This window comes from Euprymna scolopes, chromosome 8 (assembly GCF_053919585.1).
Source record: "Euprymna scolopes isolate OS-2025 chromosome 8, ASM5391958v1, whole genome shotgun sequence".
Taxonomy (NCBI): Eukaryota; Metazoa; Mollusca; class Cephalopoda; order Sepiida; family Sepiolidae; genus Euprymna; species Euprymna scolopes.
Genome location: NC_136489.1, coordinates 149358983 through 149647340, shown reverse-complemented (window position 1 = coordinate 149647340; position 288358 = coordinate 149358983).

The following is a 288358-nucleotide window of genomic DNA, read 5'->3' as shown; positions in this document are numbered from 1 at the left end:
TGTGTGTTAAGCAAAAAAAAAAAAAAAAAAAAAAATGAAGTGGTAGTAGGAAGGCAGGGTCGAACCCATACCGCAAAGGAGGAAAAGAATGGGGAAAACCTGACGTCCTTGCTGTTACGACCACCGCCAAAACGGAAATGACGTAGGTTTAAATTAAAGATATACAATCGAAAGGAGTGGATGATTTTGGAAAATATCGGCGAAAAATGCGACCTATCCTGTAGAAAAGTGCCCAGTTGAAGGTGAAGATATTAATGTTTGTAGCCAATTTTTCGACATTTGTCGTCTGAAAGGTCGAACTTCAAAACGATACTGATCTTGATCAATCCGTCGCCTTTGTCGAAAGTTTTAGTCAGACATGCAAACATACATACATACATACATACATACATACATTTATATATTGGTAACTAAACTTTTCGACCCAAACCGATTAAAAAGCTTGCCCTATCTATGAATAGCCTTTATGTAAAATTTCAAATGTTTACACCAGAAATTGTCTGAGTAATTTGGTAGAGACCGCAGAGGTCAATTTTTTAAAAAACTTTGACACCTACTATGACCTTTTAACATCAAGTTATTAAGTTAGATCCATGTCCAAGGAACGTATATCTAAAATTTCAAGTGCAGAGACCCAAAATTGTCGGAGGAGTTTGGAAGAGTTCTTAAAGGTCAAATCGTTGAACTTTGGCCCCTTAACAGACAAATTTCTGGTCGAAAACGGATTACAAAGATTTTCCCAAATCTCAGTACCCTGTATATCAAATTTCGAGTCTTTAGACTGAAAAATGAATGAGTTGTTTCATGCACAGACATACAGACAGACACACAAACACACAAACAGACACTCAGCCACCTTCACTTTTATAGATATATAGATATACTATCATGGGTGCCCGGCGTTGCCGGGTATTTGGAGGTGTATGTTGAGCCAAAAAAGCGGTCAATGTTTTTAACTTTGACCCGTATTATGACCCATTACAATTTATTGTTTTGAGCTCAAATCGAATTATTAAGTTAGATCCATGTCCAAGGAACCTATATCTAAAATTTCAAGTGTAAAGACCCAAAATTGTAAGAGGAGTTTGGTAGAGTGCTAAAAGGTCAAATCGCTGAACGTTGACCCCTTAATCGCCAAATTTCTGGCCGAACACCGATCACCTCGATTTTCCCAGATCTCATTATCCTGTATATCAAATTTCGAGTCTGTAGACTAAAAATTGACAGAGTTATTGCGTGGGGAAATGTACACAAACAGACACACAGACAGACAGATACACAGACAGACAAATACACAGACACGTTCACTTTTATAGATATACTAGCATGGGTGCCCGGCGTTGCCCGGGTATTTAGAGGTGTATGTTGAGCAAAAAAAAAAAAAAAAAAGCGGTCAATTTTTTAAAACTTTGTACCCTATTATGACCCCTTAAAATTTATTGGTTTGGGCTCAAATCAAGTTATTAAGTTAGATTCATGTCCAAGGAACCTATATCTAAAATTTCAAATGAGTAGACCCACAATTGTCGGAGGAGTTTGGTAGAGTTCTCAAAGGTTAAATCGTTGAACTTTGACCCCCTAATCTCCAAATTTCTAGCCAAAAACCGATCACGTCGACTTTCCCAAATCTCAGTACTGTAACCCCTCTCTGTGAGAAGGTGGCTAGGATTTATTTTTATCTGAATTCTCGGCTCGTGTCGTCTAGTCTTCTCTGAGGTTGTTACATGAAATCCGGTATGCTGAAAGCGAATATCGAAGCAGCAGGCAGGAAGAAAGACAAACTCATGTAGTCTAATCTACGTTATTAATTTTCACAACTTATGTACAATTGTTTTTACAAATATCATTCGGTCTTAGTAAGTTTTTTTCAAAGTCTCAAATCTCTTCACAGATGCGACAGACGGTTGGATGAGGAGGGGAGGGGTCCCCTCTCCAGGGAACGGCGGTTCTATACGATCTGTTCTCTCCGAATTTAACAAGCAATCTGCTTAATTTTAGAGCATATCGGCCTAATGTGGGTGGGGTGGAAGTCTCTCCAGCCAATCAAATCACGCTAAACCCCAACGATCTGAGACCCAATTCAAGACCAAAATCCAATAACCTTGAGGTCACAGCCATCACTCAACCAGTACAATATGTTCTTCCAATACCCTCGTATGTCCTGTTGCTGAGTTTTTTCAAAATAACAAAATATCTCAGATTTTTCCAACTAAAAAGAAAATATATCCATTTTGACAATGAATTAAAATATATCTATATTTATCCACCCTAAATTCCCGAGGCACCTGCCGTTACCCGGGATCGGTCAAAAAACTATCTCAGCGTAGTTCTAAAGCTCCTCAATGGGGGATTACGTCACAGTACCCTGTATCTCAAATTTCGAGTCAGTAGACTAAAAATTGACACAGTTATTGCGTATGGAAATGTACACAGACACAAACACAGACAGCCACTTTCACTTTTATAGATATACTAGCATTTCAGTCCGGCGTTGCCCGGGTCTTTGGATGTGTATGATGAGCAAAAAAAAGAAAAAAAGTGGTAATAGGAAGGCAGGCTCGAACCAGTACCGCAAAGGAGGAAAAGAACGGGGTAAAACCTAACGTTTATGCTGTTACAACCACCGCCAAACCGGAAGCGACATTTTTTTTAAAATTAAGGTTAGACAATCTAAAGGAGAGAATAACTTTACAAAAATATCGGCGAAAAAAGTGACCCCCCCTGTAGAAAAGTGCCTAGTTGAATGGGGAAGATATTAATGTTTTTAGCCAATTTTTCGATATTTGTCGTATGAAAGGTCGAACTTTACTGATCTTGGTAAGATCCGTCGCCTCTATTGAAAGTTTAAGGCAGACATGCAAACATAAATACATATATACATACATTAATATATTGGTAACTAAAAATTTTCGAACCAAACTGATGAAAAAGCTTGCCCTATCTCTGAATACTCTTTATGTAAAATTTCAAATATTTCGACCAGAAATTGTCTGAGTAATTTGGAAGAGACCGCAGAGGTCAATTTTTAAAAACTTTGATCCCTATTATTAGCCCTTAAATTTTATTTTTTGGGGCTCAAATCAAGTTATTCAGTTAGATCCATGTCCAAGGAACCTATATCTAAAATTTCAGATGCGTAGACCCAAAATTGTCGGGGGAGTTTGGTAGAGTTCTCAAAGGTCAAATCGTTGAACCCCTTAATCGCCAAATTTCTGGCCCAAAACCGATCACATCGATTTTCCCAAATCTCAGTACCCTGTATATCAAATTTCGAGTCTGTAGACTAAAAATTGACAGAGTTATTTGCGTAGGGAATGTACACAGACACACAGACAGACACACAGCCACGTTCACTTTTATAGATATATAGATAGGTATGTGTGTGAGGACACTTCTCAACCTATATACTCAACGAATTTTTGATCTACAGACTTGAAATTTGGTATATAAGGTATTCAAACATGTAAAAACATTTTAATCGGCTTCCATCTTGGTTAACATTTAATAATTGATACTTAAGGATCATCGGATTTTTATCTGTTGGTCAACTGTTTCATGAATGCACACGTGGTCGTGAAACATGGCAGCTTCCTTATGTTAAGAATGAGTAAGTTTGAAAACATTTTTAAAGATTATGGCAAGCTAGTCTAATGGTTATCGTACTTGACTCACTGTCTTTAGGTTTTGGTTTCGATCTCAGCTCGAATATTTTTTTTCCAAATAGTGAACTGTCTATAAAAAACATAATACTTATATGTGCATGTTTAAGTTTCTTTCTGTTTTGTTTCGAAATGAATTTAACCTTACATTCAATACCTACGGTATTTCTGTTTATAATCAATAAGAATTCTGCATTAATCTATATAATTATAAAACTCAAACGACCTTGTAACGAGTGTTGTAACCCAACATCCGGTTTACGACTTCCGGTTGCACATGTGTACATAAACATTAACCCATAACAGCGTAAACAAATAAACACAAATCGCTACTTTTGCAGAATTTGACCTACGCACTGAAATATTAACGTTATTATTTCGAAATTATTATTTAACATGGGAAGAGTGAGGATGTTTTGCAACTATTCTGTATTACAAGTATACTGTCGCAATTTTCTTACAAATAAATCAATTTTGACCCGTTGACAACGTATTGTTTTACTGTGTACGTTTTCAGCATCCCAATTGTTTTTTTGTTTTTTTCGCGTTTAAATTATCTAAATATTTAGGTTTTGATTTCGATCTCAGACCAAGTATTTCTTTTTTTACTTACAAGAAGTGAACCGTTTAGAAAAAAACATAATTTGTCGCACGTATATTCTCAGCTTCTTTCGGTTTTATTACTACATTTTTTTAAAAAAGGAATTTGAAATTACGTTTAATACCTATAGTATTTCTGGGTGGCCTGGTATATATATATATATATATATATATATATATATATATATATATATATATATATATATATAGCTTTTTATAGCAAAATAAAAACATATAAACTTTACTGCGTACATGCATTAATCTGGTTCCAAGCTTAAATAATTTCATCAGATCTATAGTCTTTGGAATATCGCCATGTATTTTAAATTGTAAAATCATTCATTATAAAGTATATAATTTATTTAATAAATGCTGAACAATTCACTAAAATCGGATAATTGTTAGAGGTTTGGTGAATAAATATAGTTGATTCATATTGAGAGCGACGTATTATAGACGGCGTTGGAACTGGGCAATAAGCCATTAACACCAACATTGGTTCTACCGTACTAAATCAGACAACAACAACAACAACAACAACAACTACAACAACAACAAAAACATCACCACCAACAACAAAATCAACAAAAGTGAAAAAAAAAATACAATAAATATAGAACAGGTAAGCTGTAAGAGTACAGAATGCTCACTAGTTGCATAGAATGACGTCACCAGAAAGTATTTCAGAATGTTTTCTTTCATTGCGATCTAAAATCTATGTTCGTTGGTCTGCATTCTGTCTTGACATTTAGATACGTTTTTTTTTACGTAAGCATCCAGTTTTAATGCTTCATTTCAGAGTTTTTGTTTGTACTGATACCTGAACGCCCTTCTAGCTACTTGCATTATATAAACGTATTTCATGAGTCGGCGCATGCGCGTGCTTAGCAATTAAAATCTCCGGCTGTTAAACAGACGACCCATATTCTATATAAGGTTTAAATACTAATTTGTCTAGCACGAAATGTGAAATTAGCGAACCCCCCTTTCTCTCTTTCCTTTTCTCTCTATCTTTCTTTCTCTCTCCCCCCCTCTCTTTCTCTCTCTCTCTCTCTCTCTCTCTCTATATATATATATATATATATATATATATATATAGTCTTATTTGTAGTATTCCGAATTTTATTGGGTTTATATAATTAAGTAATCGTTCATATACCAATAAATTTTAAGCCAAAAAAAGATGAGTTAAACTGTAAGCTACTAAATTATCATATTTTATAATTGAGCATTCATATATCGTTTTAACAAAAACCAAGACTTCAAAGAATGGGTTGATAGCAACAAATAGTGTATTTCATCGTTAGTTACAATTGTTTCAAGACTATTCGGACAAATTCAAACATTATGTCGTTTGAAAATTTTCACAAGAACAGTCTTTCTTAAGACTTCTTGAATAAAAGACACTTTAACGGACATAAAACTTCATATATAAGGTATTTGAATCTATGCAAAACGTTATATTTGGGTTTTAGCCCGGTAAAAATCGGTGCAAAAGTGTGAAAATTAAAAAAAATGAAATTTGCCAGATGAAGGTCGAACGCCGACATTACGAATGCATAACGTAGTAGTTATTGGTTCATGTTTTAATTTTTAGCCGTGCAGTGAACATGTTTTCATAGCCCAGTCATTGACGGCAGAGGTAAAATAAATTGTGAACGTTTTGGTTTCGATTCTCGGTGGTGGCGCATGAGTCTATTTTTTTATACTTTTTAAATCATTACTATATATTGCATCCAATCTATCTATATATCTATAAAAGTGCAAATGTCTGTCTGTCTTTTCTCTATGGTAGTTAAGGAAGACTATTATACAGAAAGTTATTACTTTACATATTCACACTTTTTAATATATACATATGCTCATAACCTTATGAACAATACATAGGGCCCGAGCAAAGCCAGGCGGAACTGCTAGTATATATATAAAAGTGAAAATGTCTGCGTGCGTTTGTCTTTCTCTGTGTCTGTCCGTCTGTGTACACTTCCTTACCAGATAACTCTATCAATTTTCGGTCTACAGGCTCGTGATTGGACATAAGGGGTATTCAGATTTGAAAAAAAAATCAGCTATAAATTTGGCTGTTAAGAGTCAAAGTTCAACTATTTGACCTTTGAAAACTCTATCACACTCTTCCGCCAATTTTGGGTCTAAATACTTAAATTTTTAGATTATAGGTTACTTGGATATGGATCTAACTTTATAATTCGATTTGAGCCCAAAACAATAAATGCTAAGGGATCATAATTGGGGTTAAAGTTTTACAAAAATTACCCCTGCGGTCTTTATCAAATTATTCAGCCAATTTTTGGTCTAAACATTTGAAATTTTACATAACGTGTATTCAGACATAGGGCAAGTATTTTACTTTTTTTTCCTGAAAATTTGAGCTGCTAAGGGGTCAAAGTTAAAAAAATTGATCTTTGCGGTCTCTAGCAAACTATTAAGCCACTTTTAGGTCTAAACATTTGAAATTTTACATAAAGGGTATTCAGACATTCAAGTACGTAAGTTACTTGAACACGGGTCAAACATTTTAATTTAATTTGAGCTCAAAACAATAAATGTTAAGAAGTCAAGATTGAAGTCAAATTTAAAAAAAAAATTGACGTCTACCAACTTTTCTCTATGGTAGTTAAGGAAGACTATAATATAGAAAGGCATTACCGTACATATTCACACTTTTTAATATATACATATGCACATAAAGTTATGAACAGTACATAGGGCCCGAGCAAAGCCGGTCGGAAGTGCTGTTGGGGGCCGTCAATGTCATTGTACAGGTAACAGCTGATAATAATCTAGAAAAAAAGAAATTTTAAACCAAACTAAATGACGAGAACTTTTAAATAATAAAAAAATATTATTAAAAAATAATGCTTCCTATTTTTTTTATTCCGCACGAATAGATCAGAAAGGGTTGCGAATTTCATTGTTATGATGGCTGAACGTATACATTTATGACCTGAAAGTTTCATCTCTTAGTTGAAGATATTGCTGGTGTGCGACTCTTTAAAAACAAAATCACTATCATTGACATCCGGTCATTTAGATAAGTTTATTTAGTGCCGTTGTAGATCAAGATTTTTGAAACAAAATTAGGCCCAAAAGGATTGAAAAAAAGTCACCACCGGAGAGGATTCAATATCAAGAAAGGAAGAAACAACGAACCAAGCCAAGAAGGAAGAACTCGTTAAGAAAGTAGAACTACACTGTGAGTATGTATCTATCGTTCTTTTCTTTTCTGCTTCACTTTCAATTTTTTTTTTTTACCATTTTTTTCGATCATATCTTGTTTTCGAAAGGGAATAAATAGAAAAGTAGTAAGAAAATAGAAAAAGTAGACAGATAGTTATAGAAATAGATAATACATAGAGCGAGATAGATATAGATAATACATAGAAAAATAGCAGATATAGATATAGATTAAGATGCAAATAGAGAGATATGGAGATAGATAGATAGCGACGAATTTGTTCGAACGTTAGCCAGAGAATTCTGACAATGAATAAGATATCCCAGCGAGGAAACGTCACTTGGATTATAAGACAGAAAGACGGCATGAAAGTTAGTAGAGGGGGTTCAGAGATCATGGTTTAAGAACAAAATAGTTTAGATAGTATAACAAACATAGGGAGGGGTTACGCACGATTCTGTGTCACGGGACCATCAATGTAATTCCTCTGTTGGTAGGTCATGCACACGGGCAAGAAGATATGCAGTAACCCTAAGTCTTAGTGACTACACGTGTAACTTCCTCTAGTGATGGACTCCTTAAAAATGTAACCAAACACTCATTGTAACTGGAACTTACCCAGAGCACACAGAACGCGTACAACCCCACGTTGACTGATTGCCTGTTGTCCGATGTTGTGGTTGAGTTGGTCTTTTGTAGATGATGATGATATGCCGCTTCTTTCAAGCTACAGATAGGGTCTCAGTGTCTCAAATCAACACGAAATCAACAATTAATGAAAACTTTGGAGATCATTAATAAAAATAATTATTTGCATAAAATAATTTCAGATACAGCTCGTGCAAAGAAAAGTTAACCGATTCGGCTTTTCTCTTTGATTTAAGAACAAACTAATGGATTTTCAACTTCATTCCATTTCCGCTGCAAAGTTTAGGACAAGGTTTATGTTTGTGTCTACTTGGCCGATCGTGGAAAAAGTCTCTCTTTTCACTTTGCTCTTTCGAGGGTCTCCAGCATTTGGGCAGTTGGCCCCAAATCCTACGGGTGCCGTTTCGTAGTCAGCAAGCGAGCTCTCTGCTATCTGCTGGAACAAATGGTTTTTATGAAAATCACCAATATATCTAATCTCTGAGATTAGCACTTTCTCTTCGCTTCTATTGTTTCCATTTTCTTTTTCTAAATCTTTTTTCTTTCTTTGTTTCCTTTGAAATCCTTTCCACTCTCTTAATTCTTATTTTTTCTTTCTTTTTCTTTGCAAAAATAATTCTTTTTCAGCTATTTGGGAGGTTTTCCATTAAGTATGCGCCGGTCATTCTCTTTCTAGCAAAAACGAAATCCAAACTTTATTAAGTTTCTTCTTAATATTTTTAACAGATGACTGTAAAATCACGAGTTTCACTCATACCGTCGGGTTAGGGCGATGAAAACAAACTTTTCGGCCACGCTTATCGTCTTTAGTGTGATTTCAAATGAGGGCCACATCAACCACTTTATATTTTCGAAGTCGGCTTGAAAGTCAACACGAAAGTGTACCTGGATTTGTTGAAGAGTATGGGGATCCTCTGGTGCAATCAGCTGGCCGCTGGGTGTGGCAGCACGACTCGGCACCGGCCCACAAGTCCAAAGAGACCAAGGCTTGTCTTCAGAAACAGTGCTACGACTTTGTACCCTTTTCTGACTAGCCACCCACCTCCTCCCCAACCTGAACCCGCTGGACTACTTGTTTGGTCATACATCGAGAATATCGCCAATATGTCCTCCCAAAACATCAAAGCCAGCATGATCGCCGCCATCCGCTGAGGATTCGCCGAGTTTTTTGGAAAGGCATGCACCCATTGTATTGAGGCGGTGATTGAGGCTGAAGGCGGCTACATTGAATAGCTCTACTACATAATCAAGTTACCTGAATTAGCATTTTTCAATAAAAGTTTTAAAATAAAGCTGTACTGATTTTTTTCTTTAGGGTGACAACTTTATCGTTGACCACACACACACACACAAACACACACACACACACACACACACGTACATATATATATATATATATATATATATATATATATATATATATAGTTAGTTAGTTATCATTTCCAAACACAAGATGTATTTAATTAACATTTCAATTTATTTTATTTATTTTTATGAAATAATCTTACATGTCATTTTGTTGAGTAGCAGAAATCCACTAAACAATTCATCAGAGAAAATGTAAATTACTCAAAATCGTGAGTATATATATATATATATATATATATATATATATATATATATATATATATATATATGCGTGTGTGTATCTGTAATGAATATATATTGTTCCAAAGGATCACAAATGTTCTAATATTTATTAAAACTTTATTGGGTTGTATGTTATGCAATAAAACAAATATTAGATTAAATGCTACACAAGAAATATAATCAGTTCACAAAAAGAAAGAAACAACAAGCTGTCTTTATCTAGAGATAAGACACCGCCTGATCTTTGCTTAATCAATCATCGTCACAATTTGACAAAAACTAATTATTGTTCAATGACTTTAAGGTCTCAAAGTTAATTACAATCATCCCACAATAAGTGGCGTCTATAGATTTCACGATATCAAGAATAGAACACATTAAGGACAATTAAATACATGAGGCAAGATATTATATCTAAAATGTATGTATCTCTGTCTGCTTTTCATGTTTCCCCCATCCAATGCAAGCCGCGTATCTTATACGTAACAAAAAAAAAATAAATAAAAATCACCAAATCGCGAGAATTATGTATAATTAAAAAAAAAACAATAACATTTGGACTAACATGCTCTCCATCTTGGCATTCATCGAGTTTCAATCTTATGACTAGATCCTTACTTTAGGACCAATTAACTGTAAAGGAGAAAATCATATGACGTAAAATCGACACAAAAATAATGTTTAAATACTTGATTCTTTATATTGGATTACAAAAATTTACAATTAATATAAATGTGTAACAAGTTTTAGTTAAATAAATTAACAAATACCCACCATCGATATAAATAATGTCTTAGTCTCTTGTATCAGCAACATAACAGATCTCCCTCCCACAAAGTGGTTAAACGTTGCTTCCATTCTAATTTTTCTGGAAGTGGACGACCATTTATGCTCATTGGTCAGAAAGTGGACGAATAGTTGTCTTATATCATTGTCTAACAGTTAAACAGAGATAAATAATTCCAGAATTCAATGTTGGTATTTGATATGCCTCGTGAAATGGATATACTCGTTTGACGCACCTGTGTGGTTTGGGCTGAAGATAGCAAGTCGCCCTACTGAACGAAGCTGGTATTCCTTAGCGTGAGGTATTTAATAAACGAATTTTCCAAAATGGACATTTTAAAAAGCATCAGAAGTAACGCTTTTGTAACGCTTTTGTAACGCTTTTGTAACGCTTTTCGCATGGCAGCTCTGGCTGTACAATAGGACGTCATCGCACATTATGTACTATTCTGTACTTCTGGTCTTTATTTGTGATTTTCTGTTTTGTATGTTTAATAAATACATCTTTCACTGCTTTGCATTTAATTTCATGTCCCGTGACTGCAAGATTTCAGATGGTATTGCACATGATTGTTTTAATTTCACCATCGGTACGCAAGGAAACAATTTCTGAGTCCTCGAGAGGTTCATCACTCTGTCTCGATACAAACCTTGAAAGTCCGTCAGCATGTGCGGTCTGTTTAAAAGAGAGATACTCTAATTTGAAATTGTAATTCAACAAACTCGTGCCCCACCTCAGCAGTCTGTCTGAGTAACCTTTTCTTCAACCCTAGTTAGTAGAGGTTTATAGTCGGTCTTCAGTATAAAAAATCTTGACGCGTGTGCAACCAATTTTCTACTTCCGTCAGACATTTTATGTCAGATACTGGCCACTATTTCATATGAGCTCGCATCGCTAGCGACTATAATGTCTAGTTTTGGGTTATAATGCGCGAGAGATAGATCTGACGTCAGTGTTTTTTTTTTATTTATTTTATCGAATGCTGCCTGGCATTCAGGTGTCCATTTCCACGATCCGTCCTTTTTAGTAGCTTGTTCAGTGGGGTCTGTAGATTATGCATTTTGAGAATGAATATTTGGTAATAGTTCGCAAACTCCAAAAACCTTTGTAATTCAGTAACATTATTTAGAGTCGGCATATCCTTTACCGCAGTGGTTATTTCCGGATCTAGTTTTCTACCGTTTTTGTCGATGATGTGTCCCAAGTATTTTATTTCTTTCATGAATAAATCACACTTTTCTTCTTTTATTTTGAATTAAAAATCCTGAATTCAAGAGAATACCTTGCGAACTTATTCTCGATAATATTCATTGGTCTTACTTATTATGATAATATCATCCAAATATGCTATTGCGAAATCAAAGCCGCTCAACACAGTATCCATAATTTCTTGAAAATGGCGGGTGCCTCCTTGAATCCAGATGCTAACTTTTCGAAATTGAATAACGTCTTATGGCTGTAAATGCAAAGCAACTTCGAGCTATTTTCGTTGAATGGAATTTGCTCATACAGATCTATTTTACAGAATATCTTTCCTCCGTAGTAGTCTTTTAGTACCGAGTTCAAACCCGTGCTAAAGTCAGTGCAAACGTGGATTTCTTTTGACTTCTTTTTGACATAGATGGTAAGGACTGCTATTTGAGTGAATTCATATTTTGATAGGGTGCAATTTTTCAAGTCTTGTAAGCTCCTTATTAATATTCTCGAATGAGTGCGAACGATATATTTTTTCTTGAATACAAGTTGCGTATTATATTTGAGTGCGAATCCGGCTGATATTTTTATGCTTTTTTTTCAAAGAAAACTTCAGTGAAACTTTCTTTCAATTCTAATTTTTTATTCTGAGACTTTATTTCTCAATCGTTAGAGTTTCGACTTTTTGACCGAAACACTTATAGGCAAATCCCACATTGAATTGTTGCATAAAATCTGTTCAAAAAAGTTTCTTGTGATTCATAAAACAGGTTTTTAATTTTTTTTTCCAAACCGTTTAATGTAACATTAGTGGTTAATTCATCTTAAGAATTCACTTTCAACCTGGTCACCGTTCATGTCAAGACTTTAGCATTCTCCTTCATTCATGCAAAGTTATGATGGATAAATCTGATCCAGAATTTAACTGAAACTTCACGTTCTTATCTAATATTGTTGCCAGCACATATTTACCTGTATTTTCTCGTATTTTGTGTGTGTCTTACATGGCTTTTAATTTTGTTCTATATAATGTTAAATAATTCTCGTAATTTTCTTGGTTAACTTCATGCATTTCTAACGATTATAATATAGCGATGTTTTCGGGATAAACAGTTCTGTTAAGAGTTTTGCGATTTCAGAAAAATTACACATTTTTCGCGGTAAATTTTAATCCACGAATTTTTTGTGTTTTGTAAATCCCAGTTTTGTAAGCAGATTTTAGAGTTCACCAATTCGGCACATTCAATGTTATACAGGTCCTCATACTTTCTAAAATACGGGACGTAAATGAAATTGTCCATAGCGTTCCAAATTACTTTTTTTTTGAGAACGCTATGTTGCTTTCTGTGATTTCTTATTTAGTTATTAAAGTTTGCATTAATAATTTTTCTTCCTATTCCAATAGTATATTTTTTATTGTCGTTTCAGTGACAGTTTTGGACATCTTTCTTAAATATTTTATTGTTGTTCAGTCTGTCTTTTTCCTTTGTTTTTATTTTGCTGTTGTAGCATTTGTCGTTCTTTGTTATTTTTGCTATTGTTGCATTAGTTTATTTCGTTGTTTATTTGCTGCAAATTCATTTAATATTCCTACATTTTCATTAGAGCAGTTTTCATGTCCTCCATTTTTTCCTATTCTTTTAAGCAGGGTAAAACAGTATATGTCTTTGAACATATGAAAGCAAATATTTTACTGCTTTCACGTAGCCATTTTTTTTGTTGCGCCGAACTTAAAGTTTGTTGTTCCTAAAACAATCCTTCAGTATCTTGTAAAGTTCAGAGTTGCTTACTAGTCATTAAACCATGTTTAGTTGTTAGGTTTTACGGTACTGACTCTCTGACTGATTTGTTGCTAGTGTTTATGGAACACTATATACTATAAGTCGATACACCTTGTTAATTCGAATAAAGTTGCTATGGAACATGGGATATTCTCAGTTTCCGGTTTTTCATTAGGAGTTATCATAATCTCGTCGCTAGTTATGGTCGTGAAAAATAGTCACGAAGGAAGATTCGAACAATAGGGTTATCTAGAAAGAAGATATACACAAAAGTAAACATAAAGAAAGGTTGGCGGTATTTTCGACTGCTAAGTTAGAGAGCCTGTAAGCTCGCGTTAGGTTGCGATATTTTCCCACACAAGAGCATTAGCTTCGTGGTTTATATAATGGCTAGCAGAGTCCATTATGAGTGAGGGGGGTAAGTCCCCATAACAAATATCAACAAAAAACAATGAAGGAATATGAATCTTCCTATCGTTAATGTCATATAACACGTTCAAGCACATTTTTTAACACACACGCAAACATACCAGTTATTATACCGTACCATATCATACCAGTTATTATAGGTGCTACAGGGCTTATGAAGAAGAACCTGAAGTCTTAACTAATTAATATACCTGGTGAACCAAGTGCAAGAGAGATCGAGATAATTGCACTTAAGGGAACAACGAAGATATTAAAAAGAGCTCTCGGCTGGTTTCAATAAAAAGAAGGGGAATGTTGGCAGCTGGTTTGGCTGCCCTATACCCAGCATTACAATCTTCAAAGGAAGAAAATGAAAAAAAAACAAACAAAAAAAACTTTAAATTATACATTGGTTTAATTGTTCAATTATCTAAGAATCTGATTTTAATATATTATTATTTTATAATTAAATAATTCTTAATAATCAAGTCAATGTTTAAATATTTAATTAGTCTCTATATCTAACCTCTCATTTTTCTTCCAACAGCTATACATTAAAAAGTAGCAGTATTACTGCTTGTGGCGATATTCTCTTTTTGTTTATAATGTACTGTTTCGATATATTTATTCTTCTCTTCCTATATTACCTTCAATTGTTAATAAACAAAGACAGATAGATACATAGAACAGATAAATAGAGAGAGAGAGAGAGAGAGAGAGAGAGAGAGAGAGAAAAAGAGTGAAAGAGAAACGGCAACATAGCGTGTTTTTATCAAAAGAAAAATTTTTAGCTGTACATTTATATAATTTCGATTTCCTTCTTCTAGAATGGTTGCCAAAGCAATGCGAGAATCTAGTTAACCTTACCTTTCATATCTATACCAACGGTGGGATGGAAATAGATTCGTATCCTTTTCATATCTATACCAACGGTGGGATGGAAATAGATTCGTACCCTTTTCATATCTATACCAACGGTAGGATGGAAATAGATTCGTACCCTTTTCATATCTATACCAACGGTGGGATGGAAATAGATTCGTACCCTTCTCATATCTATACCAACGGTGGGATGAAAATAGATTCGTACCCTTTTCATATCTATACCAACGGTGGGATGGAAATAGATTCGTACCCTTTTCATATCTATACCAACGGTGGGATGGAAATAGATTCGTACCCTTTTCATATCTATACCAACGGTGGGATGGAAATAGATTCGTACCCTTTTCATACCTATACCAACGGTGGGATGGAAATAGATTCGTACCCTTTTCATATCTATACCAACGGTGGGATGGAAATAGATTCGTACCCTTTTCATATCTTTTATTAGTAAACTTCAATAAGCAACTTACTGTTGTTATATATTAAAAACCTCAATTGGTTATGACGTAACGAACCAGAATGAAAGAGACGCACAGGGTCTGTGCCCAGCTGAGTGACTCGATCTATAAATAGTCCCTTGTGATCGAAGCAGGTACTGGTAAAGGATATAATTAATTAATCATGTAAGCTACAATTCTTACCGAGTTTTCTAAGAGTACGGATGAAATTAAATAAATAGGAAATAGAACAAGCATATGTGCTATCGTATTTATTACTAACTCACTGCACTTCAGGCATATTTTGCCAAAGAAATATGTAAGTGTGAAAGAAATAAGAGACGATAATGCAATACTCGTGTGAATTTAAAGATGCATATGAAGCTCATCGACTGCGTTGGTATGCATAACACAATCTACACTCCCACGTATAAAGATTTGTGTTATTTTTAGTTTCCATTTTTTAGTCTACGAAAATCTTACTGTTAAGTAAACCTAACTATTTCACCAATAGCAATAGGAGATACTTTTCCCCAAGACTGTTAGTGCAGTTCAATTACATTCAAAAAGCTTTTCACTCGTGGAACACGACACCATAGGATCGCTTCCATGCTAACTATAACATGATTGTATCAAAGTCCAATGTAAACAAGTATTTATCGTGTTGTCCTAAATGACCAAATTCTGCTAATTTTACCTACTCCTTACGACCCTTTCATGATATATTCTCAGCAGCTCTTATCATTGAGTAGTGTTTGGCCTCGAAGGTGGCGACAAATTAGTGTAAAAAATATTCTCCATGAAGAGTTCATAAAATAAGTAAACAAACTAAAAATAATAAAGGAGTATGTAAATTATCTTTAATTCTCGAATCTTAATAATAGTTACATAGCGGTTTATGGTTGCGTGTAATATGTGATTTTTGTTTTTAGACAATTAATTTTCAACAATTGGATTCAAAAAGAAGATTTATTCAGTTAATTGTTATGCGACATTTTTCCAAATCATTAATCTCTAGTTATTTGGAGAATAAGAGCTGGGCGAGAATTAAAAATTAATGTGAAAACTTTAAGTTGGAAACCATCCAAGCGAACTGGGTAAGTGCACAGTTCTGTCATTTAATACAAGCCAGAGAACGCCATGTGTGTACCAGTCTGCAAGTCTGCAATGTTTAATATTAAGTTTAAGTGATTTCTGCTTTGAATCTCTGGAATGTCCTAAATTACTAATGGTTATAACTTACACGCTCATATATATATATATATATATATATATATATGAGCGTGTAAGTTATATATATATATATATATATATATATATATATATATATGTATAATAGAAAATATTTATCGTATAGTAATTTCAACGAAGAAAATTAAAATGCAACAAATAAATAAAAAATCAACTTCCGGTAAATTTAATGAAGAAATATTTATTTTTTGTAAAATAATGTGTAGCATACACACACCGCGAGTTTATTTATAGTTCCGTCTTGTCGAGTGACTTTCATTGGTTGATTGTTTCCGCCATTTTTCGGCGTTTTACGCATACCGACAGAATATGCTGAGGCACAATTCATGGACAATAATTAATCCCTGTCGAAATTAATCCCTACGAGAGTTTGTAGTAGAAAAGATTATATTTGCTATTTTTCCCAAAACATAATATGAACATTTGGAAATGGTCACATTGGGTCATTATTACTGTACACATAGATCCGAAAAAGTTGTCAAAAAACAAATATATAACAAATAAATGTTATCAAAGGCAAGATAAGTTACTTTTCTGCCAAACTGGATATATTTTTGTGTTTTTATTTAATGTAACATGTTTATTCAGCTCAAAAACATACAGTGTTTACCGATGTATTCGAAAATTCAAGATGGCGCCTCACTCCCTCTTTAACACGGTAAGTTAGGGAAAAGGTGTTATAAATAAAAAAACTAGACAAGATACTATTAAAAACCCGCCGAATATATGTCAACCTATGTCACGGTAACATATATTGAGCGGGTTTTTAACAGTATTTTATCCAGTTTTTTTTTATTTATAACACCTTTTCCCAAAATTACCGTGTTAAAAAGAGAGTCAGACGCCATCTTGAATTTTCGAATACATCTGTAAACACTGTATGTTTTTCGAGCTGAATAAACATGTTACATTGAATAAAAACACGAAACATATATCCAGATTGGTAGAAAAGTAACTTATCTTGCCTTTGATAACATTTATTTGTTATATATTTGTTTTTTTTTTTGACAGCTTTTTCGAATCTATGTGTACAGTAATACAAACCCGTCACATTCAATCTTCTTGATGAACAATTAGTTAGCATGTGCGGTTGTGTAAAAAAAAAGAAAAGAAAAAAAGGAAAGTAAGAAAGGCTAAAATGGCAACACCCAGTTGGTTTTATAATTGACGGTCGCGTGAGCGACGCAGACTGTCATCAATTCTATGCAAATGAAACAGGTGAATAAAAACGGACGTGAAGCGAACAGTCGACGAGTTGGAAAAAGGCGTGCTACGAACATAGTTGTGTGCAAGTCAACTTGAAAGAGTGCCGAGTTGTGGGGTCGGAAGTTCTGACAACAGAGTGTTGAGTTGTGAAGTTGAAAGTTTATACAACAGAGTGTCGAATTTGGAGCTGGAAGTTCTGACAGCAGTGACGAATTTACCCAAGAAATTGTTAGTTTAACCTTTAACAACCGATGAAAATGCTGTTTTAAACGTAAGCCCGACACACAAACGAAAATGCCATTTCAAAGTTATGCTTGATAGATAGAATAGAATGCTACTTGAAACTTTAGCGTGACAGACTAAATAAAAAAAAACGCTATTTCAAATTTAAGTGTTGCAGATGGATAAAAATATTATTTCAAACTCGAGCATGATAAACGAACGACTATATCATTTTAAACGTGTTTTTGACAAATCAAGCAGACAGACAAAAAAGTTATTTCAAACATAAACGTTACAGATGAGTAAAAATGGGATCACAAACTTAAACATGGCAACTCAATAAACACCTTACTTCTAACTTAAGCATACTGAAACATAATTCTAAATTTTAAACTCAAGTATGAAAAAAAAAAAGAAAAGAAAACAAGCTCCTTCAATTCTTGACAGACTATGGATACCCACGAAGAGGTGCCTGAGTGTGAAAATTTTTGTGGCAGGAGTTGCGCAATCTCCAACCACAGTTCTCCTGAGTCGACATTGTTGAATACCAGTGGTAAGTGTGTAAGTATGTGCAGGACGACTCGAAACAAATGCTGAAATAAGCGGAGAGCACATACATCGCCTAGAATTCTCAAATGGTCACCCATCTGGTACTAACGAGGCTCAACGTTGCTTAACTTCGGTGATCTGACAAGAACCGGTGTGTCAACGAGATTATGTCAAACTTAAGTATGACGGACTGATTAAATACCTTTTATGACTTAAGCTTGACGAATGTATGAAATATATTTCAAACAAGTGTGATAAACTGGTGAAAATTTTGCGTCCAACTGAAGGACGACGGATTGATGATAATGCCACTTAATGCTATGTTTGACAGGCTGAATACAGAAAAGGGGAAATTTTCCAAGAAGACTCTCTATGTCGACTATATTTTTGGCAGTAACAGAGCCAAGAGATGCAATGTCACACAACAATTATCTAACAAAAATAAAACAAAATCAATGCAAATGATGGATATGTATGTAATGCAAAATTATTGGTAAAACAAACAACCAAAATATCTCGAAGGACTAATAAACAAAAATAAAAGTTTTAGTTGTGATAGCACACTTAAATGGAATAAATAAATATGGACATCGGAATTGAAAAATGGAATAAATAAATATGGAAATCGGAATTGAAAAATGGAATAAATAAATATGGAAATCGGAATTGAAAAATGGAATAAATAAATATGGAAATCGGAATTGAAAAATGGAATAAATAAATATGGAAAGGAAAAACTGCTTGTGATAGAGAAAGAAAATCTCAAAATGATGAAAGGTATAAAAATACCAATTACAGATATGAAGCACTTGGTGAGCGCGTTATATATATATATATATATATATATATATATATATATATATATATATATATAGGCATTTTGGAAGCAGATATAATAAAATAAACACAGATTAAATAGATTATTAAAAGGGAAAGTAAAAGAAAAAAAGCTAATAGAAATGGAATTATATCGTAGAAACCTAATATATAGTTAAATAATTGATAAATATGATACTCTTAATCATAAAGTAAAACATCGGTTTGATTAACGGTTGTGGGGACATACACACCCTTATAATCACGAAGATGGACTTATCCATTAGCCATATAAGCAGCAAGTATAGACGGCTCAATGAGAGCTATCCGGATTTCGTACAGAGACGACTCCCCACGGACTCACTAACCTTTCTGTATCACTAACCCTGTTCTGGATATAAATGTTCTTCGTATTCTCACAAGTCGTCGCGTTTCCTACTTTTACCTTTCCAACTCCACTACATTAACTGAATTATCAAGGCAACAGTTTTTTTTAATTTCAATTTAAAAGGTAGCGGAGTTTGATTAACAATAAGTTTGAAACTTCAGATAAAAATCATGGTTTAAAAAAAATAAAAATATTCAACTGGTAAATTGTATTGATGGTCTGCACGTGTTACAAAGTGCATATACCATATCTGCTAATACAGTTACCCATAATCAATTCAAAGGTTTTATATTCTCGGAATAATATCAATAACAAATGTTGTGGCTTGATCAGCAGCTCCTGCTGTATGTGTGAAACTAAGGCTTATTTGACTGAAAATAACAGTAAATGAGAAAAAGGTCAATCAGAATCAAGTGAAATTAAAAAACAAATATTCTCGGAACATTCCTCAGACAGTCAGTTCGAAGACAGAGAGATAGAGGGGGGGGGGCGAGAGAAAAGTCGTTAAATAAAAAATCGGAATGAAAAACAAAAGCAAAAATTTAAATTAAATAAGAATACTTTCCAATTTCACTTCTTGGCCCTGTCGGTGGGGCATTAGAATACGCCGACTGCCCCCCTGCAGAGGGTAAAAGTCCCTCTCAATGGGGGTCCTGGATATGACCTTAAACTATATCCAGTGGTGAGGCCCCAGCTCGCGGGCTTTGGGGAGTGTGGAGCCACCCTTTAATTACCATTGCTCCCAGGTCCACTCTGACCCGGAGTGGTAGTACCTGTTAGGGTCCCAACTATGGATTAAATAGAAACCGACGTGAAAACAACAAATATACTGTATTAAAACAATTTTTCTTCAAAATCTTTGGATTCGGCATTAAATAACCCGAAAAGGGTTGATATGCCGTAAAACAAAGCAACCGACCAAAACCAATTTCACTTCCACTAAAAGAAAAAAAAAACGAACAAATTAAATTTCAATATTTCTAAAAAAAGTCAAGTTTCTGAGTTTGTCAAAAGTAACGGAACTTTGTTTTTATTATTGTCAACCACATATGTTCCAAGAAATATTTGTTATTGTTTACGGTGAAGTTCTTTTTCGTGTAAGTATTGACAACTTATCCAAATCTCTAAGTTGCCAAAACAATGTTCTGTGGATTTTTCAAACTCAGCGTGTGTGCTAATAGATAGAATAAACATTTGGAACATTTAAAGTGATATATTTGGAAATAGTAAAGGGATAAACCGGAACCAGCATTAGATAATGAAAGACAGACTTCCTATGGAAAATATAAGCGAGCAAACATAGCGAGGCAAGTAAACTGTTCATGATAATAATCGCCAGGAAAAATAAATCTAGCAAATAATAGATTTCGCTATCCGAGCAGAATATAAGAGAAATCTAAATAAGTTTGAGCCATACAAATAAATTGAACCGACCAGAAAACTTCAGGAAATATGGAACATGATAAAACACACCTAATAGTTGATTGATGATTATGAAAAAGTCCGAAAATTTCGGGGACAGACTAAAAGAAACTGAAATCAAAGGAAGAATTAATATCATACAAATGAAAGAAATTGATGAAAACAGTTGAAATATTAAAAAAAATGCGACAGAAAAAACTCACATAGCCAGATGATACCGACCAACCACAGCTAAGTTGAAATAGAATTACGTAGAAATGTAGATAGAACATACTACTGTTAGCAGCCTCGTAACTCTCAATGTGAAGGAAAATTAAAAACGTGGTATGGCGTGATTATGATCTACACTATTTTGAGATTAAATTAACTTTCCCAGAGAATAGGAATAGAGTTTCGACGAAGTGTCGTAACGAAGTGTCAGAGCGATAAGTTTTATTGGCAATCATAGCGACAGTTTCAAACGCAGACTTTTTGTAACATACCATTCTATACTTCTGTAAATTCACTCTTGTAAATATAGTGCCGTGTTGTCTTAATTGTTATCGACCCTTCAAGTTAACAACAACAACAACAACAATTATTATTATTATTATTATTATTATTATTATTATTATTATTATTATTATTATTATTATTATGTGGTTTCACATAGCTGGATTAAAGAATGTATAGAAATATTTGGAATAGCTGCGAATCTAGAGGATTTTTGGAAAGAAGTATGGAACTGTAAGATCTTGAGGAAGGTCATGTGAACAGAAGGATTTTTAGGGGGACAGCTTGTCGACATTGTTGTTTTTTTCTGAGTATGGTAACCTTGTCGTTCATATTACAAAAAATAAATGTGTGTCATGTCTAGGGAAAGAAGGAGTACCGGGTAAACCATTTATTATTTATGAATGACTTAAAATTGTATGTAAAAAATAAAGCTCAGCTACGTATGCATTTAAGGACTTCACACATTCAATGATGACATAGATATCGAATTTGACATGTGTTGCTCTGAAATTGAAAAGGGGAAAATTGTTGAGAGTGGAGAAAGGAGTGTAAAGCTTTTGAATTGGGGAATGATAACAGAGGTTGGAGAAGAAGGATACACCTACCTAGGAATTGTGTAATTAGATCAAATGAATGAAGCTGAAATTAAGGAAATACTAGAAAAATAATACAAGAGAAGACTATGATTGATTGTTTAGTAACGATTGGATAGAAATTTAAAAAATATCCGCGGTAATCACATAGGCAATAGCTATATTTTGATATGGAACCGATATTATTGAATGGAAAGAAAATAAGTTGAAAGATATAAACATGAAAACAAGGAAACGATGACAATACTTGGAGACGTTCGCCCAAAGGTTGATGTCGATAAGTTATATACGAAAAGAAAAGGGGGAAGATTACGTGCGTAAAAGGAGAAGAAAATAATCTAAAAGTTTACATTTTCAATTGTAAGGAAAAGTTTATAAAGAGTGTGTCAAAGTTTGAAAAAATTGCAAGAGAGCGAAATAGTAAGGAGCAAGGAATTAAAGTGAAAGACAAGTTGATTGAGAAGGAAATGCCAGTTTAGAAGAGATTAAGCAGAGTCAGTAAAAAACCTTGTGGTTGTGAAAATGTGTCTTGAAGGTTGGGGCAGAAGCCCTAATATGTGCTGCACAAGAACAAGTGCGGAGGACAAATTATTTTAAATATCACATTGATAATACAAGTGAAAGTCCCTTTTGTCGACTGTATGCGCAGAAAGGTGAAAATTTACAACACGTGGTCATTACTGTGAAAAGTTAGCCAAAAGGAGTACAAGTGACGGCATGACAATATTGCGAGAAAGGTCCATGGGGATATCTGCAGAAAAAAAGGGGTGAAACAAAGGGGTGAAAAATGGGACGAGTATGTTCCCGAACGGGTGGTGGAGAGTGACAATGTGAAAATATTTTGCAATATGAATATCCAATCTGATAACGTGATTGAATGAAAGAAAACCTGATTTAGTTTTGCTGGAAAAAAGAAGCACGAGGCAAAAAAAAAAAAAGAAGAAGAAGAAGAAGAAGAAAAGAAACACAGTCATTATTATAGCACTGATGTGAATGTGGGGGGAAAAAGAAAAGGAGAAGATCGAAAAGTAGCAAGACTTGAAAAGAGAGATAAAAAGATTGTGGAAGTTATGTTGGAAGCAATGGGAAATGTGACAAATGGCTTGAGAAAATTGGGATGCATTGCAATGTTGGAGTACTTCAGAAAGCTGCCTTGTTCAGAACCGCTAGAAACTTGCGGAAACTGCTGGAAGATTGAGAAAAGAAGATGTTGGAAGATTGAGAAAAGAAGATGCTGGAAGCCTATGGTCACATGTTATGACCCGCTTATCAGCATATAATCGGTAATAACAAGAACCAGCACAAAATTGGCAGCAGCAGCAGCAGCAGCAGCAACAACAACAACAACAACAACAACAACAACAACAACAACAATAATAATAATAATAATAATAATAATAATAATAATAATAGGACTAGACAAAAAATGGGAAGATATTGTATGGACGATTCATAAAGACGACAAAAGATGAGACTCGCAATACCACATGAACATGTCTGCCAAAAAGAACACCTAAACAGAGAGAATTATTACTAACAGCTGCACAATATAACGCGATTTGAACAAACTATATCAAGGCTAGGACCAACAAGACACAAGAAAACAGCAAATGTAGACTCTGCGGACAAATAGACAAAACAATAAATCATATAATAAGTGAATGCAGCAAACTAACCCAAACAGAATATAAGAATAAGGCGTGCGAATCTAGGTCTCTAGCCCTTGATATATCCAAGGCCTTTGCAAAGTCTGGCACGAAGGGCTGCTAACGAAAATTAAATCGTACGGTATTACTGGACGTATACTAAATATAATCAGATCTTTCCTAGACAATAGAATTATCCAGGTTGTCATTGATGGACGTACATCAAAGCAGCATAACATTAACGCGAGAATGCTTCAAGCGTCGATTGGACCATTATTATCCCTGATATTCATAAACGACCTCCCTGACAATATTGTGTCCGAGATGGGTATATTTGCTGATGATACAACGCTCTATAAGATGCATGAGGGAAGAACGAATGTACACAAATCTAAGACAATGGCAGAATCGTTAGAAAATGACCTCCAGACCGTAGTGAAATGGGACTGAATATGGATGGTAACATTTAATGCTAATACAACTAAGCTGCTCTCCTTTAACAATTACAAGGCGCCTCTCCAACCACCGATAAACATGACAAATAACATCCTACCTGAGAATTCTTTTTAAAATTACTCGGCCTAAGATCAACAGGCAATATGAACTACAATCAATACATTGAGGACATTCTGAAGGCTGCTGAACAAAGGTGAGTTCTCTCTATCGAACTAGAGGATTATTCGCACCTGAAAGTATCCTGTATCTCTACAAGATCACCATTCTCTCACGCATGGAGCATTATTGCCACATATGGACCGGTGCATCTACTACTAGTTTCTCCTTCTTGAATAGGGCCCAAAAAGAGTTTTCAATCTAATGGATACCATTTTCTCAACTAAGCTCCAACCCCTGTTCCATCGCCGCAATGTTGAATCCCTGTATCAGTGTGACCCAACCACTTGTGATGATTGAAAACTACATCAGAAACGGGTGAATTAGAGGTGACTTAAAGCCTTTTATTATATGAACACTCTCGGGTAACAGCCGGTTGCCTAGCTTGCCCAAATTGTTGGCTAAAGACGTAAAATACAGGAGGAAGAATAACTTCGGAAATGAGGAATCTGATAATAACCTTTATAATAATATTGCTTTGTGACGAGAACCGTTACATGGTGTTGAATATTAATGTTTTGTCTTGGATATGACCCTGAAGTCAAGGTTTTCAGTTTTTGCCTGTGTGGGAAAACTTATAATACAAAATTTAATTCCTGTTGGGGAAATCATCTAATTAATATGCACCAGTGGTTTGCCCATCTAGCCAATCAGGGCGTCTCCGAATATGATGTAATGAATATGGATTGGCTGGATGAGAATCCCAGACTCCTCAAATCCCGCATCGTTATCTTCCAACAAAAGGATGCGCGAAGCGGGTTTTAGTCAGCCAAGAGCAGAGCACCTCAGTTGTAATTATGAGTCGAGTCTGTCCTCTTCACCGCGCCACGCTCCCCGATCACTGACCGTTTAACAAGGAGACAAGAAACATTCCGTTGTCGAAAAAAGATTCCGTTTAGCTACTATCGAAGCGGATTGCTCGTTGACAGAAACAGACACTGCATGTATTTTTTCTTTTCTCCTTTTCATAACTGTAAAAATAACCCTTTTCTTGTATTCGGAAGTTATTTAATAATTGATCTTTATAAATGTAAGTCCAAGATTACGTCTGGAGTCAATTATTAGTTTCGACAGCATTCATGACAACTCACGAATATTCAATTGAAAGTAATTTCTTTCAGGAGACAGCAAGCAAGAGAGAGGTTGGCTAACCTCGTACCCGTGAATTGCGGCCCCGAGACTTTGAGTTGTGCACTTTTTAAAAAACAATTTTATTTTTTCTATTTTTGTTCTTTACCTGCGAGCTACTGTTGATGCAGGGAGTACATGAGTCTCACATTAACCTCGACATCGTAAAACCGACCAATACCACACCATTGGATTTTCTTGGGTATTCCAAATCGAAAACACCTAGAACTATACTTATGTACCGGTGAACACTACCATCTTCATCGTGTTATATCTGTTGTTGCACTTGTACTCCTCGACGCACATATCCCTAACAAACTAGCTTAGCAACAAAGTTACACCTCTTCACTGTTGAAGTTCCTAAATGCCAGAAAGCTTTTCACTCAAATAGTTTCTTCTCTCGAACAGCTAAACTTTGAAATCCCCTTACTGCTACTTGTGCCCCTAACTGTACTGATATGCAGAAGTTTAAATGTAACGTAAACCAACAGCTTGTAAAATTTCCGCGCATGTTCCCAAATAGTAGACCCTTACGTCCAAGTGGCGATATGCCTTGTTAGGAATGAACGTGAGTAAAAATAAAAAAAAAGAAAGAATAGACACAACAAGCTGGGGAAGGCGATATATTGAGAACTATGCAAACAACTGCATCTGGTAGCAATACTTGTAAACGGAAATCATGAAGTCTTATGGGACATAGAAAGACAAACGGATAAATTCATCCAAGAAAGGAGACCAGATATTATAGTAATGAACAAGAAGGAAAAATCTGGTTAGATTTTAGATTTCGCAGTTCCAACAGACGTCGATGTGAAGCAAATACACGAAACTGGCCTGCCAGCTTAAAGAGGTAAGGAACACAAAGAAAGGCAAGATAATACAAATAATCATAGGCGTTCGCAGAACAATCCTAAAATACTTCGCAAGAATAATATAAGAAATTGGAATCAGGGGGTAGACAAAGAAGATACAATGAATAGCAATAATAAAAACGGCTGAAATTCTAAGAAAAACTCTAAAATGTTGAAACCAACCCACATGATCTACGTTCACAACCAGCAACTTGAATAAAAATAAAAGAAAAAAGAGAACAAGCCAACAGGTGACCAAGAAAACAGGGGGAAGAAAACGTACGTTCTCCTCCTCCAACTCGCTGTTACGAATGTGTGAGACTGCAGTGAACAAATATAGCTTCAGGCGTGTTGAACTTATCAGCAGATGTACCACGTGAATCAACGAAAAGCATTTACGCAAGTTACCTCATAGCAAAATACAATATTAGTTACACCATACATCGTCTCTCGTTTGAGTGCACAATGCTTTTTATAGACATTTGTACATTCGTTCCATGCGATCAATGAACAATTATCTATTACTGTAGCCTCAGCAGATCCCCTGGCTGTATGAAAAATTAGAGTCTCAACTCTTGTCAAAATTAAGTAATAATTGAAATGCCGACTGCGCAGTTCTATCACCGGGAACTAATCATATTAATAATATATAATATAATAACATTTTCGAAAGTCATCCTGATATGCTAATTGTTAATAAAAATGAGTTTGTATTTATTTGAAGAATATTATAGTTATAAATATACAGTATATATATATATATGCACACACACACACACACACACACACGCACACACATAAACACACACACACACACACACAAACCGCATTTTAGCTCGGCGTTGCCCGGGTGTTTGGAGGTGTATGTTAAGCAAAAAAAAAATATATGGTAGTCGGAAGGTAGGCTCGAACCCGTACCGCGAAGGAGGGAAAGAACGGGAAAAACGTCTTTGCTGTTACGACCACCGCCAAACTGGAAGTGACGTAGGTTTTAATTAAGGCTAGACAATCGAAAGGAGAGGATGACTTTCGAAAATATCGGCGAAAAAGTGACCCCCTGTAGAAAAGTGCCCGTGTGAAGGTGAAGATATTAATGCTTTTTGCTAATTTTTCGATATTTGCCGGCTGAAAGGTCGAAAACGATACTGATCTTGTAAAAATCCGTCGCCTCTGTCAAAAGTTTTAGGCAGACATACATACATACATACATACATACATTTATATATTGGTAACTCAAATTTTCGACCCAAACCGATTAAAGAGCTTGCCCTATCTATGAATACCCTTTATGTAAAATCTCAAATGTTTAGACCTGAGTAATTTGGTAGAGACCGAAGCGGTCAATTTTTTTTTAAACTTTGACCCCTATTATGACCCCTTAACATTTATTGTTTTGGGCTCAAATCGATTTATTAAGTAAGATCCCTGTCCTAGGAACCTATATCTAAAATTTCGAGTGTTTAAACCCAAAATTGGAGGAGGAGTTTGGTAGAGTTCTCAAAGGTCAAATCGTTGAACTTTGACTCCTTAACAGCCAAATTTCTGATCGAAAACGATGTTGTTTTTTTTTCATTTTGTTTACTTGTTCGAAGGATAAGTTAATAGTTAAAACTAGTTAATTCAGTAATTTTAAGCATAGTCACTAATTATAAGATGACTTTGATATGTATATATATTTTTATTAATTCTGAAAGCAAAAAACAAAAACAAAAACTACACAAAGTTTCGAATTTAATTTACATTATTTGACCTTATATGATGATTGCAACGTCTTGTCAGACGAGTGCCACTCCCCCAGACATTTAAAATCCATGAGCCCAAATGGATGAGGGAGTATCTATACAAATATGATGTTACAGAGTCTTAGCTTTGTACGACAGCTAAGTCTCTCTCTCGGTTCAAAATGTTGAGATCCAGCAACAAGCAAGAGCAAGATAGCCAGCAACAAATTAAACTGCAGACCAGCTTAATGCGGGTAATGGTCTTCCGCTTTATGGTTTTTTAAATCAGAGATTTGCTTCTCCTAGAAAGGTTGCCTTCACCACGGCTTACGGGAGCCCTCTCCACCCCAATACACATACACAAATATACACGGTGCTAGGTGGCCGTTGACCCAGAAAAAGAGTTCATTCGCCCTTTGACCTTATATATATATACATATATACATAATACATATGCATACAAACATATGCATATACATAAAATTCAAGTCATGTATATTTGGTAATGCATATTTTCAATGTGGTAAAATCCTTTGAAAACCCTTTAAGTAAGTCAATATTCGTGCAGGCAAAATGTAAATATAACGCTGATGAGATCATAGATTTTATTACCCTCTTTGTTTATTCCCATCTTAGTTTACCTAATATTATATTTGTTGGGGTGGCACCCCTACAGATTCTGACGATGGACTATTCCTGACGTCACTTCCGGTAGCCAGTTTCTGCGATCGAGCAATCTGGACCTGAGACTCAGAGGGCGTGTGTCGTAACCTTACTTTGTGCTTCCAGTTGAGCGGAGTCCCACTCAACCAATATACGTTTATTTTATTTCACTGTTTCAAAGACTTTTAGTTTTTTTTTCAACATTTAAACCACAACAAAATATTCCACCTGGGCAACAAAGAAATGGTCCATTTTTAAGCGTTGACCTAATTTCGCGCACGTGTGTCGCACTGACTCGTTCATTGATTTAATTCATTGCAAACTGGAAAATTGAAATATAACATTTGTAATTTGTTGAAGATTACTTTTTCGATCGAGTTTTTAAAAATATTTTTCCTGTGCTGTCGTTGGAAATGAACATTTTATTTTACGAAACAAAGAAAAAAATAAGGAGTTTTTTTTTAGCTAGAAAGCAAAGACGTCATTTTTGTTAACTGTTAAATTTCTGGAAACAAAGTTTCCCCCCTATTTTTATTTCAGCTTTTAATGTTTAAGACCTAAAAATCCCAATTGATATATATATATATATATATATATATATATGTGTGTGTGTGTGTGTGTAGTAATTTATAAAATATATATGGCGATTAAGCTACACTGAATATTCATCCACTATAGGATTCGTCAGGCTTATGCGCGAATTCTGTGGTTGTTTCTCGTTTTTATATATGTTGAGGATTTTAGGTAGCCAATCAGCTTTCTAGTATCCACCGACATCAACCAATGGGCATGCATTTTATCGAACAAAGGATCTGTTTTAGAACTAGGTTAGTGGTTTAAGGCAGACGATTTTCCTCATTTCTGCTCTTTTTTATATATATAAATATACATATGTGTACACACATACATGCACACATACATACATATACATATATATATATATTTATATATATATATATATATATATATATATATATATATGTGTGTGTGTGTGTGTGTGTGGTCGTTTATGTATATTCATGTTTATTTAATTTATTTATTTGTTTGTTTTCTATTGTTTTTGTTAGTTTTAAAGTTATTTTGTATCGCTATCCTAGAGTAAGTTTTATTTTGTGAACACAATTGTTTGCTATTTCTCGTCTACAGTTTAATAGATTTTGGGGTTCTACAGGATAGCAAATTTTTCATGGAGGCATAATTTACATGGGTCATCTAAATGTCCGCACGTGGTAGGTTGTCTCATTATTTTCCATTCGACTACCGGCGAATGTCCGCTTTCTTTGAGTTCCTAGTATTTATTCGCTAGTGTTGTTTTTATACGGTGTTTTTTTATTTTTGAATGTAAAATTTTTTGTTCCCTTAGAGATATTTTTCCAATGTGCATTAAAACGATAGTAAGGTTTTTGTCATTCGTAATTGTTTTTTGAGTATCGCCCATAAGAAGATTGAACCTTCATGCTCCATAAGAGTATAACGTGTGAATTAATTTAGCAAGTACATATTCCATCTACACCTTGCGAACATTCTCGAGTTCGACAGAAAGATTCCCGAGTTTAGCAACATACACCTGAAGAAGATAGGGGAGGAGATTACATCGATCAAAACGTTGTGAAAATAACGATCAAGATGAGAACAGTTGTCTGAAGGATCCAAATAATCCGAATAATCAATCCTCATCTCAAAAATGTCAGAAACATGATATTATTAATTTGCTTTTGGGAAGCATGTAAAGAAAAATAGATTTAGCTGTGAAAAGAAGCCAACGCCTTTCCAAACATCAAGGGGCTTATTTAGTAATATTGCATGGACGAAGACATTTGATGCTATAATTATATCGCCAGGACAAATTGCCTATTTAATGTAATCACGGTTCCTCGTGTTCAGCAATTACATAACGAATAGGGCACATTGATTAGCCGAAAATGTCGCAAAGAGATTATTTCATGGGAATAGCAATCAGCTTTCTTCCCGGTGTAAATTGGTTCAGTAATATGCAGCATCTGATTTAATAAAACATGGGCAATTTAGCGTTAATGGCAATCAGTGTAAACATGTTATGGTTGTTCGACTCAACGTCGAAATAGTGGCGAATAAATACCGAAAACGATTTAGAGGTTGCAATTATTCACAACAAGAGATCCAGTGGCAATGTAAAACTTAAGCTATCTAGTTCAATTTCACTGCGAAAGAGGCTACCGGAATTCCAGTTCTAATATTTGATTTTTAAGCCCATTGCTTGATTATATTATCTTTAGATTAGAGCCGAATTAATACGTTTTATGCGATCAAAGCTCCAACGAAGACTGCTTAATTATTATCATCGTTTTGTTAGACACGTTTCCAGATCAGTTGATTCATATACACCATTTGGAGTGACGCCGCTACTGTCTTTGTTGTGTGCTTAACGTCATATCAGATAAACTGTTGTCTACGTCCTTTCTCACGATTTCATACAAGAAAAATCCAACATTTGAACACTTTTTTCAGAACGTTTCCTGTTTTCAGTTTTAAACAAAACAAAAATAATCTAATTAACAGTTACATTAGCAACAACATTCCCCAAAATTAAAAAAAGAGATGTTCATCACGAATAATCATATCTACTTAAAGCGTACACCATGAATAAATACTATTTGAAGTTGTTAAGAACTTGAAATATATTATCATTTACAAGAAAGTTTTGGATTTACTGCTTAAGTAACTCTTATACGACCAACAAGTGATCCTTGATTTCACCTTCAAATATCTATTTTGTTATTGATGCTACGAAAATGGTGACGCTCATCTCTGAAATAAAACCACCCATTTGCCCAATCAGCAGGTCCATCAGCATTTGCCCACATCTCATCAGTGAAAATAGCGCGACTCATGCCCATCTCCACCTATTCTATCCTTTTGTGTCTTATATAGAGAGGGCATTTTCAGTTGAACTTTCACGGGAACTATGATCTCAAGAATAGGTTCTTTTAGGATTTCACTGTGCCAAGGCAAACATCTACTGTAAAAACGGACTTGCATGACAGTTCAGGTCTAATACACAATTGACGGTTTATATTTATCAAATCTCTACCAATGGCAGTTTTGAAAATCTTTGCATCTGATAACGTGTTTCTTAGTGATGAACCCCTTTTAAATCTTTCCACAGTGCAGAGATGACTATCTATTTTTGTCCAATGGTAGCAGGAAAGGTGCATTTAACAAATTATTAAATTATGAGCAGAATCCGTAGAATGTCTCCGTTTTGACGAAGCTGATATTTTTCTGGAGAGCTCAAAAAATGGGGGTTTGGGTAGAAAACCCAATAACACGCAGCAAATATGAGTTTATTAACATTTCTATGAAAATAGTGACCATTATATATTAAATATAAAATTGACCCAAACGAGATGAATTAATAAGTACTAATAAAGAGTCAAAAAGAAATATTATGCTACATAGTTCAATACAAATAATAAAATCACATTGTAAGAGACAATGTTTAATTTATTCCTTAGTTCGGCACATCTTGACAGACAATATTCTTTTTTTTCTGCCCTGTTTCTTTCGAATGTTCCATTTTTTTGTTTCGCTGATTTTTTCTTCGGTGAAGAATCGCTATACGTCGAAATTACTACAAGTTCCTTTCTGACATCATTACAACAATGATCATCCATTATTGTAATGATATTCGAAAACGAGGCTACATCGAAAGGAAGTCACTATCATATTTTTATCCAAGGTTGGAATCATTGAATCAATGTGACCTTCAAAAATTGCATTTGTTCTTTTTGAAAGTGTAACGTACAAACTAATTAGGGAAAGAACAAGTTGAATATTACGTTTTTGAATTTTTGAGATGAGGATTGGTTATTTGTATTATTTGGATTCATCGGACTGTTGTTCTTATTTTAAGTGTGATTTTCGCAACGTTTCGGTCGATGTAACTTCCGACCTTCTTCAGGTGTATCTTGTAAAACTCGGGAATGTTTCTGTCGAACTCTGGAATTTGTACAGAATTACGAGCGGAACACTTTATTTACTTCCAAGTACTCTAACCGATGCGCCACGGATCCTCGCGGACCGCAAGGACCCGTGGCACAGTGGTTAGAGTACTTGAAAAAATCAGCTGTAAAAAAAGTGATATTCTCCTGAGGGTTGAAGTTTCAATTCTCACTGTGGGCGACCGGAAAATACAATTGCAAATTACTTAGAACGTCTATCCAGTCCTGGCTGACGGAACGAAAACATGATACCCTCGTGAAGCAAATAAAGGGTCCGCTCGAAATTCAGTCGAAATTCCCAAGTTTGACAGAAACATTTTCGAATTCGATAAGATGCACTTGAAGAAGGTCGGAGGTTACATCGAAACGTTGTGAAAATCACACTAAAGATGAGCCCAGTTAATCTAAATGAGACAAGTAGAATGTTATATAGATGACTTTTCCATCGTCGGTTATGACTTATCGAAAACGCCATTATTGTTGCAGATATAAAAAGTTATTATCGACGATCATTCATAAAAAGTAAAATAAAACGTTTATAACAACAGCTAATAATGCACGGCATCATACAAACAAACACAACAATGTCCGCAAAACATCCAAGAATGAGAAAATGTGTCAGATTAAGACTATTTTTTGTATTCTTTTATTATGAACTATTGTCACTGGTTGGAGTGTAGATACGGCGTGGAACGATAAATTTGTCGCGCTAAAGAAAACAATACTACAGCTACTTTAAAACTTTTATTGAAAAAATCAATTCAGATGACATCCATTGAACGTAGCCGCTTTATGCCTCAATCACCGCCTCGATACAGGTCCGGAATTGGGAGCATCCTTTTTTTCACAAGCACCGGCGGGAGCTCGGCGAATACTCGGTGGTTGCTGGCGATCAGGCTGGTTTTGGTGTTATGGGAGGTCATGTTGGTGATGTTTTCAACGTATGACCAAACAAATTAGTTCAGCGAGCTCAGATCAAGGGAGAATAGAGCCAGTAAGAGAAGGGTACAAAGTCGTAGCACTCCTTCTGAAGCCAAACCTTGGTCTCTTTAGACTTGTGGGTCGGCTCAGAGTCCTGCTACCACACCCAAGGTCTGCCATTCTTCAGCACACCCAGTTACACTTTGGTATTGACTTTCAAGCCGACATCTAAGATGCGAGGTGGTATGATGTGGCCTTCATTTGAAACCACATCAAAAACAATAGCCGTGACCGAAAACATTATTTATATAGTCCCTGCTATTCCTGGCAATCCAGCGATGTATTTTGAGGGTGCTGGCAATGGTTCTGTTGTAATATCTTGGATCGGTAGAGAGAATGAGTTTTACAGCGGCGCATCTCCTATCTCGCTCGTTGTGCCACTTTTAGACATGATACAAGGCTTCTGTCGCTCTTGGGAGTTATACACCACTGTCCAACAAGTAGATGGTCCACAACAAAAACCAGAAAACTGGTTTTCATGAAACGGAGATGGAATCGTCGTCTTTTCTATGGCGACAATTTTATCGTTCCACCCAGCCAACTTTGTTTACATCATTAAATGACAAACGATGCTTATCTAATCTGAGTTATTTGTTTTTATGTAAAGGTGACATTTAATAAAACCAAAAATAAAAAAAAAATGTTTTAGCTTAAACAAGATACAAAGCTCGCGCTTACGGAGGAGTTGACTGGGTTTAGGATTAAGTTAACACAAACTAGAACCTACGTCAATGACGAAATATGTTTTGAAGACGTAATATGTAATAAATCACGCATGTACATTCCTTGACAAATATATTGGCAAACTCTTTTTTTCTTGTCGTCAAGTAGATGTGGCTCGATGCCAGGTCGTAATGTTGTTTGCACTAGCTTCTCTAGACGCCTGCGATCTGCATCATCTGATTTATATATATATATATATATATATATATATATATATATATATATATATATATATATATATATATATATATATATATATATTTATTCAATTTTCACCCCAAACAAGGCACAGTGCCACTTTGAAGCAGGGGCTACTATTAGGGACTTAATTAGCGGGGTCATTATGAAGGGAGATGAGTAGAAAGATGTTTGTTAACATTACACTTGAACTTCTGCATATCATTGCAGTTGGGAAAGCAGAATCTCGGAAGGGAGTTCCAAAGACCCGCAGTTCTGGGGAAGAAACTATTGGAGTAAAAGGCTTTCTTGCACCTAGGGATCTCTACTGTAAAGGGATGAGACTTAGTAGCTTGTCGGGTTTGTCGGGGGTAGTTACGTCGGGGAGGTACAAGTGTTTGCAGTTCGTCAGAGCATTCACCATTAAAGTATTTGTAGAATAGGCAGAGGGATGCAACATCTCGTCGATGGGACAGAGGCTGAAGCCTAGATGACAGTTCAGAACCTATCAGGTTGGCGACTCTTTTTTGAACCCTGTCCAGGAGCGAGAGACAAGCAGCAGATGCACCAGCCCAGATGTGACAACAGTACTCCATACATGGGCGAATGGTTGCCTTATAGAGGTATAGGATAACTAACTCACACAGACACACATAAAGAAATTCCTTTTTATATAATAATAATAATAATAATAATAATAATAATAATAATAATAATAATAATAATAATAAACAAAATAGCGGGGGGAGTGTCACAATGCTGCAGGTTTTATTTTTATCTTTTAGTCATCATCTGACAAAGGTGTGAAAATTGCTGTTTTATAAATCGACTGTTATTTTGGCTAATGTGAATATTTTCAATCCTCTCAAAGTATTTATAATCATTGAACTGTTAATCTAGCCATCTTACACTCACGTGTTCTTAACCTTAATAAATAGTGATTCATAATAAAAATTCACTGGCAAATTAGTTGATACGATATGTCAATTTCTATCATTACCTAGATTTTATTATAGTTTACTAGTAGGGAGACGCGACGTTGCTCGGGATTGAATGAGGGTTAACGAATGTTCAATACTTCCAATATTTTTATTGTCATAAGAATCTGTGAACTCGATCATTCGTCAATCAGATCAACTGGTTATTTATTTGTTTCCCACGAAACAAAATGTGACACAAGGTCGGTTTAATGTAGGAGATAATCAGCTCCCCTCAAAAGGGGATTCTGCAAAAATAAAATTGCCTTAGTATAGAAGGGTTTCCTCCTCCATTGACTGAGGACAATTAATTTGAGTGCAGCATCTGTGCAGACAACACACTTCAGTGACGAGTACCGGGTACAAGTATAAGTACCTGGTGTCGACTGATTTTCTGCTCTAGTCAGTGCACCGGGAGGAAACTTCACGTGCCTCCCCGCATTGACTTAGTCCACACTCCATTGTAGTCTACATTGCACTTTAGAGAACCTTTTTTGTTGATTTAATAGAATTATGTTTATATAATGACTTGAAATTAAATGTAAAATGTAAAAATCATGTACAATGGTTCAATTGTGCTCTAAACAGAAACATTCATTTTGAACGCGCCCCTGTTCTCTGAAAGAGCATACTGTTGATTTTATAAGTCGGACCATTCTGCTTGTGCAGTGATAAAACTTTTTAAATGCACTCATAATGTTAGGTTGTATAAAAGTGTTAACTTTGGCCAAAATTGGACTGTTCCTTCTTTAATGGAATTTCTTCGATTATTGATTTTCTATATTTATCAGAGGTATTCCGATATAAAACCTATCTAAGAACACTCACTATCATTATCTTGCAAAGTTTTTTGTTCACACATGTGCTTTTTAAAAGTCTCTGTCTTCGCCACCTCACACTGGCGCTGGTCAGTGCTTTCTCGCCCACATATTTACGCACCCATCTTCTCCGGCACGCAACTTGCTTCCCCCTTCGACCACGTGGTGAAGTGCTTTTTATTTTCTTGCGACGCAAGCTCGCGCACACTTGCTTTAACAGCTGCTGCTAATAGCTTCAAAGCCAACTATCTCACAGCTGCTGCTGATTTCCTCACACGTGCTTATACGCAGCAAATGATTGATCAACAAATGTCCCCCCCCTATTATTATTGTTATTGAAATCGGTGAAATGGTCCATTGTTCAACCAAATTGATGGATTGCTTGCAATAGTTGGAGACCCACCGCAGGGTATCGGGAGGAAGCTTTATATGCCTCGCTGTAGTTACTTAGTCCACAGTTCATTGTAGTCTACATTGCACTGTTGAGAATCTACTGTTAATTTAATAAAATTATTTTTATATAATGGCTTGAATTAAAGTTTAAAAAGCAAAAGTCATGTATCATGGTTTAATTATGCTCTAAACAGAAGTATTCATTTCAGACACGCCCTTGTCTCATAAAAATAAAACTTACTATTGATTTTATAAAATTATTTTTGAATAATGGTTTGAATTTAAGTTTAAAATACAAAGGTCAATTATAATGGCTTAATGGTGTTTTAAACAGAAAGACTCATTTCAAACGCACCCCTGTCTTATCAAAGAACATGCTGTTCATTTTATACGCTAAGCATTTCTACTTGTGCGGTGATACAAGTTTTCAAATGCACTTGTGATGTTGAGTCGGATAAGGTGTTAACTTTGGTCAAACTCGGTCTTTCTTTTTTAATGGGATTTTTTCGATTATCGATTTTCGATACTTATGAGAAACATTTGGAAGGGCGTTGCTATATACCACTATCAGCCGGTCACTGAGGTGTGACCGACAGACGTGTTATAGTAAATGTCTTAAAGCGGTCTCATGAAGATATGAAGATGGGCCAGTCATTAGGGTCTGTGTAGCAAGAAGAAAATCATACCTGAGATGTTGGATCTGGTTGTGGCTCCTTTCTTTTCTCAAGATGATCTCTTCACCCTGGTGGCATTCTGGTGGGAATCTTCATCTCTTTGTCCTCAGGGCCGCCTTTCGACTTAAGACATGTATGGAGACATTCATGAAGGCATTTATGAAGGCATTCATGGCAGACACAAGAAAAACGACACGCGACACAATTGTAATATATATAAAGCATAACTATTTTATTTTACAAAATATATATTACAAAAACTTTAACAATTAAAAACTTGACAATAGGCTTTTCAAAGCTAACTAAGCTAACTAGTATTGAGGGAGGGGGTGCTCCCCCCACTTACGGAGGGACAGAATATGCGTCTTCACTTCATGGTGGTCGTGCAGGAAAGAGAGAGAGAGCTCTAAGAAAGGGAATTATTGGAAGGCGTATCTTTGTATCTCTACGCACATGGCCAAATAACAACCCGGTCATGCTGCGGAGTTTGTTAGAAACAGTGGCACAAAGAAATAGTGCCACAGCTACTGTTTTTGTTGAATTCTTTATGTTATATCCGATACACCGTTATTTACTACCTTACGATTTCATATAAGAAAAATTCAACACTTGAACACTTTATAGCCTTTTGTCAGAAACGTTTCCCGTTTAAAGTTTTAAACGAAGCAAATATATTTTAATTAACAACAACATTCACCAATATTAAATCCCTCTCTCTCTCTCTCTCTCTCTCTCTCTCTCTCTCTCTCTCTCTCTCAGACAAAATGCCTTTTGTAGATAAGTACAGATTTTTGTGATGTCAATTGTTATAAATTCATAAAGCATCTAATTGAAACAAAGTCCCCTACACTTAGGTAAAATTCGAACTCTGGTAATCGCTAGTGTTTGGACGATTAATCGGAATTGGGAATCGGAATAATCGCAACTTTTTGCGGTATCGGAATCGGTATCGGTATCGGAAAAAATATGCCTTATTCCTTTAACTATCTGCTTCCAAAAATTATTTTGTCTTCAAAAAATCATCCACTAGTGATAGTAATAATTAAAAAAATCAATATTTATTGATTTTGAACTACCGATAAAGCTAAAATCTTGAGATAACCTCTACAAGTGTGTTTTTACTGTTGAGAACATATATGCACATTTAACGTGTGTTTTTGCAGTAATTGGGGGAAAAATAACACTTATATAATTAAATATTTAAGAGATTTATAAAGAATCGGAATCGGTATTTGTATCGGAATCGGGAGTTTAGTACGGAATCGGTAATTGTATCGAAATCGGAAAATATAATGGAATCGTCCTATGACATAAGAAAACTATTGCCTTAGTAATGCTTACACTAACTGTTCCTTTTGTCATCTAATTATGTTTCGATTTGGGTAGATTTGGAAATCCAAACTCATAAATGAAAAGAGAAGAATCGTCATAATATCGTATGAATCTATTCAGAATTATTTCTAGACAAATGTCGGGGATTACAGGAAGGACCACGTGAAGGTTGGCAACATCCAACCCAAAGTGAAAGTAATTTGTATGGACCAAACGGGATTCGAACTTGGGACACCCAGGTAATCAGTCCGTTTCGTTAACCACTAGACCACAGTCACCTGCCCAAAGCGATGAAGAAAAAACAGGAGATTTACAGTTTGGGATAACACCTTAATACACCCCTCCTCCCTCGTTAACACAATTATTTTTTCTATCATTGTTAATTTCGCAACTGCAAGTTGTGAGTCACATACAACCAACTGCTATTTCTTATAACATGTAGATTATACATTCCTTTTGCCTTTCTGCCCAAAAAAAAAATGTTAAAAAAATTCTTCGTTGATAATATTTTTATGCCTGTTTTCATAGCTACCTACATTTTCGAGGGTTAAACTACTAATCGTTTGGGTATAGATGTCAAACATATGCTGTGTCTAACGCAGAACTGCGAAAAAAGAGTTGAACAAAGACGTCGCTTAGGTTCGTGGAATGGATTATTTACGAAAAGTTATCTCATTCCATTTGTAATCTTTACACAGCTACCGAAATCAGTGTATCTATTTATCAATTGCGGACTGTTCCTAAGTCTATCGCAGTCTATATCCAACTCTCTCTCTCTCTCTCTCTCTCTCTCTCTCTCTCTGTATATATATATATATATATATATATATATATATATATATATATGCGAAATTATTCACACTTTGTAAAATCAGCAACATCGAAAGCTTCTTACTCCAGTCGCAGCTTCGATGGGCGGGTCATGTGATGCGAATGGATGATGATAGGATACCGAAGCAACTCCTGTATGGCCAATTAGACAGAAGCCGTCGAAACGTGGGACGACCATGGTTGCGTTACAAAGACAAAATAAAGTCTAATTTGCAGGTTCTAAATATTGAATATAACAACATTGAGCTAACTGCAAAAGACAGAAGGAAGTGGATAGAAATGTGTGACAGAAAAATCAAGGAGTTCTCGGCGTTTTGCATCGAAAAACTGAAAGAAGCGAGAGTCAAGTCAAAAAATAATACTGAGCAATGTGGAGCTAAATTCTCGCAGTTATACTTCTGTCACCACTGCAGTCACCATTGCAAGTCTCTAACAGAACACATACGTCTAAGTGAATGTCGACACGCTGAGTTCTAGACCTTCAGGTCAATTGTCGGAGTCTCATACGTCGAAAATCGACGGAGAGTCCATCATATATATATATATCAAACTCTGATTCCTTCTATCCCGCACTACATAATTTATTTTAATCTATATATATATCTATATATAACTACTTCATTTAATCACATACATTAATACACGAAAGTATAAATTTATGCGTAATCTTCAAGTATTTACTTCAACAGTGCTCAATACGTAGGCAGAGCTAGGTAGTAAGTTATAAAATATATATAGCGATTAAGCTACACAGAATATTCCGCGTTTCATCCACGCTAGGATTCATCAGGCTTATAAGCTATATATATATATATATATATATATATATATATATATATATATATATATATATATATATATATATATATATATATATATATATGTATGTATGTATGTGTGTGTGTGTGTGTGTGTGTGTGTGTAACCGTATGTATCGTTAAAAACAACAAATCTAAATTTATAAGCGATAAAGAATAAACAGTAAAGTCATCTAGCAGTTCGTGGCGGAACGGTTAACGTGCCGAACTGTGGTAAACATGGACTGGAGTTCGATTCCTAGAAACAGTCAAGCCACGCTGATGAGAGGTAGTTATCTTGAAACGCGCGTGTACGTAGATTACTGTTAAAAAAAATAATAAAAATAAATAAAATGTTCTATACGTCCAGATAAATTATGGGCGACATTCTAAGTAAATAAAAATGAGCTTCGATGCGAGGCCACTATTTAACAATGTTTTTTTTAACAATACATACGTATTGTAAAACAACAACAACAACAACAAATATATATATGTATATACTAGCAAAAGTACCCGTCGTTGACTGGGTTCAAAAACAGCCTACAGAAAATGGACTCTGATTTATGAAAGTATGATAGGTTATGAAAAGGAAGGGTTGTAAAGAGATAGCTTCGAATTTGGGGGTATCAAAACCAAAGCAAAATATGATGAAAGTAAAAATAAAATAGATAAACCCCATAATTTATTATACCATACCTGTTCACACTGAAACACTTATCACAATATTCTGTGGATCTATATTAAAAAACCTTGTTAAACTTTGTGACATATTTCCATTCTATGGAGATCAGGCGCGAACGAACACCGCATATTTTTTATTATACCATATTTCTTCAAACTGAAACATAATTATAAAAGTATACTTACGCAGATAGATATGAAAAGTCTTTATTAAAGTTTGTGCCTATTTCCATTCTATGGGGCCAGGCGCGAACGCAGACCCAACAATTTTATTATACCATCCCTATTTAAGTTAAAACATACTTATCAAAGTATTCTTATGTACATCTATATCAAAAACACTTGTAAACGTTTTTTTTTTAATTTTTAAATTTATTTCCATACTTTGGGGACCAGGCACGAACGCAGACCCCACAAATTTAATGAACCACCGTTCTGCCAGATCAAACATACCCATTCCTGTGTCACGAGACATCTTTATCATTATATGTAATCAGTATTTTAAAATAGTCGACCATATAGGAGCCTATTCGTGACCACACACACACACACACACACACACACACACACACACACACACACACACACACACACACACACATACATACGCACGCACACACACAGACATTCAGCTTTATATTATAGATATCTATATATATATCTATTATAATACTAAAACTCTGTCGTTCTGGGTTGTTTGCTTGTTTGCTTGCGCACTATCCTCCTCCTACTACTATGCCTCCTCTTCTTGCTACTACTATTACTTCTCCTCTTTACAACTACTACTACGCCTCCTCTTCCTCCTCTTAATACTACTACGCCTCCTCTTCCTTATCCTACTATTACTACTACTGGTTATAATTCAATGGCTGTAAGTTTATTTTTCCAAAAATAAACAATTATAAACAGAATGACCCATAGAAATCTATGTATATTCCTTTTTTCATTTTAACATACTTTCATAGAAATGTTTCTGTTATGTCACAAAAAACTATTTTCTTTACGTCACAAGTGTCATGCTCATACATTAATCCCATAGCTAATATAACATACTGACCCCTTAGGGGATGTTTTGCAACTATTCTGTATTACAACTATACTGTCGCAATTTTCTCACAAATAAATCAACTTTGACCTGTTGACAACGCATTTTTTTTTACTGTGTACATTTTCAGCGGCCTATTTTTTGCGTTTTAAATTATCCAAATAAACAATTGTTAATACTTTCTGCATTTTTTTTACATCGTTCATTTCCGTATTACGTTTAAGTTATTTTAACGCAATTTTCTTACAAATAAATCTACTTTTTTACAATGTAAATAGATAATATGTAACTTTACACGAGTAAGGAGGATTTTTTTTTTGTTTGACTGATCCGTCTGATTTTTCATTTTAATATACTTTCATAGAAATATTTCTGTATTTAAAAAAAAAAAGAAAAACTATTTTCTTTACGTTACAAGTGTCACGCTCGTACATGAATTCCATAGCTAATATAACATAATGACCCAACGGGTCACGGGTATTCTAGTATATATATATATATATATATATATATATATATGTATGCGTGTGTGTGTGTGTATGACTACTTCATTTAATTACATAAATTGATATACGAAAATAATTTTATGCGTAAATTTTCAGTATATACTTCAACAGTGCGCAATACATAGGTAGAGCTAGATAGTAAGTTAAGTAAGTAAGGGAGCTGATCGGCTAATTAAAAATTCAATAGCATGTGCTTATATAAAAGCGCGCGGTAGCCACAATTCTTCGCATAAGCCTGACGAATTTTCATGAGAATGAAACGCGGAATATTCTGTGTAGCTAAATTTCCATATACATTTTTATAACTTATTATATATATATATATATATATATATATATATATATGTATAATATATAATATATGTAATAACTTACATATCAATTCACCTATCTATCTATCTATCTATCTGTTTATATCAATCTATCCATCTATCTATACATCTCTATTTGTGCATATCTATCAAATTGTCCGACAATCTATCTATTTTATATATATATGTATGTATGTATATATATATATATATATATATATATTCATATACATATATATATATATATCTTTGCATATTTATGTCAATCTATTTATCTCTCAATTCATCACTGTACCAATCTATCTAGCTAGCTTGCTATTTAGTTAGTTCTGAGTTTGTATCAATATCTATTTATACTTGCATAATCTTGCGGTAATTTAGATAATGCCCGAAAATTGTAATGTATTTATTTCGTTTCAGTTTCATTCAGTTCAGTAGTACAATGTAGAGGTGGTATTTTGCTGCTTGTCGGGTTGGTCGGATGTATTTATGTCGAGGAGGTATTAAATGGCGTTCTGTATTATATTAAGAAGACCTAGGAACTAAAGTCATGTAACCTGCTGACGTCATTGAATTTGGTCTATTTACTCTAGTTACAGGCCATAAGAAACAACCGGAAGTAGCTCACGTCTAATGACAAAACCTAAAAAAGATGGATATCTATTCTTAGGGATTTAGTAGAGACGCCAACAAGCGGGGGAAAAGGGTAAAAATTTAAAATATATAACAAATGAATGTTACCAAAAGCAAGATAAGTTACTTTTCTATCTGTGTGTTTTAATGGAATATAAAGCTTCTATTCCCTTCGAACAAGAACTAGTGCCGAGCTAAGGTAAACAAGCAGTCATGATGGCTGACAAAAACACTTTTCAGAGCGTTAAAAACGGTTAAAAATTAGAATAATAGACAAAATGCTGATAGAAATTAAACCAATACTGTTAAGAAGTGTCATGTTGACAATTGTTGGGTGGATTTCTATCAGTATTTTATTTTTTTCAAATTTTTAACCATTTTTGACGTCTGAGGGTGAGAGACTAGTGGTAGATGTACCGACCCAAATGTGGCAATAATCATCCGTGCATGGCATGAACGTGACGCCATGAAATAAAATGCATATATAGGAACCAAGATAAGGAGATAAGAGCAAAACGAAAAAAAAAAAAAAAAAAAAAAGGGAAAAACGCGTGACTCTTTGAAAGGAAAGCTTGACAAGCACGTGGGGTTCCTCTTACCATTTCGAAAGCGAGCGGGGCGACCTGTGGGTTGTCGTCTTGAATTTTAACTGCAGCAGAACAGCTGGTTATAGATAAAAGCAAAGGACTGCTATCTGATCAGGAACGGAAAAGAAAGAGCAGGCATATTGTGTTGTGTTTAAATACGTGTCGGCGACTTGCGAATCTCTACATACAACGTGTGGTTGATTTTAAAAGTAATAGCAACGTTACAAATCGCTTTGGGCATGACATAAAACTGCATCTAGTGGTGGGTACCTTATTTGTGAGATTTAGAGAAGCGTAAAATCAGTGACAGTGAACCGATGTGGCTATATCCGCTAGGACCCCATCTATGAGTCAAATACAAACTATCGTCTATGGAGTATTTGTCTATAAAACATACGCATAGAAAAAAATTAAACTAAATAAAAATGTACCCAGCAATGCGATATAACTCAACAAGAAACCAACAACAAACCTGGACTGTTGTTTCTGTGCGAAACTGACATTGGATCAATTATTTTCCTTGATGATTTCGCAATTAAATGATCCTCAAACTTGGAACCAAAACCACCAAGATCATTATGGATATAGAATATGTGCCTAAATTAGGAATATCTTTTCATATGGTAAGGGCATCTCTAAACAATATCTTAAATTGCCCTCTAACTGCTTTCGTGTAGCACTTACAGCACCGCGTCCACATTTGTCCTCTATCGTCACCACAGCAGCGGAGTTACTATCATTGAGAGTATATCTGAAAAAATTTACCACATTCTGTCTGCTCAATCATAGGCTAACATTTACGTCTGTGTAGACTTCAGCGTTCATAACGTTGCATGGCTTGTCCATTCAAACAAGATGGAGGATCTGTCATGATTTCTCTCTTGCCTATGACCGCATACATATAGTTAACGAACCCACCCGTGTGACCGACGCCGATGGGCAGTTTGCAAGTCTCTTAGACATTTTCTGACAACTTTCCATGATTTATGTTCATTCTTCGTTTTGTTTATACTTGGATCTTCTGATGTCTCAATTAAGATTAAAATAAAATACAATAAGATATTTTTCTCTATTATTTACGTATCGATACGCCATGGCTAACTGGAATAATTTCCGGGTATTTATAACTGATATACCTTTTCGTCCCATGTTTGAAAGAACGTGTCTTCTGTAGTATCAAACTTGACTGACTGGTTAACCATCGGTATAGACCGTCTCATACTCTCTTAAAAAATTCCAACAAAAACAAACAGTCAGTCGTGGTTCACCCCAGAATGTGCCACCACCAATAGTCACAGAATTTACTATCTTCATTAATTTCAAAGAAATATATTTTCTGAAACTAAAGTCGCCTTTAGGACTGTCAGCATCAATTGCAAAAATGTAATAAAGAACGTGAGAAAGTCATGTGCTCAATTCAGTAAGTCTAAAGTAGGTGAGCAGTGGTTTGGTTCCAGCAAGTTTTGGGGAGTAACAAAAGGTCCTAAACGTGTTCTCTACTCCAACCATCATCATTGGATCTGAGGTAATCTTGTCAGCTTTTGACAAAGCCAAGCTCTCTGCTATGAATTTTACATCAAATTCGACCTTGTGTGTCCAGGGGCTTCTATTTCCGGTATCGCCTCCCGTGACTGAAAACTGAGACATCTATATATCTGCCTGCGAGGTTGCCAAACTTAGCCAAAACCTTAATTCCAGTAAAGTCACTGGTCTTGACAACATTCCAATCATCGTACTCCAAAAGTTCCAACCGGAACTGGCTCCCATTCTTGTCAAACTGTTTAAACGTTGCCTTAAAGATAAATGCTTTCCAACACCATATAAAAATTCGTCAGTTTACCTTATATTTAAAAATTCTGGGGATCGGTCAGCACAGACCAATCAGTCACCTGTGCATCATAAATCTGCGAAATTGAAATCTGCGATAAATAGAGAAATGGTAGACCACCTTAGCAAAAATAACTCAGTGACATGTAATATGGTTTTTGTCCTGCTAGATTTGCAACTGATGTGCTAACTGTAATATAACAGAGGATTAGTGACAATAGCTTCGTTTCTTTTTTTTTTTATTTATTACATTTTCACCCCAAACAAGGCGCATTGCCACTTTGGTGTAGGGGGCTACTATCAGGGGCAGCAACTACTGAGGCACTATGTTGGGATTTTGGCAGCAAGATGTCGGTTCACGTTGCACTTGAACTTCTGCATGTCAGTACAGTTAGGGAAGCAGGAACCTGGAATGGAATTCCAGAGTCTAGCGGTTCTGGGGAAGAAACTACTGGAGTAGAAAGATTTTTACATCTAGAGCAATTACTCTTGGCATATCAAAGGCTTTTGATAGAGTATGATATAGGTTTGCTTCACAAGAACTCCAGCTACGTAATAGTTAGAAATGTCCTTTAAATTATTAAATCGTTTCTGTCTGATAAGTTTATAAGAGTAGCCGTCGATAGCTATAAATACAAAATCTCAGAAAAAACTACTTTTGCATTTCATCCTTGGCCCAACTTTCTTCCCGAGATTTATCAATGATCTCGCAAATCATATACTAAGATCATTCATGTGCATTTATGCAAGCGACTCTACAATCTATGGTAACACCTTAAAGGCCGGCAAGGACCAATATTCTTCTGATTCTCTCTCTTCTGACCCTGAGAACGTGGCGCAATTGGGAAAAAGAAGGTTGGTTAATTTTAATGCATCTAAAACTAAGCTTCTGTCTTTCCATCATAAATGCTCTAAAGAAGCACTATGCTTGCATAGGCTTCTGGGACTGACTTTCACTCCTGATCTGAAGTGGAAAGCATACATCAAAACCGTTGCCTTGGTGGCCGGGAAAATGGTGTGACAAGTGTAGCGCTCAAGTGAGTATCTCACTCACGATGTTATCCTTTACCTGTGCAAGAGCGAAATGTGCCTTAAAATAGATTACTGTTGCCAGCTTTCATGGGGAACTGCCAAGAGCACTTTTTCTTGTCTGGGCAGGGTGCAAAACCGACTTCGGAAACTGTTGGGTGATGCCCATTTTCTTTTCGGTTACCCTTTCCTCATAGATGAGACGTTGCGAACCTACTTCTGCCCTATTGTTATTTGCAAATGCTGGATTGAGCTTCATTCTATGGTTTCACTTCTGTAAAGCATTCGAGGCAAACATCCGACCAACGACAACATGAGCAATTTCGATCAGTCTCTATCTGTGCATAAAACAAAGCGAAAATTCCATGAACAGAGTTTCTTTTCACGACCTGCTTATCCGTGGAAGTTGCTGCAGATTATAACTATGTTCGTTTTCAAGTCCAACGTAAACAAGTTCTTGATGAGCCCCTCTCTTAAATAAATGAACTTATTTACACCATTACGATATCCATAAACCCTTATCCTCGAGTGGCCTCCGGGCTTTTGATAAGCGGTAACTATATGGTAAAGAAAAAAAAAACTGTGGTGATGCAGAAAAATAGGCGAGTTGAAGTCCACAGCAAACAATGTCAGCTAAAAAATAACTTTATACTTAATTATTTTTTGCAAATAAAATGTTATTCTTTCATTATTTTGTTTTTTGTATTATAAAAATTATATATTAATTCATGGAACATTTATTGATTTCTTTATTTTTTTTAGAAAAATAAAATAATTTTTTATTTGGCACTGTGTGCTGCGGTCTTCGAGTCACCCATTTTTCTGCATCACCAGAACTTTTTATCTTTGCTCTTTGGAAAGTGAATATTATTTTTGTTTTTTACCTGACACTCAAGTTTGACTTAGGTGTCAGAACAAAACATTTATAGAAAAGAGTAACAAAATAGAAAGAAATATAACAGAAACAAGAAAAAAGAAAGAGAAAGAAAGATAGAAAGAAAGAAGAAAAGAGATAAAGAATGAACCAATGAAAGAAATGACGATAGAAAGAAAAACAATAAAAAAGAAGAAACGAAATAATGAAAGACAGAAAAAAAAGAAAAAAAAAAGAGAAAGAAAACAAAAGAAAGAAAAAAATGAAAGGGAAATAATGAAATTTAGATTCAATTAGTCACTTCCCTCGCTTCAAAAGTAGGCGGATCTGACGTTAGAAGCTGCATTGAAAAGGTTATCAGTTGCTGTGGGATACAACGTGAGGGCGCTAAAATGCCGTCAATCGAACTATGAAGTCTGGAACAGAAATCGTATAAACTATAAATACTGTTTCTTTTTTCTTATGTGAAACAAATTTGCGCCGAAAAAGTCAAAACGAATACTTCAATTAGTAAATCACGTTTTGCAAAAATTTTTAAATTAAAAAAAAATTTTTTTGCGATTAGGATTCATAATTCATATTTGTTTGAATCCTCGAACTACTGTTCTCATCTTGAGTGTTCTTTACACACTGTTTCGGCCAATATAACAAGGACGTGTGACATAGTGGATAAAGTACTTGGTGTAACTCAGTTGTAATTGACACATTTCTGGAGGTTGAAAGTTCAATCCTCAGTGCGATCGACACTCAAAATACATTTGCGAATTACTTAGGATTTCTACCCGATCATCACTGATGGAACGAGAGCATGATTACCCCGTGTATTAAATAAAGGGGTCTTTTTGAAATTTCATGAAGATTCCAGAGTTGCACATAAAGATTCCAGAGTTGCACATAAAGATTCCATAGTTGCACATAAAGATTCCAGAGTTGCACATAAAGATTCCTGAGTTGGACAAAATACACTCACAAAGGTTGAAGTTTACATCGACTAAAACGATGCGAAAAACACCCAAGATCAGAACAGTAGCCTGAATCATCACACTACAAGCTAAATTTTTACTTCAAACGTAAGCGTGACAGGCAAGAGAAAATTCTATTTCAAACATAAGCGTGGCAGATCGATTGACGGAGCTTATTTTCTAGGCGCTTGGACGCAACAGTATTCCGGCATATTTTCCGAGACATTTCATTGTTGCATTACTTCCCCTGTTTTCTAGACGGTGATAGATGATTTGGTGTCTCCGACGAAACATCTCCCAACAGATATTTTAACTAAAGAAATTTATCACATTCTTAGACGAATTATTATTAGTATTATTAGTAGTAATATTTGTGTTATTATTATAAGTAGTTTACCGTAAGAATTACTTTTCTGTAAAAAATATGTTTATTTATTTTAAAGAATATCTGTTGGAAAATGCTTCGTCGAGGACGCCAAATCAGCTATCACCATTTAGAAAACAGGGGGAGTAGTGCAACAATGAAATGTCTCAAGAAATATGCCGGAATGCCGACGCAACTTATTCAAAATGCATCCAATTTACAAGTTTGGTGATGAAAATTATATTTGAAACTTGAGCGTTACAGACTAAGAATCAAATAATAAAATTAAAAAAAATGTTTTTGCTTTTATTTTTTTATTTATCTGGCTCCGGATTTTTGTTTTTATTCACAAATTGGATTAACCACTTGGATTGAATTTTGAAACTTATATGAAAAACCTTTACCGGATTGATACAATCAAACATTTGCCGGATATCTTATCCAACCAAACAAGAAACGAAGGAAATATGTTTACATGTGATTGTTACCTGGTGCATTGGAAGAATTACAATACGCATTGAATCTTTTTACCTTCATACTACCAAGAACTTCCATTTCAGGATATAAACATGCATTTTGGATTTGAAGTTCAATATCCTTTTTCCGCCTCAAAATCTAATTTCTCTTATTCTATGTAGCTAAAATAATTTAAAAAATTTAAAAAACTTTTAATTTTCTATATTTATTGCATTTAACAAATAAGGTGCAAACCATTTATAATATTTGCTAATAGTTTTCGGTTAAGGAGATGAATAAACATCGAAAACTCATAGGTTAAGGAAATATACTTAGTAAACTGTATTCTTTGTTTGCATATAATAAAAATTCTATATATGAAAATTAACCTATTCAAATCATAAAATTGAAATAACTGAATTATGATATATATATATATATATATATATACATAGACACACACACACACACACACACACACACACACACACACACACACACACACATATATATATTATGACAGACCCTTTAAGAAATTCGTTTCTTATCGTTGAGCACTTTCAGTTGAATTAAAATCGGTCAATTTAGCTCTTATGCATAGATCATCGTATAACGATTAGATCACTGTCTGACTGACGCAAATGAACATTTAAAATTAAAATGTTTAAATTCAACGCTATTTTCACGCGGTTAATGGTAGCCGAATGGATTAGGTCTCCGCTAATCGAGCCAGAGATGTCTCGTGTTGCGGGTTTAAAATCGTTCGACTGCACTGAAGATTCCCGAAAGGATGAAACACTAGTGTCTGTAGGTATTTAATTATTATAGTAAAAAAATAATTGTATATATATATATATATATATATATATATATATATATATATATATATATATATATATATATATATATACATATATTACTAAAATATTAATTTGAAATAGAATTACACCAGTGATTTTATATCTGAATTCTTATTATAATTTCTGATGACCCAAACAAAGAAATCCACCCCACATGTTTTAATATATTTATGAAATATTTCTTTCCGAAAGGTTGCTTGCGCGTGATTTTTTTGTAGAAGGTGGTGCGCAATCCCAAACCACACCTCTCCTGAGACGACATTGTTAAATACCAGTGGCAAGTGAAGTACAGGACGACTGGAATATATATATATATATATATATATATATATATATATATATATATATATATATATATATATATATATATATATATACACACATATATATGTATATGCATATATATATATTTATATATATATACACATATATATACACACATATATATTGTAATCGCGAGGCTGTTTGGTTTGTTACTTACTTTACTACTTGGAATAATTTTGTTCGGGTGATAGCAAAAAAGGAACATGATAAAAGTGTGTAGGTCTATTTATATACAAATGGATAAACAGTGGCCTTCATTATAGCGTGTACATTAGTGTAGGTATACATATAAACATAGATATTTACATACATAATATATTCTTTACTATACAGCCTAGCAAATATGTATTCCTCACACGCATTTACTGTTTATAATCAATTCAAAACTTATTTTTAAATATCTTAATGAATCAATTGAATAGAAAAATAAATTTAAATTCATAAAAATAGGAAAATAAAACTAGATTATCTCCAAGACAAAATTTAAAGATTGTTTTAATCTTTTTAATTGACTAACAAGTATTTCGGATTAATATACATTTTTTAAAACATAACCCTTTTCACCATGTAATTCTAACGAAAACTCATCCTCTCCGCTATGTATGACAAATAATTTACGAATTTAAGCACTCTTTATTGAATATAAAAAAATTATAATTATTTCCTATGCCTCTATCTACGAAAAAATAGCTACTCTTAAAAGTAGTTCATGAGTGTCTGAATTATAAAAACCGAAATTGCCACATTAAAAAACGAATCTCAGAAAGTTTTCGTGGTTAATTAAGATTTTATGACGCATAAAATAAACAATTATTAAAATTATATAAAAAAAAAAAAATAATGATCAAAATGAGACACAATGCTCATTAAAATGTAAAATAGTGAATTAGCTTTGAATTACTTACCTTTTATAGTAAAACTAGCCTGGGTACCCGGCGTTGCCCATACATACATACATACATACATACATACATACATACATACATACATACATACATTTTAACATAGATTTAAACAGACAGGTTAGATTTATAAATAGATGTAAATAAACTTGTTGGGGGAATAATTGTGCCTCTACCTCATATTTTTAGTTAACGTCTTCATTAGAATTCTGCTACGTATCATAAGAAGTACCTTAGTTCAAATGTGTTAATTAATCCTCGACCTCCAGTAAAAATATTTGACCTCCATTAAATAATATTTATCCTTCAGTAAATAATGCAATAGCATTTTAAAATTATTTTACACATAAAACTACCCTATACTTTTAATAAAATTTACAAATTTTTCTATTTAAATTATTTAAATATCTTGTGCAACTTATATATATATATATATATATATATATATATATATATATATATATATATATATATATATATATATATTGCATGATCATTTCCGACCTCCATTTGACTGCTGTGAACTGATATCATCTGTATTCAGTCTTTCGGTCACCGTTGGGCACTTGCATCCACTAACCGTCTGTGGCGGGTGGTCATGATCAGTGGTGGATATTGCTGTTTGGAGACGGTTGGTTGCATTTGCTTGCGTTTGTTAATGGATACAGATCTGCAAGCATTTTGAAACTGTTTTCACAACTTTTAACTCCAGAAAGTCAACTGCACAGAACTTTGCTTTTCTACTAAATTACTGAACCTGTTAAGCATTGAGATATATTAGAGATAAATACTGTAGATGTGTTACACTTAACTTTATTCAGATTTTCAAGTTTTTTTAAATAAAAATGTGTGATGGTGGACTGCATCCACAACCTATCAAATGTGATCATAATTTATGCATCAATTTTTAAAACCGTTGTAAACTCCTTTTGTCAGAACATCGGCTCTCAGAGTACTTAACTTTAACGACATCTATAGTACCAGTGGTTTATGAGTTTTCACAACGAGAAGGTCACGGGTACATTCAACTTTACAAGAGTCATTGGCAAGTTAGAAGAAAGAATGCGAATGTGTGGTGTTGCACTGATGCTTCGACGCTGATGACATGGACATAACAGTTTGCTGTCCTTTGTTTTGGTTTTTTATCAAACTTTGGTTTGCTTTAGTTCTGCATTTGTTTTGGATGGACGTCGCCAATTTGACGGTCATTTCTTTCTCCTAAAGTGACCACTGCCAATTCGACCAGCTGGTCAACGATTTAGTTCTTGACATTTACCTGATGAACTTTCCTTTAAATTTGGTTGAAGGTTTTTCGCATCCCACTCCCTCCCCCATTCGTCTGAAGGAGATTTCTACCGATCAATTTGTTCTTTGTCTACACATTCTCTTTCGGCTTTCCATTCCATATACTGACGACATTCTCGACCAGTCATAGATATCGACATTTCTATTTTGCCCTGAAATGATAAATCAGTAAAAACTTGTTTCTCTCGTGCAATTTTCATTTTGGTTTTCACATTTCGAAAATTACTTTCACAAAAATTGTTATGAACAATTCCGAGACGTTGAGTGTTTCGGTTTCAACCAGTTTTTTTTTGGAAATGAGGAACGATGATGTTTTCCATCCAAACATGGTCCACAAAAGTTGATATCTTTTTGTTTTACTGCGCGAGTAAGTAATTGCTGCATCGGTCATGCTTTATTTAATTGTAGTTTAAATCGTAGATGTTTCCAACTTTTGAACTCGTCGCTACGATTTTCTTTTTGTCCAAGATTTACAACCTGTCTCAGTTAATATGCTGGTCTTTCCAGATTTAGTAGCTCTTAACACACTTAACAAGTTGTAACATAATTTTGGAACGTGCTGAGTCTCATACACCCTTCATCTTTGGTATTTCCCTTTTGGTACACTTACATTCAATTGTATTGTTCCTATTCCTAATGCATCAGCTGAAAATCCGTCACGAATGATTATTTTTTTCTGCAACATCCAATTTTCCGAAATTAATAAATTTCTTCATATCATAACACATATGACACATAGCACCAGATTCCACAATCTGGTCTGTAATTTTATTCTTAGACAATGTATTATGTGAGAAAAGTCCGACAACGTATGAATCATCCTGAATTTTCTTAGTGAAGTATGCTTTATTTTTCGGATAATTCGACTTGAAACTCTCCCCAGTATCGGCACCAATCAGTCGACAAACACGTTTAATGTGTCCGGTTTTTCTACAATAACACTTGTTTATATATAAATAACAAATGTCTAAAAGGGCCAGACATATGAGAGGAAACATGCAAAAGCCGAAATAATACCCAGCTTTGATTCCAAGCAGGTAACTACAAAATATCATTATTGAGGCCGCATTTTATGTCTTGCTCTAATTCCGTATAGTCCGCATATTAATTTTACACAAACTCAGTATTTTATTTAAATAATAAAGAATAAAAATTTGAAATAGTGAAGTTAACATTAATAATTATTGTTACAAAAAGCCGAGAAATTCAGCAAAATTAAAAGTAACTTCATGAAATTAATGATAAAATATAAAACTACATTAAATTAATTAATATTTATTATTACTATTATTACTATTATTATTATTTCACTGTCACTAAAGAAAAACTTGTTTAAATAGAGAAAAGCATAAACTAATAAAATGTTATTGTTAAAAATCAAGTCCTTTGATCAAAAATTTCTTAACAAAACGAAATCAGGTTATCTCTTTTATCTAAAACTTCATTTCTATTGTCGGACTGGTAAAATCTCAAATGTCAGTCAATCCTAACAAAATCACATAGAAAGCTAAACATCTGTTTTATTCAATATTAAACGTATTTTTCTTTTAAGATTGTCTTTACAATCTGAAAATTTGGTCCTTGAAGAATGGTATTCCAAATTATAGTTTTTGAATTAATAAAAATTAATAAAATAATAAAATTATAAAGCCTGGAAGACATCATATGTATCCACGAAGGTTTTAAAAATATCATGAAAAATTAGTGCAATGCTGATCATTTATTTATCTAAATAAATAAAGCTACTAAACATACACACAGACAACTGGTGAGAAAAATCACAGTTTATTATTACGACGTAGAAACAGAATGTGCTTATAGTGAGATTAGATACGTTTGATTCCAAATGCCAAAGACGGATTCTAGGAATCAAATGGAGTTGAAATCGAATTACCAACCAAGATCACAGATCGCACTAACCAGAGGTGATATTGTCAAAAATCTGCAAACGATGTCGAGGCAGGTTCGGACATACCCTATGATTGGTTACGAACTAAGTGTTCGAATGGATCCCTGGTGGAAAAAAGGAGAGGAAGATCAAAGCTGAACTGAAAACAGATACGATTCCATTTCCGTTTGATGAAAACCGATTTTCTGTTTTTATTGCAGACCATCTACTTGTTGGTCAGTTGAGTACAAATCCCAAGAGCGATAGAAGCCTTGTATCATGACTGAACATGAAAAATTGTTCAACAAGCGAGATCGGAGATCCGCCGCTGTACAACTCGTGCTCTCTACCGATACAAGTTATTGCAATAGGACCATGACCAGCACCCTCAAAATGAAAATTTGGACGGTACTATGCTTGAGGGCACAATTCAACGAAATTTCCGGACACGGTTATAGTCTTTGATGCGGTTTTAAGTGAGGGCTACATTATGCCACCTCACATCTTCGAAATCGTACCTGGATGTGCTCGAAAGTGGGATGATCCCCTGGTGCAATCAGATGGCCGTTGGCAGACCCTGAGTGTGGCAGCAGAACTCGGCGCCGGTTCACAAGTCCAAAGAGACCCAGTCTTGGCTTCAGAAGGAGTGCTACGACTTTGTATCCTTCTCTCACTGGCCCCACTTCTCCCAAGGCCTGAACCCGCTGGACTACTTCGTTTGATCACACATCGAGAACATCACCAGCATGACCTCCCACAACACCTACACCAGTCTAATCGTTGCAATCCCCCGAGTATTCACCGAGCTCCGGCCGACGCTTGTGAAAAAAGCATGCTCCCAGTCCCGGATTCGTATCGAGGAGGTAATTGAGGCTGAAGGCGGCTACATTGAATAGATGTAAGCTCTACAACGTAATCAAGTTATCTGAATTAATTTTTTCAATGAAAATGTAAAAATAAAAGCTGTAGTGTTCGTTTCTTTAGGACGACAAATTTATCGATCCATCCTGCAGATCTGGCTTCAGGCCAGAAACGATGCCATACTTTTATTGCTTCATGTGTCATAAAACGTGCGATTTCTTAAATAAATGCTTACCGTTAACGACCTGTTTAGCCGTTAGTTTTTTTTATAGGTGCAATATGTGTTTTTAAATTACCAATTTGATTAAACAAATATACTTCCATCGCATAAAATATTTAAAACATACAATATATTTACGTTGTTGTAATAGCGATATCATTGCTGTTAAATTTGAAGCAAACGGTAAGTCTATTCATCGTATTATAATAAAGAAATAGAGACGATGATTTTCCAATTAATCCATAATTATCGCATTTAGCTATTTAAGTATAAAATTTAATGCAATTAATTGTTTATGTTATAACTCTACGATTTAACCATAAAATGAATTCTAATACACGCATAAACAATAATTAAAAAAGGTCTGACCTCTACCGTCTTACGTAGTCTTACATAGAGGTCACTTAAGATGACGTGGATCTTAGGACAGAGCTTGAAAGACACGTATCATTTAGTAAAGCGTTGGGAGTAATAGAAAGCAAACCGAGTCGGACAGTAATGGCTCCGACTAGGGGAAAAATTCAAACGTAAAAGTCTAGGACCAGCGTTGCAGCTTTTATGGGAGGACATCCGGGATTAAACTGCTGTAAATACCACCAAAACTTCGAGTTGTACAAAACTTCATTTGCAGATTTTTCCGAGGATCCGTCAAAACAAGGCCAAAGATGGACCAGATATGTTTCCGATTGAAACCTCAAATAAGTTTTAGTCGCCATTTTGTGTTGTAAAGGTACTTATGCATATTCTTGTTCCCTCATGAACAATGATTAAATGTCCACGTACAAAACGAACTCTAAATTAGACGATCACAACGCTAGACAGTCATAGACGGACACACGTATAAACACACGTCATTTAAATGACTGCGACACGTATATACAAACGTATATACACTCTTATACAATCTAACCACTAGAAAACACACACAACTATATATATATATATATATATATATATATATAGTTTTGAAAATAATAAGCGGAAGTTTCTCAAGAGCTCTTTCGGCTATCATCTCATCAGGAGAAAATCGATAGCGTACAAAATAATATTATGTCGAAAATAAAGAGTTCTAATGGGGAACTTATTGAATGTGCCAAAAGTACGGGGACACTAAAATAAATTTATTAACGTTTAAAAAACGATTAAAATATTGGCACAACGAGGGGAAAGAAAAAAAAAGCAAAAAAAAAAAAAAAAATCGGGAGAAAAGATTCAAAGTTCCCCAAAGAGAAACAATGCGTTGGATGTTTCCTTTTGCCAGCACAAAGAAGGTTGACGCACTGCAATAGAGACAGACTCCAAAATCTTTGAATGGTTTCTGGAGTCCGCTCTATGTAGCACCTCGAACCATTCTATTTTATATCTATCGGCACAGCACGGGTTGTCCAAGGCTGCAGAAGAAGGGAGACCACCAGACCCCATCCTCCCTTGTCTGATCTTCGATGGAACATGCTGGTTTATACGAGTCAAAAGGTGCAAGGATGTTCGCCCAATATAACCAGCATCGCACGGGCATTTAAATTGATATTGCTATTTTGGATGTAAGGCAAATTATCCTTGCGAAAAGACGGAAAACAGGTCTCGTAGTATATACCAAACGCAAGGACACAGAATAAAAGCAGTCGTAAATACTTCTGCGAATCTGTTTGGAAAGTCTATTACTCTTTTCCTCAATCCACGGTAATTTTAAATACACCGGGCATTTCAAGGGTCCAAACTTTTTAGGGGCTTTAAAGTCCGCAACCTTTTTGAAAATACAGTCATCAATAAGGTCAACAGGATAACCATTATTGATGAATATTTCCCTGATCTTATCGAGTTCGGTGTCTAATCTGTTAGGCGAACAAATCATGAGGTACAAAAGACAACCAGTTCACATATAAACCAGTAAATGTCTGTACCTGCAAACACACACACACACACACACACACACACACACACACACACACACACACACACACACATATATATATATATATATATATAAAACAAGGATAGTTAGAAGAAGAGAGTAAATTTCATTCTATAAGAGGAAACGTATCGGGATAATATAAAGCTCAGCAAATTTCAATGGAGCTTATATAGAAGACAATAGGAGTGGAAAATGAATTCACAAAATATATTGTAAAATATAGAATGAGTTATTTATTAAATAACGATATGCATGCATTTAGTTGGGGGATAAAAGGGATCTTTTATACCAAGGTATTCGAAGCCTAATGCTTCTCATCAGAAGAGTAGAGAAGGTGCTAGGTAACATAATGGGGATGTGACGTCTAGCGAGGGATTCATCAGGAACGAAATAAATAAAATTATTGATGTTGTTAGGGGGAAACTATATTGAATTCCAAGATGAAGTGGGAGCGTTCTATATAAAGTGTCATGTAAAAAAAAAGTATAGGGTTTCTATCATAGTTTTAAATAATGTAAGTAGTTTATGTGTTTAAGACTCAAGGGGAGGTATAGGGGTGGATGGGAGGTGATTTTATTTTATCCGTAACATGTATAGTATCTATGCAGGGGATTTACGCTAAAAGGTTTTTATCGACAGAGGCAACCGAGATAACAACAGCACTTAGAGACAGTGTATGTTTTCAGGTGTAATACTATGATGTCACACACACCCATTTACGATGATTTATGATGAAGAATTAAAGCGAAACGGTGTAAGTAGGATTAATCAAAAGTAACGGTTATCACAACATTACTTATAAGAGGAATATGACTATATCGTGATGTTATTAGATTAATGAAAGATATGGTGTGGATTACATGGGGTGTATACTAGGGTTTTAATTTAGTAGGGTAGGGGGAGTTCCGAAGGTGAATTAAAGGGGTAAGTAATGAGGTGGGTATGGGTGTGTATTTGTAAGAGTATAATAATAATTTGTAGAAGTGAATAATATGTAGTAGATAATATAGTGGATAATATGTAGTAATAATTTTAGGGTTGCCCTGTTATTAGGTGTAAATGGGTGTGTGTGACATATGAGACAAAGGTATAAAAGATGGGGGAGTAAATTTGATAGAAGTGGATAAAGAGACAAAAATAATTAGGGTTTAGTCGAATGGCGCGGTGTGATGATAATAATAATAAATATAAATCGATAAAAAAATTAGTTCTATATTTTCCAGTATATAGTATTTGTGAATTCATGTTCCACTCCTACTGTCTCATATATATATATATATATATATATATATATATATATACATATATATATATATATATATACATACATATATATATGTATATATATATATTAGCAATATATACACATACATATATATACATACATACATATATATATATATATATATATATATATATATATATATGTATATGCATAACTCTGGGTGATTCCTATGTAGAGAAAGACTAATAACTATGCCAAGTTTCGTTGCTCTACTGCTATGGGAAGTGGACCAGGGGCATTACTTATTGCATGCCCCTTGTAGACAGGTGAATGATGTAATATACTATATTATTTTTTATGATAATTATAAGCGAATAACTATCTAATATAAAAAGTAAAAATTTAAGATATTATATAGCTAGTGCCATAGCTTCAGTTACAGATAACCATTTATTATAATAAGATGCATTAATTGTTATAAAGATACTTTCTGGAATTTGCAATCTTTCCAAACACACATACACTCTTTTCTTTCACATGAGCAAATGTGGTTGTCAACGTTACAAGAAAGATGCTGATCAGAAATCGTAAAGAAGAATGATAAAAAATAGAAATTAGAAAATAAAATTATCTACGTTTCTCATTTTTTTTCAGTAAAAAGTGTGAAAGCGACCAAAATTAAAGTTGTCTTGAAACAATCAAAGACTTTACTGGATTAACTGGCAAAATTCTGTGAAATCAGGGACATAGAATTTTTTTTTATAATAACAACTAAAACGTCTCAAGCAACGGTGGTTTGATTGACCGAGATGTGGCGCACGCATGCGCAGGGAAATGTAGTGGTGATGCTTTGATTACCGATGTATTATAAAAAAATATTTTATCTACTACTACTACTACTACTACTACTACTACTACTACTACTACTACTTATAATGATAATAATAATAATTTAATAATGTTATTACCTATGACTATGAGAAGAGAGCATACTGTTATAAAAATAGATCATCTATTATTTAAAGGTCAGTTTTCTGTACATATGTGTGTTTATAAAAAAAAATCAAAAGTAAGAAATGTAAAATCCTTTTTTGTTTAATATTTTATTTGTTATTAATACTGCGGAAGAAAATACTTCTGGAAAGACTAGATGGATTTACCAAGTGAAAAAATGCTTGTGTTAGCCGGGCAGTGCTGAAAGATGTGCTGGTCGATGATTGTTACAGTCGTTACTAAATTTGTAAAAATCTTCAGGGAGGTCAGAATTCTTGATTTTCTCTTGTAGGATCTCATTCGACGTTCTGCTCCATTTTTCAAACTTTGAATAATGGTAGCAATATAATAATATCTTCTTTTGTGCAACTGTCCAGGGTTGGGTTTTTAGGCCTCTTCTGTTTCCTTTTCTTGTACTTGCACATGATGGTTTGGGGCCAGGATCTAATTCACGATCTGTTGGCTGATCCAAGTGGACCTCTGTCATGGTAGTACCATTATCTGAGGTAAGAGGGTTCACACCTTCAAATACCTTTTCCCGTCTGGTGTGTGAACGAGGTAAGGGACCCTTTTTATCCTGGGCGACGGCCAGCCAGTATGCATTATTTTTGGTATTCATTTTCATTTTATTTCCTCATTGTCAGCGGCTTTTGATTTAATATTCAAAGCTACCCCCTATAAATAGAGGGGTTTCCCCTATCCGCAACCTGGGGACGCTCTGTATGGCTTGAGGATACAGCACAACAGTGGCTTGAGGATACAGCACAACAGTGGCTTGAGGATACAGCACAACAGTGGCTTGAGGATACAGCACAACAGTGGCTTGAGGATACAGCACAACAGTGTAAAAATAGAATGTCAGATAGAATGTTATCATAGCGAAATAAATATTTACAGATAAAATTATTTATGTTAAAAATTTTTAATAGAAAAGAATGTAAGAACATAAACTAAATACGTGACTAAGGCAGATCATTCTATTTATGTCTTTGGTCACGTGAAGTTCATGACGTAACGAGAGAGCTTGAAAGACACTTATCAGTCACTTAAGAGTTGGGAGTCAGAGAGTTAGCAGATGCGGTCGCTTTACAGAGGAAGAAAGACCCTGGTGGACAGTAATGAAGGGAACATTATAGCTTTCTAATGGAGGAAACATCCGAAATAAAGCTGCTGTATATACCACCAAGGGTAATACGAATCTTCGTTTGCAGCTTTTTCAGGAATCAAGATAAACCTAAAATGAACCAAGTAAGTTTTCCCATTGGTCGATGTAAAACCTGAGAGACTGTTATTTGCCCCTTAATGTTATGATTGTTATATGTCCTGTTTAAACAATCACTAGACGATCAATAGGTACATATATATATATATATATATATATATATATATATATATATATATATATATATATATATATATATATGTGTGTGTGTGTGTGTGTGTGTGTGTGTGTGTGTATCACCTTCTCCAAGTAATGTTATCTCAAGTAACAGCACGAAGCTGGATACTCCACCAGAATAGATAAATTCTTGTCCTGGAATCCATTAAGGCCAAGAGACCAAAACGAAAGTTATACGGCAACGTATGAAAATCGTTAAGTGGGGAGAGGAAAATTATGTTCTCAATTTTTTTACTAACTCAGTGTTTGAGATAAAAAAAACTTTAATGGAACATTCGAATATCTATGTAGCTCATATAGAGTTCAAATGTTAGTCCCAGATAGTGGGCCCCTTGATTTCTGAGAATTTTAACTGAAGTAAAATATACATGCATATATATATATATATATATATATATATATATATATATATATATATATATACGTCAATAAACACGTAATATATACAACGATCCATGTCATACAGAACCGTCAGTATATTATAAAAACAATACGTGCTGATTTTCAGATTTATGTAATGTTGCATTAATAATGAGATTAATAACCTTTTTGACATTCAGCTTTAAGAAACAACGTAACGCCTTGTCACTTGAGGAACATTAAAGTATGTGATACCCGCATAGAAGATAGGAGTCTCTATGTTGCAATTCGCTCATCTATGAGTTAAATAGTAGAGCAGACTAAAATCCCAACACTTAACAGAGTAACTAATCCAAGGGAAGTAAAACTCCGAAATAACACCAATTAATCGTGTTGTGTAGATACGCCCAGACTATCTTTAAAAAATCAACAATAAATCTAATCAAACAAGATCGGCAAGAGGAACTTTGCAGAAAACGCTAATAATGATGATGATGATGATGATAATGATGATGATGATTGTGACTTCCTCATCACTGTTTCGATAATTAGCATCCCAGCCCAACCAAAATGGCATCTCCTTACAGCCATAATTGGTGACTTTCTCGTATTAACAAAGAAACCTCCTACCATTTATTAATGTGAAACAAATATATCATGTAATCGACCGTATTATTGTAGAAAGTGGGAAGTGACTGTGGTTAAGTGCTTAATGACACGAACTTGTGAACTTGGTGTTCCAAGTTCGAATCCAGTTCCTTCCACAAAATAACTTTCACATAGGATGCTGGCAACCTTTACATGATCCGGTCCGTAAATGGACAAAATCTTTCTTACAAGAGAAATATTGGGAAAATTGATGGCAACTATAGACTAATCTGATTAATACGATATGATGATGATTGTGGAAAGTCAAGTTTGCAAATATATCTTTTTTAGTTGTGTTTTGTGGGTGAGTTAGTAAAAAATCCGGACGTATAATCTAGAATATCTGCATCAACATCATATAAATGTTCGATCATAAACTCTGGTGTATTTCAACGGCTTTCTTTGTATGAACTGATAAGTCAACAGATTCTACAATTTGATCTTAAATAAATTTAATATAAAAAAAACCCCGCCATGTTTTAAGTGAAAGGATGGATGACCTGATGATGTTAAAAAAAGATCTTGGTCGAATTCAGGTATGGTTCAAAGGAAAAAATGCAAACAAGGAGAAAAAGAAAATTTGGATGATACAAACTGAAAGCCAGATTATTGCAAAAGCTTCCGAGATTATGAGGCATAACTCAGCAGTTTAACGACGACAAGCTATTCAAAACAAATCAGTAAATATTTCTTTTAGAAATCTTGAAGGAGGTGAAACCAAAACAGTGACTCCTAATCCTCAAAAAGCTACAAAGTTTTAGCCAAGTACATGGTCAAGAGAGACACCCACAAGGTTGATGCTGATTGGGTCGCTAGAGTAAGTGAAAGACTGGAAGGGCATAAAAAAGAGGATATCCACATTTCTGTTAAAGATTTGAGAAATTTGGATCAACAAGGGATACCTCATTAGTGGCATCCATGTTTACTTTAAAGAGGTCGGTTTATATTTAACGCATAGTAAACGGTAAATCAGTTATAAGAAAAGTGAGTACTAATTCTAACGAGGATGTAAAATTCATTTAGTTTCCTATCATTTTATAGTGTACACTATTGTTACAATATTAGTGTAGCAGTATATTTTTTCTATGAAACGATAATATATAATAAGTGTCATAAATCCTGAATACCTTCTGGAATGTGTAATTTTTTCAAACGCATTTTTCTTAACATAAAAACCCCTGCCTTCACATAAACAAAGGTAATTGTCAAAGTTATAAAACAAAAGATAATGATCACAAAGCGAATATAATAAAAAAAAATAACACCAAAAAATAAAATCGTCTTGAACTAATACAAAGACTTCATTGGATTAACTGACACAATTCTAGAAATTCAAGAGGATGTTTTTCTAATCACAACTAAAGGTTATCAAGCAACTATGGTCTGACTGTACGACATTTTTTACACGTATGTGCGTGGAAATTGCGCGAATATAGAAAAGTATCAATAAAATACACTATGTATAAAAGAAATGACAGAAATCGTTCGGTCCAGACGTTTATCAAGAAATTCTCACAACCACACAATACGACGCATAGCATTTTAAACAACATACCCACGCACACATTATATCAAATAAACATAACTACAAACAACTCGTAGACACTCTCGGAACTGTTCATCCTCACACAATCAGAAGTTATACGATCAACTGTTTTTTTATTTCAATTAAAATATTTTTAGACTCATTTCACCGTCTTACAAACTTTGAAGCATTTTAAACTTTCTAATATAAGATGTATACAAAATTTTTTGCATCAATTATAAAGTATATAGTTAATTTATTTAATTTTCGTTTATTACGCCTCCAACCCCCGAACTTATAAAATGGCGGTCCAATTTTTATTTCCATTTTTAGATTTCCATTCATCATTTACTTTGAAGAACCTATATGACATTATTTTTCTATCATCAATTAAATACGGTCAAAATATGGTTGATGATAACTATATAATTGTAATGCCTCCATTACTCATATATTGCTTAGGTTATTTTATCTACTATTAGTAAGATTAATAATAATACCAATAACAATAATAATAATGTGATAAATCTAGTATCTATGATGATGAGGAAAGAACATGCTGTTATAAAAGTAGATCGTCCATTACATAAAAGACAGTCGTCTGTGCGTATGTGTATTTAATGAAAATTAAGCATTGTGAAATCCTTTTTTTTGTTTCAAGTTTTATTTTTCCCATTATCATTAAAGTATGTAATACCTGCATAGAAGGTCCTGGATATGACCTAAAACTATATCCGATGGTGAGGCCCCAGCTTGCAGGCCTTAGGGAGTGTGGAGCCACCCTCTAATTGCCATTGCTCCCAGGTCCACTCTGACCCGGAGTGGTAGCACCTGTTAGGGTCCCAACTATGGGTTAAATAGAATACGACTTAAAAAACAAATATACTATATTAAAAAATCGTTCTTCAAAATCACCAGATTCGGCATTAAATAACCTGAAAAGGGTTGATATGCCGTAAAACAAAACAACCAACCAACCAACCAACCTGCATAGAAGATAAGGGTTTCTGAGTTACAACTCACCATCTTGATACTGTTTTTAGATCAGTAAAACTTGAAAAACCCTAGCGTTTAAATATTACTCTTGTTCTAAACGATTAATTCAAACAAAAAAACAAAAAAACAAAAAAACAAACAAACAAAAAACAAAGGTGAACCCCCAGTTTCATTGGAGTAAATCGTACATGGAGCTAAAGAATATATTTATTGTTAGAATACTTATTAATGGGATACGTATTATTATTAGATAAGTATCTAAGAACTTAATTCCCGAATTGTTATTGTGTATTAAAGCCACGCATAAACTCAGAAAATTATGGTTGAATGGCAAACGTAGGTTACAACTTTGGTAATAAAATTAGCATCATGGTTAAGATATGCATTACACACTTATATTTTGAATAGGATAGCCTTGATTTAATTGGATTTGTTTAATTAATAAAACATCATAAATGCATATTAGGAATTTACTAAACTAGAAACATCGAACGGCCTTAGTTACTTCCCTTTCATCGTTATGAAGACATATTAGGATTTTAGTAACTTATAATTTCAACTAAACTTTTAAAATTTCGAACTTACCGAGTTATATCCCTTTCTACATCTAAAATATCCGATAATCGTAAATCTTAATAGGAAAGAACAAAAGAAAATAAGAAATAAAAATAAAAAATAGACTGAGATCCTTAATTAAAGTTAAATCAAATAAATAAATATAGAAATATAGAAATCTAATGTAAGAAATCAATGAATAGTATTAATAAAACATATTAAATGGACATAGGTGATTAGTGGTAACATCGTATGATATTTAGTTTGAAACTTTTTTTAAATAGAGATACGAAAATAGGTAAATATATAAATCTTTAAAAAATACTTTGTAAGGATGCGATAGAGGTAAAATACTTTCGCGTTTCCTTATAAGGGAAATGTTTTCTATAATGTTTTATTATTCAATAAGTCTTAAGAAAGACTGTTCTTGTGAAAATTTTCAAACGACATAATGTTTGAATTTGTCCGTATGGTCTTGAAACAATTGTAACCAACAATGAAATACACTATTTGTTGCTATCAACCCAGTCTTTGAAGTCGTAGTTTTTGTTAAAACAGTATATGAATGCTCAATTATGAAATATGATAATTTTCTAGCTTACAGTTTAAGTTATCTCATTTTGACTTAAAATTTATTGGTATATGAACGATTACTGAATTATATAAACCCAGTAAAATTCGGTATACTACAAATAAGACTATATATATATATATATATATATATACACACACACACACATATATATATATATATATATATATATATATATATATATATATATAAATTGATAATTATCAACTCGCCAAAATAATTGGAGTCTATAAACCTGGTTATATATATGGGAAGTCAATATACACCAACCTAATTCTCCTTTCCAAACTATCAATTCTAATTCCATCTATCTTCTTACAAAAACCTTAAATGAACTTATTAGCCTGTATATTCCAAGTAAATGTAGTGTTAAGTCCACACATGAACTAATACAAATATTAAAAACGACGCAACTGGAAAACAAAATCATACTTTCTCTCGATGCAAAATGTTTATTTACTAATGTACGGGTAACATAAACAATTGATTTATATCATTGCCACCAGAACGCAAGATTTTTACGTTATACAATAATCCTCCACTCCCTCCATCTAAAATTAATAAAAAATATATAAAAATATTATTAATCTATATTACATAAGTACCTTTCTATGACTCCAAGGGGCACATAATACCCAAATAGATGGAGTTGCAATGCAATCAGTGTTCAGATTAACCTTCAGTGAATTCTACATGGCAGATCGAGAGAATAAAATATTTAAAAATAATATAGAGCCCCTAAATATATACGCTACGTGGACAACGTGCTTATTAAGTTGACAAGAAGCTTCTTGCGGAATTAAATTTTTTTATTTCAAATGATGTGTTTTAAAATATGTTCTTGTCATATTACCTTAAATTTATATATTATTTGAATACAAGATGGGAAAAAAGGGAATTAGCACAATTGTCTTATTTCAATATAGGCCGAAAATCTGCTGAAACAACTCGCAATATGAACGAAACATTTGTCCCAACTATGCAGATGACGTCAGCCTCCTTTCACACAGGTTTCAAGATGCGCAGGAGAAACTTTGTCGTGTGGCAGAGGAAGCTGAAAAGACTGGACTCCAGACCAACATCGGGAAGACAGAGGTCATGAGGGTAAATAACAGAAGACAAGATCCAGTGCAACTACAACATTAGAGAGGTTTACAAGTTTGTGTACCTGGGCAGTGTTGTCAGCAGGGATGGATAACATATGAGGACATCAAGAGCCGGATACGTAAAGCCAGACACGCCTTCAACATTTTAAGACAAATCTGGAGAACAACAGCCCCCCCCCCTCACTCCGGAATAAGATCCGAATTTTCAACACTAATGTGGAGTCGGTTCTACTTTATGGCTAAGATAAGTTGAGAGTGACTAACACCCACAAACTCCAGACATTCACCAACAGGTGTCTCAGAAACATGCTAAACATCAGATGGCAAGAGATTCACATGTAGGGCAAGTTATGAACAGTATATAGGGCCCGAGCAAAGCTGGGCTGAACTGCTAGTATATATATATATATATATATATATATATATATATGTGTGTGTGTGTGTGTGTGTGTGTGTGTACACGCATACAAATATGTACTAGTGACTCGAGTTGTCAAATATTCTCTGACACGATCACGTTTACACACATACACGAACGTATGCGTGTGTAATATATATAGAGAGAGTGAGGGAGATTATATTACTTTTAGCGATACATTAATTACTTTTTAAATGGTCTTTCGTGCTAGTGCGTGTGGATCATTGTACATAACAGATTTTCCCTACCTACATGCATACATACACTTTCTCTTTTTACTCACTTTTATGTCATCAATAACTACAAAAAAAAAAACCACAATAAGAAAAAGATTGACTCTAAACGAAGGTCATTTTACAGAAACTTTACAGTTTAGGCTTGATTACGCCATGTTTGAGAATCACTGCGTTTTAAAGAGGACAAAAAAAAGGAAGTGAATAAAGGAGAAGAAGCAATCATGCAGGAAACTCGTCAGATGTTTTGGCTCGTTTGCAACTGAATTGAGACACCGAGATGCGAGCACACTGTTATTAGGAAACGATCGTGTGATCAAAAAAAAGAAAATCAGCGGAAGAGAGAGAGAGAGAGAGAGAGAGAGAGAGAGAGAGAGAGAGAGAGAGAGAGAGAGAGAGAGAGAAGAACATTAAAAGTACACTGAGAGACAGTAAGGTTCATTGAAAGAAAGAAAAAATTTGGGACCAATTAAAAAAGAAAGAAACAAATTGGTTCATTTTTTAGAATGCATGCAACGGGCCTGCTGTTTTAACAAGTGTCGGTGACCACGGCTCTCCAAATTATAGAGCTATTGTAATCTCGTTCCCGAGATGTGGCGTGGCAAATAAAGACGACAGTCACCCGTTGCTTTCCATTTTGATTCGGGGATGCATCCTCCCACCCTCGTGAGTTAAACGTGCCTCCAGATACCAACCTGGAAATTTCTACGACTCGGCACGGTACATTCAGCGCCTAGCCTTCCCAAATAGTCACCCTCTGATACTGGCCAAGCTCATCGTTAACTTCGGTGATATTGCGAGAAGCGGTTTGTCAACGTGATTGTGCCGTATTATACAGAATTATAATTATAGAATAGTGGTACCATGAAAATATTCTATTTTCAAACCAACCAACATATTATTATGATATTTTGCATGTGAATTACATGCATCGACGCTGCTAACGGAGGCCATAAAAGGCGACTCAAAGAGTTTTCAGAATTTGTATTGTGTTTGTCTGCAACGCATATATCAAGTGACTAAATCAATTCAACATATCAAGATAAAAGATATCCATTGTGCTTGTGTCGTGATTCTAATAAACGTACTGTAATTCCGGAACTTATGCCTTACGACTTGAAACTAATCCATGGAGCCTTTGTTGTGTGAAAAGAAAAAGGTGTCGTTGTTCACACGAATGCAGATTATTTAACAAAAAATGAAGAAGGCGTCGCTCTGGTAGCAAGACCTTCGTCGTTAGAAATTCATACGTCTCCTAGTAAACTTACAACCTTCACCGAGGAGGTCGGGGTAGGTAGTGCCGTCCCTGGATATGCGCTCCATTGAAGGTATTTTGCAGTATTCAATTGTCTTCTTCTTCTTCTTCTTCTTCTTCTTCTTCTTCTTATTATTATTATTATTATTATTATTATTATTATTAGTAGTAGTAGTAGTAGTATAGGTATTATTAGTAGTAGTATTATTAGTAGTATTAATAGTAGTAGTTGTATTATTATTTTACTTTCTTTGATACATCAATATGACTTTGAAAAACTAACGAATACTTTATATTCTAGCTTTTAAACTTTTAGTGACGGTTTGGGCACACCTTATTCATACATGGGGTCGCCATTTTACGCATTACTTATCGTGGATAACATGCGTGTGTCGAAAGAAGAAATAAAAAATAGCGCAGAAAAAGTTAGTTACTCATGAATATAGATTGATTAACAGACTAGCAGGAAGTCCGGTGTTGCCCGGTCGTAAAATACTCATAAATATTATATTTTAATTAATACAGAATACTCGTTTATGTATATAAAACGTAACGTTAAATTCCTTTTAAAAACACGAAGTAAAAAACAAAAGGAAACTAAGAAATGTTCATGTGAGTATTGTGATATTTTTTTTATAAACTGTTCACTTCTTGTAAGTAAAAAAATGAAAACTACTCGAGCTGAGATCGAAACCAAAACCTAAAGACAGTAAGTCAAGTACGATACGCACTAGACCACCGTGACACGCACTTTAAAAGACCTATGCACGCTATTTACTTTTAACATAACTAATCTGTAATGTGCACTATTCACGCATGCGCATCCGTGAATCAATTAGCAAACATAAAAGTCCGATCACTTTTACGTACTATTTGTTTTTTTGTAATCATGTTCACCCCTTACAAAGCATATCGCCACTTGGACGTAAGGGGCTACTATTTAAGGCCATGTCTAGGAAAGATTAACAAGATATTTGTTTATGTTACATTTAAACTTCTGCATACCAGTACAGCCAGGAAAGCAGGCAGCAAGATGGGAATTCCAAAGTCTAGCTGTCCGAGGGAAGTAACTATTAGAATAAAAAGCTTTCTGGCATTTAGGGACATCAACACTGAAAGAGTGAGATCTGATTGCTAGGCGGGTTTATCGGGGATATGTACATCGAGGGGATACAAGTGAAACGAGTTCATCAGAACACATTCCATTAAAATATTGGTAAAAACAGACACAGTGATGTAACATTGCGGTGATGGGACAGGGGCTGGAGCTTAGTTGATAAAGTGGGACCGATTGGATTGACAACTCTTTTTTGAACTTTATCTAAGAGGGAGAGACTAGTGGTAGATGCACCAGCCCAGATGTGGCAACAATACTCCATGCATATGCGAATGGTGACCTTATAAACGTACAGGATACTCTCAGGCGTGAGTAGTCTTCTAGCTCGATAGAGGGAACCCACTTTCTTTGCAGCAGCCTTTGCAATACCCTCTATGTAATTGTTTCAGTTCATATTGCCCGCAAATGTTAGGCCGAGGAGTTTGAAGGTAAAATTATCAGGTAGGATGCTATTTGTCATGGATTTAGGGGGTTCAAGAGGAGTCTTGTAATTATTAAAGGAGAGCAGCTTAGTTTTACTAGCATTAAATGTTACCATCCATTTGCGTCCTCATTCCACTATAGTCTGGAGGTCATTTTCTAATGATTTTGCCATTGTCTTAGATTTATGTACATCTGTTCTTCCCTCATGCATATTATAGAGCGTTGTATCATCAGCAAAGATACCCATCTCGGACACAATATTATCACGGAGATTGTTTATGAATATCAGAAATAATAATGGTCCAATGATTGACCCCTGAAGCACCCCCGTATTAATGTTATGCTGCTTGGATGTACGTTTGTCAGTAACAACTTGTATGCTTCTATTGTCTATGAACGATCTAATTATATTTAGTATATGTCCTATTATACCGTACGATTTAATTTTCAATTTTTGCCCCCTTAGCAGCCGTTTCTCCCGGAAGAAAACGAATTAAAGTTTTCCACATGTCTGAATATCATATATACCAAATTTCAAGCCTGCAGATTAAAAATTCGTTGAGTATAAAGGTTGAGCAGTAGCTTCTCATATACATTCTCGCTTTTATATATAGATAAAGTGAAAAAAGGACAAGAAACGTGTAAAGCAGTACCCAATATAATATACAAGGAGATAGATAGATAGATAGATAGAGAGAGAGAGAGAGAGAGAGAGAGAGAGAGAGAGAGAGGAAAAGTTATACTTATAAAAGAATAAGATTTAACGAAAAGATTGAGATCCGAAATACAATATGAATGAAAAAATATTGCTAGAGTCGTAGATAGAGAAATATGCGTGAGCAATGAAAAAGTAAACTATTGTTATGTATTTTTGATAGTCTATACGATTGCTATCAGAAGCCGTAAGCTAATGGCTGCCACCTTTGAAAGAGGTATAAGAAGAATAAAAACCCTGTTCAGAATTTCCATACATGGGCAATTTATTACCAGACAGGCGAAATTGGCCGTTTTGACTAGGATCAAAGTGTAGTATTTGTTCGGATACTGCACTTCGCCGTTTCTGACCTCGATCAGTGGAGGAGAAATTCTTCTAGATTGAGGCAATTTTTATTTTGTTCCTATGCCAAGTTTCTCTTCTTGAGAAGCTGGATTTTCAGCACATTAAAAACCAATCCTGTGTCTTCGTGAGAAGGCAAGTAAATAAATTGTTACATATTCCGCTCTTCATCGGGAGATATATTTTTCGCAACTTACAACCAAATAAATATATGTGGAAGTTTAACACATCGTATGTCTCCCTTACGTTCAAATATCACAACCCTCCGCGACTGAGGCTGTTATCTTAGAATCATCTCCAGAGGCGAATTATCAATAGTTAAAGTTGGACAAACAAGAAATAAAAGAATCGGAGGAAAAGACCTTTTATTGAGCTGTTGTCATTGCCTTCTTTCCCGTGAGTTGTGAGGTGCGTACCGTCTGCGGATATTTGGAAATTGGATGTTTTTTTGTATTTTACCATTATTTTCTAACATTTTTGCTCTGTTTTGATCACAAAGTTGAAGACATAAGGACGGCACATAAAAATGTATTTAAGATATCTGAAAATAACTCATAGGATTGTCGAGGCAAATAATGCAACAATATCAAACCATATCTGTTGGTGCATCATAATAATAATCACCATGTAATGTGGATTTAACCTTATAATCATGCATTAGACTTTTTTGGAAAACAAGTGCAGCATGTATGGGCCCTCGTAAGTGCACAATGAACGAGGCATAAAATATGACTAAGTTCAGCATTTGCCCTCCCCATTTAGCCCCCAAAGTCCCCAGGGACATCAAATCCTGGTGAAAATGAACAAGCAAGTCTGTCGAACTAGTCCACAAATCCCAAAACTCCATCATGAAAAGTTTCAATAAAAAAAAATACACGATTAAACCTGGATCTCCAACTTCTAACGTAGACCCCTACTACCATGTCTCCTTCTCGAACATCAGGAGTTTACGTTCTAACCTTCCAGAGGTTGAAACCCATTTGCAGGAGACTAAACCAGATATATTATTTCTAAGCGAAACCAGCATTGGACAGACTATTTTCCTAGATGAGTTCGTAATCAAATGATACTCTAATTTAACTTCCAAATCTGACCACCAATATCGCCGTGAGCATGAAATATGTGCCTCCATGTGGTAGGGAAATCTTCAGAGAAGATCCTAACTTACCCTATATGTGCTTCCGAGTTGCACTTGCTCAAACTACTGCGTTTATATTTGCTCTCTATCGCCCCCACAACAGCGGAGTAACTATCTTTAAAAGCATATCTGAGAAAATTGACCACGTCCTATCTGCTTATCCTTCAGCTAATATTCATGTCTTTGGAGACTTCAATGTTCACAATGTGGAATAGTTAACTCACTCAAACAAGATCGATGATGAGGGGAGGTTCTGTCATGATTTCTTATTGCTTATGACCTCTCTCAGATTGTTCACAAATCCACCCGTGTGCCCGATACTGACAGCCATTATGCAAATTTCCTAGACCTTTTTCTCACAACTTGCCCTAAACAATGTTCAACTTCTGTTCTATCTCGACTTGGATCTTCCGACCACTCTGTTGTATCAGTTAAGATAAAAATGAAATGTAATAAGTCCTGAGATGTACCTCTCCATCGTACAGTATATCGATACTCTATGGTTAACTGAGATAGCTTCCGTACATTTGTATCATATCTACCTCTGCATTCCATGTTTAAAAAGGATGTGTCCTCTATAGTATCAGACCTGACGGAATGGTAAATTGTAGGTATAGATCGTTTCATACCCTCGAAAAAATTCCAGCAAAAACTTAACAGCCAGCCGTGGTTCTCTCCTAAATGTGCTGCTGCCATTGCGCACAAATCACTTTTCCCATTGCTTAGAACATAATAGATGTACTGAGACTAAATCCGCTTTCAGGACTTCCAGCAACCACTATAAAAAAGTAATAAAGAACGCAAGAGAGTTGTAGTCCAAAGTAGCTGAGCAGCGGCTTGGTTCCCACCAGTTTTGGCAAATAGCAAACAGAATCCTGAACAGAAGCGTGTGTTCTATCCAGACTCTCATAAATGGACCTGAGGTCATCTCGTCAGCATCAGACAAAGCCAAACTCTTTGCCAAGAACTTTTCAGCCAATTCTATCCTTTGCGATCAAGGCCGCCAACCTCCAGTATTTCCTCCTGTATCAGAAAACATGCTATGTGATATACAAACATCTGTACGTGATGTTACCAAGCTAATCAAAAACCTTGATTCCAGTAAAGCAACCGGCCATGACGGTATTCTAATTATAGTACTCAAAAGACTTCAACCAGAACTAGTGCCCATCCTTATAAAACTGTTTAAACATTGTCTTACGGAGAATTGCTTCACGTCACCCTAGAAAATATCATCAGTATATCCCGTATTTAAGAATTCAGGTGATCAGTCATCTCCTTCTCAGTACAAGGCAATAAGTCTCCTGTGCGTCATGAGTAAGTTGCTGGAATCTGTGTTAAATAGAGAAGTAATCAACCATTTCAGCAAAGATAACCTTCTTAGTGACACACAATATGGTTTCCGTTCTGCTAGATCTACAGCAGATGTGCTTACAGTTATATCTCATAGGATTAGCGAATCTCTCGACGGAAGCTACCTTTCTAGGGCAATTTCTCTTGACATATCAAAGGCATAAAGGTTTACTTCACAAAATCTCAAACTACGGTATCGCTAGAAATATCTTCTCAATTATTAAATCATTTCTTTCTAATAGGTTCATAAGAGTAGTGGTTGATGGGCAGAAATCAGAAGCTCTCAGTATTAATGCTGGAGTCCCTCAGGGGCCCATCCTGGGCCCAACTCTCTTCCTGATATACATTAATGATATTCCAAATCACATCCTTACATCATTCGTAGGCATTTATGCTGATGACACTACTATCTATGGTAGCACATCTAAGATCGTAAACGACAAGTTCTCTCTGATTCTCTCTCCTCTAATCTTGAGCAAGTGGTACAATGGGAAAAGAGGTGGCTTGTTACTTTTAATGCATCTAAAAACCAAGCATCTCGCATCAATTGAAATGAATGGCTCTCGTCTTGGGGAGGTCTTAAGTTTTGACAAGCTTCTGGGCTTGACCATTACTCCTGATCTTAAATGAAACACATACATTAAATCCGTTGTCAAGGCCGCTGGAAAAATGGTGGTATCCTTCTATCGATCCAGTAGATATCTCGCTGCTGATGCAATTCTCTATCTATATAAGAGCCAGGTACGTCCAAGGGTGGAGTACTGTTGCCACATGTAGGTAGGAGCTGCTAGAAAGGACTTATCCTGTCTTGATAGAGTTCAAAATAGCTTCGTAGGGGATGTCCTTTTCTCTTCCCTGCAACCTCTTTCTCAAGAAGATATGTTGCGAGTTTGTCTCTGCTTTATCGTTATTTTCATGGCAAGTGCTCGGCTGAGCTCCAATCTATGGTCCCCCTCTCGCCAGACTTTCACAAGAAACGTCCGTCTAGCAGAAAACACTATCACTAATTTCCCCCACTCTTTATCTGTGCCTAAACCTAAACGTAGATTCCATGAACAAAGCTTCTTTCTTAGAAGTGCACACCTGTGGAATTATCTTCCGTTTTCCTGCTTTCCAGCTGACTACAATATGGTTGATGAGCCGTTCCATATAAGTTAACAAATTTACCGAATTTTCATTACTAACGATTACTATATTGTCCAATTTCTACTGTACACTCTTTACCCCTTATCTTCGAGTGGCCTCTTGGCCTTGATAAGTGGTGATGCCCATGTAAAAAAAAGTTTTAGATCCTAACATATGTAAATTTGAGTTCTGCACCATGCAAAAAAATAAAGAAATGACTAAGTCCATTATTTGCCTCCCCCCATTTAGCCCCAAAGGGTCCTCAAGAACTTAACATATTTAAATTTAAGTTCAGCACCATGCAACACTGCTAAATAGACATAAACAGAAAATTTTGGACAAATATGGTAAAATAGTTAAAAAAAATGGAGTGTTTTTATTAGACCTAAATGGGCCCCATGGGCACACCGAAGAGTTACCGCGAAGTATAGACAAAATTATATAGAAATCAGTTAGTTACAGCTTTTCAGAAAGTTTTATAAAAATCCAAAGCATTATTTTTTAATAAGCACAAATGTGTCAATTTTAGCCATTTTAACTCGAAAGGCACCCATATGGGGCCAACCGTTGTTTTTTCCAGAAAATCCGTTCTGTTACTTTTTTACTCATATCATGTTTAATGTTTGTTCAACATTTAAAAAAATTCCAAGGCGTAGTTCTTGAGAAAGTGCAAACAGACGAATGGACGGACGGACGGACGAACGGACAAGGGTGAATTTACAAGTTCATCTTCCTTTTGTCGAGTTACCAATAATCTGCCTGTAGTTGCCTATATATATAGCATTCTTTGATCTAAACTTACTGACTAAAGCAATAAGCAAATCTCGTGCCAAAGAAGAAGACCGGCACGTGCTGTCCGTGTTGAGTTGATGTGTAGTTGATGTGTGTTTGTATATGACTATGATGAGTTGGTGAATATTTTTAATGGTCTTGCTGCTCACACAATGCAACAAATTTAAACCGGCGAAACGTGAATGCAACAGAAAACTTGGATCATCAGAATCTGATTTCTGTATTGTGTTTTAGAATGAATTTCTGAAGAGTTTTAATTAATCATATTGTGTGGGAAATGAAGGTGGTCAAGTCTTTACCGACACGAACTGACAATAACGGGTGTTCCAAGTTCGAATCCAACTCGTTTCACAAAATCACTGTCACTTAGAATATTCTTAACATTCACGTTGTCCGTCCCGCAAGTACCTTATGCCTTTCTAGCTATAATTTTAGTTATAAAAATATCACACAAACCAATGCTAACAATAGAATTTTCGGATTCATGCGATATGATGATGATGACCATATATGGACCTGAACACAATTGTTATAGACGTAAGAAGTTTTATTATATAGCTTATCAATTGCAAAAAATATTGTGGCTTTGGAATATTATGACGAAGAAGAAACAGTTCTTCTATCCAGTGCAATTTAGCGTGTCACTCAACAAGATAATGGAGTACATTGCCGAAACATGCGACTTGAAAATCCAAGTTGAAGTTCCATGCATTACCACCAGAACTAAAGGCAATCTCTATATGGCAAACTTATTCAGGAATGTCCAAATTATATCTTTGTTGACTTTACAACGTTCTATCGGATGACCATACAGAAGCTAAGAAGCATTCGTTTACCAATGCTGTTGCATATTTATTTGATACTTATAATTACCAATTGTTAGTAAGAACGTTCCTTGTCGTAAATTTCACAACAGAAGCTGTAATCTTAAATATGTGTACAGTGTGGTAGATTTTAATTTTCTCTAGAATAACAAATGGAAACCTTCGTTCAGTCTCGAAAGACAATGGATACCCCCTGTAAGAGTAAGTGCGCGTGTAATTATGAAGCAACGGCAGCGCAATCCCCAGCCACGCCTCTCCTGAATCGGCACTGCTTGAGTCCACTACCAAGAAGTGCTAGACGGATGAAAACAACGCCAAGATAAACGGAGAGTATAGACAGCACCTGGAATTCCCAAATGGTCACCCATTTAAATACTGACCACGCTAAACGTTGCTTAACTTCTGTGACCTAATGGGAACCGGTGTGTCAACGTGATTATGCCGTAGAATAACAACACAAATAACAAAAAAATAATTTTAAAAATTGCCTATAAATAATCAGAGAATAAAATCTGATTATTTAAATACATTTTATTTACTCAGTATATCGACACGACAGAACAATCTATATATCTATAAAACTGAAATTATCTGTGTGTGTGTGTGTCTGTGTGTGTACATTTCCCTACAAACTACTCTGTTATTTTTCAGTCTACAGACTTAAGATTTGACATAAAGGGTATTGAGATTTGTGAAAAACTTTGTAATCGGTTTTCGGATAGAAATTTCGCTGTCAAGGAGTTAAAGTTCAACGATTTGACTTTTGAAAACTACCAAACTCTTCCGCCAATTTTGGGTCTAAACACTTGAAATTTTAGATGTAGGTAACCTGAACTTGAGTCAAACTTTTTAATATATATATATATATATATATATATATATATATATATATATAAAGTTATGAACAGTACACAAGGCCCGAGCAAAGCCCGGCTGAACGGCTAGTTCTTTAAAAAAAAAAGAGAAAGAAAAAACAACATTATTTTCATTCGTTGTCAGGCAAGTTCCGAAACAAGTTATTTCTTTTTCAGGTCGTTATCGCTATTATAAGTTGGATGGGAAGGATCCTCTAGGCGCAATAGCAAACGTGGCAATGAAAACTATCTGACTGGCCATTTGATCAATGGATAATTGTTATTATACTTCCGTTTTTAGTCACACCGCTACTATATCTAGCTTCAGTCTTATTAGTAGCAGCGAATCCCAGAAAATATTCATGTATTTCCACTTGATATTTTTCAACCGACAGACATAGATTCGTCATTGTCTCCTGTCTGACGCGGCGCATCGACGTCCTGCACTCCCTGACCTCTAATGATTATGTATTGTTTAACATTCCCGTTGATGTTTTCACTGGCATACAATAAAATACAATATAATGAAATAGTTCATTGTCAGAATGGAAATAAATGCCATTGTGAGTTGTTTATTTTTAAATGCTTCGTTCATTTATCCAAAAATGTTAACTGTTCGTCGTTTCTGATAGAACATGTACTTTAGTAATAATAATATTATTTTTAAAAAGTAAGCGTTGTTTAGTCATGTCTTCGCGTAGACAACAAATTAAAGCAAGTGAATGACTAGAATAGAATAGAATAGTTCAGATGCAGGTGTCTCCAGCTTCCCACTGGCATCGTGAATTGACCTTTATTTTCGAGTATCAAGCAGTTAGATGCAGCTATTTTCAGAAAAAAGATTTGAAGCATAAGTGGGTTTATCACGGTGAATTCTGGATGATTGCAAAACATTCAAGTGAACCGAGAAAATTCTAACCTACTATTAGAAGATATTAAAGAAACATATATATTCTGTAGATTGGCCACTGGAATGCTATACCTGTTGGATCACAATCATGAATAGCAAATCCACACAACAAACAAGCAAAAAGCCGAGCATGTATATTATATTTCTCTGGGTCTGTCTGTTTGTCGGTCTGTTCGTTTCACTTTTTGTCGGAGACAGCTGGTCGATCTAGTTGAATTTTTTATGAATCTTTGGTGCATCGAACTAAGTATTATGGTATCCGTTCAATACACAGTTATAGACAAGTATGGATTAATAGGGATTAGTCCTCCCAATAACTTATTATTCTAGAACTTTTCTCGGAAATTACTAAGCCGATCTGGCTGCAATTTTGTATTGGTCTTTTTTATGATAAAGTGCAACAATTCAGGGACAACACTTCATCAGACCCCAAAAAGAATTGATATTGAAACGGGTATCAAGACCACATTGGTTTTTATAAAATATTTGGGTGCGGTCTACATTCCTGGAAAAATTGGGGTGTATGCTTTGTGAATATGAGCAATAGGGATTTTGGGAGGTGTGGGGGGATGCTGTTTCCCGTGTTTAAGCCGTCATTAGTAGGGAGGTGTTAAGTGATTCTTTTAGATTGGCGGTTATTTACTGCCCTTGATTTTAAATCTCCTAAATCCTTAGGGTTTTCTCATGGTTGTATATCTTTTATTGGTGGTGACTTAAATTTCCTTCCGACAAGTGTTATTTTTATTTATTGGTTTATTTATTTATCTCTCGTTATTTTAATCTCTCGTTATTTATTCGTTAATTTGTTTTTAGTTTTTTAGTTTTCAGAGTATGGGTGAGGGTAGGGAAGTGCAGTTTCATGTGGCTGTTGGCAGTTGGGAGGTGTTAGAATTATATTAGTCTTGCGGATTTTTTCTTGTTTTAATCTAAAATACTTTTATATTCCCAAAGTCGCTACAACCTATATGTTAGGTTGCTTTTATTGCCTTTCCTTTACTGTCACCGACTTCCTACTGATAAGTGTTTTTATTTTTTATTTTTTTTATTTATTTATTTATTTATTATTTATTCATTATTTATTTTATATTAATTTACTTTTTATTCTTCGCTGTTATTCATTCTTTCTTTTGTTTTTAGTTTTTCGGGTCCCTTATTTATTTACTTATTTGTTAGTTTATATCTAAGACATATGTCCTTACGGTTGGGTTAGTAGTTATTTTAAATGGATATATAGGTCTATCTATAAGAATTAAATAGATGTGGTGTATTGGTAGTTATATTTTTCCCTATGTAGTGATGTTTTGTGGTAATTATCGTGGCAAAGTAGACACCTTGCTGTCTTGAAAAGGGCCCGCCATGCTCTTTCAACGGTGGCATTTTGAAATGAGTAATACGGTGCTGATTTCTTGTGTTTAATACGATGATTAGTTAATACAAGTTCAAAGTCTTTAATAGTAAAGTCAGTCTCATTTTCTCAGCGAATACATTTTACCGAACCGTACGGAGCGATGTCAGCTAAATATTTCTTAGTGGCGAAGATAGTGTCAGATTTGTTTTTTTAAGAAATAAACCATAATTAAACCTGAATAATCATCAACAAAATTCAATGCATACCTTAAGTTATCTCGTCTCATCGGACTTATCGGGCCTGCCAAGTCACAGTGCATAAGTGAGACATTTTTTGTGGCCTTTTTGTCTAGTGTTTTGCTTATATATTTCGCCATTTTTCCCTGTGCACAAACATCACAATTTGGGAGATCGTCTGAAAGTATTATTTTCATGCCGTCGACTACATTTGGTAACTTTTTAATATCAGCTGTATTGCAGTGTTCCAGAATTTTATGCCAGGTTTCCAAATCGTGACAGGCGGTTTCTGAGAAAATCATACTTTTTAAATAATATAGACAGCCATTTTCTTTAATGTCAAATACAGTTCCATTAGGGTATATCAATTTTGACTTGTTATGGCCAAACTTTATATTCACACCTTGTTTAATGGCGGCCTGTACAGAAAATGTCTTGTTTAGATGTAGGTATAAGAAGAGCACTTTTAAGAATACAGTTACAAATTTCGCCGTTATTATTTTTAGTGATATTTTAGCATCGCCTCTTTCCAAGACTATATCATTTATTTGACTACCGTCGGCTAGTTAGACAAAATGCTTCCGTGGATTAAGGTTCGAATCAAAATTAATAAAATCAGATTCTTTGGTGTTGACGTGTGCTGTAGCGCCACAGCCTACAAGAAGGTTTTTACCATTTGTCGTATTGTCAAAGTTACATGTGAATAGAAACTATAACAAGGAACCAATCACGGTACATTGGAAAAATCCTGCTGAAATTTGAAATTCGAGATTACGAACCACGTATAACTCCCGTTGAGGTTGATATAAACAAGAATATAGAGACTGGAACTAAATTAATAGACGATCGATTATACAGAGACATTATTGGAAGTCTAATCTATTTGATAACGCCACTAGGCCTGATATATGTTACACTGTAACAAAGCTATCTCAAAACTTATCAAAACCGACAATTAAGGACTTAACTCGTGCAAAACAAGTCCTTCGTTATCTAAAAGGAACAATCGTTAATATCTAAAAAGTCGACATATCTCCTAAATTTAAAAGGATTTTCAGATTTAGACTGGGGTAACTCTGAGTATCGAAAAAGTATAACGGGATACTGTTTTAGACTGTCAGAGAGTGTGTCCATAACCTGTTAAGTTTTGAACAAAGATGGCGGTAGTAATTCAAATCAGCGAAGAATCAATGTAGTCAAGATATTGAGTGTTGAGTAACTCTTAATAACAAAGATGGCGGCGAAGAATCAATGTAGTCATGATTCAGTCGGTTCAAGACGGAGGTTGACAGCGAACTGAATTGAATCCGAAATTCGATATTTTTATAATAAAGTTGAAGGCTTCTGATTGGTTAATTGTCCTTACCGTAAGTTATCAGTAAGACCGTCGAAACCATTGGAGTCATACACTCATTATAAATCAAAAACATTTTAACAACCTGAGCACATTCGTACGAGCATAGCTCGTAATGTTTTTAGATTGGAAAAGAATATAAGATAGAATAATTGAGCAGCGTATACGATAGGAATTTGAGTGGCATATTAATAACTAATGCTGTGGTGAAAATTAATAAGTCTCGTAGGTTCCTGTTGCTCATAATGAATAACACTAATCAAATAGTCATCTTGGAAAGGTAGCAGGGCTGGTAGCATTACAGAAATGACTATACCCGATAAACAAAATTACCATATATCTGCTGAAAACTCGGAAGCGATAAATGTACCTGATGAAGTCAAGTTAGAGATTGATGGGTTGCTGAAGTGAAATAAAGATTTGTTCATCAGTGAAAATAAAAAAAAAAATTAAGAGGGACCGATGAAGTAGAGATGTTGATACAGGCACGCATGGACCCTTACGAAGATGGCCAAATCGAACACTGCGCATGCAACAAAAAAAAAAAAAAAAAAAAAAGAAAAACAAAAAACAACAACAAAAAACAAACAAACAAACAAACAAAAACATAGTTAATTCGGCAATTGATGAAATGATGCGGGCAGGAGTAATTTAGAGGCGCCAAAGCCCGTGGAGTTTTCCAACTGTTTTAGTAGAAGAAAAGAAAGATTGTAGTAGGAGATTCTGTGTTGATTTTAGAGCATTAAATAAAAACACGGAGAAGTACGCCCAAGAGCGTTATTGATGATATATTGGTCTCGTTCGGGTCAGCAAAGTACTTCTCGAAATTTGATTTAAGTTCTAGTAGTTAAATTCAGTACCTATTCCAGAGTTAGTGAACCAAATCTTGACAAAGTAAAAACTTTAGACATAGAATCTATTTCGACTCAAATTACTGTGATGCAGGAGAGTGCCTTCATCAGAACGACTTCATACTATCGTCGATTTATTAGAAATTTTTTCTGATATTGCGAAGCCTCTAATTCATAACGAGGAAATACGTGCGCTTTCAATGTGAGGACGCATGTCAGACTGCCATTGATAGCCTAAAAATAAAGCTCGTAGAGATGGTAATACTGGCTTATCCCAATCCAAATAAAGACTATAAATTACATACAAATGCTTCCGATTAGTCGATTACTGCATGCTTGCTACACGTGGTCTATGATTGAGAGAAGGGTGGAGTAGAAGAACACTTTACTTTTCATCGCATAAGCTGAGTGACACACAAACAAGATGGTCAACCATAGAGAAGGAGACATATGCTATACACTTTGTTCTTCATTGACTAAACAACCACTACATAGTGCAACATTCAGCATCTTTACTCAATTCATCCATAACAAGAAGCTAGGACTAATCCCTATTAACCCATACTTGTCTGTAACTGTGTATCGAACGGATACCATAATACTTAGTTCGATGCACCATGAGTTTTATGGTTGATTATAATTACACAATACACGATACAATACTTAGAAACAAAAATGCCACGCTCTGTAGATACGAGTCGGGACAATGATAATCCTCCAGTAGAGATAGATTTAGTGATGGGATGATTCCAATATTTTTACCGATTCCGATACAATTACCGATTCCGATTTTTCATAAATCTCTAAATATTTTAACTATAAAGTTGCTATTTTTTCTGATTACCGTAAAAACGCGTGTACAATTTTCACACGTGTGGGTGTGGGGCGATCTATAAATTTTAGCGTTACTGGTAGTTTAAAATCAATAAATATTTATTATTTTATTATTACTACCAACAGTGGAAGATTTTGTTTTAAACAAAATTAAATGAAAAAGACAATTAAACGAATCGTTTTGGCATCGGAAAATATGCACACAATTTTCCCAATTCCGATACCAATTCCAATGCCCCACAAAAATTCCAATTTTTCCGATTCCGATCCCGATTAATCGTCCGAAGACTAGATAGGTTTTAGGAATTGTTTAATTAGTGCAATAAATTAAAATATCTTTCAGTTGAAAGAGTTTGTATTATATAAAAATGCTGGGGACTCATCGGTAACGCCCGAACAACCCACGGTATCAGAAATAGGCGTAATTAGAAAGCAAGAATCTTACATGGAACTGTTAGACTTGAAAATGAGAATAAAAAATGGTAGACCAACCAAAAACAAAACAAAAGAAATATATAGTAATGGACGAAATAGTCTATTAAATGTCCCAACCCGACGACAAATCTCTCATCACGTGATACATATCGTTTCACGTCAGGAAAATGTACTTGTGCAATATCATGATGCAATGATCACATTGACGTGAAGAAGACATTTCACGCATTTACACAAAAATATATATCGTCTTATTTACTTAAAGAGATACATGAGTATATAAGTAAATGTATTACGTGTCAAGCTAGGAATCTGAGAAAACCACATGCCGTACTTGTGATGTTTTTACTCATCTGTATTCATGTCTATCTGTTTCCCTGTGTCAAGATCAAATTATTTTGTTCAATCTTAAATAATTGAGTATTTGTTTGTGCATGCCATCCGTGAACATTTTTTTTTTATTTATAGCTTGAAAATTGAAAATAAGAATGACAATTATGACATGAATTTTGAAACTAAGATGAAACGAACCAACTTATTAATTATTGAGAAACGCAGCTCATGTCTACTATTAAACAATGACTTTCAAATAATATGTAGTATGTGTTTAGCAACAGTAAAATATGAGATAAGGTACAAAAATCACGCCAACATTCGTTGACTTTTGTTTATTATCCACAATTCATCCATTGAAGTCTATGAAAGCTCTGTGAGATCAAAGACGTTAGTCTATGCGATGATCAAATGCTATAATAAATACACACTTAAACAAAATTACTAAATTAAAACCTGGAGTGCATTTCCATTTCCTTCTATTATTAAGTAGTGAGTTAGTTTTCAGTATACAATTATTTAGAACTTTTAAAAACCAATATTTCGCTTAAAACATTTCACGAGAATCAAAAATGATTTTTCTAGAGAATATATATTACCTATTCACGTACACTCGACTTAAACTCCATAAAACACACCAACGAGTCAATTTAAAACATAATATGTCTAGAACACTTATTTAAGACCTTGAAAATTATTTTCTAATAAAATCAATTTAGTGATTCGATTTGCAAAACTAGATAAATGTACAAAATATATCATCGATTCTTATTTTACGTCACTTTTGGTTCATTGGTTTTAATACACATTCACACCTAACCAAACATTCAAGTACGATTTTAGTTGAAATTACGAGTTTATAATTTTATCAAATGTACAATAGATTTGATTGGGTTTACGTTGTCTCTTCGATTATCCACACCTTATTGGTTATTTCCCAGATATGTTAAAATCAAAGTTATGGAGAATTATTCAACTTTAGACCAGAATCTTCTAACCTAAACGATATTCCGTTTTATCAATTATTCATATATTCTTACTTCCTTAAAATAATGTCGTGATTATGAAATGATGTTGCAGCCGAATGTTTAATACATATATGCTCATCATTCTGTGTGGATTAGGGCGTCATCTTGTATGCGTCAGCGCTTTAACAAATTGCAGGCCAAGTGAATAATGTCAGTTTCATTACGAATAACAAACTCAATTTTGAACATTTCTCCATCATGTTTCTCAGTTAAGTCTTCGTTGACAACATAAGTTTGAAACTTACTATACATAAGCTCGTCAAATAATAGAAAGTGTGCGAAAATTTGTTTCTTTACATTTGGAAGAACAATGACGGGCGCAACGATAAATTTGTCGCCGTAAAAAACAACAACTCTACATCTTTATTTTAAAACTTTTATTGAAAAAAAAAAATCAATTCAGGTAACTTGGTTATGTAGTGTAGCTGCCTTCAGCCTCAATCACCGCCTCCACACGGCTCCGGAACTGGGAGTATGCCATTCCCAGAAACGCCAGCAGGAGCTCGGCGAATACTCGACGGATGGTGACGATCAAACTTGCTTTGGTTTTGGAGGTCATGTTGGTGATGTTCTCGACGTATGACCAAACGAAATAGTCCAGCGGATTCAGGTCGGAGGCAGAAGGGGACAGTGAGAGAAGAGTGCAAAGTCATAATATTCATTCTGAAGCCAAGCCTAGGTCTCTTTGGCCTTGTGGGCCAGCGTCGTCCTGTGCCACGCTCAAGGTCTGCCATCGGTCACCTGATTACACCAGGGGATCACCACACTCTTCAGCACATACAAGTACACATTGGTGTTGACTTTCAAGCCAACTTCGAAAATGTGAGGTGGCATGATATGTCCCTCACTTGAAACCACACCAAAGACCATAACTGTACTCGGAAACTTTATTTTCATCACTCTAGACACACCCCTGTTATTCGTGGCAATCCAGCGATTCACTTTGAAGGTGCTGACAATGGTTTTGTTGTCATAACTTGGATCGATAGAGAGCATGAGTTGTACAGCGGTATATCTCCGATCTTGCTTGTTGAACATTGCTTCACTTTCAGACATGATAGAAGGCTGCTATCGCTCTTGGGATTTGTAAACAACTGACCAACTAGTAGATGGTCTGCAATAATAATAATAATAAAAAAACGGTTTTCATGGAATCGTGTCGTTTTTTCTATGGCAACAAATTTATCGTTCCACCCTGTAGTGGTTAACGACCGGGTGTCGCAAGTTCGAATCTTGTCCGTTTCATAAAAATAATTTTAACTTAAAATGTTGGCAACCTTCAGGTAGTCCTTCCCGTAAGTATCCGATGTCTTTCTAGAAAGAATTCTGACTAGAAAATTATCAGGGAAACCAATGCCAACAAATAGAATTTTTGGATCCATATAATATGATGAAAATTTGGAAAATATTTTTCACAATCAGAATATATACCTGAACGCTTTGCTCATTTTACAAAGATAGAATATTCTTATTCCACGCTTCTGCTTGTTTTTTTTTGTACGCATAATTTATTAGATGAAATGGTTTGCTTTAAAAGGCACCATCATCGAACATTGATGCCGTAAGTTCAGTCCCTGGATCCGGATTCAACAACAATCCAAATTATGGAAACTGGAATGAGAACAACGCTTTCTTGTTGGACACATATAAGGTCCAATTTTAAAATTCTGACACTTATAAATGACATAAGAAGAAAATCAGAGAATACCACGATCAAACATCGTGAATATGACAACCAAGAGTCGAAGCATATAAATAGTTTAAATGGGTTTATGAGAATGATGCGCAAAATGTTTTGTCACATAGATATATACTTCGCAAGAGTTGTACTAGCAGTTGCCAAGGCCGCTGGAAAAATGCTATTGTTTGCATTGGTTTCCCTGATATTTTTTCTAGTGAGAATTTTTTATAGACAAACATCAGGATTACGGGAGGGACCACGTGAAGGTTGCCAATATCCTAAATCAAAGTGATTTTTGTCGTTATCATTAGGGCTATGACAACAGCATATTCTTTTCCTTGTTTTGATTCTCAGGTATATATCCATTGATATCTTATGTTTTTATGTAGAGTGATATGGTTCTCGGTTGATTAATTGCGTCTAACTGTGTCGGATATATACTCGAGAGTCAAAACAATGAAGGTCCTGGATATGACCTTAAACTATATCCGATGGTGAGGCCCCAGCTTGCGGGCTTTGGGGAGTATGGAGTCACCCCTTAATTGGCATTGCTCCCAGGTCCACTCTGACCCGATGTGGTAGTACCTGTTAGGGTCCCAATTATGGGTTAAATAGAAACTGACTGGGAAAAATATATACATATTCTATTAAAAACCTTTTCACAATCACTGGATTCGGCATTAAATGACCTAAAAAGGGTTGATATGCCGTAAAACGACCAACCAACCAACCAAAACAATGAAAAGAATATGCTGTTGTCATAGCCCTAGTTATCATCCAGTCGTCAGTCCATGACGTTAACCATTAGACCACGGCCACTTTCCTTTGTAAAAGATAAGAGTCTACAATGTACGACATTTTGATTTTTGTTTCGTTTGTTTCAACTTACGTTTATTTTTTAAAATTATATTTCGTAATTAAATCCGTGTTAACAAACTATAAGAAGAACCGGGTGTCTGTGAAACGCTTGTGTGATGAAGTTTGTGATTAAGCGCATGCGTAGAAAACTATAATTAAGTCAGATTTATCGCGCCTTTTTTTACTTGTCTCATTGGTTTCTATGTCTTTATTCATCGTAGTTCAGTGAAGTAATCAATCAACAATATAACTGCTGAATAATATGCGTCATCTCAAATTATAAACTGACAAATGTAAAAATGATTTAAGAGGAAAAACATGTGTTATACTCAGCAGGTTATTAAAGAAAAAGGAAGGATATGCTGGACTTCAGTTAACATTTTATCGATCAAATTACCATATTTGGTAACTGTAGTCTTCGGGTAATTACATTATATTATTGCTAGCAGAGGCACCCGGCATTGTACCGTGAATTAAAGTGGTCACGCAAAGCGTTACAAAAAACAAAACAAAACAAAAACAAAAAAAAAACCAAAAAAAAAAACTGGTTTAATTATATATTTCTAACGCATTAATTAAACTTTTACTGCAAATATTAAAGATTTTAAGTCTTTAATCAAACAATGAGATTAAAAATATAACCAATAAAAATATCCAATAAAGAAAAACAATGTTTACTGAAGATATTTGGTAACTACGCTATTATAAAATATTTCCTAATGTAACTATACACATGTGTTTCCGGTAGTCCTTACAACTTTCTTGGTGTTTGTTTTTTACTAATATTTATTCCATTCTTCACGAAAAACAATTCATTTAGTTCATTTAGGGTTTGCATGTTCCGTCTACGAATTCACATGTTTTCTTCATGATTTTCGATCGGGATTAACTTAAAACTATTATAATTAAACTTAACCATAATTTTGTTAGCTTTACAGTATATTCAGCATAGTCCTCTTATTCGGTTAAAGTGGGGGGGGGGGAATGTATCTTTGCAGCTCGTTATTGAGCTCCACACAAAAAGCAAATGACTGCTTCCATGTATCTGCTGAACAGGAAGTAACCAGTGATCATCTCCCTTGATGTCTGTCTGTCTCCGTCTGTCTGTCTGTCTGTCTGTCTGTCTGTCTCTCTCTCTCTCTCTCTCTCTCTCTCTATATATATATATATATATATATATATATATATATATATATAATCGAGTGAAAGCATTTGGACGATGTCAAAACATCGTTAATTAATTCATGACCCATTCAGCATCAGCCGTATAACGTAATGGTGACTGTCATTTGGGCGGTCTGGTTTCGATCCTGGCTTGAGGCAATTGCCTATCTAGCCGCACTGGTGAGCTATGAAACAGCGAAACAGTAGTACTATATGTGGATGACTCTCTCTCTCTCTCTCTCTCTCTCTATATATATATATATATATATATATATACATATACATATATGACTACTTTATTTTATCACATAAATTAATATATTAAAATATAATTTTATGCGTAAATTTTCAGTACTTACTTCAACAGTGCTCAATACATAGGTAGAACTAGGTAGTAAGTTATAAAAATATATATGACCATTAAGCTTAATTGCCATATATATTTTCATAACTTACTATATATATATATATATATATATCTATATATATATATATATATATATATCTATCTATATATATATATATATATATATATATATACATGCAAAACTCAAGACAACCAAATATAAAATGAGAACATCATATTGTGTATTTTCTTATGCGTTACAATTGTTTCATAACCAGTAAGTCAATTTTAAAAACAAAATGAAAAATATAAAGTAAATATAGGAGTATTGGCCAGGTAGGTTCAGCTGCTTGTTCTCTTAAAATAGAGATTATGAGTGTATTCTTATATGTATAACTAGTGTGTCTTGCCGTCTGAAGAGTAGCTATTTTGGAATATTTTTACATGATATAATATTTATAATTGCCCAAATATGAAACAATTGTAACGCATATGAAAATACACGATATGATGTTCTCAGTTAATATTTTGTTGTTTTGATTTTTTTGCGAAATATGATGTGCGCGCTCGGTTATAAATATTAAATAATTAGTTTATAATTTTGACTTTTGATTTTATTGGTATATGAACATTACCAGAATTTTAATATCCTAAAATATTGTTTAAAAAAATATTAATAAGGTATATGCATATATATATATATATATATATATATATATATATATATATATATATATATATATATATATATATATATATATATATGAAATATATGAAACAAGGATTGGTGCGGGCGTGTGTTAAAAGCACACAGATACTATAGCGTCATATATAGCTTCTTCCAGTCTAAGCACGTCCTGAATTTTGCTACGCTATCGAGGTTCTGGTGAATGGAAAGTGTTCAGCGCCAGAAAACTGGATCCCCACTGCTTTGTGAGATAAGGTTTTTGAACCAAAGGTTAAGGGTGTGGTAACTCTGACAAAAACCTCCAGAGAAGCTTAGGTCGTGTTGATTACAGCATTCATGGCCCACCGGCGTGTGAACCATGCTCTGGTGCCCAGCTACCTAAGTCCCAGTCATGGGTAAATGACATGAAAGGGGTAGAAGGAGCCCCTACAAGCTATGGTGGAGGCAATCCTTCTAGGAGAGGACAAAGCAATTGCCAGTCATCTTGCCATTGCTTGTCACTAGGTTATTGTTGCAGAGAGTGGCATTTGTGTCGTACAAACGCTTGCCACTTTAATACAACGACGTACAGATGTTACTTGAGATCTATCTTTTATCTCTTATCTTTTTATATATCATCTTTATCTGTCGTTCATTTCTATTGCAAGTCCTATTGGAGTGGCAAGGTGTACAAACTTGACAAGTTGGAGGTACACAGTCACAAATCTGCACAGGGGTGACAGGAGCTCTATCAGCGTTGTTGTGCCATCGCTTGACAGAGGCCAACTCCGGTGGGGGTCCTGTGACTGAGCAGCCCTATTCAGGGAGAGCACTGCTCACCCAGAATCTTGGAAAAGTGCTAGAAAAGTGCACTAAAAATTGTCTGTCATACTATCACTTGTTAGTTTCCTGCGGCTAACGGTGCTTCATGTAAGCAGGACGAAAACAAAAATGTATCTCCAAAAAGCAGTAAAATTCAATTTATGCTGTTGGAATGTACACACTCTTCTTGATAAAGGGTCATCCAACCGTCCAGAGTGCAGGACAGCATTTGTCACTGCAGAGCTACGGAGACTTGATATAAATATTGCTGCTCTATCAGAAACCCGTCTCTCGGGAGAAGATTAAATGACAGAGGTATCATCAGACTACACTCTCATCTGGATTGGTGAACCGGAGAGTATCTGTAGAAATAGTGAAGTTGGTTTTCCGATTAAAACATCCTTGGTTGATACTATGGAATTTCCTTCCAGTATCTGTGATCACATCATGAAAATTCGTGTTCCTCTCTCACGCAACAGATTCATCATTATTCTTTCGGTCTATGCACCAACCCTTCAAGCGAATGAAAAATACATCGTGTGTTTCTACGAGTCTGCGCTCAGTTGTTGTATCTACACCAATTAATGAAAAACTTGTTATTTGGGGTGATTTCAATGCCCATGTTGGGAAAGACTATGGAACCTGAAGTGCTCTTAGCCGTTATGGTATCGGTACCATGAATGCTAATGGCCTTAAGCTACTAGAGCTATGTTCAGAATTTAGTTTTGCTACATCTAGATTTAAAGCATGGCCACCTAATTGACTTCATTATAACTCGAAAACGCGACCTTCAAGATGCACATACTGTTGGTGTCATGCGCAGTGCTGAATGTGACACTGATCACAAGTTCGTGAGAGGAAAGTTTAATCTACGAATCCGTAAGAAAGTTCGTCATAGTGGCGTTAAGGTGCCTAGCCGTATTGATGTCGCCAAATTAAAGTTGCTTGAAGTTCAGAAGATAATCTTGCATGTACCATGAGTGACTTTCAAGACTCAGGTTTATTCTGCTGGTGCTGAAGTTCTTGGCTTCAAGAGGGATAAGAACAAGGACTGGTTTGACGACAACAATCTTGAAATGAATCACTTGTTGATGAATAAACAGACAATTTATGAATCTTTACTTCGTGAAGGCCATTCTGATCATACAACTAATTTCTGACAATACAAAGCGGTCAAAGCCAAATTGCAACGTGACTTAGAAAAATGAAAAACCAATGGTGGATGAATATAATGGAGCAGATCCAAAAGACGTTTGACACAAAAAATTCGAAGGAATTTTATGGACTCCTCGCCAAGTATTTGGCCCTCCTACCTCTTCAATCTCTCCCCTGATGTCAAAAGATGGTTCTGCTGTCATTAAGGATCCAAAAAATATCTTGAAAAGATGGCAAGAGCACTTTACTGATGTGTGTCACAATCCCTCAGCTGTGAATGCTGATGCAATTGATAGCCTACCACAATGTGATATCATATTCAAAATGGATCGTTTGCCTAGTCTGGTTGAGGTGCAGTTGGCTATCGCACAAATCAGCAGTGGCAAAGCATCTAGTTTAGATGGTGTTCCGGTGGAACTTCTTAAGATTGGAGGTGTGAATATTGCTAATGCTATCCTTGGTTTTGTTGAGGAAATCTGGGAAGGTGCTCCTGTTCCACAGGATTGGATTGATGGTATCTTGATGAACCTGTTTAAAGGAAAGGGACAGAAGAATGTTTGTGACAACTACCGTGGGATCACGCTGTTGGAAGCTGCTGGAAAAATTCTCGCACGACTTCTATTAAACATGCTACTGGAGGATGTTTGTCCTTATACTATTCCAGAGTCACAAAGTGGCTTTAGGTCTGGCAAAAGGGCTATGGATATGATTTTTCCAGTCCGGCAAGTCCAGGAGAAATGCATTGAACAACAGATACCGCTGTATCAAGTGTTTTTTGATCTAACCAAAGCATTTGACACCGTCAAAAGGGATGCTCTCTGGTTGATCTTAGAGAAAGTAGGGTGTCCTTCAATCTTTGTTAAAATATTCAAGGAACTGCACAGGGACATGAAAGCTCGAGTCTTGTCTGATGGAATCCCAGTTGACAATGGTGTCAAACAAGGTGACATTCCTGTCCCTACTCTTTTATCTATATATTTTGCTGCTCTACTTTATCATGCGCTTCGGGATTGCCATAGAGGTGTCATTTTAAAGTTTCGAACCATAGATAGCATTTTTAATCTTAGAATATTTAATGCCAGAACCAACTGCATCATGTCTTGGTCAAGGAGTTACTGTATGCAGAAGATGCTGTTTTTGTCGCACATTGAGACTGATATGCAGCATATAATCTATCCATTATATGACTCCTGCACTGCCTTTTATCTGAGGATCATTCTGTCTAAAACAAAGGTGATGTTCACTCCTGCACCAGGCCAGTCATACGTGGAGCCAAACATTATGGTCTGTGGTACTAGACTAGGAATAGTTGATTCGTTTTATTTACCTTGGTAATTCTCTGTCGAGGGATGGCTTTCGTGACACTTAAATCCATAGACGATTTCAGAAGGCATCTGTAGCTTTTGGAAGGTTGGAGAATAGAACGTGGCCTGATCGTGATATCACAGACAGGACAAGGATCTGCGTTTACAAAACCTGTGTGCTAATCACACTGTTGTATTCATCGGAGATATGGGCATCGCATCAAAGGCACATTAAGTGGCTTTAACGATTTCACCAAAAATGCTTGAGACGTATCTTAAACATCAAGTGGCAAGCACAAGTACCCGATACTGAAGTCCTTGTTGCTCTAGTGTTGAGACCGTGGCCACCTGATTCGAATGAAAGATTGTAAACTCCTAAAACAATTTTTTTACGGGGAGCTGGAAGGCGCACTCAACACAAGCCTAGGAAGAGGTTCAAGGACTCTACAAAGAATAATTTGAATGTCTTACAAATCGACATCGACACATGGAAAGAATTTAATCTGAAAAGGTCGAAGTGGCGAAAGCTTGTACGCGAAAGTTGTGATGCTCTAGGGAAAAGAAAGCAGGCCCACAGCAATCTGAAGCAAAAGCTTAGCAAAGGTTTAATTGATGGTTTTAACCATGATACGCAAAGCTGGAAATGCCACACTTGTGAATGAGTGCTTTTGTCAAATGCTGGTTACATCAACTACCTTAAGTTGCACAAAACTCCTGTTCAGATCCAATTTTTTTTTTTTCACACTTTATTTTCCTACTTTTACTCATGACTCCGGGTTTGATCCTTCCTACTTACCTACCATAACATTTTTTAAAACTCCCCCCCCCCCCACGTCCCGGAAACAAACACTCGGGCAACGCCGGATACCCCCGCTAGTAATATAATATAATATAATATAATATAATTATTCTCTCTGCACGTCATATTGAACGGCATTGAACCGCAATAAAACAATGGCTGTGGGCATATCATACATAGACTAAAGTTTAAATGAATAAAATATGATTCACTTCCAGAAAAAAATTGTAAATTTCAATATTAATTATTTTTAATGGATTACTCTGTAGATTAAAAATGAATTATTCAAAATATTTAACAGTAAACAATACAAAACATGCGTACAATTAAGAATTGCTATTATATTGAGCACTGTTGGGAGATGCCAAGTAATCTGAAGGATTATTATGGTCAGTGTTGATGGTTGGAAAATAGAATGTGAGAAAATATGTATCAAGATAGATTAGGTATTTTACAAATAAAATATTTCTGGTAGAAATGTATCAGAAATGTTAGTTGAAATATTAGAATAAACAAGAATGTTATCAAATTTAGGAATTTCTAGATAAACATTATAGATTATGTAAAAACACTTAGGTGATGTTAATGCTACGTGTATTAATGACGTAACGAAAAGGAGATAGATTTTGAGACATGTTACAAAACATAAATTAATTATCCCCAAACCAAGTGATTCTGGCGTTCACAAAACGCAACAAAGTAAAATTTTGTAAACACGAAAATTACGAAGGCCCAAATTTTCAGGCAGTCGAAAGTCTGTGAAAATGACGCCATGTAATAAAAAGGGAGAAAGTTTTTTTTGTCCCAATCGCACATCCGTACATTCCTTTTTTGAACGTCTGTATTAATTCTTGCATTTTTTGATTTAATTATTTTTCTATGTTCCTATTTTTAATTTTTTTTTCTTAATTATTGTTCAATATTATAAAAAATTATGTTACGCCGAAAGTTTCACATTCTTGCGAGCAAGGAAATTATTAAAATCTTGCATATAAAAATTATGTGAAACCTGTAATTTAAAAAAAAAACAGAAATAATTTTTGCAATTATAATTTTTTGGGTGAAAATATTAAATAAGCAATATTTAATTCAATGGTAATATCGGTTGTTCGAGAAATTTATTTTTCTTCGAATTATATAGAATTCATTAATACGGATTAAGGAGCTTTTTTTCGTAATATTCCTATAAAATTATTTTATTTTATTTTTATTGTTACAAATTATGATGCTTTATTTATATAAAAAAAGCAAAAATAAAGTCTTGCGTTTTTTATTTATTACTGAAAACTATTACTTTAGTAAAGGTATTTTTTGTTTAAACAAAATAATACATTTCCACTCGGATTTAAATACAAATCATTAGTTCATTATATTTCGCTATCATCATTTGATAAATACTGAAAAATTCATTAAAATTGGTTAATTTTCTAACTTTTGGTGATCTTTTAAGTAAAGAGAGGGGTCAAAATGTTTATACATTTTGAGCATCGGCATTCATTTTGCCCGTACCTAGCAATTGGGAATAAAATAATTCTTCAAGGGAAGTAACTCTCAAGAAAACTCACAAGAGTTGTATCCCATGTTAAGTTGATTTCGAAAAATTTACATTAATATTTCTTGAATGTTGACAAATTTTTGAATTCCAAGCCTACAATAAACTAAATTACAATCAGAAAATGCATTATATTTGCAACAAGCTTAACCTAATTGCTCGGGATTTTTACTTTAATTTTTGTTTTAGCATTTGTTGAAAATTAAATGTAACTATGAGTTTATCGTTTAAATTATTCACGTTAAATGATTAATTGAAAGAAATTATTATAATAAGTATTTTTAAAATTAAATTGATGTTGTTGTTGTTTTTTTTTTCTGTTTGTAAGTTTTCAATTGTTGACATTTTAAAACCAGAAATTACTTTCTATTCAACTTTCTTTTCTTTCCAAAGTTTGAAAGGTCACGAAGAAATCCACCTTTTTTTTTTTTAACCAACTATCAACAAGATGCTAAACTTGGCCTTATGGACAGGATCAAAGTGTAGTATCTGTTCTTCAGATGCTGCAGTGCTGCACTTCAATTTCTTGTTCTCTGTCAGTGGAAGAGAAATCCTTCACGACTGAGACAATTTTTATTTTTGTTCCTTTTCTCCACGTTAAAAACCACCCTGGTGTCTAACTCTGTCCCGTGGGGAGGCATTGTAAATAGGAACTATTAACAAAAGATTAAAATGACTGACGTTTTACGAAGAACCCGAAATGCATTGTCTGGTTTAAATTTCGTAATTCATTTATTTCTAATAGATCTTTAAAAGTTCATGTTAGTATTTTAAATTATTACAGTTAAAAAAAAAAAAAATTCTATAACTAATCAAGTTAATAAAAAAAAAAATGGTGCTAGTGCTATTTTTTTAAAATCGTATTTCCAAGTTTAATTAAAGTTTTATGATATGTTTTTTATTCAATTGTAAGGTTAAAGTATAGAATAGTTACAAAACACCCTCCCCTCCCCATGTTAAGAACGGCTTTTTAAATAATAACGTTATTATTTCAGCGCGGATCAATAAGTGCACTAGTACCAAAGAAATAACGGTGTGCAAGTCACGTAAATACGATAAAAGCACAGATACAAACACACAAAAAATTGGTACGAAAATATTAATATAGAGATAAGTCATAAAAAGAATAACCAATTTACCTTTCGTATATTTTTCATTTTTTCCTTCAATTACAATTTTTCTTTCTCATTTATCGTTGTGGTACTGGTAACGGTTTTAGTTCCATGCCGAACACCATAAAAAAAAAAAAACTGAGTTCTCTCTCTCTCCCTACGCATGCGCAAAGAACATGTTTTAGTTGCCATATTCTCTACTTTAACCTTACAATTGAATTAAAAAAACATTAAACTTTAATTAAACTTAGAAATACGATTTAAAATATAGCGCGGATCATAAGTGCACTAGCACCCATTTTTTTTTTTATTAATAAATGTTTAGTAATTTTTAAAAAGTCGATAAAATTATAATTAATAAATGTGTAGCAATTTCATTTATTTCAATATCCATAAACAGTATCGACTTTTCTTTTCTTTTTTTAAATAGCATTTTCTTTTTAAATGACGACGTTTTACTGTTTATGAATATTAAATTAAAAGAAAAGAAATTGTCTCACTTTTATCGGCTTTTTGTTTTTTTAATAGCATTTTCTTTTTAAATGAAGTTTTACTGTTTATGTCTCACTTTTATCGACTTTTTTTTTTCATTTTAAAAAAAATGTAAATATAAAATGTAAATATAAAAAAAATTATTACTAATAAATGTGTAGTAATTTCATTTATTTCAATATTCATAAACAGTAAAACTTATAAAAAAAGTCGATAAAAATTCATGATCGTTTAGTTACTATGGCAACTAAAACATGTTCTTTGTGCATGCGTAGGGAGAGGGAGAACTCAGTTTTTTTTTAATGGTGTTCGGCATGGAACTAAAACCGCTACCAGTACCATCGTTGTTTTCATGTATTTCGAATATCATGTACTTGTTTTAGTATGAAAACACAATTACCGGGCATTTACTTTATTTTTTTATGAATAATCTATAACATAACGTCGTCTTAAAAAGTCCTTTAAAACAGGCAACACTTATTTTCCTATTTTGAATTCGATCATCGAATTGTCGTCTGCTTCAATAATTTTCTCACGCGAGCATGAAAACAATCGAAGCCCGAAGCCAAAGTTTTAAATGTTACGTTTACTAACACGTAATTTTAACTAATATCTCTAAGTAAAAATATATAATATTTAAATAACCAATAAATTTATTATTATTATTATTATTATTATTATTATTATTATTATTATTATTATTATTATTATTATTATTATTATTATTAATAATAATAATAATAATAATAATAATAATAATAATAATAATAATAATAAATAAATAAATAAATACATGACTTAGTAACACGAGTGACTCGTGAGAAAATTTAGGAAGGAATGACATTTATGATCAAATCACTACTCTACCTCGTCGCTGAATAAAAAGGAAAAAGCGTTCAAATTTATATATATATATATATATATATATATATGTATATATATATATATATATATATATATATATATATATATATAAGCAAAAGTTTTCAAGTGTTTTAAAATTTTATAGTTATTGCCCCACCTGTAGTATAACTATGCCTGACTTCTTTCCCCACCACAAAATAAAAAAAATAAAAAATTTGTAAGTTTTCCACCTTTTAAAAAAGTCACCATCCCTTTATGTTTTATTCCTTAAAGCAAAAAAAAAAAAACAAAAAACAAAAAAAAACAAAACAAAAACAAACAAACAAAAAAAAAAAACAGTACATTATGTCCCCTATCTCCAAAGAATATTATCGATGCTTCCATTCAGTCTCGAAAAACAAAGGATACTCCTTATAGGAGCAGATACACGTGTAATTGTTAGGCAAGGATTGCGCAATCTCCAACCACACCTCTCCTAAATCAGCACTGTTTGAATCCAGTAACAAGTCCAGGGCAACTAAAAACAATACCGAGATAAGCGGAGAGCACACACAGCACCTGGAAGCCCCAAATAGTCACCCATTTAGTACTGACCAGGTTCAAGGTTGCTTAACTTCAGTGATCAAGTGGGGACCGGTGTGTCAACGTGATTATGCCATACAGAAATATTATAAGCTAACTGTAATCCACACAGACGCCCGTCATCAAAAAACACCCCTCCTCAATTATAAAATTGCGTAATTAAATTATTTTTGAATAGAATATAAAAAACTATTCATGTTTAATATTATAGACCGTTGCAATTTAAAAAAAATTCTATAACCATTTATATTTCATTTATAGTTAATAAAGAAATAATTATGTGTAAATCCGATAAAAACAAAGAGATACAAAGACACAAAAATTCTTACAAAAATATTAATATAGAAATTAGCAATAAAAATAATAACCAACTTGCCTTTCGCATAGTTTCCCCTTTTTTCTTTTCAATTACAATTTTTCTTTCTCATTTATCTTTGTCTGCATTTATTTCGAATATCAATATTTGTTTTTGTGCCAAAACGCAATTTCTAAGCATTTTTTTTGTTTTGTAATGAATAAATTTGAACATAATGTTGTCTTTTAAGCAAACCACAATTATTGCCCATTTTAGTCTGAATAATCGAATTGTCGTCTGCTTCAATCATTTTCTCACAAGCAAAATAAATGGTCGATTCCGAAAATGCATAAACATTTTTGGTCCCTCCTTTCATTTAAAAATTCGCCAAATTTCAGGAAATCAACGTATTTTAAAGAAATTTTCATTATTTATTACCAATCACTAAATATAATGAATCAATTATTTAGTTTTTAATTTTTGTGAAAATGCATTATTTTCTTTTTTAAACAAAAAAAGCCTTTGCTAAAGTTAAAGTTTTAAGTACTAAAAAATGAGTTTCTATTTGTTTTTTTTTTAAAATAAAAATAAAGCATTGTTAGTAATTAAAAAAAAAACTAAATATTTCAGAAACAGCCCCTAAGGTCCGTGGTTAATGTGATCAATATAACTTGAAGAAAAATTAATTTCTCGAACTATCAATATTATCATTGGAATAAGCATTGTTAAGTCATTATTTTCACCCCAAAATAATATGATTAAAAGAAAAAATTCATGTGGTTTTAAAGATAAAATTTTTTACAAAAAATTCAAATGTAATATTATAATATTTTTCTTGTATGCACGATAGTGTAAAATTAGCGTAAGAATAATCCTGAAAATTTTTGTTTTTAATTGAGATCCAGGATCACTAAGAAAAATAATTTAAAAAATGGTATAATTTTTAACAATGATTAATTTAAACAAATATGGATGGGCAAAATCGTAAAAAAAAAAACAAAAACAAAAAAACAAAAATACAAAGGGAACATCTTACCCGCCATATTCTCTTTAATTATTAATAGATTGGTTTTGCTTAATTTTTCAATGAATAAATTGTCAGTGTAAGGTGTATCAGAATTTTTGTAGGAATTTTTGACACCAACACGAAACTGCGAATAAAATATAAAAATCTCGTAATTTCTCTGTTAAAAGTGGGTTATTTATTTTCTTTATGGATTATACTTCCAAAATAAACTATTAAAGTTGTTTTAAAAGTAATAGAACTATTTTTTTTTAAACAGTAATGAATTTTCCGAACTCAATATTTTTCAATTTTTAAACTTTAAAAATCTATCAAAATTTTTCTATTGATTCTATTTTTACGATATTTTCAGGGTCAATGTGAAATTTTATGTTCTTTCCAATAAACCGAATATAATATTTTAGACAAACGTTTTTTTTTTAATTCACGCCCCCTCATTTTCAAGTTTCTATTAAAAAGTAAATAATTAATTTAATCACCGAAAAGTAAATAATTAATTTACTCACAAATTGAAGAGAAAAGGTCAATAAATAATATATTCAAATTAAAAAAAAAAAAACGTAGTGTTTTTTAGAATTTTACCTTTAAAGTTTGAAGCTTAAAACCTTTTTTTTTAACCACGTTATTTGTTTTTTTTATGGAACCTTGGTCCTAGCTCCTTTAATTAAAAAAAAATTAGGGCTTGAATTACATTTTTCGATGAGTTATAAGCTTGGAAAGACAGGGGGTCGAATAATTCACGCCTCCCATTTTGAAATGACTATTGAAAAGTAAATAATTAATTTATGTACCAAAGTCTTATATATCACAAATTGAAGAGAAAAGGTCAATAAATAATATATTCAAATTTAAAACAAAAAAAGTACTGTTTTTTAGAAATTTACATGTAAAGTCCGAAGTTTAAAACCTTAAAAAAAAAGTTTAAAACCTTTAAAAAAAAATTAATTGAAAAAAAGATTAGGGCTTGAATTACATTTTTCGAGGAGTTATAAGCTTGGAAAGATAGGGTGGAATTATTCACTATTTTCACGAAAATTCTGACACACCTATGTAATCAGTGATTTTAAAGGACTTTTTTACTCTTAAAATGCACTTTTACTTTATTTTAAAAAGGATTAATTTAATTTATCGCTACAATAGTTTGAGAACGAATCGTGTCATCATGTAAAAAATTAAATAAATATTCTATTTAAATAATCGATTCCTTTTTATTATTACAACAAAATAAGATTACCTAAATTAAAGAATAATTTTTATAATCTTCAAAAATAAAGAAATTAAAGTATAATTATGTTTCAATTCCTCTATAATTTAAAAAAATAAAATTGACTTATTGACATTTTGGGCTTCCGTAGAACTTATTCGTGACGCTTTTTCGTTTGTTTTGATTGTGCGATGCCGGACCTTTTACCACACTTTCGCTTTTAGGTGCTAATTAAGCTTTTTTTTTTGTATGAATAAGTTTTAAAAAATATAATTCAATATCGTAAGACTTTACTTAACTAATTATCTTGGAAATAATCCCAGCAAACTAACATTTATCTTTCAAGGGATTTTTACAATGAATTTATTTAACTTCCAAGTTTAACTGAAATTATCAATTTCCGCCATCGGCGTGAAAACATTTTTCATCATAACTTTTTTCTCACATGTAAAAAAATATATTTTGTTTTTACCTTCTGGAGATTAACTTTAGGCTTTAATCTTTCAAACACAATCAAACGTAATCAGAAACTTGTAAAAAATTATGAAAAATCGGCTTTCAAAACCCTGTCCTCCTATCAGTTTTCACCATGTTAGAGCACGTATCTAAAATGACGAAAGCAGCTTTTTAATGATGCGTATACCAACACGCAGTTAAACTAATATCTCTTATTAATACAAAAATTAAAAAATAATAACATTTAAATAAGAAAATACATTGATGAGAAAAAATAACAATAAAAAAATAAAGCAAAACACATATAAATAAATAAATAAATAAATAAATAAATAAGGAAGCTAAGCCCAATAAATTACTAAAATCGACAACTCATTTTTTAATATAAGGGAAACAACTCAATACACACACATTGCTGCAGATTAGTAAAATATCAATAGTTCACTAAATATATGTCACAAAAAAATTAAAATTATATCATCAGAAGATTGCTTTAAGGTTAGTTATTTACCAAAATTATATTCAAATTCATGCAATATTCACGAAGTTATGACAAGTTATTCTTTATCAAGGAATTTCCACTGCCCATCGCTTTATTGTAGGTTTCTTAAAATGTTGATTCAGGGCAAACATACAATGGCTAATCATGCAAACTTTACTTTTTATTATATTTTTCTGTCGAAGAATAATAAACAGAAGCGCATCCTAGGTGCTAAGCCTCAAATAAATTAATTATTTATCGACATATCCACATAAAAAATAACTTTAAACAACGTTTTGTCCACTGAAGAAGTCAGTTGATTCATCTGAAAAGAAGTTATGGCTCTGGCGACATCAACTCTTTTACTCCACAGCGCATCCTTTGAAGTAAATTGCTCTCCTCTCTCATAAACCCCTATTTTAAATATTGACCAGAGATGTTCAATTAGAACAAGATCTGGAGAACACAGTGGCCAAGTCATGAGGGTTTCTCAAACGAAGCTCATTGATGATTCCCACCCAAAACATGTTGCCTTCACCTTCTTGTTGGCGATGAACTCTGTAACGGGCCAGAGTTCCGTTCGGGTTCCAAACTTTGGCCTATCCATCCGGACCGTCAAGTGTAACACGGACCTCAATCGTAAATAAGACACGCTGGGAATCCATTTTCATGTAATTCTGTGTCAAAACATTCGTTTTTTTCCTATTTTTTGTTGAATGATATTACTAGCCGATTCATTCAACATCTTGCATCAGGCCTGCCTGAACACTGGGGCGATTCCAACTCTTGCAAAAATGGAAACACTGGTGCTGTTTGGGTTTCGGTTGACTTCCCAACGAATTTTCCAAAGATCACAATCTGAAAGGGTTCTCCTCGGGTCCTTACCTTTTCTGGATTTGGTGTAGGGGTTGTTCACTCATGAAGCCAATGTTCTTGGACACCTTTCCAGCTCTGTGGTTAAATCTTTGATGGACAATCCTTCTGCGACTCCAGCAACAATTCTTGGATTTTCGATAACCTTCAATCACTCGTTTCGATTTTTTTTTTTTTTTTGCATCATAAGACATCTGCAATAAAGCGTTGGGAAGTATAAATTCCTTGATAATAAATAAAATGCTATAACTTCGTGAATATCGCATAGATTTGAATGACATTTTGCAAATAACTAACCTTAAAGCAATACTTTGATGATAAAATTTTTATTTATTTGTGACGTATATTTAGTGAAATATTGATATTTTACTAATCTACAGTTTATATTGAAAGGATGAAACACTAGTGTCTGTATGTATTACACTAATTATGTCAGCACCTTTAAGAACTCGGTTTTTATTGTTGAGCACTCTAAGTTGAAATTAAAGTCGGCTACTTAAGCTCACATGTGCAGATAATAAGATCACTCTCACCGTCTAGACACATTTATATGAATGTTAATTTTAACTGTATTTCTCGTGCTAAATGAGTCAGAGATGGCTTCGTGGCCGGGTTCGAATCTCCCGACTGGCTGTAATTGTAACTGGTGATTTTCGAAAGGGTGAAACACTAGTTTTCAGGTATTAAAAATTATACACACACACACACACACACACACACACACACACACACACACACACACACACACACACATATATATATATATATATATATATATATATATATATATAGTATCGTTCGCGTGTGTGTCTGTGTGTGCAACTCCCAAATAACCAAAGAAATATAAAGCCATATGTGTGTACAACTCTCCTGGTCAAGAAATATTAATGCCCATCATAGGATACTTCTGTCAACGGAGATATTATATTTCCTACGTAATTTCTATATATATTCTTCAAACCACATCTACATTGATTTGAATTACGGTCATTAGCATATCACATTGATGATATTACTTATTTGACATGATAGCTTTGTTATAACTGTACTTATTAATTTTTTTTTAATTAGTTAGTTTATTAAAATTTCAATTTATATTTGATTTAACTTATTTTATCTGAAATCTGAAATCGTTTGATTTTCAAACAAAGGGGAAATAACTGTGATAGTTTAATTGAAAAATTGTTTTAAACGGAGCACGTTATTAAATATTTTCTGTAGTAGATTTGTTTTCATTTCGAAATATTCTTCTAAGCTGAATTATTATTTTTATTTTTATTCGGAGGAAATGTTTTTCGCTTATTCTTAATTTTTAAGTAAACCTTTTTATATGTTAGAGAAAAAGGTTAATATGAAGAATCACTTCATCCTCGAACATTCTTTAAAATTGCAACTTTTTTTCGGGGACGCTGACAACGAAAATAACGTTTGAAATTACGGCAAACGAGTAGTTTCCAAGATATAAAAAAAAAGGTAGTTTCAAAAAGTGGGGGCTCACTTTTCTATAATAATTTCACGTAAAACGAGCACCCACTGTGGGGTGGGGGGGCTTTCTTTCCACCATCGGAAAATCTTTTATAATTACCACTAACGTTAAAAATTCCAGGAAACAAGTAGTTTATAGGATATAAAGAAATGCACCCACTTTATGGCCACCGGCTGTGACCGCCACAACACCCGCCGCCCCTATATCGCCTCCCACCAAATGTAAACAAAATTTTTGTGAAATATTAAACGGTTCTTCTGCTCGGTTGAAGTGGTGCATTACTTACGTTAAAACAGTTAATTACACTGCAGAAGCACCTGTTGAAAAATTCTATATCGAATATCCTCCTCCAAAAAAAAAAAAGAAAGAAAAATATAAACCAGCTGCCCCCCCCTCTCCAAAAATGATAATCACAAAGTGGGTGTTCATTTTACGTTAAATTATTATAGAAAAGTGATCCCCCACTTTTTTGAAACTAACATTTCTTCATATCTTGGAAACTACTCATTTGCCGTAATTTTAAACGTTATTTTCGTCTTTAGCGCCCCCGAAAACGCTTGAAAGTGATAATTTTAAATGAATTTTTGAGGTTAGAGTGATTCTTCATAATTACCGAGAAAAATAATTAAAACTAATGTCCTTATTTACTTGCATCCCCACGAGGGCAGAGTCAGACACATGGCCAATTTTCCATCATCCTTTTTTTTTTGGTTTATAAAATTTAATCGGCATCGCCCAGGATTTATTATAATAATTATACCATTGCTTGTGAAACAGATTTTCTTTATAATTTATTTAATATCTTAAATTAAAAATGGTCAATTTTTACGATGTGACCCAGCGTCGTTTAGCCCTATAAAAAAACTAAGACCTGTTTTTTGTGGCCTAATACGTTTAAGCAGTCTTTATAAATAATATGAAAGAAGAAAATTTGAAAAAAAAACATTTTAGCGTGGGGGATAACTTTTCTATATAAATTTAACGTAAAATGAGCACCTACTTTTTGGCCACAAAGCGTTCAACCAGTCATGTCATCTTTAGCATTTTTTCAACTTTGGCTATCAAGGAGAGGGGGGGGGCAAAACATGACAAACACAATTTTTTTGTGGTGTGTGCGGGGGGCGGGGCGGGACTTACATTTGAAACATAAAATAACGATAAATTTAATTAATTTTTATGAGACCATTCTGTACTTTCACCTAACAATTTTATAAACAGAAAGAACCCCAAAATATGACACATTCATTTTTTTGTGGGGGGAATGAATACATTAGAAATATAAAATGACGAAAAATTTAATTCAATTGTTTTTGGAATTAATTTTTGGTAGATCTTTAAAAAAATTTTTTTTTTTTGCGATCGCACCGGCATTCGTTGCTATTTTTATTGAAACAAAAGTTGTAATGATTTATGTTGAATTATTTTTTTTTTTGTGGAAGAATAGGAGGGTCTTTCCAGTGCTCAATATCCGGAGAATAGTTTCTTCTCTTTGTAGCCCTTCTGCCGAAATATCTGGTAGAGAGGGTATCACGTACTTCTTTTTTTGAGCGATTACATTTACATGTTTTCATTCGTTCTTTTATTTTTGTTGTGGGGGTATCAATGTTGCCCATGATGAAAATAATTAGTATACAGGTGTGTTTTAAACGGAACTTCATGTCAACCCAGGCAACGCTGGGTACCCATGCTAGTATATATATATATATATATATATATATATATATATATATATATATATATATATATATATATATATATATATATATATACTAGGCGGCAACAAAACGTCTGCACTTGTAATTTTTTCCAAAATCTGCAAATTTAAGCTAAATTTAATGTAACTGTTTAAACAAACGAAACCTCATTTGATTGGCCATGATTGAAATATTCTAGTGTTCACGTCAGTTTAAAAAAAATAACTTCGAATTGAGGAGGCAGAAAGAAAGTCCGCACAATGGAAATTTGTTATTTAAATGTAACTTTAGGGCATTAATGCAACACAAATACAACAGGAACATAGTGAACTAGTTAATATTTAGTAGCATAGCCCTTCTGAAATTTGACAGCCTGCAATCTTTTGGGCATTCCTTGAATTAGACTGCAACAATTCTCCGGGGGAAAGGACATTCCACTTTTCTTTAATTTTTGTCCAAAGTTCACTTGAAGATTTTAATTACAAGTCAATATGAACAGAGAAAATTACAGAGGAATAAAAGGCGAATCAAATGAGGTATAGGTGGTTTAAACAGTTACATTACATTTAGCTTAAATTTGCAGTTTTTGAAAAACATTACAAGTGCGGACTTTCTTTTTGCCGGCACTATATATATATATATATATATATATATATATATATATATATATATATATATATATAGTATGAAGAAGCTTTGATTAAAAAAATCTAAAAAAAAAAAAAAGAAAAAAGAAAAAAAAGAAAAGAATGCAGTTTAAATTCCCGGAAAAAAAAAATTTGACCTATCACTGACTTAGCACCCACATAATCCGACTTCTAAAATGTTTGCAATTATAAAAGTGGATTCAGTTATATAAGGATGAAGAAGAAGAAAACAGCTCTAACTAAAATTGTTAAATAGAAAGACTTAGCATTTACATAAACCGATTTCTCAAAAGTCTTCAATTATAAAAGAGAATTTAACTATCTAATGATGAAAAACAGAAAATCTTAACTAAAATTCTAAAGATAGAAAACGGGGATCCTCAGATGTATACCGTGTTGCTGTTTCACATATTTAAAAACAGGACAGCTGTTAAATACATGGCTCTACAGTGGATAATACCACTTCCCCAATAAGAAAATGTACAATAATACGGTTACTTTTTATACTAATATATAAAAATGAAAAAATAAACTATTAATACTATTAATAATATGTATCAATAACTTTAAGAAGATTACAAGATCTGTTCTGCGACATGTTAACTAGCATATAAATGCTACGGGAATAAAAATGCATAAAAGCTCAAGTATCTTTGGTACCAGAAAGGAAAATAGATTAGGGGAAGGACCCCCCCTCTCTCTCTCTCTCTCTCTCTCTCTCTCTCTCTCTCTCTATATATATATATATATATATATATATATATATATATATATATATATATAAAATAAAATAAAAAATAAAAATTACAATTAAATTTACCAAAATGATCCAAGATGGTAAAATTAAAGTATATTATAAATATTAAAGAATTAATATTTATAAAGTTATCTCAGCCAGATGTAAAAGCTCGATAAAACCAAATAGGAGATACAACTTATAATACGAGCAAACAGTTAATAAAACATGTTAAAAAACACTTTGAAATGAGTTAAAAACATATTTAATCTGAAAAGGAAACACTAGATAAGTGGATAGTCCTTAATCCGCGGAGTTTCGAAGAAATACTTTCCTTGTCATCAGAGGGTAGGAATTAGCAAAATGCGGGATCGGATTTTGCATGCAAAAGTATTTGATGAAACAAGTAAGTCAAAGATCTTACTTGATAACAATATATATATATATATATATATATATATATATATATATATATATATATATATATATATAATATGGATATATATTATGGTTTATCACCTCAAACAAGGCACAGTACCACTTGGATGTGAGGACTACTACTTGGGACAGAATTTGGAGTGTTGAGCAGCAAGATGTATGTTCACATTACACTTGAATTTTTGCATGTCAGGGAAACAGGGGTTGAGGAGGAAACTCCAAAATCTAGCAGTTCGATGGAAGAAACTATTCGAGTACAAAGCTTTTCAGCATCTAAGAATCTCTACAGTTTAGGGCTGGAATTTTGCTGCCTCCCAAAGTATTTACCTAGAGGGGTGTGTTGGAGTACTTTCCATTAAAATGCTTGTAAAACACAGTGATGCAACATTTCATTGATGAGACAGGGTTGGAGTTTGGTCGATAGTACGGGATATAATTATAAAAGTAACCATGTCTGTCTGCCTATGTGTCTGTGTGAGAAACGGTCAATAAGTAATTGATTTGTCAATTTTGGTCTACAGACTGGAAAGTTGATATATAGGGAATTTGGAACGCATTCGGTCTGTGTTTTTAGCTGTTAAAAATAACTGCTAAGCGATTAAAATTAAAAAACAAAAAAGAAGGAGACTTGGCCAATTTAATTAGACTTAAAGTTTTTCTCTACACATGCGCAAATATACATTTATAGGTTTAACGACGTTATTTTTAATGATTTCATAAGCATTTAGACGTGGCTCGGATGGTAGCGAAAAATGCTGGAGAGCTATATGTTTTTTTTTTTTTTTTTTTTTTTACATAAACGACACCACTTATCAAGGCCGATAGGCCACTCAAGGACAAGGGCTATAGAGTGTAGAGCAGTCAAAAGGACAATACAGCAATCGATAGCAATGGAAGCTCGGCAAATTTGTTAACCCAAGTGGAACGGCTCATCAGAAACTTGCTCACGCTGGACCCGAAGACAACCACACTATAGACAGCTGGAAAGCAGGAAAACGGAAGACAACTCCACAGGCGTGCAGTTCCAAGAAAGAAGCCCTGATCATGGAATCCATGCTTAGGCCCAGGCACAGGTAAAGAGTGGGGAAAATTACTGATAATGTTTTCAGCCAGTCCAGCAGCGCTTCCTGCGAAAGTCCGGCGAGGTTTCAATTCTAAATGATGATACCCAAATCATATATTGAAAAACTTTTTTTAAGCATTAATATATTGGGTAAAATATAATAATTAATAGAGAATTGACTCTATGATAATAAATATGTAACCTGCATACATTAAAATATCATATTTAAGCATATTTTACGACCAAGCAACGTCGGGCGGCCTGCTAGCAAATTAATCAAAACTAAAACTTATTTTTCAATGTAAGGGAAATAACTCGTTTTCAATACAAACCGAAAACTTCGGTGATCAAAATTTAATAAAGATGTTTGCTGTTGATTATTTTATATCCAAGTAGTTGTACATAACGTTATCATGGAATATATATTCTTTCTATTTTGTTTTGATTGATACCATAATTTATTCAGTTCGATATATTTTTACTATCACGGTCGACGTAGTTTATCCCCCCATTCAAATTATAATTTTTGGGGCGATTACATTTAGACAAGCGAAAAATACCCAATGATAAGGAGTTGTTTAGCTCTCTTCCACTGTAAGAACTTAAACACCAGTGTCAAAAGTGGGATTGAAAAGTCAGCGCCCCAAGGAGGGAGGGGCACTCTGATTTGCAAAAATACCTGGATAAACAATATTTTGGGTGAATAATGTATATTCGAAAGTTAACACTCACTCTCAAATCTTAAATAGTATTTTTAATACCAACTTTGCTGAAATTTTTAAAAGACTGTTCAAATATCATTTAAAAAAAGTGGAATTAAATTTTTTTTTAGAATGTAAACTACTTCTTGTGTGATAGCAAATACTCACCAGGGCAAAGTAAGACAAAAAAATCTTTTTTTTTTTTTTTTTTTCCCGTGGAGGATATCTAGCTTTCTGAAAACTGTGAATAAGATCAAATTAAAAATTATCCTAGTTAATTATTTATCCTCCTCTGACTGAGGCGAGAACAGATGATGTTTAATCGAGTGCCCCTCCCCTCCCCACTAATTTTCTGTTTTCGTTTTCTTTTTTAAATTTATTTTTTGTGCTTTCCTTCCCAAGTCACATTCATTCTGGGAAAATTACATTTACTTCGAGTAAAAAGTCGATGCTTTTTTCTGGCTTAAAGTAAAAAAATTATGTATATATTCAATGTATTTACATCTATTTTCAGAGAAATCTTTTGAAAAAATGAGGGTCTGCTTGATTTGTCCCCCCTCCTGCTCTGAAAGAAGTTCTTGAAAGAAATGAAACAAAAATGTCCCAAATAACAAATGCACAAGTGCCTTTATTTCCATTTCTGACTCATGAATTTTTTACGTAATCACAAAATAAATAAATAAAACCGAAAAAAAAAAACAAGCAGAAATAAACAAATAAAAAACGATTGTTAAAATAAAGTTAAAAACGAATTATCTCCCTTAGATTGAAAGACAATCGTAATGGTTTTACTTAATTTTTCTTTTTGTTTTCGTGTTTCTCTTATTATTTCTTGTTTTTTTTCCCTTTCTTTTTTGCGCTCTCACCAAATACCCCCACATACTTGTAGACACATACTGGGTCATTTGGCTATGAGCAAAGTGTAATATCTGTTCTGATACAACACTTAACCATTTCTGTTCTCGGTCAGGAGATTAAGACAATTTTACAGAACAGTTTTGTTTTTGTTTTTTAATTTACGTCTTTAAAAAATTGTTAAATATTTCATTTTTAGCAGAAAACACAGTTCGTTGTTGATTATCGTTTTCAATTATTTTAATATAAAATGAAAAGCAAAGCCCAAATCTATTTATATAAATTTAAATATGGTTTAATATATTTATGGTTTTCTGTGTTTATGTAGTTCGATCCTGTACAAATTAACTGATTATTGCAAATTTTGAAGCATATCTGTTAGACGTAACGGTAAATAATGCGGACTATATTTAGTTTAATTCAAGTTTATGCAAAGGACAAAATGAGGGGGTTCAACTATTTATGTAAACTCAGATACCGCAATTTTTGTAAAATTTTAACAATGATTGGACATCAATTAATTAATATTCCTAAAATTTCGGTTTCTTTGGAGGTTTTAACGATCTTAATATGAACATTTTAGATTTGCATGTAATTTCATCATTAGTTATTAGACACAAATTAAACAAGGTTTCTTAAATTTAAATTTATTATTAAGACACCTTAAGGTTCACCACTAACAGATACGGCGATCTCAGGTTACTTCCGTTATGAACACAAAATATTTGCGGTTCCAGCGTCAAACTGTAACGGTGAGAGACGAGAATCAGTTCAGCATCCTGCTTCACTGTCATAAGCCAGATTTTGAGTTGGCCAATACGACATTTCTTCCAGCTTGGTAGTAATGCTGGTTCGGTGATTTCACGGGTGAGGTCAACTGGGCGCCGTTGAAAAGCGTGGCCAAACCAACGAAGGCAAGGAGAGATTTTTGGAGGAAGTGAATCTTGCAGCAAGTGCAAATTGTACTGTTGGGTATAAACTGTTGTCATTAGAAACGGTGAAATTTTGTAAAATCAAAATCATGTAATCGATTTTGATCACGATTGATACAAGTATTCTAGACATAAATCATAAGGAAAAACACATAAGGAAAAGTAGTATTATGAATGGATGAGTCCTTTGAACCTCCGGTCATGGGGGCGTTGCATTATTTCATGCATATGAAATAGCCTAGTTGCGCCCACCCCTTTCCAGGCTCTACATACAGCGCCTAGCCTTCCCAAATGGTCACCCATCTGGTATTGGCCAGGCTCATCATTGCTTAACTTTAGTGATCTGGCGAGTACCAGTGTGTCATCGTGATTGTGCCGTATAATAGCATAATATGTTTTAATCTTCGTAAAGGGACATAAAAATAATGTCAAAATGTTCTCTCGGGGAATTGATTTTTATCTTTCCTGGGATCGGTATTTGTCTAGTTTGCTATAAGATGTTGGTTGTAGGCGATTCGTTGGTCATTCCATAACCACCATTAACTTTTCCTCAACATATTATTCTTTAAACCTTTGCATTATGGATGAGAGCATTCCCTCGTCCTCGTTGAAATATCAAGTTTTTTTTTTTTATTAAAAAAATTTTTTTTTTTAATTCACAGCAACTTTCCTTTTTCTTTTAGGAAATATTTAGCGAAGGAACGTGATACAGTCCGTAGAAACAAAAAGCAATTATCTGCCCAATCCATGCAAAACATATTAGAATAATAATCAACAGTAAGCCACTGATGAGGAACAAGTATATTAGAGTAAAAACAAAAAGAAAAACAACAAAAAACAAACAAACAACCCCCCAAAACAAGACAAAACAAAACAAAACAAAACAAAACAAAAAACAAACAAAAAACAACAACAACAACAACAACAACAACAACAACAACAACAACAACAACAACAACAACAACAACAACCCAATTTAATAGGTTCCACACTATCTAGCAAGCCCCAAACCTTGTCCCATCCTCGCAATGTTGCATCCAATGGCGCTTATTTCACAAGTACATTAATAAAATTTGCTCCGATGAATTTGCTTGACATAAATATCTCCGACTGACCGATCAAGCAGCAAAATCCCACCCTTTCAGTATAGAGATCTCCAGATGCCGAAAGACTTTCTACTCTAATAGACATTTTCATCAAGCAGCTAGATTTTAGAACTCCCTTCTTACTCTCTGTTTCGCTGACTGTAGCAACATGTAAACATATAAATGTAATGTAAAAATACATGTAAACATATAAATGTAATGTGAAAAAACATCTAGTGCACAACTTCTGACGTGGAATGCTCCGGTACGTATGGGCCTTACTTAATAGTAATTCTTTACGTCGCAATAGCAATGGACATTGTTGAGGGGTGGAGGCGTAGGATTAAAGGTGAAAAACGGTAATTGTGCATAAAACCACACCTAAACTTTCAAGCTGACACCCACGTGTCTCAATGGAGGTATGGAAGCACAAAACTGGATAAAATTTTCTAATATTTTTTATCTTTATTTTTTTCACCTCATTATGATAAAAAATTAATTGATAAAAATGTTTACGTATTCTTATATATAAGAATACGTAAACATTTTTATCAATTAATTTTTTAATTCTTTAATCGCATGTCTTTTCGAATAACTATGCTTATTTAAGTTAATATGCTATATGTTTTGCCAAATTCTTTATATATTTTTAAAATAAATTTATTTACAGAAACATGACAAAAAGAACTTTGAATATGTCACTTTTTTTAACAGTTTTAGCAGTTTCAAAAAGGTGAATGTGAAACAGAAAATAATTTTTACCGACGAAGATCGTAATAGATTACGTAGGTTCAAATAAAGTATATTTAAATAAAGTATATTAAAAAAAAACGTAATTATATTTGAAAAAACAAAAAAACAAAAAATAACGTTAATATGTTTGAAAAAATATATTAACAAAAAATATCTTAATATTTTACCCAATATATAAGTAAGCAGTTTTGAAGAATATCGGAAGTATTGTATCTAATTTGTGCGTACATACCTCAATTGAAAAAGACACGGGTGCCAGCTTCCGACTAGTTGTAAAATTAGGGTCTGGTTTTATGTCTAATTACAGACAAAAAATATATGTACCCCAAAAAAAAAAAAAAAAAAAAAAAAAAGAAAAAAGATATATATATATATATATATATATATATATATATATATATATATATATATATATATATATATATATATATATATATATATATATATATATATTTCTTAGTTAATGACCAAAAACTTGTTTTATGTACTTGTCGCCATTACATATGTCTGAAATCATATTTTTATAATGCTGCGAATATTGTTTTTGTTTAAAAAAAATTTTTTTTTTAATAATATCGTTTTTCAATCCGAAATGACATGGTTTCTGTAATTGATCCAGTGTTGTTAAAGGCTTCACTGAAAGTACAAGTAATATAGCTTTTTTTCATCGGGTGTGCAATCTGGTGTAAGGGAGATAATCTAACTATGACGACTCGTCGTTCGCGAAGAGTGGTTTCCCTTGAAATGTCTTTTAATACTGTCCAGTGTTGATCGTTCTTCATTGTTTATTCTGCTATTTAATTGCTTCCCCACGAAAGCAAATTTTGACACAAGGTCGTTTTTAAAGTAAGGAATATTCAGCTGCCCTCAAAGGAGCACACTGGATTAGGGTAAAAATATAAATTAGCTTAGTATAGAAGGGTTTCCTCTTCATTGACTTAGGACAAATTAACTAGGCTCATATATGGTTGACTATTTAAAAAAAAAAAAACTGATTACATATAATGATAGAAGATGTATCGAGACACAGGAATGGGTATGTTTGATCTGGCAGAATGGTTGCTCAATAAAATTGTGGGGTCTGCGTTCGCGCCTGGTTCACAAAGTATGGAAAAAAAAAATTAAAAAAAAAAAACGTTTACAAGTGTTTTTGATATAGATGTACATTAGGCACCGCCAAAAATGGCCGCAAAATCAAGTTGTTGTTGTTTTTTAAAACGAAATTACATTCATTAAAATCCATTATTTCTGAGTAACTTTTCTTTTTCCAGAAAAATAAAACCCTGAATTTTATCATATAGAAAACAGAATAATGTAAAACTTTTTCTCCTATTTTTAATTAAATTTTAAATGTTAAATTTTCCCCAAAAAGTTAACAATTGACATTTTTTGTCTTGCACAAAAAACGTACATAAATATTAACAAAAAAAAGGTTTTTGAAATAATTAATTTATTTATTTATTGTCTAACTAAGATTTAGGATGATTTTCTAAGAGAATATGCAAAAATATTATAATATAAGTACCTGGATTTCAAATAATTCCACTTATTCATATATGTAACCAGTTATTTCGCGTCAATCTAGAGTCTAGATCGACACTGTTTACGTTTGCGTTTGTTAAGAAACAAACTATGGAAGACCAAACAGGCAAAAAAAACAAACTTATTTTTCAGTGACGAAAATTTCAATGTATTATTAAGCTGAGGCTGGCCAGTACCAGATGGGTGACCATTTGTATGAGTTTGGTTTTTAATGTGTATGTGTGTGGGGGCCAGGCTCCCCAAAATGAAAATGGGGGGGGGGGCAATTTAAAGCAGAATAAAAAAAAATTATTTCAGCGCGTTTGGTTCACCGTAGTTGAAAGGCGGCAAACGTTTTCAAACGGGATAAAAAAATGATGCTATTTTTAACACAAAGGGCACAATATTTATCGAATTTTTTTTTGTATCGATTCTTCAAAGCATGGCCTATTTAATAATGGTCATGCATTATTCGGCTCGCTAAAACAAAAATTGTTAATTTATTTATCAAAGATTTTAAAATGGCTTTTTTCGTATAAATATTAAAAAAATTTTTTTTTTGTTTTGCTTAACTTAAATTAATTATTTTACTTAACATATTCACCGAATTTCACACTTCAAAACTCAAAAGCGGGATAATTAAACACAATCGAAGTTCTGATATTCAGACGTCAAAATAAGGTATGCAAACAATTTTTTTTTTTAAATCTATAATTCTGTCCCTTACAACAACACAATATGTTTTGTTCAGTTTCAGATGATTATTTTAAGCATATTTGTTCCCACTTCAAAACAAGGGGGGGATTGTAAGCAAATATATATATATATATATATATATATATATATATATATATATATATATATATATATATATATATATAAATATCGTTTATGAAAAATAAGTACACCGTTATGAAGTTCATTCTTCTCTTAATAATCGCTGAAAATTTCGTATTGATCGGATAATTACCTGATTTTTAAAAAGACGGTCCGTCAAAAAGTACTGACCTGCACCCCCCAAGTTTTGGCGGTGCCTAATGTACATAATAATACTTTGATAAGTATGTTTTTACTTAAATATGGATGGTAAATAAAATTGTGGGGCCTGCGTTCGCGCCTGGCCTCCATAGAATGGAAATAGGCACAAACTTTAATAAAGACTTTTCATATCTATTAGTGTGAGTATACTTTGATAATTATGTTTCAGTCTGAAGAAATATGGTATAATAAAATTATGGGGTGTTCGTTCGCACCTGACCTCCATAGAATGGAAATATGTCGCAAAGTTTAACAAGGTTTTTTAATATAGATCCACAGAATATTGTGATAAGTGTTTCAGTGTGAACAGGTATGGTATAATAAATTATGGGGTTTATCTATTTTAATTTTAGTTTCATCATATTTTGCTTTGGTTTTGATACCCCCAAATTCAACCCAAATTTTCAACCCTTCATTTTCATAACCTATCATACTTTCATAAATCAGAGTCCATTTTCTGTAGGCTGTTTTTGAGCCCAGTCAACGAAGGGTACTTTTGCTAGTATATATATATATATATACTCGGGTTTTTTTTATATTCAAAAGTAATGGACTAATGAATTCAACGAGGTTGTTAGATAGTGCTCAATAAAAAGAGCTGATAATACTTGTTTATTGTTATATAAACATGCTCACATCCCGCTGCTACAAATAGCCACTTGTTTCAATCAAACAACAGATATCATCAGGCAGCGACTTGACTATTCAAAAGTTCAATGAATAACCTTTTATAACCTTTTATGAATTTATTCATTGAATTTTTGAATAGTCAAGTCGCTGCCTGATGATATCTGTTGTTTGATTGAAACAAGTGGCTATTTGTAGCAGCGGGATGTGAGCATGTTTATATAACAATAAACAAGTATATATATATATATATATATATATATATATATATATATATATATATATATATATATATGAAAAATACAAAAATAAATTAGAAACTAAGCCATTCAAAAGTGTTGGGAAGGGAGATATATGGTCATCCTTGTCACTTTACCTCATATATGTCTACCATTTTCCTAGCTAGAATCTTCAATCACCATAATACCACATTCACTCCAGTGGTCGTTTTACTTAATATTCCAAAAATCGATGTTTTTTTTTTACTACAGTTTAATCTTAGCCCGAAAGCCAGATCGAGGCTTTTGCGCCCATTGCTTTTTATAACATGGAGGAATTAAACTAAATCTGCGTTGATCGTGGATGTGAGTTTCTTGAGTATTTCGCTTTGTTGATGAACCGGTGTAACGAGGCCGTTACGCTGGAACTGTGCTCGTTACAGTTCAAACCTCTCTTGGACCCACTGATAGTCAAAAAGAAAGAAACAAAAATCCGATTCGTTGTTTGTTGTTTGTATACTATTGTTTTAATAATAAGTATTTATCACCATTACTTTTCTAAAAAAAATGCCTGCTTCTTGTTTTTCTAGATGTTAATTTTGTCAGCATAAGATTAACATAACCCTGCGGTCTCGAAAAATGCTTAAAAGTCTCTCACCACCATGTGTTGTATATTTATCCAATAAGGAGGAACGTCGTGTGATTGTCTAGTTGTTCTGTCTATTCGCTGTCTATTCCTATTTAATTGTTCATATGCTTCTGTGTGTGTGTGTGTGTGTGTGGGTGTGTGTGTGTGTGGTACATGTATTTTTGAGACATACCTCCATGCGTCGACGATGTCGGTCCACCTGAATTCATCTTGTGTCTTGGAGGGGAGACTGGTACCTGTTTTGGGACGAAGATTTATTCACTCCAAACGATGAATTGATTTTATAGTTTTTTATCCACTTTCCAGATGTCGACCGCAGAAGGATGGAAGTGAATCTCTGGCTTGCGCGGTACACGTCACCCCCCAGTGAATGGGGAGAGAACGACTGTTAAGCTATCCGTCGCCTTCTATGTCTAAAACCAATCTCCTCGATTCAGCTAACCTGATCACGTGACTCACACACAATCCGATCAGCTGACCCTCACTTCCGGTCAACGTGTCTACAATATAATTTACTCACCTCCCTCTCTCTCTCTCTTGATCCATTCTCTAACAACCACCACCATGGGGGCCACACGTCCATCTCAGCCGGTGCAATTTTATTGATGCTCCTCGCCTCGTGGTACATTTTCCTCATTTTTTTCTTTTTCTTCTGACGCAAGCCCGCTCAAACTTGCTAATTTGCATAATACTCTAACGGCTGCTGCATCTGCTGCTGCTAATACTTTGGCTTAACATTTATACCTTGACTGCTGCTGATATTTTCATACGCGCTCCGTTACATCGGTAATGTCTGGTTAGTTGTTAACCGTTGTGAGAGACACAAGAATGTTATACTGAAGAAAAACACAGCTTGGTGCTTTTGTAGAATACATAACCAATGCAATGCAAATAACTACATTTATAACGAGACTGATATTGCCCCAACCATACCGGGTGTCCTTAACCTTGTCGGATTCCACCCGATATGACAGGTGTTCTTTTGATCGTACATTGTCCCATCACAAGTTGGCCTGTTGATCGTCTTCACCCACTGTGTTTTCATGGTGGGGTGCTTTTCCTCAATCGAATCGTCTCCTACCCTGTGTAGGTAGTCTCCGGATACATCAATTACTCCGCTGCTCCTTGCGGCTTGCTGCAAAATGAAGAGTCCTCACCACGTACAAACAGAACTCCGGTTTATAGCAATAAACTATTTATTAATTTCATTACTTAATAACAGCTACTGTCTAAATTGAGGTGACTGACTATAGCAGTGAACGATGTAAGACCAGACCAGTAAAGTTACAGATTTCCCATTAACACAGGCTAGTTAACATCATAACATCAGTCCCTGAGGGCTCCCAAATCGGGAGCGCTTGACCAGTCCAGCCGTTCAGTTTTCTAAAAATCCAACCCCTTTTCCCCACCTCTCCTTCAGAGAGTGGTTAAAAACACCCTTTCCGTCTTCCTCTTAGAGCTTACCCTTCGTCTCGTCCACTCAACACCCCTCTCTCTCTCTCTCTCTCTCTCTCTGTTCCCCTAATTTCTACTCCTCCTCTTCGAACTTATCTCTACCAAATTTTAACCCTCATTTGCACTGAGGTTTTTACTTATGATCAAATTAGGAGTGATTAGTCATTCCAGGTCGAACAATGCTTGGCGGCGACCCTTACCCTTGACCCCCATTCTAAGTTGTCAGCCTTAATCAGCTAAGGATCTCTGGATCTCTTCATACCTCTCAACAGAGGTTTTAAAAATAACCTTTCATGCTAACAGATATATAACGACAAACAAATAAAAACAATTATAATTTGTTTTGTCTCTTTCTGACAAAATCCCATAGACATTTCTGTTTTTTCCCAATCAGACGTCAACACCTCCTCTTCTGCCCTCTCTTCTTCTATCCTGTCCGGTCAAACACCCCATCTCACCGCAACATTCACCTCGCTGCATCCATTCGTGACACCAATAGTGTCATACATTTAGCTAAGTGTAGGTACTTGTATTAATGGCGGATCGAGGGACATAGTTTTGAAAGCCGGTTCTTTATCATTTTTTGTAAGTTTGTTGATTGGATTTGAAAGATTAAAGCCTAAAGTTAATTTTCAAAAGGAAAAAAACAATTACACGCGGAAAAAAAGTTATAATGAAAAATGTTTCATGGTGATATTCGGAAACTAACAAGTTCAGCGAAATTTCGAGGTTAAATGAATTCATTGTAAAATTCCCTTGAAAAAATAAATATTAGTTTTCTGGGTCTATTTCAAGGATAATTAATAAAGCAATGTCCTAAGATATTAAATTAGATAAAATCACCTTATTTGCACAAAGAAATATTTAATTAGTCGCCAAAAGCGAGAGATTTTAGTTTTGCACAAAAAATACAAACAAAAATTCGTCTAGCATGAGTTCTACGGAAGCCCAAAATGTCAGAAAGTCAAGAGACTATCTGGAAATGACGTTGGGTGGTTGAATGGAAGGAGGGGTGCAAAATCGACTGGTTTTCTTATTTTTCTCAGCTGTGCATCCGTGCATTCCTATTGCGAATGGGTGTATACTTTTTACCATCTTTTAATTTAATTATTTTTGTGTGTTCTTGCTTTTAAATTAAAATATTTTTTTATTTTTCAAAATTATATTAAAATTATGTCACGCTGAAGATTACACATTCATTCATGCAAGGAAAATATTAGAATCTTACATATAAAAATTACGCTAAAAATATAATCAATATATCTATAAAAGTGTCTGTGTGTCTGTCCGTCTGTGTACATTTCCTTACGCAATAACTCTGTCAATTTTTAGTCTAAAGACTCGAAATTTGATATACAGGGTACTGAGATTTGGAAAAATCTATGTGATCGGTTTTCGGCCAGAAATTTGGCGATTAAGGGGTCAAAGTTCAACGATTTGACGTTTGAGAACTCTACCAAACTCCTCCAACAATTTTGGGTTTACGCACTTGAAATTTTAGATATAGGTTCCTTGGACATGGATCTAACTTAATAACTTGATTTGAGCCCCAAAACAATAAATTTTAAGGGGTCAAAATAGAGGTCAAAGTTAAAAAGATGACTGTTTTTTTATTTTTTTTTCTTAGCTCAGCATACACCTCCAAACACCCGTGCAAAGCCGGGCACTCATGCTAGTCTTAAAAAAGGAAATATTCACATCAAAAGACAAATATCATTTCGTTAAAAATGTTCAAGGGTCTTCGTGATGGCAGCTTCCGGTTTGGAAATCGAATAGAGACAAGCGACGTTGGAATTTTTTTTTGTACCAATAATAGCGCATCCCCCCTGTTTACGTTTATTATTTTTATCTGGTTCTTATATATGATTTTTTGTATTTCGTATCCTTTATGATTTTTAGTTTCGTACATTTTGTGTTTGTACAAAACTCCCTTCAATTTAGAGAAAAGGGAAATGCTAGCTCTGTGATCACGTCACGAGCTCAGCGCGGATTTCGGCTTATTTTGAAATTCCGCGGACGTGGAGATTGGATGATTGGTTCATTGCCCTGCGCTGAAAATGGAATATTGACGAGCCCCCTTCAAAGAAGAAAACCCGACAAGAACACCGGGTATGTGACGAGACAGATTTCTGAAAATTATCTACGTGACTACGGTTTTGCACGTATTTTAAAAGGAGTGAAATTATTTTAAAGAAAATACCTTTTTTACGTGACAAGGAATTTTGGAATCTCCTAGAAAGAACAAAACCCAGTAAAAAAAGAACCCGGACAAGCGACGCGGTCTTGCTTTTGAAATCCATCTGTGTGTCTACGGTTTGCACGCAAACATGGAGGGAGAGAAAATTCTAAAAGGACTTTAAACAAAAAAAGGAAAAAGGCACGTGCCTGACTGGCTTTCAATTTGTGAGTACGCTCCTAAAATTTGTTTCATATGCGAGTGTGATTAGGAGATACTATTTTTGAATCTTATTATTGTATTCGTTAATGGATACAACATCTTCTTCATAAGAACCATTGTTATTTTTTTTTTCATTACCTTGGCGTTTCATAAGTTTAATGCCCGCAAAGGGAAAAAATTGCTACTTATTGTAAATACAATATCTTCTTCGTTTCAAAGCAAGACCTTTATATTTTATTCTTTACCACCCTTTTTTTTATTCCATGCTGTCATTTTTTTTCAGGTTAGTTACTTTAGCATCGAATTTATCTGGAAGCAAGATAAAATTCCGACAGCGAGTATTTATAAAAAAAGTATAAAAACAATTAGTCCAAATTTTTTACTGACTAAAATTAAGTGTAATTTTAAATTTCAATACTTTATAAACATTTCTTTGAGAGAGTTGATAAAATTTCTCTTACCAATAACACTACATCTTAGTTGCAAGTGGGCAAAGAAAAAAAAACCCAAACAGCAAAAGAAAAAAAAAACAACAACAAAACATGTAATCGCTTTAGTAGGAACTTAAATAAAATATCACAGGAAAAAATTGCGACGGAAGAAATACTACGGTGAAAATGGCACCGGTAAAAATGGCAAAAATGAAAAAAAATTACACTAGATAAAATACATAAATGGAAAACAATATTACGAAGTTCGTTAAATTAAAAAGAAATCATATCTATATTTAAAAGTAAACAACTTCCCTTATCTCCCCTACCCTAATAAAATGAAATTCTACCTTTTTAGGTGCTTACGTGTAAATATCCCGAAAAAATATATTTTAAATTTAACGTGGCTCATTAGTGTCACATATGAATTAAACATTAAAGTTTTAAACCATTCTAAATTTTTAGGACTATTAACAAAACTTTTTACCTCTAAATCTAAACCCGACTGGCAAGTTCGTGAAAAAAAAAATCTCATGAAAAGTAAAACACATAAAATTTATCTCTCATAAAAAAATTAATGGTTACCCCAGTCCTAAACCTTTTCAATAACCCGGAAATGAGGTATAATTTTATGTTAAATCGGGCAACATTTTAAGTTCTACACTGCCCGTCATCAATCACAAGCAATAATTTCTTGGTTTTGTTTGGTCTGAATATTTAAAAACAAAAAAATGTAAAAAACAGTTTTATGATTAAAATATTTACCAATATTTTTTCGGTTTATGATGTCACGAATATGAATAAATCTGGGCTTTTCCTCCTTGCAAGATTGTGATTTGCTTGTTAAACCAAAAGTGGCAAATGAGAGAGAGAGAGAGAGAGAGAGAGAGAGAGAGAGAGAGAGAGAGGTTCGACAATCAGTCTAATAGAAACTCGATCATTTCGATGGACCCTTTGCTGTCGGACTGATATAAATGTTCTTAACAGCCCTAGGAGGCTCACTCTCACAGGCCTTGCTTCTCGGCTTTCGGGAGGAGCAAGTTTATCGCTTGTTGTCCGCGGCGCCTTCGTCGACGAATGCTAACGGGGTTACTCCGACTTATTTTTGCAGAGTCAGAGTGCTTCTCTTCTTAGTGTGCTGGTCCATTTTCCTACCTTCCTGCTTTGTGTGACATCCCCTCGCAGTGGAAGAGAGGTAAATACTGACCAGTTGAAAGGTACACCGTTGTCGACCGCTAATTGTTTTTTACTCGTAAGTTCTATTATTATATTTTTTCTTAAAATTTCTTTTTATACTAGCAAGCCGCTCGGCATTGCCCGGTCATAAAATACGCTTACATATGGTATTTTGATTAATGCAGCTTTCGTATTTATTATTATATTGGACCCAATACATAATAATGATTTCAAAAGTTAAAAAATAAGGACTTGTACACAAAACCAAAACGTTTAGCTTACTATTTATTTTTTCATTTGACGTTAATGTCTGAGCTATGAAGACATGATTGCTGCAAGGCTAAAAATTAAAACATCAACCAATAGCTACTGCGTTACGCATGCATATTCATAATGCCGTCGTTCGATTCTTACCTGGCAAATTCCATTTTAAAAAATGTTCACACTTTTGCACCGATTTTCCTCGGCTAAAACCCAAATATAAAATTTCGCTTGGGTTCGAATACCCTATTCATATAGTTTCATGTCTGTAGACACAAAACTAACAGGAGTTTGGTAAGCAAATTTTTTAAACAAATATATATATACGCATACATAAATATATATAAAAAGAGATTTGTGTTTACTATAACCTTTTTACACAAATATTACGCAAGTATAAATCATGTAGAATATCTGCATGAATATAATTACACGTAATAGTTAAATAACGATGACCATCCCATAAGAAATCCGAAAAAAAAAAACTGTTAGGGAATTAATTAAAATGAACAGTTTAAAGAATATGTAAATTAGCTAGATCTTTTGCAGATTAATGCTATTTCCTGACCCATATATAACAAAGTGGTATTTTATTTTTAAAATTATAGAAAAAAGGTTTTAATATAAATATCAATACACAAAACTCCAATATAGGAGTATAGAGTGTTAAAACCTGTTATTGCCTTTGTTGTTAAAGGCATTTTGATCCACTTTTGATTAGTGAATTGGACTTTGTTTTTTACCCTAGCCATGACGGCGACAAGCCGTCACTAGCATAAGAAACAATATAGAGATAGTTGTTAATTCTGCAAAATCCGAAGCGTCAGTAAAAATTACGTAAAAGAATTTTTATAAAATGCCAGAGAATTTACTGATTTTATAAGAGAGACTGAAATAATTATATAGCCACCATGCATACAGAACTTTGCTAAAAAAATACTTTTTTGTCATAGATAGAAAGATAAAACAATAATAATAATAATAATAATAATAATAATAATAATAATAATAATAATAATAACAACAACAATAAATAAGATCGACAAAGGAGCACGTAACGAAGCTAATAGATACAACTAATTTCAGACCAGAATGGCTAACAAAATGTAAAGAATATTACTAGGACTAGGGCGACAGAATATTCTTTTCATTATTTTGATACTCAAGTATATATCAGTTGATATCTTGTATGTTTTTATAAAGAGTGACGTGGTTCTCGGTAGATTAACTGTGTCAAACTGTGTCGGATATATACTTGAGAGTTCAAAGAAGGGGAATATTCTGTTGACCTAGCCCTATTATAACAGGGGGAACGCGTTATTTAAAAGCGAAGACGATTGCAAAAAATTAATTATTGGATGAGCAGATCATCACACAAGACTGCTTTACAAATAAAGCACATAGGACGTAGAAGGACGACAACATCTGTATTCGAAGTGTCGGGAGTTTTATCAGGTGAATACATTGCAGCAAAACAGCATTTCTTTGTAAGTATGGAGAAAAATAGCAATTGTCGTGGACAATTACAATGCTGCACTTCATTTTCTTGTTCTCTTTCGGTGGAGGAGAAATCCTTCACGAATGAGACAATTTTTATTTTTGTACCTTTTCTCCACGTTAAAAAACGACCCTGGTGTCTAACTCTGTCCCGTGGGGAGGCATAGTTAATAGGTACAACACAACATTATGCCGGAACAACATCAGGTGGCCTTGCTGATAGCCGATTTAGAAAATCGACTACTATTATTATTAAAAAGTAAAATGTTAGATAATGAACATTATTACTTTTTTTGTAACTGTTATGTAGAAAAAGATATGCAAAGAGAATGTTATTGAAATAAAGGAAAGCCTAGTAAAATATTTTGGTTAATTTAGAAACAATAACAAGGAAAGCATGTGGTGAACATAAGCAGAGTTAGTTTTCAAACTTAAGGATAAAAACAATAAATTTGGCCAGAAAACGTGACTGAAGATCACGTGCTGGGTCTATGTGTGGTCGAGTATCGTAAACGCAAAGGAATGGTTACATATATACAAGCGGAGTTATGAGACGGTCATGAGATTTAAGATGGTTCGGGAAAGGAGTCAGATATGGCAAAAGTCAGAATCAGCGTTGCAACTTTCCAAAAGAGGAAAAAGCATTCTGAAATAAAAAGTTGCCGAAAATTAAAACCTGAAATTTGTCATTTTCTTGAAGAATTTCCATTACAGATTTCCGGCGAACATGACCAAAAATGGACCAGGCATATTCTCGTTTGGCGAGATGTTGAAACCCCCAAATAAGTGTTATTCGTCTATTGTGTTGTAAAAGAATTTTTGTATATTCTTCCGTCATAAACTGTAATTAAATGTACTTACACACAACGTAGGCTAAATTAGACGACCACAACGCTAGACAATCATAGACGAATACACAGGTATATCCACACGTCTGTGACACGATGACTGTGACACGTATATACAAACATATATACACTCTATATACACACACACATTAAAGAACATTTTATACCACGCAAGGAATATTACATAGTCAACTATATAACATACACCCAATTTGGTTCGCTCGTTTATACATACCTGTTTTATATACACTCGCAAACACACCTCCAAGTTATATACAGGACTCTATTTTTATTTCCCCTCTTAAAAATATAACAACTTTAACCTGTTTTAAAGTCCAATTAAACTGAATTTATCATGCCTACTTTGCTAAGTGGAATTTTCATCTTGGCCAAACGGATTTTACCGTATGAAAAAAGAACGTCTTTCTACTGACTTTACATTACAAAAAAAATGGAACTTAATACATAATAGATCCGGCGTTCGAAAAATAACATTGCCTTTCACTCTTGATACTTGATTGAATATAATTGTATTTTACCTTACATATATATATATATATATATATATATATATATATATATATATATATATATATATATATATATATGTATATATATATGTATATATATACATATATATATGTATGTATATATACATATATAAATATATATGTATATATATGTATATATATGTATATATATGTATATATACATATATATGTATATGTATATATGTGTGTATATATGTATGTATATATGTATCTATGTATATATATGTATGTATATGTATATATATATATATGTATATATATATATATATCTTCTCAGATATATATAGGAAATGGTACGACTAAGATGTAATAGAGGAAATGGTACGACTGAGATCTCGGTAAAACGCCGTGATGGTGTCTTCATCATGACCCATGGTAGGGGCATACACAGATAAAATCGTCATATACCTACTGTGTGCAAGAGGGAAGCGTATCATCATAATTCTGTCACTTACACAGATTGGCTGTTCAATCCTCTTCACCAAATCAGAACGCACTGCAAAGCCAATTCCACCTTCTCGTCTCAGACCCGATGGTTTTCCTTTCCAAAAAAGGTGTATCGGAGCCCACTTCCACCAATTGATCCTCATCACTCAATCGTGTTTCAGACAATGCCGCGATGTCTATGCTGTACCTAGCGAGCTCTCTTGCAACAATAGCTGTCCTACGCTCAGGTCTTTCCCTATCCAGGACATCTAGCAAAGTTCTCACATTCCACGTAGCAACAGTTAGGTTATTCCTCTCCTGATAAAATTTTGATTTTCCTTGTTTATTATTTTTCTTCAACTTTATCTTGTTTCTCCTGCAAATATACAGCAGCCGCCGACTGCAGGAAGCCGACCAGCTAATAAAAGGGTAGACAATTTATAGGTCACCTTTTCTAGACCCTTCCCAAATTCATGAGTCAGCAGCGTATCCCTAGAAAAGGCTGCTCAACCGCCAGATCATCCACCGAAGTTGCTTCCACCTTGTAAGCGATTTAGTCGACGATGTTAGATAAATCATTGGCCGTCTATGTGCAGATTTGCAGCTATGCACTTCCAGCCCGCTAAGCCTGTGCACGTCGCCACTCACATATCGCCATAGGACTTTTACTTTTTTTTCCGGAGCTGGCCTAGCTAGCCACAAGCGTTCACATGGAGATCAATCTTTCTTTGATGGGGAAAACATTGCAGGGCACAGATGTTCTGTTTGCTCTGTGGTCTGTAAATCGAGTGGAGGCCTGAAGCGTCATATGAGCGTCCACAGTAGAGCAGCACCAGTTGACATCCCTCAATCTCAGCTTAAGTGTGACCTTTGCAACATACTGTGTAAGAGCAGGGATAGTCTGAAGAGCCACCTGCGTTCCCACAGAAAATAGGAATCGATGCATCTTAATCACATCTCAACATGTTTATATGTACGTGTGTATAAGTGTATATACGTGTATATAATTTAAAAAAAAAATTCAAAAATACATGAAAATGAATTAGTAATCAACAATAAAGCAAGGGAAAATCGTCTTCTTCTGTCAAGAAGTGACAATCACCGTATATATATATATATATATATATATATATATATATATATATATATATATATATGTATACATACTAGCAATTCAGCCCGGCTTTGCTCGGGCCTTATGTACTGTTCATAACTTGCCCTACATGTGAATACACTTTATGTAAGATTTCAACTATTTAGACCCAAAATTGTCTGAGTAATTTCGTAGAGACCGCGGAGGTAATTTTTTTTATAAATTGAACGCCAATTTAGACCCCATAACGTAATTATTTTGGCATAAAATCAAAATGTAAAGTTTTACCCATGTCCTACATCTAAAATTTCAAGTCTTTAGATCCAAAATTGGCGGAGAAATTTCGTAGAATCAGCAAAGGTCAACTCTTTCAACTTTGACATTTTGGCAACCAAATTTCCGCCCTCAAACTGATTAAAATGCTTGCCACCTCAACTGATTAAAATGTTTGTGCATACCCGTTATATGTAAATTTTAAATGATTAGACCGAAAAATGGTGAGTAGTTTGCTAGACACCGCAAAGATCCAATCTTTTGAACTTTGACCTCTCACAAACTTGAATTTTTGACCCAAACGATTAAAAAGCTTGCTCTATATCTGAATACCCTTTGTGTAAAATTTCAAATGTTAAACCAGAAATTGTCTGAGTAATTTGGTAGAGACCGCAGAGATAATTTTTTTTTTAACTTTGATCCCTATTATGACCCCCTTTCCATTTATTGTTTGGGACTCAAATATATTTATTAAGTTAGATCAATGTCCAAGGAACCCATACCTAAAATTTCAAATGTTTAAACCCAAAATTCTCGCAGGAGTTTGGTAGAGTTCTCAAAGGTCAAATCGTTGAACTTTGACCCCTTAATAGCCAAATATCTGGCGGAAAAAGGATTACAAAGATTTTCCCAAATCTCAGTATCCTGTATATCAAATTTCGAGTTATTGCGTAGGGAAATGTACACTGACAAACACAGACAGACACACAGACACGTTCACTTATATATATATATATATATATATATATATATATATATATATATATATATATATATACATACATACTAGCATTTCAGCCCGGCGTTGCCTGGATATTTGGATGTGTATGCTGAGCAAAAAAACAAAAAAGTGTAAGTAGGAAGTTAGGCTCGAACCCGTACCGCAAAGGAGGAAACGGACGGGGAAAAAAACCTAACGTCTTTGCCGTTACGACCACTGCCAAGCAAAGTGAGGTAGGTCTAAATTAAGGCTAGACAATCGAAAGGAGAGGATGACTTTCGAAAATATCGGCGAAAAAGCGCCACCCTGTAGAAAAGTGCCCAGTTGAAGGTGAAGATATTAATAATTTTAGCCTATTTTTCGATATTTGTCGTCTACAAGGTCGAACTTCAAAATGATACTGATCTTGTATAAATCCGTCCCATTTATCGAAAGTTTTAGGCAGACATGCAAACATTCATTCATACATATATATATTGCTAACTAAACAATTTTGGATACAAACCGATTAAAAAGCTTGTCTTATCTCTGAATACCCTTTATGTAAAATTTCAAATGTTTAGACCAGTAATTGTCTGAGTAATTTGGTAGAGACCGCAGAGATTAATTTTTTTTAAACGTTGACCTCTATAATAAGTCCTTAACATTTATTGTTTGGAGCTCAAATCGAGTTATTAAGTTGGATCCATCTCCAAGGAACCTATACCTAAAATTTCAAGTGTTTAGACCCAAAATTCTCGGAGGAGTTTAGGAGAGTTCTCAAAGGTCAAATCGTTGAACTTTGATCCCTTAACAGCCAAATTTCTGGCCGAAAATCAATCACATAGATTTTCCCAAATCTCAGTACCCTGTATATCAAATTTCGAGTCTGTAGACTGAAAATTGACAGAGTTATTGCGTAGGGAAATGTACACAGACATACAGACAGACAGACAGACACACAGACTCGTTCACTTTTATAGATATACTAGAATTTCAGCCCGGCGTTGCCCGGGTGTTTGGATGTGTATGTTGAGCAAAAAAAAAAAGTGGTAGTAGGAAGGCAGGCTCGAACCTGTACAGCAAAGGAGTAAAAGAACGGGGTAAAACCTAACGTTTATGCCGTTACGACCACCGCCAAACCGGAAGCGACATCTTAAAAAAATCAAGGCTAGACAATCTAAAGAAGAGGATGACTTTAAAAAATATCGGCGAAAAAAGTGACCCTTCCCCAGTAGAAAAATGCCTAGTTGAAGGGGAAGATATTAATGTTTTTAGCCAATTTTTCGATATTTGTCATATGAAAGATCGAACTTTAAAACGATACTGATCTTGGTAAAATCCGTCGCTTCTATTGAAAGTTTAAGGCAGACATGCAAACAGACATACATACATACATTTATATATTGGTAACTAAAAATTTTCGACCCAAACTGATGAAAAAGCTTCCCTATCTCTGAATACCCTTTATGTAAAATTTCAAATATTTAGACCATAAATTGTCTGAGTAATTTGGAAGAGACCGCAGAGATCAATTTTTTTAAAAACTTTGACCCCTATTATGACCTCTTAAAATTTATTGTTTTGGGCTCAAATCAAGTTATTAAGTTAGATCCATGTCCAAGGAACCTATATCTAAAATTTCAAGTGCGTAGACTCAAAATTGTCGGAGGAGTTTGGTAGAGTTCTCAAAGGTCAAATCGTTGAACTTTGACCCCTTAATCGGCAAATTTCTGACCCAAAACCGATCAAATCGATTTTCCCAAATCTCAGTTACTTGTATATCAAATTTGGAGTCTGTAGACTAAAAATTGACAGAGTTATTGCGTATGAAAATGTACACAGACACACAGATACACAGATACACACAGAGACACTTTCACTTATATATATATATATATATATATATATATATATATATATATATATATATATATATATAGATATAGATATATAGATATATAGATATATAGAATAAATGACAAAAATTTATATTCCAAAATTCATGATGTTTACCATCTTATAATTTATTCCTTTAAATCAGTCGATTTATACAATTCTTTACAGTATCTGTTTCGTAGCGCAAAATCAATCACTTAATTATTATATCAATCAGTGCATCTATTATGCCCTTAACTCATCAGAATAAATAGCAACAATCAATCTGTCAAAAGGAATTGAAATGTGATTTGACATGGTAAAAATTTTCCCATTACGCCATATTAAATTTTTATCAAACAGGTCATTAAACGCAACTATTCGTACTAATAATTTTAAATAATTTATGAATCTTTTACCAAAATGTTCTATTTAATAATTAGTAAATTCATTAATTCTAATTCGTATACATACTTATGAAAATAAAATTCGTATACATACTTATGAAAATAAAATTCGTATACATACTTATGAAAATAAAATCCAAAAATTATAAAATAGTATATGTTTGTATATACGAAACTAAACTGAGCTACAAAAACCCCACAACTATTCATACTAACAATTTTAATTAATTTATGAATCTTCTACCAAAATGTTCTATTTAATAGATTGTAAATTCATTAATTCTAAGTTATGTATACATACTTATGAAAATAATATCAGCGAATCATAAAATATATGTTTGTATATACGAAACTAAACCAATAAATAATTTTGCCAATAAATAATCCAAGACGTTATTCTTCTTAAAAGCCATTTTTTAACATGAAACTTCAGTACATTTGAGTTGATTTGTTCAATTATGTACTCATGTAATTATGTACTTGATTCAGAGCATCTTATAACATACAGAATTTCAGTCAGATCGGTCCGGTAAGTTCCCAGTTAAAATCGGACAGGCAGACAAAAATGATATATATATATATATATATATATATATATATATATATATATATATATACAGGGTGACCCCTCCCCCCCAAAAAAAAACAAGAGCTAAATGAAGATCATCTAGAACATATGCTGTAGAACGGAGAAAAAAGGCCAAAGACCCTAGTGTTTTGAATATAATAAACTAGTTATGACCAAAGTTTCATTTCATTCGGACAAAAAACGGGGCCTAAGTAGAGTTGGGGCCCGTTTTTTTAGGTCACCCTGTACACACACACACACACACACACACACACACACACACACACACACACACACACATATATATATATGTATCTTGTTTTAGCAGCTTTCTAATATTTACAAAAATATTTCGATGACTTTCAATCCCATTAAATATGCACTTTTTCTTATTCTCGGGATAGTTTCATATATTTTTTTTATGAACGACTGCGTGGATCATTTCAGGTCACTTGGTCCCTTGTCGAAGCTGCTAAATACGATACATTTAAATAAGTAATGCGTGCTACATAACAAAGCAAATGACAGCAATGAGAGTTCTAGATACTTTAAAGGACGTGTCTTTTCACTTCACCAACAGAGAATGCCACCCACTGGCTTGATACGGACAGTGAGAAATTACGAGGAGCCGAGATAAGAATGAAGAAGGTGTAAAATGGCGATCGAGTAGTCTTATCACGCGCTCCGATTTTTACGCCGATTTTCAAGCGAGAGAGGAGGACAATTTAATGAGTTTTTGGATAAATCTGAACCAACTCGATAATGTCGGTTCAAATGTTTTCAACGGAAGTTTCCAAAGACCGGAAATAATTACCCTTCATTTTCTAGAAAACAGACGCCATCTTGTTCGCATGTATGGGCAGAAACAGGCATACAAAAGATACTAACCCAAACGATTGAGGACATGCGTTGATCAGCGAACGGTTTGTGTTTCCTTAAACCATACGTATGCAAACAACATATGTACACGTTTAAGCCAGCAAACGTGTCGGTAAGTAGAAAGACACAAAACAAAGACTAAAAATCTGTGTAAGAGAGGCGCAAGCAGAATATTCATTACACGTTAAAAGGTTAAACGAAGGTAAATGATCTAATGCAAACCGATAGGTTCGTTGAAGAATAATTTAGAAACATTGATGTGGCCGTTGTTGTGATAATCCGAGGTATAAATAGATGTAGTCAGAACAAATATTTAAATCCATTGGATCACTTTCTCTGATAATTGTGATGAATGCCTGCCATATGAAATGTTCGAGAGATGTGGGTATAAAAGGTATCGGGGCAAAGTTCATGTTTAGTCTATAATAGTAAGTTAAATAAACGAGGTTGAGGTGATAATCTATCTATAACCATTATAACTCAATCTTTAATTAAGGTACACAGCCTCTCTTACTCCATATTTGAAACTCTTTAATAAAGTGTCTCTTGGATTCACAACTGGAAGAATATACGCCGCGATTGTTGAAGAATAAAAAAAGAATTGAAATCATCCAAAAATAATACAGAGCTATGCTTCCGGCTAGACTACAATTCTAAGCTGGTCTAGTGAACAGGATCGGACTTAACATTGTTACATTATGCTGAAGTTCTTTGGGTTTTAACCGTGTCGTCTATTTAATCTGTTAAATAGAGTTTCACGTTCTTGACGAATGTACATAAGACAATTATTTGTTTAACAAAAAAAAAAAAATGCTTGCCGTAAGTTTATAAAAAGGAATGACAATTTATTTGCTGTTCAATTCTTTCTCAATGTACTATGGAGAGAGAGAGAAAGAGAGAGAGAGAGAGAGAGGGGGGCGTAGGGGAGTGTTGTGGGTGACTGACACAAAATCAACTGGTCGTCTTCTCTGTGACTAACGTCTTGATACTAGCGCACAAGTATATGCATTTGATGACTTCAATGTTCACCACAGTAATTGGCTTGGTTTCTCTACTTACACAGACGCAACTGGTGGCATAACACATAGCTTCTCTATATCTCATGCTCTTATCACAGACTATTACGTTTCCGACTCGTCTTCCAGATACACCAGGACAAACAAGCCTCACTTCTAGATCTATTTTTGACCACAGTTCCAGATGATTGTGTAACAAATGCCCATAGCCCACTCGGGAATGCTGATCACGTTGTGATAATGGTAGAAATCACCCTAAACTCTCGACTCGAAGCTAAAGAGTCCTTACTCAAAACGAGAAGGTACTATAAGAAGGCTGACTGGGAAGCCATTAGGGATCACATCAGAGACGCCCCTGTATGTATGTATGTATGAATGTATGTATGTGTGTATGTGTGTGTGTGTACATAAATCATTCATTATTTGTTTTTCTCGTACAAAATTAATAACATCATAACAGTACTTAAATGGATGATGTCATCCAATCAAACAGAGATGTGAGCGTACAGTGTATGAAGTCACATAATGATGACGTCATAAGAGGAATAAGATCATTTATTACTTTTTATCGTGATATCTTGTCATATGAATGCAATTCTTTGAAGCGCACCAGCGCAAAAGCTTTTCGGCCTCTTAAGCAGATATGATTTAGGACTACTACAAATCAGATATTCTTTGGCTGACTCTATCAGCTCATTAAGCGCATTTGAATCTGTCGTGGACCATGTCGCCATACATTTTGTGAAGTTTACTGTTTACAGTTCGACCAGAATAAAAAAAAATTATTTTTTATTATATTAAATTAGCGTCGTCTGCTATATTTTATTTAACTGCTTTTCAGCATGGACTTGCCAGCATGTATAACATCTACAAAGTCCTGTTTGTATGGTTGTTATAGATATCCGTTCGACTTTATGTATTTTAACCGGCTATCTATACTAAATATTCTTGTATTCTAGATCGCTATTTTAACTTAAATGAACAAAATCATTCGCAATTCGCCTCATCAGATCACGTTTTCTTAAGAATAACAATCACACCATAAATTCCTATATTCCGATCTATTTATAAGTTATTGTTCATAGAACGTTCGCATTGACCTTTTCTACCATTAATCTCTTGGCTACATAATAAATGTCGCATTTATCCTGAGCGCCAGTCAAAAATTCTATGAAAAGATGTTCTTTGCAAGGAATTACAGCATACGTAACACACTACCGCGGACTACTTCTATGCTGATTACAACTTGTTTGCTTTCAAATCCAATGTCAATAAATGTCTGTTGTAAACCAACACATAAAGAATCAGACGCAGTTAATGTATTGTTCAATGTTACTACTCCCATAGTGTTCCTAATCTTCAGGTGATTATCATTTTTCATATTAACACGTATCGTGGAATGGCTTTTGTAAAGCTGTCCCACAATAGTCAAAATCAAAGCCAAGCGCATGAAGAAATTTCTATAGTAAACATGATCATGGGAGATCTTTTTTTAATTCCATTTTCACCCCAAACAAGGCACTGTGCCACTTTGATATAGTGGCTACTATCGGGGACATAAGTTGCAGAGATAATATGTAGGGAGTTGAGCAGCGAGATATCTGTCCACATCATATTTGAACTTCTCAATGTTAGTACAGTTGGGAAAGCAGGGACTGGAAAGGGAGTTCCGAAACCTAGCAGTTCTGGGGAAGAAACTATTAGAGTAGAAGGCTTTCTTACATCTAGGGATCTCCACTTTGAAGGGGTGGGATTTTGCTGCTTGTCGGGTTTGTCGGGGGTATTTACGGCGAGAGGTACAAGGGATTGTAGCTGGTCGGAGCATTCACCATTAAAATACTTGTGGAACAGGTAGAGGGATGCAACATTACGTCGATGAGGCAGAGGTTGAAGCTTAGATGACGGTTCAGGACCTATCAGTTTAGCGACTCTCTTCTGAACCCTGTCCAGGAGCGAGAGACTAGTAGCAGATGGTATTTATTTGCTCCCCCACTGAGCAAATTAGGCACAAGGCCGTTTTTAATGTGAGGTAAAAACCAGCTCCCCAAAAAGGGGGCACTCTGGTTACCAAAAATAATAATTGTCCCAGTATAGAGGGTTTCCCCTCCATTGACTGGTACAAATTATCTTAAGTGCAGCATCTGCCGGAACAGATACTACACTGTGATCCTGACAAAAAAGGCCAAGCTGTGCGAGAGACTAGTAGCAGATGGTGTTTATTTGCTCCCCCACTGAGCAAATTAGGCACAAGGCCGTTTTTAATGTGAGGTAAAAACCAGCTCCCCTAAAAGTAGGCAAAAAGGGGGCACTCTGGTTACCAAAAATAATAATTGTCCCAGTATAGAGGTTTTCCCCTCCATTGACTGGTACAAATTATCTTAAGTGCAGCATCTGCCGGAACAGATACTACACTGTGATCCTGACAAAAAGGCCAAGCTGTGCGAGAGACTAGTAGCAGATGGTATTTATTTGCTCCCCCACTGAGCAAATTAGGCACAAGGCCGTTTTTAATGTGAGGTAAAAACCAGCTCCCCTAAAAGGGGTCACTCTGGTTACCAAAAATAATAATTGTCCCAGTATAGAGGGTTTCCCCTCCATTGACTGGTACAAATTATCTTAAGTGCAGCATCTGCCGGAACAGATACTACACTGTGATCCTGACAAAAAGGCCAAGCTGTGCGAGAGACTAGTAGCAGATGGTGTTTATTTGCTCCCCCACTGAGCAAATTAGGCACAAGGCCGTTTTTAATGTGAGGTAAAAACCAGCTCCCCTAAAAGTAGGCAAAAAGGGGGCACTCTGGTTACCAAAAATAATAATTGTCCCAGTATAGAGGTTTTCCCCTCCATTGACTGGTACAAATTATCTTAAGTGCAGCATCTGCCGGAACAGATACTACACTGTGATCCTGACAAAAAGGCCAAGCTGTGCGAGAGACTAGTAGCAGATGGTATTTATTTGCTCCCCCACTGAGCAAATTAGGCACAAGGCCGTTTTTAATGTGAGGTAAAAACCAGCTCCCCTAAAAGGGGTCACTCTGGTTACCAAAAATAATAATTGTCCCAGTATAGAGGGTTTCCCCTCCATTGACTGGTACAAATTATCTTAAGTGCAGCATCTGCCGGAACAGATACTACACTGTGATCCTGACAAAAAGGCCAAGCTGTGCGAGAGACTAGTAGCAGATGGTGTTTATTTGCTCCCCCACTGAGCAAATTAGGCACAAGGCCGTTTTTAATGTGAGGTAAAAACCAGCTCCCCTAAAAGTAGGCAAAAAGGGGGCACTCTGGTTACCAAAAATAATAATTGTCCCAGTATAGAGGTTTTCCCCTCCATTGACTGGTACAAATTATCTTAAGTGCAGCATCTGCCGGAACAGATACTACACTGTGATCCTGACAAAAAGGCCAAGCTGTGCGAGAGACTAGTAGCAGATGGTATTTATTTGCTCCCCCACTGAGCAAATTAGGCACAAGGCCGTTTTTAATGTGAGGTAAAAACCAGCTCCCCTAAAAGGGGTCACTCTGGTTACCAAAAATAATAATTGTCCCAGTATAGAGGGTTTCCCCTCCATTGACTGGTACAAATTATCTTAAGTGCAGCATCTGCCGGAACAGATACTACACTGTGATCCTGACAAAAAGGCCAAGCTGTGCGAGAGACTAGTAGCAGATGGTGTTTATTTGCTCCCCCACTGAGCAAATTAGGCACAAGGCCGTTTTTAATGTGAGGTAAAAACCAGCTCCCCTAAAAGTAGGCAAAAAGGGGGCACTCTGGTTACCAAAAATAATAATTGTCCCAGTATAGAGGTTTTCCCCTCCATTGACTGGTACAAATTATCTTAAGTGCAGCATCTGCCGGAACAGATACTACACTGTGATCCTGACAAAAAGGCCAAGCTGTGCGAGAGACTAGTAGCAGATGGTATTTATTTGCTCCCCCACTGAGCAAATTAGGCACAAGGCCGTTTTTAATGTGAGGTAAAAACCAGCTCCCCTAAAAGGGGTCACTCTGGTTACCAAAAATAATAATTGTCCCAGTATAGAGGGTTTCCCCTCCATTGACTGGTACAAATTATCTTAAGTGCAGCATCTGCCGGAACAGATACTACACTGTGATCCTGACAAAAAGGCCAAGCTGTGCGAGAGACTAGTAGCAGATGGTGTTTATTTGCTCCCCCACTGAGCAAATTAGGCACAAGGCCGTTTTTAATGTGAGGTAAAAACCAGCTCCCCTAAAAGGGGTCACTCTGGTTACCAAAAATAATAATTGTCCCAGTATAGAGGGTTTCCCCTCCATTGACTGGTACAAATTATCTTAAGTGTAGTATCTGCCGGAACAGATACTACACTGTGATCCTGACAAAAAGGCCAAGCTGTGCGAGAGACTAGTAGCAGATGGTATTTATTTGCTCCCCCACTGAGCAAATTAGGCACAAGGCCGTTTTTAATGTGAGGTAAAAACCAGCTCCCCTAAAAGGGGTCACTCTGGTTACCAAAAATAATAATTGTCCCAGTATAGAGGGTTTCCCCTCCATTGACTGGTACAAATTATCTTAAGTGTAGTATCTGCCGGAACAGATACTACACTGTGATCCTGACAAAAAGGCCAAGCTGTGCGAGAGACTAGTAGCAGATGCACCAGACCAAATGCGACAACAATACTCAATACATAAGCGAATGGTGGCCTTATAGAGATATAGGGCACTTTCAGGCGTAAGGAGCTTTCTAGCACGGTAGAGGGAGCCCACGTTCTTCACAGCAGCCCTGGCAATGCTCTCAATTTATTCAGCTCATGTTGCCTGTGAACGTTAGGCCAAGGCGTTCAAAAGAAGTACATTCGGGTAATGTGTCTTTAGTCATGGCTATTAGTAGTTGAGAAGGTTTCTTGTAATTATTGAAGAAAACAAGCTTAGTCCCAATTCAATCGCACATTGGAGGCGTTCCTCTAATGATTTGCCATTTCCTTAGATATGAGTTCATTTGCTTTCCCCTCGTGCCTGTTATAGCGTTATCAGCAAATATATCCATTTCAGAAACAATTTTATCATTTATGAATATTAGGAATAGTAAAGGTCCAAAAATCGACCCCTTAGATACACCCGGATTTATATCATATTGTTTAGACCGTTGAGGACAACTTGGATTTATTTAAGAAAGATCTAATTATGTTAGGTACTCGTCCAGTGATACCGTAAGATCTGATTTTCCGGAGAAGACCATCGTGCCAAATCCAGTCAAAGACCTTAGATATATCTAGGGTTACCACTATACCCTCACCTGCTTTGTCCAGTGAATGGTATATACGTTCAGAGATTACAGTAAGGATATCTGCTGTCGAACGAGCTTGTTTAAATCCATATTGTTGCTCAGTCAGAAGTTTAGCATCTGTAAAGTGATGAACTAACGTTTGATTAACTGCTTTAAAGCTTCATTTTTCGCTTAAATTTCAAACAATTATTACAGGTTATAGATCATCTTCTCAGCTATATTGTGAAAAAATGTCAAGTTTAGTTCAGTAAAACAAAAGTTATGATGAATTTAGTGGTGTTCAAAATCGTAAAAATTCATAAGGTGGTGGGCGACGCTTTTAGTTACTTGTTTCCATAGCAACCACGTCGCTTCAGCGACTAGTGGTGCTGCTAATTCACTGCTGTAATGAAAAGAGAAGTAACAAGTGAAACAGAGAGAATGAAAGCAGATGAGTTCCGTACATTGTATTACATATGTGTATGTTATGTTTATGGGGGCCAAAAAATAAGACTGAATTTAAACAAAGAACCGGTGAATTTACTGGAAGACTGCAAAAATTATGGATTACAATAGAAAAATGCGAGCATGAAAGGTAATATGGTTAAGCTTAAACATGGAAAAGTAAAGGACTAGTTGCTAAAACTGGAAAAGAAAAGGACAACATATTCTAGTAAAAAATATAATAAATTTATAACTTAGATATTGCAGTATTAATAATTGATTATATAATGTCATAAATTGAATTAAAAAACATTCTTAATGCTGCAATATCTTGTCCTTTTCTTTTCCAGTTTTAACAACTTGTCCTTTAATTTTCCATATTTAAGCTTAACCATATTAATTTCATGTACGCATTTTTCTATTGTAATCCATGAGTTTTCCAGGCTTCTAATTAATTCACTTTTTCTTTGTTTAATTTCAGTGTCATTTTTTGCCCCCATAAATACATGTAATAATAATATATGGCACTCGTCTGCTTTCAATAAAATCCCCCAATTATCTCCCTTTCATTCTTTCTATTTCACTTGTTACTTCTCTTTTCGAATTAGTAGAAATAGTTTTCGCTGAAGCGATACGGTCGCTATGGAAACGAGTCATAAAAAGCATCGCTCACCTCCTTACATATTTTTACGATTTTGAATCCCAGATTTTTCATCATAACTTTTGTTTTCGTGAACGAAAATTGAAATTTTCTTTTCAAACTATAGCTGAGAAGATGATCTATCAACTCTACTGTTTGAAATTTAATCGAAAAATGAGTGAGCGGTGAAGCTTTAAAGCAGTTCTAAATGACTAAAGCTTCCACAACCATACCGTGTTTGAATAATATATATAAAGTTTAAAATAATAATTCAAGGAGAAAAAACAAACCAACGATAAGTGTTAGATGCAAAAGAAAACTAATCAATGCTTCCTTTTTGTTGTGGGGAACCACCTTACAAATGGACTAATCAATCGTCCATATAAACTTTACGCATGACCGTCTCAGGCGTGGATCTAATTTCAGAGCGACTCTCGCATGCTCAGTGAAGTACCTACACTGTTCGTTTGTAACCTTTCCTTTGTAACGTTTTCGTTTTTCATGTAATACATGTTTAAACTGTTCTCCGTTGTTTTGTTCTTCTTTGTTGCTATTTACGAGCCATAACACTGGTGATATGGGATTCGAGATACATATTCACGTCTAAAATAGTGTTCCCATAATACTGACGACATTGGATTCAAGAAACATAGTCACGTCTAAAATAATGTTCTGAAAACATTAACAACGTTGAACTCACATGTTTATCGCGCTTAAGGACTCGCGGAAATTAAAAAAAAATATGATTAACAACTGTTAATTCATCTTAAAAAAAAAAAAAGGGGAAAAAGTTCGTCGCTACTTAAAATGTAAATCTTTACTTTGTAAAGAAAAAAGAAAAAGTTTGTCGCTACTAAAAATGTACTTAACAAGAAAGTTCGTCGCTGTTTTTGTCTACTAAAAAGTAAATCGTTGCTTCATCTTTTTTTCAAAGGGAAATATACACTTGATCTTTTTTTTTTTTGTTTGAACGATTAACTGTTTCCCCAGAGTAATTTTTTAGCTTTGTTTTATCGAAAAATCAAAACATTAAGTCCAACCAGACAAACGTTTTTCTAACCAGACAACGAACGTTTTAAAATTGCTAAATCCAACCAGACAAAATGGACGAACTAAAATTAGCGTTAGCACATTTGACTAAGTTGCAAATTGAAGCAGCCGTACGTCAACAACGAACAGACGACCATCAAAAGGAATTACAAAAAAAAAAATCATTGACTTCATGTTGTCTGAATTAACAGACACTTTTAAATTCCTTGTTTTTGAACAAGGTTTAACCTCGGGAAAAGCTGCGGAAATCAGGCGCAGAGTTCTTACGAAATTAGAAAACGAACCTAACTTAACACTGTAAAAATTGACTGAGGATTTTAAAAGTCGAAATAACAAAAAATGCGAGAAATATCGGAGCAAGCATCGCAAATATAAAAATATAACGAAGAAAAAACTGTCGAGACGGTACAGAGAATTACCCCCCAAAATCAGAAAAATCAAAAGCACCGAGCCCTTGCTTGAGATGTTGTGTAAAACACTGAGTAAAGGATTGCCCATTCTTAACAAAAAGATGCCTGATATGTCGGCACCGCCAAAAATGGCCGAAAAATCAAGTTGTTGTTTTTTAAAACGAAATTACATTATTTCTGAGTAACTTTTTTTTCCCAGAAAGATAAAATCCTGCTTTTTATCATATAGAAAACAGAATGTAAAACTTTCTATTTTTAATTAAATTTTAAATGTTTAATTTTCCCAAAAAGTTAACAATTGACATTGTTTTTGTCTTGCACAAAAATCGTACATAAATATTAAAAAAAAGGTTTTTGAAATAAATAATTTATTTATTTGTTGTCTAAGATTTAGGATGATTTTCTATGAGAATATGCAAAAATATTATAAGTACCTGGATTTCAAATAATTCCACTTATTTATATAGGTAACCAGTTACTTCGCGTCGATCTAGAGTCTAGATCGACAATGTTTACGTTTGTAGTTGATAAAAAGCAAACTATGGAAGACCAAACAGGCAAAAAAAAACCTTATTTTTCAGTGACGAAAAGTTCAATGTATTATTAACGCTGAGGCTGGCCAGTACCAGATGGGTGACCATCTGTATGAGTTTGGTTTTTAATGTGTATGGGGGGCATTTAAAGCAGAATAAAAAATTATTTCAGCGCGTTTGGTCCACCGTAGTCGAAAGGCGGCAAACGTTTTCAAACGGGATTGAAAAAATGATGCTATTTTTAACACAAAGGGCACAATATTTATCGAATTTTATTTTTTTTGTATCGATTCTTCAAAGCATGCCATGTTTAATAATGTTCATGCATTGTTACTTTATTTATCAAAGATTTTAAAATAGCTTTTTTCGTATAAATATTAAATTTTGCTTAACTTAAATTATTTTACTTAACATATTCACCGAATTTCACACTTCAAAACTCAAAAGGGGGATAATGAAACACAATCGAAGTTCTGACATTCAGAGGTCAAAATAAGGTATGCAAACAATTTTTTTTTTAAATCTATAATTCTGTCCCTTACAACAACACAATATGTTGTGTTCAGTTTCAGATGATTATTTTAAGCGTATTTGTACCCCCTCAAAACAAGGGGGGGTTGTAAGCAAAAAAAAATATAAATATCGTTTATGAAAAATAAGTACACTGTTATAAAGTTCATTCTTCTCTTAATAATCGCTGAAAATTTCGTATTGATCGGATAATTATCTGATTTTTGGTAGATTTTTAAAAAGACGGTCCGTCAAAAAGTACTTACCTGCCCCCCCCCCAGTTTTGGCGGTGCCTACTGATATGTAATAAAATCGGACATAAAAACTCTCACCGCAGGAAAAATCCGAATAAAAGCCGAGTACGTCAAACAGAGACGCCGTAGATGAAAACCTACGCAAATACGTAACGGTCAACATTCTCGGCAAGGATATCAAATTTCAATTAGACAGTGGGTCGGATCTTTTAATTATAAATGTCAAAACATGGAAGAAATTACGAAAACCGACTATGATAAGAACCAACAGAACGGCGACGACCGTCAATGGTACAAAAATTAATTTTGAGGGTGAATTAATCACCAACGTTACCTTGCTGGAGAAAACGAAAAAACTAAAAATGTATGTCTTTAAAAATAGTGAGAACCTGTTTGGTTCCGATAGCATGGGTGAATTTCATTTGTGAGATCTTCCTATATCCACATTTTGCAAAAAAAAAAAAAAAAAAAAAAAACCCATCCAGCTGAAACTGAGAAACTTATAACCAGTTTTCAAAAAGAATTGTATTGTCTCCAGGCCCTGGGAGATGCACAAAAATAGCCGTTGATTTTAAGCTAAAACCGGGCGCACAGCCGGTGTTTAAAAAAAAAAAAAAATGTAATGTCTCTAAACAAGATAAATTAGGAACTGGACATATTAGAAAACATCGATATACTGGCTAAAATTGAATATAATGAGGGGGCTGCCCCAGCAGTCTACGAAAAAGAAAAGGTTCGGTGGAAATTCGCGTTTGCGCTGACTTCTCGACCGAACTCAACGGGTCGTTAGAAAACTTTCACTATCCATTACCCAGCCCATAGGAAGTGTTCACGAAATTAAATGGCAAGTTTTTCTCTAAAATCGACCTGAGCGACGCTTACTTACAAATTCCTGTAAACGACAAAGCGCTAACCTCCTCTGTATTAGTACTCATCGGGGTTTGTACAGACACGAAAGGCTCGCGTTTGGAGTCAAGGTAGCACCCGCGATATTCCAGCAAGTCACGGATAACATACTTAGCGACCTGGAAAATGTCATCGCATATCTAGGAATCATTATAGCGAACAAAAGCAGGGAGGAACACGCAAACCATATCAGACAAGTATTTAGTCGAATACAAAATTATGGGGTTAAGATCAAAGAAGACAAGTGTGAATTCTTTTTACAAACAATCAAGTACCTAGGACATATCATTTATAAAGATGGCAGACGCCCAAATCCGAACAGGGCGACCGCCATTAGAGAAATGCCGGCACCGGAAAACATAGCACAATTATAAAGTTTTTGAGGCTTGCCAAATGATTACCAAGGAGTTATCCCTAACATGCACAAATTGCGTGTGCCACTAAATCAATTATTAAAGAACGATGGGAGTGGACAGCGGATTGCCAAGCATCATTCCAAGAAATAAAGAAATTCTTACTTCAAAATTGTTCCTAGCTCATTTTAATCCGAAGTTGGATATAATAGTTGCTAGCGACGCTAGTCAATATGGCGTTGGCGCCTGCGTGTTACATAGGATGCCAGATGGCTCAAAACAGCCAATAGCTTTCGCGTCCCGGACTTTGCTTCCAGCAGAGAAAAATTATTCTCAGATCGAGAATAGACTAGGAATTATTTTTGCAGTTTTAAAATTCCACCGGTTCCTGTCCGGAAGACATTTTTATCTACAAACCGACCATAAGCCTTTGATATCCATTTTTGGATCAAAAAAGGGATTTCTCACATTCACGGCGAATTGACTGTTAAGATGGGGAACTCTTCTACTAAATTATAACTTTACAATAGAATTTCTTTCCTCAAAACAACTGGCACATGCAGACGGTCTGTCGAAACTAATTCCTACTAAAACGGAACCTCTTGAAGACTCAGTAATCGCTGCACTACGTATTAATAATGAATTGAAAACAATGGTTAATAATATCATCCGCGAACTGCCGGTTACACTTCAGGAAATTAAGGCAGAATCCGTGAATGACGAGTTTATCAAAACCACTAAGCAGAAATTAACACTGGGTGATATCGGTTCAGATATTTTTTTTCGGTTTGCGACGAAACACTGCTATACGGTGACAGTTGTCATCCCCAAAACCCTTCAAAGAAGGATTCTCAAGGACTTTCACATGGGGCATCCAGGAATAAACCGGATGTAAAGCCTAATGAGAAGTTTTGTTTACTGGCCAGCTATGGACTAAGACATTACCAATATGGTGAATACGTGCAAAGGATGTGCGTTGGTTACCAAGACACCACCTATAACACGTAAGCCTTGGCCTGAAGCTGAACAATCGTGGTCGAGGATCCACATTGACTACGCGGGACCAGTAGAGGATTTCTACTACTTGATATTAGCAGACACTATTCGAAATGGCCAGAAGTCTGGAGATGCAAAAAAAAAAAAAAAAAAAAAAAAACCCCAAAACGACTACGACGACAAATTTTTTATTGGAGTTGTTTACTCGTTTTGGAGTTCTGGATTATCTAGTCAGCGACAACAGTACCTTGTTCACCTCGGCAGAGTTCAGATAATTCTGTGAGACGTACCGCCTTAAGCATATTACGACCCCCCAGTACCACCACAGGAGTAACGGTCAGGCCGAACGCTTCGTCGACACGCTAAAAAGGGCGTTAAAAAGGCGTGCAGCACACAGACAGAAAAGGCCCTCCAGAATTTTTGCAGGTCTATAGGATAGCAAAAAATCCGAACTAACCAGATTCCAGTATTTGATAAGCTGCTGCTCAAACATATAATACAATGCAGAACCTCTACAATGCCAACAAAACGGTTTAACCGCGGGGATAAAGTATATTTTAAACATTATCAGAATATTTCCTTTTGGGAACAGGGCACGGTCGGCCATATCACATGCATCATTCAGGGCCCAAAATTCGAACATAAGAGGCACCTGGACAAAATAAGGAAACACATCCAGAGGATCAAGAAGAACTATCGCAGGAAGGCAGACGCAATTGATACAGTATACGACTGTTTTTACGTGGGACCTTCAAAAGGCAAGTCAGAACCAAGACGCCCCGGCAGGAAAAGGAAGCACACAGACCCCTTGCTGATCTGCCCCCAAAAGAAAAGATACTGATTTCACACCGGAGAAATCAGCTTGGGAGGGGGTGTTGTGAGGAACCACCCTCCAAATGGACTAATCCATCGTCCATATAAACTTTACGCATGATGGTCCCAGGCGGGGATCTAATTTCAGAGCGACTCTCGCATGCTCGGTGAATTACCTACACTGTTCGTTTGTAACATTTCCTTTGTAACGTTTTCGTTTTTCATGTAATACATGTTTAAACTGTTCTCCGTTGTTTTGTTCTTATTTGTGGGTACTTGCGAGCCATAACACTTTTTCATAAACATCGTTCATTAGAACCAAAAGACAAAATAAGGTAAGCGAGAGTTAGGACGTTGTAGAAAGTAAACTGAAGGCCTGCTTTCTAATCCGTTCTATTTGTCTGTCTGCTTCTCTCTCTTTTTCTGTCTCTTTGTCCGCCTCTTTCTTTCTCTCTCTCTCTCATATATATATAATAGATGAAGAGAAAAGTCAGAATGTTAGGTATATTTCTATATATAAGATTCGCTCTTAAACTAATGAACTGGTCACCATGAATTTTTGAACACAGCTGCTTAGGGTAAAATAGTTAATGTGAGCTATATTTAGTGCAATTTCGTTTCGGGGGGAAAAAGGCACGGGCGAATTGGAAACCTTCTTGAAAATTTAGATACCTTCAAATGTTAACAATGTATTAGACATCAATTGATAAATATTTGTCAAATTTTAATATCTTTGGAGCATTTAAAAAGATATTTCAAGGACATGATTTTATATTTAAAATATCAAATATTTTAGATTTGCATCAACTTTATTTTTTATTTAGACAAATTATTGAACAATTTATGAATCTCAGTTTCGTATTAAGATTCCTTAAATTTGAGTCTTCCATTTACATATTTTATAGCTTAATGTAAGGAATTTAAAAATCGTAATATTTTGCATGTTGATTTTAATCTTAATAAACATAAAACTAAAGCTTAACTATAATGTTTGAGGCATAAATGGGACGAATATTCTTTTAATTCCGTTTAAAGTGAATACAAGTGTTTAAACAACCTTCATTACAAGAGGATGAGATTGGTATATAGGAGATTTTTTTCCGACATAACTCAATCCCAAAATCAATTAATGTTATCAAATATTTTGTGTGAATAAAACATAAGAAAAAAAACCTAGAGAAACAAATGTTGATTAACTTTGCTTTAGTATAATAGTTGATTTTACCTAACACCTCCTGATAAGAAAATCACTTCTATATAGTAAAGGCCATCACTATATAGGCTCAAGTAAAGCATTTCGGATTAACAATGCTTTTTTTTTTTTTTTTTTGGATAAAACAAAAGAAATACACACGTAGAAAGCAAGGATAGACGTCGTTGCAACTCCGCTAATAAAAAAGACAACACCACGAGAAATATGAAAAGAAAAAAACATATTGTCAACCAGCATAAACTAACGGTCGGTCTATCTTTTACTCTTCTCGTTTGTCAGTTATATATATATATATATATATATATATATATATATATATATATATATATATATATATATATATATATATATATATATATATAATCTCTCGAACCAATGTGAGAGAACTATAAAATGTCGAAAACTCAAATCTCGTTAGAGTTTGATAAAAAAAATATCGTCCGAAAGAAAAATAATAAAAGGGAAAAAGGTGAAATATAAACAAAGAAATAAAACAAGAGAGAATATTGATGTAAGGGGCGCAATCCTGTAAACTATTTCTGTTATAAATTTGTCTTCCAAGTAGAGCAACTCTATAAGTTGTTTCTGTTGTGAATTCGTCTTGTTCTTTGTGTTATTGGGTGCTCAAAAAAGAGAAAGGAAAAAGAAAAAGACCTATGAATATATATATATATATATATATATATATTACTTTTGGAAATTTGTATATATATATTACCTATTCGTTCTTTCATTCTGTTCATTAAAATAAAAAGGAATATATATATATATATATATATATATATATATATATATATATATATATATATACACATGTTTGATTGATTATCTTGTCATGTTAAAAATATATGCTGAAACTTCTCTGACCTACCATTTCTTACAGCGACAGAACAACCGATTGCTAAATAAATCTATTTGTTCATCTGAAATCTATAACACACAAGCTTATAGTTCGGGTTTATATATATATATATATAAACGACATTATTTTTGCACCAACCTAATATAAATGAACAAGAACTGTGAAAACAATAGAAATTACAAATATAGAATTGACGTCATATATAAAAATGCGAAAAAATCTTCGTCTTAAAGAAATTACCACAAATTGCAGACGTATTAAAATAGTCTAACAAAGTACTTGTAATCTGAAGAGGCTGTTGTCTAAATATCCCACTATTTGTCCGCCCATGAACATTACGACAATGATACAGTTAACTTTATATTACGGAAGAAATTGTAGTTAGTAGAGTGCAACTCAATAAAACTATCGCTTACTCAACCTAATGTTTTTCATAAGGTGCTTGAGTTTACCCCCCCCCCCCAAGAAAAAAAGTTTGACGACATTGTGATTTCAACATTCTATTTATGCAACAAGTCTGAACCGAACCCTCTTCAGCCAGATAAAAGATTCGACAAATAGCCCAACACGCACATCAACAATATTTCTTAGCCAAGGAGAGAATTGTAAGAAACGACTGCAAGACGTCATAAAAAATAATAAACAATGATGCCACATAAGAACTGAACTTTATCAAATTATTGTGAAATACGAAGTTATTTATGGGAAATTAAATCTTATGTATACTCTGCAGAATATCGGGTCTGGTGTACCGGAAATGGCACCTACTAGGGATAAATATTCTTGATAGATACGCATCTGTTAGAAAAAAAACAAATAGCGGTTGATTGACTCAGAAACAACTATTCGTAAAATAAAATGTGTGATCTTCTCATGTAATAGGACCCTGTCTGATCGTTCCTCTGATCGCACCCGGTCAGTCTTCAATCGTGGTTGGGTGTTTCTCAGTCCTCCTTGAGTCAAGGGTTGATATGCCGTTTTCTTTACAAATACAGCGGTTAAACAAATTCGTGCAATTCACGACTTCTTGTACGTCTGCAATTAAATCTTACACTCTCTTTTCTTTTTAGCGGTGGGGTTGTGGCGAAACTGGGAGTCACAGAGAGGGGGGCGATTTACACGTCGATAATTCCACCGACTGTCACTCTCGAGAATTATACACACAATCTTCATACTTTGCGGCTCCGCTCTTATATATATCGGAGTAACTGTACTCAAAATCCAAACATCTCTTCTCTAAACCTCGAGCCATCAGCCATTTGCACCGACTCACAAAATATGTTTTCGTACAGCTCTCAAAATTGTATTGGTTGTCAATTTATTAAATAAAATCATATATTACATTCTTCTTCTCAACAGGGGTTTTTGCTGTCACTCGGGCACACCAATATTCAATAAAAAGTCAATATACTCGTTTTTCTCCAGTGAATTTGAAATTTTCGCCCCATTTTTTGGGGAGGTCAGCCGTCTCCTGGGTCGGTCATGTCACAATGTCTAAGAATATTGTGCAACACACACAACGATTAAACTATACAGGTCATATACCGATGCCCCAAAGGCCTGCCAACATTGACAACGAAGACAAGTCTTGGAATTGGTAGTTTCAGATCGATGAGTTGGCGTCGATGATAAAAAATCCCATAATACACATACTATATATTTTTTATTTTATTTACAACTCCTTCTGCCAACTTCACATTGCAAAATAAGAGAAATTGTGCGTCGCTGAATCTTATTTGAAGGAGTGCAACATTATTCTCCCATCCAGATGGACCCATAAAGATAACATATCCAGTATATCTCTACAGTTATATAAATGCAACTTTGTCTGTGTTTGTGTGTGAGTTCGTTCCTTATAGACTCCGAAACGACTGAACAAATTTTCTTTAACATTTACAGAACTTCAGTGTATAAGTCTGGGAGTGATCTTAGTTATCTCTTCTCTCAGAATAACCCCAATAATTTGCGATAATCGAAACCGTTATTCTAATTTATCTATCATAAAGTAAAGCCATTTTTGCATATCGTCGCTTAGCAACAATGGGAGAACAACGAGCCGTGAAAATTCTGCTGTGGGTAAGTAGATAGTGTTTGTTATTTTGCATGATGTGGTCTGTAGGTTCAAACTCCGCACGCAAATTTCTTAATTTTTTTTAACTGCAAAGAATCTTGAAAATTTACGTGTTTTTTTTTAACTGCAAAGAATTTTGAAAATTTACGTGTTTTTTTAAAATTTACGTGTTTTTTTAAACACGTAAATTTACGTGTTTTTTTAATTTACGTGTTTTTTTAAAAATTTTTTAAATTTACGTGTTTTTTTAAACACGTAAATTTACGTGTTTTTTTACATTTCTTTTTAATTTACGTGTTTTTTTAAATGTTTTTTAAATTAATTTTTTTTTTAACTGCAAAGAATTTTGAAAATTTACGTGTTTTTTTTTAACTGCAAAGAATTTTGAAAATATACGTGTTTTTTTTTAATTTACGTGTTTTTTAAAATTTTAAATTGACGTGTTTTTTAAACACGTAAATTTACGTGTTTCTTTTACATTTTTTTCAAATTTATACAGCGAGTTGACTATGTATTTGAAGAAATCAGTCTCAGTCAATTTTCGTACATCCCAAGACGTTTCACTCATCACACACGTTCACCGCCATTGACAATAGGGACATATGTTTATATGTACAAGAAATTCAAGAACTGATATATTACGTAAAACCTTATCTTGCTATCATAGCTGAGTTTTCCATTTATCTATGCTATTGTTTCTTAAAGTGACATTATCTATGTTAGTATCGGTTTATTTTTGTATTGTGGTTTGGTTGTTTTGTTTAGCTATTTCACGTTATTTAGTGCTGAATCCAATTATTTTGGAATAAAAATTCGTATCTTTCAAGTTCTTTATATCTTCAAAAAATATTTATTCATGGTGTTTAATTTGATTCTTTTGTTTCACGGCATATCAAAACTTTTTAGATTATTTTATGCTAAACCAGGTAATTTTTGAAAAAGTTTTTTGTGCTAAAAGTTTTTTTTATATCTTCAAATATTGGTTTGCTTTGTAGAGTTAAAAGGTTGTTTTTCTTTTTTATTTTGCAAAATATGGTTGCGATTTCGACAAGGAAAAGTAATAAAAGACAATGACATTAATGTTTGGTGCATTTTGGTAAGGAAGCCAACAACTTTAGACAACCCAATGCGGTGGCACTAGATCGGGTTATCCGGTGAAAGCAGCATAATACCGCGACAGCATGAGCAGAATAAATCTTATGACAGTGTCAAAATGATTATACACTGAGAAGATTATATACAAACCCATGAAACTGATTGAATTTAAAAATTTAAATCTTTTATTGCTTGCATCGTAGGCGGCGTTCTTGTCCTTAGAAGAAAGCCAACATTCCGTGGATTTACAACGTTCTTTTCCAAACACCATAAATCAGTGAAGCCAGCAATGGTATCATATAATCACATGGGGGTTCATATATTCAAGTGTAACAATAACAGAAAGAAAATCGAAGAACGAAAGAAATCGAAGTCTGACAGGTTATTTCCGAAGTTCTTTCAAGCGTCTTAGTTGCTATATAAAGCGTAAGTGTCGACTTTCTTTGTTGCCCTTTGCCTATAATTTAAAACCTAATGATCTTGTCTGGAATTGTTACTGGGACATTTATTTATCGATAGGCTCCATTCACAGTCCGTTTTTGGATAATAACTGATTAGCTGTCTCGGAGAATTACGATGAGCGTCTGTTCATCTGACATGTCAGATGTAAATTTATCGAATGCACAATCGAAGATTTTAGAAGGATTAGGGATCAAGTTTCTCCGATTCCAAATAAATAAAGTTAATGTTAATAACTGCACGAATAGAAATGAGTGCTGAACGAGTCCAATATGTTCTTCCAGATTTCGAATTATCGATTTTGTTTAAAACACCCGATTCCGTTATCATCGATTCTGATTTCGAAATTTTATTTTTAATTCTTTAAGTATTTAACTCTATATATTTTTTTTAATTTTCAGATTACTGTAAAAACCCATGTAATATGTGCATATACAGGATGGCCCATTTAAAAGTAGCCCAGTCTATCTAATATTTCTGTTAACGACCGGCACCACAGGACAAAATGCAATTCTTTTTTCCAACAAGATGGCGCTACATGCCACACGCCTCACAGATCACTGACACGAGTTCATGACATGTTTACGGAAGAGATAACAATTAGCAAAGGGGTATGGTCACCACGTTCCCCGGACTTGTCATCATGTGATTTTTATCTTTGGGGAACTTTAAAACAAAAAGTTTATGCAAATAATCCTCACAATCTAGACCAACATTACCAACGCTATTAGGAAAATCACCAGGAAGTATCTGCCAACGTTGTTAAACGTGTCCAGAAATGCAGAGGTGTCAACGTGGAGCACTTCCAGCATATTTTATAACACTACAAGTAATTTAAATAATAAAAGAATTTTCTTCCTCTCTACTACATTTTGTGTTACTTTTACTGTATTTTTGAAAACGCAAGAATACACTTATAAAGGCATGACTTATACATTTAAGTTTTGTTGGTTGTTTACAATTAATACATATTTAAGTTTATATCATTAATACCAGCAATAGAAAATCAAGTTAAAAAATAAATGAACCATTTTTACCATTGGAAAATAGGCAGATATTTTTCCAATTCCGATACCTTTAAAAGATCCAATTTTTCAGATTCCCAATTCCGATTCCGATTAATTATTCTAGCGCTAATAAAAATAAATGACAGAGCTTTTCAAAACAGTAGAGAGAACGTTTTCATGGTTTCAACAGTGTTAAGACAAGTGGCGGGAAAACAGGGTTGAATAGAAAAAGAGATCTTTTTCCACAATAACTAGTTCGTTTTAATTAAGCCATAGTGATTTTAAATATAACAATTATCGAAACAGGCAGATAAATTTATGACTATTACACGTGGTCAGTATCACTGTAATAGTCTTTATAATTTTAATTGGATACTAGCGGGACATATGGAAATTCCACAGGGGACTCATTCATATGTAATATATTGATGTTGGTATTCTGTAAATGTTCAGTGTAAATGGAGACGCTCTGATATTATTGTAGCTTTTTTTTGTTAAAAATAAAAAGTATTTATTGAAGCTAGCACGAACGCCCGGCAAAGGCCGGTCGTAAAGTACGCTTAAATATGATATTTTAATTCTTACAGATTTCGTATATATTATATATAGAGTTTATGTTCTATCGATATTTATATATTATAAAGTTGCGATTTACAAAATTAAATATATATATCCATATGACTTGGGTGCATTAGCTTGAATCGAAACCGAAATAAAAAGTTATGAATATATATAGTCATCCACATACAGTACTGTTTCGCTGTTTCACATTTCATCAGTACGGCTAGACAGGAAACTACCTCAAGCCAGGACTGAAACCCGACCTCTTGTACGACAGTCAATGCTCCTAACCAGTACGCTAATCGGCAGCGGATGTGCGAGTTGTGAAATTTACGATATTTTGATATATATATATGATGATTGCAACGTCTTGTCAGACGAGTGCCACTCCCTCAGACATTTAAAATCCATGAGCCCAAATGCCTGAGGGAGTATCTATACAAAGATGATGTTACAGAGTCTTAGCTTTGTACAACAGCTAAGTCTCTCTTTCGGTTCAAAATGTTGAGATCCAGCAACAAGCAAGAGCAAGATAGCCAGCAACAAATTAAACTGCAGACCAGCTTAATGCGGGTAATGGTCTTCCGCTTTATGGTTTTTTAAATAAGAGATTTGCTTCTCCTAGAAAGGTTGCCTTCACCACGGCTTACGGGAGCCCTCTCCACCCCAATACACACATACACACACAAATATACACGGTGCTAGTTGGCCGTTGACCCAGAAAAAGAGTTCATTTACACACACACACACACACACACACACACACACACACACACACACACATATATATATATATATATATATATAAAACTTGAGGTCCTTCAACCATAACCGAAACCAAAACTTATGAAGAATTCTTGATAACATCATTTATATATACAAAAATAGATTACTCGAGTACCATCAGCTATAATCGAAACCGAAACCAAAACTTATGAAGAATTCTTGGTAAAATTATTTATGGCAAGAAATAGAAGTACATAGCAATTAAACGACCCGGATGCAAGCGTGACACAGAAAATAACACACACGGTATTGTATTAATATATAGATTATATTTGTAGTCAAGTGTTACTACTATTGAAATCCAAAGGCCACTCGAGAATAAGGGTTTGTTGCAGAACACATACGTTATTTTACCAACTCCGCCCTCACCAGTTTAATATCCGAACAAATCTTAAGATGTTAGAAAGCTATTAAACACGTAAATTTACGTGTTTTTTTTACATTTTTTTAAAATTTACGTGTTTTTTTAAATGTTTTTTAAATTAAAATTTTTTTTTTAATTTACGTGTTTTTTAAATTTTTTTAAAAATTTACGTGTTTTTTTACATTTTTTAAATTTACATGTTTTTTTTAAACACGTAAATTTACGTGTTTTTTTTAATTTACATGTTTTTTTAACTGCAAAGAATTCTGAAAATTTACGTGTTTTTTTTAACTGCAAAGAATCTTTAAAATTTACGTGTTTTTTTGTTTTTTTTTTGCGTGACGTGGTCTCTAGGTTCGAACCTTGCACGTAAATTTCCTAAACGAATAACCCCGATAATTTCCGATGATAGGGAAAAGGCATTTTGATATATATATATGTACAGTATATGGCAGGAGATAATCTCTTCTCTCAGAATAACCCCGATAATTTCCGATAATCGAAACCGTTATTCTAATTTATCTATCATAAAGTAAAGCCATTTTTCCATATCGTCGCTTAGCAACAATGAGAGAACAACGAGCCTTGAAAATTATGCTGTGGGTAAGTAGATAGTGTTTGTTATTTTGCATGATGTGGTCTGTAGGTTCAAACTCCGCACGCAAATTTCTTAATTTTTTTTTAACTGCAAAGAATCTTGAAAATTTACGTGTTTTTTTTTAACTGCAAAGAATTTTGAAAATTTACGTGTTTTTTGAAAATTTACGTGTTTTTTTAAACACGTAAATTTACGTGTTTTTTAATTTAGGTGTTTTTTTTTAAATTTTTTAAATTTACGTGTTTTTTTAAACACGTAAATTTACGTGTTTTTTTTACATTTCTTTTTAATTTACGTGTTTTTTAAATGTTTTTTAAATTAATTTTTTTTTTAATTTACGTGTTTTTTAAATTTTTTTTTAAATTTACGTGTTTTTTACATTTTTTAAATTTACATGTTTTTTTAAACACGTAAATTTACGTGTTTTCTTTTTAAATTTACGTGTTTTTTTAACTGCAAAGAATTCTGAAAATTTAGGAGTTTTTTTTAACCGCAAAGAATCTTTAAAATTTATGTGTTTTTTTTTTGCATGACGTGGTCTGTAGGCTCGAACCTTGCACGTAAATTCCCTAAAGTTTTTTTTTTCGTCAACTGGAAAGAAGTTTATATAAAATAATTTTATAAAAGAAACTGTAGGTTCTCAAGAGTGCATTGTAGAATAACATACATTTTGGACTAAGTTACTGCGTGGAGGCATATATGAAGCTTCCTCCGGGCGATTTTACAGATTTCGATGACAATAAAACTATTGGAGTGTGAAATATTCGTTCATCATCATTCAATACCGGGCGACATCGGGTCTTCCTGCTTATATATAAGAGTAACAGCAAAGGAAAGTATCGTAATTGTAAAGAACATAAATTTTCATTTGACAAAAACAAGACATTTTTCCACTGAATCGTAAAAGTCTGCTGTGATGAAAGCCAGGTTTATAGGGTCAATTTAGTTTGATAGTTGGGCAAAAAATAGTTGGTTCACATTATATTTGAAATCCTGCATGTTTGTACAGTCGGGGAAACAAAGAGCAAAGAGGATATTCTAAAGGCAAGAAAAAAAAAAGCTTTCAGCATAAAAAACTTTCAACATTAAGTGATCTCTGACAAGAGATGAGAAAGTGTGATGTAAGATCTGTGTTTTTCATGATAAAAGATAAGATCATGCCACACCTATTCTTCAAGCTATATATATATATATATATATATATATATATATATATATATATAAAATGGGTTAAGAAATTCCAACGAAAGAAAGATGTATATTTAAATAAAGGAGTAGTCACCAACAATGTGTATTTTTTAACATTATTTTATTATTCCGTGTCTTGGTTTTTCATTGAGAATTATGTTTGGATCATTGTAATAATGTTTTTAAGTCATTGAAATCGTTTACGCGCGTTTCAGGCGGTCTGTGATGCGTCCTCGTCAGAAATTATAATTTTGAAAATAATTTCTGACGAGGACGCATCACAGACCGCCTGAAACGCGCGTAAACGATTTCAATGACTTAAAAACATTATTACAATGATCCAAACATAATTCTCAATGAAAAACCAAGACACGGAATAATAAAATAAAATAATGTTAAAAAATACACATTGTTGGTGACTACTCCCTTATTTAAATATATATATATATATATATATATATATATATATATATATATATATATATATATATATATTCAAAGAGTTTGTTTGGAGTAAAAAATTTATAATTGACAGAAAAGAGAGTTCCCTTTATCCCGAGATATCTTTCACCATCCTCATCAGGCGATGATAGGGAAAAGGCATCTTGATATATATATACAGGATGACCCCCCCAAAAAAAACGGGCCCCAACTTTAATTAATAAAGTAAACACGGGGCCCTTTTTTTTTGATCACCCTGTATATATATATATATATATATTTATATATATATATATTTATATGTATATATATATATATATATATATATATATATATATAATCCAAATAATCTTTGAGTAACAAAAATGTATAAAATAAAATAAAGAATATAGCTTAAATTCCTGGAAAAATTACAACATAATTTAACTTTTATTATTTAATTTACACATAATATATATATAAACGTTTTTAAACTTTTTTTCATAATATTATTTTGTAATCCTGCACGTCACCAATTGAAAATGAATAAACAAAAGTTATAAGCTTTTATACTTTTCGTATTCGTTTTTTTTACAATTCTATTCATATATATATATATATATATATATATATATATATATATATATATATATATATATATATATGTATATATATGTATGTATATGTATGTATATATATGCATGTATATGTATGTATATATGTATATATATGTATGTATATGTATGTATATATGTATATATATGTATGTATATATATGTATATATATGCATGTATCTACATATATATGTATAACTACTTCATTTACTCACATAAAATTAATATACGAAAGTATAAATTTATGCGTAAACTTTAAGTATTTACTTCAAAAGTGCTCAATATGTAGGTAGAGCTAGTTAGTAATTTATAAAATATATATGGCGATTAAGCTACATTGAATATTCCGCGTTTCATCCACTGTAGGATCTTCAGGCTTAAGTTTTTTATGTATATATGCATATATATATATATATATGTATATATATATATGTATGTATATATATGTATGCATATATATGTATATATATATGTATGTATATATATGTATGTATATATATGTATGTACATATATATGTATATATATGTATTTATATATGTGTATATATATGCATATATATACGTGTATATATATATATGTGTGCATATATATGTACATATGTAAGTGTATATATATATATTTATGTATTATGTATATATATATATATATATATATATATATATATATATATATATATATATAGTAAACCGCTTGAATTCACAATGAATAGAATGGTAGTGCATTGGTTCAGAACTGTAATATCAGGTTTGCATCCAGAACGAATTCGAATTAATCAGAATTAATCACTATTTGGCAGTTTGTCTCTTCTACATGATCAAGCCCGCCCGCCCTTAATCATAACGAAAACATTTTCTGCATTTTATTTTAGTCATTATGCCATCATCATGAGATTTATTTGTGTTATTTCATGTAACAATTGCACTATAGCGTGTTTAAAATTCATAAATAACATGGAGAATGTGTTCTTTGTTTTAAATGTCCTATAGTCACTGATAGAAAAGAGAAAGCAAGAAATAAACTACTTTATTTTTTGCTTTCCCTGTTTTTTTCCGCTTTTCCTTTTTCCATGTGTAGTTTTTATTTTATTCAAAGTTAAATTGTCTACCCACATGATAGGCATTGGTTTAATTTATAATAATACGGGAGTTGAATTAAATTTTTATGATGTCAAGGTTATCTTTTTCAAATCCTGTTTTCGTTCTTTCTTTTTAGAGTATAACAGTCAACAGAGTAAGTGTATATTGCTAACCCGTGAGAGTTACAATACTTGAATGCGATATAGAAACATAGTGGCTGTTTTTAAACCGGTTTTGCTAATGTGCGTTGTTACGCCGTGTCCTAGCCCTACTTGGAACGGTAGAGGTGAGTGACGTAACAAGATATAAAAAAGGAAAATTCCCAGGTTCCTTAGCAATGCGTTGGTATGGGAAAGGAAGACCTGTCTCGAAGACAAAAATAACATGAAATGTACTGAACAACGAAATTACATAGGAATAAATAGGGCAAATATCCATGAAAAATTAATGAATTTTTTATTTATATAAAAATTAATAAAATTCAATTCAATTCAAGAAAAAAAATATATAACTGAATGAAATAGTCTTGTCATTCAAATTTTACCGAGAGAAAAAATATATATAACCAACATGTAACAGTTCATATTCATATCAAAGAAAATGAGATGGATCATAAGTTATATGAGAGAGATGAAAAGGTTTGGATGGATAACTCACGGATTTCCTTTTAAAATGTGTTCTTTCTTTTGTTTTCAGATTCCTTTCCTTTGGTTTATTTGTATCCAGTCACCTTCTTTCGTTATTTACAATTGTTATGCGCGCGTTGTTTGCTCCAAATCCTCGTTCTGAAGCTCATATGAAGTCACTGGTCTGTCGTTAGTATTTCGCCATGATTTCGATTTTTCTCCCAGCTATATCGTCGTTGGGTTTATTCTTGTTCAGTTGGTCCTTTTGCTTTGGCCACAAGTGAAAACTGACTTTTGTCGTCACCGTCGTCTTCGTCTTGCAGCTATGTATCGTTGTCTTCGTTTATAATCGGGTTCACGTCGTCGTCTTCTTTCGCTGTCTTCGTCACCCCAATCTTTGCTTCTCAGATCAAAGCTACGACTGACTGTTGTCAGTCCCCCCTCTCTCTCTATACGGTCTACTCCTCTTTCTCTATACAGTTTATCGCACTCTATATACGGGTTATCTCTCTCTATCCCTCTCTCAGGTTTATAGATTCTCTCTATCTTTTCTCTCCCCTATCTCTCCTATAAGCTTTCTTTTTTTTCGCCTTTTCCGCTCTTCGTTCATAAAATCTCCCTTTTTTCTTTCCCTTCTCCTCCTGTTCACAGGTCTCCCCCTCTTTTCCCCCCTGTTTTGTTTAAATAATGAAACGAGCAGACGACAATCGCCTTTTTGAGCGCAAAAATAAAAAAAAGTAAAAGTAGAGCAAATATAATTTCTCTCGGTTTGAACATAAAAAATAATTTATTATACATTTTTACAAATGTGTTTACTATTAACGGTTATTTAATTTTCGAGGAAATCCATCTTTATTTTTTTTTTTTGCATTTTAAGTGTTCAATATAAATTTCGCTTTTTTGCATGATTTTTATTTTCTGACATTTTGTTTCTATTTTCTTTTCATGCCATTTTTACATTATTGTTTTTGTTTAATAAAAGTCTCTCTCTCTCTTTGACGGAATGGTCATAACTGACCAGCCGTGCCACTCTTCACGAATCGTCACCATTGACTCCGGCAATTCAGCCATACTAATGTACACGATGTCCTTTACCTTGTCTGACATTCTTGTTTTTGGTTTTCTACGTTCTTTTTTGCCAGGGGTTGTACCAAAGAGCAAATCTTAGGACGTCTCTTCTGACCACATGTCCCAAAAATCGCTATTTACTGTCATTGATATTGATCAGTAGTCTTCGACATGATCCAATCTTCTGTAGGACATTGTACGTTTATCCACCAAGCTTACACGAAGAAATCTACGGTAGCACCACAATTAAAAACAGCAATTTTCCTCTTGTCGACTTTCTTCAATACCAAACATTCTGCTCCGTATGTTGCTATTGAGAATACTAAAGTTTGCAGGAATCTGTTTTCCAGATATTGGTTAGCGGAATTATTGCGGTCTTTGCGATTGCAATATGTCGTCTTACTTCTTTGGTGTCAACTACTCTGTTTGTGAAAACTGCACCCAGGTAGTTGCAATAAACGCTTACCGAATGTTTAATGTTAGTAAATAGCATTAAGTTAATGCTGCCGACAACATCGATGCATTTGAAGTGGACGATATATTACAGCGCATGCGTAGCAGTCTCATTATCGTAAAAGAATAATAAATCATCCAAAATAAAATCCAAATTAAGTAAGAAAAAAAAAGAGAACAAAATATCTCATTTTTGTTTTGACAAGATCAAATCAATCCATTTTTTGCGAGAGAAATTTAAAATCAACTTTCTTTTTTCAAATCGCTCGGGAATCGATTTCACTTTAAAGTTTTTCATTATTAATCTATTATCTTTCGACAGAAATTAAAATTTCTAAAGAAAGTTATTATCATTTGAAAAATGAAATTTATAATTAAGTATCGATGTGTTTTTTTTATGTCTGTATTTGTGATAAGAGGCAACTTTCTATTTCGCCTATGATTGGCTTATTGATTAAACACGTTTTACAACGCTGATATTTGTCGGATCACCGACAATGTTAAGGATGATCAGAATTTAAATAAGTTGTGTTCAACTATATTATTTTGACTTGCGGCTTTTTACTAAACTTTCCTGACCAAACACGTGTTTGATAAAGAAAGTCTAATAAATAATCACAAGTTAAGATGTTCAGTGTGAATATACATGTGTACATAATACACGCATGTAAGTATTTGGCAGAATGTCATTGTGTATGTGTGTGCATTACTTTACCTTTTTCTTGTTAATGCGCGTATAGCTGTGAATAGCTACTCGTTTCTGTCCGCCTGACCGTTTATGTGTGTAGAAATGTGTGCTTCAGATTAAGAAATCTTGTATGTGAGTTATTGAGTCATTTCCACCTTGTCACTACCATTCCGAATGAAAGAATATATTCATGTAGCTTTTTTTCAATGTGGAAAAAACTGCTATATATATCTCTGCGGTATGCCATCATAGCCTGAAGCTTTGTCACAAAAGCTGTAAAACAGTGTTGTCAGCTTCCTGAATGGTGGGCAACTCATCAGGGGTTTGATTTGCTTCGATTTGTGGAAGTTGTTCGACCGCGTCATCACTGATTGAAGAAGACGTCTTCAGTACAGAATTGAAGTGCTTTGCCCATCCATCTAAAATATTTGTTTTGAGGGCGTCATAGAATCTCTTTGAGTCATGCATATATGCATATTTCTGTATTTCCATAGAATTATCACTGAGCCATCTTGTATTTTGCTCAGATTTCTTGGAACAGTACTTCATCCAGATGGTTTTATTATATTCGATTGGCGAAACACAGTATTGGTGATTAGGAGATCATGGGCGATGCAATTCTTTAGTAGCAGCAATCCGTTTCTTTTACACTTGCCAACTCTATTTCCACTAATATCTTCTTCCCAGGTTTGGTAGTCTGCACCAACTCTGGCATTAAAGTCAGCAAGAATTAATAGTTTATCTCCTTTCGTAACTGTTGATAGGAGGTTTTCTAGTTCTTAATATAACCTGTCCTTCACCTCATCCGGATTGGTCATCTTTGGAGCATATGTGCTGATTAGTGTTGTATGACTCCTCCTCCCCGCCTGTAAACGCATTGTCATTGGTCCATTTAGGGAAGTCAGCCTTCTTCTGTGCTTGATTTTTATTGCAAATTTAATTCCCACTTTCCTACGTTATGTGTTACGACTATTCTTTTTGTATATCTTGTTTTGTTTTAATACGATTTAACTTTTCTTAACCATATCCGTGTCCGTGCTTTTCCTTAGTGACCTTCCGGGATACGACAACTTGGGGACGAGAGATTCGAATTCACAAAGAAGATCCCCACAACGACTTGAGGAACGAGGATTCGAGAGCTCAGAAGTGACATCTGAATTTAAAATGTGTCAGTGTTTCACGACAACTTGGCGACGAGGAACTCGAATCTGCAAAGGAGATACTGAAAATAACTTGGCGACAATAAACTGAAATTTTAAAACCGATCACTAATAAGTTCTTCAACTAAAGGAAAAAAAAACACTGAATCTATCCGACAACGGAGTTGCATTTTCAATGAACAAAATACTTTTTAACTCGTGCTACGAAATACCACAAAAGGTTTTTCAACTAACGGCTAAAAACTAAAAGGAAAAACTGCTTTGTTGCGCACCGGAAGAAGAAGTATCCAAACTGCACTTGAAAATATTTTCATTTAAAATGAAAAAGAATAAAACAGTAACCACCATTTCTTTTTCTTTCTCGTAAAACGTAAACTCTTTCAACAAATAGCGATAAACCGCGAGTAGTATTATTACAGTATTTTTCACAAGTAAGTCATTTTTGCTTTTGAAAAAATTCTACAAGATGGTCGACGTTAAGGGAATATTTTTGCGGATATAACACCAACAACAAAACTAACATCAACAAAAAACTGGAAGAGACTATGTTCCAACAAAAACTTCAAAAACAAATGCTTTAACAGCCGAAAACTTAAGAAATTCGATGCAACAACAAGATCTTCCAAAACAGCTCCAAATGCAGAACTTATACAAAAATCAGGTTGGTTGGTTGGTTGTTTTTGTTTTACGGCATATCAACCCTTTTCGGATTATTTAATGCCGAATCCAAAGATTTTGAAGAATTTATTTTTTAATAAAATATATTCGTTGTTTTCACGTCGGTTTCTATCTAGTTAGGACCCTAACAGGTACTACCACTCCGGGTCAGAGTGGACCTGGGAGCAATGGTAAGTAAAGGGTGGCCCCACACTCCCCAAAGCCCACAAGCTGGGGCCTCACCACTGGATATAGTTTAAGGTCATATCCAGGTCCCCCATTGAGGGACTTTTACCCTCTGCAGGGGGGCAGTCGGCGTATTCTAATGCCCCACCGACAGGGCCAAAAAAAAATCAGGAATTACTCCTCGAAAGATTAACCGATAAACCAACCACAAACACTTAGACAGCGTTTTCGCAAAACACTATATAGAAAGCAATTGGGACTTTTACCTACGTCCCTGATTTCGACCTCACGTTCAACGTATTATTTAGGAGTTACGGAGATCTTTCAACATAGATTGCGAAAATTGGTCTGATGCTAAAAAGGTTAGTCTACTTTTACCGAAGGCCAGGAACTACTGAACACAGTAGGTTCGTAGATTACATTCTGAATAAAATAACTACGAATCTGGAGTTCGCAAAAATGTTAAGTTACTTTTAGAACTTTTCAGCCCAAATACATCTCTTTTTCATAAAAGATGGCGATGTTTTAATTTAGCTATGCGGAACGACGAAGATTATTTAACGTTCAATTCGGTCGTAAACAAATACTGTAACGATTTTGATGAGCGGAGTCATCGGCAGGTGATTTTTGCTCAATAGCTAGTGACAGCAAAAATGCTGAGATTAGATAGAGAGTTCTAGCGAAACTCGAGAGCAAACCCAATAGAATTCTACAGAAACTTGCGCAGATATATCAAAGGGTTATGAGCGTCAGAAGGGATTCTTTGGACATAGAGAAATGAACAAGCGTGAAACAAAGAAGAAGAGTGGAAAAAAATGAAGAAGAGTAGAAAAAATGAAGAAGAGTGGAAAAAAATGAAGGAGAGTGGAAAAAAATGAAGAATGGAAAAAAATGAAGAAGAATGAAAAAAAATGACGAAGAGTGGAAAAAAATGAAGAAGAATGAAAAAAATGAAGAAGAGTGGAAAAAAATGAAGGAGAGTGGAAAAAAATGAAGGAGAGTGGAAAAAAATGAAAAAGAATGGAAAAAAATGAAGAATAATGGAAAAAATGAAGAAGAATGAAAAAAAAATGACGAAGAGTGGAAAAAAATGAAGAAGAATGAAAAAAAATGAAGAAGAGTGGAAAAAATGAAGGAGAGTGGAAAAAAATGAAGAAGAATGGAAAAAATGAAGAAGAATGGAAAAAATGAAGAAGAATGGAAAAAAATGAAGAAGAATGAAAAAAAATTAAGAAGAGTGGAAAAAAAATGAAGAAGAATAAAAAAAATGAAGAAGAGTGGAAAAAAATAAAGAAGAGTGGAAAAAAATGAAGAAGAATGAAAAAAAATAAAGAAGAGTGGAAAAAATGAAGAAGAATGAAAAAAAATTAAGAAGAGTGGAAAAAAATAAAGAAGAGTGGAAAAGAAAGAAGAAAAATGGAAAATAATTAAGAGTGAAAAAAATGAAGAAGTGTGGAAAAAAATGAAGAAGAAAGGAAAAAAATGAAGAAGAATGAAAAAAAAATGAAGAAGAGTGGAAAAAAATAAAGAAGAGTTGAAAAAAAGAAGAACAATGGAAAAAAATTAAGAGTGAAAAAATGAAGAAGAGTGGAAAAAATAAAGAAGAGTGAAAAAAATGAAGAAGAGTGAAAAAAATGAAGAGTGAAAAAAATGAAGAAGAGTGAAAAAAATGAAGAAGAATGGAAAAAAATGAAGAAGAGTAAAAAAATGAAGAAGAGTAAAAAAATGAAGAAGAGTAAAAAAATGAAGAAGAGTAAAAAAATGAAGAAGAATGGAAAAAATGAAGAAGAATGGAAAAAATGAAGAAGATTGGAAAAAAATGAAGAAGAGTGGAAAAAAATGATGAAAGGGTACCGCCTCTAATGAAAATCCTGAAAAAATGGGGGAAAATAAATAAAAGATGAAAATAGAGAGAAAGGCATCAAACAAAGCGAAATGTAACGGAAATGATTGATCATATGTTTTAATCAGGCTGTTTTACAAAGGAAGAAACGATGTGAAACTTGCCGAAGGAAGAAGAAAGCCGTAAGGAGAGAAGAAATTAAAAAATGGAAAGATCGTGTAAATGGAAACAGAGGAAAGAAAATAAATAAATAAAAATTAAAAAGAAACGATCTAAAATTTGCTGAAAGAAACTTAAACACGAAAAGAGAGAAGAAGCAAAGTTACGTAGAAAAACCACAGGAAAATAAAATATAAAAATACAAAGAAACGATATTAAAATTGCCGAAGGACACGAAATAAAACGGAATTGAAGTATTGTAATGTTTATTTTAATGAAAGAAAATGTTAAGTTTTTTTGTTTTTATTTTTAACCAAGGTAAAAGTAAGCATGGTGCGTTTCACCTAAATTGCAGTCCAGTTTTTATAGAAACCTTAACCGGTGTTCGTTCGCAATTGTGAACGGTCACGGACGGTTTAAATGGGTGGCGGTGGAAGTATGAATTTATGAGAGAGAGAAGACTTTACTACTTCTATTGATCGTAACCGGTTTTGGCAGTGGACTCTCACCAGATAAAATACAGGAAGCTCCGATCAGCGAGCTAGTGAATAGGTAAGATGCCTATAACACACCTCAGATATCGTGATGCAGTTTGTGCATAGTACATCTACATAAAATGTCTAGATTTTCAATACTATTAAGGTCAAACTCGGAGGGGAAAAATGAGTTATGTTTATATATATAGAGAAGATAATCTCTCTCTCTCTCTCTCTCTCTATATATATATATATATATATATATATATATATATATATAATCTATCTATTTAATATATAATATATATATATATTGCATGTAATATATATATATAATACATATAATATATATATATATATATATATATATATAAAATAAATAAAAATTACAACAAGTTTACCAAGGTAATCAAAATGGTAAACTTAAAATATATTATAAATATTAAAGAGTTAATATTTACAAGTAAAGTAATCTCAACCAGATGTAAACGCTCAATAAAACCGAAAAGGAAATAGAGCTTATAATATGAACAAATGATTAATAAAACATGTTAAAAGACATCTTGAAAAAGAGTTAAAAACATATTTAACTTTAAAAAAGGAAGCACAAGATAAGTGGATAGTCCTTAATCCGCGGAGTTTCGAAGAAATACTCTCCTTCTCATCAGAGGGCAGGAATTAGCAAAATGCGGGATCGGATTTTGCATATAAAAGTATTTAATGGCACTACAAGTAAGTCATAGATCTTACTTGGTTAAAAAAGGGTGAGGTAAGGGGAATAGGTGGTAAAAGAAAAATGATAAAAAGATTTCACATGAATGGATAGTCCGGTGAAGGGTAAAAAATGCAAGAATGGTTATATATATATATATATATATATATATATATATATATATATATATATATATATATATATATTCTTACCTACCGAATGCCAGGCAATCAACCGCTATCTCAAATATTCCAACCGAGAGATGTTTTCAAGATTCTAACCGCCTCTTGAAATACAATTGTTTATTAATCACTTTTTTCACCGGGTATATTTGACAGTTCTTCTTAGTTTGGTTACTTCTATAGTTTCTTAAATTATCCATGTCTCCATAAGATTTCAGTTTCCTTTTTAATGTTATACGGATGACTTTTGTAATTCCTTCTACATAATATGTATATTCGACTATGTTGAATAAATTGATACATTATTTTTTTATTTCATTAAGGCGAAAACTACATTTGCTTATGAAGTATTTAGAAAACGAAATAAATTTTCATTTAAAATGCAGATAAATAACAAAACAACAAGAGGAAAAGTGAATATTTGAAGATTTTTTCAGTAATAACATCGTAAAAAGATACACTTCATTTCCTTAACATCCGTTCTCAGCGACTACTTCCGGCATCTCCGGTGCATTCTACAAAATTCTTTTTATCTCATTCTGACACAAGAACGCATGAAAACGATTGGATCGATGGAAAATGATTCGCAATAATTTCCTCTTGTTGATTCACACGAGAAGAAAAAAAAAAGAAAATTAATTTGTTGTCTGCTAATAGCATATTTTGATTTTTTTTCTAATAATTTTGACCAGTTATCGAAAAGATAACTGAAAATTGATTGATTTACAAAATTCTATTTGATTTAAATTGTTCATTTTACCACGAAGTATTTCAGCGTTGACTGTAAAATAGGATTGCAAAACTACTGATCAGAAATTGATAAACTCCAGAACAGCCATTCGCCTTATATTATACGGATAATTAAACGACAAATGAAGTAAGCACAAAAATAAAAACGTAACGTTGATTGGATGTATAATTGCAGCGTTGAATTGATGATGTATATAAATGCCTTAAATTATCGAAACGTTATCTTGCATATTGCATTTTTAAATAAACGCACATATATTGAGTATCAGCAACTGTCAGACAACGAAAGATAAAGTGTTTGTGAAGAATCGAGGCTCAAAATATCAGAGCAACTTTCTGAAATGAAAAAGTTGTTTTTTTGTATGAGGAGAAATTGAGTACGCATTTTTGCTTCCACTGGTGTCACGTTTTCGTATGCGAAAATAGGATACGCATGAAGATATGTGTGCGTATAATAGCGTGCCTGTTCAGTTACTGAAAGAGTGTACGAACTAACTTGTTTTCAATAGTGTTCGTTTAACATTGTGTATATGCTGATGTTGTCTAATAGTCCATCAAAGTCTCTCGTCCTTCTTATCACATGTACATCTTTTGTCTCTTATAAGGAATCAGGAAAAAAATGTGTGCTTGGGTTTTTATAGTACGTGCTACTTTCCGAAGCTGAAGTTTTCTTGATAATCCATTGGTTGAAAGTAAAAATTGATTACACTTTTTATTAAATCTAAATGTGATATTCAAAAATATGATTTACTAACACTTCAAGTATTTGACATTATCAATATAGGCAAACAGATAAACGCACTCTCCAGATAGATTTAGGTTTGGATTGGTGTCGTTTAGTCGGTATATATTAGAGCATGATAATTCCGTTTTAGTATTTGAATGCTAAATTACTATATATATTTTAGACAGAATTATATACATCTACTAAAAAGACCCAGTAGATAATTTAATACAATGTAGAAGTAATCTATATATCAATAGGATAGCGTGTGTGTTATTTATTTTGTGTGTCACGCTTACATCCGAGTGACTGTCTTTTAATTGTTATGGACTTCCATTTCTTGTAATAAATAGTTTTATCAAGAATTCTTCATAAGTTTTGGTTTCGGTTTCGATTATAGCTAACTAGCCTGGGTGCCCGGCGTTGCCCTGGTGTTTGGATGTGTGTATTGAGCAAAAAAAAAAAACGTGGTAGTAGGCAGGAAGGCTCGAACCCGTACCGCGGAGGAAAAGAACGTGAAAAAAAAATACCGTGACGTCTAATTATTAAGTAAAGCGCGAAAATTGCAAGGGTTGCATGTATCCCATCACATAATGGACGTGTCACTTAACCCTCCGGAGTTGGGGGGGGGGCGCTGCATTATTTCATGTAGCGTGTATTGGGCAAGAATAGCCTGACGGCGCCCATCCTTATCCAGACTCCACGCACATACACCATCTGGCATTATCAAATTGCCAACAATTTTACTATTGGCCAGGCTCAACGGTGATTTAACAGGAACCGGTATGCAAACGTAATTATGCCGTATCATCACGTAATATTCACGTGGAAATCTGGAAACAAAAACCTATGCGCAACGGATAAACGTGTTAATTCATAATATCTAGCATAAAGAAAGGCTAAACTCTAAGATTATCTTATTACATGTGATTAAATATAAGCAAAAAAAAAATATTAAAAAATGGAAAATAAGTAACAGTTTTTGATTTTCAATGTTTAATCCTTATCAGTATCGGAATGAACTTAGATAAAATTTAGAATAGAATACTAATTGCCTAAGATTTCTAAGCGTTTATGGTTAACAAATAGAGCAATATATCTGCATGGCATTTATGAATTAAAAATACACAAACTGTCACGTTATAATTGCATCATGAGATTTTTATTTGCTATTCTATTTCAGATGGGATAACATAGGCGATGCTTACATTTATTTCTCACAATGGAAGTCTCTAAATAAAATAATACTCCACATCAATTACGTGTATTTTCTCCAAGGTCGCGCAAAACATTACAGATTTCTCATGTACAACCATTTGAAATAGTATTAATTGAATCTCGGTAATTCTACGAAATTAGCTATTTTATACGTAACTTTCATTTTCATATATGTTCCACAATTATAAGATGTTTTTGATTAAGAATAGAATCTCTATAAATTCTTAAATGGACTCATAGACTGCCTAACACTAAGAAATTAATAAGACAATGGATGAATTATCAGAGTGTTAAACGTTAAGACATAATTAGATAGCTAAGAGAGGAGAGGGAATTATAAGTCTCGGCTACCTTGAACAGTTGAAACATAGTTTAACCTACGTAACTCAATTCCAGAACTAAAATATAGTGCAGCATATATTTAAGGCTATTTAATATATATAAGTGAACACAACATTTTTTGTTACCATAGAATGTCCACTCTCTCAGGCCTTGTCTACTGGCTTTCGGGAGAAGCAAGTTTATAGAAATGCTGATGGGGTTGCTCAAAGTTATTTTGCAGAGCCAGAGCGCTCTTCCGCTTGGGGAGTTGGAGTATTTCCAATTGTGTCACATCTTCTCTCAGTAGGAAAGGGGTAAATACTGATCTGTGTACTTCGTAGTACGCTATCTTAGCGGTAAAGCTACGTCTGTTGTTCTTTGTATATTCTGCTAGAACTAAATAAAATTTTAAAAATAACAGATGAGTGATTAATTAGACATTTAAATGAATTAAAAAATAACCTAGGATAAAATCTAAAATGTAATCTGTTGGAAAATGTATGATATGTATAGAAAAAATAAGTTAAGATAAAAAAAAACTATATATAAGATCGTTTAAAAACTTGTAAATCTGTATATTTTCGTTGTACTAGGCCTATCATTCCTTACTGGTTCGGTCCTGGATATGACCTTAAACTATATCCAGTGGTGAGGCCCCAGCTTGTGGGCTTTGGGGAGTGTGGAGCCACCCTTTAATTGCCATTGCTCCCAGGTCCACTCTGACCCCGAGTGGTAGTACCTGTTAGGGTTCCAACTATGGGTTAAATAGAAACCGACTTGAAAACAACACATATATTCTATTAAAAATTTTTTTATTCAAAATCATTGGATTCGGCATTAAATAACCTGAAAAGGGTTGATATGCCATAAAACAAAACAACCAACCAACCAACCTTACTGGTTCTTTTATCCCCTCAAGGTATTTCTTCAGTCTATCTATATCTACATGAATGTTTCGACATTCACATCTGTAATTGCCTGGGTCGCTTTTTTATTCTCTAAATTCAGATGTTATTTAAGACTAGGTTAAAAAATTTCCAGCAAATCGTCGTACACCAAATTTGATCGCGTAGCATATTGCTTTCAACCATGGTCTTTTACAGTTGCTTTTTCATTATTTTTCATCATGGGTAACGTGGATACCTTCGCAACAATTCCAAAAATAAAAGAACAGAAGAAAACATGTAAATGTAATCGCCCCCCCCTCCAAAAGAAGTACGTGATACCCCCTCTACCAGATATTTCGGTGGAAGGGATACAAAGAGAAGAAATCATTTTAATTTTTGTTTCAATAAAAATAGCAGCAAATGCCCTTGCGATGGGGGGAAAAAAGAGAGAAAAATTAGCCAAATAGGCAGAACCTATAAAAAAAAATGATATACTAAAAATGAATTCCAAAAACAATTAAATGAAAATTTTCATCATTTTATGTTTCTAATGCAATCCTCCCCCCCGACCCCCTAAAATTGAATTTGTCATATGTTGGGTTTCGTTTTGTTTATGAAATTGTTAGGTGAAAATACAGAATTATAAAAATTAATTAAATCTACTGTTATTTTATGTTTCGAATGTAATTCTCGCCCCCACCCAAAAATTGTATTTGTCATGTTTTGCGCCCCCCCTCGATCACCAAACTTGAAAAATGCGAGACGTGACATCTCTCATTGAACGCTTGATGGGCAAAAAGTGGGTGATCATTTTACGTTAAATTTATATAGAAAAGTGATCCCCCACTCTAAAATATTAAGTTTTTTCAGAATTAATTCTTTCATATTATTTGTAAAGGCTGTTTAAACGTATTATGCCCCCCAAGTATATCTTCATTTTATTTTAGGTCACGTCGTAAAAATTTACCTTTTTTTAATTAGAAAGTTCAGTTTGTAATCGATGAGATTAACGTGAAAAAAGAAAAAAATTGTGGAATTTAGAGGGGCAGTAGATCTTTATTTATTCTTTTAGGCGTTAAACGACGCTGGGTCAGTTCCTAAAAATTTACCAATTTCTGTATAGCCGTTTTAAGAATAATAAAAACAAACAAATGAAACCTTTTCATTTTTTTTCGTGTTTTTTTTTGGTTGAAACTAAGATACCGCTATCTATCGATTTTTCTTAATGTAATATGCAAATGAGATGATCTCTTAATTGTATAGTTTGCAAGAATCACACTATATCTAGAAATAAATGAAAGAGTAAAGTAATGGACCTTTTGTATATATTAATAAAATTGTGAACAAACAAACAAACATACAGGAATACGAATTTATCTATTTATATAGATATATGTACATATATATGTATAAATATATGTATATATATAAATATATGCATATATGTATGTATATATGTATGCATATATATATATATATATACATATGAGAGAGATTTAGCTGTCGTACAAAGTTAAAACTCTGTAACATCATCTTTGTATAGACACTCCCTCAGTCATGGAAATGTTGTGACGCGTGAAGGCCTGAAATGCTGGAAGCATGTAGTAATTGAGCTGCCATCATTATATGTATATATGTATGTATAGATGTATGTATGTTCATGTACAGGTGTATATATATATGTGTGTATATCTATGTGTATATGCATGTATATGTATGTATATGTATGTATATATGCATGTGTGTGTATGTATTTATGTATATATATATTTGCATGTATGTGTATGTATATATATATTTGCATGTATGTGTATGTATATGTATATATATATTTGCATGTATGTGTATGTATATATATATTTGCATGTATGTGTGCATGTGTGTATATGTGCATATATGCATGTGTGTATGTGTATATATGCATGTGTGTATGTATATGTATGCATTTATATGTGTATGTATGTATGTATGTGCATGTTTGTGTATGTGTGCCTATTTATGTATGTGTATGTATATTTAGGTAAGTGTATGTATATATATGTGCATATTTGTACATGTGTATATGTATGTATATGTGTGTATGTATTTGTATATGTGTGTGTATTTATATGTATGTACATGTGTATGTATGCGTGTGTGTATGTATATGTATGTATGCGTGTTATGCATTGTGTATGTATATGTGTGTGTATGTTTACAGATAGGTGTGTGTGTATGTGTATATATGTATATTTGCATTTATATATATATGTATGTATGCCATTGACTTGTGTATGTTGATGTATGTGTACTATTTATTGTGTATATATGTATGCATATATGCGTGTTATATGTATGTGTGTATGTGTATGTATTTGTATGTATGTTTGTATGTATATATGTGTATGTATACTAGTGACCGTCTTCAGTGCTATGTCTGTTTGAGCGTGTGAATTTTGCCGGCAGGACTAAATCATTTTCGACTCATGGACTTTCAGTGCCTGAGGGAGTGGCACTCGTCTGATAAGACGTTGCAATCATCATATATATGTATATATATGTATATATATATTTATGTATATATATATATGTATATAGACGTATATATATATATGTATGTATATATATATATATATATAACAATTAGATCACTCTCTGACTGACGTAAATGAACATTTAAAAAATTAAAATGTTTAAATTCAACGCTATTTCACGCGGTTGATGGTAGTCGAATGGATACGGTCTCCGTTAATCGAGCCAGAGATGTCTCGTGGTGCGGGGTTTGAATCGTTCGGCTGGTGTTAATCGTGACACCCTGCACTGAAGAATCCCGAAAGGATGAAACACTAGTATCTGTAGGTATTTGATTATTATAGCAAAAAAAATGATATATATATATATATATATATATATATATATATATATATATATATATATATATATATATATATATATATATATAACTTGAGTTTCTCCAGCTATATTCGAAACCAAAACTTATGGAGAAGTCTTGATAAAATTATTTATTACTAGCAGGGAGAATTAACGATGAAATAAATTGTCTGGCAGAGGAACTATAGATATGATTTTTTCAGCTCGGCAAGTCTAACCAAAGCATTTGCCACCGTCAACAGGAATGCTCTCTCGTTAATCTTAGAGAAAGTAGGGTGTCCTCCAACCTTTGTTAGAATATTCAAGGAACTGCACAGGGGCATGAAAGCTCGAGTCTCGTTTAACGGAAACTTGTCTGATGAAATCCCAGTTGACAATGGTGTCAAACAAGGTCATATTCCTTCCCCTACTCTTTTCTCTATATATTTTGCTGCTCTACTTGCTCATGCACTTCGACATTGCGATAGGGGTTTCATGTAAATGTTTCGAACCACAAGTCGCATTTTTAATCTTAGAAGATTTAATGCCAGAACCAAGCTGCATCATGCCTTGGTCAAGGAGTTACTGTATGCAGATGATGATGTTTTTTGTCGCACACTGAGATTGATATGCAGCATATAATGGATAGCTTTGCTGATTCCTGCACTGCCTTTGGTCTGAGGATCAGTCTGTTTAAAACAAAGACGATAGTCACTCCTACACCGGGCCAGTCATACTGGTATGTGGTGCTAGACTAGGAGTAGTTGATTCATTTGTTTACCTTGGTAATTCTCTGTCGAGGGATGGCTGTCTCGACACTGAAATCCGCAGACGAATTCAGAAGGCATATGTAGCTTTTGGAAGGTTGGAGAGTAGAGTGTGGTCTGATCGTGGCATCACAAACAGGACTAAGATCTGCGTTTATAAGACCTGTGTGCTAACCACACTGTTGTATTCACCAGAGACATGGATATTGGATCAAAGGCACATTAAATGGCTTGAACGAGTTAAGCAAAAATGCTTGAGACGTATCTTAAACATCAAGTGGCAAGCACAAGTACCGGATACTGAAGTCCTTGTGAGAGCATGTTGCTCTAGTGTTGAGACCCGTGTAATCAGATCTCACATGCATTGGGTGGGCCACCCGGTTCGAATGAAAGATTGTAGGCTGCCAAAACAATTTTTTACGGGGACCTGGAAAATGGCAAGCGCCCGCAACACAAGCATAGAAAGAGGTTCAGGGACTCTACAAATAATAATTTGAAAGTCTTACAAATCGATATCGACACATGGAAAGAACTTAATCTGCAAAGGCCGAAGTGGCGAAACTTGTATGCGAAAGTTGTGATGCTCTAGAGAAAAGAAAGCAGGCCCAGAGCAATCTGAAGCGAGAGCTTTGCAAAGGTTTAATGGATGGTCTTAACCATGACACACAGAGCTGGAAATGCGACACTTGTGAATGAGTGCTTTTGTCAAAAGCTGGTTGCAGCAACCACCTTAAGTCGCACAAAACTCCTGTTCAGGTCAATTTTGCAACTATTAGTCCGAATCAAACGACCTGTTTAACATGCAGCAAAGTTTGCAATCTACTGCTGGTTTGAGAAGACGTGATTGTTCATAGGAATACTCTTAAACCTCCAGAAGAAGTCAACTCAGTCGAAATTGCTCAATTTGTATGTCACATCTGCTTCAAGATGTGCAAATCTGCGGCAGGCGTGCAGAGTCATCTGAGATGGCATGGATGACGAGATTGGGAGAACTCAATGTGACGGCGATCATCTGGGAAGATGCAGCAATCATATATATATATATATATATATATATATATATATATATATATATATATATATACATATATATATATAAGCGAGATAAGACACTGATAGAATTCAGATGAAAAATCCTGATAGATATTACTTTAAGTAATACTTTCAAGGTGATCCTAGCCAAAAAGGAAAAGCTCAATATTTAAGAATAGAGCAATATATAAGTTTAGTGGCCACACCCAGCCCCGCATTTAAATCAAATCTCCCCATTATAAAAATAGCTAATTAACCACAGTATATAAAGCACTCACTGAAACATCGATTCCAACCCAACGAACAGCAAAACAAACTCATCCATAGATCGCCTCCAAACAGAAATATATACATTTTAAATACATTTTAAGCAAACTTAATTAAACCAGATCACACTACGACCACACCTGTTACTGTATCCCAGTTAATCACGTTACCTTTAAATATACACTCAAAATTAAAAGAACCCAACCTTAAATCCACTTAAATAAGTAACCCTCCAAGCATTCCAAAATTTCAGACCATGACTCGTCTCTATCACCACATCATCCGCTCACCCATCCGCACAGCAAAAACAGCCACCCACCCCATATCACGCACACTCCTATTGAAAATCACAAGAATATCCATTTCCCATTTGAACTTAAAATCAAGAGGTCAACCCTTTTAAAGAATACTAACATACAAATCCCTCCCCCCCAAAATTCCATTAAGCACCTGTATGCTCGCCCAATTTTAACCACCCCTCTTTCTCTTTACCCTCTCTACTTCACCCCACTATCCTCTTTCCCTCATCTAAAAGGCTTCCCTCACCCACTATTAACAAGAAAGCGAACTATCTTTCTATCGGTACTCACACCAGAAGCTAATCGGCCAACGCACCATTCTGAATATCATCTCCCGGATTATTTTGCTATTTTGCTACCCATACTATTGATTTCTAGGTCCATTGCATACATAATTCAATGCTCAAATTCTATTACTCTCAGGAATAATTACAATGGAATGGTATATCCACCCAACATCGGATACATTTTGTCAACACCGAGAAAGCTTTTAGACTACATCAACCGACACACACTCAACGCACCAATGAATACGGCTGCCCCGTATACCTTTCGAAAAATCAATAAGGAGCAATACGCTTTTGCTATATGGGAATATTACCTTCTCCCCTGGACCTATTTTCTGCCCACCTTGATTTATAACCCCCAAGGACATTGTACTTCTTCCGATAATGGACTGCCCAGGTTGTATCAACTTCTCTTTTAGTATAAGTTTTTCCATGTAACTCAAAAAACTATTTTCAATAATTGTGCTGAAAAGCAAAATAAGCGTCCATTCACAGCTGAACATTTTGCTAACCGCATTTCATTTCCTCTGCTGATATGAGCCATTATTGAAAATCTATGGATTAAGGAAATTAACATAACCCCTTCTATATATTCATTTTGTCAAACAATAAATTCTTAAATCGAATATATGTCTCTATATGTTGTTTTTTCAGAATTTAAAATTAACCGCCAAACTTACATATATATATATATATATATATATATATATATATATATATATATATATATATATATATATATATATATATATATATATATATATATATAACTTGAGTTTCCCGAGCTACATTCGAAACCGAAACCAAAACTTATGAAGAAGTTTTGGTAAAGTGATTTATTACTAGCAGGGAGAATTAACGATGAAATAAATTGTTATCTTCGAATAGTTCACACTACTTTTATTATCATTGAAATCCGTGAAATTTCTTTGCATGTCTCTATGCAGTAACTTAGTCCAAAGCATATGTTGCTCTACATTGCACTGAACAGAACCATATATTTTTTTAATAAAATTATTTTTATAACAAAAAACAACATTAAGAAATTTTCGTACATTATGCAAAAAAAAAAACCCACATCATTCAAAAAATAAATAAAAAATATAAAATAAAACATAAAAATAAAATAAAAATGAAATAAATAAAAAATAAAATTCAAATAAAATAAAATAAAATAAAAAAAAACACGCTATTAACTATCCCACCGTAGAAGTTTCACAGCCCGTTGTTCTATCATTGTTGCTAAGCGAGAGCATGGAAAATCGCTTTACCGATGATAGATAAATTAAAATAAGTTTTCATTCGGTAATTATCGGGAGTAAACAAGATTTACCTAAGATCCCTTCCAGACATATACACTAAAATTCTGTAAATTTTAAAGAAAATCTGTTCAGTCGTTTCGAAATCTATAAGGAACGAATTTTCACACACACACACACACACAAAGCTGCATTTATATAATTGTAGAGATTAGATAATAAATGTAAGGCCGTAACAATTAAACAACAGTCACACGGAAGGAAAAAATAGATGTAAGTATAACACTTAAAATAACACACATGCTATCGTATTAATATATATATAACTTACAATTAAACGTATCGCTGAAGTAAACTACAAGAAGAATGAAACGAATAAGGAGAGCACAAACAGCAAGTATAATGTTTTTCAAATGCAAACTTTACAAATGTAAAAGATATATTAGAAAAAAATTAGAACTAGATTAAACCCGGTATAGTTTAAAAAGAGCGAAAAAAAAATGAAAATAACAAGACTTCGAGTCAACATCAGATAAGTTCAGCTAGTATTATAATACGTAAAAAAATAATTCTTGACGTTATTCTCGCGTTATCTACGCATAGCTGAAACATTTCAAAATACAACCGCTAGATACAACGCACGGTTCTATACAGACTTCTTGCTCTAAATTTACAACATGGCAAGGAAGAAGAAAAAGAAAAAAAGAAATAAAACAACACTCTGAAGATGGAGTCTACCTCCGAAATATTTTAGTGATAAATTTCAAACAAGTAAAATATTTGTTTAATATCCTAATATTACGTTGTATGACCTTAAACTATATCCGATGGTGAGGTCCCAGCTTGCAGGCTTTGGGGAGTGTAGAGCCACCCTTTAATACCCATTGCTCCCAGATCCACTCTGACCCGGAGTGGTAGTACCTGTTAGGGTTCCAACTATGGGTTAAATAGAAACCGACTTAAAAACAACAAATATATTCTATTAAAATTTTTTTCTTCAAAATCTTTGGATTCGGCATTAAATAGCCTGAAAAGGGTTGATATGCTATAAAACAAAAACAACCAACCGATAATATTACGTTGTGATTTGGTTTCAAGCGAACTTGATGCATATTTTATTTTATTCAAATTAAAACAATGTTTCTATTGAACTCTCATTCTTGATAAAAAAATAAGTTCTTTAAATCATAGATTGAAAGATTAGTTGGAATGTCTGTGCAATTTTAAGTAACTGACATATTCAATAAAATGTTTTTATAACATTCCTTCAAACCGAACTAACTTTTTTTGAATTATATGTTTTAGTTTATTTCACCCATGCAAACAAATATTGCGGCAGAACTGACGTCTTCTTTGCGTCAAATAGTCGCCCTGGGAAATATATATTAATCCAATGTCTATTTCACACTCAGTGAAATTGGTTGTGTATACCTGTTTGCACATATGTATGAGGGTAGGAGGGCGAGTGAGGACGAGAAGGAAGTCGCAAGGGGCGCAAAATTGGGGTACTTTAAAAAGTTATTATTTAATTGCGGTGTTAAACATATATATTGACACATCAAAGCTTTACATTGGTGGGAAAGTACTTTTATTGCTGTGCGTAGGTTTCACTGCTAAAACGAACCTGTTTCGCTTTAAGAAATAAAAGAAAATTTGCAGGTCCAAATCCAAATTTCTATATTAGTAAAATTATGATAACATTATGATGTATTTGACTGTGTGTGTGTAATCTAGTGAATAGATGAATATATATATATATATATATATATATATATATATATATATATATATAGTTTTATTGATTCTCAATCGATTAAATTAATATTGAAATAAAAATGGAAGTACTAGAAAATAAAATGATGTCCATTTTCATATTTCATTCGGTCTAACTTGTTACATTCTCTCACGATGAAGTTTCCCGTTTCGTCTCTTTGTCCACAGTGTCTACATCTGTTATATTCATGGATCTTATTTAACTTGATTTTTCTGCAGTTTGTTCTGATATCCATGTTTTGTGTGCCGGTAGCGAGTCAATTTTTCTTTTAAGTGCCTACCTATGTTTGTATTATCATTTCTTTCATCGCTACGTTTTTTTTGATGATATCAACGTGCGAAATTCCCAATTACTTCATTTGTAGAGATCGCCTAAAATAATGCAATTTATAGAAGGGGGAAATAAAGCAAGAAAATAATATGAATTAGTTGCATAACAACAAAATGCATGGCAATGACTGGCCCAGCAATATATACCGAAAATACGTCAAAGGACACACACCCATATAACATTATAAATAAGCCGTCGTTTAGTTAGTGTTTTTTTGGGAAAGCCTCTCAAAACCTTGGTCGTAAAAGTCAACGCCTGCCAAGACTGTTTATTTCTTTCACGGCTGCAATCACTACGTAGTTGCAGTGGAAATGCTATCAACGTAATGCGTCCTTTATAGCCCAGAACAAGTGGAACTTTGACAATGCAAGGTTGGGAATATACAGTGAGTGAGACAACACTGTTCAGTCGGACTTTGTCACACCTACCTTAAACTTTCATTTTGTGTGTGGTCTGGCATTGTCTTGTAAAAATAATGTTTCTATTTTCTCTAGCCTTACAAGGGCAATCCGGACCATTCAGTGTTGTACACGTTCAACGTAACGACCAGAATTGACAGTAAACCCTGGTTCCAAGAAATCAAATCCACCATTTTGCCTGCAGATGGCTGCATCTTGAACTTCTTTGCTGGGAGTGTGGCTGGTGCCATTTCCTCGACTATCGTTTGAACTCCTGCTCCTAGTGGTAACACCATCTTTCGTCACCAATGATGATGCCGTTTAAGAATTTGTCACCGGTTTCATACTAATTCAATAAATCCTGAAAAACACTCCGCCGGTGATCTTTTGGTCCTGCATGAGCATTTGTGGAACTTACGTAGCACGCACTTTGCTGTAGGGATGATAACATCGTTTCCATTGCAATGCCACCCACATTTAACTTTACACTGATTTCATTTATCGTTGTCCGCCGATCAGCGCAGATGAGTTGGTCGAGGCGTACAATGTTTTCTGGGGTGGTGACTGTGCATGGGCGTTTTAAGCGCGCTTTGTCACTCATGTCATTCTGAAACGGACAAACACATTGTCTAACTGTGCTGGCATCACCTGCATCGACTTCGTAAACGTTCAACAGGCACCGGTGAATGTTGACCGGTTTATTATTGTCTGCATGGAGGAATTCAGTAACGCATCTTTGCTTCTGACGCACGTTCATGACAGGGGTTGTTTTCTTAGAGGCTCACACCGTCAATATTTGCAACAATGAGATGAAACTTTTTGTCATGACTGTTACAACAGAATGTTCTTTTCATTCTTTTGGCTCTCAAGTATATATCCGAAACAGTAAACCGAGAACCACATCAGTCTATATAAAAACATAAAAGATATTAACGGATATATACTCAAGAGTCAAAACAATGAAAATAATATGCTGTTGTCACAGCCCTAGTCATCACAATAATGCAATTTGCAATCCTCTTTAATTCATTTGAGATGAATAAAAATGGAACGACCTTTGTAATTTGTCGAATATTATATTTCTTAGAACATTTTAGATGCCGATTATCACACAAGAATAAGAACTCCTTCGTATATCTATATAATTATAAAACTCAAATGACCTTGGAACGAGTGATGTAACCCACTTTCCGGTTTACGACATCCGGTTGCGCATGCGCGCATAAACATTAGCCCATAACAACGTAAAGAAATCGCTTCTTTTGCAGATTTTGACCTGCGCACTGAAATATTAACGCTATTATTTGGAAATTATTATTTAACATGGCAAGAGTGGGTGTGTTTTGCAACTATTCTTTATTACAACTATACTGTCGCTATTTTCTTCCAACTAAACAACTTTAACCCGTTGACAAACATAAGAACAATTGTAGTAAAGCCAAGACTACTACTACTACTACTACTACTACTGCTACTCTCTATCTGTCCCTTTTCCTTCCTTCTTTTTTATTTTTTGTTTACATTTCTAGACACAAAATAGTTGTGTGAGAACGGTGAATTTGTTGACACATTTACCAATTTGTTTCAATATTAGTTTTATTTTATTTTATTTATTTAGTTTTTACTTTTTTGCTTCAGGTTTTATTAATTATTTTTTTTTAGATGTTAAGTTTCTATAACTTGGTTGAAGGATTCCAATATGTGGTTTTCATTCTTATATTTCTTATCGGTAGGTTCATGTGCGTTTTTGCTGCTAAATGACTTTCGTCGGCGTTCGATTCGTAGGAAAATTGTGTTTAATTTTCCATTTCTGAGCGATTATTCGGAAAATTGGGTAACTTTACACGAATAGGGATGATTTTTTTTTCATGTTTGAGTGATCCGTCCGTGATTTTTCATTTTAATATACTTTAATAGAAATGTTTCTGTTATGTCTTTACATCACAAGTGTCACGCTCATACATGAATTCCATAGCTAATATAACATACTGAACCAACGGGTCACGGTCAGTCTAGTAGACAACTATAAATAACTATTTATGTTAGTACGAAGCTATTTAAAGTTAAATAAAACTAGATCCACATGCGTGCATCTAATAATTTATTGTGACTTTATTCGGACGTAATTTTTAGTTACTATGTACTTGCCTTCACAAGGACAAAATTAGACACACTGTTATTTAATTAAAGGGGAGCCAAAAAGGTTCCTAATTATGTAACTGAGGACAATACAGACACTACACTTTAATATAGAGATAGAAGTAAACCATTGTTTCAATTTAAGTTAAATGCAAAACATGGAAATATATATTTATGAATGTTCACGAGACCGTATTTTGAAGAACCATATTAATCGATACAAGAAACACAAATAAAACACAAAGAACGTCGATAAATTTGCAGAAAGCACGATTCGATATCTTTTGCCTTTTATAAGAGTATTCCAAGGAAGGAAGTGACGCATGATCAGAAAAAGATGCCTAAATGATGAGCGGCAGAAATGAGGATTCAGTCAAAGGCCATCAAAACGCAGCCATTTTCTCTCCACTTAAGAGACGCTGCCTTCAGGATGAGTAAAGAGATTAATGAGGTTTCAATTTCATCAGCGCCGAAACTATGGCAACCGTTTCTCTTGCCTCTTCCATGGATTACTGGAAAATGATTAAGATATATCGATTCAAATGCTTCAATATGAGTCAGTTTGAACACAAACACTTTTGAGTTAAATTTTGTCCTCTTCCCTTTTGATATGAAGTTCACAAACAAATGGATTCTAGATATCAGTGTGTTTCTACATTTGATTATATATATATATATATATAAGGGTGGATCCTGGCTAGCCTTTTTTTTTTTTTTTTTTTTTTTTTTTTCTTTGAATGTTTCAGGAAAATGAGTAGTTTTTGCAGAAGAAGGAAAGAAAAAAAAAAAAAAAAAAAAAAAAATAAAATAAAAAATAATAATGTACATATTTATTTTAATGCATTTTAAAAGTTGTATATATAGACATCAAACAACCTTCCCATACGCACACATATTTCATCCTTTCCCAACATGGGTTGGATTTTAAAAAACTGTCTTTTTTCGCACGATCTATGACTTTTTCTTTTATCACATTTTTATCTCAATTATCCTGAAGATGTCCTTTGAGACAGGGACGAAACGTTGATTTTTTAATGATTTCATTCGGTTTTTTCTAATTTTTTCTTTAAACATATATATATATATATATATATATCGGGCAAATGAAATTAAATAACACTAGCTGCTTTTGTTCAAAATTCAAAAGAATGTTATTAAACTGCTAAGAATTTGCCAATGTGAATAACTTATATACGCCAATTATACAGAAATACAAAATGGACTATTTGACTCTTAAACAAACTCTTACTGCCTAACTGCAAACATATTATATATATATATATATGCATACATATATATACACATACATATATATATGCATACATACATATATATACATACATATATATACACATACATATATATATACATATATATACATACATATATATACACATATACATACATATATATATATATATATACATATATATCATGTTTTATTGCAGGCAAATTTAATTAAATAAAATAGTTTGATGAGAGTTTTGAGCATTATTTAAATATTCGGTCAAATAGGCGTACATATGTATGCATTCTTAACCGCTAAACAACAATTAACAAAAATTTAAACAGAAGCATAATATTTAATTTTATATATATATATTTAAATATGTGTGTGTGATGATATACTAGCAGGAAGACTTGACGTTGCCCGGGATTAAATAAAGATTGAATGAAGATCAACACATGCTTCACAGTTCCCATACTTTTATTGCCATCGAAATCGATGATATCGCCCATTTCTCATTCTAATCAATTGATTACGTGCTCTAGTCAGGGACCCACCGCGGTACACCTGGAGGAAATATATGCCTCCACACCGTGACTTTGTCCACAATACATTATGTTCTACATTGCACTGTAGAGAACCTAGTATTACGTTTATAAAATTATATTCATAATATAAATTATTATTTAATTTTGATTTTAATTTATAATATACATTATTACTTAATGACTTGCATCAAACATGAAAATGTACAAGTAAAGTATTATTGTTCAATTTTTCTCTTAACTTAATCATTAATTTCAAACGCACTCTTTTTTATCAAAACAAAAGTACTGTTGATTTTATACGTCGGACCTTTCTTCTTGTGTGGTGATAAAACTTCTATAATGCACTTGTAATGTTAGGCTCTAATATGATGTTTGGTAACTTTGATCACAATCTTTAATCAGATTTTTTTCAATTATCGATTTTCAATACTTATGGGAGAGACTCCCATACAAAACCTATTTAAGAACACCCCGGACACATGAAATACATTTATTCAAAATTTCTAAACTACCCAAATGTTTCAAAATCAATAGGGAACGAACACGCACGCACACACACACACACAAATATATATATACATATATATATTTCAATACAAACCTTAATCTTTACTCCTTTTCTTTCATCTTCTCTCCATATATTAAAAAACAATTTCCTTTTTATTTTTGTCTTTCTATTTTTAATTACCTGTAATGTGACCTCCTGATAATATTTTTTTTGTGAATATCTGAATGATTTTCATTACGGACTTAGCTTTTGTATAAACTATATCGTCTGAAGCGGTCTCTAGTTACTAGAAACTAGCTGACCGAAATCTGCTCATGAATATGTAGCGACATATTAAAGCCTGTACAAAAATAAATAAAACGTATATCGTGCCCATCTTCGGTATTGTGCACTCTTGTATTAACCTCGTTTAAACCTCATTGGTTACTTTGCTCCTGGAAAATATTAATCTGGAATTCTTCTCTCTCTCTCTCTCTCTCTCATATATATATATATATATATATATATGAATAGAAATGTATAAAAACGAATGCGAAAAGTATAAAAGCTTATAACCTTTCTTTATTCGTTTTCAATTGATGACGTGAAGGAATACAAAATACTATTATGAAAAAAAAAAATTAAAAAACTTTTTTTACAGGTACATAATTTTAGACCGATCCTTCAGTCTTCATCGGTGTAGTGAAAGAATGAGCATGCACGGCGAAAAGGGGAATGGAAAAGGAAGGAAGGAAGGAAGGAAAGGGAGGAGGAGGATGAGGAGGAGGAGGAGAAGGATGTATAGTCAATGAGAAGGTGCCACATCAGTTTTAAATATATACACATATAAGTACGCACATGCACACATGCACAGAGTACATATACACATATAAACGAAAAATTATATATATATATATATATATATATATATATATATATATATATGTATAGTGAAATATTACAAATGGACTGCATATATACCTCATTAATCTTCGAGTTTCAAGATCGTATTGGCAAATTATTTGCCGTACTCACTGTGTACGGTAGTCCTTCTGATTGCTTCCGGGACCATTTTCGAAAGTAGATATTAAGTAAAAATGTATATTTAAATAATATCGAGTGATTAATTCGGACAAGAACCCCATATTTGTATTATTAATAGAATATTAGCATTGTAAACAATTTTAGGATGCTGCCACTCTTATAAAAATGAACATTATCAATTTTTAACCCTCAATCTGAAATTGAAATTCGAAATTTGATTAGGCATATAGATTTTTTTTTAATTTTCACTTTTCCGATCCGTTTATTCAATCTGGGGATGGGGCATCCTATCAGATGCCAAACATTCATCCGCTAACTCAGATATTCCAACTGAAAGATATTTTCTTTTTTTAATTCTGACTGTTCTTTTAAGTGCGATTGTTTGCATCTCTCTTGCACTTGATTCACTTGCTATATTTGAAAGATAGTTTTCGAAATTATTTTCCATGAGTTCAGTTGCTCCTATAATTACTGGAATGATACAATCTTCCTAAGATTCCAGGAGTTCAGTTGCTCCTATAATTACTGGAATGATACAATCTTCCTAAGATTCCAGTTTCTTTTTCATGTCGTACAAAAAGCCTTGGTATTTCGCCATCTTTCCTTCTCAGCACAGTTTAGTCCAGCATCATTACGGATATTAACTTCTACTAAGGTTGTTTCTTTCTCCTTCTTGTCCCATATCACTATGTCAGGTTTTATAGCTCCATTTCCTAAGCACGTACCTGTAGATATTGCATCGTCATATTGACTGGTGCATGACTTATTTTCAACTGCTTTTTCTTGTATACAAGCCTGAGTGCCCGGATGTTTAGAGGTGTGTATTGAAAAAAAGTGATAGTAGGCAGGCAGGCTCTAACCCGCGGATAAGGGTTATTGCGTGTACAGTAATCAATGGGATAGTATTGTAGTAATCGTTAGTATTGGAGATTTGATAAAGTGCCTTACTTAAGGGGGCGGTTCATCAGGAATTTGTTTATGTTGGACTTGAAGACATCCAAGTTCTAGTCAGGTGGGAAACAGGCAAACGGAAGAGAGTTCCACAGGCGTGTAGATCTAAGAAAGAAGCTTTGTTCATGGAATCTACGTTTTGATTTTGACACTGATAAAGAGTGGGGAAAATTATTGACAGTGGTTTCAGCTAGACGGGTGTTTATCGTGAAAGATTGGCGAGAGGAGAAACCAGAGATTGGAGCTCAGACGAGCACTTTCCATGGAAGTAATGATAAAAGAAAGACAGGCTCGCAACGTTTCTTCTATGGGAGAGAGATTGCAGGGAAGAGAAAAGGGCATCTCCCACTAACCCACAAAGTCTATTTTGTACTCTGTCAAAGAAGGATAGGCTGTTTTTAGCAGCTCCTGCACATATGTGGCAGCAGTACTCCATCCTTGAACGTACTTGGCGTTTATATAAATAGAGAATTGCATCAGCAGTGAGATATCTTCTGAGGCGATAGAACGATCCTACCATTTTTCCAGCGACCTTCGCAACAGATTTGATGTACGTGTTCCATTTCAGATCAGGAGTAAAGGTCAATCCTAGAAGCTTGTCAAAACATGGAGCCTCACCAAGGCGAGAGCCATCCATTTCAATTGATGCCAGATGGGGATTAGAGCGTTGATGATGAAAAGATAGAAGCTTGGTTTTAGATGCATTAAAAGTAACCAGCCACCTCTTCCTCCACTGTACCACGCGCTCAAGATCAGAGGAGAAAGAACATTTACGGCCTTTAATATGTTGCCATAGATGGTCGTGTCATCAGCATAGATGTCAACTAATGATTTAAGTATGTGTTTTGGGAGATCATTGATGTAGATCAGGAAGAGAGTTAGGCCCAGGATGGACCCCCGAAGGACTCCAGGATTAATACTATGGGCCTCTGATTTCTGCCCATCAACCACTACTCTTATGAACCTATCAGAGAGAAATGATTTAATGATTGAGAAAATATTTCCAGTAATACAGTAGCTGGAAATCTTGGGAAGTATGCCTTTATGCCATACCTTATCGAAGGCCTTTGATATGTCAAGAGCAATTGCCCTAGAAAGGAAGGCTTTGTCAAGAGATTCACTAATCCTATGAGATTTAATCGATGGAAAAGAAAGTGAAAGAAAACTTGACATCTTACCCCTACTCCATGACGCCACCGGAAGTTCGGAACGTTGAAATTAGTAAAGTCATTCCAACCGATACGATGACTTGCAAAAATGGCGACGCAAAAAAACAAAAAACAAAAAACAAAACGACCCTCCTTGTAGAAAACTGCCCAGTTGAGGGCGAAGGAATTAATATTTTTAGTCAATTTTTCGATATTTGTTGTCCAAAGTCTCGAGCTTCAAAACGATACCGATATCGTGAAAATCCGTCGCCTCTGTTGAAAGATTTAGGCAGACATACAAACATATATACATACTTCTAAACAGACAGGTGAGATTTTTATTATAGAAGATGTACCTAAAATTTGTTGTTGCATTTGATATTTTATTTTACAGATCGTCCAGTGGAGGTGTTTACACACTCCATTGTTTCGCATCGTATAGTAGCCGTTCCCCAGCAGATAAATATGTATGTGCTTAGTAAAATCCTAAACTATTGAACATATCATGATGAATATATATTCTAGGAAATAGGGTGCGTAACATTTGGTAAATTATAACTATTTTTTAAACTTTATAATTTAAGAGTGTTCCATCCAAACGTAACTTTTCAAAAACAGTAATAAAAATAAAATTAAAAACTAATACCATACTTCCTGCTTATTAAAACCCTTAATACGGCATAATCACGTTGACACACTAGTTCCTGCTGGATCACCGAAGTTAAGCAACGTTGGACCTGGTCAGTACTAAATGGGTGACCATTTGTGACTTTCAGGTGCCGTATGTGCTCTCTGCTTATCTCGGCATTGTTTCCAGTCATCCTGGTCTTCTCCTTGCCACTGGACTCAAACAGTGCTGATTCAGAAGCGCTGTGGTTGAGGGATTGCGCAACCCTTGCCTCACAATTACACGCGTTACTGCCCCTAAGGGGTATCCTTTGTCTTTCAAGACTGAACGGAAGCATGGGGGAACACTTACTGGTATATACAATGCAAATAAGCCGAAAAAAATAGAGCCACTCATTCTGCAAGTCCTTATATTGAAAAAATAAAACGTTTAGAAACATAATATACTGAAATTGTGGGGGGGGATCCCCAATGTAGCTGAAAGGGAAATTGGTGATTTTGCATTTAATTATAAATTACGGGTAATTCTTCTTTAAAAATAAATAAATCCAGGAACTATGAATTCCGTGGTAAGAGGGGCGTTAAAATTAATACCTATTATATTTTATTCCGCCAGAATGCATGAGAGTAGGTTACAACTTGCATTATTATGATGACTGAACTTATGCATTCATGATCGTAAAATTACATTTAAACATTGTAGATATTAAAGGTACATACATATATGATGATTGCAACATCTTGTCAGACGAGTGCCACTCTCTCAGACACTTAAAGTCCATGAGCCCAAAAATGAATTCCATCGCCACAGGACCATTTTAATAGACAAATGCCTAAGGGAGCATTTGTACAAAGATGATGTTACAGAGTCTTAGCTTTGTACGACAGCTAAGTCTCCCTCTCGGTTCAAAATGTTGAGATGCAGCAACAAGCAAGAGCAAGATAGCCAGCAATAAGTTAAACTGCAGACCAGCTTAATCCGGGTACTGATCTCCCGCTTTCTGTTTTTTTTATCATAGATTTGCTTCTCCTAGAAAGGTTGCCTTCACCACGGCTTACGGGAGCCCTCTCCACCCCAACAAACACATACATACACACAAAACACACGGTGCTAGTTGGCCGTTGACCTCGAAAAAGGGTTCATTCATACATATATACATATATACACACATCCATGTATATATATATATATATACAAACATACATACATATATATATATACATATATATATATATATATATATATATATAATATATATATTATATAGTCATCCACATACAGTAATGTTTTGCTGCATCACAGCTTATTAGTGCGGCTAGACAGGCAACAACCTCAAACCAGGATCGAAACCCGACCTCCCCTACGACAGTCAAGGCTTTGAACCATTACGCTAATCGGCATCTGCTGTGCGGGTAGTGAATTAACGATTTTTTGACATCGTCCGAATACCTAAGCTCGATTTGTTTACACAAAGAGCATCGTTTAATACGCTGATCGTATATCGTGTATCACTTCCCAATATGCTCAACTCAAGATAAAGAGCATTATAGTCATCTGCAGACAGTACTGTTTCGCAGCTCATCAGTATATATATAGCAAATGCGATTTAAGGACAAAAAAAAATCAGCATTCCACTTAATGTCCAACTCTTCCTTACCATGGTAGTATCGGTGGCAATATGATAATATTACCGCTATTCAGCTAACAAATCCAGGAGGAATCGACATACGCCTACGTTGTTCTCTCGTGGTCTCGATCTGCACATTTGGTGAGCAAAGACGTGTGATTTGCGGAGCCCCAAATGAATAGAATGAGAGTTAACGTTCATTCCATTGTGCTTCCTTTGTGAAACAGATTCAGAAGTGGGACTTACTTTACAAAGAATCCAACAAAAATCAACTACAGCAACTGCAGTTGAAGAGATATAATATAATTCAAATGTTTAGGTTGAACAGAATAATACTGGTAATGTTCAGTCGTACCGACGCATAGAGTAGGTAATAGAAATGCGATCACCACAGTAATAAAGTATAATCATTGCACGTTATTTTGTCTCTCTGAAACATAAGGATTACGTGAATGGTCAGTTGTTTATTATTTGATCGCGTCTTCATTTCCGGTAAAGCTTGTCCACTTTACACTTTGATCCGTCGGCATCAGTGCGTATGCTTGTATAATTATCCTCTGCAACTGATATGCGATACTCTACAAATGCAGTTCATGTCCAAAGAACCGGACTGAGTGCGTGAAAAGCTTAGTAGTTTGTCCAACGGGGAAAATATCACTTTCATCTCGTAACAATGAAAGATAGAATTTTCTTTTGGGGAAACCGAAAAAGAATAATGAGTCGAGAATATACTTTATTTATTACACAAGACTGTCAAACCAAAATTATTTTGCAAGATTATTTATTCAACAAGCTATAAAGATTAACAACCCTTTTTTCATTTCTAGAAACCAATTTACATTTTAAGAAATATTTGTATAGTACTTTTAACTAGTTGACAATTAAAAGGGTTTGGGATATATTCCTTTTAATGATGTACAAACTATGACAGTTGATAATTTATTTATTAAGTTTATCGGCAGATTCGATTTGACGCGAGCCTTGAGACTTGCATTACATTATGTTTGAAGATATAGAAAGGTGATAGAAATGAGTTTCTGTCTCTCGATCCTAACGAGAGAAATATAATTTGACGTTTTCAAGAAAAACATTGTCTTTTTCATACAAAAACTTATTGCGATTCTGTTATTTCGTTCAACTAAATAAAAAGAAATCATTTAATCATCTTTTATATGTTTTTTCTTTTTTACGAAATGAGCAAGCAATTGACGACGCGATTAGATACGCTACTACCAGGGGATACGATAGCTTCCAGAAAGAAGAAACACACAGTGTAAAGTAAAAAAATAAAATAAAAACGGATAATATATCACAACTACAAGTACATCGTCTTTTCATAATTCAGTTTGGAATTTTATCAATGTAGTTTTATATGATTTTATCAATGTAGTTTTATATGATTTTAGTAATGTAGTTTTATATGATTTTATGAATGTAGTTTTATATGATTTTATGAATGTAGTTTTATATGATTTTATGAATGTAGTTTTATATGATTTTATGAATGTAGTTTTATATGATTTTATGAATGTAGTTTTATATGATTTTATGAATGTAGTTTTATATAATTTTATGAATGTAGTTTTATATAATTTTATCAATGTAGTTTTATATGATTTTAGTAATGTAGTTTTATATGATTTTATGAATGTAGTTTTATATGATTTTATGAATGTAGTTTTATATGATTTTATGAATGTAGTTTTATATAATTTTATGAATGTAGTTTTATATGATTTTATGAATGTAGTTTTATATGATTTCGTTTCTGAATTTTTTAGATAAAAATTGATTACTAAAAGTATTATCGGAAAACTGTTTTTATCTTGAGTATTATTTTCACAACTTTTCGGTCAATGTAACCACCGATTTTCTTAAGGTGTATCTTGTGGAACTCGGAAATATTCCTGTCGAATTTGAAAATTTGCACAGAATTCCACCAGAAATATTTACTTGATCTAAGGGATAGTATGCTCTCAATCCATCAACCATAACTTAAGACCCGTGGCTTATAGATAAATCATTTGGTAAAATTACGTTTATAAGTTGCACTCTTTTAGAGATTGAAACTTCGACCCTAAGCGACACTTAAAATAGAGTTCCGAATTACGTGTATTAATAAACGTTAGAAATTCCGTTCAAATTCTAGAGTTCAACACAGTACACCTGAAAAGGGTTCAGGGGGCACTATCGAAGAAAACATTGTGAAAATAACAGTCGAAAGAGAACAGTAGTTTGAATGACCATAATAATACGAATTATTTAATCTCCCCATTTATCTGTAATTTATTTAAACGTAAGGTTATATATATATATATATATGTGTGTGTGTGTGTGTGTGTGGTGTGTGTGTGGTGTGTGTGTGTATGTATGTGTGCATACATATATATATATATTAAATTGCACAAATAATATGTCGCAGATACGTATATTTATTATATTTTACGAAGAAATTAACACAATATAACATTTATTTTAAGGCACACTTCAAAAGCTACATTGAATTTCATGATTCTTTTTACGAAATTAACAGAAAAGACATCCATTTTGGAGGGGGGAACTATTTGAAACGGACACTTAATTTCAGCTAATTAAATAACAGTCAATTCTTAAATCGCTGCAAGTCAAGCTTCAGCAAAACAAGGTCTTCATGGCGTTAAATTCTTTGAAAATTGTCACATTTTATGTTTTTTTTTCTTGCAGTACTCATTTTAAAGCGATCATTCTTTTCCCTACGACGGTATTTGTACTTTTTCTTTTTCTTAAACAATGATGAAAAGAAAAATACATTTTATCTTGAACTTTATTCTATGAATCGATAGAAAAAGAAATCATGTTTTATGGCCTTGAAGTGCGTTCGGTAGTATGCTCTAAATTTAGAGACACTTGAGAATGCTACCCCTTAATTACAATTACTTCAGGTTTAGTCTAAACTGAAAAAAAGATCTATCAGAGTTCTATACATGGGTTGTATAGACTTTATCCTTGGTACAATATTAAGCTACCTAGGGCGACAGTAGATTCGCGTTTGTTCACACCTAATCACCAATTTATACTAATTTTTCTTTTTAATTTATTCACAATTCTTTCAAATAATTAAGCTTTGCTCTCTATGCTGTCGTAGGTATTGCAATTGGTTATAACCATTACCATACTAAAAATATGAGAGCTGTCGAGAACGTTGGCTCGTCATTATTTAATTAAATTCTTCAGTCAATTCTGACACGGATTAGTCTGAAAGAATCTTATCCACGTAATCAGTTATCCCATGTTTTGTGCCGAGTTATCTCTGACAGCTTATATCGGTTGTAGTAGGAGAAAGTATAATACAGAGTGAAACAATAAAATTGTCGCAATAGAAAAGACGACATGATTCAATTTCCGTTTGATGAAAACCGGTTTTCTTTTCTTGTTGAAGACCATCAAATAGTTGGCAAGTTGTGTTCAAATCCCAAGAGCGATAGGAGCCTTTTATCATGTCTGAAAGTGACAAAATGTTCAACGAGCGAGATCGGAGATGCGCCGCTGTACAACTCATGCTTTCTACCGATTCAAGTTATGAGAACAGGACCACTGCTAGCACCCTCAAAATACAAACAAAGACGGTTCAACGCTTGAGGGCACAACTCAGCACATCGAACGGGACCACATCATGTCACTTCACATCTTTGAAGTCGACTTGAACGTCAACCACAATGTATACATGTATGTTCTGAAGGGTTTGGTGATACCCAGGTGAAATCAGCTGGCCGCTGGCAGACTCTGGGTGTAGCAGCCGGACTCGGCGTCGGTCGACAAGTCCAGAGAGACTCAGAAGGAGTGCTACGATTTTGTACCCTTTTCTCACCGCCCCCTCCTCCTGCAACCTAAACACGCTGGATTACTTCGTTTGACTATACGTCGAGAACATCACCAATAAGACCACCGACATTAAAGCCAGCACTGTCACCACCATCTGCCGAGTATTCACCAAGCTCCCGTCGGCGCTTGTAGAAAAGGCATGCTTCCAGTTCCGGACTCGTAATGAGGCGGTGATTGAGGCTGAAGGCAGATACATTGAATAGATGTAAACTCTACTACATAATCACGTTACCTGAATTTACTTTTTCAATAAACAGTTTAAAATAAATCTGTAGTGTTGTTTTCTTTAAGATGACATTTTTTATCATTCTACCCTGTAGTTGTAGTGTGTAGAAATTTTTTATCATTCTACCCTGTAGTTGTAGTGTGTAGAAATTTTTTATCATTCTACCCTGTAGTTGTAGTGTGTAGAAATTTTTTATCATTCTACCCTGTAGTTGTAGTGTGTAGAATTTTTTTTATCATTCTACCCTGTAGTTGTAGTGTGTAGAAATTTTTTATCATTCTACCCTGTAGTTGTAGTGTGTAGAAATGTTTTATCATTCTACCCTGTAGTTGTAGTGTGTAGACATTTTTTATCATTCTACCCTGTAGTTGTAGTGTGTAGAAATTTTTTATCATTCTACCCTGTAGTTGTAGTGTGTAGAAATTTTTTATCATTCTACCCTGTAGTTGTAGTGTGTAGACATTTTTTATCATTCTACCCTGTAGTTGTAGTGTGTAGAAGTCGTCTGTCTCTCTGTTTGTATTAATTAATTACAGCAGTTATAATGTTTGTAATATATAGATTGACAGATTGACAACACATTTTGTTCTGGATTCTAATAATCGTTATCACGTGGGTTCATTAAATATCATATACAGTTACCCATGAGGAAAGGAAACTTCCGAACTTTATCTTCTTTATTCACAAGCTAACATCTAATAGAACTTGTATAGTTTTACTCTGCCACGTATCTGCTTTTTTTTAATCAATTCCGGGTAACTCTCTTCTAAATCATGCCAATACAATCACTTTACATCAGAATAATGTCCCCAGCAGTGGATTAAATGTTAACTCTAATTTAGAGACTCTATGGTTACAAAATATACGTATACATGTTAATCTACAGACCAATCGCATGAAAAATACGTGCGGTTACGGTATAAAATGACCCAACAACGATTAATATGCCATAAGATTTATCAACCAAGGATTTGTAGAGATAAAGGCGGTAACCCTTAATATTCTAATTAGAAATTACATCCTATCAAACTAAAACTATCCCTCTTACGCAAAACATGTCTAAATACTATAACCTAGGGCATATCTAGGACATCACCAGCTGTCTACTAGCCTCTATTAACAAGCTATTTATTATGCCTATAGTTTTATCTAATACTAGCATTTCAGCTCGGCGTTGCCCAGGTGTTTGGAGGTGTATGTTGAGCAAAAAAAAAAAAGCGGTAAATTTTTTCAAACTTTGACTCCTATTATGACCCCTTAACATTTACTGTTTTGGGCTCAAATCAAGTTATTAAGTTAGATCCATGTCCAAGGAACCTACACCTAAAATTTCAAGTGTTTAGACCCAAAATTGTCGGAGGAGTTTGGTAGAGTTTTCGAAGGTAAAATCGTTGAACTTTGACCCGTTATCAGCCAAATTTCTGACCGAAAACCGATTACAAAGATTTTCCCAAGTCTCAGTACTTTGTATATCAAATTTCGAGTCTGTAGACTGAAAATTGACAGAGATATTGTGTAGCGAAATGTACACAGAGACAGACAGACAGACAGACAGACAGACAGAACGACACACACAGACACTTTCACTTTTATAGATATATAGATATAGCTCAATAAAATGTAAAAATATGTGATTGATTTATTCACGAGTTCAAAATTACAAAATCAACATAGCAGATAATCGATTTGAGAAATATTGATTCCCGAAGCAAACTGAATCAGAATAAAAGTCCAATTATCAGTAGAATTGAAACATTGCTTCTTCGATTTCTATAGATAGAAGAACAACATTACAGAGAAAATATAACAACATAAAAACATTATTATAAAATAAATTAAACGGTGTCCATAATAAAAAAAAAATGAAAACATAAATTTAGAAGGGAATCTAGTTTTTCGGGTTGAATATTCGAGAAGAGTAGTTGTGGGAAATGAATTCGAAAACCTTGCAGACAAAGTTAAACATATTATTTAATTAATTGGAATTCATTACTGAGATGAGTAATTTGTATTATTTATTCATTATGGACTATTATCCTCATATTTTTTTTAAGTTGTTGTTTCACGATGCTTCGGCCAACTATTCCTCTGGCCTTCGTCAGGTGGTTACCATGACGAGATAGGAACTCTGATCTCCTAACTGCATCCTCAGCAATTACTGCCTTCCGTAGCTATTGTCGTCTCACCAAAGGCTAAGATGACGTCACCTCACGCGCTGGCCTTGTCATTTATATATGTCTTATGCAGATGCCATTACCAGAAGCATGATCGCTGCACCGTTAAGCATCTTATACTTTGCATGCTCAATTTTTCTACATCGTTTTCTTTCTTCTCTTTTCCGTCTTGATCGTTATTTTTCTTCTCTGTTATGTTTTATATATCTTCTTTTTTTCGCATTATTCTGTAAAAAGCTGGATGTGCTATAGAGTAATTAAAGATATGAAAAATAAAAAAATAAATTGAATGATGAAAATAAAGTTGAATGAATTACAATATTTATTGGTCCGATAATGGTAGTTTCCTTCAGTCTTTACGGATTATGGAAACTCGATGTAAGGATGCCTACACAAAGAATTTTTGTGGCAATAATTGTGCAATCCTCAACCACACCTTTCATGAGTCGGCGTTGTTAAATGCCAGTGGAAAATGGAGGACGACTCAAAATAATGCCGAGATAAGCGGAGAGCACATACAGCCCCTAGAATTCCCAAATGGTCACCAATCTGGTATTAGCCAGGCTTAGCGTGGCTTAACTTCGTAGATCTGACGAGAACCGATGTTTCAACGTGATTATACCGTAATGAACAAACAAACACACACACACACACATATGTGTGTGTGTACTTTGATTCCTATATATATATATATATATGCGTGTGTGTGTGTGTGTGTGTGTGTGGAATCAAAGTAAACAAGAATCAAAGTACACACACACTCATACATATGTCATATATAGGAATCAAAGTACACACACACTCACATATATATATATGTGTGTGTGTGTGTGTGTGTGTGTGTGTACTTTGATTCTACACACACACACATATATATATGCGTGTGTGTATGTGTGTGGAATCAAAGTACACACACACATATATATATATATGAGTGTGTGTGTGTGTGTGTGGAATCAAAGTACACAGGAATCAAAGTACACACACATACATATATATATATATGAGTGTGTGTGTGTGTACTTTGCTTCCTGTGTACTTTGATTCCACACACACACACATATATATATATATGTATATATATGTGTGTGTGTGTGTATGCGTGTGTGCGTGCGTGTGTGTGTATTTTGATTTCTGTGTATTTTGGTTCCTGTACACAAAACGAGCAAATGTACAAGTAAAAGAAAGGGTATTTATAACCACAAAAAGATTTTCAATGATGCAGGAAAACAACAAAGCAAATTGCAAGTCAGACCACCACCGCAGACTTACTGCAACGTCTGAAATTAACGCTGTACTGTTTTTATTTAGCTAATAAGAAATGCTAAGAATAATTCTTATAACAAAGAAATACTATGATTTTACATAAATATTTTAGTAATATATCTAGATAAACAACAGGTGCGAACACTGGCGAATCATATTTTTTCTGTCATTTTTTTTATAGAACTTGTACACAAGGGTTGATTATTTAATTTTGAGCACTATAATCTCTGGCAAGGGTTGTTAGTTGTGTCGGAGATTAAAAGAAGTTTCTATTACAGGGTAACCCGAATATAAGAGACTTATTCACCGGTCCCTACAACTATTTTATATTCAGGTTACACATATATCCGAGGTTCTTATATCCAGGTCACACTGTACATTAACACAGACTCTAATTTGTGACCAGAGAAAATCTCTCTCTTATATCCGTTTTTCTTATATTCGAGTCTCTTATATCAGAGTTATTATATTAACTCGCTGGTCTGCAAATATACTTTTCAGGTTTATTTCTACAGGGTTTGGCTGATAAATATGAATGGAATACTTGATCGCTGACTAGTTCAAAACGCCTCTTCTTCACACAATGATGCTGTTCAACCAGAGTTTTGGCTATTTTACATTATCTAATACAAATAATATGTTTGGAAAATTGCAGTCAACTCAATCAAAAGAAACAAACAGAAACGACAATAAGAAAATGTCTCGTATTTTAGCCCTTGTAGATCTTAACTGTTTCTTTTCATTTACTATCTCCTATTTACGAACTGAACGCCAGTGAAGTCGTAATATTTCGAGGTATCACCTCTTTATAAAAATTTCATGTGAAATATTAGCAAGTAATGTATCAAATGCAACCGCCAGATGAAGAATATAACAACATATAATAATGGAAGCAGCAAAGAAGGAAATATTTCGATCTTCTAATACGTTTTTATATTTATTTCTCAATTCTTTACACCTGCTCCCAGTCCCGTATAACTATTAATATGTTTATTCGTTTTTAAATTCTTTACTCCTGATTAAAATCCGGGACTCATACTATAAGTTTTATACTCATTGTGCAAATTTTACTAAATTCACCCTCCGTTCAAACACTATATATATAGTGTCCGCTTAACCCCTGGGTGTCCGCATTTCTGATGAATCTCACTGATACAATACGCATCCATATTACACGTGGCGGCTGAACACGGCTGTTGCAGCGTTTCAGAAGCTCCCCGAGGTTTATCCTTCTCTCGAGTGTATATGGTATGGTGTACCAAGATCCGCACTTTTCTCAATAACTACGCATTGGATTATTTTTGTAAATTTTACACAAACATTAAGCATGATATAAGTAAAAAAGTAACAGAACAGATTTTTCGGGAAAACTCCGCTTGGCCCCTAGGAGTACTTTTCGGCTTAAAATGGCTAAAATTGACACTTTTGTGCTTATTAAAAAGAAATTGATGCCTTGGATTTTTATAAAACTTTCTGAAAAGTTGTAACTAACTGATTTCTATATAATTTTGTTTGTCTATACTTCGCGATAACTCTTGGGTGTGCCTCAGGGGCTCTTTTAGGACTAATAAAAACACTCCATTTTTGGAACTATTTTTCCATATTTGTCCAAAATTTTCTGTGTATGTATGTCTATTTAGCAGTTTTGCATGGTGCTGAACTCAAATTTGAATATGTTAGGGGCTTGGTGATTTTTGAGGCTAAATGGTGGGGGGCAAATGATGGACTTCGTCAGTTTCTTTTTGCATGATGCAGAACTCAAAGTTACATATGTTAAGGCTTAAAACTGCACCGTGTGTTCATTTTCACCAGGATTTGACGTCCCCTGTATACTTTTAGGGCTAAATGGGAGGGGGGCAAATGCTAAACTTAGTCATTATTTTATGCCTCGTTCACTGTGCACTCACGGGGGCCCATACATGCTTCACTTGTTGAATTTTGTACTGCGACCCTCAGTCCTTGACTCATATTTTTTTATTTTTAAATTGTTTAATTTTTCTCGTAACACTATACTCATTGGATTCTTATTCTTTAATTCCCTCCGAGCACTGTACTTATTATTATTTCTTGTCTTTCATAATTCACTCTCAGTTGATGCCCTGCACCCATAATTCTATGTTTATTCTTATTTTACAATTATTTACTTTTGCTCGGATCCCTGGATTTATGTTTTTTATTTTAATTTACATTTTACATTCTGCAGTCCGAGGGTCGAAGAACACTGTCTCCCCTGAGAGGCTACTAATATAGGATTCGCTGCTTGATGAGGATGAGGATGGTGCAAACCAGAGCGATGGCCCACTGGCCTCAGACCCAGAGTCGCTCCCATCATCCAGTGGTGGTTGCAACTATATCGCTGGCCTTAGGTCCCTAACATGACGGGGCACACCGTCGACCATAACTGACTGCTGACAACACATCGGTCACTCGGCCCCGTGTATATCTGTCAGTCATCCAGACAGGATCCCTGGGTGCGTACAATTCCTGTCCTTCCTCATTGGCAACTTCTCTGTTGGAGTAGATTCCCTTTTCCTGGACTCGGTATTCGGATATTGAGTTTTCAGGCGCTGTTCCTGGAGAGACGCCATCTTTCGGCGTGATGGTGTACCAATATACGGTTTCTGAGATGGTGCATCGCTTCCTGGTCGCGATTCTTTTTATACTGCGATGGCTCCTCTCAGCAATACCGTTGCCAGATTGCACATAAGCACACCGCAGTCGCAGCCGCACTCCCCACTCCTTCAGGAACTGCCTGATCTGCTGGCTACAGAAGGCTGGGTCATTGTCCGTCAGCACTTCTTCGGGCGCGCCTCTTTCAAAGAACACAGATGACAGCTGGCGGATAATGTAGGAGGAGTCCTGGCGCCCGAGTGGTCTCCAGACCGCGAAGTGCGTAGGTCCAATATCGATGAAGGTGAGGAAGTGATTGCCACCGTAATGTGTGATATCCATGCCCACTGCCACGTGCCGCTCACTCCAAATTACCCTTTTTTCCACTATATCATAACCAGGTCGATAGATTGACATGCCTTGCAACTTTCCACTGCTCTCTTGACATCTGCCCTTCTTACTTCTGGGTCAACCATCTTGGCAAAATATAGTGTCCGCTTAACCCCTGGGTGTCCGCATTTCTGATGAATCTCACTGATACAATCCGCATCCATATTACACGTGACGGCTGAACACGGCTGTTCCAGCGTCTCAGAAGCTCCCCGGGTATCAACCAGCAGCCACCGTTGTGGTACTCGTGTCAGCGCATCTGCTCTGTTGCTTGCAGACCTGATCAATGTTACGTCTAGGGTCAGGTTGTACTCTTTGATTATATCGACTAGGGTGGTGAGCCGTCTTCGTATCAACATCTCACTCGCTGGCCGTGTGGTTAGCCATGGTCTTCCAGTCAATGCATCTGTGATAATATGTAGTACCCTGGCTTGTCACCAGGGTAACTCTTTTCAATGTAGCATCAAGTTCGGCCAGGTTTATGTGCCTAGAATCATTTTCTGGGCGAAGCGAATAGGCGTTTGCGATAATACCATCATCAACCGCAAGGGCAACTCTAAGGGCTAGTGAACTAGCCTCCACCTAGACCGTGAACTATTTCTCGTTAATGCACCAGTTCCCTCGCCCAGGGTCGTCACGAGTCACCCTGGTCACAGTTTCTGTTAGCATATTCAGTAGCGTAGCATCATGCACTTTATAATTCTATCCCAATAATACAGATGTGGCACGACGTTTTATGACTGCCACTACCACCCTGAGCCAACCACACAGAGAGAAGTGGCCCACCGACTTTCCGCAAACAGAAAAAACGCTCCGACGAGTGATGTTGGATGGGACTTCGCGAACGTCACCACCTATCCTCCAGAAGAGCGCCTCCAGTAGAGCGCCTCCTTGCTACCGCTCACGCGCAGGCCAAGTACTTTTTCTCCGTCTCGCAGATGCTCCAGTTCCTTGCATGTTAGTCCGAAGTTCTCGAAGTGCTCTTTGACTGACTGGGCAGACATAAGGCTCTCATTTACAAAGATATCCTCAATGTAAGATGATATTGCCTGGCGCACAGCCTCATCCTGTTGCCGGATCGCGTGCATAATTGCCATCATAATGTCTGGTGCCACGTTGAGACCGAACCCTAGCCTGGTCAGACAATACCGAGTTCCTTTAATTTACACTGTCTGAAATGGCCACAGCTCTTTTTCAATGCCTATCTGCAGATAGGCCTTGCGCATTGCCACGTCCGACCCTTGCTGCCGCCACTCCCTTAATGTGAGGGCACAAACATCCGCCCCTGCTGTGTACGGGTCGACATGTTCATTAAGCACGGTAGTCAATGTAAGACAGCCATCAGGGGAATCAGTCCTCGGGGAGGGGGGCGAGCTCATCCTCGGGGTATGGAAGTAGCCAGCCATTGTTGATCCAAGTCTGCAGTTCTTCTTTATACTGCCCCCCTGAGCTTCATTGGAGGGGGTACTCTGATAGTCGGTTCCGTAAGGATATTGGTGGTTGATCGTCAGCCCACTTCCAAGATGCCGTCCACGTGTTTGTTTCCCCTCTCAGGCTCATCCAGGGTAATTGCAGCGCAAAAACATTTCTCATGTCGGGAGAACTATCTTGCCTGTACAGTCTACAGTGATTCTACCCAGCTGTGCAATCAAATCCATCCCTAGAAGTAGGTCGTATCCAAGCAGTTCCCCCGTCCATCACTAGGGCTTGCACGACTACCGCAGGCCCGTCGCCGATGCTTGTGCTGATGACGCTTACCCCACAAGAAGCCAGCGACCTGCCACCCACGGTTAGCATCGGAATTCTCTCCTTGTACCAAGTATCGCAACATGCCTTGCACACCAGAGTCTGCATGCACCCATGTGTCTTTCACGTGGGGACTTATGCAGAAGACGGAGCGTGATATTTTTTAAATAGAATTTTTAAATTATATCCAATTTTTATGGCAGGATTTGTTTATCAAAACACTCAAACTCGAAGCCCAACCGATAACAAGCGAAAAGTTATGCATGTACTCTTCCGATCGTAGGACGCATAGCCATAGTTAGTAGAACGAATACAAATGTGCTTTATAAAATGTCAGGGAGTATCAACGGGGCGACTGTGTTCAACTTCCGACTCGACAGATTTCTAAAACCACCGTGTAGAGAAATTTTTTTACTCACTGGAAGTCATTTTGTACGTGCGGTTAATTAATTCGTGTGTCAGTATAGGGGAAAAGAACGATGATTTTTTTTGTAGATGAAACTGTATATAGCAGTTCAAAATTTTAATTTGAACACTATTTTTTAGGGAAACGTGCAACTTACCTAATTAGCATGTGTGCATAATTCAACGCGTCGGTCGTGGAATGAAATGAATGAAAAAGAAAGAAACAAAAATGGCTGCCTTATCTCTTTATATGCCTGTAATGCGACCACCTGATATGCAAATGAAATGTTCCTGGTTGGAGATAAAAGAGGGTTGATCATTTTGAAGTTGGATTTCGAAGAAATAAGTTGAATTAGCAGAAGTTCGTTGGGAGTTGAGAGAAGGTGCGTTACGTATACAGAAGTTTGGAAGTTGGAAGTTTGGACAAAAGTGTTAACCTTACCCAGGAAATTATTGGTGTGACGGGCGGAAGAAGTTATTGAATTATAAGCTATTTCGGCTATCGGTGTGCGGTGTCTCGAAAGGCAGAAAATGGACAGATTCGACTTTCGCTTGATACCTGAGTTTGATGGATCTACCACTGGACCGTCTGTCGTAGAATGGGGGAAAAGGCTGAGAAGATCTGTACACTGTGCGGAATTAAAGAACCAGCCACAGTCATCCCTTTGAGGTTAACCGGAGGGGCCTATACAGTCTACCAGCAACTCGGGGATGGACCAGACTGGGATACAATCAAACACAGCCTGTAGACAGCGTTTGGTACAGATCCGTTTGTTGCATGGCAACAGTTCACGAACCGGCGACTTCACCCCAAGGAAACAGTTGATGTGTACATAGCCGACCTACGAAAGTTGTCGGTACCATTTGGTGGGGTTAGCGATAAGATATTAAGATATGCCTTTTTAGTAAGCTTACCTGAGGAGGTCAGCAAACTGTTGCGGGCATCGTCACGAATTGATGAATTGACAACAAACGAGTTATTAGCCCGAGCTTGAAACATCTGTAAGGAACAGGAGCCAATTGCAGTAGCAACTAGTATTCAACATGCAACAGTCGAACCGCATGGAAGCAATGTAGATTCTCTCCCAGGTAGTAATAAGCGTGTAGGCCCAGTGTGCTATAAATGTGGGGAGGCCAATCATTTTGCTAAGGATTGTCGGAGTGATAGGAGGTGTGTATATCCACGAGCACAGGGAACAGTACAATGCTATCGCAGCAATAAGTATGGGCACATATCTCGCAACTGTTCGGGAAACGACGTTGGGGGCAAGATACTATCGCCACCCTTGCCCCTTGCCAACCAATAAACACAGGATTACCGGTCATTGGCGTTAAAATTGACGATGTGCAGTGTTCAACACTCATAGACACGGGGTGTTCCCGGTCTATAGTTAGTGCACATTACTGTCAGATGTGGCGGGAGCAACCAGTCGGTATTATGTCGATCAGTGGTTTATCCCGAGGATGTTGTGGTGAAGGGACAGTCATGATCCGTATTGAGAAGCCAAAGTTTATGTTCTGGTGATGCAAGAAAAACCCCTTGGCTATGACATGTTGATTGGAATTAATGCAAGGAGGCGTCATAGTCACAGCGACTGGAGGTGTAATGCTTGGAGAAGGAAAAGAAGTCTGTGCAGCCATGTCTATTGAAGAAAAGGACTTCTGCGCTATGTTTGACGACAACGAAAAGGTGTGGACTGCAAAGTGAAAATGGACTATGAGCCAGGCACCAGATCGGTTGTGCCACACCATTCCAGAGTAACCAGTTTCCGCAAAGAATAGGGCCACATATGAAGAACTTCAGATGTGGATTGATAACGGATGGTTAATACCGTACCCACAGGAACGTCTGGGGCCACCAAAAGCATTAATTCCGCTCATGGCTGTTGAACAACCTACTAAAGACAAAATTCGGCCCGTAATGGATTACCGAGAATTGAATCAACATGTTGATGCTTTCACTGGAAACACAGATGTGTTCGCTGCTAAACTAAGAGAGTTGCGTCAGAATTGGAGTAATGTAGCACTGCTGGATTTGAAGAGAGCCCACTTGCAGATACGTGTCCATGAGTCATTATGGCCATTTCAGACAGTGATAATGAAGGGAAAACGATATTGTTTGACACGTTTAGGTTTTGGCCTAAACGTAGCACCCTTAATAATGACAACTATTATTAAAACTGTTTTGATGCAGGATGAGACCACAGCAAAAGCTGATTCAGCTTACATTGACGACATCTACGTTAATGAGGATATAATGTCGGCAGATATGGTTCGAGCAAAACTGGAATCGTTTGGGTTAATAAGCAAAGACCTTAAGCACCTAAAGGACGGGGTGCCCGTATTATGCCTAGAGGTCTATGAGAAGGGCAATACTTTGCGATGGAAGCGAGGGAGCGCAATTCCAGAGTTACCCAGTATATTGACAAGACGCATTGTGTTTTCTATTTGCGGTAAATTAGTAGGACATCCACCTGTCTGTGGATGGCTCCGATCAGCAATAGGAGTGTTAAAATGACGAGTAACTGCAGTAACCAAAGGATGGGACGACATGGTGGATGATGATTCTCTTCAGCAAATGATGGCTGAAATGTTGTCCAGAGTACATAGAAACGACCCTGCCCAGGGTGAGTGGCAAGTATTTGGAAACGAACTGAATGCATGGGTTGACGCAAGTTCACTGGCTACAGGTATCGTGTTGGAACAGTTGGGTGCTGTTGTGGAAGATGCGTGCTGGCTTCGTCCGAAAAATGATGGTCAGCATATAAATTTGGCAGAACTTGATGCCACGTTAAAAGGGCTTAATCTTGTATTGCAATGGCAGGCTAAGGTTGTGCATCTCCACACTGACTCGTTGTGTGTTTACCACTGGTTGACCGACACCTTGACTGGAAAGGCTCGAGTTAAGACTAGAGCTGCAAGTGAGATGTTAGTACGAAGGAGACTGGAAATAATGAAGCATATAGTTGACGAATACAGCTTGCAGGTGGACATTACCTTAGTTTCGTCGATGCAGAATTTGGCTGATAGCTTGACTAGAGTAATAAAGAGGTGGATTGATGTAATGAGGCAGGGATCTGATCCTCCACAACAGACATGCGCGGCCGTAACAGATCAATTAACACCTGACCAGATCCGTACAATACATCAGCAGAGTGGACATCTCGGAATTCGGAAGACAAAATATTTTGTCCGAAGAGGGTGTCCCTCAACCACAAGAGCATCAATCAAGGCAGCTATACGCTCGTGTGAAGAGTGTCAGCGAATTGATCCGGCACCATCCCAATGGCAAAAAGGGAAGCTTGAGGTTGAGGACAACTGGTATCGAGTAGGAATGGATGTAACGCATTATGAGGGCAAGCATTTTTTGACCTTGACAGATTGTGGTCCTACACGTTTCACGATATTGCGCCTGTTGACACGACAGGATGCATCTAGCATTATACGACAGTTGAGAGCTTTTTTGAACGTGGTGCCCCGTTGGAAAATCTGACTGATAACACCACTACATGTCGATGTCAAGAATTTCATAAATTTACGCAGGAATGGGGGATTAGAATGCGTTAACGATGTGCATATTTTCCAGAAGGTAACGGTATAGCAGAGCGGTGTCACCGCACCATTAAAAGAATTGCGGCCAGAAGCTATGTACTGGTATAATGTGACACCAAAGGACGATGCAACACCAGAAACTGCACCAGCTAATGGGATTTACCGCTATGAACAGCGTATAAAAGGAATTGATGTCACACCATCGGTGGTTAGCGTTGTCAATGCACCATATCAAGTGGGAGATCGTGTTTGGGTAAAACCCCCAAATGTTGGGTGCACTGTAAAATTTTGCAAAGGAAAAATAGACAAAATCATAAGTCCTCAGACTATGTTGATTAATGGTGTACCACGTTATGTAAAAGATATCCACCCCTGTTATACCTCTTCTGATTCTGAGAATAATGAGGAAGATCACATACAGTTCAGGGATGATCCTGATCGCCTAATAGAAACACTACCTACAGAACCAGATGAGGGAATGATGGAACATACTAGTGGCAATAGTGATGAGAACGATGGACATGAGGAAGTAATACCATCAGTTCCTCATCAAAATACCCGAGAAAGACGAATACTGCCCACCCGCCGTGATTATGAAACTACGCATAGGGAACCACAAGAGGGGATAATGGAACAGACTGGTGGACATTACGATGGTAATGAGGAAGATGGCAATGAGGAAGTGCTTCCCCCGATTCTTCGAAGAAGTACCCGACAAAGACGACTGCCCCCCTGTCCTGTGTGTGATCATGAGATCAGGGGGGGAGTGTAGGGAAACGTGCGACTTACCTAATTATCACGTGTGCATAATTCAACGCGTCGGTTGTCGAATGAAATGAATGAAAAAGAAAGAAACAAAAATGGCTGCCTTATCTCTTTATATTCCTGTAATGTGACCACCCGATATGCAAATGAGATGATCCTGGTTGGAGATAAAAGAGGGTTGATTTTTTAGAGGGTCGTTCATTTTGAAGTTGGATTTCGAAGAAATAAGTTGAATTAGCAGAAGTTCGTTGGGAGTTGAGAGAAGGTGCGTTACGTATACAGAAGTTTGGAAGTTGGAAGTTTGGACAAAAGTGTTAACCTTAACCAGGAAATTATTGGTGTGACGGGCGGAAGAAATAATAGTCAAGTTATTGAATTATAATCATGGCGAAAATACGACGAAGCAACGACATGGCACAGCCATTTACTGGCGAAGGAGACGTAGTAGCATGGCTGAAGAAGTTAAGATTGGTAGAAACACTTCAAAAGGTAGATGATGTGGCAAGTCTTCTGCCATTGTATCTGGAGGGGGATGCATTGCCCCTCTACTTAGAAATGAGCGAGATTGACCAACTGGACTAGAACAACTACTGCGCTACCAAGATGTAAATGCAGCGCTCCCAGAGATTGTCGTCTCCGTTGATGGAATGCGTTGTTCGGCATTAATTAAAACAGGATGCTCATATACAATAATAGATGCGAATCGATGTCGATACTGGAAGACAGAAAAAGTGAACGTTTTGACTATTGGAACGTTCTGACTATTGCTGTGGAAGACTAGTTACTATTTCAACAAACAATAGTGACTGTTAGGATCGATGCTCTGGTGGTGCGTAGTGAGATTTGATTTTTTTTAAGGATCAATGAGATAAAAGCACTGGGAGGCATCACTGTTGGACCTAAGATTTTACTTTTTGACCATCAGAAGTAAACATGGGCAGCAGCATGGAAATTGGCAGACAACCGTCCACCTGAAGGACTGCGTAATGGAGTGCAAGAATATCGAGTGGCTTCGGAGCACCGACCAGATTATGATAAAAACTTCCGGCATAGATGGACAAGAGTTGACTAGTGCTATACCCAGAAGACAAACTCAGGCCTACCAAGGAATAAATTCTATTGATGGCTGTGATGCAGCGGAATAAGACAAAGGTGCGACCAGTAGTTGACTACCGCGAACTCAATAGTCATATAGATACATTCACGGCGAATGCAGATATTTGCGCTGCCAAGATGCGTGAGTGGCACTAAAAAGGGCCAAACGTATCACTGTTTGGCCCCCAGAAAGCATATCTCCAAGTACGAGTCCACGAGACTCTGTGGCCATACCGGACGGTAGATATCGATGGAAATAGATACTATCTAACACCTTTAGTGTTTGGATTGAACGTAGCTCCCCTCCTTATGGAGGTTATCATTAGCAGGAGGAAGCTGTGGATGTCGGCTTACATTGATGATATCTTTGTTGACAAAGACGTTGTGCATGCATCTCGAGTCCGGGGACATTTAGCTCGATTCTGGATGACTTGAGCATATGATGTACGAAATGTGAACGCAGTAAAGCGAAACGATCCAGCTTGCAGGGACTGATGTGTGGACAGCAGGGAACTGCACGACTTCTGGGTTTGTTCTATCTTTCAATTTAAAGATCTGAGCTAAGCCTAACTTCGTCCTTCAGTCTGCCTCACGATCTTCATTGTCCCACACTAAATACTACTTTTGTTGAACTCGTTATTCAATTCCTCGTCCGACTAGAACCCATCTCCTCTCGGGAGATGGGTTTTAGTCTGATTTACTCATTAATCTCTTTTACTAAGTAATTCGCCGTTCTTGACACACTGGTTCTCGCCAGATCATAGTTAAGCAACGTTGAGCCTGGCCAGTACCAGATGGGTGACCATTTGGGAAGGTGAGGCACTGTATGTATCGCGAGGTAAAATACCAGGTTGAGAAACTGGCGCGGTTTATCCTTCTCTCGAGTGTATATCGGACTCTCTTAAGTGGTGGTTATCAACCCATCTAGTGATGACGTTACGATAAACGAAGTATCAAGTATTCAGCTACCTACAAGATTTGAATTACACTACAAACTCGTGTAGTAAGTTCAATCTCGTTGCTGGATATGGATGAATATCTCGGAAATATATCTACTTTCTACAAAAATCTCATAATCCGATTATTCTCAATTACTCTTAGCTTGCAGTAGTTTTAAAGAAGACTTTGATGTCGGCACATTTATATTCTGAAAGTAATTAAAATAGTGTATTTTAATTATTATCTGCGAAAAAAAATGCAGGGTGTACCGTGATTTGCGTTTTTGTTGAGATATTTTAAGGGAATAAAGCTTTCACTATAAACAATTAGTCACTCCCATATGTCTGATAGTTTGCAGGACAAACTCTTTCTGTAAACTGATTTCAGGAGGATTTCAGATGTGAAGCATTTTAAGCTGTTCCATTCAGCCGTTCATTATCGACAAAATATGCAATTGAAACTGACATCAGACGATTTACTGAGCTTGGTTTTGATCTTAATTGAAATAAATGACTAATTGAGAATGTCAAAGCACGTAAGAATAGTTGTTCAGAGAAAGTTGTAAGAAAAATAATCAATCAAACTTGTGAAACGTCTCTCAGCATTTGGTACATGCGTGACATTATGGATAATTAAATGAAATAAAATGCAAGGAAAAAGTTATGAAAAACTCTCTTCATCATGGATTTGGTCAGAATTTACTAATCAACATCGTTAATATTAGAGTTTCTATAGACATGGATCCTAGGAAAATAATGAAAAACAGTATCTTGTCAATTTGGTAAGATACCTACTAAATAACGGTGCCTCCGTTATGGAGGCGACGATAAAGAGTATCAATGAAAGTAATTTTGAGCAATTAAAATTCGAAAAATATATGAATAACTTATTGTCATTCCTACATAAAAAAACAGTCCATGATATTAGGTTGGTGCAAAAACAATATCGTTTTCTCACACATGTTACATTTATATATGTTATACATCATTTCGAAGCGCGTCTTTCGCTGTATTGAATCGTGTTATTCGTTACCGTTCTCAATCTCTTCATTCATTTTTTTGCAATCTCTTCATTCATTTTTTTGCAGGCTTTTCGACAGCATGGACAAAATTCAAATCCGCACGATTTTCAGCTCGTTATATCAATGATGCGTTTGGCACAGGACCCACTAACGAACGTGTAGCACAACGGTGGTTCAAAAAATATCGCAATGGTGATGAGAACCTCGGACATGAAGACGGTCGCGGTCAGCCGACTACGGTTGATAACGAACATTTGAAAGCCTTAATTGAAGCTGATCCTCGCAAAACCACACGAGAAGTTGTTGTTGATATTGAGGTCGACCATTCAACATTCATTCGCCATTTAAAGCAAATACGGAAGTCAAAACAGTTGGATAAATGGGTGCCGCATGAATTGGACGATATTTAAAAAGATCATCGTGTTGAGGTGTCTTCTACACTCCTTCTGCGCAACAAAAACGACCCATTTCTCGAGCGGATTGTGACGTGTGATGAGAAGTGGATCATCTACGTCAACCAGCGATGTTCAGCACATTGGTTGGATGCTTGAGAAGTTCCACAACACTTGGAAGCCGAAATTGCACTAAAAAAAAGTTATGGTGACTGTTATGGCCTGTAGCCGGTTTCAGCCATCACAGTTTCTTGAATTCGGGCGAAACAATTATGGCGACGAAGTACTGCCGACAAATTAACGAAATGCACAAGAAGCTCCAATTTATGTGCCCGAGATTGGTCAATATGAAGAGACCAATCCTCCTCCATTACAACGCTCGCCCGGATGTTGCTCAACTGACCCTGTAGAAGCTGAACAAATTGAACTACGAGAATCTGCCTAATTCGCCATATTCACTGGACCTCTCGCCCACCGATTATCCCTTTTTCAAGCATCTCGACAACCTCCTACGCGAAAAATGCTTCAAAAGCTGAGATGATGCCGAATCGGCCTTGAATGACTTCATCTCGTTCAGAACTCCGGATTTCTGTGCTAAGGGGATAAATAAATTGTTTCTTTTTGGCGAAAATGTGTCGATTCTAATGGTTCTTATTTTGATTAATAAAGTTTATTAGGAAAGGAGTTATGATCTTTTGAAGAACATCAAAAACGATCTTATTTTTGCACCAACCTTATATAAGCATATTCATGACCATGGTGATTTTTTAAGGTCATGTTTAAGAAAAACCGTGATCATAAAGTCCTCTGTAGAAACTAACGGACCCATACCGGTTTGACATAGAAAAACAATGGTAAATAGATTCCAATGGAAAGTTGTAACCTAGACGCCCAATGTTTAAAAAGAAGCCTGACAATTGGGATCTACGTTATAAGCGGGGTTCTTGGTTTATGCTTGCGTTTTATTTGTTTCATGTTGAGACAGGAAGACTTGTGGAAGGTAGTATGAGAAATTTAGTAAAGAAAGAATTATTTTTGTACACCACTGAAGAAAACAAGCTGAAAAATTTCGGACTAATATAGAATCAAGTAGTCTCACTAAAAACTATCCATTTCAATATAGCAAGCTTAACATTTGTATTTGCTAGGAAGTTACGTGTAATTTCCATAGAAATTACGATGAGTAGACAGGATAGCAGCGTGAGAAAATTTCATACGGAAGAGAAGATGACACCCCCACTAGATTTCAGAGTTGGATTTGTAATTTCTAAAGACAAAAAGCCGTGTTCTATGCAACAGCACTTTAGATATGGTAAAAGTGTGCTATTTTCGTGCTTATCTGATATATATCGATAGAGTACTGCATCTGTGGTTAATTACTTTCTAAACCAGTAGAAATGTACCACCCTGTTCGTAGCAGCCTAAGAAACAGGCTGTATCTGTCTTCATATTTAGAACTCGGGTCTATCCTAGCAATCTTCCAAACCACAATGGAGAGATGCATTCATTTCGACTTGGAGAAAACGAAAAACCGAACGTTGTTAGTGAAAGGAAACCAAGATTTTAGAAGTGTTCATTTAAACGATACCCTTTTTGTCACGACAACATATATTTAAGATCCACAGTAAGCGAATGAGCGAGAGTTGTCTTCGTGAATGTCAATAAATAAAGTTCGAGAATATTAGAGGAACCAGAATTGATCCCTGAGAAACTTTGTTGTTAATTTTTTGTACTTTCGACTGCTCATAATCAACGCATCAAACTCAATGCTTGCGAAACATTGCAGGATATTCCGTAGCTTGCAGTTTTGCAAAGCAAGCATTCGTGCCAAACGTCATCGGAAACGTTTGACATATCAAAGAGTTATTTATCTAGATATAAAGCCCTTGGCAAAAGACGTACTGGTCTTTTTCGATATTTTAATTAAGACCTCAGGGGCAAACCGCGCAAGATAAAATTTATATTACTTGTCAGTAAGTACGTTGTATTTTCGAATGTGATTAACAAATGCTGGATTTAATACAGATTTAAACAACGTTTAGAGACTCACAAATCTGTACTTATCGCAAGTGTTTTCACAACTCGGCAGATCCACAAGGTTTTTCCAGATATATTTACAGTGTTCTCCTTTAAGCAACGAATATGCAATTTTGTAAGACTACTGAAAAGTTCCGGTACAAGGCTCTTAAATGAAATAACTGGAATATTATGTGGACCAGTTCCGTTGCTTGCATCGAGTTCTTACATAGTATCGTCCCGAACTGATATATATATATATATATATATATATAGTAGTACTATATATATATAAATAGTAGTACTATATATATATAGTAGTACTATATATATATATATATATATATATATATATATATATATATATATATATAGTACTACTGATCTTGACCATGCGATACAATGGGGAAAAGTAAGTGGTTGATTACTTTTGATGCATCTAAAATCAAGCTTCTAGCTTTACATCATCAACGTTCTGATCCCTATCTGGCATCAATTGAAATGAATGGCTCTCGTCTTGGGGAGGCTCCATGTTTTGACAAGCTTTTGGGCTTGACCTTTACTCCTAATCTTAAATGGAACACGTACATCAAATCCGCTGCCAAGGTCACTGGGAAACTGGTGGGATCTTTCTATCGATCCAGTAGATATAGACCTGCTGATGCAATTTTCTACCTATATAAGAGCCAGGTAGTCCAAGATATAAAATAAATTTACACTTATTAATAAATAAATGAATAAGCAAATAAAGTTAGTACTGTCCCTGGCTCCTGTTTCTTCTTCTTCTTCTTCTTCTTGACGTCATTAAATTTTGAAGAGATAAACTCAGAGCCGTTATGATGAGTGAAACATCTTACATCTTTTAAATATACTATGCGCATTCTTTTTCCTGAAACAAGAAAGCCAATTTTTTACTAAGTAATTTTAGTTTTTATAGATTCCTCATACGAAACTTTCGCGTTTAGGAATACTTTATTTGCAGCGGCTTTGTATTCAGTAAATATATTTCCTTAGTAACGATTGATAAAGTGAAAAAGAAAATCTATTAAAAAGAATCTGTCATATTTTATAAATGTTCTTATGAAACTAAAGTAGCAAAATATTGGTGGTATTTGTAAACCAATAGATCATGACGTAATCTTCTTTACTTTGCAATCTTCAAATCACAAATAAATTGCATTTATGTCGCGACTGCACACAATATTATTTTAAAAACCATAGTCTATAAATCTATAAAAATGAAAATGTATATGGACACTTTTAACCTATATATTCAACGAATTTTTTTTATCTACAGACTTCAAATTTTTCGTATAGGATATTCAGACATGTGGAAAACTTATTAATCTGTTTTCATCCGGAAAAAGGGCTGTTAAGGGATCAAAATTTAAAAATTGGTACGTGGACTCAGTCCGATGTTTCTTTTCTATTTGCTAACTGTTTCACAACTGCGCATGCGCTAATCGTTCACATGATTTTAAGAATGAAAATATTTGATAACACCTTTTGGAGATAGTGTTCAATTGAGCTAATGGTTATCGTAATTTATTCACTGTCCTTCGGTATTAATTTCAATCTCAGCTCGAGTATTTTTTTACTTACATGAAGTGAACTGTTTAGAAAAAATATAATAATCGCATATACATGTCTCAATTTCTTTCTATTTTTTTTACGCTTTTTTTATAAATGAAGGTAACATTACGTTTAAAAAAGAGCAACGCCGGGTACATCTTCTACTGTAAAATAAACACCATCATATCAGATTCTTTCTTAAATCTACAAGAGAAAATAATTCATCTTCGTATAAGTTTTTATTTTCAAATGCATTTCTCCAAAACTGCCCAGACAGCAAAAAGGAAACATTCAGAAAAATAAAGGCAACGCAAGATTATATTGTGGGATATGCGTGTGGTGATCGCTGCTTAAAAATAGATTCGTATACAGGAAAACGTTTTTAGATATTATATCCATTTGTACCAGTACATGTCTGATTTAAATAGATATACACAATCTAGATATGTAACAAAATATTGAATGCTTATCGTAAAAATATAGCTGAAAACGTTTGTAAAATTGAACGTTTCTTGAATTGAACTTCTAACTGATCTTATATCATACTGAGCTCGACTTATTTAACATTGTAAAATTTAATATATAAACGGCTATATGTCTGTCTGTCTTCATATTTTCAAACTCTATTTCCTCCGTTTATTAGTTACAGAGCGACTGTAGGGGCCTCAAATGATTGACCTTTTAACGGGCCTTTCTTTCATGGGTCTTATTGCTTTTAAGAGGTCAAAAATAGGTTAAAATTAAAAAAAAATTGTTATACATTTTTTACATTTATCTTAGTTTATTTTTTGGTACAGTGGTAACGTCACTAGCCTTGAATGCTACAGTTTCGATTCTAGCTGATGACATCTAAATACATTTTTTAAACTTTTTAAATCACAACTCTATAACAATATATACGAAATCTCGACCAATTAAACTATCATATTTAAGCGTATTTTATGCTCGAGCAAAGTCGGACGCTCGCCGCTTGTTTAATATTGTTGTGGTGGCACCCACTCATTTACATATGTGGATAATATTACACATAAATAACAAGACTCGGTTAGTCTGAGTGTGTGTTAACCAGAAGCCACCGACGGCCGAGCCGAGAGCAGATATGTTCTCCAGCCAAGATTCTCTTACTTGACAACCATTATGTAAATATACTGTAAATATACTTTTCTTAATACACTTCTTATTGATCTACCTTTGTTTGTTGAGTCTTCATTTGTATTGTCTTATACGTTATTTGGTTCAACTTGCAAACATAACAGTTGGCAACGAAGATGAAGTCAAACATAACACATATATAGTCTAATATATAAAAGGTACTATGTTAGTCTGTCTGTCTCCATATTTTCAAACTCTATCTCCTCTAAAACTAAAAATCGAAGAGCGGCGCTAGGGGCGTCAAATAATTGGATTTTTAATGAACCGTTCTTTTATGTGCCTTTAGCCGGTTAAAATAGTTTTAAGGGGTCAAAAAGGGTAAAAATTGAAAAAAATGTACATTTTGTACAGTCATCTAACATTATTTTTATCAGTTCATATGCGTGTCACGTTCGTACAATGGTAACGTCACCAGCTTTTAATGCTCCAGTTTTGCTTTTAATTTCGATTCTAACTGATGCCAACCAAATACTTTTTATTTATTTTTGAAATCACAACTCTATAGCAATATATACGAAATCTGGACAAATTAAGATATCATATTTAAGCGTATTTTACGACCAGGAAAAGCCGGATGCTTCTCTCCGCTAGTAGAATATATGATGGAAAGTGAGCAATGCTTAATTCCACATAAAATCGATGGGAGCAGACAGCTGCATTTGATCGAAGTCTTTTAACAATGAGGAAGAACAACTGAAAAATATCAAACTTAATTGTCACGTAGAATGTTTATTCAAACACACGAAAACCTTCGACAGTTTTGTTGATAGAAAACCGAATTGTTTTCTTAAATTCACGACTGCAACGCGTATGAAATTGTTTTCAATAAACCTATAAAGCTAAGCTTGAAAATATTTAAGTTTTCTTTTGAAATATATAGTAGCAGGCCACCTGACGTTGCCCAGTCGTAAAACATTATAAATTAACACAGAAACAGAGGCATGTATATGCGGGGATTATTTTTTTTCTAAACAGTTCACTTCTTGTATGTAAAAAATACAGTGAGTCAAGTACGATAACCAATAGAGATGCTTGACACGACATTTAAAAGTGTTTCCCATCCTACTCATTCTTAAGATGAAAAAGCTGTGATGTTTCACGGCCGCGCATGCGCAATTGTAGAACCAAGCCATGATTGACGGTAATCCCGAGGATCAGGATCCAATTCGCCTTTTTTTACTTTTTGGAATGGATTTCTGTACTAAGAATATAAGACACATGAATTTTCTCTTTTTATTAGAATTTTCCATTACACCAAATTAAGCCACAGCAACGCGTGGCAGGGTACAGCTAGTATAAATATATATTTATAAATATATACATATATAAATTTACATATATATAAATTTATATATAAATATATATTTATAAATATATATATATATAAATATATATATATATTATATAAATAAATATATATGAATAAATATATATGTAAATATATATATATGAATATATATATAAATACATATAAAATATATATGTAAATGTATATAAATATATGTATATATATATATATATACATACATATATATTCGATGAGAGTAACCTCCTCTTGAAACAAAGACATTGACTAATAGATAAGAATACCCAAGATTGCCGACTTGTAACAACGCGGGGATGGAATTTATTTTTCCTCAACGAAAACAAAAGGTTCATTATCTGCAAAATTAACTTTTTGTTGATAACATAAAAAGGAAATAACATCTGGCGAGTTGGTGATAAAGGGGATTGTTATGAACACATAAAATCATAAAATTGCCATCCCATTAACGAAACGGCCGTCATGAAGAAATCCAAGATGTAATAAACAAAAGTTATAAAAAGAAAAGATGTAAATCCTTGAATTTCAACAAAGTTTTATACTATATCTATCTATTTATCTTTATATTTATCTGTACACACACACACACACACTATATATATATATATATATATATATATATATATATATATATATATAGATATGAGCGATAAAGAGAGAGTGGGGGAGAGAGATAGAACCTTCCCCATATATAATACATATAAGAGAGATCTCTATATAGATAAGCAAACAGCAGATAAACATATCGGTGCTCATTACCATGTGAAAGCTATAATAGTTATATCCCCTTTATACATATCATCAACGATCGTTCGGTTCAACATCAAAACCCACTCGCTTATGAAATCTAACCGTCTTTTTCGCTTTCGTTCCACGCGACGTCACATTTGTGGACCGTTTTTCTGACCTCGCCGGACAATTTCTCATTGTAGTTATGTTTTCTATAATTCATTGTGCAAACTTTCTTTGTTTGAAAAACGGGCACTCATCCCCCTGTGTTATTACGTAGCCATCTAAAGAGGCTGGCAAACGAACACTGAGAATGGTGGTGACTATGTAGAAAATATATTCTAGAGCATAGAAAATCGCTCGTTTTTATGCTACCACTCTCGTATGCGTAGCTCCTTAACATTTTAGTTTTCGAATTAAATTATAAAAGGCTTTACTTTCAGAACGACCCTCGTATTATGTATTAAACTCGTTCATTTTACGCTAATATTTTTTACTTATTGAATAATCGATTCACAGTAAATTAAACTCAATAATATGTAAACAACACCATCGAACACATGGGTGAGCGTTAATAAATATTGAGTTTATATTACTCCGAAAAGACTACCAGATAAGTTATAAAATGCTTATCAGCATTAAAAACATTAATATTTAAAAAACACTATTTTAATTTTATTGTAAAAATTATCATTGAAAATTTACTGAATACAAATATTACTATTACTGCGCATTAAAATTTATGTATTTCCTTTTAATTTAATATTTTTATATCCTTATACGCGTAAATATTGTTAAGTGACATAACCTGTCTGTTTGAACATAATATACTTCATAAATGAGTAATGTATTAAGCAAAAAAATTGCTCCAATATCATTTGGAGGGGGCTGAATATTGGGTATTTTACATGATGCCAGGCACTTGCTGTTATTTCAGACATTCCACTCAAGAGATTTAAAAAAAAGATTCCAACCCATTTATGTAATCGTTTTTAATTCTCTTTGAGTTGTTCCACTGGATATATTCTGATATCTATTGATTTTTCGTGAATCCTGTTTATGTTAAAATTACTGGAGTGACGGAAATCATCTTAATCATTCAGTTTTTGACTTCCTCTCAGCTCTATTTAAGCTAGCATCATCAGAGATACTAACGCCAACAGAAGTTGTTATTTTCTCTATTATCCCATATCTCTATGTCGGGTTTAACAACTTCGTTAGGGATTGCATAATCATAGTAGACAATGTATGGCTTATATAGAATAGTCTTATGAGCTCAAGATATGCTGTTAGACTAGATATTCAACATTTAACAGAAGGACCAGTCGCGATATTTACACGCTCCATTGTGTCCCATCATATAATAGCCGTCTCCCAGCAGAAACTTCAAACTGGACATCAGGTAGCTCACACACTATACTTCTGTGTGGTAGAATTTGCACCTATTATTATTGCTGAAACATTTTCTTAAAAGCATTAGTCATAAAGTCTTTATCTTAGGCATCCATTTTACTCATGCACTGATTATAGTAAAACGATCCTCTTTTTAATCCATCTACAATATCTTTCTTATCCATATATTGCTGTGATAGTTTATCAATAAAATTCCTGGCGCATTCATCAAGATTCTTGACCGGAAGTCATTGGTATATTTTTTGACAATTTTTACGGGGTATTTCGGTGACAGACTTTTTTGTTATTTCTATTTCACTTGTAAGACAACGGACGTGTCTAAATGTTTGACCAGTTTTGTAATTAAGGTTATTATACGGGCTTTGTTTTCTTGATGTTTGCATGCAACTATAAGGTTTGAGTTCTGGGTGCTCATCAGATGCGCACCATAGTGCCACGATGATAATGATCAATTTTTAAGAGATCCATACCCTCTGTCCTTATAAGCATATGGAGTCTTTGTAGACACGTGTTTCTGTATAAGACCCTGTACAATTTAAATATTTTTCTTTTAGTATCTAATCAGTTACACCTAAGCTGTATGTTATCGCAAGCATGGGTAGATTAATGGCAATTATTTTGTTTTTAATTATAAGTCTTGTTTTCCAATTTTTTCTTACACGATGCATATCTAATCTGCCAATTTTTAATCAATTTAACATGTTAAATTAAATTGTTTTCTTCTCTGCCAACATATGTAGGTTTTATTCCATATAAAATCTACTTAGCGGATCTATCCTCAAACAAGAAAAAATGAGATATGCTCTAGACTTTGGATCTTGACATCTGGTATTGATATTTTTCCACTAATGTGTGTTATTGCCACCTTCTCATATACGCAGTTATTGTTTTCTTGATTCCCGTATGGATATTATATAATTCATGGACACTGTATCAAATTATATGACCACAAATCAGTTACAAGAGTTGATACGCGTAAAAATCGTGAATATGAAGGCCTTGAAATGACGTGTACTATTTTCTGATGATACAGACTTATCTGGACTAGGAAGAGAAGTATTCAACTAGTAAAAGCAGTCTATGAAATGTTGTAATATACAAGCCATCAAGGTAAGCTTTTTATGCTACACAACGATAGTTTCTAAATAATTTAAATGAAATAGCGTCTTAAATTAAAAATAATAATGAGGCGATGAGTTATTTGTTAGTTTGAAACAACGCGATTTGTTGCCTTTCCATCTATTACAACTTGAGGTTTAATATCTGTCTGCCTGAAAACTTCTTATTACTTGTTCATCTGAACGGAAAACAGACAATGTGAAAGCGTTCAAGTATTTATAAATTATGAAGGAAGGAAATTGTGATAAACATCTATGCATATTATAATCGAAATAAAAGAACTCGTGTAAAAAAGGCAGTAATTTGCAAATGGCTCGATCTGTATTATTTTCGGCTATAGGAATGTGTGCAAAAGATCAGGAAACGTTATATGTGCGTCAGAATGTTCTTTCCGATTCCACTCACCTAGCAAAGTGCCAACTTGGGAATCAGGTGAGCTTTAGCTTGTTTTCTGATGTCCGCAACCTTAATCTGATCATCTGGATATTTAGCTGACTTTTATTTCGGTTTCCATTTTTGCATCCGTTCAGGAGTTCTGGCATTTCAAACGAAAGGGAACCAATTCCATTAATCGAAAATGATATGTTGCAGGCCACATGTGAAAGTTATTACTCGTTTTGGGGAGTGAAGCGGAACAAGGTAGCCAAACCAACGATGAAAGAAAGAGAGTAGATATTTAAACCAATAACTTTTTTTTTTTTGTGATCGGATCTTCACTTAACTACACATGTTCTGTTCTGGAAGAATATACTATCCTCTGAATCATCATTTCTTCCTTGGAGAAGGATGGTGTAACATCTGTTCTGTTGTAATGATACCACCCCCTCAGAAATGACCTCTTAATTTGAGCGTCATGGTAATACATGTTATTTCGTCACAATACGCTCTTAAAAGCCATCACATCATTCCTGCCGGGCGCACTGTCGTCTATGTTTATTCAACCTGATATTATTCTCCCATCATAGTAAAACTTTTTTAGATCAACGGGAGAATATATTTACTAGTTTATTAATAAAATTTAAAGTGTTTACTTTGAAAGAAAAACGAATTTTATTAAAATCGATTAAAATGATGTATTTTAATTTTAGGATTTTTCATTCGGCCAAAAATGGCTACTATTTATTTAATCGTGAAACGAAAACAACAACAACAACAACAACAACAATAGCAAGAGACACCACCATCACCACCACCAACAACAACAAGAGACACCAAAAACAATAACAGCAACAACAAAAACAATAGCAACAGCAATAACGCTTATCTAAGTTAGGTATAACATTGTTTTAATGCGGCAGTTGCTTCGTCTTGACAGGCGCTAGCGATCTTAATGCTCATCACCACACTCCTTGTAGTTGTTTTGTGAATTGCCAGTAATATATATCCTACGTCTGTGGGTTCGAAGATGCCTTTTCAGGCCAGCAGTTGACTTGCACGATCTAACACATATGTGGCAGTAATAGTCAACTGTTGAAACAAGATTCACTGAAATTGTACAGAAGTCTGTTCATATGTGATAAAATGATTTTGTAGTTCAACTGATGTCTCGCAGTTCTTCAAACCACATATCGCATTTCTTCAAACATACCACATATCGCATGTCTTCAAACATACCACATATCGCATTTCTTCAAACATACCGCATATCGCATTTCTTTAAATATACCACATATCGCATTTCTTCAAACATACTACACATCACATTTCTTCAAACATACCACATATCGCATTTCTTCAAACATACCACGTATCGCATTTCTTCAAACATACCACACATCATATTTCTTCAAACATACCACATATCGCATTTCTTCAAACATACCACATATCGCATTTCTTCAAACATACTACACATCATATTTCTTCAAACATACCACGTATCGAATTTCTTCAAACATACCACATATCGCACTTCTTCAAACATACCACATATCGCATTTCTTCAAACATACTACACATCACATTTCTTCAAACATACCACATATCGCATTTCTTCAAACATACCACATATCGCATTTCTTCAAACATACCACACATCATATTTCTTCAAACATACCACATATCGGATTTCTTCAAACATACTACACATTATATTTCTTCAAATATACCACATATCGCATTTCTTTAAACATACTACACGTCACATTTCTTCAAACATACCACACATTATATTTCTTCAAACATACCACATATCGCATTTCTTCAAGCATACTACACATCACATATCCTCAAACGAACCATACATCGCATTTACCACACATCACATTTCTTCAAACATACTACACATGATATTTCTTCAAACATACCACACATCAAGTGTATTACGCTCGAAGTAAGAGGTTTCTGTTTTCCTTTATCTACAATGCGATTCTTTTGCGGTTGATGCAAACATTTTACAAGAGGAATATCTCAAGATTACATTTTCAACTGAACAGGTAGGTAAAACCGACACATTAGATTTCCTAAGATTTCTCTTGAACTCCGAATGTTTGATTCTTTCCTTTTGTCGCGGTCCTATGACAAGATCACAAATAAAGACCCTAATAGCGGGGTAAGGCAGAAAACAATATATTGTAAAATAATATAAATACACAGAAAAAGTTGATTGGTATTTCCAGACTGTGTAGCTAAACAGTCTCGAATTTGTCGCAATAATCCCTCACGGAGTATAAGACTTGGGTTTTTATAGTGATCAGAAGAGTCCATTATGCGTGAATGGGTCAGTCAATATAACATATTTTCAAAAAACGTCAGTACTAATTACCTTTCTTCATTCCATGGTTTGAACAGGTGTTGCGAAGGATTCAGATTGTCTTTTATGCCTTTTGTACCGTTCTGAGGACGTTATTTAGTCTTAAGCTCACCGTAAAACAAATAAATAAGTACCCTCACATCCTCCATTCAAACAACATGATTTGCCCAACTGATTTCCGCTTTTATACTTAAACATTCAACATTTTTGAGTATGTTCCTGTCAAGTATTAGTGACTGTCATTTTACAGTCATAATTCGCCTGAGTTATTTTTGATGGAACCACTCAAGTTGTTTTAACTGCCGACAGTGTGCTGTCCGATACTCTGAGGAATAAAATAAAATAGAGAGTACACAAGCCGAGTAAATACTAATGTGAAAGATCCTGCGATTTTCATGGCTTGGAATAAAAAAATTAAGACGGTTGAGTTTGATGATACCTGGAAATCCTTTGGAGTTTAGATATACTCTTCTGGATTAGGGATTCTCGTTCTGAAGAAGTCTGCATACAGGGACTTGTTTTTTTTTTTTACACTGATCAAGACATAAAGGTTCCCGTGAAGACAAAAAGTCTTGCAAGTAATACTTTGTATGACAATCTCAAAAACAGAACAGTCGTTTAAAGAAACTATAAGGAACAGACAGAGGAAATTTCAGAGAATGAATAACGAGTGCAGGTCACATATATGCGCAGCAATTAAATTTGTTTACAACCGGAAAGACATTAAACCCTATGTAGAATCCTTGAGCAGATCTTTGGCCGAATATTTGCTCTTTTTGTATGTCTTCTATCCAAAGATAAGTAAACTCTCACCAAAAATTGGAATAAAATCAAAGGACGCTGGAGGATGCACTTTGCTGATTTGTTTTGCAACCCATTAGCCGTTGCAAAAATGTCACCCAACATAACTGGTTCCTCCTGCCTACCTCAACTCTAATCTTCATCAAACGGATGAGTTATCCTGACTTTATGATGTAGTTTCAACCATAGAAAAACAATAAGGTCAGGATGGGCACCAGTCTGTGATTCGATTGAGTTACCTCACATATCTACAAAACTATAGCCAAAGCATAGCACATGTTGATCAGAATATCTTAGTTTGGATCACCAGTACGGAAATATTTAATAAATTACTTCAATGTTCAAATTTAAAGGGACGAAGTCTAATTGTGATCTACACAATGAAATAGCGCTTCTTAAGCTGGTGGTAAGACACTGGCAAGAATTGTGTTAGACAGGTTCAATGAAAACATTTCTTTGTTGGTTATTTCTGAGGCTTAATATGGTTTCAATGAATGTAAGGATACTGTTATACTGATTTTGTGTCTCATTCAAAAAAAAGATATGCTATACATATGATAAATTATTTTTCAGTAGCATGTGACGCCTTTGGATAAAGTATCAGCATTAAAAATACAAAACTGATGTTTATCCCTGCACTTGACGTTTCATACCGCAGACCAAATATATATGTAAAGGAAAAAAAGGATACATGTTGCGGACACTTTTGTGTTCTTAGGTAACACATTCTTCAGGGATGGCATTCTAGCTAAACTTTAACGAAAAACACCAGTCTAGCTGAAAACACTTAATAGTAATTATCCCCACTTTTTATCTGTGCCCAAACCTAAACGAAGTCAACAATTATCAAAACAACATTTCTCGTCTCGTGTAAAATATGTTGACACAAACAAATCTCTTTATTTTTTTCTGCTTAAACTTTCTGCGCGTGTGTATTAGGGTAGATTGATTTTCAACTTTTTTTGGAAAATGTAAAACGTTGAAGCAGAGAAAGTTTCACAAACATATGGGGAGTACAAATATAAAAAAAAACTAGGTTTCTAACATCAGGCATCGGATGCTAATTTGATTTTAAAGATCGTCTACTTTGAGACACGGAAAAAATCCTTATCTGTGAAAGATTTGTGAGAAATTATTTAGTATTTTGCAGTTTCAATCATAACAAGTTGTTTTATATATTTAAATAAACGATATAATGACTGATATGCTAAATATTAAACAAAATTATAATTGCCCCCCCCCATTGAGGTGGCAGCAATTACAAAATTCTATAAATGCTGCATTTTACTTTGTTTTATAACTGCAAAATTCAATTCTTTTTACTATCAATGAAAAAAAGAAGTTTTTATTCTGTCTGAAAAAGGTCTTAATAAAACCTAAAACAAATTATTTACCTATCTCTAGGCAGTTATCTATGCTTGTATAAAAAAACACAAAACAATTGGCAAGTAAAAAAGCTATTTTGTTACCATAATATCAAAATTCTCCCTAGAGGATCCTTTTGAAGCAAAAAATGGCCTCATTTCATGGCATAAAATCTTAGCAATAATATGTTTATGTCTTGCTTCAAGTCCATAGACTGATTGGCAGGCTTCTGATGTCAATTTTACAGCACTTTCCACACTTTGTGAATTTGCAGGCAACTCAGGTAACTCTGGCTTTCTGCCGCTCATCAATAATTACTAAAGTTCATGAAATGATAATTCTTCAGTTAGTGCTGGCTCTGAACCTCCACTTTGATAAATGTAAAGCGTCAAAATTGATTGTTAATATTTTTAAACGCTTTCTCACTGGTTCCCCACTACTGAAAAAGAAAAGAGAAGTCAAATAATTTTATTAACTTGAACAAATGAACACAATTTTAATTAATTTTTTTTAAATTTAATAATTGAAAATGAATGTATAAATCGAAATAAACAATTTGATCAGTTTTATATGAATGTTTACTTACCTAATGGTTAAAATTCTTCTTATAGCTTCTTCCCTCACTTCCATTTCATCTGATTTTAACAAAGAGAACAGAATATTCTCTGGCAAAAGGGCAAAAGCATTAAACTGAAGATTGCTTAAAGCAATTTCCTGAATTTCTGGAGGCTGCTTTTTTATTTGCCCAATCATTTTAAAAATATACATTTGCTGGTTATGAAATTTATTATCCAGTTTAATTTCAAACCAGCTAACTGTATAAACTTCTACAATAAAACTAATCAGCTGGTGCATTTTTCTGGTCAATTCAGATGGATAAATTTTACGGGTCCACATACACATTAATCGGATTGCCAGAGTAAGCCATTTTGCCTGATTTAAAGGTCAGATCCTTCATGCTGTATACTGAGGGTGGTCTACTTTACCCCTTGAAATACCAACAGCATACTCTAAAAGTAGTCTTTGGTCACCAGTGAGATCATTTTCTGTTAGTTCAGAATACCTGCCCTCCAGAGGACTACTCACTGGTAAAATGTCAACTTGGGGTAAATGATGGTAATTGTTGGCACATAATTTTCGAGTTGACCCGTAAATGATGTTGGGCTTCGTGCACTTCCATCAAGGAATTGAAATAATGCCCTAAAAGGAAGCTCATTCTGGTGTAGAGAACAACCAATAGTGTGTATTTTTCTATACAGCTTGTTTTCTAGTGAGGAAACCAGTCTTGGTGCTTGTGATGTCTAAAAGGACAGCCTTTAAAGTATTGGCACTCTCATACTCTTCTAGAACTTTGTGAACTTCATCCGTCAGAACAGCACCAGTTGCTCTAGCAGTAGGAATCACTCTATGTCTTAGATACACCCCCTTACTTCCACATCCCATCTCCTTCGTAAATGTCAAGTGATGCTCTTGTCCTTTAGCTTTTCTTCGATTTTTGTTTCCTTTTTCATCGACAGTTTTCATGTAAAATAAAGTGTCTTTGTCGTGCTTCCCATCAACACCAATACAGACAAGATTTCTAATTTTTTGATTATGTTTTTGATAGGCATTATTTTTTTATCTTTCTTTTTCTCTGTAAACTTTGGACTTATCAAGAATTTTTTTTTAAAAATCAATATTTGATTTTAGAAGGCCCGCGGCCTGTAGATCCAAAAGAAAAGCATTTGCAAGACTTGCACCAAGGTTTGATGAGACATCACCTCTGATGAGTTCAATGGCAAAGCGAGGAATTTTTATCAGGCTGTAAATACTCTTACACTCTTCCTCTGGTTCAAAACTTTCATCTGTTTCAATCACTATTTTCTGATGTCAGAATGATATTCTGGTCATGAGATGTTGAAGCAATAGGCGGGGGGATGAATCAACTTGCTTTTCTCCTAACACAGTTAACTTTTTAGATTTTGCTACTGCAGCTTTATCAACAGGTTCGAGTTGAAAATTGCCTTTGGCTCCTATTTAATTTCTTTGGTCCTTCAAATACTCTCTCTCCTCCACAGGAACCTGAATTAACAAATTTGACAAATTTTTATTCTAATCTACGCTGATCTTAGAAATAAATTCTATTTCACGTCAAAAAATTGTAATTTCTTTTCTCATTGGTTTACATAAAATACAAGTATGGAAATTCATTTAATTTAAGATGTCTATGATTTTCATTAAAAAGATTTTTTCAAACAAACAAGAGAAATTTAAAAAAATAGAATAAACTAACTTTTTTTTATACGACAGGTACAGACAATATGCTTTGACTGACAATTTTCTTTTTTGCATTTAATATTTTTGGCATGACAACTTGCAATTGGCAGGTCACACGAACAAGATGAAATATCAAATAATTTGTCAATTTTTTGATTATGTTTTTGATAGGCATTATTTTTTTTATCTTTCTTTTTCTCTGTCAATTTTGGATTTATCAAGAAAAAATTTCCTTAAATCAATATTTGATTTTAGAAGGCCCGAAGCCTGTAGATCCCAAAGAAAAGCATTTGCAAGACTTACACCTAGGTTTGATGAGACATCACCTCTGATGAGTTCAATGGCATAACGAGGAATTTTTATCAGGCTGTAAATATTCTTACATTCTTCCTCTGGTTCAAAACTTTCATCTGTTCCATCACTATTTTCTGATGTCAGAATGATATTCTGGTCATGGGATGTTGAAGCAATAGGCGGGGGGTGTGTGTGTGTGAATAAACTTGCTTTTCTCCTAACACAGTTAACTTTTTAGATTTTGCGACTGCAGCTTTATCAATAGGTCTCAATTGAAAATTGCCTTCGAGTCCTATTTTATTTCTTTGGTCCTTCAAATACTCTCTCACAGGAACCTGAATTAGAAAATTCGACAATTTTCTTTTTTGCATTTAATATTTTTGGCATGACAACTTGCACTTGGCAGGTCACACGAACAAGATGAAATGTCAAATAATTTGTCAATTTGTAATTGACCAGAAGACTTTTGGCATATGCGGATAAAACGTTTCTATTTATTTGCTTGTTTTTTTTAAAGCAGGTGTCCTGCAATTTGTGTACAATCGATTTTTCAGTTAATAGGGGCAAACTGGAATTTACTTCCTTCCAAATATCTTTAACATCATTTGCCATTAATTTTGAAAGGGCAAATTTATTTAACTTTGGGCGAGAATTCTCTATGTAATAACCATATTGAATAATCTGACGGAAAGTAGGGATTCTGTTGTATTTAATGGAAAAGGTGTGCCCAAAAATTGTGTAGAAATAGTTCCTTTCCGACTCATGGTTAGAAAAATATCTGCAAAATACATATTTTATGATATGGTAAGAAATTAAACAAAGGAAATTATGAATTAAATTTAAAATTTGAAAAAATTGGTAAATATCAAAAAATAAAAAATAAAGGTCTGCTAAGATATAAAATGCAAGATGTAATAATTTCTAAATTTGAATTAAGCTCCGGTTAACAAAGTAAACAAACATGTGAACACGGAAATGAAGCCGATTACTTGGCGGTGTAGACGTAAATATTAATCGGATAAAATAAAGCCCTGGTTTATTAGTTGTTTAATTCATTTTAAATGAAATATTTTGCAGGGTGTCTTTTTATATCGACACTCAATTAGTTTTCTAAAAATAAAATAGATATTACAAACAAAAGAAAAAACGTATTGTTTATACTCCATTTATATTTTTTCTTCAAAACCGGCATGAATATGACATGCTTATTCTTTGATTTAACACCGGCACCCTGCGACATAGACGCAGCTTATTGAGTTTTTCAATGTTTAAATTCATTTTAGCAAAAATGGATGGAGTTTTAGAAAAACAATATTTTGTGTTTTTATTCTTAATGCTATTTAACAACTTTCTCTGCATAGACCTAGTCATAATGTCAAAATCGACCTACCATAGTGTGTATATATTAAAACAATCTTTAAATGAATGAAATGCATGATGAAAAAAAACTTTTTTTTTCAATTCATTACGTATGTTTTCTATTTGCGCATATCGGCCTTTTTTTATTTTTTTGTATACTTTTGTTCTATTGTGTGTATGTGTGTGTGTTCATTTTTTTCTTTAATAATGCGTGTGCGTGAGTGCTTCTCTTTTTTTCTTGTTAATTATTGTTTTATTTCGTTAATCAATTTTTTCTTTGTTGTTTTTTTTTCTTTTTTCTTTTTCACGTTATGTGATCGTCTATGGAATGGACGCTTACGTTGTGTACCCGTGGTAACGCCAAGTTTCTTTTTTTTTCAAACCCACCTTTGCTTGAGTGGACTAGTCACGTTCACCAAATTTTCGTATATATTACGTTGTGGGTATCTTTTTTAGAAGGTACCATATTTGAGCGTATATTTCTTTGTTCTTAAATCGTGTTCTTGTTTAGATGACGACTTATATATTTGTTTATCTGTGCTCAAACCTAAACGTAGATTCTTCAAGTATAATGTAAGCAAGCTTTTGATGAGCCATCACTTTAAGTAATCCAATTTACCAACTTTTCATTACTAACGATTACTAGGATATTGTCGCATTGACTACCATACACCGCTCATGAACCCTTATACTCGAGTAGCTTCTGGGCCTTAATAAATGGTGACTCCTTTGTAAAAAAGGCAGCTTTCAGAACACTAGAAAAGCGGATGTGGTGTGATCGTGAGATTTCTGTCAGAAGCAAGATTGTTTTAAATGTAGCAAACTTACGTTGCGTGTTGACAAACCTCTAAAGTTCAATAACTTATTCATGCAGTAAAAAAATTAGGGATTTCATTTGAAAATTATAAAATGAACCTTTTTGCAGAACTGAAATTTATTAATATAGTCCTACAAAGTGATTACAATGTTTCTCTGACAATTCGATACATTTCTTTTTAGAATGATTTGTCTTTGAATTCAAAATACTCATCAGCTTCTCCGTTTTAATCACATCACTTTTCCTGAAAAATTCTTTCGATGCATGCAAACAGCGAGTCGTCGCTGGGGTCAGATGTGGAGAATAAGATGTGTGCAAAAGACATCCGAATGTAATTTCTGTAGTTTCTTATTGTTCCGATGAAGTTTTGTGAGAGGACATTGTCTTGATTAAAGAACATACTTCATCATTCATTTATGACTGTGTTGAAGCGATTTCTGTCTTTAAATGAAGTAAAAATTCTATATCTATATGTCATTCGTTTTTAAACTTATTTTTTCTCAAGATAATGGATAGAGAGAATGCATTGAGCATCCTAAAATACGCAGGCTAAAACATCGCCTGTTGTGGTTTGCGCTTGTGTTGCTTTGGACGATTTTCACCTGCTGCTGTTCCTTCTGTTGACAACCAAGTTGGGTTAGGAGAGAAATGATGTATCTATGTTTCATCCTTTGTAGCATTGTTATCCGTCATAATTGTTGATTTGGAACAGTATCAAATAACACGTTGACTCGTTGATACGTTGTTTTGCTTGACTTTTGAGTAAACACAACAATCAGTTTGAATGTAACGTTCTTGTTGCCAAATGTTCTTGGGAAAATGTACACACTGCGTTTTGATATCTTTATCCGCATTAGTTATCTTCATCTCATTAAGTACATTAGTCCAAATTATATTTGTGCACTATTTTATGTTTTCTCTGGGCAATTGCTAAATTTGTCCGTCCCGAGCGTTCAACATCATTCGTGTCTATACAAATTCGTTTAAAGTCAGGCTAATTCTGTAACTTTGTTTCTGACGGTACAGAGTACGCATGATTTTAAAGCTTTTGGTTTGCTTGAAAATTACATTATCGGCAGAAAGCAACACAAAAAATTGAGATTTTTCAATTGTTTTTAAAAGTTGCAAGAGTAGTTTCATTTAAATAAGTGTAATTTGGTAACTAATAATCGGATAAGACTAAAATTAAGACACGTGCCATTGTAAAAACTTTTATGGATTTGTAGTACAGGGTAGAACGATAAAATTGTCGCCCTAGAAAAGATGACATGATTCCATTTCCATTTGATAAAACCCCGTTTTCTTTTTTGCTGCAGACCATGTATTAATTGGTCAGTTGCGTACAAATTCCAAGAGGGATAAGAGCCTTCTATCATGTCTGAAAGTGTCAGAATTTTCAACAAGCGAGATAGGAGATGCGCCTCTATACAACCCATGCTCCTTACCGATCCAAGTTATGATAACAGGACCATTGCCAGCACTCTCAACATACAAATCCTGACGGTTCAACGCTTGAAGACACAGCTCAACGAAGTTTCCGGCCACCTTTATGGTCTTTGGTGTGGTTTCAATTCAGGGCTACATCATGCCGCCTCACATCGTCGAAGTCGGCTTGAAAGTCAACACCCAACTGTATCTGTATGTACTGAAGAGTGTGGTGATCCCCTGGTACAATTAGGTGGCCGCTGACAGACTATGGGTAACCTGCTTGTTACTTGCAGCGGCATTCACCCAGGATTGGTTGAGTCGGCCCCAATAGTCCTAACCGCATCTGTGTCAAAGTCATTCATCCCTTGTCGGTTGGTCGCAGAGTCGACGGCATGATACAGCCATTCACGGTTCCAGCGATGGGCACAAGGAAAAAAAAACAAAAAAAAAAAAACACGAGGACCGGACATGATTTCCACATCCGCTTTTAATGTCGCACGCCAGCTCTTAAGTTGGCCACCTTGGCATCTCTTCTTACAAGTAGGTGCAATGGGCGCCATTAACGTACGGACGAATTCATCCTCCGGACAGCGCAGTTCGTGGCCAAACCACCAGAGTCTCCTTTTCGGCAGAGTTTCCTCCAGGCCAAGGATGTTACATCTAGCGCATATGTTTGGGTTAGGGATCCGGTTGGAGAGGCGAATGCGCAGGATACGGCGGAGGTAGTATTGATAGAAGAACTCAAGTTTATGAAGATCATCTCTGCGCAGTGGCCATGTTTCACATCCATAGAGATAAATTGTTCTGACCATGACCCCGTATATCCGCAGCTCTGTGGTACCCTGGGTGTAGCAGCTAGACTCGGCGCTGATCCGTATGTTCAAATAGACCCAGTCTTGGCTTCAGAAGGAGTGCTACAACTTTGTACCCTTCTCTCACTGCTCCCCTCTTCCTTCTCCAACTAGAACCCGGTGGACTACTTCGATTGATCATATGTCGAGACCATCACCAACATGACCTCCCATCCGCCGAGTATTCGCCGAGTATTCTCCGAGTATTTGCCGAGTATTCTCCGAGTATTCGCCGAGCTCCTGCTGGCGCTAGTGGAAAAGGCATGCCCCAGTTCCCGACCCGCGTCGAAGCGATGATTTGATAGATGTCAGCTCTACTACATAAGCTGTAGTGTTTTCTTTAAGGCGAGAAATCCTGTACTGTCACCATCCATTTGTTAGCCACGAAATTTATGTTCCATGCATATGTGTAAACGTGGTTATACGAAAATCGAATATCCATGTTTTAATAAGAGCGAGATATATCACATAACAGCTGTGCTGGCTTGTAAATAATTTAGCAGCAACATCCATTTAGATGGTCTCTAGATGACCGAAGTAGTGACCACAACGTAAAATTATCTAGGGTGTCCATCTCCACTAGACACACTGGCAGAACACATTAAATCTGCTTTAGTTCATCCGGACCAAGGAAATTCACTGCCCTCGCCGACAACAGATAAAAGAATGGTTTTCAATCTGTTAAACACTTGCAATAGATTTTATCGCTGTCTACAAAACAAACGCACACAACAGTCAGAAAGAATGTTTGCATACAAATTTAATGCGGTACTTTAGTGAATGTGTTTCAAGGACAAGCTAATATAAATGTTATATTAGTACAAATTGTGTGTTCACTACTCTCTCTCTCGCGCGCGCGTGTGTTGTTAATTGTACCTAGTCAGTATTATTTGTCACGGAAACAGATTGAAGAAGTAATTAAAACACATTTTCGTTACAAATTCAGACTGGATTATACGTGTACTGTATTCGTATTATTTGGATTATTGGGACTATTGTTTTCACCAGATGTTATTTTAAACTTGCAGGCCGTTGAGTAACGAGTAAAGTACTTGGTAAAATTTCTAAGTTACACTTTTCTGGAAGTTGAAGGTTCAATTTTCAGTCTGAACAATACTCAAGATATACTTGCGAATCGCCTGTTACTTCTAGTTGACATGGCTAGTCTCGTGGATCATTTAAACGGTTCCGTTCGAAATTCACAAGTTCAGCAAATATTCATCTGAATAAGGTCGCAGCTTACATCGGTTGATAATTTTTATTTTTTATTTTTTATTCCATTTTCGCAGAAAACAAGGCGCAGTGCCACTTTGATATAAGGGGCTACTATCGGGCTATAACTTGCACGGATACTATGTAAGAAGTTGAATAGGAAGATGTCTGTTCTCATTACATTTGAACTTCTGCATTTTGAGAAAACAGGAACCCGGAAGGGAATTTCAAAATATAGCAGTTCTGGGGAAGAAACTATTAGATTAGAAAGCTTCTTACATCTAGTGATCGCTACGGTGTAGGGTGGGATTTTGCTGCTTGTGGGGTTTGTCGGGGGTATTTACGTCGAGGGGTACAAGGGCTTGTAGTTCGTCGGAGCAACCACAATTAAAATACTTGTAAAACAGTCAGAGGGATGCAACATTTCGTCGATAGGACAGAAGCTGAAACTTAGATGGCAGTTCAGGACCTATCAAGTTGGCAACTCTCTTTTGAACCCTATCCAGGGGCGAGAGACTCGTAGCAAGTGCCATAGCCCAATTGTGGCAACAACACTCCATACATGGGCGAATGGTGACCTTGTAGAGGTACATGATACTTTCAGGCGTAAGTAACTTTCTAGCACGGTAGAATTAGTCCACACCCCCTGCAATGGCCATGGCATTGCACTCAATGCATCTGTTCCAACTCATGTACCCTGGGAACGTTAAGCCAAGGAGTTTTAAAGAAGTACTTTCAAGATGCGAAAAGTAGTCTGAATTTCCTAAATAATACGAAATATCATTCGTCATCTAAAAAATTCAAAAGCATCAGTTTTAAGTTTTCAGTTTTTATTATTTAAAAGAATCTTTTATTAATAAACTTGTTATCATTTCTCACTCATTGCTGTATGTTCTACGTCTCTTCATAACCCACACATCATTATTATCTTATTTACTATTAATTGATTATGTAGGAAAGAAGTAAAATAGGCATTTCCCGCCACAACATCAACCGCATAATTTATTCCATAGGAACTCCGTTAAAACCCTCTATTCCTTTGACTACTAATAGAACCGTAAATAATTGGCGAACTTAAATCCCAAACTGCGGCCACATATTAATTAAGAAATGGAAACAACAACGTGTTTACAAAGCTAAAATTGCAACGGCGCACTAAACCCAGACAGAGTGGTCCAACGATGGAAATGAAATCACCGCTAGACTTGGAGCCGTAAACAAGACCATATGTTCCTGCGAAATCAGAAGTAACAGCCATTAGGAGAAAAATTACACTCAGCTCGTCAAAATTGACCAGTGAGATTAAAATTGGACTGATTCAAGTGAGGGGCGATTTTACACATACAACGAATTCTTCAAACCTACTAATAAAATAACTAAAACTATCGATTCAAATAGACAGTCTGAAGCACTGGAGCACTAGCAACAATATACTCCATATATCAAGAACTGGTCTACAGACTAAAATTACGTTTTGCAATCTATTTAAATGAAAAGACACATCTTTTCTGTGTTATTAATAAACATACAAAAAATAAATTATTATCTAACCAAAATATAAGTAAGTAATAAAAGTTAATGATATTATTGTTGCATAGCTGGTGTATAGCAAGTTTATCATATAACAGCTATATATAAACGAGAGAACCAACTCGTGTACATGTTATGTAGTCGTCTATGTAATGTTTGTTGTTTGTATGTGTCTACTTTTTAACACATAATAAACAGCTATACATACATTCAACAATAATTCCATAAACGGGACTAATAGCATCTTTGCTTGCTCAGACAAAGAAAGGAAATACTGTTTTTGTCGCAACCATCGCTGTATTGTTCCAAATGCGTTTCTAGAAATGTAAGTCATTTTCTACCCCGACAACTCAGAAACCAATTAGTTTTTCCACATTAAGATTTATTCCTGTTGTGACTTTTTGATTTAGGGCTGGACGCCATTCCCTTTTTGGGGGTTACATATTACTGTCTTTCCAGTCCAATGCTTCCATGACTGAACGACATCCTGTCAGTCGAGAAGTTACATCACTGATTTTCTCATTCAAACTTGTTAGCTCGGAACTGTCTAACTTTTAACTGATTATGTGGATTTCTAAACTTTAGTCATTAACTCCATGCGACAAAAGACACAAATCGGATGATCCACCTTCGTCAACTATTTTGTTGATGTTGGTTTTCTTTTTCACCAAGTTAACATTTTTGGAAATTATCTCAACATAAACAATCTATCCCCAAATATTTATTTCGCCTCGATAACAGTACTTCTGTTATTCAAACATTCTTTTCCTCGTTATTGAAATGTTTCTAACCTAAACCCTGACAATCGGCCATGAGCATGCTAACCGATATTTTCCCGGATCCAATAACATAACATTATTTTCGCTTATTAAAGCATCTGTTGCCGTAATTAAAAATAACACACGCACAACACAACACACAACACAACATAACACACACAACACAACACAACACACACATATATAATTCTCATCCTTTATTCTATAATAATGCTCAAGGTGTGTTTATTTGCATATAAATAAATATATATATATAACCTATCACACAAAACTTTACGGGTAATACTCGTGCTTTTTTCTAGACTCCGGATGAAATTATTTTCAAGTGGTGAGAGGAAGCAAGGAAGCAAATAGCAAGTAAGTCAGCCAGCACAGATTTACTTCGCAGCATGATTTCAGTTCGTAAAACATGCTATACTCTATAATAGAAATCAACAATAGGTAATTTGCATTCATTAAGTTAACAGTAATGATAATTATTTATGCATGAAAGATTACATTATTGACGTAATTTGCTAATTTTATATAATTATTTAAGGAATATAAGAAGATAGCTAGCACTGGTGAAGCATACTTTTTCCGCCATTGTTGAGAATTATGTACGCCTGTTTTTACATATTATTTCAAGAATGTTTCAACAATGCGCTAAAAATTCTTACAAATAAACTCAACAACGTAAGAGCCAACAAAATCCGTAAAATTTTAGGAGCGGTAAAATAGTAATAATCATTAAGCAACAAAAGGTAAGATGACGGTCATTAGAAGCACCGTCTTCAAATATAATGGACCATTCGTGTATCTATTCTAATTCTCCTTATACCATTTTCACTTTTAAAACTTGCACAGACTAAAACCTTACCATAAGATCATGTGCACCTAGTTAGTAATTAGTAATCACTTTTTCAATTGCACAAATCACCTTTTCTTGGCACCAAAGCCAACAAAGTATCTGCTATTTTTGAAATATCGTTTTACCCGTTGACTGAACAATGGCTGGTGTATTATGCAATTCTAATAAGTTAATTCTCCCAGACCTTTACCTCTTGTTTTTCAGGGAGAGTAAGTTTATTGCTTACCGACTGAGGCTCCCTTACGAGAAAAGCCGACACAGCTGTCCAGACAATTTTAATCGACCTTTAAGAGTGCCAGGCTAGACTCTCTAAACTTTCTGACTGTCACATCTTCTTGCGGTGGGAAGGAAGTTAATAAACACTTTAGATTGTTTTTTTTTACAAAGGATTCATCACTTATAAAGGCCCAGAGGCCACTCGAGGATAAGGGTTTATGAGTGTACAGTGGTCAAGGGAAACACGTAAGTCATCGTTAGTAGTGGAAATTTGGTTAATCGGATTATTTAAGGGGATGGTTCAACAAGAAGTTATTTACGTTGGACTTGAAAACAACCACATTGTAGTCAGTTGGAAAGCAGGAAAAAGGAACAGAGTTCCACATGCATGCAGTTGTAATGCTTATAACATTTTTTGCTTTTACTCAAACCGCATTAGCTTACAAGAATATCTATATCATTTTACATCTTATTTGGTATATACATCTATTTATATGAAGTTTAGCATTTTTATATGAGTTATGTCTTGTACGTACAAGATACACTCGAAAAAATAATCACCCTATCATTACGAATCTTTAACAGAGCTGAAAAAGTAAGTTGTAAAAATGAGAACTATATTTAGTTTGATTTAATTTTATGCAAAGACTCCATAAAGTATGCCAGCTCGTTGAGAACATTGCGATAGCTTCGATTTTTGTGAAATTTGATCAACGGTAATTTGATGTAAATTGATTAATATTCCTAAAGTTTCGGTTTCTCTAGAGTATACTAACGGTTTGGGGACAAAATATGGGATCAAATTCCTTTTTGAGAATTCAATTATATCAGAGTCGCCATAGATGTGAACACTAATAAGTATGATACCTTGATTAACAATTGCGTTCGTAAAATCTCTAAACATTTTCTAGAATTTGCTAGAATAAAAAAAAAATGAAATGTATTAGATCCAAATTAGAACAAGGATGCTAAGCACAAGGTTTCGTATAATTATATGTTGATTTTTTTTTCGTAAGTGGATAGAAATCTAAACATGGGTTAAAATATTCTGTTCATGGATTTAATGTTATCCTTCAAGTATTCTTGCTAAAATACAAGGGGATTTACAATAATGTGATATTGTTATTCAAACAAAATGTATTCTTGCTAAAATACAAGGGGATTTACAATAATGTGATATTGTTATTCAAACAAAAAGTATTCTTGCTAAAATACAAGGGGATTTACAATAATGTGATATTGTTATTCAAACAAAAAGTATTCTTGCTAAAATACAAGGGGATTTACAATAATGTGATATTGTTATTCAAACAAAATGTATTCTTGCTAAAATACAAGGGGATTTACAATAATGTGATATTGTTATTCAAACAAAAAGTATTCTTGCTAAAATACAAGGGGATTTACAATAATGTGATATTGTTATTCAAACAAAATGTATTCTTGCTAAAATACAAGGGGATTTACAATAATGTGATATTGTTATTCAAACAAAAAGTATTCTTGCTAAAATACAAGGGGATTTACAATAATGTGATATTGTTATTCAAACAAAAAGTATTCCTGCTAAAATACAAGGGGATTTACAATAATGTTATATTGTTATTCAAACAAAAAGTATTCTTGCTAAAATACAAGGGGATTTACAATAATGTGATATTGTTATTCAAACAAAAAGTATTCTTGCAAAAATACAAGGGTATTTACAATAATGTGATATTGTTATTCAAACAAAAAGTATTCTTGCTAAAATACAAAGGGGATTTACAATAATGTGATATTGTTATTCAAACAAAAAGTATTCTTGCTAAAATACAAGGGGATTTACAATAATGTGATATTGTTATTCAAACAAAAAGTATTCTTGCTAAAATACAAGGGGATTTACAATAATGTGATATTGTTATTCAAACAAAAAGTATTCTTGCTAAAATACAAGGGGATTTACAATAATGTGATATTGTTATTCAAACAAAAAGTATTCTTGCTAAAATACAAGGGGATTTACAATAATGTGATATTGTTATTCAAACAAAAAGTATTCTTGCTAAAATACAAGGGGATTTACAATAATGTGATATTGTTATTCAAACAAAAAGTATTCTTGCTAAAATACAAGGGGATTTACAATAATGTGATATTGTTATTCAAACAAAAAGTATTCTTGCTAAAATACAAGGGGATTTACAATAATGTGATATTGTTATTCAAACAAAAAGTATTCTTGCTAAAATACAAGGGGATGTACAATAATGTGATATTGTTATTCAAACAAAAAGTATTCTTGCTAAAATACAAGGGGATTTACAATAATGTGATATTGTTATTCAAACAAAAAGTATTCTTGCTAAAATACAAGGGGATTTAGAATAATGTGATATTGTTATTAAAACAAAAAGTATTCTTGCTAAAATACAAGGGGATTTACAATAATGTGATATTGTTATTCAAACAAAAAGTATTCTTGCTAAAATACAAGGGGATTTACAATAATGTGATATTGTTATTCAAACAAAAAGTATTCTTGCTAAAATACAAGGGGATTTACAATAATGTGATATTGTTATTCAAACAAAAAGTATTCTTGCTAAAATACAAGGGGATTTACAATAATGTGATATTGTTATTCAAACAAAAAGTATTCTTGCTAAAATACAAGGGGATTTACAATAATGTGATATTGTTATTCAAACAAAAAGTATTCTTGCAAAAATACAAGGGGATTTACAATAATGTGATATTGTTATTCAAACAAAAAGTATTCTTGCTAAAATACAAGGGGATTTACAATAATGTGATATTGTTATTCAAACAAAAAGTATTCTTGCTAAAATACAAGGGGATTTACAATAATGTGATATTGTTATTCAAACAAAAAGTATTCTTGCTAAAATACAAGGGGATTTACAATAATGTGATATTGTTATTCAAACAAAATGTATTCTTGCTAGAATACAAGGGGATTTACAATAATGTGATATTGTTATTCAAACAAAAAGTATTCTTGCTAAAATACAAGGGGATTTACAATAATGTGATATTGTTATTCAAACAAAAAGTATTCTTGCTAAAATACAAGGGGATTTAAAATAATGTGATATTGTTATTCCAACAAAAAGTATTCTTGCTAAAATACAAGGGGATTTACAATAATGTGATATTGTTATTCAAACAAAAAGTATTGTTGCTAAAATACAAGGGGATTTACAATAATGTGATATTGTTATTCAAACAAAAAGTATTCTTGCTAAAATACAAGGGAATTTACAATAATGTGATATTGTTATTCAAACAAAAAGTATTGTTGCTAAAATACAAGGGGATTTACAATAATGTGATATTGTTATTCAAACAAAAAGTATTCTTGCTAAAATACAAGGGGATTTACAATAATGTGATATTGTTATTCAAACAAAAAGTATTCTTGCTAAAATACAAGGGGATTTACAATAATGTGATATTGTTATTCAAACAAAAAGTATTCTTGCTAAAATACAAGGAGATTTACAATAATGTGATATTGTTATTCAAACAAAAAGTATTCTTGCTAAAATACAAGGGGATTTTCAATTATGTGATATTGTTATTCAAACAAAAAGTATTCTTGCTAAAATACAAGGGGATTCACAATAATGTGATATTGTTATTCAAACAAAAAGTATTCTTGCTAAAATAGTAGGGAATTTACAATAATGTTATATTGTTATTCAAACAAAAAGTATTCTTGCTAAAATACAAGGGGATTTACAATAATGTGATATTGTTATTCAAACAAAAAGTATTCTTGCGAAAATATAAGGGGATTTACAATAATGTGATATTGTTATTCAAACAAAAAGTATTCTTGCTAAAATACAAGGGGATTTACAATAATGTGATATTGTTATTCAAACAAAAAGTATTCTTGCTAAAATACAAGGGGATTTACAATAATGTGATATTGTTATTCAAACAAAAAGTATTCTTGCTAAAATATAAGGGGATTTACAATAATGTGATATTGTTATTCAAACAAAAAGTATTCTTGCTAAAATACAAGGGGATTTACAATAATGTGATATTGTTATTCAAACAAAAAGTATTCTTGCTAAAATACAAGGGGATTTACAATAATGTGATATTGTTATTCAAACAAAAAGTATTCTTGCGAAAATATAAGGGGATTTACAATAATGTGATATTGTTATTCAAACAAAAAGTATTCTTGCTAAAATACAAGGGGATTTACAATAATGTGATATTGTTATTCAAACAAAAAGTATTCTTGCTAAAAGACAAGGGGATTTACAATAATGTGATATTGTTATTCAAACAAAATGTATTCTTGCTAAAATACAAGGGGATTTACAATAATGTGATATTGTTATTCAAACAAAAAGTATTCTTTCTAAAATACAAGGGAATTTACAATAATGTGATATTGTTATTCAAACAAAAAGTATTCTTGCTAAAATACAAGGGGATTTATAATAATGTGATATTGTTATTCAAACAAAAAGTATTGTTGCTAAAATACAAAGGGATTTACAATAATGTGATATTGATATTCAAACAAAAAGTATTCTTGCTAAAATACAAGGGGATTTACAATAATGTGATATTGTTATTCAAACAAAAAGTATTCTTGCTAAAATACAAGGGGATTTACAATAATGTGATATTGTTATTCAAACAAAAAGTATTCTTGCTAAAATACAAGGGGATTTACAATAATGTGATATTGTTATTCAAACAAAAAGTATTGTTGCTAAAATACAAAGGGGATTTACAATAATGTGATATTGTTATTAAAACAAAAAGTATTCTTGCTAAAATACAAGGGGATTTACAATAATGTGATATTGTTATTCAAACAAGAAGTATTCTTGCTAAAATACAAGGGGATTTACAATAATGTGATATTGTTATTCAAACAAAAAGTATTCTTGCTAAAATACAAGGGGATTTACAATAATGTGATATTGTTATTCAAACAAAAAGTATTCTTGCTAAAATACAAGGGGATTTACAATAATGTGATATTGTTATTCAAACAAAATGTATTCTTGCTAAAATACAAGGGGATTTACAATAATGTGATATTGTTATTCAAACAAAATGTATTCTTGCTAAAATACAAAGGGATTTACAATAATGTGATATTGTTATTCAAACAAAAAGTATTCTTGCTAAAATACGAGGGGATTTACAAAAATGTGATATTGTTATTCAAACAAAAAGTATTCTTGCTAAAATACAAGGGGATTTACAATAATGTGATATTGTTATTAAAACAAAAAGTATTCTTGCTAAAATGCAAGGGGATTTACAATAATGTGATATTGTTATTCAAACAAAAAGTATTCTTGCTAAAATACAAGGGGATTTACAATAATGTGATATTGTTATTCAAACAAACAGTATTCTTGCTAAAATACAAGGGGATTTACAATAATGTGATATTGTTATTCAAACAAAAAGTATTCTTGCTAAAATACAAGGGGATTTACAATAATGTGATATTGTTATTCAAACAAAAAGTATTCTTGCTAAAATACAAGGGGATTTACAATAATGTGATATTGTTATTCAAACAAAAAGTATTCTTGCTAAAATACAAGGGGATTTACAATAATGTGATATTGTTATTCAAACAAAATGTATTCTTGCTAAAATACAAGGGGATTTACAATAATGTGATATTGTTATTCAAACAAAAAGTATTCTTGCTAAAATACAAGGGGATTTACAATAATGTGATATTGTTATTCAAACAAAAAGTATTCTTGCTAAAATACAAGGGGATTTACAATAATGTGATATTGTTATTCAAAAAAAATTTTCTTGCTAAAATACAAGGGGATTTACAATAATGTGATATTGTTATTCAAACAAAAAGTATTCTTGCTAAAATACAAGGGGATTTACAATAATGTGATATTGTTTTTCAAACAAAAAGTATTCTTGCTAAAATGCAAGGGGATTTACAATAATGTGATATTGTTATTCAAACAAAAAGTATTCTTGCTAAAATACAAGGGGATTTACAATAATGTGATATTGTTATTCAAACAAACAGTATTCTTGCTAAAATACAAGGGGATTTACAATAATGTGATATTGTTATTCAAACAAAATGTATTCTTGCTAAAATACAAGGGGATTTACAATAATGTGATATTGTTATTCAAACAAAAAGTATTCTTGCTAAAATACAAGGGGATTTAAAATAATGTGATATTGTTATTCAAACAAAATGTATTCTTGCTAAAATACAAGGGGATTTACAATAATGTGATATTGTTATTCAAAAAAAATTTTCTTGCTAAAATACAAGGGGATTTACAATAATGTGATATTGTTATTCAAACAAAAAGTATTCTTGCTAAAATACAAGGGGATTTACAATAATGTGATATTGTTTTTCAAACAAAAAGTATTCTTGCTAAAATGCAAGGGGATTTACAATAATGTGATATTGTTATTCAAACAAAAAGTATTGTTGCTAAAATACAAGGGGATTTACAATAATGTGATATTGTTATTCAAACAAACAGTATTCTTGCTAAAATACAAGGGGATTTACAATAATGTGATATTGTTATTCAAACAAAAAGTATTCTTGCTAAAATACAAGGGGATTTACAATAATGTGATATTGTTATTCAAACAAAAAGTATTCTTGCTAAAATACAAGGGGATTTACAATAATGTGATATTGTTATTCAAACAAAAAGTATTCTTGCTAAAATACAAGGGGATTTACAATAATGTGATATTGTTATTCAAACAAAAAGTATTCTTGCTAAAATACAAGGGGATTTACAATAATGTGATATTGTTATTCAAACAAAAAGTATTCTTGCTAAAATACAAGGGGATTTACAATAATGTGATATTGTTATTCAAACAAAAAGTATTCTTGCTAAAATGCAAGGGGATTTACAATAATGTGATATTGTTATTCAAACAAAAAGTATTCTTGCTAAAATACAAGGGGATTTACAATAATGTGATATTGTTATTCAAACAAAAAGTATTCTTGCTAAAATACAAGGGGATTTACAATAATGTGATATTGTTATTCAAACAAAAAGTATTCCTGCTAAAATACAAGGGGATTTACAATAATGTGATATTGTTATTCAAACAAAATGTATTCTTGCTAAAATACAAGGGGATTTACAATAATGTGATATTGTTATTCAAACAAAAAGTATTCTTGCTAAAATACAAGGGGATTTACAATAATGTGATATTGTTATTCAAACAAAAAGTATTCTTGCTAAAATACAAGGGGATTTACAATAATGTGATATTGTTATTCAAACAAAAAGTATTCTTGCTAAAATACAAGGGGATTTACAATAATGTGATATTGTTATTCAAACAAAATGTATTCTTGCTAAAATACAAGGGGATTTACAATAATGTGATATTGTTATTCAAACAAAATGTATTCTTGCTTAAATACAAGGGATTTACAATAATGTGATATTGTTATTCAAACAAAATGTTCAGAACAGAATAAGCCACATATTCAGATTTGACAAAAACATCCTTTTTAAAACTTTAAAATCAACGTCTGTATTATTTTCTGTATGTAGATAATTTATCCTTTATTCAATGTCCTTCTGGTCTGTGCCTGATCGACGCAGATTAAATGTGACGATTCATCAAATTATGTCGTAGATTTCGTCGCAGCGGATCACGTCATCTTTCTTTGTTGAAGCGCTTGATAGCTGTTGTGTCTTCACAAATAATTAACAAGAACACGAGAGTAAAGGTATACAATAATATATTAGGAAGAAAAGTTATATACATATTTACATGTCTTCAGATATACTTCAGTTGGAGATATTCCGGCAGGTGGCGTGTTGCATGTCTTACTGGAGGCAGCATAAGCGTCCCGCCTATTTGACGGTCGTTGCCGAACTCCCCCGGTATTGGTGATTGATACCTTTATATATCTCACTCACCCGCCTATGTAAATTAGTAGGCGTCTCCACAACAATATCTATCATCAGAATTTAGTCATAATCCACGTAAATGGGATGTCCGTCATTCGGGCAAATTAGCCGACTCATCTTTTCTTTGACTGGCTCCACATTGTTGATGTTTGCAGATACAGTTTACGATTCATCAAACGCAGGCCATATATAATGCTTAATTGAGCTCTGTCTAAGCCTGAGTTTATTTACTCAGCGAAGTTATGTAAATATCTAAAGCGATATTTACAAAAAAAAACATGGTGTATACTCATTTATTTAATAGAATTATGATTTCCTTAAATATACTGGCAAATATACTGTGTGTGAGGGCACTTCTAAAGGTAAATACTAAACGAAGTTGTGATCTACAGGCTTGAAATTTGGTATTTTGTGTATTCAGACACGTGAAAATGTTTTAAATCGGGATCTATTCGGAAAAAAGGCTGCTAAGTTGTAAAAATGGAGAAATGGGTGGGTGGTGGTCGTCGAATTTTTATTTGTTTGTCAACTGTTTCACGAATGTGCATACATTAATGGTTCACATAATACTTTCCGTATGTTAAGAATAAGTAGGTTCGAAAATTCTTTTTAAAGATAGTGTCAAACTGGCTTAATGGTTATCGTACTTAACTTAACTAGTCTTTAGGTTTTGTTTTCGATCTCAGCTCGAGTATTTTTTTGTACTTACAAGAAGTGAACTATTTAAATAAAACGTAATACTCGCATGCACATATCTCAATTTCTTTCTGTTTCTTTACTCAATTTTTGCAAGGCATTTAGCATTACGTTTGATACGGTATTCCTGTTTATAATAAATAAGGAATCTAAATTAATTAAATATAATAATTATGCGTATTTTAGGATCGGGCAACGTCGGGCGGCCTGCTAGTACGATGTAAGTGTATATTTGCGAATAAAGATGTAACAGAGAGTAAATGGATGCGAAGTGATATTAGTGGGGAAATGGATTATAAAATGAGAAAAAGAACGATCTCCTGAGAGACGAGATAACGTTAGAGATCTCACAAGAGACGTGGATAACGTTCGCGATCACGTGTGAGGCGTGAGTGAGGCTCGAGAAGACTATCACGTGATGGACGTGGCGGCGGTAAAGAGAAAATAGGGAAATAATGTTGTTGCTATAATACAAAGAATAAGCGAGTTGAAGTTATTTCTTATTCTTAGTCCTGGTGTCGTTTGCGACGTAAACTGAAATTACAACGTGTTCGGTGACGTTACAAAGGGTTAATCGTGATATTTTTTGATACTCTCAAAGGAGGAGGTAATGCCTTGAAGGATGATCTCATGATAAAAACGTTTACTAGACTAACTTCAAAGGTGGAAATAATGCCTGGGGGTATGTTTTCAACGCAACGAAACGTATGCTACAATACTTTTCTGAATTAAAAAAAAGTTAAATTAGTCTAAAATAGTATAGTAAACTGGATTAAGCCTTAAAACAGATTATTAGTATCATATTAATATCATATTAGTATAATATTAATATCATATTAGTATAATATTAATATCATATTAGTATAATATTAGTTGTAAATATTATTAGTTTAGTTTAGAAGTAAAAAAGTCTGAAAAAGTAAACAGTATGCTTCTCTCAGATTTTAATTTACTACAAAACTGTGGCAATAACGGTAACAGTAATTGGATCGGTTACAAATGATTCCACCTCGTTCAGCACACCGGTTCCCGTATCGATCGGTAGCTGAATTCTCGCTGTATTTCCGCCATTCACGGTTCTACAGACGAAAACAAACAAACAAAAAAAAAACAACAAAAACAAAAACAAAAAAAAGCAAAAAAAACCAAAAAAAAAAACCGAAAAAAACAAAAACAAAAACAAAAAACGAAAAAACAAAAAACAAAAACAAAAAACAAACAAAAAAAAACGCGGGAGTTACAGCATTCCTGAATATTTTCACCGTATTTTCAGTTGACCGCTTCTGTGTTGCCTCAAATCATTAATTTTAAAAACTTGTGGATGACTTCTTTCCCAAGGTGTCGAAGAACATGACCAAACGGGCGAATTTGCTTTTTTGAAAGAGCCTCTCTGATGACGGCATTGCATATTCTGTGGATGGCGCAATTTAGTTCGAGATTTATATGCTACTAGAAAATAAAACACACACACACACACACACACACACACACACACACACACACACACACACACACACACACACACACACACGTGTATATACTAGCAAAAGTACCCGTTGTTGACTGGGTTCAAAAACAGCCTACAGAAAATGGACTCTGATTTATGAAAGTATGATAGGTTATGAAAAGGAAGAGTTGTAAAGAGGTAGCTTCGAATTTGGGGGTATCAAAACCAAAGCAAAATATGATGAAAGCAAAAATAAAATAGATAAACCCCATAATTTATTATACCATACCTGTTCACACTGAAACATAATTCTGTGGATCTATATAAAACAAGGCCGATAGCCATTAGTCGCATGCTCACGTGTAATGAATGAATGCTTGAATGTATGATTGACATGAAATTCTTAAAGATAAACTAAAACGACCGAAAAATGGGCTGAAATGACTTAAATAAATAAAAAGTAAATGACTTAGAATGACTTTAATGAATTTAAGGATGAATTGAATGACCTTAAGAATGACTTGAATGCTTAAAAAATAACTGGAATCCTTCAAAAACAACTTGAATGATCTGGAGAATGACTTGAATGGTTTGAGACTGACTGGTTGTAAAGTGGGTGATCATTTTACATTAAATTAATACAGAAAAGTGATCGCCGACTTTATATCACAAAGTTACAAACATAAGTACAGCATGTAGTAAGAACTGATGCTACACTTTGATCTTGGCCAAAAGACCAAGAAAAGGGTGTTGGTTTATTTGCTTCCCCACTGCTTCTCCACATTAAAAAACGGCCTTGTGCCTAATTTGGTGGGAAAAGGGGACCAGCTCCCGAGAGGTGGGAAATGGGAGCTGGATAGTAACTGTTTGTCTGTAGGGTGATCCCTACATTGACCAAGGTCTGATATGTGGAGTTACCCTCACATATGGTCTTTGCTTGCAGTATCTGCCGAAACAGATGGTATTTATTTGCTCCCCCACTGAGCAAATTAGGCACAAGGCCGTTTTTAATGTGAGGTAAAAACCAGCTCCCCTAAAAGTAGGCAAAAAGGGGGCACTCTGGTTACCAAAAATAACAATTGTCCCAGTATAGAGGGTTTCCCCTCCATTGACTGGTACAAATCATCTTAAGTGCAGCATCTGCCGAAACAGATGGTGTTTATTTGCTCCCCCACTGAGCAAATTAGGCACAAGGCCGTTTTTAATGTGAGGTAAAAACCAGCTCCCCTAAAAGTAGGCAAAAAGGGGTCACTCTGGTTACCAAAAATAATAATTGTCCCAGTATAGAGGGCCTCCCCTCCATTGACTGGTACAAACTATCCCAAGTGCAGCATCTGCCGGAACAGATGGTATTTATTTGCTCCCCCACTGAGCAAATTAGGCACAAGGCCGTTTTTAATGTGAGGTAAAACACAGCTCCCCTAAAAGGGGTCACTCTGGTTACCAAAAATAATAATTGTCCCAGTATAGAGGGTTTCCCCTCCATTGACTGGTACAAATTATCTTAAGTGCAGTATCTGCCGGAACAGATGGTGTTTATTTGCTCCCCCACTGAGCAAATTAGGCACAAGGCCGTTTTTAATGTGAGGTAAAAACCAGCTCCCCTAAAAGGGGTCACTCTGGTTACCAAAAATAATAATTGTCCCAGTATAGAGGGTTTCCCCTCCATTGACTGGTACAAATCATCTTAAGTGCAGTATCTGCCGGAACAGATACTACACTTTGATCTTGTCCAAAAATCCAAGAAAAGCTTAAAAAGCTAAGAACAGCATCTATTAACACATACCTTTAATCTTAACCAAAAAGGCCAAGCATAAAAGTGTTACGGACAGACCGATCGACCGACGGAGTGACTTATAGAGTCGCTTTCACGCGACTAAAAACCTTGTTAAACTTTGTGACAGATTCCCATTCTATGGAGGTCAGGCGCGAACGAACACCATATAATTTTATTATATCATATTTCTTCAAACTGACACATAATTATCAAAGTATACTTACGCAGATAGATATGAAAAGTCTTTATTAAAGTTTGTGCCTATTTCCATTCTATGGAGGCCAGGCGCGAACGCAGACCCTACAATTTTATTATACCATCCCTATTTAAGTTATAACATACTTATCAAAGTATTATTATGTACATCTATATCAAAAACACTTGTAAACGTTTTTTTTTAAAAATTTTTAAAGTTTTTATTTCCATACTTTGTGGACCAGGCGCGTACGCAGACCCCACAATTTTAATGAATCATCATTATGCCAGATCAAACATACCCATTCCTGTGTCTCGATAAATCTTCTATCATTATATGTGATCAGTTTTCTATAATAATCAACCATATAGGAATCTATTCGTAACCAGACACACACACACACACACACAGACGTTAAGCTTTATATCAGTGATATATATAATCAGAAACAGACCATTTCGAGTAATGCAATCTCCGACGTCCTTTACATTTAGGTGCATTGTTTCGAATCCTTTTGTACAGGCTTATGTACAAAGCATGGTGCAATCGGTAAAGGTGTTACATTTAAACCAGATTTATGCGACAATATTTTGCGGCCGAACTTTAAATTGTCAGTGCAATGCAGGGGTATATAATTAAAGTTAATAAAAATTAAAAATAACTTATAAAACAAGAAATTTTAACTCTCGAGGATCAAATAAAGAGTTGTGCCCTAAATTCCGTATAAATTGCCGAGGTTTTTTTAGGTTCGAGAAGATGCACACAAAAATGCATGCTGATATTCCGTTAACCATGACCGCCTAGAAATCCATTGGTAATTCGCAATAGCATTTGAATGTCACCCGCACTGAGAACTGAACTTAAACTTTCAGAAGAGTGTAACTTAGAATTGAATTTTATCAGGTACATTGTTCACAACGCGACAGCTCCTTCCAAAATCAAGATGAGCGGCATAATGTGAATAATACAAATAATAGAAATCTTTAATACTTACCTAAAAAAATCCTACACCTAAACAATGGTGTTAAATTATTTGAAGAAAAAAATTAGAAAAATAAGAATACGACTTATTTAAAAAATAAAAAGCATTCATTTGGTCTATGCATAAAGTTTTAATTAAAATAATGTAACGTATTATTAATCACATTTTTAAATATTTTTTTTATTTCACTTAAAACTGAGTTCTTGAAGTGCTTCGGCCATCCACGGTTCCGCAGACAACCCCCCCCCAAAAACAACAACGTGGGGGTTACCTCACGTACTAATATGTATGAAAACTAATCGATCACGACTTGTAAAATAAAAACTGAACACCGCCACGAATTATCGATATCTTACGAAGCCACAAAAATATATCTTCAAAATTATACATTATTTTAACAGCTATAATTGCCATATCAACACCGAGAAATACGCTGGCATTTCTTGAAAAATTCATATAGGATTGTTTTTCTGGCAATGTTATTGCTTCTTGACAAATTAACGTTTTTATAAACCCACAATAAATCTACTCGAAAGTCATACCACAATAATTCTAAGCGCAATATTGATTTGTGTCATGTCTGACTGTGGTAAATACTTATTTTGAAACTAGCAAAGTTAACATGCATCAACCAGCTAAAAAAAAAAAAAACACGAAAGAATAAACTATCAAACAATATCAAATATTTATTAAATAAATGTCAACAAAAATTAGTTAATTTATAAAATCTTCATTTTGGAAACCAATAGGATAATATCAGAAAGTTTCATTGGAGTTCTATTAGTATAACAGAACCAGAGTGGGACGAGAGCGGTGAGGCAGCGGGCTGGAAGCATTTCCACGAAAAGTAGTTCAAAGTCATGTCAATTCACAATGATCTCCAGGCATGTCATAAAAAGGCCAACGCTATTGAGCAAGCTGTGCATGGTTGGTCCATTGCTTTACTCGTCTCGACGGTGATCGGTTGGAACCCAATGTAAATATCTACAATACATCGTAGCATTCTCTGAAAATCGTTTTCTATGAAAATCGTACTTTTTAGTCACGGATGTACCAAATAACCTATGATGTAATTTCACTCAAATCTTTGCAGGATCATGGCCAAGTATAAGTGCTGGGTCATTTACAGAAAATTCTGCCCCCAAAGAATCTACTCTGTTCAATATACTACTCTCTATATATATATTCGATCCTGGCTTGAGGTAGTGGCTTGTCTAGCCGCACTGATAAGCTGTGAAACAGCGAAACAGTACTGTATGTATATAGGGTGGGGAAATGCTAAACTTAGTCATTTTTTATGCCTCGTTCACTGTGCACTCAAGGGGGGGCATGCATGCTACACTTGTTCATTGTGAAGTCATATATAAGAACATCAGGAATAATATGGACACATGGTTATAGTGATTTTAACATAATATATAGATTAAAGCTAAAGCTACGATTTTGCAAAAGTCACGAATGCAAAGTATAAAAGTAACCCAACAAATTAAACATATCGAAAATTTAAGCGGCATTAATTTGTATGCAACTTTATCAAGTAAATTTGTATGCAACTTTATCAAGTAAATTTGTATGCAACTTTATCAAGTAGATTTGTATGCAACTTTATCAAGTAAATTTGTATGCAACTTTATCAAGTAAATTTGTATGCAACTTTATCAAGTAAATTTGTATGCAACTTTATCAAGTAAATTTGTATGCAACTTTATCAAGTAAATTTGTATGCAACTTTATCAAGTAAATTTGTATGCAACTTTATCAAGTAAATTTGGAAACTGATAAAATGTGATTCACCGTTTTTTTTTGTAAAAAAACAAACAAAAAAACAAAAAGACAAAAAAACAAAAAAAAAACAAAAAAAAAAAACAAACGCTGAATCTCATTTTATCAAAACAGGTCATTTCGAACGAAAACGTGACAAAAAAACAAATATAAAATCAATATATCTTAGCAAAAATGAGATTAGATATTCTTTTATCTAGTTAGGTAAGTTTCTGATATTTTTACTTATTATTGATATCTTTATTTACTTTGAACCATAAGTATACCAAAATATCATATTAGAACGCTAAAAATGGCTGACATGAGACGGTCATCTGTAAAAACTCGATAATCACTCAAAAATGGAAGATTAAAACAATACGGTGTGAAACCACTTAATGAATCTTATCAATATTGTGCTTGATCAGTACTACACGCAGATGACCGTTCGGTTTTCTTGTTTTAATGTAAACATCGACACTACTTAGGTTACAAAGTAAATAAACGCTTCCAAAAAAGTTAAAACACAAAAATATATCCAGGTACGTTGAAAGTAACTTATTCTGAAAAAAATGACCGAAAAACGTTCTGACTAAAATGCGCCCTTCTTTCAGTAAGAGATACAGGTATATTCAGCTTAGATTATGAAAAGAAAAAAAAATGAAAATTTTGAATAAAGAATTACAGTATTTGTTATACAGGGAGATGTATGTCTGCAAATGGCCGCATGTGGCCCGCGGACCATATGTTTGACATAGTTTTTTTTTATAATATAGACGAAAATGTCCGTACGTACATCGATACGTAGATTTATGTTTAAACGAAGAACCGTATTTTGATTAAACTTTTTCACCCCATATTCTCCTGCGAACATAGCAACAAGCGAAATGTGTACACCATTACATAAAATATAAATAATGTAAATAAAACGATACATTTGAGAAAAAAAACCCATTAAATTTGTTATTCCGTTAGCTGAATCATTGGGACTTTATATTTCTTTGTTTATACGCGATTCTAACTACGAGCCAATTTAAACAAAGGAAGATTGTTGCTGCCCAGTGTCATTTGCAAACGTTCGCGTAATATGATGTAGTAAACGTCGCCGAAAACTCGTAACATTAAATTTGAACAAGTTCACTGCTTATCGACACCTCGTTAACGCATGCTGCTGCTGCTGCTGCTGCTGCTGCTAATAATAGTAATAATAATAATAATATATTTCTCACTTATACTTCATTTACACAGACAGAACGTCTCCTGTTTTACATTATCACAAATAAATCTAAAATGAACTCGCAAGTATGAAAAAGAAGACATATTGATAACACAGTTGCCTCATAATTCATTCATGAGCTTTTTTTTCCATGTCAATTTTATTCTACGTAGACTAATGAGCGTTTGGGAAATCGAAATTTAATCTATATATTATGTTAAAATCATTATAACCATTGCTTTCTTGTTTGCAAATTGGATATTACAGGGTAGAACGATGAATTTGTCACCCTAAAGAAAGCAACGCTACAGCTTTATTTAAAAACGTTTATTAAATAATCAATTCAACTAACTTGATTATGTACTAGAGCTGATATCTATGCAATGTAGCTGCCTTCAGCCTCAGTCACCGCCTCGATCCCGGTCGGGAATTGGGAGCATATCTTTTCCACAAACGCCGGCGGGAGATCGACGAATACTCGATAGATGGCGGCGATCAGGCTGGCTTTGGTGTTGTGGAAGGTCATGTTGGCGATGTTCTCGACATATGATCAATCGAAGTAGTCCAGCGGGTTCAAGTTGGAGAGGAGTGGAGGCCAGTTAGAGAATGGTACAAAGTCGTAGCACTCCTGAAGCCAAGCCAGAGTCTCTTTGGACTTGTGAGCCGGCGCCGAATCCTGCTGCCACGATTGCACCAGGGGATCACTACACCCTTCAGTACATCCAGGTTGTGGTTGACTTTCAAGCCGACTTCGAAGATGCAATATGGCATAATGTGCCTCTCACTTGAAACGACATCAATGACCATAACCATGGCCGGAAACTTCGTTTTTATCACCTGAGCATGTTCCTCAAGCGTTGAACTGTCCGGATTTGCATTTTGAAGGTGCTGGCAATGGCCCTGTTGTCATAATTTAGATCGGTCTAGAGCATGAGTTGGACAATGTCGCATCTTCGATCTCGCTCGTCAAACTTTCAAACATGATAGAAGACCTCGATCGTTCTTAAAATTTGTACACAACCAGCCAACTAGTAAATTGTATGCAAGAGAAGAAAACCCGTTTTCATCAAACGGAAATGGAATCATGTTGTTGTCGACAATTTTATTGTTCTACTCTGTATTATTTGCTACATTCTATACGCTTTGACTATATACAGAAAATAAAGTTGCGGTCATAAAAATCACAAATTTTAGTTGCTTGTTCTTGTACGACTTACTTTAGTTACCCTTCCAGACTTGTCGCCAGAGAATCAAAGCTCTATATTTATACTTATAAAAAGACATGCTTGTTGGAAAGGAAAGGAGGTTCATTCGACTTGATCTATGTTCCAATTAACTGACCAGTGAAGTGGGGGTGGGTGACACAGAGCGCTATCGTTTTATATACTCTTAGGTTTATTTTCCTATAATTTTACATATGCTATGGAGGAAATGTCAGTAAGTTGAAAAACGGCGAGAAAAGTGGGATGAAAGGAGAATAAAAGGATAATATAACAAGATAAAAATAAATGTTTTAGAATTACGTACGTAAAAATTAATACATTGTTTGATTGGCATTCTAGTACACTATAAAATTAAATAAATTAATTACATGGGCAATATTAAGTTAAAACTTGCATCGTATTGAGTTTATCGAGATTTGTTATCTTGGTAATATCATTAAATCAGAAGATGGAGGAGATGCTAATGTGATTGTATGGATAAGGAATTGATAATATAAATTAAGAGAAATTCTGCCCTTAATAATGAGCAGAGCATTACCACTATCGAACGCTTTGTTTGCTGAAGATTATCCAATGTCACATGGACAAAGCGATTTGAAGCCGCTTGTTGGAGAATCAAACGCATCTTGGTTTTTCTGCAATCGAAATTAATGTGTCATTCGTTGAAGACGACCTTTGTTTTGATAAGCCCTTAAAACTGACTTTCTCATATCTAAAATTTGAGTCGTATATCCAGTCTGTTTTTTTAGGCCGCTGGAAAATTAGCTCAATTATTTTACCGCTCCAGAAAATAGCTGACTCCAGACAAATTCTCCACATATGTGTTGCATACTCTGAAAGATGGAATACTGCTACCACATCAGAGGAAGTGGTATATAAGGCACTTATCAATGCATTGGCACAGTAAAACATTGACTTCGAAATTAAGTAGAGTATTTTTCTTTTCCCGATTATCCATTTTCCAAAGAATAGACATTATTAGTCTATTTCTATATCAGGTTGACAAGAATATTGTTGCGGTTTTTAACTTTTAAATTCAGATGAATATATCTCGGCTCAAACAAAAATTTATGGATCAAAATAAGGCCCATGAAAATCACCACCCTTTTGCCAATGCAAAACAAGTGTATTCATACCAGTAATGTAAAAATCCTGGGTTCTGGTGGCGATGAAGTTGCTGTAGGCGTTTTTGAAATCACTTAGCTCTTGGAAGCATTTCTCATGCAGAAAATTTTCGAGATACTTGAAAAAGTGGTAGTCGGTAGGTGAGATGTCTGGCGGATAAGGCAGAGTTTCGTAACCCAATCCGTTCAAGTTCTTTTTTTTTTTACACAGTGATCACCACTTATCAAGGCCCGGAAGCCACTCAGGGATAAGGGTTATTGCAAGTACATTACGTTAGTGTGGAGATTTGATGAAGTGTTTACTTAAGGGGGCGGCTCATTAGGAATTTATTAACATTGGACTTGAAGATATCCCAGTTGTTGTCCGGTGGGAAGCAGGCAGACGGAACAGAGTTCCACAGGCATGCAGTTCTAAGAAAGAAGCTTTGTTCATGGAATCCGCGTTTTGATTTAGGCACAGATATAGAGTGGGGGAAATTTTTCACGGTGGATTCGGCTAGACGGGTGTTCTTCGTGAAAGATTGGCGAGGGGGGGACCAGAGATTGGAGTTCAGACGAGCACATGCCATGGAAATAACGATAAAACAACGATAGGCTCGCAACGTCTCTTCTGTGGGAAAGAGGTTGCAGGGTAGAGAAAAGGGCATCCCCCACTAAGCCACGAAGTCTATTTTGTACTCTGTCAAGGCAGGATAGGCTATTTTTAGCAGCTCCTACCCAGATATGGCAACAGTATTCCATCCTTGGACGTACTTGACTTTTATATAGATAGAGAATTGCATCAGTAGTGAGATATCTTCTGGAGCGGTAGAAGGATCCCACCATCTTTCCAGCGACCTTGGCAACAGACTTGATGTACGTGTTCCATTTCAGATCACGAGTAAAGGTCAAACCCAGAAGCTTGTCAAAACACGGGGCTTCACCCAGACGAGAGCCATCCATCACAATTGATGCCAGCTGGGGATCAGAGCGTAGATGATGTAAGGATAGGAGTTTGGTTTTGGATGCATTAAAGGCAACCAGCCACATCTTCCCCCACTGAACCACGCGCTCGAGATCAGAGGAGAGAGAATCAGAGAGAACTTTGTCATTTACAGCCTTTGATGTGTTGCCGTAGATGGTCGTGTCATCAACATAGATGTCAACGAATGATTTAAGTATGTGTTTAGGGAGGTCAGTGATGTAGATCAGGAAGAGAGTTGAGCCTAGGATTGACCCCTGAGGGACTCCAACATTTATATTGAAGGCCTCCGATTTTTGTCCATCTACCACTACTCTTATGAGCCTATCGGAGAGAAATGATTTAATGATTGAGAAAACATTTCCATTTATACCGTAGCTGGAACTCTTGTGAAGTAGACCCTTATGCCATACCTTGTCGAAGGCCTTTGATATGTCAAGAGCAATTGCCCTAGAAAGGAAGCCTTTGTCAAGAGATTCACTAATCCTGTGAGATATAACCGTCAGCACATCTGCGGTAGATCTTGCAGAGCGGAAACCATATTGTGTGTCACTAAGAAGGTTATTCCTGCTGAGGTGGTTGACTATTTCTCTATTTAATATGGATTCCAGCAACTTACTCATAACACACAGGAGACTTATTGGTCTGTACTGAGAGGGAGATGACTTATCACCTGAATTCTTAAATACAGGGCAAACTGATGAGGTCTTCCAGGGAGTCGGAAAGCACCTCTCCTTAAGGCAGCCCTAAAATAGTTTCGTAAGTATGGTAGCAAGTTCTGGTTGAAGCTTTTTTAACACTATAATTGGGATGCCATCAGGGCTTGTTGCTTTACTGGAATCTAGGTTCTTGATTAGCTTGGCGACCTCATGCACGGATATTTGTATGTTACCTAGCTTGTTCTGTGTTATAGGAGGAAATATGGGGAGTTGATGGCCTTCGTCGCATAGGGTAGAATTAGCTGCAAAGTTCTTTGCAAATAGTTTGGCCTTGTCTGACGCTGACGAGATGACCTCTGGTCCATTGATAATGGTTGGGATAGAACGCACACTTCTGTTCAGGATCCTATTTGTTATTTGCCAAAACTGGTGGGAACCAAGCTGCTGATCAGCTACCTTGGATTTAACAGACTGGGCATATAGCTCTCTTGCATTTTTTATTACTCTTTTACAGTGGTTGCTGGCAGTCTTGAAAGCAGCTTTAGTCTCAGTGCATTTATTACGTTGGTAGCTATGGAAAAAGTGATTTCTGTGCGCGATAGCAGCAGCACATTCTGGGGAGAACCATGGCTGGCTGTTAGGTGTTTGTTGGAATTTTTTAGATGGTATGAATTGGTCTATGCCTACAATTAACCATTCGGTCAGATCTGATACTATAGAGGACACTTCCTTTTTAAACATGGAGTGCAGAGGCAAATCAGATATGAATATACGGAAGCTATCCCAGTACGCCATAGAGTATCGGTATACAGTACGGTGGAGGGGTACGTCTGGGGGCTTCTTACATTTCGTTTTTATCTTAACTGATACGACGGGGTGGTCGGAGGATCCTAGACGAGAATGAACGGAACATGAACATAGCTCAGGGGAAGCTGAGAGAAAAAGGTCTAAGAGGCTTGCATATTGACCGGGTGTATCAGGCACACGGGTGGGTTCGCGAACAATCTGAGTGAGGCCATAAGCAATGGCAAAATCATGACAAAACCTCCCCTCGTCATCTGTCTTATTTGAATGGGTCAGCCATTCCACGTTATGGCCGTTGAAGTCACCACAGATATGGATTTTAGCCGAGGGATGTGAAGACAGTATGTGGTCTATTTTCTCAGATATGCTCTTAAAGATAGTAACTCTGCTGTTGTGGGTCCTATAGAGGGCAAATATAAATGCAGTGGTGTTAGCAAGTGCGACCCTGAAGCACATATAGGGTAAATTAGGATCTTCTCTAGAGATATCCCTGCCACACGGGAAGCCATCCTTAATGTAGGCACATATTCCATGCCCATGGCGATCTTGGGTGTCAGATTTAGCTGTTAAATTAGAGTATCCGTTAATTATGAACTCATCTAGGGAAGTGGTCGGCCCTATTCCAGTTTCACTTAGAAATAATATGTCCGGTTTCGTCTCCTGTAATTGGGTTTCAACCTCTGGAAGGTTGGAACGTAGACCCCTGATGTTGGAGAAGGAGACCTGGTAGTAGGGGTCTACGTTGGAAGATGGGGTTCTAGGTTTAATCGAGTTTTTATTCTGGAGATATTTCATGTTGAGGTTTTGGGATTTGTGGAATAGGTCGGCATACTTGGTTAGAGCAGTACAGAGAGGGAAAGTAAGAGAGAAAATGACAGGAATTTTTTTTTATTGTTAAAAAAGTTCTAACTTTTTTTTTTTATAAAGTCCTAAGTTTATCTACTCTAATAGAGAATAATTTCCGGCATTTTTTTATCGGTAGTTTCCGGCATTTTATTTGTTTTTATCGTTTACTTTGTAGCATGGGGGGGAGTGAGGGATAAGACAGGAGAATACAGACAAAATAAATAAATAAAACACGAAAAACAAGTTTAAAAACAAGGTAACATAAAAAACTTTAAGGATTAGTTTTAAAAAATACTTAACGTTTTTGCCATAGTGTTCTGTCCGCCGTCTTTTTGTCAACTGGTAGCTGGCATATCATCATGTCTTTCTAGAGCGTAAGAAGATTTCTATTTCCGGATAACTTGGTCGAGTGCCTATCTATTTATAGAATAAAAGTCGTTACGTTCGGATGTGTAAACTATTTAATTTACATTTTTTTTTATTGTTAAAAAAGTTCTAACTTTTTTTATAAAGTCCTAAGTTTATCTACTCTAATAGAGAATAATTTCCGGTATTTTTTTATCGTTAGTTTCCGGCATTTTATTTGTTTTTATCGTTTACTTTGTAGCATGGGGGTGACGGATAAGACAGGAGAATACAGACAAAATACATAAATAAAACACGAAAAACATGTTTAAAAACAAGGTAACGTAAAAACTTTTAGGATTAGTTGTAAAAAAATACTTAACATTTTTGCCTTAGTGTTCCGTCCGCCGTCTTTTTGTCAACTGGTAGCTGGCATATCATCATGTCTTTCTAGAGCGTAAGAAGATTCTTCAGGGTCGATTTAGCAAAGTGTAGTTGGGCATTGTCGTGGAAGAAACTTGGGCCTTTTCTGTTGACTAATGTTGAATGTTATTGTTGAAGTTTATGATGCATTTCATAGTTTCGCCTTCATTAAAAAACCCACAATGGATGAGACCGGTTGCAAACCACTTTGTAAAAACATCATTGAGAATTTTATATCTATGTCATTAATTGCTTGATGAAAGATAACGTTTTTAAATTGCAACAAAATGTACATTACATAAAATATATCCAAGGTTATTTTGTTTATTCAATTTAAATTAAATTTTTATACCTTACTTTGTAAAATTTATAAAAGTGCACTTTGAAGATAAATAAATTTCAAATTGAATCTTGTACCTTTATTTTTAAAGCCTATCATAAACACATTTTGTTTAACAATGTTCATGCCTTGGATGAACTGCTTTTCTAACTTGTATCCTATCTTTTTCAGATTATCTTTTAAAACTCTCCTTCTCTCTATTTCAGTTTGTATTTCTCCTCACACCACAACTCATTTTTGCAACCCCCTCTTTGTATTATTACAGGGCTGAATATTCTCTCTGTTTCAGTTTGTATTTCTCCTCACACCACAACTCATTTCTGCAACCTCCTCTTTGTATTATTACAGGTCTGAATATTCTCTCTGTTTCAGTTTGTATTTCTCCTCACACCACAACTCATTTTTGCAACTCCCTCTTTGTAATACAGGTCTGAATTATGAGAAAATCTGATATTTTTTAACAAAAACTTTAAAATAACTTTTTTAGATTAAATATTTAAAAACTTCTTTCAGAATAGAAAATCTTTAAAATTTTATAAGGAACATATTTCATATCGGTTTCATTAACAAATATTCAGTACATAACGAGAAAAATAGAGATGAAAATTTCAAAAGGACTGTATAACTGGTTACGTAGAATAGTAGTCCTCGCCAGCGAAAGTCTTTGTTATTATTATTCTATTATTATTATTTAAAACATTTTGTGTCCTGCTCATTCGCGCGAGGACTAATATACAAAATCTGCAAGAATTAAAATATAATATTAAAGCGTACTTTACGACTGGACGTTGCGGGGCGTTCATGCCAGCCTAAATAAATAATTTTGCCGTTTTAACAAAAAAAGCTACAATAATATCAGAGCGTCTCCATTTACACTGCACATCTGCAGAATGCCAACATCAATATATTACATATAAGTCCCCTGTGGAATTTCTTCAGGTACCGCTAGTAAACCATAAAAGCAATTAATGCCTTGGGTTTAGAACTTTAATATCGGATTACATATCTAATCTAGGGCAACACATGCTCTACATATTTGTAATTAATTATTAGACAACGTAAAAATTTGAAGATACACGGGTTAGTTTTGCTTTAGAGCACACATCTAAACACGCATACACACGTGTATCCAGTAAGTAAATATTGAACAGCCAAGCGAATAGTATACAAAACAAAAAGAACCAAGAAGTAAACGAATTGCCATTTCTACCTTGAGATTTATTTGACGTTTTTATTCTGGCACATTTATGTACATCCTGTAAATAACGAGTTGATTCTTATCTCAAAGGCAGCCATCGCTTGCATATGTGTAATTCGTGAATATGTTTATACTTAGTCACATAAAACTAGCGGTGGATCAGTCTTACGACGAGTAATGAAACAAACAAAATATGCACTTTGTCTTATTTTCAACTAACAGGGAGACCCAACGTTGTCCGGGATTGATGATCAACGAATATTTCACACTCCTATATTTTTATTGCCATCGAAATCCGTGAAATCGAACAGAAGGAAGCTTCACATACCTCCATGCAGCAACTTAGTTCAAAAATATATGTGATTCTACATTACACTCTAGAGAACCTACTGTTTCTTTTATAAAATTATTTTATATAAACTGCTTTCAAGTTAACAGAAAAAATTATTAAAACACTTACGTGCGGGGGTGGAGCCTACAGAAAACGTCATGCAAAAAGACAAAAAAAAAAAAAAAAAATTTTCAAGTCTTATAAAATTCTTTGAAGTTAATGAAAAAAATTAAGAAATTTACGTGCGGAGTTTGAACCTATAGACCACGTCATGCAAATTGATCGTTTCAACAAAACAATTTACCGTTTCGCTCTTATTTTTACCTTAACTCTTTGACCTTTTAATATTTTTATTTTTCAATTTTTCAATTATTGATAACCCCCTCCCCAAAAAAATCATTTATTTTCTCAGAATTGACCCAATGACAGTTAATATAAGAAACGTATGTTATTTACTTTGTTTTTTATTATAAACTTTGATAGAAGTTGTCTATTCATACGATGTATAACGTCAATCACAGTTATCTCCTTTGATATTTGTCATGATACGATTATTTTAGGTGCTTTTTAGCACGTGAAAAAATGATCGTATTGTGACAATATATATATATATATATATATATATATATATATATATATATATATATATATATATATATATTACAGTTGTCCAGTATTTAATATGAATCAACAAATATTATACACTACTAAAGAGCCTACAAGTCACTTTATTTTCGACCAGAATATTTAAGCACTATATATATAAATGTCGAGAGTACGTTAAACTGTTTACAAACATGTGTTTACATCAACCGTTCAAGAGAAAGTAAATCATTTGTAATGTGTGTTGTACATAACCCGTTCTAGGGAAGGTAAACTTTTTCACATACGTTCTGCAAATTTCCTGTTTTAGGGAAAGTACAATTATTTCATACATGTTATGTAATAACCATCCTAGGTAAAATATTGTAATCCATGATTTTTCCAGGCTTCCAATAGATTCATTGTTCTTCGTTTAATCTTATTCTTATTTTTTGCCCAATGAACACATATGTGATAACAATGTACGGCACTTGTCTGATTTAAAACAAAATTTCCCCCAATTATCCTCCTTTCGTGCTTTTATTTTATCAGTTTCACTTGTTACTTCTCTTTTTCAATTAGTAGCAACAGTAATCACTGAAGCGACATGGTTGCAATGGAAACCAGTCATAAAAAGCGTCGCTCACCTCTTTACATATTTTTTACGATTTTGAACACCAGGAAATTCATAACTTTTGTTAGGAAAAATATACTTTTGCTCGAGATAGCAAGTGATACATAGATATAAAAATTCCTCTATCCTGAGCATAACAGTTATATTCAAAACCAACATTTTCTCATTGTTTTATATGATCCCAAGCAACGCCGTGTAGCCCTGCTAGTTTATTATATAAGGTAAAATGTGTGTTAGTGTGTGTGTGGTTGTATGTCTGCCAAAAACTTTCGACACACGCAAGAACAATGGCAAAATTTGTATCGTTAGATAAATAGATTTCTCGGACGACAAATATCCATGAATTTACCAAAAACATTAATTCTTTGACCGTCAACTCAGCAGTTTTTGCGTCGAAATTTCTGCAAGTCTTATCGATCTCAACGTACGTTTAAAAGATTAAGATACAGCCAGTGACGTACTAAATTCGCCGTGGGTGAGACGGCTAACACGCTTCCTTTTTTTAAAACCCCCCTTTCCCCTTTAGAGTTACAGATTCGAGCCTGGCTACTGCGGCTTTTTTGCGCATGCACGGATACTCACGGGTATTTATTTTTTAGGGGGTTGGTTTCCCAATAGCCTTACTATACAATCTCTCGACACCCGGACACAGCCGGGTATCCTCACTAGCTTCAAAGAAAAGTTGCCCTCTCTCTCTCTTCTACTGGCGCGGTAAAACAACGAGAAGAAGAAAACGCAAAAGAGGTGTGGTGTGTTTTATATAGGAAGAAGCGAAAATCCACATGAAACCACGGGAGATCGCGAAAGCTACTAAACAGAAAGGAAGACAAAATCTGAGGAAAGGGAGTCAATATTTCGCTCATGCTTCATCAGTAAGTTATAATTTTACATTTTTTTTTTTTTTACTATTTAATTTCTACAGGATGTTCGAGAAATATGAGAATTGAAATAACAAGTTGAAAAAAAAAAGACTGAAGCACGTGTCAGCATTTAAACTCGTAAAATGCTCGTCGGTGTTTGTGTTACATGCGAAGGGCTGTTTCCTTGTCATGTAAATAAGAAGGCAGACACGATAAGTGAAAATGATATTAGGAAAAGGCTAGAATCGAACCCTGTAGGCAAGTGGATAATTGAAATCCTAGGAATGCAGTCCATTGTTAATTCTTTTAGAAATAGCTAAATACTATTTATGTCGGAAAAAAGCGATTATCCATTCTTTTAGAATAACTGGATATTAAATATGTCAGTTAAAAGAATGGACAATGCAAGTTAAAAATATTGTTTAAAAATAGGTTAGATATTAGACAATTAGAATTGGGAATTCTTTGTTGCCAAAAGTGTGTTTGGACTGACATATATAAATCCACATGAAAGTTAGTAACGTTGGGGACCACACTTGTGACATCATATACAAAGAAGATTTCTCAATATATTGAATTAGGGTTCGAAGTTAGTTAGGCAGTCAGTTGGAGAATCAGATAATCGGAGTAGATCACACACAGTGATAGAGTCAGTTGGAGACTGGGAGCCCCTTAGAAGCGAAGGGAGAAGAGTAGACCATGTAGTCGAAAAGGTTTGAATTCCTGATAGCACCAATCAGCCGGTTGAGGAATAAAAACTCATCAATAATTTTGTAACTGTTGTCTTCGTGTCGTCTTTACAACCGAAAAGGTAAATGTGTTTTGTATATTTACCTATAAACGAACTCTTGTATAACCCCTTACAAGTAATGTGCCTCTTCCATCATCAGTAATGTATCTTACCTCTATATGTGTTAACAAGAATCATCATAGTCTGTATTAATATTATGAAGTCCTCAAGAATTATCATCACAGTCGTCATGATGTACAAAGAACTGTTATAAATGTCTTCCCCTCAGAATTGTCATCATCATCGTTATTCGTATATTCTGAGTCCCGTTAATATGTCTCCGATATGAACCCCGTCATCTCTTCCAATATGTACCCGCAACACAATATTTTGATTTCATTCTGATCGAACTGTTGTGTTATATGCATCAATTTAGTAGGATGTTTATAACATATAGACTTCAATTGATCAGTGCTTATTTAACCATAACTACACAATAGTATTTTCCGGTGAGCGAAGGTTAATCAAATCAGCAAGCTCTGTGTTAATTCACTTCAGATATCTACGGAGGTACGTTCATAGGTTTATCGATAGGTTTTAGAAAGGTAAAGTTAAAGTAAGAAACAACCAAGAGAGGCAGATAAAAAAAATAGATATTACTGTTACAATTAATTTCACATCCAATTGCTTATAGCACGATAGATCAAACAAATCTTTGCATATATCATTCCAGAAGATAAAATTGAAACTATTCGTTGTTTGCTGCACCTAAACAATTGTGTTGCAGATATTTTAACACCATATTCTTATACACATTCTCTTGTGTTATCAATATTTTTCCATTTCTGGTAATGTTTACTGTTTAATACTTTGCCATATACAGACCTAGGTATAATCAAAATTATAGAAATGCATAGATAAGAAAATTAGCTCTGTTCTTTTGTAGGTGGTTTTGTGCTGAAATAGTACATTGGTTTGTTAGAGAGTTTCATTAAATTTCTACTATAAACCATTTTTCTCCAATCTATTTCTAAGGTCGCTGGAAAATAGCCGGATTATTCTACCGCTCTATAAAGTACCCGATTCGTGATACGTACGTATATAAGAGTTGGATGTCATCGGAATGAGTACGGCTACCGCATATGTTGAGGGGCTGCTCTTCTTTGCCTAGACATACTTAAAAATTAACTCCGAAGTGAAAGATGATCTATTCTGAATCTTTGGAGCTCTATTCTCAAAGAAGTGATCTTGCTTATATCTCTCTACTCTATCGTAATTTTCTTGGAAGGTACTCGATTGAGCTCAACCACCGATTCTTACTCGTAAGACATTTCGCATAAAACACGTGTTTATTTACCACACGCACTAAAACTTCTGCAATATGTGTGCTATCAGGCAAAATCTCTATGAGAGCTTATTTGCAAGTATAAAGCGTTACAACGAGGCTGATTCCTTATAAACTACAACATAATCATCTTCAAAACTGATATCAACAAGTACATGTCAATCGTCCTAGCAGTAAGCTTAGTTCATGGAGTTGGTCAATTTCGGCTGAGATTCGTTACATTCCGTTATCTTTTATCCTCGAGTAGATTTTGACGTTAACAAGTAATGAGATTACAGTAAATAAATCTATATAATATTTTTTTTTGATAATATAAAGCGACGAATTGCATTCACTTAGTGATGAGTGATTTTTTCTGATGCGAATTAAATTCTACTGTAGACGTATGCTAAGATACGAATATTGTTTGAATTAGCGCATCAGTACTTTCGTCTTGTTTTGTTAGCATTGCTTTTTTCGATTATTTAAAAAATCAAGCATTCATAAATGGCACGACATTCAGGATGTTAACGCTCATGAAAGCTAGACACAAATACGGCAAAATGTGTTTAGAGTCTTAGCTGATATTCACTTAAAGAATGCTCTTTTCAACTCATCTGCAAGGTTATACAAAGTTTCATCTACTTGATCCCAAAGCATAAACTATTTTAGACGGTGGCGTCTTGGTAAATTCAATAATAATAATAATAATAATAATAATAATAATAATAATAATAATAATAATAATAATAATAATAACAGTGGACGGATATTGTTATGATATTTAAAAGTTTTAAATGTGTTTAATTGTATGAATTTAGTTTCCAAACTATGTCACACTGTCCGTTTATATGAATTAATTCTAATGTAACGGAAGCGGTGGGACAAATAGCGATAAATACTAGCCGGTAGCCCAGTGCACCACGACCGTTGCTCTTCAGAAACTAAAAAAAAAAAAAATATGAACGGACGACGTACGATGAACGTAACCATAACAAAGCTCAATACGAACTCTGATATGCAAAAATATTCAAATGATTTTTTCATTCAAGGAAGGAGTTGTCGGAGTAGATGATGACGATGATGATTATCATCATGATAGTGATGATTATCGGGACCCGCTTCTAATCGTTCAAATCATGGTCGTTGCTGGTTGTGGACAGGAACGAGCAGGGCTCTTGAAGGATTATAATGATGATGGTGATAATGCTCGTACTATTGGAAAGTTACCAGCTATTTTGAATTGAATTTAGACCCTGTTCATCGGAAGAAATGACGATGGTTTTAATTATTCATCAGTGTTTAAAAATTCCAAATTATTACTATTGGTGCTAGAAACATATCGTTGCTCTCTGGCTAGAACAGAAACTGTTGCTGATGCTAAATATCGCCCATCGTTGGCGTGAGGATAAATTGCCAAGTCAATAGCTAATAACAGCATTGCCGGTACTCGTAAACGGCAAACTTCTACTACTTGAACTCAGTCATCGTCGTCTTAGTAATAGAGCCATGTAATCTGACGGGGAGACTGAATCAAAGGCGCCTGGTTCATTTACGATGTCAAGTGATGGTGAGTCTGAGCACAAATGTGTAATAAACGTTGGTTGAACTTGGTAGTACTTTTCATGGACCTCGAGATTATCTGATGCTGACAATGGAGTAAAACTCGAGTTCGATGGCGAATGTTAAAAAATAATCTCTATTTACAGCTAACCTGCTGACTGTTAATGGCACTTGAGATTTAAATCTTTATACTTCATTTAAAAAAGCCAATGGATAAACCAGTTCGACTATTAAAATATTCCACATTGTTGCATGTCTCATGTACTTCAAAGAATGATCACAAATATTTGCGTATAAAAATATAATGCAATTTATTGTTGGTTCGGATAAGAAGAAATATGCACAAGAACCCTCATTACTAGTCGAAGATCAATCTCAATTTCGGTTTAGTTTATATAATAATTTGTGACACCCACACATTGACTCGAGCTTTCGCCTTCATTCTCAACACACTCAAGTTGATCGGTCGTTTATTTAGCGAGGAACCATTTTTGCGTGCGGCTAACCTTTTCGAAAAAATAACCCCTGAATAACTTTTTAATTAATCAATAATTATTTCATTTCCCAAATCGACCTAGATTTGTATTTGTCTAACATTGTGCGTGTTTGTTTAATCCAACCACGCCACGTGCGCGTCTGCGTCAAGAAGTTCCATTCCTGCCAGGTTAAATTTCCGTTATACTCAATCCGGATATTAAACACAATATTCAGTTTCATATAAGCGTTGATCTAATATTTTACATGGTCTGTCACAACGGGGCAGTCCATCTATATTATAATTCTCACCTGTCTATTTAAATGTATGTATGCATGTATGTATGCATATTATCCTAAATCTTTCGACAGAGGCTACAAATTTTCACGATATCGGTATCGTTTTAAAGCCCGACTCTTCAGACGATAAATATCGAAAAAATATCTTTAAACATTAATCCCTTCACCCTAAACTGTGCACCTTTCTACAAGGAGGGGTCGCGGTTTCCACCGATATTTTCGAAAGTCATCCACGTCTTTTCGATTGACTAGCCTTAATTTAAAGCCTCACCACTTTCGGTTTGCCGATGGACGCAACGGCAAAGTCGTTACGTGTTTTTTTCACGCTCTTTTTCTCCGCGTTACGTTTCGAGTCTGCTTGCCTACTACCACTTTTTTTTGCTCAACACACCTCCCTCCAAACACTCGGACAACGCCGGGTACCCAGGCCAGTTAAACTTAAAAGTACTTCATTACTCTAACACACTGACACACTTTAATCGTACATACATACTATGACCCACGGAAGTCACACATATACACACATTGCGAATCTTGCCAAGTCCAGTAATTATCAGGAGGAGAACTCTAATATATGCATTTCATCATTCCAGTTGTATAATATGAAATTCGTTAATGCAAAAGAGATATGTTAAATTGCAACGTCATAAAATTTTCATTTCGTAAAATTTTCATTTCGTAAAATTTTCATTTCGTAAAATTTTCATTTCATAAAATTTTCATTTCGTAAAATTTTCATTTCGTAAAATTTTCGTTTCGTAAAATTTTCATTTCGTAAAATTTTCATTTCATAAAATTTTCATTTCATAAAAGTTCGATTTGTATATATATATATATATATATATATATATATATATATATATATATATATATATATATATAAATTTGGTTTGTATATATACAAACCAAAAAATCCGGTTTGCATATATACAAACCAAAATAAATAAATCTATAAATAAACCGTAACTTTTAAAAAACATTATTTGTAAGCATTTACTTGATCAATATATTTTTTCAATAAAATAATAATAATAATAATAATAATAATAATAATAATAATAATAATAAAAAAAAAAATACTGGTTTATCACATATCTAACACGTTACACCTAAATTGATTACAATTATATCTTACGACATTAAAATATGCGTAAAATCTAGATGAATTCAGTCGTTAATTGCCAATCATCAAAAAATAAAGATCTAATTATTTAGCAGGCGAGTCACATTTTATGACTTTACCATGTAACTATCTATATAATTTACATTTACATAACATGTTCTTCTTGAGATAATACACTGTGTATAATAACAATATTAGTAAATAAAACTTGAGTTTATTTTCCGCAGCCTGCTACATCTTGCTTCCCATATTTTGTCCTCTTTTGCTTACATTCTATGAATGATGTTTTTGATATGCGGGCGAGAATTACGGTTTTCTGCTTCGGAATATATTCATCTAACACTTATTTTGACTTTAAAGTAGCAGTGTTTTTGCTTTTTATACTCCTTATACCAAGTGACTTCATACCCAGTCTTTACCGATTTCACAAACAGAATTCTAAGAAGAGAATTGCCTCGTTTTTTTTCTCTATAAATTCAATTGCCATTACCAGCTAAATATTCTTTCAAATTATTTTTTCACAAAAGCCATCAAAATACAAATTAAGAACATCATATTTTGTATTTTTATATGCGTTACAATTGTTTCGTAACCATTCAGACAATTTTAAATATTATCTCATTCAAAAATATTTCAGAACAGCTTCTCTTCATACACTATTTATATGTATATGAATATTTTAATAATCTCTGTTTTAAGAAAACAAGCAGTTGACCCTACCTCCACCCTACTCTCATATTTTATTTATGTTTATTATTTTCCGAAAACTTTGGAACTTAGTTATCACCCCGTGTTCATATTTCTACATTTCAGACGATATTTTGCACCAATTACCTGTTTTAAAAAGTAATTCATCCTCTGTATATTCTTTTTTTTGTTTTAGTAATTGTTTTTCTACTCCAAATTATTTATGAAATTGATTTATTTCTTATATACAAAACAAAACCTTTAAATCCTAATTTCTACTTAGATGTTCCAACCATATCCTCCTCAATCTACGATAGTTTCGTATCAACTTTGTTTACAATTTAAGATCTGATAATTAATTTTGCTTAACATTTTATTTCTTATAAAGTAACTGTAATTAAAAGGTTAATTTAAATATTAATTAAAACTTATCTTCATCCCATACTTGGTCTGTCAATAATTTAAATTTTAAATTTAACTTTTTATCTTAGTATTTTATTTTAATTCTTTTATATTCCTCTTCATTATCATTTGTAATCTAAGAAAAATAACTCTTTTTATTCAATTTTTATCAATTTACCGATTTCTCGAAATTTAAGGCATTCATATTTTAATATTTTGACTTTATTATTTATTAATTATCTCCGTTTGATTTTAAACTTATAATTCTAACATTATTTTCTTTATACAATCTCAGTTTATTTGCTTAGTTTTATTTAACTTTATATTTTGATTTAATTTATTTATTTTAGTCTGTCTCTATATCTTTCAGTTACTTAATGTTAGATTTTTTTTCCATTCCTGTGTTATTGAAATTACCAGGTTGTAATTTTATTACCCATAACGATTTCTAAAACCAAAACTTATTCTACTTCTCCTATTTAGGTTATAAAGATTTTAGTTTATATATGTTAAGTTTAGTATCTACTAATTTATTGCTTTATAGCACTATTTTAAACTAATTTAATTTTATTAATTTAACTTCTTTTTGTAGACTTACATTTTATTGTTTTTTTTTCACTACAGTTTTTATTTAAAACAATTTGTGGCTGGTTAGCACTCGTTTATTATGTAGGTTGTATTTCGCATTGAATGACTTTTCTGTAGATTGTTTTAATTATTGTCGTTCATTGAGTGCTCACAATCTTCCATTTTATTCAAATCTATACTAATATTTTCCATATTTTCGGGGCGATTTCTAGTGATCTTACAATTGTTCGTATGATAATGAGTTTCTTCATTCCCTTAATTTCTTTTAGTTTTATGGATTTCTCGAATAAATTTATATATTTGCATGTCATAGAAGATGGCGTACTTTTATTTGTCAGTGCTCTTTTCGGCTTAGGTATGTGGCATATGTCTGCATGTTCAAAGTGGAAAGCTTTGAATTGTTCAAAGTGGAATGCATTTCCCAAACAGTCATCTCTGCTTTATTATATCTTTTTTTTATTCTTTCCTGTTGGTGATTTTGATATTAATTAATATGTGATTACGTACTAACCATAAAGCATGGTGTTCAATTAAGTCTGAGTGGGAGCAAGTCTGTCAAGATTCCAAGATCTCTTTTGAATTCCATCTGAATATTCTAGCTAAGAATACTCGAATTTCATTTTCTTTTTTTTATTTGGCCAATAGTATCAGATCGTCTATGTAAATGCGGCAATTTTTTCTCTTTTTTATCAATGAATTTGTACTCAATATTAAACTTTCTGAGTATGCTGTTGCATTGTATCATGGCTATGATAATTAGTAGTGGTTATAGAGATTCTCCTTAGAAGATGTATATGTCTATTCTGAACTTAGCATTGCCACCAATCCCTCGGTCAACTCCTGTCCCCATGTTTTACATTATTTTACTTATGAGATTGATTAGTTTATTTAATCACACAAGATTGGAAGATTCTGTTGTATGATTTCTTGTTATTGAATTTATTTCTTCCCCGATTATGATTTTTCAGTTTTATTTTACCCTCATTAATGGAGTAGTTATATATTTGCATGTCATAGAAGGTGGCTTACTTTTATTTGTTAGTGCCCTTTTCGTCTTAGGTATGTGGCATATGTCTGCATGTTCAAAGTGGAAAGCTTTGAATTGTTAAAAGTAGACTGCATTTCCCAAATAGTCATCTCTGCTTTATTATATGTTTTTTTTTATTCTTTCCTGTTGGTGATTTTGACGGGTATTAAGTGGTAAATATCTTATCTAAATTGGGCTGTCAGGAATTTTCAACTAGTTGGTAGCAAATTATCGGTGTTTAGTTGATTTGAATCGTTCTGTTCTTGATGTATTCTGTATCAACTTAGTTCTATCTGTGGTAATATTATATGATATATCTATTTCATGGCTTTGTGTTAGCTTTTCATGTAATGTAGTGATTTTAAAAACTAAAATGCGCATATTACATTGTAAACAGATGCTTTTCTTATTTGACATTTTTCTTAGACTTCTGAACGTATTTCCATTTATTTCAGTTTATTTTCCCTTTTAATTTCATGAATATATTCTTCATTTTTTATCCCATTTAGCATTTCTACTGTGATTTTTTTTGTATTTCACACATATTGCATCAACAGTATTTTGTTTCGGTCCTTCTAATATGCATTTTAGGTTTTGGTAAAACTAGCTTTCCTTCTTTGCAATGTTTTGTTTGTACTATAAAGATGTATATATATATGTATCATCTTTGTTATCCCTGCTTTCCTATTATCTTTTTGGGAGATTATTCTTATATTTTGTGTAATCCCTCTATCTTCTTTCGCTTTTTTTTTACTGTTGTATCTGTTTATTTGATTTAAATCTGATATTAGATTCATATTTTTTTATTTTTAGCTATGTAATATTATCTGTTACGATATACAGAAATAATTAAGTTGCTTTTTCAGTTTTTAATTTATTTTCTTTTATCCGTAAAGAAGGCGTTATGTTTTATTTTCTTAGGTGACATTTTGTTGTATCAAACTTTACATGTCCTTCTCCAGTGAACATTGCCATTTTGTAACTATTGTTCGTCGTTGTATCAGTGTGCCAATCCTCTACATGTAGGTATTCGTTAGGTGTGTTTTATATTCTTTTTGTATCATTTGCCCTTTATTTTAATTCAATTTATTGTTTCTTACTTGATCGGAAATTCTTTGTATCGTTGTCACTAGATATGTTACATACATTTTTTCATTTGTTTTCGATAGTCTCCTTCTTCAGGGCTGCTTTTGTAGTAACACTCCCTTACGAGTTTATACTGTTTTGCGCTCATTTCTTGCTCTGGGTTTTTCGGTTTGTTATATTTATTATTTCTTCTTTCCTGTGTTTTTGCCTATCTTATCTGCAATTAGATTGGTTAATTAGTTGTTTTGATTCGTGAAATTTTGTTCCTGAAGTAAGAGCATCCGACATATAGATAAGAGTCTCATGTTGGCCAAATAAGTGGCACCTGTTTGTCATGCAGCCCATATTTTCGCGGTTTTCTATTTTAAACGATTCCATTTCATATTCAAATATGATAATATCCTTTATTTACTTCACTGAGGTAAAGTGTTCTTGTTCCATCAGCCATGGTTGGATAGAGGTCTTAAGTAATTCGCAATTGTGTTTTTCTGTCGTTCACACTGAAGATTGAACTTTTCAAGGAGAATATCACTTTTTACAATTAATTTTTCCAAGTACTCTAACCACTGCGCCACGGGTCCTTGTGGGCAAAAACAAAAAAGTGAAAATTACACTTAAATCCAATGATACGGATGCTTATTACGGACCTCTCTTTGAATTTTCACACATGTGCAAGGAGACATTAACTAGTTAAAGCAGTACTATCGACATTTTCCAAATCTTAAAGAGATGGAGAACCATGAAGTGATTTTAAAAATCTAATAATGTACACCTGCAGTAAATTGCAATAATTTTCCATTTCAATCGACGAGAGCAGAGACACTGCACAGCTTGCTGTTTTTGTGTGAAGAATGGCTTCTACTTTTCATATTTATTAGTTAATTTATATGAAGAGAATTGTGACCAGAGTAGATATTATTGAAGCTTTGTTAAAAATGATTACAGAAATAAAATTTGATTTCTTCGAAGTTTATTGAAATTACAACTGATGACGCTTCAGCAACGATAAGGAAAAAGGATTGTAACACTACTCCATGAATGCACGTAAATCCTTCGAATTACTCATAAACTTGCACTATCCAGCAAGAGATATTGCATGCCAAATACTTGAAGTTTAAAAAGGTTATGGGCGTCAAAAGTGTGAATTTGATTCTAACTCGTGGATTGAATCATCGATAATTCAAACAATTTTTGTTTTATACGCAGGCCTAATATGGCAACCTTGCTATTTCTCTAGAAAGTAACGTATGGATAGTTCATATTTTCGAGGTCTTGATTGGCCTGCAACTTTAGCGTTCATTGTGGATATTGTGAATTATGAATAATATAAATTTACTACTTCGACATTAAACTGCTTATAAATGAGACGTATTATACACATAGTTGCTTTTGAAAAATAAACATATGTCATGGGACTTGAAAACATTCTCAATGAATAAAATTCATCAAGTCCCTTGATAGCTTAACGCTGCTACTAAACAAATAATTCCAACAATGTTTTCAATTGAATAAATGATATTTCTTTGACTACTATATCCATGTGTTGGTAAGATAAACTATTGTAATGTATATTCAACACATTATGATTAGATATAAATATATAAATCTGTCAACTTCTTAATTTACTGATATCGTTGATCTTCAAACGAAATTTATTATGCCATTTTTCATAGATTGGCTATCCATCTCAGTGTATTAAAATATTTGACTATCTGCCAGCTATTTTTCTTGGGATATATTCTAACATGTTGCGTTGCCTATGCATTATATCAAATAATGGATACATATGTGTTGCATAATATGGTTAAATGATAATAAAAGTGAAAAGGAAGGATAAAGCTAAAAAGACAACGGAGATACTGACATATGAGGTAGCAGAAATCTCAAAAGAGTTAAACATACGCGCTTATACATACATGCCTCATGACTGTGTTGATGGTACCGCATTTTCACGGACGTAATTTTATATGTTTGCAAATATTTGTACTCGTATGTATAGATATATGGGTTTCTTTTTGGTTAGTTTGTGCGCATGTGTGGTTCGTTTGTGGTACAATTTTGAATAACTATTTCAAACATGCACGTAATAGTTTCAACCATTTCAATTCAATTGAGATTTTTCACTTTGAAGTATTTTGACGTTCCCTGAGAGAAACTAATTTTTTTTAGTTGTTTAATTTTTGCAATTTTAGATTTTTATCTGTTTTTTATTTTTGATTTCTCCTATTGTTTATTTTCAGTATTGTCTTTAATATTTAAGTAATCAGGGGGATTTTTCTTAATTCTTCATTCACACCTTTTGTCCGGCCTGCAATTCATCATTATAATGCGGTCCAGCCCATGTGAGTTGAATGGTTTCCCGAGCCCCCTATGGTCTTATGTACATCGAGGCACAAGTGACACAGCTGTTACATTCTACCTCATATTTCTCTGCCGATCTCCCTCTATTTCCCTGCTGACATTTCTCCATTTCTTCTATCCATCTCCGTCTATATACGTCTCTATTTCTCTTTTCCTAATCCCTCTCACCGTTCATCTGTCAGTACGTTTCTATTTTATTTATTTCTTTTGCCGTGTCGATCTTTTCTTACCCCCTTCTGCCCTCGTCTGTATCTTTCTGCATTCCCCTCTATGTCTATCCCTATGATGAACACTTTTAATCAATATAATAGATATATCAGAGAACATTCAATGAAACTACTTTTAAATCAGGCACAAGGACGCATCATTGTGGCACAAGGGCAAGAAGTAGATGTTGGCCAATAGCGTAGGACTTATGAGATGAGCCACTCTTTTTGGACCCTGTCTAAGAGTGAAAGACCAGTGGTAGTTCAAATAAATAAAGTATAGTGTTGATTTGTAAAGATATATGATACTCTTTTGGTATATGAAGTATATTCTTAATTTGTAAAGATATACGACACTCTTGTGTATCGAGTATATTGTTAATTTGTACAGATATACGATATCCTTTGGTGTATGAAATATGTTGTTGGTTTTTAAGATATACGATACTCTTTTGTATATGAAATATATTGTTGATGGGTAAAGATATACGATACTCCTTATTGTGTGAAGTATATTGTTGATTTGTAAAGATATTCAGTACTCTTTAGTGCATGAAATATATTGTTGATTTGTAAAGATATACGATACCCCTTGGTATATGACGCATATTCTTGATTTATAAAGATATACAATAATCTTTGGTATAGGAAGTATATTGTTGATTTGTAAAGATATACTTTGGTGTATGAAATATATTGTTTATTTGTAAAGATATACAATACTCTTTGGTGTATAAAATATATTTTTGATTTGTAAAGATATACGGAACTCTTTGGTATATGAAATACTGTAAATTTGTAAAGATATATGATACACTTTGTCACGTAAAGTATATTGTTGATTTGTAAAAACATACGATACTCTTTATTATATAAATATATTGTTGATTTGTAAAAACATACGATACTCTTTATTATATAAATATATTGTTGATTTGTAAAAACATACGATACTCTTTATTATATAAATATATTGTTGATTTGTAAAAACATACGATACTCTTTATTATATAAATATATTGTTGATTTGTAAAAACATACGATACTCTTTATTATATAAACATATTGTTGATTTGTAAAAACATACGATACTCTTTATTATATAAATATATTGTTGATTTGTAAAAACATACGATACTCTTTATTATATAAATATATTGTTGATTTGTAAAGACATATGATACTCTTTATTATATAAATATATTGTTGATTTGTAAAAACATACGATGCTCTTTATTATATAAATATATTGTTGATTTGTAAAAACATACGATACTCTTTATTATATAAATATATTGTTGATTTGTAAAAACATACGATACTCTTTATTATATAAATATATTGTTGATTTGTAAAAACATACGATACTCTTTATTATATAAATATATTGTTGATTTGTAAAAACATACGATACTCTTTATTATATAAGTATATTGTTGATTTGTAAAAACATACGATACTCTTTATTATATAAATATATTGTTGATTTGTAAAAACATACGGTACTCTTTATTATATAAGTATATTGTTGATTTGTAAAAACATACGATACTCTTTATTATATAAGTATATTGTTGATTTGTAAAACATACGATACTCTTTATTATATAAATATATTGTTGATTTGTAAAAACATACGATACTCTTTATTATATAAATATATTGTTGATTTGTAAAAACATACGATGCTCTTTATTATATAAATATATTGTTGATTTGTAAAAACATACGATACTCTTTATTATATAAATATATTGTTGATTTGTAAAAACATACGATACTCTTTATTATATAAATATATTGTTTATTTGTAAAAACATACGATACTCTTTATTATATAAATATATTGTTGATTTGTAAAAACATACGATACTCTTTATTATATAAATATATTGTTGATTTGTAAAAACATACGATACTCTTTATTATATAAATATATTGTTGATTTGTAAAAACATACGATACTCTTTTTTATATAAATATATTGTTGATTTGTAAAAACATACGATACTCTTTTTTATATAAATATATTCTTGATTTATGAAGATATATATCGTATAAAGATATATCGTATATCTTTACAAATAAAAAATATACGCCATATACGAAAGAATATCGTATACGATATTCTTTCGTATATTTCGTATATATTTTATTTGTAAAGATATACGATACTCTTTTGATATATGAAATATATTTTTGAGTTGTAAAGATATACGGCACTCTTATGTATATGACGTTTATTGTTGATTTATAAAGATATACGATATTTTTTGTGTATTGAAGTATATTGTTGATTTGTAAAATATACAATACTTTTTGGTATATGAAGTTTATTGTTGATTTTTAAAGATATACGATATTTTTTGTATGTGACGTACAGTGTTGATTTGTAAAAGCATACGATATTCTTTGGCGTGAGTATTATTCGAGCATGGTAGTGAGACTATGTTTCTTGTCAATCTTTATGCGTGGAATTTGAAGGACTCTAAAGTAGTGTGTTGTTTGTTATTACAATCGGTGGTAGAGGAAGTATTTTTTTAAGTTGTTAAAGAAACAAACTTAGTCTTAATAGTATTAGATATTATCATTTCTTTACAACCTAATTTTACTGCAAACTTACGGTCGTTGTCATTTCCTTTGATATCGTTTTGCTATATTTATATATATATTTGGCAATTTCAATTATGTTTATGCAATTTATTTTATCAGATGTACGTTTTATATTTGTTTCTATTTTCACATGGACTTTTCTCGGTAACATTGTTTTGTTTAGTTCAATTTTTAAATTGTTTCAATTATATATATAAAAATAATTTATTTAGCGTATTATTTTTTTTAAATAATAAATAAATCCGATATGCCGATCAAACAATATGATTATTATAAAAATAAGACTGGCACTTTAAAATATAAATGGAAAAAGTAGAACATATTTTATTAATTATTTGATTTCATGACAGTTTTTGATCTAGTGTTAAAAAAGGCAAATAAATAATCCAGATTAAAAAACCAAACAAAAATGTCGTCCAAATAAAGACAAATTAGAATTGACCTTTTTATTTTTTAATGATTATCTTATATGTTACTGCAACGTGATCCAAAGTAAAACACACACTTTTTTCGCGTGAGAGGCAATGATGTTGATTTAAATGCAATACAACATGCAGTTGGTTTTTCTCTTCATAAAAAAAGAACCAATGTTAAAAGGAATTGATAATTGAAAATGATTGATTGAACATTTGAGCTAACAAGGATTTGGTCGTTATATTAGCTAAAATTGCATTTAATACGAAGGTTTGAGAGATGCCACTTAATGATATCCGCAGTATTTGATGAGAAAATGTAGCCTCCCACGTAGAACAAAGCATGAGAAAGTGCTTGATGTTTTTTTTACGAATCTTGCATAACAGCAACAAATCAAAGCTACAGATGCGTCATTTAAGTATTGAGCTAATTTGTGCTCGGTAAAAATGTGGACATAACGTAGAATCTCGTTCTGATATTTCAAATGCATAAAGTGGTTATTACCGTGTTACGTCGTATAATCCCTATGTTTTGTTTTAACTCGTGTAGATCTCACGTTTAAGGTGTTATATTATGTAGATCTCGTCGTTTCCTTCAATCATATAAAACCACATTTTGTTATTATTTTTTTTTTTTTTTTTTTTTTTTTTTTTTACAAAGGCATCACCACATTATCAAGGCCCAGAGGCCACTCAAGGATAAGGGTTAAAGAGTGTACAGTAGAAATTGGTCAATATAGTAATCATTAGTAATGAAAATTTGGTAAATTTAATAACTTATATGGAACGGCTCATCAAGAACTTATTTACTTTAGACTTGAACACAACCATATTGTAGTCAGCCGGAAAGCAGGAAAACGGAAGACAATTCCACAGGCGTGCAGTTCTAAGAAAGAAGCTTTGTTCATGGAATCTACGTTTAGGTTTAGCCACAGATAAAGAGTGGGGGAAATTATTGATAGTGTTTACAGCTAGACGAGTGTTTCTTGTGAAAGTTTGGCGAGGGGGGACCAAAGATTGAAGCTCAGTTGAACACTTTCCATGAAAATAACGATACATCAGAGACAAACTCGCAACATCTCTTCTGTGAGATAGAGGTTGCAAGGAGGAGAAAAGGACATCTCCTACGAGGCTACGAAGTCTATTTTGAACTCTATCAAGGCAGGACAAGTCCTTTCTAGCAGCTCCTGCCCAGATGTGGCAACAGTATTCCATCCTTGGACGTACCTGGCTCTTATATAGGTAGAGAATAGCATCAGCAGTGAGATATCTACTGGATCGATAGAAAGATCCCACCATTTTTCCAGCGGCCTTGGCAACAGATTTGATATACGTGTTCCATTTAAGATCAGGAGTAATGGTCAAGCCCAGAAGCTTGTCAAAACTTGAGGCCTCCTGAAGACGAGAGCCATTCATTTCAATTGATGACAAATGTGGATTAGAATGTTGATGATGTAAAGAGAGAAGCTTGGTTTTAGATGCATTAAAAGTAACCAGCCACTCCTTTCCCCATTGTACTACGTGCTCAAGATCAGAGGAGAGAGAATTGGAGAGAACTTGGTCGTTTACTGTCTTAGATGTGGTACCATAAATGGTAGTGTCGTCAGCATAAATGTCTACAAATGATGTAAGGATATGATTTGGAAGATCATTAATGTAGATCAGGAAAAGAGTTGGGCCCAGGATGGATCCCTGAGGGACACCGGCATTAATACTGTGAGCTTCTGATTTTTGCCCCTCAACTACTACTCTTATGAACCTATCAGAAAGAAATGATTTAATAATTGAGAAGACTTTTCCAGCTATACCATAGCTAGCGATCTTATGAAGTAAACCTTTATGCCATACCCTATCAAAGGCCTTAGATATGTCAAGAGCAATTGCTCTAGAAAGATTGCCACCGTCGAGAGATTCGCTAATCCTATGCGATATAACTGTAATGACATCTGCTGTAGATCTAGCAGAACGGAAACCATATTGAGTGTCACTAAGAAGGTTATTTTTGTTGAGATGTTTGATTACTTCTGTATTTAACACAGATTCTAGCAACTTACTCATGACGCACAGGAGACTTATTGGCCTGTACTGAGAGGGGGATGAGCGATCACCTGAATTCTTAAATACAGGGCATACTGATGAGGTTTTCCAGGGAGATGGGAAACTATTCTCCTTAAGACAACGTTTAAACAGTTTTGTAAGTATGGGCGCTAATTCAGGTTGAAGTTTTTTGAGTACTATAATTGGAATACCATCAGGGCCAGTTGCTTTACTCGAATCAAGGTTTTTGATTAGCTTCGCAACATCACGTACAGATATACGTATATCACATAGCGTGTTTTCTGATACAGGAGGAAATATTGGGGGTTGGCGGTCTTGGTCGCAAAGGGTAGAATTTGCTGCAAAGTTCTTGACAAAGAGTTTGGCTTTGTCTGATGCTGACGAGATTACCTCAGGTCCATTGATAATAGTTGGGATGGAGCACACGCTTCTGTTCAGGATTCTGTTTGCTATTTGCCAAAACTGGTGGGAACCAAGCCGCTGCTCAGCTACTTTGGACTTAACAGATTGAGCATACAACTCTCTTGCGTTCCTTATTACTTTCTTACAATGGTTGCTGGCAGTCCTGAAAACGGCTTTAGTTTCCATACATCTATTACGTTTGAAGCAGTGGAAAAAGTGATTTCTGTGCGCAATGGCAGCAGCACATTCTGGAGAGAACCATGGCTGGCTGTTAGGTTTTTTCTGAAACTTTTTAGAGGGTATGAAATGGTCAATACCTACAATTAACCATTCAGTTAGGTCTAATACTATAGAGGACACATCCTTTTTAAACATGGAATGCAGAGGTAGATCAGATATAAATGTACGGAAGCTATCCCAGTCAGCCTTAGTGTATCGATATACTGTACGATGAAGAGGTACATCTGGGGACTTATTACATTTCATTTTTATCTTAATTGATACAACAGAGTGGTCGGAAGATCCAAGAGGCGACAGAACAGAAACTGAACATAGTTCAGGGCAAGTTGTGAGAAAAAGGTCTAGTAGGCTCGCATACTGGCCATCATTATCGGGCACACGGGTAGGTTCCTGAACAATCTGAGTGAGGTCATAGGCAATGGAGAAATCATGACAGAACCTCCCCTCATCATCGGTCTTGTTTGAGTGGGTCAACCATTCAACGTTGTGAACATTGAAGTCTCCACATATATGAATGTTAGCTGAAGGATAAGTAGAAAGGACTTGGTCAATTTTCTCAGATATGCTTTGAAAGATAGTAACTCCACTGTTGTGGGGGCGATAGAGAGTAAATATAAATGCAGTAGTGTGAGCTAAAGCAACCCGGAAGCACATATAGGGTAAGTTAGGATCTTCCCTGGAGATGTCCCTCCCACATGGAAAGCTATCTTTAATATAGGCACATATTCCATGCCCATGGCGATCTTGGGGGTCAGATTTAGAAGTTAAGTTAGAGTATCCTGAAATTGCAAACTCATCTAGGGAAATAGCCTGTCCAATGCCAGTTTCACTTAAAAATAAAAGGTCTGGTTTAGTCTCCTGTAATTGGGTTTCAACCTCTGGAAGGTTAGAACGAAGACCCCTGATGTTGGAGAAGGAGACATGGTAGTAGGGGTCTACGTTGGAAGTTGGGGAACCGGGTTTAATCGTGTATTTTTTCTTGAAACTTGTCATGATGAAATTTTGGAATTTGTGGACTAGGTCGACAGATTTACTTAGAGCAGGACAGAGAGGGGAAATTAAGAGAGAAAAAGAAACGAAGAATTTTTTATTTTTTTTTTATTTGTAGTTAATGATAAGGTAAAGCCGTAACAATTACCCACTAGTATGGCATCGAGAGGCCCCACCAGAAGCTACTGCATGGTCCAGAATCCATTCACCAAATGGCAATACAGCAGCCCCAGTACTTTGCACCTGCTGATAGGACAGCCTCCTTAGTGGTTAATCCAAGGTTCGGGTCCCTGACTATCAGGCGGATAACGTCAGCCCAGACAAAACGTTTACCTCCAGCACCCTTACTAGTGACATGGCTACAAGGATAGACATAGAAACAGAAAATTTCCGCCATCTCAGCCAACTGTTCGCAAAAATACTGCCAACCTAGAAAACAGCTTTTTCTTCTCCCTTTGTCCGAAAAATCACTCATTTAAAAAAATGAGGACTGAGGGACAAATAAGAAGAAGCGAGAGTAACTGGAGCTGCCGATAACGCATCCACAATGCGTTTTCTACTCTCCATTAAAAAAAAAAAAAAAAAAAAAAAAAAAACTATTAAGTATTGTACTTAATAAAAGTCCAACGGACGTGTTTAAGGGAAAGTATGGTGATAGATTCCCCTCACACGAACTAAAAATGAGTATAATTCGTAATTTTTGCTATCAACTCGGTGGATAAATAAACATATGTACGAGAAAAAAAAAAAAAAAGGCTAGCATTTAATAAAACAGAAATACACAAATTAAATACTGAAATAAAATGGAGTTGTTAATATTTTAAATCTAAAATAAAAAGCATGATTGAAATCACTTATCTCAACAAAAACAATTCCGTCTCCAAATTGCAAACTGTGTTGAAAGAACTTCAGTTAGTAGCGTTCAAAACATTTTTTTTTTAAATTAGCCGTTAATAGAAAATCGTGATTTTATTCTGAACTTAAGCTAGTAACGTTTTAAGAAGCTTACGATATAAAAGAAAAGGCTGATGGGGGGGGGTTCTTCCGAAAGTAAGTTGGTGCCGTTATAAGTAATTTCGAGATAAGATGGAAGCCGGTATTGGACTAGAAAAAAAGCTAGCATTTAATAAAACAGAAATACACAAATTAAATACTGAAATAAAATGGAGTTGTTAATATTTTAAATCTAAAATAAAAAGCATGATTGAAATCACTTATCTCAACAAAAACAATTCCGTCTCCAAATTGCAAACTGTGTTGAAAGAACTTCAGTTAGTAGCGTTCAAAACATTTTTTTTTTAAATTAGCCGTTAATAGAAAATCGTGATTTTATTCTGAACTTAAGCTAGTAACGTTTTAAGAAGCTTACGATATAAAAGAAAAGGCTGATGGGGGGGGGGTTCTTCCGAAAGTAAGTTGGTGCCGTTATAAGTAATTTCGAGATAAGATGGAAGCCGGTATTGGACTAGAAAAAAAGCTAGCATTTAATAAAACAGAAATACACAAATTAAATACTGAAATAAAATGGAGTTGTTAATATTTTAAATCTAAAATAAAAAGCATGATTGAAATCACTTATCTCAACAAAAACAATTCCGTCTCCAAATTGCAAACTGTGTTGAAAGAACTTCAGTTAGTAGCGTTCAAAACATTTTTTTTTTAAATTAGCCGTTAATAGAAAATCGTGATTTTATTCTGAACTTAAGCTAGTAACGTTTTAAGAAGCTTACGATATAAAAGAAAAGGCTGATGGGGGGGGGTTCTTCCGAAAGTAAGTTGGTGCCGTTATAAGTAATTTCGAGATAAGATGGAAGCCGGTATTGGACTAGAAAAAAAGCTAGCATTTAATAAAACAGAAATACACAAATTAAATACTGAAATAAAATGGAGTTGTTAATATTTTAAATCTAAAATAAAAAGCATGATTGAAATCACTTATCTCAACAAAAACAATTCCGTCTCCAAATTGCAAACTGTGTTGAAAGAACTTCAGTTAGTAGCGTTAAAAACATTTTTTTTTTTTAAATTAGCCGTTAATAGAAAATCGTGATTTTATTCTGAACTTAAGCTAGTAACGTTTTAAGAAGCTTACGATATAAAAGAAAATGCTGATGGGGGGGGGGGTTCTTCCGAAAGTAAGTTGGTGCCGTTATAAGTAATTTCGAGATAAGATGGAAGCCGGTATTGGACTAGAAAAAAAGCTAGCATTTAATAAAACAGAAATACACAAATTAAATACTGAAATAAAATGGAGTTGTTAATATTTTAAATCTAAAATAAAAAGCATGATTGAAATCACTTATCTCAACAAAAACAATTCCGTCTCCAAATTGCAAACTGTGTTGAAAGAACTTCAGTTAGTAGCGTTCAAAACATTTTTTTTTTTTAAATTAGCCGTTAATAGAAAATCGTGATTTTATTCTGAACTTAAGCTAGTAACGTTTTAAGAAGCTTACGATATAAAAGAAAAGGCTGATGGGGGGGGGGGTTCTTCCGAAAGTAAGTTGGTGCCGTTATAAGTAATTTCGAGATAAGATGGAAGCCGGTATTGGACTAGAAAAAAAGCTAGCATTTAATAAAACAGAAATACACAAATTAAATACTGAAATAAAATGGAGTTGTTAATATTTTAAATCTAAAATAAAAAGCATGATTGAAATCACTTATCTCAACAAAAACAATTCCGTCTCCAAATTGCAAACTGTGTTGAAAGAACTTCAGTTAGTAGCGTTCAAAACATTTTTTTTTTTAAATTAGCCGTTAATAGAAAATCGTGATTTTATTCTGAACTTAAGCTAGTAACGTTTTAAGAAGCTTACGATATAAAAGAAAAGGCTGATGGGGGTTGGGTTCTTCCGAAAGTAAGTTGGTGCCGTTATAAGTAATTTCGAGATAAGATGGAAGCCGGTATTGGACTAGAAAAAAAGCTAGCATTTAATAAAACAGAAATACACAAATTAAATACTGAAATAAAATGGAGTTGTTAATATTTTAAATCTAAAATAAAAAGCATGATTGAAATCACTTATCTCAACAAAAACAATTCCGTCTCCAAATTGCAAACTGTGTTGAAAGAACTTCAGTTAGTAGCGTTCAAAACATTTTTTTTTTAAATTAGCCGTTAATAGAAAATCGTGATTTTATTCTGAACTTAAGCTAGTAACGTTTTAAGAAGCTTAGGATATAAAAGATAAGGCTGATGGGGGGGGGTGGTTCTTCCGAAAGTAAGTTGGTGCCGTTATAAGTAATTTCGAGATAAGATGGAAGCCGGTATTGGACTAGAAAAAAAGCTAGCATTTAATAAAACAGAAATACACAAATTAAATACTGAAATAAAATGGAGTTGTTAATATTTTAAATCTAAAATAAAAAGCATGATTGAAATCACTTATCTCAACAAAAACAATTCCGTCTCCAAATTGCAAACTGTGTTGAAAGAACTTCAGTTAGTAGCGTTCAAAACATTTTTTTTTTTAAATTAGCCGTTAATAGAAAATCGTGATTTTATTCTGAACTTAAGCTAGTAACGTTTTAAGAAGCTTACGATATAAAAGAAAAGGCTGATGGGGGGGGGTTCTTCCGAAAGTAAGTTGGTGCCGTTATAAGTAATTTCGAGATAAGATGGAAGCCGGTATTGGACTAGAAAAAAAGCTAGCATTTAATAAAACAGAAATACACAAATTAAATACTGAAATAAAATGGAGTTGTTAATATTTTAAATCTAAAATAAAAAGCATGATTGAAATCACTTATCTCAACAAAAACAATTCCGTCTCCAAATTGCAAACTGTGTTGAAAGAACTTCAGTTAGTAGCGTTCAAAACATTTTTTTTTAAATTAGCCGTTAATAGAAAATCGTGATTTTATTCTGAACTTAAGCTAGTAACGTTTTAAGAAGCTTACGATATAAAAGAAAAGGCTGATGGGGGGGGTTCTTCCGAAAGTAAGTTGGTGCCGTTATAAGTAATTTCGAGATAAGATGGAAGCCGGTATTGGACTAGAAAAAAAGCTAGCATTTAATAAAACAGAAATACACAAATTAAATACTGAAATAAAATGGAGTTGTTAATATTTTAAATCTAAAATAAAAAGCATGATTGAAATCACTTATCTCAACAAAAACAATTCCGTCTCCAAATTGCAAACTGTGTTGAAAGAACTTCAGTTAGTAGCGTTCAAAACATTTTTTTTTTTAAATTAGCCGTTAATAGAAAATCGTGATTTTATTCTGAACTTAAGCTAGTAACGTTTTAAGAAGCTTACGATATAAAAGAAAAGGCTGATGGGGGGGGGTTCTTCCGAAAGTAAGTTGGTGCCGTTATAAGTAATTTCGAGATAAGATGGAAGCCGGTATTGGACTAGAAAAAAAGCTAGCATTTAATAAAACAGAAATACACAAATTAAATACTGAAATAAAATGGAGTTGTTAATATTTTAAATCTAAAATAAAAAGCATGATTGAAATCACTTATCTCAACAAAAACAATTCCGTCTCCAAATTGCAAACTGTGTTGAAAGAACTTCAGTTAGTAGCGTTCAAAACATTTTTTTTTTTAAATTAGCCGTTAATAGAAAATCGTGATTTTATTCTGAACTTAAGCTAGTAACGTTTTAAGAAGCTTACGATATAAAAGAAAATGCTGATGGGGGGGGGTTCTTCCGAAAGTAAGTTGGTGCCGTTATAAGTAATTTCGAGATAAGATGGAAGCCGGTATTGGACTAGAAAAAAAGCTAGCATTTAATAAAACAGAAATACACAAATTAAATACTGAAATAAAATGGAGTTGTTAATATTTTAAATCTAAAATAAAAAGCATGATTGAAATCACTTATCTCAACAAAAACAATTCCGTCTCCAAATTGCAAACTGTGTTGAAAGAACTTCAGTTAGTAGCGTTCAAAACATTTTTTTTTTTTAAATTAGCCGTTAATAGAAAATCGTGATTTTATTCTGAACTTAAGCTAGTAACGTTTTAAGAAGCTTACGATATAAAAGAAAAGGCTGATGGGGGGGGGTTCTTCCGAAAGTAAGTTGGTGCCGTTATAAGTAATTTCGAGATAAGATGGAAGCCGGTATTGGACTAGAAAAAAAGCTAGCATTTAATAAAACAGAAATACACAAATTAAATACTGAAATAAAATGGAGTTGTTAATATTTTAAATCTAAAATAAAAAGCATGATTGAAATCACTTATCTCAACAAAAACAATTCCGTCTCCAAATTGCAAACTGTGTTGAAAGAACTTCAGTTAGTAGCGTTCAAAACATTTTTTTTTTAAATTAGCCGTTAATAGAAAATCGTGATTTTATTCTGAACTTAAGCTAGTAACGTTTTAAGAAGCTTACGATATAAAAGAAAAGGCTGATGGGGGGGGGGTTCTTCCGAAAGTAAGTTGGTGCCGTTATAAGTAATTTCGAGATAAGATGGAAGCCGGTATTGGACTAGAAAAAAAGCTAGCATTTAATAAAACAGAAATACACAAATTAAATACTGAAATAAAATGGAGTTGTTAATATTTTAAATCTAAAATAAAAAGCATGATTGAAATCACTTATCTCAACAAAAACAATTCCGTCTCCAAATTGCAAACTGTGTTGAAAGAACTTCAGTTAGTAGCGTTCAAAACATTTTTTTTTAAATTAGCCGTTAATAGAAAATCGTGATTTTATTCTGAACTTAAGCTAGTAACGTTTTAAGAAGCTTACGATATAAAAGATAAGGCTGATGGGGGGGGGTTCTTCCGAAAGTAAGTTGGTGCCGTTATAAGTAATTTCGAGATAAGATGGAAGCCGGTATTGGACTAGAAAAAAAGCTAGCATTTAATAAAACAGAAATACACAAATTAAATACTGAAATAAAATGGAGTTGTTAATATTTTAAATCTAAAATAAAAAGCATGATTGAAATCACTTATCTCAACAAAAACAATTCCGTCTCCAAATTGCAAACTGTGTTGAAAGAACTTCAGTTAGTAGCGTTCAAAACATTTTTTTTTTTAAATTAGCCGTTAATAGAAAATCGTGATTTTATTCTGAACTTAAGCTAGTAACGTTTTAAGAAGCTTACGATATAAAAGAAAAGGCTGATGGGGGGGGGGGTTCTTCCGAAAGTAAGTTGGTGCCGTTATAAGTAATTTCGAGATAAGATGGAAGCCGGTATTGGACTAGAAAAAAGCTAGCATTTAATAAAACAGAAATACACAAATTAAATACTGAAATAAAATGGACTTGTTAATATTTTAAATCTAAAATAAAAAGCATGATTGAAATCACTTATCTCAACAAAAACAATTCCGTCTCCAAATTGCAAACTGTGTTGAAAGAACTTCAGTTAGTAGCGTTCAAAACATTTTTTTTTTAAATTAGCCGTTAATAGAAAATCGTGATTTTATTCTGAACTTAAGCTAGTAACGTTTTAAGAAGCTTACGATATAAAAGAAAAGGCTGATGGGGGGGGGTTCTTCCGAAAGTAAGTTGGTGCCGTTATAAGTAATTTCGAGATAAGATGGAAGCCGGTATTGGACTAGAAAAAAAGCTAGCATTTAATAAAACAGAAATACACAAATTAAATACTGAAATAAAATGGAGTTGTTAATATTTTAAATCTAAAATAAAAAGCATGATTGAAATCACTTATCTCATTAAAAACAATTCCGTCTCCAAATTATGTCATATATTCCCTCTTTTTATTTTAATATGCCAGATAGTTCACTTTGTAATGCTGTTAAAGCATATAACTAATTTCCCATGAGTTTCCGACATATAACATTTATGAGTTGTTTTTTTTTTTTTAATTTTTCTTCCTTTGAAGATTGTAATGCTGGGTATAGGGCAGCAAAACCAGCTGCCAACATTGCCCCCGCTTTTTATTGAAACCAACCGAGAGCTTTTTTTAGTATCCTCGCTGTTCCCTTAAGTGCAATTGTCTGGATCTCTTTTGCACTTGGTTCACCAGGAATATTAGTTAGGTAGGACTTCAGGTTCTTCTTCATAAGCCCTGTAGCACCTATGATAACTGTTATGATTGATATCTCCTTAAGATTCCAGTTTCTTTTCATATCATACATGAGACCTTGGTATTTGGTTTGTTTCTCTCTTTTAGCTCTGTTCAGACCGCCATCATTAGGAACACTCACTTCAATCAAGGTTGCAATTCTCTCTGACTTATCACATAAAACTATGTCAGGTTTCACAGAAGCAATTTCAAGGTAGTTTGCTGTAGGCATTACATGGTTGTAATGTATGGTATATAAGTCATTTCCAACTGTTCTTTCAGGGTGACTTATTTTTCGCCATTCCTTCCGATCCAGGTCAAGTTAGTTAGTTTATGTATTTCCAGTAGTTTTATATGACCTTAATTGTATCACATGGACTAAATAACTAGCAAATCGTATTGAGGTGTTTCAAAATTACGTAATGCGTTTCATTACGCCTAATTGAAAAAACAACAAAATGTCCACCTTCCGAAAAACTATTTCCCTCCTCCCTCTATTTGATAAAATCAAAAGTAAAACTCTAAAACTTTCTGACCATGTCAAACGATCAACCACTGGCCTGACAAAGTTATGCTTTGAGGGCATGTTAGAAGGCAAAAGAGGCAGAGGTGAGCCAAGGAGAAGATGGAGAGAACATGTTTTTGATTTGGACATCTCTCAACAGTTTGGCGTCCATCAACCAACTTGCATATATACTTGCTTAAATTTTTTACGTCATATAGCACACTCGATTTTTCTACGTCATATAGATACCATTTGTATATCATTACATTACGTCATATAGATTAACTTTTTATATCATTACATTACGTCATATAAATTAACTTTTTATATTATTACATTACGTCATATAGATTAAGTTTTTATATTATTACATTACATCATATAGATTAAGTTTTTATATTATTATATTACGTCATATAGATTAAGTTTTTATATTATTACATTACGTCATATAGATTAAGTTTTTATATTATTACATTACGTCATATAGATTAAGTTTTTATATTATTACATTACGTCATATAGATTAAGTTTTTATATTATTACATTACGTCATATAGATTAAGTTTTTATATTATTACATTATATCATATAGATTAAGTTTTTATATTATTACATTACGTCATATAGATTAACTTTTTATATTATTACATTACGTCATATA